The 242,711-nt window shown below is 40.0% G+C and overlaps 5 protein-coding genes and 2 pseudogenes across 5 annotated transcripts; 2 read left to right on the top strand and 5 right to left on the bottom strand.

The window, feature by feature from the left end:
- Positions 1 to 61,425: 61,425 nt before the first annotated feature.
- On the bottom strand, positions 61,426 to 62,738 carry LOC144253392 (sperm motility kinase 2B-like). Its single transcript, XM_077795495.1, has 2 exons — positions 62,314 to 62,738; positions 61,426 to 62,230 (listed from the first exon to the last, which is right to left on the bottom strand). Exons 1-2 carry the CDS (start codon positions 62,736 to 62,738, stop codon positions 61,426 to 61,428), a joined length of 1,230 nt encoding a protein of 409 aa, XP_077651621.1.
- A 37,290-nt stretch (positions 62,739 to 100,028) lies between these two features.
- On the top strand, positions 100,029 to 117,188 carry Cldn18 (claudin 18). Its single transcript, XM_026385069.2, has 5 exons — positions 100,029 to 100,248; positions 110,286 to 110,450; positions 111,522 to 111,639; positions 115,455 to 115,565; positions 117,017 to 117,188. Exons 1-5 carry the CDS (start codon positions 100,029 to 100,031, stop codon positions 117,186 to 117,188), a joined length of 786 nt encoding a protein of 261 aa, XP_026240854.1.
- Positions 117,189 to 127,564: 10,376 nt separating this feature from the next.
- On the bottom strand, positions 127,565 to 127,653 carry LOC113180235 (U2 spliceosomal RNA; annotated as a pseudogene).
- An 8,892-nt stretch (positions 127,654 to 136,545) lies between these two features.
- On the top strand, positions 136,546 to 136,994 carry LOC113178463 (large ribosomal subunit protein uL13 pseudogene; annotated as a pseudogene).
- A 13,025-nt stretch (positions 136,995 to 150,019) lies between these two features.
- Positions 150,020 to 183,086, bottom strand: Dzip1l (DAZ interacting zinc finger protein 1 like). The gene is made up of 16 exons (XM_026385034.2): positions 183,007 to 183,086; positions 174,819 to 175,400; positions 172,134 to 172,218; positions 169,252 to 169,376; positions 168,340 to 168,501; positions 167,237 to 167,365; positions 165,821 to 165,883; positions 164,534 to 164,674; positions 164,070 to 164,100; positions 163,406 to 163,459; positions 160,630 to 160,763; positions 159,220 to 159,409; positions 156,261 to 156,477; positions 155,620 to 155,810; positions 152,717 to 152,856; positions 150,020 to 150,918 (listed from the first exon to the last, which is right to left on the bottom strand). The coding sequence occupies exons 2-16, from the start codon at positions 175,317 to 175,319 to the stop codon at positions 150,757 to 150,759; spliced, it is 2,325 nt and encodes a 774-aa protein (XP_026240819.2). The 5' UTR covers positions 175,320 to 175,400; positions 183,007 to 183,086; the 3' UTR covers positions 150,020 to 150,756.
- An 8,643-nt stretch (positions 183,087 to 191,729) lies between these two features.
- On the bottom strand, positions 191,730 to 197,482 carry A4gnt (alpha-1,4-N-acetylglucosaminyltransferase). Its single transcript, XM_026384992.1, has 2 exons — positions 197,072 to 197,482; positions 191,730 to 192,344 (listed from the first exon to the last, which is right to left on the bottom strand). The coding sequence occupies exons 1-2, from the start codon at positions 197,480 to 197,482 to the stop codon at positions 191,730 to 191,732; spliced, it is 1,026 nt and encodes a 341-aa protein (XP_026240777.1).
- Positions 197,483 to 221,961: 24,479 nt separating this feature from the next.
- On the bottom strand, positions 221,962 to 232,208 carry Dbr1 (debranching RNA lariats 1). Its single transcript, XM_026385023.2, has 8 exons — positions 231,889 to 232,208; positions 231,000 to 231,124; positions 230,264 to 230,344; positions 229,107 to 229,192; positions 227,297 to 227,521; positions 224,911 to 224,991; positions 224,096 to 224,241; positions 221,962 to 223,236 (listed from the first exon to the last, which is right to left on the bottom strand). Exons 1-8 carry the CDS (start codon positions 232,083 to 232,085, stop codon positions 222,540 to 222,542), a joined length of 1,638 nt encoding a protein of 545 aa, XP_026240808.1. The 5' UTR covers positions 232,086 to 232,208; the 3' UTR covers positions 221,962 to 222,539.
- Positions 232,209 to 242,711: the final 10,503 nt, after the last annotated feature.

The following is a 242,711-nucleotide window of genomic DNA, read 5'->3' on the forward strand; positions in this document are numbered from 1 at the left end:
ACAAAATGAGCACTCATAAGTCAAAGGCATTTCTGTATATCAGTGACAAATCCTCTGAAAGGGAAACAAGGAAAACTACCCCATTTACAATAGCCTAAAAAAATAAAATAAAATACTTGGGAATCAACCTAACAAAAGTTGTGAAAGACCTCTAAAACAAAAAGTACAGAATGCTAAAGAAAGAAATTACGGAAGACCTTAGAAGATGGAAAAATCTCCCTTGTTCTTGGATAGGCATAATTAATATGGTCAAAATGACCATACTACCAAAAGCACTATACATATTTAATGAAATTCCAATCAACACCCAATGACATTCCTCATAGAAATAGAAAAAGCAATCATGAAATTCATCTGGAAAAATAAGAGACCCAGAATAGCTAAAGCAATCCTTAGCAAGAAGAGTGAAGCAAGTGGCATCACTATATCAGACCTTAAATAGTAATAAAAACAGCATGGTATTGACATTAAAATAGACTGGTAGACCAATGGTACAGAATAGAGGACACAGAGACTACTAACATAATTACAGTTATCTTATGTTAGACAAAGGCACCAAAAACATACATTGGAGAAAAGATAGCCTTCTCAACAAATGGTGCTGGGAAAACTGGAAATCCATATGCAACAGAATGAAATTAAACCCCTGTCTCTCACCATGCACAAAACTCAACTCAAAGTGGATCAAGGACCTAGGAATTAAACCAGAGATTCTGTACCTATTAGAAGAAAAAGTAGGCTCAAATCTCCATCATGTCCTGTTAGGTTCCCTACTTCCTTAATAAGACTCCTATAGCACAAGAATTAAAATCAAGAATCAATAAATGAGATGGATTCAAACTAAAAAGTTTCTACTCAGCAAAAGAAACAATCAATTAGGTGAACAGACAGCCTACTAATTAGGAGCAAATTTTTACCACTCACACATCAGATAGAGCACTAAAGAATTCAAAAAGCTAAACACCCCAAAAAAACATATATAACCCAATCAATAAATGGGCCAAGGAACTGAACAGACATTTCTCAGAAAGTTATATACAATCAATCAACAAATATATGAAAAAATGTTCATCATCTCTAGCAATGAGAGAAATGCAAATCAAAACTACTCTAAAATTTCATCTCACTCCAGTCAGAATGGCAGCTATTAAGAACACAAACAATAAGTGTTGGCGAGGATGTGGGGGAAAAGGCACACTCCTACATTGCTGGTGGAACTGCAAATTGGTGCAGCCAATTTGGAAAGCAATATGGAGATTCCTTGGAAAGCTGGAAATGGAACCACCTTTTGACACAGCTATCCCACTCCTGGGTCTACACCCAAAGGACTTAAAAAGAGCATACTACAGGGACATAACCACATCAATGTTTATAGCAGCACAATTCACAATAGCTAAACTGTGGAACCAACCTAGATGCCCTTCAGTAGACAGATAAAGAAAATGTGGTATACATACACAATGGACTATTACTCAGCATTAAAAGAGAATAAAATCAAGGCATTGATTTATGGATGGCATTGGAGAAGATAATGCTAAGTGAAGTTAGAACATCCAAAAAAAAAAAACAAATGTTGAATGTTTTCTCTGATATAAGGAGGATGATTCATAGTGGGGTTGGGAGAGGGAGCAAGGGAAGATCAGACAAACTATAGATAGGGCAAAGGGGTGGGAGGAAAAGGGAGAGGGCATGCGGGTAGGAAAGATGGTGGAATGAGATGGACATCATTACCCTAAGGAAGTACATGTATGAAGATACCAGTGGTGTTAATATACTTTGTATACAACCAAAGATATGAAAAATTGTGATGTATATGTGTAATATGAACTGTAATGTGTTCTGCTGTCATATACAACAAATTAGAATTTTAAAAAAGAAAAGAAGGAAAAAAGAGAATAAGGTTAAAGGAAAGGAAGGAAAAGGACAGTCTTTCTGCAAACATGGGAATATAGAAGAAAGAAAATAGAAATATTTTCACTAAACTACCTATTCCAAATGACTTCCCAGCATACATATTCTCCTCATAGCTCTTTTCAAGAAGGTAGATTAATTGTTTGACACATTTCAAGTAAGTACTGAAAGTTTTTCTCAAGGTGTTTTATCGGGTCTGATAAATTCTGCTTTGTGATATCTGAAGTCACCTCTTTTCCTTCAGAAAATTATATAGAAAGAAGATAAGCTAATTCTTATCCACAAATATAGGAAGTAGGACAGTACCTCTTGCAAAATCCTGGTCCTCCACTTAAAAATCCATTGTGCATCAGTGTTTCATTTTAGTCATCCTCATGCCTCAGAGCACTGACAAATGTTAATCTGAGTTCTAAACTGAAGCAAAGATGCAATATATTGGGTTTTTGCAGAGTTATCTCTCAGACAGTTGTTTTTTAGATAAGTTCAAGAAACTGACCCAGTATGTGTAATCATTCAGCTTTCCTTCTTAGACTTGGCACTCCCACCAAAATCCTGCCCCTGAGGCCTCCTCACATGTGTATACAAGATGGCAAAGCACCAAATGAAACCACAAATAATTCAATCTAAAGCCAAAGCCAATTCTAAATGATTTGTCTCAACAGAATTAACTGAATTTGCCAAATTCTCTGATGTTCTATAAACATAATTGCACTTCATAATTTGTTGCAATACAGACACTGGGAGATAGAAGTGCTGAATTAATTGTACCATTTTTGTGACCTCTAGACTTTCTCCATTAAGAGTGAGTTAATTTCTCAACATGAGAAGATTCATTTTTTGTGCAGAATAATATCAGTAATAAACCCACAGCATAAGTGAGCAGTGTGTACAAATGGCTGCTATCAAACAGCCATCTGATCACACCCTGGTTCAGCTAAATGCAATTTATGTCGAATGCATTAACAGAGGATGTTAAGGATATTTGATTTGTTTTGGTTTTGTAGGCAAATAGCATCATTTCTCAAGGATTTGGATATATATTTGTGACTAGGTAAAACTAATAAGTAGGAGTATTCACCTCAAGGATCATTTGTGGGATCTTGATGCAATTCTGGAAGAGATGGGCTTCACCACGGAGACACAGAGGGGATGGCTTGTCCTGGGAACTCCAGGTCTTCAAGAGGCCAGTGGACACGTGTTCTTTTTGAAGACTTCTCTTCATCCTTCAGGCTTACCCTGACTATGTGGGCAGCAGTTGAGCCACCCTTAAGATGGTGGCTTTTTTTTTTTTTTTTGAGCTGTAGTTTTGACCTCAGTGTATTTGTAAGGCAGGCTAACTGCAGTCCGATGGTCTTGCTGTGATGTGCACCTTAGATGTTGTTTTGTAGCTTCTTTCTGTTGTACACTGAGAAGTGGCCCTTGGTGCTGTCCAGGTGCTGACTGAGGGTCCATCCATTTCTCTGCAAATGATTGAAGATGGCTAAAACTCATTTGTGAGAAAAGGGGACTTAGAACTAGTTCAATGCTTCATGATTTCCAAAGGACTGACTGGCTTTACTTTAAATGACTTGTTATTTTTAAAAGCTAATATTAATCTGATTTATTTTCATGAGAAATGGGAGATGTAAAACTTAAATCCAAATCATTCATAGCCTCTTCTTAATTAGGATGATTAATTCTTCAGTTACTATCTAAATTTCTATTTTTGTTCAGAGTTTTCCCACTAAACATGATTATAAATGCTAGATAATTCTGAAGCAGTATACCTTCACAGAATTTGTATTATTTCCGCTATAAATTCTATTTAGCTCTAAATAGTAAAGAATGTGTGCCAATGAAATTGTTGATGAAAATTATATATAAGTAATAAATAGGGCTTTATTTTTTCATTTTTATTGGTTGCTCAAAACATTACAATGATCTTGACATATCATATTTCATACATTTGATTCAAGTGGGTTATGAATTCTTATTTTTACCACGTGTATATATTGCAGGATCACATTGGTTATACATCCACGTTTATACATACTACCATACTAATGTCTGTTGTATTCTGCTGCCTTTCCTATCCCTTCCTATCCCCCCTCCCCTCCCCTCCCCTCCCATCTTCTCTCTCTACTCCATCTACTGTAATTCATTTCTCTCTTTTTTTTCCTTTCCCCTCACATCCTCTTATATGTAATTTTCTATAACGATGAGGGTCTCCTTCCAATTCCATGTAATTCCCCTTCTCTCTCCCTTTCCCTCCCACCTCTCATCCCTGCTTAATGGTAATCTTCTTCTCATGCTCTTCCACCCTGCTCTGTTTTGAGTCACCCTCCTTATATCAAAGAATACATTCGGCATTTGTTTTTTAGGGATTGGCTAACTTCACTTAAAGTGATTAAAATACAATCTCTCAAGAAGTAAATAATTCAAGTGTTACAGTATATGACAATTGTAAGAAAGTTAGGACAAATTAGCAGTCAGCATAGTTGTCTTTCTTATTTCTCCTGAAAAAAAATGGGAAAATTAGCCAAATATCTGGTACAAGGCAAAAACTTGACATTATCATCACCCAGAGGCAGAGCAGCATCTAGCAAACTTGCATCCTTGAAAGTGAGAGCATGCAAATATTAAGACAAAGGAAAGGATGCTGGCACTCGGAGCTTCAGAATAATCCATAAAACATTAAATCTTAGATTTAAAGAATGGCACCTTGTGGAGAGCTGTGGTCTGACTGAAAAACATCATTACTTTTTTAAAATGTCAAGTTTCACATGGAATAAGCAAATATGTATGTATGTACTCAGAAGTTCAAAGGAAATGTGAAAACATGCAGCACACTATCAAACTTTTTGATTATAATAACTCTTCTTGAATATTTTTGGGATGCTGTGGTCCAAACTTAGGATGAAGTTGGTTTTTCTGCCATATGGAATGAAATGGTGTATGAGGCAAATTTGCCACAAAGAGACAAAAGTTGATGTGGGAATTTCATATTAAAATAATTGTTTTCAAGTATTCTTCATATACACCAGAAAAGAAATAGTAAAAAATAGTATTTGTATATTGCTTATATAGAGGTTGAACTTCCCCAAAACAAGCTAAAAATCCAGAGTCAACATGACAATAGTCAACCCTCAGTATCCACAAGAGATTGATTCCAGATCCCCAAACACCCAACACATACAAATATCAAACTCTGCAAATGCTCAAGTCCCTTATAAATGATATACTATTTGCATATAACCTATACAATCCTCTGGTGTACTTTAAATCATCACCAGATTACTCATAATACCTAACACAATGTGACTGCTGTACAAGTCATTGTTATATTGTATTGTTCAGGGAATAATGATAAGAAACAGAAGTTTGTATGTGTTCAGTAGAAACACAATTTTTAGAAAAAAATTGTTTTTTGTGTGCAATGTTTTGAAATATGTATACACTGTGGAATGACTAAATCGAGCTAGTTAAGGTATGCATTATCTTACATATTCATTATTTTTGTGGTGATAATACTTTTTTAAAAACCTTTTGTTTTTTTTAGTTACATATAACAGTAGAATGTATTTTGATATATTATACAAACATGAAGTCTAATTTCCCATTCTTGTGGTTGTACATGATGTGGAGTTACACTGGTTGTGTATTCATACATGAACATAAGACAGTTATGTCCAATTCATTCTTCAGTCTTTCCTATTCCCATAACCTCTCCCTTCCCTTCATTCCCCTTTGTCTAATCCAAAGTACTTTTGTTCTTCCCACACACACACACACTTATTGTGTGCTAGCATCCACATATCAGAGAGAACATTTCGCCTCTGGTTTTTTGAGATTGGATTATTTCACTTATCATGATAGTTCCAGTTCTATCCATTTACAGGCAAATGCCATCATTTCATTCTTCTTTATGGCCAAGTAATATTCCATTGTATGTGTGTGTTCGAGCATGCAAGCACACGTGCATTACATTTTTAATCCATTCATCTGTTGAAGGACACCTAAGTTGGTTCATGCTTAGCTATTGTGAATTGAGCTGCTATAAACACTGATGTGGTTATGTCACTATACTCTGCTAATTTTAAGTCCTTTGGGCATAAACTAAGAAGTGAGATAGCTGGGTCAAATGGTGGTTCCATTACAAGTTTCCTGAGAAATCTCCATACTGCTTTAAGAGTGGTGGCACCAATTTGCACACCCACCAGCAATGTATGAGTATGCTTTTTTCCTCCACATCCTTGCCAACATTTATTGTTACTTATAGTCTTGATAATGGGCATTCTGACTGGTGTGAGATGAAATATCAGTGTAGTTTTAATTTACATTTCTCTAATTGCTAGCAATGTTGAACATTTTTTCATATATTTGTTGACAGTATTTCTTCTTCTGTGAAATGCCTGTTCAGTTCCTTTGTCCACATATTGATTGGATTATGTGGGGGTTTTATTTGTTTGGAGTTTTTTGTTGTTTAGTTGGTTGATTTGGGGTTTTTTGTTCTTTGGGGTTTTTTTGTGGGGGGCGCTAAGGTCTTTATATATTCTGGAGGTTAGTGTTGTATCTGAGGTGCAGGTGGCAAATATTTTCTCCCATTCTATAGACTCTCTCTTCACATTCCTGAATGTTTCCTTTGCTGTGAGGAAGCCTTTTAGTTTGATACCATCCCATTTATTGATTCTTGATTTTACTTCTTGTACTTTGGAGTCTTGTTGAGGAATTCGGTTCCTAAGCCAATATAATGGAGATGTGAGTCAACTTTTCCTTCTAGTAGGTGCAGGGTCTCTGGTTTAATGCCTAGGTCCTTGATCCACTTTGAGTTGTATTTTGTGTAGGGTGAGAGATAGGAATCTAATCTGTTTTTGTTACATAAGGATTTTTTAAAATTCGTTTTAATTAGTTACACGTGAGAGTACAATGACCTTGACATATCATACATTTGAATCAGATGGATTTCCAGTTTTTCCAGCACCATTTGTTGAAGAGGCTATCTTTTCTCCATTATATGTTTATGGCACCTTTATCTAGTATGAGATAATTGTATCTACGTGGGTTTGACCTTGTGTCTTCAATTCTGCACCACTGGTCTTCATATCTGTTTTAGTGCCAGTTCCAAGCTGTTTTTGTTATTATAGCTCTGTAGTATAATTTAAGGTCTGGTATTTAGTACAGACACTATTTTTTTCCAAATATTTTCCGTTGGTTGAAGCCATGAATGTGGAACCTGTGAATATGGTGGACTGTTTATTCTTCCCATCCTTTAGTACTCAGACCAAGCTCCCCTCCTCCCAGAAGCTGCATACCATACATTCAAGGAGTTGTTAGCTCACACTACTGTCCTAGGCACTCATTTTGAGATTACATGTCTAATTCCCCCCACCAAGGACTGGGAACTTCCTGAAAGAAGAAAACATGTATTTATTTATTTGTATAAGTGTGTTGTGATGTGAAGAAGTCAATAAATGCAGGAAGGGAGAGGACAGAGAAAGAAGAAAAGGATGAAAAGTGGGAGAAGAATATGGAGGAGACTAAATTCGAAATGATGGAAAAGTTCATGCAAGGAAAAAGTAGAATTACTTTAGGATTTTTATATTAAAATAAGCACCACACTATGGAAAAGTATGTGCTAATGTAAAGAAAGATGAGATAAAAGCAAGCAAAGAGCTCAATGAAGCATATGCTTTCTTTTCAGTGCTTCAATTTAACAGAGCAGCCTGAAACCCCTGGGGGTGAACAATCCATGTGGGGACAAGACTGAGTAGTTAATCACTAGAAATAAACTGCAAATTGGGATCTTGGCAAAAAAAAATGCATAACATGAGAAGCTAGTTACTTAGATCTGGAGTTCAAAAACTAACTTAAGGAGAAATAGGTCCAGAGTCATAACTGGAGCCAACTTAATGATCAGTTGATGGGCTTAAAGAGGGGCAGAAACAATAAGGCAAGAGAATCATTATATTGATTTTACTTTCCATTAATCTTTAATTATTCCAAAAGTCACTCAATTCATTTTTCTTGAAAAGGTAGGAAGGCCTAGAATTATAATCCAGCTATCAAATTTAGAGATGGGATGCAGAATGGCACCAGCTGGGTTCTTCAGCAGCAGACCCGTAATGTGGAGCTTGAGGGATACAGTGTTTTCTGGGATTCAAAGGGAGGGAGTAGGATGGGGTAAAGAGAGAAGGCAAGCTGCCAAGCAACCCTGACAAAACCTTAGGCAACATGACAAGGAGATTTGGAGCAAATTCTGTTGGTCGTAATTGTCTTCGTCAGGTTGAGTTTTTATATCCCTGCTTTGTTCTGTCACCAGATGTGGGCTGTCCCATGAGGGAAATAATATCATAAAGGTGTGATTTCAGATGATATGGCTTGCTATAGCTAAGGCCAATTATTGAGGATTTCACAGCCAGAAGGTTTATGCTGGCCACACTCTCACAATTTATCTGAGTGGTAGATCTCCATGTCTATGACAGCCACCCCTTGTAAGACTCAAATCCACTTCTTATACATATTTATGGAACAGCAACTCAAAGATTCTGTTGTCTCTCTTCTTGAGAATCTGCTCTCATGGGAGTGTTATGGGCTATATAACATCCACCCAAAATTAACACATTGAAGCTAACCTCAGAATATAACTATATTTCTAAATAAGGTTTTTAAGTAGGTAATTAAGTAAAATGAAGTCTTTAGGGCGGGCCCTAGTCCAATATGATTGGGGTCCTTATGAGAAATGAAATGTGAGCACAAAAATTCATGTTCACAGAGGAAAGACCATATAAGTACACCACAAGAAGGTAACAAACTTCATAGCAAGGAGGTCTTAGAAGAAAGTTGGTGACACCTTGAAATCTTGAACATCTAGCCTACAGAACTATAGTAAAATGAATTTCTATTGTTTAAGCATCTGTCTGTGGTATTTTGTTATGAAGCCCAAACAAACTAACATAGAGGAATAGCAATGGGATGAACTATGGCTGTAACTGCAGTTGTTCTCAGGGCCATGACTCATCCTCATTGCTTTCCTCCTCCATATTCCTCTCTAGGTATTCCTTGCATTCAGCTAGCACCTCTGCAGGTTTCAGTGGCTTACCTGTAGGTTTACAAAGACACTCATCCTCAAGTGTCCTGAGACTCTGGTTACCGTACCTTCCCCATTTGGGGTGCTATACCTGTTCATATAGAGTCACAGTTGGTCAAGGGAGAACCACAGGAACTCAAGCAAATCACCTGAATAATTTCCTTTCAAGCCCCTGTCTTGGTAGGGTAATCTCATGAGCCTCTTGATAATCATGAGGTCATTGTGCCACAACAGTGACCTCTTTTATTTATTGCTGACCCCTAAGGATGACCCCTAAAGTGCCCAAGCAAAAGCCATACCACAGTGGCTTAAAATTAAATGGGACCGGGCTGGGGTTATAGCTCAGTGACAGAGTGCTTGCCTAGCATGTGTGAGTCACTGGGTTTGAGCCTCAGCACCACATATAAATAAATTAAATAAAGGTATTGTGTCCATCTGCAACTAAAGGTTTTTAAAAAATTAAATGGGACCATTGCTAATACCTCTGTTTAAGTAGTTCCCTTGGGAAACAGAACTTATAACTTTACAGAGTGTAGCGTTTCAAGGATAGGGATTGTAAAGTCCTCCAGCAGGTCCTTGGGAGTAGGAGGGTCATTGGTAAGTGAGGCCATTCTGGCTTCAGCATCTTTGTTTCTAGACCTAATTATTCTTCCTAATGGGAAACCTAGAACCCTTTTCTAACCTTTTCCTATTTATCTCTTTTACATGATGGCAGAATGCAATTCATTTCATATTACACATATACAGCACAATTTTTCAAGACACTGGTTGTACACAAAGTGTTTTCACACCATTTGTGACTTACACATGTACTTAGGGTAATGGTGTCTAACTCATTCCAGCATCATTCCTACCTCCTTGTCCCCTCCTTGTCCCCTCCCTCCCCTTTGCCCTATCTAAAGTTCCTCCATTCCTCTCATGCTCCCCTTCCATCGCCATTATAAGTCAGCAACCTCATATCAAAGAAAACATTCAGCCTTTGTTTTGGGGGGATTGGCTTGCTTCGCTTAGCATTATATTCTTCAACATCATCCATTTACCTGCAAATGCTATGATTTTATTCTCTTTTAATGCAGAGTAATGTTCCATTGTATACATATACCAAAGTTTCCCTATCCATTCATCTACTGATGGGCATCTAGGTTGGTTCCACAGTTCAGCTATTGGGAATTGTGCTGCTATAAACATCGATATGGTTGTGTCCCTGTAGTATACTGTTTTTAAGCCCTTTGGATATAAACCAAGATTTGGGACAGCTGGGTCAAATGGTGGTTCCATTCCCAGTTTTCCACGGAATCTCCATACTGCTTTCCATATTGGCTGCCCCAAATTGAAGTTCCACCAGCAATGTATGAGTGTGCCTTTCCCCGCACATCCTTGTCAATATTTATAGTTGTTTGTATTCTTTTTTTTTATTGTTGGTTGTTCAAAACATTACATAGTTCTTGATATATCATATTTCACATTTTGATTCAAGTGGGTTATGAGCTCCCATTTTACCCCGTATACAGCTTGCAGAATCACATCAGTTACACTTCCATTGATTTACATATTGATATACTCATGTCTGTTGTATTCTGCTGCCTTTCCTATCCTCTACTATCCCCCCTCCCCTCCCCTCCCCTCTTCTCTCTCTACCCCCACTCATTCCTCCCCCTTGTATTATTTTTCCCTTTCCCCTCACTTCCTCTTGTATGTAATTTTGTATAACCCTGAGGGTCTCCTTCCATTTCCATGCAATTTCCCTTCTCTCTCCCTTTCCCTCCCACCCCTCATCCTTGTTTAATGTTGGTCTTCTTCTCGTGCTCTTCTTCCCTAGTCTGTTCTTAGTTACTCTCCTTATATCAAAGAAGACATTTGGCATTTGTTTTTTAGGGCTTGGCTAGCTTCGCTTAGCATAATCTGCTCTAATGCCATCCATTTCCCACCAAATTCTATGATTTTGTCATTTTTTAATGCAGAGTAATACTCCATTGTGTATAAATGCCACATTTTTTTATCCATTCGTCTATTGAAGGGCATCTAGGCTGATTCCACAATCTTGCTATCGTGAATTGTGCTGCTATGAACATCGATGTAGCAGTGTCCCTGTAGCATGCTCTTATTAGGTCTTTAGGGAATAGACCGAGAAGGGGAATAGCTGGGTCAAATGGTGGTTCCATTCCAAGCTTTCCAAGAAATCTCCATACTGCTTTCAAATTGGCTGCACCAATTTGCAGTCCCACCAGCAATGTACAAGTGTACCCTTTTCCCCACATCCTCGCCAGCACTTATTGTTTGACTTCAGAATGGCTGCCAATCTTACTGGAGTGAGATGGTATCTTAGGGTGGTTTTGATTTGCATTTCTCTGACTGCTAGAGATGGTGAACATTTTTTCATGTACGTGTTGATTGATTGTATGTACTCCTCTGAAAAGTGTCTGTTCAAGTCCTTGGCCCATTTGTTGATTGGGTTATTTGTTATCTTATTGTCTAATTTTCTGAGTTCTTTATATACTCTGGATATTAGGGCTCTATCTGAAGTGTGAGGAGTAAAGATTTGTTCCCATGATGTAGGCTCCCTATTTACCTCTCTTATTGTTTCTTTTGCTGAGAAAAAAACTTTTTAGTTTGAGTAAGTCCCATTTGTTGATTCTAGATGTTAACTCTTGTGCTATGGGTGTCCTATTGAGGAATTTGGAGCCCGACCCCACAGCATGTAGGTCGTAGCCAACTTTTTCTTCTATCAGATGCCGTGTCTTTGATTTGATATCAAGCTCCTTGATCCATTTTGAGTTAACTTTTGTGCATGGCGAGAGAAAGGGATTCAGTTTCATTTTGTTGCATATGGATTTCCAGTTTTCCCAGCACCATTTGTTGAAGATGCTATCCTTCCTCCATTGCATGCTTTTAGCCCCTTTATCAAATATAAGAAAGTTGTAGTTTTGTGGGTTGGTTTCTGTGTCCTCTATTCTGTACCATTGGTCCACCCGCCTGTTTTGGTACCAGTACCATGCTGTTTTTGTTACTATTGCTCTGTAGTATAGTTTGAAATCTGGAATCGCTATACCACCTGATTCACACTTCCTGCTTAGTATTGTTTTTGCTATTCTGGGTCTTTTATTCTTCCATATGAATTTCATGATTGCTTTCTCTATTTCTACAAGAAATGCCGTTGGGATTTTGATTGGCATTGCATTAAACCTATAGAGAACTTTTGGTAATATCGCCATTTTGATGATGTTAGTTCTGCCTATCCATGAACAGGGTATATTTTTCCATCTTCTAAGGTCTTCTTCAATTTCTCTCTTTAGGGTTCTGTAGTTTTCATTGTATAAGTCTTTCACCTCTTTTGTTAGGTTGATTCCCAAGTATTTTATTCTTTTTGAGGATATTGTGAACGGAGTGGTTGTCCTCGTTTCCATTTCAGAGGATTTGTCGCTGATATACAGGAATGCCTTTGATTTATGCGTGTTGATTTTATAACCTGCCACTTTGCTGAATTCATTTATTAGCTCTAACAGTTTCTTTGTAGAACCTTTTGGGTCTGCTAGGTATAGAATCATGTCATCTGCAAACAGTGATAATTTAAGTTCTTCTTTTCCTATTTTTATGCCTTTAATTTCTTTTGTCTGTCTAATTGCTCTGGCCAGTGTTTCGAGAACTATGTTGAACAGAAGTGGTGAGAGAGGGCATCCCTGTCTTGTTCCAGATTTTAGAGGGAATGCCTTCAATTTTTCTCCATTCAGAATGATGCTAGCCTGAGGCTTAGCATAAATTGCTTTTACAATGTTGAGGTATGTTCCTGTTATCCCTAGTTTTTCGAGAGTTTTGAACATAAAGGGATGCTGTACTTTGTCGAATGCTTTTTCCGCATCTATGGAGATGATCATATGGTTCTTATTTTTAAGTCTTTTGATGTGGTGAATAACATTTATTGATTTCCGTATATTGAACCAGCCTTGCATACCAGGGATGAATCCTACTTGATCATGGTGCACAGTTTTTTTGATATGTTTTTGTATCCGATTAGCCAGAATTTTATTGAGGATTTTTGCATCTAGGTTCATTAGAGATATTGGTCTGTAGTTTTCTTTCTTTGAAGTGTCGTTGTCTGGTTTCGGAATCAGGGTGATGTTGGCCTCGTAGAATGAATTTGGAAGTTCTCCCTCTTTTTCTATTTCCTGAAATAGCTTGAAAAGTATTGGTATTAGTTCCTCTTTAAAGGTTTTGTAAAACTCTGCTGTATACCCATCCAGTCCTGGGCTTTTCTTAAATGGTAATCTTTTGATGGTTTCTTCTATTTCCTCAATTGATATTGGTCTGTTTAGGTTGTCTATATCCTCCTGACTCAATCTGGGCAGATTATATGACTTAAGAAATTTATCGATGCCTTCACTATCTTCTATTTTATTGGAGTATAAGGATTCAAAATAATTTCTGATTATCTTCTGTATTTCTGAAGTGTCTGTTGTGATATTGCCTCTTTCATCCCGTATGCTAGTAATTTGAGTTCTCTCTCTTCTTCTCTTCGCTAGCATGGCTAAGGGTCTGTCAATTTTATTTATTTTTTCAAAGAACCAACTTTTAGTTTTGTCAATTTTTTCAATTGTTTCTTTTGTTTCAATTTCATTAATTTCAGCTCTGATTTTAATTATTTCTTGCCTTCTACTTCTTTTGCTGTTGTTTTGCTCTTCTTTTTCTAGGATTTTGAGATGAAGTATGAGATCATTTATTTGTTGGTTTTTTCTTTTTTTAAGGAATGAACTCCAAGCAATGAATTTTCCTCTTAGAACTGCTTTCAATGTGTCCCATAGATTCCGATATGTTGTGTCTGTGTTTTCATTTAACACTAAGAATTTTTTAATTTCCTCCTTGATGTCTTCTAAAACCCATTGATCATTCAGTAACCTATTGTTCATTCTCCAAGTGATGCATGATTTTTCCTTCCTTCTTTTATCATTGATTTTCAGTTTCATTCCATTATTATCAGATAAGATGCATGGTATTATCTCTACTCCTTTATACTGTCTAAGAGTTGCCCTGTGACATAATATATGATCTATTTTTGAGAAGGATCCATGTGCTGCTGAGAAAAAAGTGTAGCTACTTGATGTTGGGTGGTATAGTCTATATATGTCAATTAAGTCTAGGTTGTTAATTGTGTTATTGAGTTCTATAGTTTCCTTATTTAACTTTTGTTTGGAAGATCTGTCCAGTGGTGAGAGAGGTGTGTTGAAGTCTCCCATGATTATTGTATGGTGGTCTATTAGACTCTTGAAGTTGAGAAGAGTTTGCTTGATGAACACAGCTGCACCATTATTTGGGGCATATATATTTATGATTGTTATGTCTTGTTGGTGTATGGTTCCCTTGAGCAGTATAAAGTGTCCTTCTATATCCCTTTTGATTAGCTTTGGCTTGAAATCTATTTTATTAGATATGAGTATGGACACTCCTGCTTGTTTCCGCGGTCCATATGAGTGATATGATTTATCCCAACCTTTCACCTTCAGTCTATGTATATCTTTTCCTATCAAATGCGTCTCCTGTAGACAGCATATTGTTGGGTCTTGTTTTGTGATCCATTCAACTAGCCTGTGTCTCTTAATTGGTGAGTTTAAGCCATTAACATTTAGGGTTATTATTGAGATATGGTTTGTTCTTCCAGCCATATTTGTTTATTAATGCTACTAAACCTGATTTGTTTTCCTCTTTGATTATTTTCCCCCCTTTACTGTCCTACCTCCCACTGTTGGTTTTCATTGTTGTTTTCCATTTCCTCTTCCTGTAGTGTTTTGCCAAGGATTTTTTGAAGAGATGGTTTTCTACCTGCAAATTCTTTTAACTTTTGTTTATTGTGGAATGTTTAAATTTCATCTTCCATCCTCAACCTTAATTTTGCCGGATACACGATTCTTGGTTGGAACCCATTTTCTTTCAGTGTTTGAAATATGTTATTCCAGGATCTTCTAGCTTTTAGAGTCTGTGTTGAGAGATCACCTGTTATCCTGATTGGTTTACCCCTAAATGTAATCTGCTTCCTTTCTCTTGTAGCTTTTAAAATTCTCTCCTTATTCTGTATGTTGGATATCTTCATTATAATGTGTCTAGGTGTGGATCTCTTATGATTTTGCACATTCGGCGTCCTGTAGGCTTCTAGGATTTGGGATTCTGTCCCATTCTTCAAGTCTGGGATGTTTTCTCGTATTATTTAACTGAATAGATTGTTTATTCCTTTGGTTTGGAGCTCTGTGTCTTCCTGTATCCCAATACTCTTAAGTTTGGTCTTTTGATATTATCCCATAGTTCTTGGATGTTCTGTTCATGGTTTCTTAGCAGACTTGCTGAGCTGTCTATGTTCTTTTCAAGTTGAAATACTCTGTCTTCATTGTCTGATGTTCTATCTTCTAAGTGATCCACTCTGCTGGTAGTATTCTCAATTGAGTTTTTAAGTTGGTTTATTGCTTCCTGCATTTCTAGGATTTCTATTTGTTTGTTTTTTATTACCTCTATCTCCCTGTGAAATTGATCTTTTACTTCCTGGATTTGTTTATGTAGTTCCTTGTCAATGTGATCTTTCATTGTCTGATTTTGCTGTCTCATGTCTTCCTTGAGACTCCAGATCATCTGAAGCATGTATATCCTGATTTCTCTATCTGACATTCCATCTGTTGCAGCTATTACCTCTTCTAAAGTTGAGTTGACCTGCATTGCCTGTGGTCCTTTCTTTCCTTTACTTTTCATACTGCTGGCGTTTCTTTCTGCTAGGTGAAACTGTTGTGTTTTTGAAATTTTCCCTCTATTTATTTATATTGCTCTTGTATAGTTGAAAAATCTCCCTTGCAGGGCAGGTAGTGGCTGTGATCCTCCTCCAGTTGGTGTGATCCGTCTACCATGCTGGCGGGCCCTAGGTCTGCTCTGCTGGTCAGTCGAAGGTCCGCCTACCCAGCAGGCGCGAGGGGCACCTCTGTCACTCCGCAGGTTGCTGGGCCTAACCTCTCGGTGGGTCGCAGGTCCGCCTACCTTGCACGCTCGGGGGGAGGAGGCGGCTCCGCCCCTCAGCAGGCCGCTGGGCCTGATCTGCCGGTGGTCACAGTCCCGCCTACCTTGCAGGCACTGGGGGAGGGGGCGGGCCTGCCCCTCAGCAGGCTGCTGGACCTGTCCTGCTGGTGGGTCGCAGATCCGAGTTCCCTGCAGGCGCGTGTGGCAGCTCTGTCACTCGGCAGATTGCTGGGCCTGACCTGCCCATGGGTCGCAGGTTCGCCTACCTTGCAGGCACTGGGGGAGGGGCCGGCTCCCTAGTTGTTTGTATTCTTGATTGCTACCATTCTGACTGGAGTGAGATGAAGTCTTAGAGTATTTTTGATTTGCATTTTGCTAATTGCTTAGAGATGTTGAACATTTTCAAATCAACCCCCAAAACAGTAGGAGACAGGAAATAATTAAAATTAGAGCTAAAATCAGTGAAATTGAAGCAAAAGAAACAATTGAAAAAAATTGACAAAAAAGTTGGTTCTTTGAATAAATAAATAAAATTGATAAACCATTAGCCATGCTAACGAAGAGAAGGAGAGAAAACTCAAATTACTAACACCTGTGATAAAAAAGGAAATATTATGATGAACACTACAGATATACAGAAGATAATTAGAAATTATTTTGGAAAAAGTGTACACCAATAAAATAGAAAAGATTGAAGACATCAACAAATTTCTAGAGGCATATGATATGCCTAAACTAAATCAGGATGATATACATAATTTAAACAGATCAATTTTAAGCAAGGAAACAGAGGATACCATCAGAAGTCTACAAATCAAGAAAAGCCCAGGACCAGATGGATTCACAACTGAGTTCTATAAGACCTTTAAAGAAAAACTAATACCAATACATCTCAAACTATTTCATAAAATAGAAAAAGAGGGAACACTTCCAAACACATTTTATGGGGCCAATATCACCCTGATTTCAAAACCAGGCAAAGACAAACCAAAAAAAAGAAAACTTCAGACCAATATCTCTAATGAATATAGATGCAAAAATTATCAATAAAATTCTGGCAAATCAAATACAAAAAGAGTGTATCAGATTAAGTAGGGTTCATCTCAGGAATGCAAGGTTGGTTCAACATAGGGAAATCAATAAATGTAATTCATCACATAAATAGACTCAAAGATAAGAATCATATGATCATCTCAATACATGCTGAGAAAGCATTTGATAAAATACAGCATCCCTTCATGTTCAAAACACTAGAAAAATTAGGGATAACAGGAACATACTTCAACATTGTAAAGGCTATCTATGCAAAGCACCAGGCCAACATCATTCTAAATGGAAACAAATTGAAAGCATTCCCTCTAAAAACTGGAACAAGACAGGGATGCCCTCTTTCACCACTTCTATTTAATATAGTTCTTGAAACTCTAGCCAGGACAATCAGACAGATGAAAAAAATTAAAGGGATATGGATAAGAAAAGAAAAACTCAAATGATCACTATTTGCATATGATATGATTCTGTACCTAGAAGACCCAAAACATTCTACCAGAAATCTTCTAGAACTAATAAATAAATTCAGCAAAGTACCTGGATATAAAATCAACACCCATAAATTAAAGGCATTTGTATATATCAGTGACAAATCCACTGAAAGTGAAACTAGGAAAACCACTCCATTTACAATAGCCTCAAAAAAATAAAATACTTGGGAATAAATTTAACAAAAGAGGTGAAACTCCTCTACAATGAAAACTACAATACACTAAAGAAAGAAATTAAAGACCTTAGAAGATGGAAAGATCTCCCTTGTTCTTGGATACGCAGAATTAATATGGTCAAAATGACCATACTATACAGTTTCAATGCAATCCAATCAAAATCCCAATGGCATCTCTTATAGAAATAAAAAAAAAGCAATCATGAAATTCATCTGTAAAAATAAGAGACCCAGAATAGGCAAAGCAATCCTTAGCAAGAAGAGTGAAACAGGTTCCATCACTGTACCAGACCTTCAATTATACTACAGAGTAATAGTCACAAAAACACCATGGTATTGGCACCAAAATAGACCTGTAGACCAATGGTACAGAATAGAGGACACAGAGATTAACCCATATAACTTCAATTATCTTATTTTAGACAAAGGCACCAAAAACATACATTGGAGAAAAGATAGCCTCTTCAACAAATGGTGCTGGGAAAACTGGAAATCCACATGTATCAAAATGAAATTAAACCTCTATCTCTCACCATGCACAAAACTCAGAGATCTTGCACCTAATGAAAGAAAAAGTAGGCCCAAATCTCCATCATGTCGAATTAGGCCCCAACTTTCTTAATAAAACTCCTATAGCACAATAATTAAAATCAAGAATCAATAAATGGGTTGAATTCAAACTAAAAAGCTTCTTTTCAGCAAAAGAAACAATCAGTGAGGTGAATAGAGAGCCTACATAATGGGAGCAAATCTTTACCATAAGCACATCAGATACAGCACTAATCTTTAGGATATATAAAGCATTCAAAAACCTTAACTCCAAAAAAACAAATAACCCTATCAATAAATGGCCCAAGAAACTGAACAGACACTTCTTGGAAGAGGACAGAAACTTATTTTTAAAAAGTATTTTATTCAATACATATAATAACACCTAAGCATGCCCCTCCATCCTTAAAGGTCATTGCCTCCAAGCTGGAGCTTGAGCTATTCAATATCTCAGCTGTATAGTTGAAAGTTCTATCAAGACAGCAGTTTACAGATGACACAAAATGTTATGATCAGAAACACTGATGGGGGGGGCATCCACCTTATTTACTATTAAATTGGTCCTCTGATGACAGTATTATGTGGCTCCTGAGTCAGTGGGTCAAAATCCATAACCCCTCAGATGGAGATGCAGCTTGAAGTCAGACAGGAAAGGCAAATCTACACACTGAATAGTATTTATTCCTGTGAGAACCAACCTCTGGCTCTTCCGGGGGCAGGGGGGAACCTAAGGAACCTAATGTATTCTACTTCAAGTGGACATTAGTCTCTGCAAGGAAAGGTGTCTTGTCACATGCTCAGCATTAGTGTCTGTTAGTGGCAGGTGGATATTACATTGTGCAGTAACTAGAGCAGCCTTGGTAAATGGAGATCTATGCTGCTGGGCCAATAGGTAGTCTCCACTTTGACCACAATGGCACTTTATTCATGTGCTCATTAAGCTGTTGACCAATGACAGAGAGTATTTAAAATCAGTGGTCTAGGTCATTTTTCCTCCTCTATGGGATAACACTCTCTAGTGTTGGATAGCATATAATTCAAACAACTTCACAATTTTACCCTCTGCCATATGGCTTTTTACATGCCTCTATTCAAGATGCCCTTGTTCTTCCAATATTTTCTTTCCAGAACCCTGACTCACTGGTCAGGCCACTTACCACTGCCCATGTTGTTAGTCTAACTTTCTTTATAAAGAAAGTAAATATCCAGGCCCACCACTCAAAGATACTCCCATAATAAAATATTCTTTAACTATTATTTTTTCAAGGCCACCCCTAAGTGAGGTTAAAGTGCAGTTACCATCCATTTTTGGCTGTACATATAAAGCCAACCCATCCATAAACCAGCTTGTTTGAGATGGTTGGTTAACATGATTCCCCATACAGATCACAATTTTGACACAATGTGTTGTGGGCTAGGAGCCTGGGGTATCACTTTGCTTACATCTCCAACCCTGCTCATTCACGATCCCAGATGTAGCAGTTCCACATTACAATGGACTACTGGGACCACCCAACCTATGACTTGGTGGGTCTAATAGGATCCAGCTCATGATGGGCTTCTTCAGCCATATAGTCATATGGTGGCCCATAGTCAGATGGCATATCTTGTTCAGAGTCCAGCAGCACAACAGAAGTTGCTTTTTGAAAGGTAATTTCCACACAGCATCTTTTCCTATCACTTATATCCCTAACAACATAGGATCTGCCAGATGGTAGAGCCCAATGTATAGATCCACATCCAACTTGGGGCTCCATTAAAGCTAGAAGCTTCTTACATCATTCAGTGTATATACCAAATAAGTCCCTCTAGATATGAAATATCCTGCCTCCAAAATCTAAAGAAATCCACCAAGTATTATGTTTCTTCCCTTTTAGTAGGAGATGGAGGATGGATGCAATAAACTTTTTACTTTGAATGGATGTCCCAGCAACCCCTAATCACTAGACTCCTAAATATTTGTACAGGCATACAAGTCTTTTCAATCTTCACAGTGCTTTTTCTCCCACTGTTGGAGGGCATGCATCTACAAACCCTCCAGCTTGCTATCCATTCATCAGCACAATGTCATTGAAGTGACAAACCATGTGATGTTCTGCAGAATGTCCAGATGGTCCAGATATCTTCAGCACATATTATGGTAATGGTTGGGAGAGTTAAGCCTGAGGATTAGCTGAACATAGTTGTGCTGCAAAGAGCTGAAAAGGTTGAGTCTTTTTCTTCTACCTTGTTAAGTCATCTAATGAAAACTATTAGGAGAAGTGTGACCTCAGCTTTCTGCTGTGGAGGTCAACCCTAAAGAGACTGACAGATGAAAATCACCTTCTGACCATATTCCCCAATGTAACTGGGCAGCAAACCCTCCTTGATGAGGAATCTAGGTGGTGCATGTCCTTGACTACCTCACAAAGGTCACCAACAACCATGCCCCATCTTCCTTTTATTTCATAGTAATAAATCTGAAGTTTTATGTGAACAGAACAAACATTACATTTCCCAGCCTAGCTTGCAGGACTCATATGCATATGGCCAAGTTCTGGTCAATGGAACATGGATGTAAGTTTCAATCTTCCTTAACAGATTACTGCGACTTACCCTTTTGCCATTTGCTTTCATTCTTTCCTCACTACTAACATGAATGCATACAAAATGTCAAAATCTGCTGTAAGCCTTTTTTGGGATATGAAGGGATTGTGGGAACCAAGGCCATGCATATGAGACCAACAGAGGAGAAGTCTTCAGGTCTCTGAGGACTTTGTGAAGCAGAGCTGCATACCATCTCCAGAATGCCAATCTCTGTACCCTCAAGAGAAAAACATCCTACGTTGTATCATTGTTATTTTGGTCTCTGTTTTTAATAGCCAAAACTAATACTAATTGATTCAGATGAATTCTGATTAAACATTCACCTGGCATAGGCTGTTCATAGATAATTATTATTCACTTTGGAGAAGACTCATCCATGGTATAGAAGACTATCTCTAGCTAAGATAATATCGCCTTCAAGTTAGATTCTCATCATAGTCTTCAGATTCTCAGGGTCTCAGCCAGGACTTCAATTAAAACCTTGGTTGGCTGTACAGTGATGCCTGCCTGAGAGGCAGGTGTGGGTGCCTTCAACCCTCGTCATTCTGGGTTCCCTACCTAATCTCCCCTTGAGACTCTGCCTTTTCCTTACAATGCCCTAGTTTTCTGATGTTGCTCTGGCAACAGTGCTTTCTAAATCATTACAATTTACTTCACCTGTGGTGAATGTGCCAGGATTTCCTTTTTGGGAACACAAAAAATAAGTCAAACACTTTTCTTTTTTGTCAGTGACATTCTTTTTTATCTAGTATAAATTGTTTAAGTTCTAATGCCTAACATGCCTGATTTTCTGAGTTATAGTGGCATTTTATATTATTGGCCTTAAACTTTGAGTCAGGTTTCAGGTCCAAAGCTACTATTCATAGATTATGTGGCCTAGAGGAAACAAATTCTCCTCCCTCCTCCCTGAGACTCAGTTTCCTCGTCTGTTAAGTGATCACCAATTTTGGCAGGTCATCTCTAGCGCTCCCTTTCTGGGAAAAGCAAGATGCTTGTCCTACAGTATCAATGAGTGGCTACTGCCCTCTAGTGGTTGTAAGACGATTTGCTTTCCACCAAGAAAGCCAGAGGCCTGATTGCTTGCTTCCTGGGGACTAGAAATCTTTTTAGACCTCTCAACTGAGTAACAGACAAGCTTCATTTTCACATACGGTTAGAGAAAACTACTAAAAGTGAAGGAATTAGAAGAAATATTTTGCTATCTTAAAGCATAGAATAAAAAATTCAAAACTGTCATCACAAACTTGACAATACCTTAAAAGTTAGTGACTTAAAAATAACCAAAATTGGAGGGTTGACTCTGTGCCCTCTGTAATATTTCTGAATACTTTCTGGTAGATCCAGCATGAGTCAAGATTTGGAGAACTTATTACTTTACAGTGTCACCTGCATCACCCACTTCCACAATCCTCACCTCCTAGCTCATGTTCTGGTACTTAGGAGGTTCAAGGTCAAGTTTAAAGAATACCAATAAAAAAAAAGAGAGGTAATAATTTTTAATTCACAACCTGTTGATAATTAGTTTTTGTTCATTGAATAAATATTCACAGTTATTATTTAAAAAAAGAATGGGTAAATTAATTCACATAGTTGCATTGTCAGATGGCTCATCCCACAGAAGGAATATTAACAGTTGATATTAACAAGTTCTTAACCATGTAATGGGCACAATTCAAAGCATTTACTATGCATTCACTCACTCACTTCTCATGACAACCCCATGAATCATCATCATTGCTTCTTTTCAGATAAGGGAATTTGCTCAGACTTCTTATAGGATCACACACATTCCCCACCTGAAGTCAGGCATAACTGCCTGACTCTAGTGGGCCAATGAAGTGCGACTGGGAAGTGGCCTTGGTTCAAGCCCACGTAACTTTGAGATCCATGTGACCTCAGGGACATCACTCAATTTTTCTTCATTTCAGCTTCTAACTGTGGGATTTGGGATAGCTTTCTAAATTTCCCTGTGCTTTTTCTTCTTTTTTTTTTCAAGACTACTTCACCTGGATTTATCAGAACTGAATGAAATAGTCTTATGTAAAACACCTACAAGTATAGACAGTCAATAAATATTAATCATGTCTTGCATAAAATCATCAGAATTTTAAGGAGATCCATGCCCTTATGTTATAAATATTTTTTGAAGTTATTTAGAGGTCAAAGAATGGATTTCTTTTTCTTTTTTGAGGGGAGAACAAAATCAATACCTTATTACTGAAATATTTAGTTTCTTATTTTTTCCCACACTTTTATTGGTGCATTGTAGCTGCACGAGGATGATATCTGTTCTTACATAATCATGCATGTAAACAACATAACAATATAATTTGGTCCATATTACTCCATAGCACTTCTCCCCCGACTCACACCCCTTTGTCCCTTTCCTCTACTGATCTCCCTTTGAGATTCTCCTCACCTTTCTTTTCCTTTTTCCTCTCTAATGTCTACATATGAGAGAAAACATATGACCCTTCACCTTCCAAGTTTGGCTTATTTTGCTTAACATAATAGTCTCTAGTTCCATCCATTTTTCCTGTGAATGACATAATTTCATTTTTCTTTATAGCTAAATAAAACTGTGTGAGTGTGTATCACATTTTCTTTGTCCATCCACCCATTGACAGACACCTGGGATGGTCCTATAGTTTAGCTATTGTGAACTGTGCTGCTATAAACAGGGGCATGCATGTATCACTGTACTACGATGACTTTATAAAAATACCAAGAACTGGTATAGCTGGGGCTATGGTGGTTCCATGCCTAGTCTTTTGAGGGATCTCCATAGTGATTTCCATAGTGTTTGAACTAATTTACAATCCCAACAACAGTATTCTCCACATTCTCTTAGCATTTATTATTTGTATTTTTGATGACTGCCGTTCTAACTGGCATGAGATGAATCTCATCGTAGTTTTGATTTGAATTTCCCTAACTGCTAATGATGTTGAACATTTGTATATGTATATGAACATTTGGCCATTTGTATATCTTTGTATGATAAGTGTCTCTTTAGTTCATTTGCCCATTTATTAACTTTTTTTTATTTGGGGGTGAAAACATTTTTAATTCTTCATAGATTCTAGATATTAATCTTCTGTGAAAGAGTAGCTAGCAAAGATTTTATCTCATTCTGTAGGTTCTCTCTTCAGAGTTGTTTTCTTTTGCTGTGAACAAGCTTTTTAAAATTTGATACCATCCATTTATTAACCATTGACATCAGTTCCTGAACTTTAGGAGCCTATTGAGACAGTCATTGCCTGTGCTTATAGGCTGAAGTGTTGACCCTATGTTTTCTCCTAGGAGTTGCATAGTTTCTAGACTAATTACTAGGTCTTTGATCCATTTTGAGTTGCTTTTTGGGCAGGGCAAGAGATAAGGGTCTGGTCTCTTCTTTTACATATGGATAGTCAGTATTCCCAGCACCATTTGTTAAAAAGGCTGTCTTTTCTTCAATGTGTGTTTGGGCACCTTTGTCAAGGATCAGATGATGGTAAATGTGTGGATTTGTCTTTGTATCTTCTGTTCCGTACCACTGGTCTATGTATCTGTTTTTATGCCAGTACCATGCAGTTTTTGTTACTATACCTCTGTAGTGTGCAATTTAAAGTCAGATATTGTAATGTTCAAGCATTGCTTTTTTTTTTTTTTTTTTTGGCTTGGACTTGCTTTGGCTATTCAGAGTCTTTTAGTCTTCCCAATGAATCTTAGGAGTGTTTTTTCTAGTTCTGTGAAGAATGTCATTGGCATATTGATGGAGATTGCACTGAATCTATATATTAATTTTGGTAGTATGGCCATTTTAACAGTATTAATTCTGCCTATCCATGAATATGGGAGGTCTTTCCATCTTCTGAGGTCTCTCTTCAATTTCTTTTTTCAATGTTCTGTAGTCTTCATTGTAGAAGTCTTTCACCTTCTTGGTTAGATTTATTCCTAGGGTTTTGTTTTCGGTTTTAGTTTTGGTTTGAGGCTATTATTAAAGGGATTGTCTGCCTGATTCTTTTTTTAACAAATTCACTTTTTTATACCTTTATTCTATTTAATATTTATATGTGGTGCTGAGGATCGAACCCAAGGCCTTGCATGTGCAAGGCGAGTATTCTACCACTGAGCCATAACCCCAGCCCTATTTGCTTGATTTCTTACACAGCATATTCATTATTGGTGTACAGGAAACAAAGAAGGGGTTTATATGGCATGAATAGAGAGCACAGGAAAGACCCAGTGCAGAACGCATACTTAATTTGAAACAAGTGTGGGTGTTCCTCCAGACTTGACAGAACTGTTGGTAGCTGTCCAGCTATACTTTTGGAAATGCAGCATCAGTCCTACCCTAGGTTGGGAATGTCCTAAGGAGACGGGGATACAAAATATGACTGGGAGAGGAAAAAAGAGAGCATTTACCCCAAGCATTCCCCCACTGCTGTGGCATCTTTCAGAACCATGGACACTTCCACCATCGATTAGAGACAGAAAGAAACAAGGGAGTAGCATAAACCAGAATCCCCCAGACACATAACTATTTATTCCTGACACTTTGGGAATGGTTAAGCAGCACCATCTTGTCTGTTGCAGCCCAGCCTAGCCCAGTAGTAGGTGCATGAGTGGTAGGCCCCAAAACTGCTGAATTTTAATCCCCCAAGACTTATGTTTCACATTGTACCCATCAGCCCTGAAGAAGCACTTCACTGGCATCTGAAAATTGGTAAGAACAAAGTGGCAGCACTAAACTCCATGGTGAAGCAGGCACTTTGGCCCACAGAGATCCTTATATGCAGCTGAGCCAGCATTTTAATCTTCAAAGGGAGTGATCAGGGACTTCACATTGGCAGAGTACATTGCTGGCAGAACCTAGTTAGGTCAGCTTATTGCTGTGGGAATAAGATGGCAGTGGCTGCCTGCAGTCTAGATGAGGGGAGACCCTGACAAAGTGTGTGTCCCTACCACGAAAATGAGACCTGACACTTTTCCCCTGCCTATTAGTGGATTGTTGGATGTGGTGCCCCATGGTTTAGCTTAGTACTTGCCTTGTCATTGACCCTCAAAAAGTGTCCCTGGGAATGCTACTAATAATCACATCTGTCACTTAAAACCCCCTATAGTAGGAACTTTACATTACTTCCTTTAAATGTTACTGCAGTTGGCTCTTTCATCTTCCAGATAGGAAAACTGAGGTTCTGTAAGGTTAAGTAACTTCCTATATCAACAGCCACTGAGTGGTAAAGTAATTCAAAACTTATGTTCTTAACTACTGTATCTGAAATAACACCTTTGCTGAAAATTCCCCATAGTTATGGTTTCAGGAAAGAAACTGTCTTTCCCCAACCAGACACCAGGAGGCACTAAAAGTCTGAGAAACATCCTTACCTTTCAGAGACACGGGCAGAACCTTTTATCAGAGAAGTTTGGGAAATCATAGAGTAGAAGCTTGAGGATGATCTTTCTGGTTTTGTGGCTGGGGCTTTGGAATGGACTCAGGATTAGTAGTTGTAGGATAGTAGCAGCAGCTTTACATGTATTAACTATTTTATCTTGTCTACAACACCATGCAAATGATGCTATTATCATTCCCATTTCACAGATAAATAAACTAAAGTACAGGTAGTTTTTAAAACTTGCCCAGACCACACCACTGTGCTGGGATCTAAACCCAAGCAGTCTGGCCCCAGAGCCCACAGACACACTACACTCTGTGTAACATGGGATAGCAGTGGAGACCTGCCCACAGAGCCAGGACATGCAGAGGCAGTTTGGAGGACCCATTATAAGGCATGGCTTGTGCAGGAGCCTTGTACATTTTACATTGGTTTCTCACTGATACTGTAACAAAGTACCACAAACTTCATTACTGAAATCTATACTTATTTCTCATCTTGCAGTTGCAGGTCAGAAGTCAAGTATAGAATGGCTGAGGTCCCTGTTCAAGTTATCACCAGGCATCAACTGGGAAATTGTGGTTTTTACAAGGAATTCAGGGGCTCTCTCAAGCTCACTGGTATTAGCAGAATTCAGCCACTAGTGGTGGTAGGACCAAAGTTCCCATTTCTTCAACACAAGGCACCATTCATCAGCACCTAGCAACAGCACAACCCAGTCTTTTCATGCTTTGAGAATCCCTCTCTGACTTTCCCTGAAATATTTCTGACTCATTCTGACCTTTCTGTGCCACCAGAAAGTTCTCTGCATTAAGAACTCATGTGATTACATTAGGGCCACTTGAATAAGCCAGGAGCATCTCCCTCTTTAAAGGTCCATTAATTAGTAATCTTAATTATATTTGCAAGGGGTGGAAGTAATAACCAAAATTCTCCACATCACTCCCTCTTCCCCATGTGTGGATGCCTATGTTTTGAAAAGGGAATCCAGTGTAAGCCTCATTTACTAATGACCATGACCTCCACTATCATCTCTGCAAGGGCCAGGAGAGTGTGTTGTGTGTGCGTCATTGTATTTCCACACCAGCACAATGGCCAGCATATAGTAAATGCTCAACGAATACCTGCTGACTGCATGACTGCCTGACCCTAACAACCACCAGTAATTTACTAACCATCATTTGTATCTGGCAGTTGAGAGAGAAAATAATTTACCCCCATCTATAAGCATTTGCATTTTCTTCTTTTCCCACATCAGGGGAAAAAAAAGATCTGTCCCTTTTAAAAGAAATTTAAAGCATTGGCAATCAGGCCTTAGTGGCTGGAGTACTCTAAATCACACCTTGACGATTTTTCTCCATGAGTTAATTCTCCCCATTTTTCTTGAAGAGGCATGCCAGCCTACATCTTCTGAAGATGGTAAAATAAGATGGTGTAGAATTAATTCTAACATGAACTGTGATTCATGTAAAAGGTTAATTCATCATTTAAATTGTTGATGTTATAAGAATTTTAAAAATATCATCCTAAAGTAAAACAATAAAAAAGATGAAAAATGAGTAAAAAGAGATATCGTGAAAAAAATTACCAAAAAAAAACAAACCTCTAGGTAATCAGTATTAACTGCATCAAAAAGACTCTAAGATTAGTAGAATTGATAAAAATAAAGAAGAACATGACATAAGAAGAAGAAGAATATTGAAGCAAAATATAATGATGAAAGCTACTCACCTAACAGCATGGGCTCTGGGGGAGGATGTTGTATTTTCTAAGTCTGTCCACAAAACATCTCCCATCCCACATTCTCCTCTGTGGTGTGACTCTGATACTCCCCAAGAAGAGGTACAGTCTATTTCCCTTATCTTGAATCTGAGTTGAAATCATTAGATGCAGCAGAAATGATGCTGAGACTGCAAGGGGCAGAGCCAGAGGCAAACTTGAGTGTCCACCCAGGCTTCTGGGAATGCTTGCTCTCCCGATATACCCGGTGGGTGCTCCTCTCAGACCCTGACCACCACGCTGTGTGAAGGCCAAGCCTTTGGAAGAGATATGTGCAATCCCAGTCTTAGAGTTATCTCAGCTCAGGCCCTAGACACACAAGCAGTGTCCCGGTGATTCCAGTACCCTGTCACTCAGGACACCCCCAGCTATATTTGCATCTTCCCAGCAGAGGCCCCACAGGTGACAAAACAGAGACAAGCCATCCATGCTGTTCTCTGCTCAAATTCTTGACTCAGAATCCATGAACATAATGAAAATGGTGGTTACATAATGCCATGTAGGTATGCTACATCAATAACCAAAATAGGCTCAAAAACTGAGGTCAAAAACCAACTCAATAGGCTCAGTGTGTACAAACTAAAAAATTATAAAATTACAAGGGAAATTAAAGAATCTCTAAGCATAGCTCTACAATAGATCAACAATGATAGATCAAGCAAATGAAAAGTGTAAAAATATAGAACACAGTTAGTAAACTGATCTAATCTGAACCCACAAAATAAATAATGCATATTCTTTACAGCATCTTTCTGATGCTACATTAACTTTTTTAACTATTTTAAAAGACAGAGTGAACCTGACCCTGTATCTCTTTATCAGGTCACAAAAGACATCTCAAATAATTTCAAAGAATCATCAATAAAAGAGACATTTCTTGATATAACACAATTAAATCAGAAATGAATAATATGCTGGCAACATATGAAATATAGTATGGTAAAGTATATGAACTTTGTGTATACAAATGCATCACTGAATAATTCACTGCTTAAAGTGAAATTCAAAATATAAAATAAAAAATATCTAGAACTGAACAACAACAAAAGTGCTACCTGGAAAATTTGTAAAATGAAGCTGGGTTACTATTTAGAGGCTGATTTAAAACTTTTAATCCATTCTTTTTAATTGTAGGAAAATTCAAACATGTACAAAATAGAGAGGAGAGTGTAATAATCTTCTTCTGTTCACTCATCTTCAACCATTATCAACACTTGACTATCTTGAATTATTTTGGAGCAAAAGGTATCATACATTTCATCCATAAATTCTTTAGTGTATATCTCTAAAAGATGCACCCATCCCCTTTTTAACCAAACAACTCTATCATTACAACAAATAATAATTCCCTAATAACTTGAATATAGTTTGTTTCAATCAGGATTCCAAGCAAAATTCATTTATTGCATTTAATTTATATGTCTTTCAGGTATCTTTTAATCTGTAAATTCCATTCCTTTCCTTTCTTTCTCTTCTCTCCCCGCCCTCTCCTTGCTAATTATTTGTTGGAATCTTATGTTTTTCCTGTAGACGTTTGCACAATCTGGGTTTTATTGATTCCACCCCCATGGAATTGGAAGTGTTCCTCTGTTCACGGCACTTCCCATAAACTATTGGTTAGATGCTGGGGTACAATTCAATCAAGGTTGCATTTGGGGCAAGAATAATTCATAGGTGGTGGCAGATCCTTCCTGCTGCATCAATCTGGCAAGCTTTTGCAGTCATGGAGGATCCTTGCCTAACTCTGTATGCTCATTAAGGATGGCAAAGTGGTGCTATCCTAAGTCTATCATTATTCATTAACTAAAATTATTTCAAAAAGAGCCCTCCCGCATCAATTACTCCTTAGATTCTTTGAAGTATAGTCTGTATAGGAAAAACAGGATAAATTCTGACATTCTCCTTTGTTTAAGAGTTTTTAGAATAATGAGTTAATATACTAACATCAAGCATTGCCAAGAGGAATATTTTTAGTGTCATTATGAGCTCATATATTTTAATATACATGATGTATTTCAATCCTCTGCAGATATTATTCTTTTTCATGGTTATATTGTCCCATCTTTGGTCAGGGAGAATGAACCCCTTTAATTAGACGTCAGGGTCCTATTGTTATGACCCTGGTAGTCTTTGATTGCTTCTTTGTTATCTATTGTGACAGATGTTCCAGGCTCATTTTGTATATTTTCTGCCCCAGATCTGGACTCAGCCATTCTCCAAAAGGCACTAGTTCCTTTCACTTTTTAATGGACAGATTGGAAATAAATTAGTTATATAGTCATTTCAAGAACCTAGAAATGGAAATTTTTTATAAAAGAAATGGGACAAATAGTAAAGTGAAGAACAGAAATTAAGAACTAAAAGATGGATCCTTGCAAAAACTAATAAGATTAGCATAATAATAACAGATAAACCTTTAACCAGACCAAGCAAGAGGGAAAAGGCAGAAATAAGCAATGTTACAGAGGAACAAAAAGAAGACAATGCTCTATCTATAGTAGATAAAAATCATAATTTCATACTAGTGATCATTTAATATCAATAACATGGTAAACAGATATATTAGGAAAGTTCCTAAGAAAAATCTAAAAAGCAAATTAAATAAAAATAGAAATCCTGAAGAAATCCAAAACCATGAGAGAAATTGAATGGGAAATCAAGACTTTACTCCACAGGACCCAGAGGAATAGGTCAGGCTTGTCTGCCACTTTCACCCCAGTGACTTTTTAAAAGAGGGCCTAGCTTGGCACAATCACACAATAAATAAATAGGTTCTAAATCAATTGTCTTGAATATAAATAAACTGTTTCAAAGAAAGAATAAATATGGAAATTAACTCATGGAGGGGTGTAAGTAAATTCTCAGTGTTAAAATGAGGGAAGGAACAAAGGTGGGAAAGAAGTAGAAAAGTGGGAGAAAGGGAAAGAATCATAGATTAATCTCTCTTTAAAAATCCTTAGGTAAAATGTCACCAAACTGAATTCATGACAAAGTAGGGCATATTTGAGGAAGACAAGGAGCTCCATTAATAGAATAAACCATAATGTTAGATTAAATGAGAAAAACTATGTGATTATCTCAGCAAATACAGGAAAAGATTTGACAGGTCCAAGTTTTTCAGGATTAAAAGTAACTTTCAGCAAACTGGAAACAAAACAATGTCTTCAACCTGAGACAGGGAATTTATTAAAACCTAAAACAAATAATATACTTAATAGTGAAACATTAGAAACATTGTCCCTTTAAGAACAATGCAAAATTCATCATTGCTTTGGTTCACTATTGTATTGAATATCAGAAATTCCATTTTAACATACACATAAGAATTGAAAACAGGAAATTAAACTGTCTTTATTTGCAAATAAGAGAATTCCAAAGTACTGGGGGGTATAGTTCAGTCGTAGAGCACTTGCCTACCATGCTTGAGGCCCTGTGTTTGATTCACAGCATAGCAAAAAGAAAATAGAGCCAGCTAAATCTCTGGAGAAAAATATCTGCATATAAAAATCAATTGATACCAACCAAGAAAAGCCCAGGACTGGATGGATATACAGCAGAGTTTTACAAGAACTTTAAAGAAGAACTAATACCAATACTCCACAATCTATTTCAGGAGATACAAAAAGAGGGAGAACTTCCAAATTCATTCTATGAGGCCAATATCACCCTGATCCCCAAAGCAGATAAAGACACCTCAAAGAAAGAAAACTACAGACCAATATCCCTAATGAATTTAGATGCGAAAATCCTCAATAAAATTCTGGCAAATCGTATACAAAAACATATCTAAAAGATCGTGCACCATCATCAAGTAGGATTCATCCCTGGGATGCAAGGCTGGTTCAATATACGGAAATCAATAAACGTTATTCACCACATCAATAGACTTAAAGATAAGAACCATATGATCATCTCAATAGACACAGAAAAAGCATTCGATTCGATAAAGTACAGCATCCCTTTATGTTCAAAACTCTCGAAAAACTAGGGATAACAGGAACTTACCTCAACATTATAAAAGCTATATATGCTAAGCTTCAGGCTAGCATCATTCTAAATGGAGAAAAACTGAAGACATTCCCTCTAAAATCTGGAACAAGACAGGGATGCCCTCTCTCACCATTTCTATTCAATATAGTTCTCGAAACACTGGCCAGAGCCAATTAGACAGACAAAAGAAATTAAAGGCATAAAGATAGGAAAAGAAGAACTTAAATTATCACTATTTGCGGATGATATGATCCTATACCTAGAAGACACAAAAAGGTATACAAAGAAACTACTAGAGCTAATAAATGAATTCAGCAAAGTGTCAGGATATAAAATCAACACACATAAATCAAAGGCATTCCTGTATATCAGCAACAAATCTTCTGAACTGGAAATGAGGAAAACCACCCCATTCACAATATCCTCAAAAAAAAATAAAATACTTGGGAATCAACCTAACAAAAGAGGTGAAAGATTTATACAATGAAAACTACAGAACCCTAAAGAGAGAAATAGAAGAAGATCTTAGAAGATGGAAAAATATACCCTGTTCATGGATAGGCAGAACTAACATCATCAAAATGGCGATATTACCAAAAGTTCTCTATAGGTTCAATGCAATGCCAATCAAAATCCCAACGGCATTTCTTATAGAAATAGATAAAGCAATCATGAAATTCATATGGAAAAATAAAAGACCCAGAATAGCAAAAGCAATTCTAAGCAGGAAGTGTGAATCAGGAGATGTATCGATATCAGATTTCAAACTGTACTACAAAGCAATAGTAACAAAAACAGCATGGTACTGGTACCAAAACAGGCGGGTGGACCAATGGTATAGAATAGAGGACACAGAAACCAATCCACAAAATTACAACTATCTTATATTCGATAAAGGGGCTAAAAGCATGCAATGGAGGAAGGATAGCATCTTCAACAAATGGTGCTGGGAAAACTGGAAATCCATATGCAACAAAATGAAACTGAATCCCCTTCTCTCACCATGCACAAAAGTTAACTCAAAATGGATCAAGGACCTTGATATCAAATCAGAGACTCTGCGTCTGATAGAAAAAAAGGTTGGCTCCGATCTACATATTGTGGGGTCGGGCTCCAAATTCCTCAATAGGACACCCATAGCACAAGAGTTAATAACAAGAATCAACAAATGGGACTTACTTAAACTAAAAAGTTTTTTCTCAGCAAGAGAAACAATAAGAGAGGTAAACAGGGAACCTACATCATGGGAACAAATTTTTACTCCTCACACTTCAGATAGAGCCCTAATATCCAGAGTATACAAAGAACTCAAAAAATTAGACAATAAGAAAACAAATAACCCAATCAACAAATGGGCCAAAGACCTGAACAGACACTTCTCAGAGGAGGACATACAATCAATCAACAAGTACATGAAAAAATGCTCACCATCTCTAGCAGTCAGAGAAATGCAAATCAAAACCACCCTAAGATACCATCTCACTCCAGTAAGATTGGCAGCCATTCTGAAGTCAAACAACAAGGGCTGGCGAGGATGTGGGGAAAAGGGTACACTTGTACATTGCTGGTGGGACTGCAAATTGGTGCGGCCAATATGGAAAGCAGTATGGAGATTCCTGGGAAAGCTTGGAATGGAACCACCATTTGACCTAGCTATTGCCCTTCTCGGACTATTCCCTGAAGACCTTCAAAGAGCGTACTACAGGGATACTGCCACATCGATGTTCATAGCAGCACAATTCACAATTGCTATACTGTGGAATCAACCCAGATGCCCTTCAATAGATGAATGGATAAAAAAAATGTGTCATTTATACACAATGGAGTATTACGCAGCACTAAAAGTGACAAAATCATGGAATTTGCAGGGAAATGGATGGCACTAGAGCAGATTATGCTAAGTGAAGCTAGCCAATCCCTAAAAAACAAATGCCAAATGTCTTCTTTGATATAATGAGAGCAACTAAGAACAGAGCAGGGAGGAAGAGCAGGAGGAAAATATTAACATTAAACAGAGACATGAGGTGGGAGGGAAAGGGAGAGAAAAGGGAAATTGCATGGAAATGGAAGGAGACCCTCAATGATATATAAAATTACATATAAGAGGTTGTGAGGGGAATGGGGAAAAAAACAAGGAGAGAAATGAATTACAGTAGATGGGGTAGAGAGAGAAGATGGGAGGGGAGGGGAGGGAGGATAGTAGAGGATAGGAAAGGTAGCAGAATACAACAGTTACCAATATGGCATTATGTAAAAATGTGGATGTGTAACCGATGTGATTCTGCAATCTTTGTAATGTTTTGAACAACCAATAAAATAAATTTTTAAAAATCAATTGAAATTCTGTATAATAATAATTGATTAGAAAAGATAAGAAAATATCCCATTCATAACATCATATTATAAAAATCTACAAGGAGCCTTGGAATAAATATATACTTTATGGGAAGAAATTACAAAATATTATTGAAGTACATGAAGGGATATTCAAATAAATAGAGAATACTCTCCTTTCATAGAAAGAAATATTTAATATCATAGAGATGTCAAGTCTTACCCAAAGTAACCTCTAAATTTAATGCAATTCCAATCAATGTCCAATCAATATTCTAACAGAGGTCTTATTTATGGAATCTAATAAGCTCATCCTTAAATTCACAAAGAGCAAAGAGCCAAGAAAGTCAATGGCTGTTGTGGAGAAGAGGAACAGGTGTGTCTGAGGAACCAGAGGGGGAGGGGAGCAGGTCCTGGTGCTACTAGACGTCAGACTTTCTATAAAGCCACCATAACCAAGAAAGAGTGATACTAGTGCCACAATGAATAAAGAATTCCAACTCTGCCACTTATTATGTAACAAGGGCAAAATCCTCTGAACAACTTCTCTAAAGCCATTTGGAAATTTAGTTGTTCTTTTAATTGATTTTATTTTTTTAAATACATGACAGCGGAATGCATTACAATTCTTATTACACATATAGAGCACAATTTTCCATATCTTTGTATATAAAGTATGTTCACGCCAATTTATGTCTTTATACAGATACTTTGTTGTTGTTGTTGTTTTTGCATTACAATTCTTACTACACATACACACCACAATTTTTCATATCTCTGTATATAAAGTATGTTGGCACCCAATTCATGTCTTCATACATGTACTTTGGATAATAATGTCCATCACATTCCACCATCCTTGCTAATCCCCTGCCCCCTCCCTTTCCCTCCCTCCCCTCTTCTCTATCCTAGAATTCATCTATTCCTCCCATGCTCCCGCTCCCTATCCCACTATGGTCAGCCTCCTTATATCAGAGAAAACATTCAGCATTTGTTTTGGGGGGAATTGGCTAACTTCACTTAGCATTATCTTCTCCAATGACCTCCATTTACCTGCAAATGCCATGATTTTATTCTCATTTAATGCTGAGTAATATTCTATTGTGTATATATGCCACATTTTTTTATCCATTCATCCACTGAAGGACATCTAGGTTGGCTCCACAGTTTAGCTATTGTGAATTGTGCTGCTGTGTACATTGATGTTGCTGTGTCCCTGTGGTATGCTGTTTTTAAGTCCTCTGGGTATAGAACAAGAGAGGGATAGCTGGGTCAAATGGTGGTTCCATTCCCAGATTTCCAAGGAATCTCCATACTGCTTTCCATACTGGCTGCACCAATTTGCAGCCCCACCAGCAATGAATGAGTGTGCCTTTTTCCCCACATCCTCTCCAACGCTTGCTGTTGTTTATATTCTTGATAGCTGCCATTCTGACTGGAGTGAGATGATGTAATATTAGGGCAATTTTGATTTGCATTTCTCTAATTGCTAGAGATGATGATCATTTTTTCATATATTTGTTGATTGATTGTATATCCTCTTCTGAAAAGTGTCTGTTCATGTCCTTGGCCCATTTGTTGATTGGATTATTTGGGTGGTTTTTTGTTTGTTTGTTTTGGTTTTTATTTTGTATTTGTTTTGTTTTGTTTTTGGTGCTTAGCTTTTTGAGTTCTTTATATACCCTAGAGATTAGTGCTCTATCTGATGTGTGAAGGGTAAAAATATGAAATAGCCCACGATGTAGGCTCTCTGTTCACCTCACAGATTGTTTCTTTTGTGGAGAAGAAACTTTTTAGTTTGATTCCATCCCATTTATTGAAATATCTCTAACATAGGTCCGTTAAGTAAACTATATGGATCACTGGTCAATTAAGTAGGAAACAGTAGGGACAAAAACGGGTGGATATGTGTCTAATATTAATTATTAAAAATATTAATTAAGCTGTAATAAGCCTAATTAAAAATATTAAATGGGAAAACCCCACTTCCAAAAGTTTTGGTCTCATGCAATCTTGAGGGCCTTTTCTGCTCTACTGTTAGCCCCACGTAACCTATATTTAAAAGGAATAAAAAATTGAGCTGGGGTTGTGGCTCAGCGTTAGAGCACTCATCTAGCACATGTGAGGCCCTGGGTTCAATCCTCAGCACCACATATAAATAAATAAATAAATAAATGTATTGTGTCCAACTACAACTAAAAACTATTTGAAAAGAAATTGGTGGCTTCTGACCCTCCCCTCCTCACTGCTGCTGTGTCTTGACCAGCATTCTTATTTCCAATGCTGGTTTGCACCAGATGCCATCCCTCTCCCCACTGAGAATTCAGAGGTCCTCAAGGGTTGCCTTGACCTGGATGCTACCTATCCACCCAAATACACACAGCTCAGTAAAAATCTCAGTCCTTTCCCCGACTCTGGTGACAGCCCACACAGGAGAAGAATATGCACCCACCTGCTCAGTGGATATGAGCTAATAAGATATTGAGGGTATCTCACTTTAATTAGAAATAACTTTTTAGTTCTAGAAGGTATTATATGAATCCTCAACAGTAGTTATAGGTAATTTGACTTGATTTGTTTGCTTAGGTTTATTTCCCAAATTTTCTATCCCACAAGTAACACATTTTATAAGCATAAAAAATTAGAGGCATGTTAGAGGTATAAACAATGTTAAATGATATGTTTTATTTCATTTTTAATGGAAAAGATATATTGCAATAGTATGTCTCCTCTTTGATGGAAAAGGCAATAGTTTCAGCTGAGTTTCTTGGCAGTTCCTGGTCTCTACCATCATGTCCCAGATTTCAATATTGTCATTGTCTCCCACTAAGACATAACTTTCCTTATAGGTGTCATAATTAGGTCAGAGAAACTAGGGACTTCGTTACTTGGTAACAAAAGTTATAAATTATTTCTTTTGATAGTGATTTTAAAATTTATTACATGTGACATACTTGCCTCAACAGCATAGAACCAAATTGAGATTATTAATCCAGGATATGAGTTGAAGCAATCAATAATGGCCGTAATGAGAATGGCCGTTCTTGGCATCGCTCAATCCAGTCAAGTTTACAACTTATACTGCTTCTTTGAGCCCAAGAAGTATTGCAATTCTGATCCTCATTTAAGTTGGTGAACAGAAATTATAAACAGTCCTGATTGGAATCTCTGGACCTCAGATTTTCCCAACCGTTTTCTACACCACTACATAGGTGACACAAGATGTCTCCATGAAGTTCATTCTCACAAGAACATGCTGTAATTATGGTTAGCCACGAAATGAAATAGGCCATTGTTTATGCATGGTTCTTAATAATTCCTTTCTCTTTTCCTCAAGAAATAACACCAAAGACAGACCTTAAGACCTAGGGCTCTTCCAAGGAATAGAGCCAATAGAATGTGTATATAAGATAGAATATGATAAGATAGGATAGGATATATGATATATATTCATATAAATTCATAATATAATTCATATATGATACACATCTTATTTGTTTGTTTATTTATTTATTTACTTATTTTCAGTCCTACTATGGCCTTCTATAAGCTGAAGAGACTAAGAAACCAGTAGCCAGCTGATCAGGCCAAGAATCTGGAGTCTTGGAACAAGAGGGGTCAATGCAGCCTCCATCAGAGGCTGAAGGCCTGGAAGCTCCCGGGACAGTAACTGATGCAAAAACTGAAGAATCTGGAATCTGATGTCTGCAGACAGTGGTAGCAACAAAAACAAAAAATAATGCACCCACTCAAAAAGAGTGGAGGCTGCCCAGGCATCTGAGTTTTCCCTTCTCCCACTTTTTCATTGATGTTCCATGGGGCTCCCAGCCTATCAGACAGTGCTGCCACCATTCAGGGTAGGTTTTCTCTACTCAGCTCACTGACCCACCTGCCAATCATTGCTGGAAACACACACACAGACACACCCAGAAGTCTGCTTCACTAATGTTCTTGGCATCTCTCAATCCAGTCAAGTTTACAACCAAGGTTAACCATCACAAGGGGACACCCTGAAACTTCTTTAGTTTTTAAGCTCATTAAATTGCTCAAAACTCACAGGTTTCTTTCACCAACTCATCACTGTCATAAGACAACACCTGAGTCTTGCTGTAAAGACTGAGCCTCAGGCAGAAGCTCTTTAGTGATACTACCTTCTGAGGAGAGGAACACTCTTCCCAATAGTCAAGAACATCTCAGGCCTCCCAAGGAAGCACCTAGAATCATCTCTCTCTCCCAACCCATGATGGCGGTGGTGGAATTCTAGAATGCACTGTGGATTTTATCGCACATTCACCTTTCATCCCAATGTATAAATTTAATAGAACTAATTCTTAAGACTAGGAATTTTTAAAATCCTTTCTGAGTTGAGTGAAGGTTTTCCTGGTAAAACAGGAAGCAGGAATCTTTTGGTTCAGTGGCACTTTTAAAAAGAAGTTTAATTGAAGTCTGAAATGTTGCATAAATGGAAGATATAAGTTTTAATTGAAAAATAATTATAACCACTTAATCATTTTTAAATGAGGGCTGTAATTGCAGTCAGCACACAATAGCCACATACAGACACTGAGATTTCCGCAATAAAGCAGGGATGGTACAGCTTGATTTGCTAATAGCACTTCCACTTCTCCTCCCTTTTGTCTCAAAGATTAATTCAGGCAAGGGCTATTAGTGCTGTTAATTGGTTCTGCAATTTAGACCTTGTGCCTGTGAATGAATGACTGATGCAGTGGCTCAGCCAATAAATGGGAGCACTCCGTCAATGCTTCCCATTGTCCAGCAGGGCATCATTCGGGCTGCCCAGCCTCCCTCCCACTAGCCCTGGGAGACAAAAGGCCCAGTGCCTCTTCTAGGTCACAGTTTCAGAAGGACCTATGATAGGTCGGCAAGATGCCTTTGAAATGAGGCCGACTTGAATCTGGTGGATATCCCACTAGCACTCTGCCTCCTCACCCTCTTCTTGCTCTGCTAGAAGGCTGTGAAGGAGCAGGAGGCCCAGCTGTCATGAAGCTTGGCAAAAGGAAGCACCAACTGTAATATTAGCTTGAAGATAAATATACCCCAGAGCTCAGGGAGAAAACCTTCTTTAATTGCTGCAGCGTCTTCTTGGCATGGGCAACCACACCCCAGGGAGGCTTTGGAGAGTTATCAGGCCCAGAGGAGAGCCATGTAGATTGTGCCTTCCCCCCCCCCCCGCCCCAAAAAAACCCTGGAGATAATCACAGGCTGAAACATCACCACAGAGGCATCTTGATTGAAGACCCCTACTCAACAGCATCATTTGCAAAGCTACGCTGGATTTCACAATTGAGAAAACTGTCATGACTCCATGAGAGAGCCCCCCCCCCCACAATTGCAGCTCCTCACTCTCTGCCACACACATTCAGGTCAATGCTCTTCTGAATGAAGATATTAAGAATCAAGGACCTGCCTGCTGGATTAGCTCTTTGGAGCATCCTCAAGTCAGAAATAGAAAAAGAAGGGTGTGGCATTCCCCAAATGAAGGGAGGGTGGTTAGAATGAAAAGGGCCTCTGGGACCCACTTGACATTGAACATGGACAATCCCTGAACTCTGTGAACTCTGTGCAGTCCGTGCTTTGGGGTTGCACATTCATGCCTCTGCTCAGGGGCGCCATATTCAGCTAGTTCCCATTCATGGAGTGAATCTTAATTCCAAAAGAAGTGTTTGCAACGTCTTCTTCTATTCATACAAGAAAGACTGCACCATATGGGAAGGAGATCCAGTGCCAAGATGAGAGTGAAAAGGAAAGCTAAAGCACTGAGAGGCCGTTTCCAGAATAATAAGTTATGAGTATGGATCCCCAGACACAGACTCAGGTGTACAAGAAAATAAGCACTCGCGCTTTGATAACTAAGGATAAATTTTACTTTTGAGCCCCATTCTGCTCAATGACAGAAACTGGGCCTTCTTCCTATGTTTTCCTCCAATCTCCAGAATTAATAAGGTACCAAGATATCAGGGATGAATCATGTGTAGAGAATTTAAAGGTGATAATCATATTCATTAAACATATGCTTTTTATTATCATTAAATGGCCTTTCCATATGTTGCCAATGATAACTACTTGTCCCCCAAAAAATATCTTTCATGGGATTAAAATATGAACAATTGCAGCATTTATTCTTGGATATTAATAATATATATGTAAGCTTTGAATTAGCCCGTTTTTACAACTTCTATTTTAATAAGAATTTTCTACTTAGAAGTTCAGAAGTTCAGAAAGTCCCCAGCTGTTCAAGTTGGCCCAAAGACTCCGAGACTGTACTGTATACATTCATTTCAAGGGTAAGTGCTTTTATTTTATTTCTTAATCCTGCATATCCATGTTTACTGTAGTACTGTTCGCAATAACCACCTTCTGGAATCAGCCTAGATGCTCATCAGAGGATGAATGAATGAATGAATAATGAAACTGTGGGATACATGCATAGTGTAATATTATTTGGCCATAAAGAAGAATGAAATCATGTCATTCACAGGATGAAACTGAAGATCTTCATGTTAATGACATAAGCCAGACTCAGAAAGATAACTATATCACATGTTTTCTTTCATATAAAATCTAGAAAAAATAATTGGAAGGAAAATCACTAGGGAATGGGAAGGGCATGAAGGGGAAGGCAGCAGGAAGAGTGAAATAAGAGTGGATATGATCAAAGTACATTATATGCAGGTATGGAATTATCAAAAATAATTCCATATTTTGTACTATTAATATGCAGCATTACAATTTTAAATAAGAATCTTCAATATGTTCATGCCTTTGACCTACAGTCACACTTCTAAGACCCTTTCTTAAAAGAAACAAGAATAAACAAAAAAGAATAACTTAAATGTGTAACCACAACCATGTAGTTGAGTAAACCATGGCATAGTATGCAACCAATAAAAGTATTATTATGTAAAGTGTATAACAACACAGAAAAGCTTAATGACAATTTTTAAAGTAATAAATAAGATATGTGTGTGTGTGTGTGTATGTGTGTGTGTGTATGATCTCCCCGATTCCTTAAGTATGGGCTGTACCTAGTCACTTCCTTCCAATGGGTATCATATGGAAAGTGTGGTATTAGTAATAGGGGAACCTGAATGTAGGGTATTTAAGAACTCTCTACTATACTCCAAAGTGTTTTCTAAAACAGTTCCAAACAACAATCTATTTTCAAAAATTATATGCATAATTATAACTATTTTTAAAAAAAGAAATTATTTTCATTATTAAATACATTTTTAAAGGCCTACATGTAAACAGTGACTACTCTGTGTGTAGTAGGTAATTGTTTTCTTCTTCTCAAAATGTTTAATAGATTTAAAAAATTATTTGCTACAAATATTTATAATTTTTAATGCAAAACTTTACACTTATGGACATTAACCAAACCTATGTAGTACAAAGTTACTGAGACACAGAGTTTCAAGGATAAGTTTTCTTTTTTCTTGCTGATGGCATGATTTTTTTTCAATTTTTAATTTTAATTTGTTATATATGAAAGCAGAATGCATCACAATTAAGTTCTTAAGGACTGAGAATCATTCATGTTTGCTACAGGCATACTTTACTATCACTAGCTCCTAAGGTACTATATGTTCCTACTTATAATCAGGAGATTTACAGGCCAAAAACCTGTTTTACTTCCATTCTGCCATTCTATGAGTTTAAACTCAGAAGTTTTCTTGATTTTAAACTTTACAACAGAGAACAAACTACAGTGTAATTTTTTTTCCTTTTAAAGAAATTTCTCATGTAAATAAAAAGCACTAATTTATTACTTTCCTCCTTTTTCATATTGCATTTGTTTTATCTATTTATTTTGTTTACTGGCATGATTATTTATAGAAATTAGATACAAGAAAAATTTTGTTGCCCACCTTTCTTCTTTGGCCATTACTATTATCTGTTTCATTAAAAGATTATACTAAGGACAAGTTGGTCACAGAGAGGGAGAAAATGTTCACAAATGATCACACAAACCAGATCCGCCATTGTTAGAGTGGGCATGCTGATTTCTGAAGCATGGTTGATTCTGGTTGCTCTGGCTTGTGGACCTTTTGCTATATAAGAATTATCAGGAAAGCCATGGGGCCTTCTTGCATGGTCATCCCAGGCAAGGGAAGAACTAATGCAAGACTAGGTCTGTGTGGACCTAGGGAAGGAGAAATGAACTTTACTCTCATGGTTATACTGGGCCCCTAAACTGAAGTGAAACAGGAGAGAAAAAAAAAAAAAAAACAGGAAATATCTCCAACAGCAAATGGTGGATCTCCCATAGGGACATGTCTGAGCACAGCAAGTACTGCTGAGACACACTGAGAGAGTCCCCAGAAATATGATCTCTGCAAATGGGCCAGAAATGGCCATTGAACTCACTGTCACAAGTGAAGGCTTTTAGAAGCTTCTTAGCCAGAGGAAAATTGAAATTGATCACAGAATCTATCTGTACATGCTAAATCATATAGATAGGATATTTCAGTTAACTATATAGTAAAATAATGAGTTCAGTCTCACTACCAAACTCCTTTGAAGTTCCAAAAGCCTGGTTCAGATAGCTCCGTACTGCTTGACTTTTAGAACCAGAGGGTACTCCCAGAGAGGCCAACTAGGTAAGCAGCAGTCCCCCAACCAAAGGCCATGTTAACAAGCCTCCTTCTGTCTGACTAAGCTTCATCCTATGTTCATACTCTTCTATTAAAAAATTAAATAACACTATAAAACCTTGAGTCAAACAGAAGATAAAAATCTGAAAAATACTCTAATCTAAAATGGTAATTGGAAACACTCATTTTATATATAATTGGGGAGCAGAAACCCCTGCCTACCAATTTGACATTAATTTTACTAAAAGAAGATATTAAAACACAATCTTGTATTGGGATTATTAATCTGATCGAAAATTAACTTGCCAAGATGAACAAGTAAATCAAAAGAAAAGAAAGAAAAACATCCAAAAATTCAGGAAAAGGTGCTCATCAGTAAACAAAAATCAAATAACCACAAATTAAAATGAGGCATCATTTCCACCTTGAAATTAATAAAAATATTGATACCCTTCAATTTTCAAGCATATGGAAAATTGTCATTAAAAACAAACTGTCAGAAAGCATGTTAACTAGTCTAACTTCTCATAGAACAATACAATCAAAATTCTAACCTTGCACCTCTTTTATGTTCTCACCAAATATTTTACTTCAAGAAGGAAAAAAAATGAGGAAAAGATTAAAGTTCTTAAGATATCAATACCATCAAAGCTGGGGTTGTGGCTCAGTGGTATGCTTACCTAGCATGTGAGAGGCCCTGGGTTCGATCCTCAGCACCACATATAAATAAATAAATAAATAAATAAAGGCATTGTGTCCAACTACAACTAAAAAATAAATATTTTAAAAAGATATCAATACCATAATTCTTTATAATAAAAACATTAGAAACAATGTTTTTACATACATTAATATGAAAGTAATTAAATAAATGATAAGAGTCTCATGATGGAATTCTATTAAGCCTTCTAAAAGATTGATGTAAATTCGGATATAATGGAATAAAAAATTATACCAAGATATATTAAGTAAAAAATAAAAGGGTATAGAATATGGGGTGTGACTAGCACATTAAATAGACATCACTTTGGGATGTCTAAGATAAAGATTCAGTTATATTTTGGGTATTTGTTGCCATTTTAAAATTTGGGCAGTGGATGTTAATTTCCCTTGTAAGTAGATGAAAACCCCAGAAGGCCCATGATCTTCCTGCTCACTCTAATTAGCAGACAGCCCTGCCATCCCTTTAAGCTACAATTACCATCTCAATTCAGAAATCAGAATGGTCAGTCCAAGGTATTAATTAAAACTGCAAACCTGAGTTAATATCATTTATATATGAAATCTATTAATATAGTCATCCTTTGCCTGTTTGCTCCAGCTTGGCCTTGTCGTTTAGCTTTGCTGTTGGTATGTTTTTCTATATAGCAGACCTGTCTCAGGCCAGAGTCTACCACTGAAAAGCAGGGCAGAGCTTTCATCTTTGCTCTTCTTCACTCAGATCTGCTGCTGCTTCCTTTCCCTTCTGCCCCAGCTATGCCCCTGCCCCCATCCTTTCCTGCAAATACCTGGCAGCTAAGTCTGGCTCCTTGTGGGTGGGAGGTGGAAGGAGGTAGTGGGGTGGGGGCACTGGTGGCCTCCCAATGACAAACCCTTTGCTGGATCAAAGAAACTAAATCAGAAATGAAGAATACAGCAATGGGACACTAAAGACAAAATCTAATCTGAAGTCAGAGGCAACAGGTAGGGCCCAGCTCTGAGGGAGGCAACAGACAGGAAGAAAGGACATCCCAGGGGCCAGGGAAGTGATGAACAGTGATTAGGAGGTGAGAAAGACTACCTGCTCAAGAAACAGGGGTAACACAGGGAATTAGGAAAGAGGGAGAGGGAAGAGAAGGGAAGATCCTGGTTACCCAGCCTCACTCACCCAGGCAGTTGTATTTATTACCACCCCCTGAGCAATGGGTCTTATTAGTGTTCATTTAACAAGTGGCATAATTGAGGATCTGAGAAGCCAAGTTAAAAGTTCAACCTGGGTCCCTTTATTCCAAATCCCTGTTCCTTCCATGTCTTTGGTTCTCAAACAACAACCTACAAAACCTATAAAAGGCTGGTTGTTCAGAACCATCTGGAGAATGTCTTTAAAATCCATAATCCCACCAGACTTCAAACTATACTACAGAGCAATAGTAACAAAAACAGCATGGTACTGGTACCAAAACAGGAGGGTGGACCAATGGTACAGAATAGAGGACACAGTAACCAATCCACAAAACTACAACTATTTTATTTTTGATAAAGGGGCTAAAAGCATGCAATGGAGGAAGGATAGCATCTTCAACAAATGGTGCTGGGAAAACTGGAAATCCATTTGCACCAAAATGAATCTGAATCCATATCTCTCGCCATGCACAAAAGTTAACTCAAAATGGATCAAGGAGCTTGATATTAAATCAGAGACACGGCATCTGATAGAAGAAAAAGTTGGTTATGATCTACACGCTGTGGGATCGGGCTCCAAATTCCTCAATAGGACACCCATAGCGCTAGAATTAACAAATAGAATCAACAAATGGGACTTACTCAAACTAAAAAGTTTTTTCTCAGCAAAAGAAACAATAAGAGAGATAAACAGGGAGCCTACATCCTGGGAACAAATCTTTACTCCACACACTTCAGATAGAGCCCTTATAACCAGAATATACAAAGAACTCAAAAAATTAGACAATAAGATAACAAATAACCCAATCAATAAATGGGCCAAGGACCTGAACAGACACTTCTCAGAGGAGGACATACAATCAATCAACAAGTACATGAAAAAATGCTCACCATCGCTAGCAGTCAGAGAAATGCAAATCAAAACTACCCTAAGATACCATCTCACTCCAGTAAGACTGGCAGCCATTAGGAAGTCAAACAACAATAAGTGCTGGAGAGGATGTGGGGAAAAGGGCACTCTTGTTCATTGCTGGTGGGACTGCAAATTGGTGCAGCCAATCTGGAAAGCAGTATGGAGATTTCTCGGAAAGCTGGGAATGGAACCACCATTTGACCCAGCTATTCCCCTTCTCGGTCTATTCCCTAAAGACCTAACAAGAGCATGCTACAGGGACACTGCTACATCGATGTTCATAGCAGCTCAATTCACGATAGCAAGACTGTGGAACCAGCCTAGATGCCCTTCAATAGATGAATGGATAAAAAAAATGTGGCATTTATATACTATGGAGTATTATTCTGCATTAAAAATGACAAAATCATAGAATTTGGAGGGAAATGGATGGCATTAGAGCAGATTATGCTAAGTGAAGCTAGTCAATATTTAAAAAACAAATACCAAATGACTCCTTTGATATAAGGGGAGTAAACAAGGACAGGGTAGGGACGAAGAGCTTGAGAAGAAGATTTACATTAAACAGGGATGAGAGGTGGGAGGGAAAGGGAGGGAGAAGGGAAATCGCATGGAAATGGAAGGCGATCCTCAGGGTTATACAAAATGACATATAAGAGGAAAGGAGGGGTAAGACAAGTTAATACAAATGGAAGAAATGATTTACAGTAGAAGGGGTAGAGAGAGAAAAGGGGAGGGGAGGGGAGGGGAGGGGGGATAGTAGAGAATAGGACAGACAGCAGAATACATCAGAATCTAGAAAGGCAATATGTCAATCAATGGAAGGGAAACTGATGTGATACAGCAATCTGTATACGGGGTAAAAGCGGGAGTTCATAATCCACTTGAATCAAACCGTGTAATATGATGTATTAAGAACTATGTAATGTTATGAACGACCAATAAAAAAAAAAGAAATCATTAGAAAAAATAAAAAATAAAAAAAAAATAAAAAAATAAAATCCATAATCCCTGGTCTCATCTCAGTCCTAATGAATCAGAGTCTGTGGGAGAGAGGACCACGAAGCAGGATCTGTGCATAAGTTTCTTAGTGATCCTGAGGTAAGGCAAGTTTGAGGACTACTTGATAAGCTGAATCACATTACCTCCAACATATTCGAAGGATGAGGGGAAATGAACTATTATTGCCTGAGCACCTACTTGACTTGACTTTAATACAAGAACTTCCTGGGCATTATCACTCGTTGCCCTTCCTGAACACACCAGTGAATGAGCCAAGGACAGTCACAGTGGTAGGAGGTGGTGAGAGAACCAGGACTAGGTCCAGACCCCAAACTACAGGATTCTGGTCCCTAGTCTTCATGTCTTCCCCTTTTACTGAAGGGGAAAAGACTTCATGAAGGGGTGGTGGGAATCCAGATGGCAGGGCTAACGAGAGCAATTCTATGGGTCCCGCAGGAGGGAATGGTTCAGACTGTGGAGGACGCTGGCTGGGAAGCCATTGTGAGGGAAGCTGAGGAAAGGGCCTGGTCTGTGCAAGTGTCTTCACCCAGCGTTTCCTGAATCCCAATCCAGTGAGGAGACTTCACATGGCCTTAAGGAGCCTTTATTCCAAGTGAATGGCTCCCTCTTGTGGCAGCCGCCACTCATCACTCAATGCTCTGTCCAGGCAGCACAAGGACCATAGAGGCAACCTGGATACAAATTGGAATCACCTGGGAGCTTTTAAAATGTACTCATGTCCCAAGCCATTGAAATCTCAATGCCTGGAAAGATGTGAACCAATGCTGTCCAATGCAGCAGCCTCTAGCGACATACAGTCATTAAACATTTGACATGTAGCTAGTCCAAACTGAGATAAAATGACACAGGATTTCAAAAGCTGAGTACAGGTTAAAAAAAAAAAAGAAAGATACCTCAATAATTGTTGTTAATTATATGTTGAAATTGTATTTTTAAATACATTGGATTAAATAAGATACATTACTAATTTAATTCACCTGTTCTTTTTAAAATACAGCTAGTAGGAAATACAGAATTACATATGTGGCTTATATTTGTGGCTCCGATCATATATAAGATTTTCAGTTTGAGCAAATTAAAATGCTGTTCCCAGTTAAATTTGGATTTCTGAAAAACACAAAAATTTTTAATATCTTTAGTAAATTTTTAGTATAAATGTCTCAGACTATATTATTCATTTATCTGAAACTTGAATTTAACAAGGTATCATGTATTTTATGTGGCACCCTATTATGTCTGTTGGATAGCACCAACTGGACTTGGACTCTTGGCTTCTCGGTGTGGTCTGAAGACCAGCAGCCCAAGTCTTACCTGGGAGCTTGTCAGAAATACAGACCTCACTCCCAGCTACTGAACCAGAATCTGCAGTTTAACAAGATCCCCAGGTGATTCCTGCAGACCTCAGTGTTGGAGATGAACTAAGCTTGAGAGCCACCAGCTAAGGGGAGGCATACAGAGAAGAAAGATGGGGTCCTCCAGTGCCCCTGGGCAAGGCAAACAGCCCTGGATTCCAGACCCTGAAACCACCCACTTCTCTCCTTATCCCCACAGAAAGGTTGGTTGAATACATTTACGTATAAATGTATGAGTGAGTAGATTAAAAAAATGAGTGAATAAATGGCTGAATGCGTGAATGAGTGAATATTTGAAATACCAAATAAATTCAAGAGCAAACAGAAGATGTTTGAATGGATAAATGCACAGTGAACTCTGAACTACACAAGGGCTAAGAAGAGGCAGATGGATCATAAAGAAAATTAAATGAATGGATGAATAAAAATGAATTGAATGCATGAATGTCTATTTGTCTAAATTGTGACTTTATCCTTTCTATCTTCTCAGGGGCTTAATCCCTCATTTATCTTTTCTCTCTTCTGGATTTCTCTTTCTCTTCTTTCTTTGTTTCTCATCAGCATTTACACACTTCAACCATGCCTTCCCACCCTCCCCACCTTTTACAGAATATCTACTATTATTCTCTTCCCTTCCTCATTATCTACTCACTCCTCTTCTCCCTACACTCTGGCTTTCTTCCTTACCACTGTACTAAAATTATCCTTGGCAGAGGCACCAGTGAACATCCTTGTCACCTCACAGCCCTCTGCTTGCTTGCTCTCTAGCAGCACTGGGCACTGTCACACTCTTCTCCTCTGAGGACTCTTTTCTCTTGCCTTCCATAACCTCACATCCTCAGCCTTCTATCATCTCTCTGGTTAGTCCTTCCCAGTCTTTTTGCTGATGCCTCTTTCTCTACCTACCCTCTTAAATATTGATAGTTTTCCAAAAGACCTGACTGTGGCCCTCTATGCCATAGATTCTGACTCTCTTCCTAGGTTGTCATTCCTCCGAAAATCATTTCGCCTCCCTCATCATTCATATACTGGTGACTCAAAAACCTGTACCACCAGATCTACATCTGACTATTTATGGGACTTCTCTATGTGAATAGCATGAGATACCTCAAAGTCAATCCATACCCAACGGAACACATCTTCCTCCTTTCTGAAGTGGTTTTCTCTCACATTTTTTATTTCAATAAAATCTGCCAAAATCCCCCAGATACCAAGGGATAAATTGGGTACATTTCTTAGCATCTTCTTCTCAACATTATTCACCAAAGCCCACTGATCCTGCCACCTCTAGGACAAGTACTGCAGGTTGACCTCTCTACCACCATTCCATATACAGTCTAGCATACCTTCCTGTACAGAGATGGTATGTTTCACTTTGTTTCTTTGCCACTGAGAAAGACCTATGTGATTAAAGTTCTTCTAATTAGATAAGCCTGTGTGTGGCTTTTATCAGAATCAAGTTATGCAGGACAAGAGGCCAGGAATGGGGCAACCCTGTTGCTGGGATGAACAGTAGCAGAGGCAGTGTGCGGTTCTGGGTTTAGTAGTGGCAGGGTCAGCTTTGTGGCTATGACAAAGACTTCTCTTCTGTCTCCTCTAGAGCTTTTCACCAGAAACTGCCTAGAGTCTATTCCATGAGATTTCCTAAATGTTCTGTGAGATACCTAATAACCTATAATAAATCCCTTCCCTCTTAAATCACCTGGAATGGACTCTAGATTTTTTGTTTGATTGTTTTGCAACTAAGAACCTTGACCAATACAACATTCTAGGCAAATCTCAAATCCATCACTTTTCTCCACTGGTGACTCCTTGAGTCCAGGCCACCATGAGTTCTTGCCTGGCTCATTTGAAGCCTCTTGGATTTCCCACTGTTATTCAGTTGCCCACTGGCCCATTCCATTCTGCATTTATTACCCAAGTAAACTTAAATGTAAATATGAGCATGACCCTCCCTTACTTAAATTCCTCCTCTGCTAATCATCACCCTTGGGACAGAGTCTAAAATCTTTAAGATGACGCTCTGTGGCTTACAGGTCTCCCTGCCCCAGCTTTTGTCCAACCCTCTGACTCTCTCCTCCACACTGACCCCACGTCTTCGGGCACTGTAGACATTCCAGAACCCCTTGGCATGTGGTCCTCATCATCCTAACTCTTCATCCCCAGCCTTTGCACAAACTGCTGTCTCCCTGGAACACTCTTCCCATGGTTCTTCTCCATTTCTGGCTTACTTCCAAACATCCTTCAGTTCTCCAGACACTTTTACAACTACAGAGATGAAATAAGGTTCACTGGGGAATCACTCTGTACTACACCTGTTTGCCTGTTTTTGCTAATTTCCTTGCTGTCTGTTTCCCACCTCCTGACTGTGAATTCCTAAAGGGATAACTCCATGTCTATATCTTTCACACAGAATCCTCAGCACCTTGAAGAATTATTAGGATGCTCACTGATGTTTTGAGTAAGTGAACCAGCTTTAGAAAACACTTGCCCATAAATTGTACCTAATCTCTCAGTGCCTCGGTTCCTTCATCTATCTCACAGGGTTGTTATGAAGATTAATGGGTCAATACCTCTAAAGAACTTATATAATGACGGGCATAGCATAAGTGATCCAAAAATGTCAGTGGTCACTATTATCAGTGCTCCACATGCAGATCCTCTGGTTGAACGGATATTGTGGAAAGTGAAGAAGAAGCTAAACTTGAGATCTGGGTGTGTATGGTATGGGGCAGGAAGAGATGCAGAGAGGCAGGATCCCAGAGGCAAAAGTAATGACAACATAAGACCCTCCAGAAACCTTGGGTGGGACTGTGGAGACCTCTGGGTCATAGAATGATCTCAGGAGGCTGAATGCTCTAGGTAACAATGGCATGTACACAGATGTGACTTTCCACCTCCAGGAGAACAATAAGCCTTTAGACACAGAGCAGTTTCATTTCAATCAGAGGATCATCAGATTCTTTTTCCTCCTTTCAATTTTCCTCAGAAAACAAACAAATATATTCTGCAGAGACACAATTATGACTCAACCATACACCAAAACAGTACACCTTACCCATCAGGACACTTAGATTCACAGCTCACAAACATCTACACTATGAGGGTGGTGACATCACATTTTTCCCTAAAAATACAATGTGGGCACGTACTTGACATTTGTGTAATGATATTGTTAACTTCAGTGGTGCCCAGAACAAAACACAGCTTATCCCAAAGGAGTATTAGAGCATTTATCACTACTGAGGTGAAAAACTACTTATATCTTCACTACTAGTTTTCAGCCTCTACTAATATTTCAAAAATTTGAAATTCTAATTTTTCAAATATCATATTACACAAAAAAGGAAGTATTGAGAATGTAGAAAGGAGACCATTAGAGTAGAGAAAGAGGACCATGGGTAGACAGAGAGAAAAATTAGGGGAGGTATTAAGAAATAAAATTTAGGCCATTAGGTGGAATCCCGCCAGCCAAGCCCACACGGACCCTTGGGCCGAGCACGGGATCTCAGAAGGGGAAGGAAGCGGTACAGTCCCATCCCCCACAGCGGACACTCCACCGAGGCAGTCAGCGGCCACCATCCGGTAAAGCTGAAGGATACACCGCCACTCTCCTTCAGAGTGCAACATCAAAACAGGTTGGTGTCATTCAGCTCACCCCCCAGACAGCTGGAATTCGCATAAAATCTCTCCTAGGCTTGCGGGGAGAGGGAGTATCAAGCTGAGCCTCCATAAAGACTAGGGGGAAACTAGAGACACCTGACCTCCAACCCCTCCTCCCAGTAGCAGCCAAAACGAAACCTGGCTAGCCAGCGCTGGGGGAGGGGCAAGCAGAAAAAATCAAAGTGATAGAGTGCCAGGGATCGCAACAGCCTGCAGCAGGACCCGGGAGATCCAGGCCAACTGATTCGTGCGGCCTGCCCTGCGGCTACAGAAGGCGTGGCGCCTCAGTGAAGCCATTAATTAGCAAGCAGGGAGGTTAGGGACTGCCATTAGGTGGAATCCCGCCAGCCAAGCCCACACGGACCCTTGGGCCGAGTACGGGATTTCAGAAGGGGAAGGAAGCAGTACAGTCCCGTCCCATCCCCCACAGCGGACACTCCATCCAGGCAGTCAGCGGCCACCATCCGGGAAAGCTGAAGGATACACCACCACTCTCCAACAGCTTGCAACATCAAAACAGCCAGCAGCAGGACCCGGAGATCCAGGCCAACTGATTCGCGCGGCCTGCCCCGCAGCTACAGAAGGCGTGGCGCCTCAGAGAAGCCATTAATTAGCAAGCAGGGAGGTTAGGGACTGCCATAGGTGGAATCCCGCCAGCCAAGCCCACCGCCCACGCCCGGAACAGGCCCAGCGACCTGCCAGCATGGTAGTCACGACACCCCAATTGGAATAGGGACAGAGCAGAGCCGCCTTCCACTCCCGGAACAGGCCCAGAGAGACGCCAGCGTGGTAGACACGTCACCCCAATTGCAGTAGGGGCACAGCCGCCGCCCGCACCTGCAAGGGAGACTTTTCAACTGTACAAGAGCAACATAAATAAATAGGGGGTAAATTTCAAAAACACAAGAGTTGCACCAAGCAGAAAGAAACGCGAGCAGTATGAAAAGACAAGGAAAGAAAGGACCACAAGCAATGCAGGTCAACTCAACTTTAGAAGAGGTAATAGCTGCAACAGATGGAATATCAGATAAAGAGTTCAGAATATATATGCTTCAGATGATCTGGAGTCTCAAGGAAGACATAAAACAGCAAAATCAGACAATGAAAGATCACATGGACAAACAAATCCAGGAAGTAAAAGATCAATTTCACAGGGAGATAGAGGTAATAAAAAACAAACAAATAGAAATTCTAGAAATGCAGGAAACAATAAACCAACTTAAAAACTCAATTGAGAATACTACCAGCAGAGTAGATCACTTAGAAGAGAGAACATCAGACAATGAAGACAAAGTATTTCAACTGGAAAAGAACATAGACAGCTCAGCAAGTCTGCTAAGAAACCATGAGCAGAACATCCAAGAATTATGGGACAATATCAAAAGACCAAATTTAAGAGTCATTGGGATACAGGAAGGCACAGAGCTCCATTCCAAAGGAATAAACAGTCTATTCAGTGAAATAATACGAGAAAACTTCCCAGAATTGAAGAATGAGACAGAATCCCAAATCCTAGAAGCCTACAGGACGCCGAATGTGCAATATCATAAGAGATCCACACCTAGACACATTATAATGAAGATGTCCAACATACAGAATAAGGAGAGAATTTTAAAAGCTGCAAGAGAAAGAAAGCAGATTACATTTAGGGGTAAACCAATCAGGATAACAGCTGATCTCTCAACACAGACTCTGAAAGCTAGAAGATCCTGGAATAACATATTTCAAACACTGAAAGAAAATGGGCTCCAACCAAGAATCGTGTATCCGGCGAAATTAAGCTTCAGGTTAGAAGATGAAATTAAAACCTTCCACGATAAACAAAAGTTAAAAGAATTCGCAGCTAGAAAACCATCTCTTCAAAAAATCCTTGGCAAAACATTACAGGAAGAGGAAATGGAAAATAACATTGAAAACCAACAATGGGAGGTAGGACAGTAAAGGGGGGAAAGTAGTCAAAGAGGATAACAAATCAGGTTTAGTAACATCAATAAACAAATATGGATAGAAGAACAAACCATATCTCAATAATAACCCTAAATGTTAATGGCTTAAACTCACCAATTAAGAGACACAGGCTAGTAGAATGGATCAAAAAACAAGACCCAACAATATGCTGTCTACAGGAGACGCATTTGATAGGAAAAGATATACATAGACTGAAGGTGAAAGGTTGGGATAAATCATATCACTCATATGGACCGCGGAAACAAGCAGGAGTGTCCATACTCATATCTAATAAAATAGATTTCAAGCCAAAGCTAATCAAAAGGGATATAGAAGGACACTTTATACTGCTCAAGGGAACCATACACCAACAAGACATAACAATCATAAATATATATGCCCCAAATAATGGTGCAGCTGTGTTCATCAAGCAAACTCTTCTCAACTTCAAGAGTCTAATAGACCACCATACAATAATCATGGGAGACTTCAACACACCTCTCTCACCACTGGACAGATCTTCCAAACAAAAGTTAAATAAGGAAACTATAGAACTCAATAACACAATTAACAACCTAGACTTAATTGACATATATAGACTATACCACCCAACATCAAGTAGCTACACTTTTTTCTCAGCAGCACATGGAACCTTCTCAAAAATAGACCATATACTATGTCACAGGGCAACTCTTAGACAATACAAAGGGGTAGAGATAATACCATGCATCTTATCTGATCATAATGGAATGAAACTGAAAATCAATGATAAAAGAAGAAAGGAAAAATCAAGCATCACCTGGAGAATGAACAATAGGTTGCTGAGTGATCAATGGGTTTTAGAAGACATCAAGGAGGAAATTAAAAAATTCCTAGAGTTAAATGAAAACACAGACACAACATATCGGAATCTATGGGACACATTGAAAGCAGTTCTAAGAGGAAAATTCATTGCTTGGAGTTCATTCCTCAAAAAAAGAAAAAACCAACAAATAAATGATCTCATACTTCATCTCAAAATCCTAGAGAAAGAAGAGCAAAACAACAGCAAAAGAAGTAGAAGGCAAGAAATAATTAAAATCAGAGCTGAAATTAATGAAATTGAAACAAAAGAAACAATTGAAAAAATTGACAAAACTAAAAGCTGGTTCTTTGAAAAAATAAATAAAATTGACAGACCCTTAGCCATGCTAGCGAAGAGAAGAAGAGAGAGAACCCAAATTACTAGCATACGGGATGAAAAAGGCAATATCACAACAGACACTTCAGAAATACAGAAGATAATCAGAAATTACTTTGAATCCTTATACTCCAATAAAATAGAAGATAGTGAAGGCATAGATAAATTCCTTGAGTCCTATGATCTGCCCAGATTGAGCCAGGAGGATATAGACATCCTAAACAGACCAATAACAATAGAGGAAATAGAAGAAACCATCAAAAGACTACCAACTAAGAAAAGCCCAGGACCGGATGGGTATACAGCAGCGTTTTACAAAACCTTTAAAAAGGAACTAACACCAATACTTTTCAAGCTATTTCAGGAAATAGAAAAAGAGGGAGAACTTCCAAATTCATTCTACGAGGCCAACATCACCCTGATTCCGAAACCAGACAAAGACACTTCAAAGAAGGAAAACTACAGACCAATATCTCTAATGAACCTTGACGCAAAAATCCTCAATAAAATTCTGGCGAATCGGATTCAAATACATATCAAAAAAATTATACATCATGATCAAGTAGGATTCATCCCTGGGATGCAAGGCTGGTTTAATATACGGAAATCAATAAATGTTATTCACCACATCAATAGACTTAAAAATAAGAACCATATGATCATCTCCATAGATGCAGAAAAAGCATTCGACAAAGTACAGCATCCCTTTATGTTCAAAACCCTAGAGAAAAATTAGGGATAACAGGATCATACCTCAACATTGTAAAAGCAATCTATGATAAGCCACAGGCCAGCATCATTCTGAATGGAGAAAAATTGAAGGCATTCCCTCTAAGATCTGGTACAAGACAGGGATGCCCTCTCTCACCACTTCTGTTCAACATAGTCCTCGAAACACTGGCCAGAGCAATTAGACAGACAAAAGAAATTAAAGGCATAAAAATAGGAAAAGAAGAACTTAAATTATCACTATTTGCAGATGATATGATTCTATACCTAGCAGACCCAAAAGGGTCTACAAAGAAGCTATTAGAACTAATAAATGAATTCAGCAAAGTGGCAGGATATAAGATCAACACGCATAAATCAAAGGCATTCCTGTATATCAGCGACAAATCCTCTGAAACAGAAATGAGGACAACTACTCCATTCACAATATCCCCCCAAAAAATAAAATACTTGGGAATCAACCTAACAAAAGAGGTGAAAGATTTATACAATGAAAATTACAGAACCCTAAAGAAAGATATAGAAGAAGACCTTAGAAGATGGAAAAATATACCCTGCTCATGGATAGGCAGAACCAACATCATCAAGATGGCGATATTACCAAAAGTTCTCTATAAGTTTAATGCAATGCCAATCAAAATCCCATCAGCATTTCTTGTAGAAATAGATAAAAGAATCATGAAATTCATATGGAATAATAAAAGACCCAGAATAGCAAAAACAATGCTAAGCAGGAAGTGTGAATCAGGCGGTATAGCGATACCAGACTTCAAACTATACTACAGAGCAATAGTAACTAAAACAGCATGGTACTGGTACCAAAACAGGAGGGTGGACCAATGGTACAGAATAGAGGACACAGTAACCAACCCACAAAACTACAACTATCTTATATTTGATAAAGGGTCTAAAAGCATGCAATGGAGGAAGGATAGCATCTTCAACAAATGGTGCTGGGAAAACTGGAAATCCATTTGCATCAAAATGAATCTGAATCCCTATCTCTCGCCATGCACAAAAGTTAACTCAAAATGGATCAAGGAGCTTGATATTAAATCAGAGACACAGCATCTGATAGAAGAAAAAGTAGGGTGTGATCTACATACTGTGGGATCGGGCTCCAAATTCCTCAATAGGACACCCATAGCGCAAAAGTTAACAACTAGAATCAACAAATGGGACTTACTCAAACTAAAAAGTTTTTTCTCAACAAAAGAAACAATAAGAGAGATAAACAGGGAGCCTACATCCTGGGAACAAATCTTTACTCCACACACTTCAGATAGAGCCCTTATAACCAGAATATACAAAGAACTCAAAAAATTAGACAATAAGATAACAAATAACCCAATCAATAAATGGGCAAAGGACCTGAACAGACACTTCTCAGAGGAGGACATACAATCAATCAATAAGTACATGAAAAAATGCTCACCATCACTAGCAGTCAGAGAAATGCAAATCAAAACTACCTTAAGATACCATCTCACCCCAGTAAGATTGGCAGCCATTAGGAAGTCAAACAACAATAAGTGCTGGAGAGGATGTGGGGAAAAGGGCACTCTTGTTCATTGCTGGTGGGACTGCAAATTGGTGCAGCCAATTTGGAAAGCAGTATGGAGATTTCTTGGAAAGCTGGGAATGGAACCACCATTTGACCCAGCTATTCCCCTTCTCGGTCTATTCCCCAAAGACCTAATAAGAGCATGCTACAGGGACACTGCTACATCGATGTTCATAGCAGCACAATTCACGATAGCAAGATTGTGGAATCAGCCTAGATGCCCTTCAATAGATGAATGGATAAAAAAATTGTAGCATTTATACACAACGGAGTATTACTCTGCATTAAGAAATGACAAAATCATAGAATTTGGAGGGAAATGGATGGCATTAGAGCAGATTATGCTAAGTGAAGCTAGTCAATCTTTAAAAAATAAATACCAAATGACCCCTTTGATATAAGGGGAGTAAACAAGGACAGGGTAGGGACGAAAGTTTGAGAAGAAGATTTACATTAAACAGGGATGAGAGGTGGGAGGGAAAGGGAGGGAGAAGGGAAATCGCATGGAAATGGAAGGCGATCCTCAGGGTTATACAAAATGACATATAAGAGGAAAGGAGGGGTAAGACAAGATAATACAAATCGAAGAAATGATTTACAGTAGAAGGGATAGATAGAGAAAAGGGGAGGGGAGGGGAGGGGAGGGGGGATAGTAGAGAATAGGACAGACAGCAGAATACATCAGACACTAGAAAGGCAATTTGTCAATCAATGGAAGGGTAACTGATGTGATACAGCAATCTGTATACGGGGTAAAATTGGGAGTTCATAACCCACTTGAATCAAACTGTGAAATATGATGTATTAAGAACTATGTAATGTTTTGAACGACCAACAATAAAAAAAAGAAATAAAATTTATCAAATTATGTTATATGGATATACAAATATGTCACAGTGAAACTTCCTATTTTATTTAATTAATATGCACCATTTCTTCAAAAAAGTAAACACTGGAAACAACCTATACATCCAACACTAGGGGAATAAGTCAAACAAACATGGTACATCTACATGATAAAATGTATTTGCAATGATACATCTACATGGTAAAATGTACTTGCAATGAGTTTTCGATGAAGTAATAAAATATTTTTATTAAACATAAAGTTAATTGAAAAAATCCTGATAAAAATTGTATGTGCAGTCTGATTTCAATTATGTAAAACGTGTACAATATTCAGGGAAGAAAGGCTAGAGGTAAATAAAGACAAATTTTTAACAATGGTAACTCTTAGAGGTTGAATCACAGTTTATCTCTATGCTTTTTTGACATGGGGATTTTTTATTCTTCCTTTTAACTTATTTATGTATTTATTTATTTTTGCTAGACTTTTACTGTTAACAGCAAATTGAGATGACGGTATAGAGGTTTCCCACATACAGTGCCCTGACACCCCTCACATTCACAGCTTCCTCCATTGTTTTGGTGTTGTACATTGTATGGGTACAACATAAATAATATATATGTGACAAATACAAAATGACATATACATATCATTTTAATATCAAACTGTAGTTTTCACTACTCTGAAAAATCCTCTATGGTCCATCAATTAACCCCTCTTTTGAATAGTTAAATTTATTTTCACTTTTCTCTTACCATTTTATATTACTTTTGTAATATAAGAAAAAATAAATACTAAAATTTAAAGGAAACCTTAATGAAGGAAAATGTAGGTTCCTCCATGATGCAGAGACCCCTTATGTAGATATTCATCTCCCCTGAACAAAAGCACCCAAAGGTGAACATGTAGCTTGGGTGTTGAATACTGGGAAGTGGCAGAAAGCCAAGCAGGCTTATAGCTAGTCAAACAGAAACCAGCCTTCCCCACCTTGTTTGCCCTCTTGCCTCACCTCCTGATTCCTGAGAGCAGGAAACAGAGCCCTGTGTTATCCTGATACTGAATGTTGGCTCAGATAAAGCCTGTGCTGGTGGGCAAGTGAAAAACTTCCACAGCCATCAATCCATCTGCTTCCCAGGCAGGGGTTTCATCTCAATGCCGTGTCATCATGAAGTTAATTTATTACATACATTAGCCAAAATCATTTAATTTTATACTTAAATTTTTTCCTAAACTAATCAAAAGTCAGACAGAAAACCTTTTTTCAGTTCATGTACATAAACACTTTAGTTTGGAAAACACGATCCTTACACAGGAACTTTCTCAGAAGTGTTTTAAAACATGGCCATCTTCCCTCTCACCAGAAAGTCATGCAGAAATTCCCCAAGAAGGACTGGCAGTATCTCTTCCTTTAGTTTAAACTCCATTCTCCCATCAGAAATTTTGATTTCAAATTCATAAGTAAGATGACTTCTCACAGTATGACACTCAGGTATCTTTTCTCCTTCTTGATGTCCTTTGAAACACAAAATTTTAACCTCAACATAGATAGACCAATTTCTGTTTTTCACTTGTTGCTTATACTTTTTAAAATATTTATTTCTAATTTTTATAGTTGTAGATGGACACAGTACCTTTATTTAGTATTTTTATGTGGTAAATATTCTTTTAATGTCATACTGAGAAACTATATACTTATTCCAAGGTAATGAAAATTAATGGCTGTTTTCTTCTAAGAGTTTCCTATTTTCACCTCTTCTATTTAGCTCTTTGATCATTTTAAGTTTATCTTTGTATGTGGTGTGAGGTACAGATCCAACTTCATTCTCCAACTTCATTCTCTCATATATGGATATCCAGTTGTCCCAGCACCAGTAGTTGGAGACTATTTTTCCCTGATTAAAACATCCGTTGGCCATAACATAAGGAAATGTTTCTGACTCTCAATTCAATTCAATTGATCTCTGTGTCTATTCTGAAGCTGTAAACCACTGTGATATTATAGATTTACAATAAGCTTTTAAATCAAAAAGTCTGACTCCACTTTTCTCCTTCTTTTGAAGATGATTTTAGCTATTCTGGATACATTGAACTTTAGAAAAACTTTTAATTTCGATAAAGATATCAACTGGGTTTTTATGGATTGCAACTAATCTGAAGATGAAATTGTATGATTTTAAAATCTTAACAAATTTTAAATTTTCTAATCCCTGGGCAAGAAACATTGTTTTCTGGACGGCTACTCAACCCTCCTCTGAGTTGTGAACTATCACTCACCCAAACAACCAAGCCACCCTCTACAAAAATGCCCTCAAGGTTTGCCACACTTTAATAGGGCATGAATCATTGTACAAAATTCAACATTACTAGAACCCAAAGAGAATAGTAATTCCACATGGGTGCATTTGACTTTGATGAAAGTAACAACCCAGAGACAATTTAGTATCTCCAGTCCACAAAGAACTTATGCTCACACTCCTTGATCCCTAGCAGCCACCAGAAAAAGATTTGGGCTATAGAGGCTGCATGGTATAAGGTGAAGGCCACAGCCACCCCTGCCAACAGACCCAACCATGCCCTCTGACCCACCTCTCACTTGCATGCAAACAGGTATAGGGAGATGATGACACAAAACATTCTTGAGTCTCCAACGCCTTGAAACATGTGTCTTCTCCAACAGCTGCCACCCACCCTCTCCACACACCTCAGAAAGGGGCCTGAAGACGGGAGCAGGATTCCTTATGGCCAAATCATTCAACTTTGGACTTAAGGCAAGAGAGTCCCCATCTACACTGGCCCAAGGTGTTGCAGTCCCATTGTGCACTGGCTCAAGGGGCAGGAGTCTCAAGTACACTGAACAGGAGAGGGAGGCACCTCAGTCCAGACCTTGGACAGGATGGCTGCCCGGCACCTGCTCTTTTCCTAAGGGCTCCCTCTTTTTTCTTCTTCCTCCTCCCTCCTCCTACATTAAATTTCTTTTTCTTTTTCCAATAAATCATTTCAACATCAATCTTATTATACAATCTGTGAGAAACAGAAATTTATTAAGACCAACTCTGCTACAGCATAGAAGAGCAGGGCAGGGGGAAGAGTCTGAGGGGAAAGTGTCTCTGATGTCGCTGGCAGGTGGGGGCAGAGGAGAGTCCCGGTGGATCCAGAGGAGCTCCTGGCTGGAATCAGCATGGAGAAGCCTGAGCCAGTGGACACGCCTCACTTCCGAAGCTGTTGTGGTGTCCGCTTCCTGACAGGTGGCCGCGTCACAATGTCAGGATGCTCAGACCTGCTGGGGTCTTCTGGCTGTGCACTGGCCCCCCTGTCTCACAAGGGCACGTGCCCTGGGGCCACTCTTAAGAGGAACCTAGGGGGTCTGTGGCCTCCAGCCATCGGAGCCACTCTTCTTTGGGCCCCGGGCCCTTGGAATCAGGGCACGCAGCAGCAGAGCTGGCGCAGGCAGGTGGCCATCCTCCTGGTGAGCCCACTCCAGCCCCTGCTTCTCTCCTGTGCCTGCCCAGTGGACAGATCCTGGGAGGCTGAGCTGCCGCCTTCTGCCACCCAGGCTCGAGGGTTGGGCCTGAGGTACATTCGCCACTGGGGCCCCGGGTCCTGCTGAGGGGCTGCACTGGGAGGGGGTGTCCTCACGTGGAGGAAGCGGAGAGGAATGGCGGGCACGCTGGCACTTGGCGCAGTGCCATTCTGCCCTGAGGGCCAGGCCTCCTGGGGCCGCTGCTGCTCACAGGGCAAGGCAAGGGCAGGCTCACTGGGGCACTTGCTGGGGCGGACACTGGGAGGACCTGCACCCAGTCCTGGGCGAGGCCCAACCACCCCCAGACCCACAGGCTTCCTGGCCCAGAGCCCGCAGCCCGCCCCCTGGCGTCTCTGGTGCTGGAGGAGGAGGTAAGTGGCCATGGCCTCATCAAACTGGCGATTTGCCAGGGACAACCAGGCAGTACAGGGGTCGAAACCCATGTCGAACATGAGGGTCAGGATGGCGGGGTCTGGCTGCTGCCTGGGGAGTGGCTGGCTGGGACGACTGGGTGAGGGGTCCTCAGCCTGGCTCAGCCACGGGTGCCCCATTATCTGCTCTAGGGTGGGCCTCTGCCTGGGGTCCACCCTGAGGATTTGCAGGATGAGGCTGCGCGCTCCCTGGGACTCGTGCCCCGGGATGTGGCAGCTTCCCTGCAAGATCCGCCTCCGCAGACTCTTCTTGGTGCTCGCCCTGAATGGCCTTTTCCCAGTGAGGAGAAAATACAGGGTGACGCCCAGGCTCCAGACGTCCGCGGGGGGGGGGGGGGGGGGGGGGCCTCGAACTCCTTCCTTTTCAGGATTTCGGGGGCGCAGTATGGGAGCGTGCCCCGGAACTCCTTTAGCTTCTGCCCAGGCGTGAAACTCATGCAAAGGCCAAAGTCGATGAACTTGAGGTGGTGGCCACTGGTATCCACCAGGAAGTTCTGTGGCTTGACGTCGAGGTGCACGAAGCCCTGCTGGTGGCAGTGATGCAGGACACGCACCATCGCCCTGAACACTCTGCGGAGCATCTCCTCTGGAAGGCCACCAGGCTGTGGGATGTGATGTTGGAGAGGTCCCCCACCTGCATGCTCCATGACCAGGTACATGTTGTCTGGGGTCTCAATGACCTGGAAGAGCTGGATCATGTTTCGGTGCTCCAGAGCCATCAACCCCTCCCGTTCACATAGCACGCGCTCCTTCCTCTCTGTCTTTGGCACCACTTTCATGCCACCTCTGTCCGGGTCAGGGGATGGCGGGCTAGTACCACCTGCCCATACCTCCCCTCCCCAATGGCACTCAGGACTTGGTAGTGGTCCGTCAGGGCCCTCTGGTAGCAGGAGCTGGGCCCCTGCGCCTCTACTCTATTCTCACTACTCTCTCTGCGCATCCCTGAACCGGAACACCAACTAAGGATGCTAGCTAAAAAGAGAAAATAACAAACCCAAAGGGAACACCAAAAACAACAACAGAAAAGCAAAACACAAAACAAACAAGCAAACAAACACCCAAATCAAAAAAACAATAGCAAACCAACAACAACAACAACCATCAACCACCAAACACTGCTATCTATCTGGGAGTCCCACAGAGCTTCCTGTACTCATGGACAAACACCCACTCACAGCCACGCACTTCTATAGCAGGTGTTTTGGGATCACCTCACAGTGGCTCCTTCTGAGGTAGGAGCAAGAAATGACCCAGTGGCGCCAGGATATAGCCCCCAGGGGTCATCCCACTTTGGGGTCTCCAGGACCTCTTGACTTCTGTGATAAGAAGAAAAGACCCCAGAAGGCTTTTGTCTCCCTGGGTTCCACAGGCGGATATTTGCCTGTTTAGGGTCCAACACCACTAGGATGCTTCCATGGTCTCGAAGATCCATAAGAACTTTCAGCTTTTAAAGACCTCATCCATAGACACTCAAAGTATTCAATTCCCCTTTCTTCCAACTCACAGTGACTGGGGGTCCAAGGGATGGGGTGGCACTTCACCTACACTGGGATGCTGTAACAAAACCCTCTGCTGCCTAAGACACTCTAGAGCTAGGCATTAACACCTATGGGGTTGAGAGGGAGGGAGGGAGCGTTCATCATCATTTCCCCACAAGGTCCTCATCACATTTCTCACTAGAAACTCTGGAATGCAAAAGGTGGTGGGTTGAGTTCAAAGTGATGAGGGATCAAAGGAAGAAGCCCACAATCCTGGAACCAGCCAAAGTGTCCTTTCCACTGGGGGATGCAATGGAGATGTTCCCACACACTGGGTCCCTTCCTGCTGCTGTTATCAAAACCCCTTACACAGGGTAGATTATTAACAAATAGAAATCCACTTCCCACCATTCCAGTAAGGCCAAGGTCAAGGTGCCTTGCTGCTGTATCCTCACATGATGGGAGGGGGGGCGGTTGACCACTTTCTTAAGAGGCTCTGCTTTTTTTGTTTGTATGGGTTTGTGTTTTGCGTTCTTTGGACAAATACTGGCCATTGGACCCTGGGCCTCAGGCACGTCAGGAAAGTGCTCTACAGCTGAAGTACTTCCCTGCCCCCCCCAAATTTCCTTCATGTTTGTTGGTTTTCTGAAGACAGTGTCTAGCTAAGTTACTCAGATTGAGCTTCAATGTGGCATCCTCCCACCTCCATCCCAGGTTGAGAGCATCACAGTCTGTTATGGCTCGGAGGTGAGGTATCCCCTGCACAGGCTCCCGTGCTAGTTCAGGACTGTCCACAGGTGAAATGGTGGGACTGAGAGAGCTGTAACCTTCTCAGTCCATCCCACGTTGAATGGGCTGCCTGAATGCTTACTGTAGGCAGGCACGGCATGGCTGAAGGAGGTGGGTCACTGGGGCCATGCCCTGGAAGGGTGCCTCATTCCTCTGACCCTCACCCCACCTTTCTTCTTTCTCTGGCTCTGCTTCTGCCTCTTTGCTGCCCTCAGATGAGCAGCTTTCCTCTGCTGGGCCCTTCCCCCATGATGGGCTGCCTCACCTTGGGCCCAGAGCAATTGAGTCAGACATCAGTGGTCTGAGACCTCTGAACCCCTGATCCCAGGTAAATGTTTCCTCCTCCGAGTTGCTCTTGTTGGGTGTCTTGGCCACAAGGACAGGAAAGCACATTAAAACACTGCCACACAGCTATGCACGTTGGCACAAGCCTGTAGTCCCAGCAGCTGGGGAGACTGAGGCAGGGAGCTCCCAAGTTCAAAGCCATCCCCAGCAACATGTCAAGGCACTTAACAACTCAGAAACACCCTGTCTCAAATAAAATATATTTTAAAAAATCTGGGGATATGTCTCAGTGGTTAAACACTCCTGGGTTCAATCCCCAGTACCAAAAGGAACAAACAAAACAAAACAAAGCACTGCCATATGCCACATTACCCAGCTAGACAGATGAAATTCTCTGTGTGTATATGTGTGTGTGTGTGTGTGTGTGTGTGTGTGTGTGCTGAGAAGTAAACCAGACCTTGCACACAGGGGAGAAGCACTCTTCAGGTACACATCTTATCTCAAAGGTTGGAGCCTCATGTCCTAACCACCTCCTCAAGGCTGGATTTTCAATGCTGTCACATTGAGGCTGAAGCAACAACAGGAACTTTGAAGAGACACACACGTTCCAAACACAGCACCAGATACACAGAAGCCCAGGGAGTTGCTCCCCACTAGACTGGCCCTGTCTGAGGGGAGTCCTTCAGGTTGACCTGAAGGACACCAGATTAGGAACTCAGATCTCCATGAAGGCAGAAAGATCTCTGGTAAAGCAAATTCATGACAATTATAAAACCTAGTGCCACTTCTCTTTCCTACAAGATGTAAGAGATCCATGTATCAGAAAACCCCAAATGTGTCCTAGGGCATTGAACACACAGTGCCTACACATGTGAAATTGTGACATCAGCAGCTGAGGGGGTGGGGATGGAGAGGCGCAGCAGCAGCATTCTCTACACTACTGAAGTTGCCCTGCAGCAGATTCCCATCAGGGTGGTGTCCCATTCTCTTGTTAAATGGAACCCCCAGTGGAAACCACAAAGGAATACCTGTAGGATATACCCAAAGTGAGAGGTACAGGAAATAAAATGTTTCACCACAAATTTCAACTAAATGGAAGAGAAGATAGTCATAGGACAAAATAAGTCACACTGAATCAAAACTTGTTTTGCTCTCCTTATGATGCAGCAATCCAGACAGAACCATGTATGCACCCTGTTCTCTTTGTATAAATGAAAGCTAGGCTGCACCATTAGCTCACCCTAGCCCCTAGGATCCCTTAGTATGTCATTACTTCATAATAATACTGCTTCTAAAAATAAAGCCTTATCCTTAAATTAGATATTTGAGTTCTCATATATTTCAGTCTTTTTTCTTATGATCATTTTTTTATTATTATTAGTTATTCAAAACATTACATATTTCAGTCTTCTTTATTTCACAAATTATTTTTGCTTTCAGTATATTAGTGTTTTGCTTCTTTTATGAAATTTATTTCAATGTATTTTTTTTCTTCGTCCTGTTTTGGATGGAATTGTTTTCTTCAGAATTTCTACTACAATATATAAAAATGCAATTAATTTTGGTATATTGACCTTGTATCCTACAACCTGACTCTATGCATTTATTATCTCTACCATTTTTTTCGCATGTTCATTATTTTTTTCTTATATATAAAGACATAAGGAGAAGGTTCTTATATATATAATAACCTTATGTCATCTACAAATGAGGATAGTTTTACTTCTTTCAATCTGAATGCTTTTTATTTTATTTTTCTTTCCTGAATGTCCTCACTACAGCCTCCAATAAAACATTGAATAACTTAGTGAGAGCAGTCATCCTTGACTTATTCCTGATACTAGTGAGAAAATATTCAGTGTTTCTCCAGTAGAAATAATTATAGTTGTGGGGTTTTCAGGATACCCTTTGTCATATTTTGGAGGTTTGGAATCATTTTTCTCTAAAATGTTCCTTTAGAATTTTGACTGTTGCAATTCCTTGGTTTTATTTGTTTGGAAAATATTTTTCTTCATATTTCCTGAAATATTTTTTTGCCAAATATAACATTCTAGATTGGCAGCTGTTTTTTTTCCCAGCACCTTGAATATGACAGTCAATGCCTTCTGTCTTTCATGTTTGCTGACAGGCTTACTGCTACTTCTTTGAAGGTAATCTCTTTTTCCTATCTGCTTTTAAAAAGTCTCTTTGTATTTGATTTTTGGCAATGTCATCAGTTGGCTGTGGGTTTATCTCTTCTGATTTATCTTATTTAGGATTTTGGCAATTCTTGAATGCCTTTCATCATTTCTGGAGAATTCTTAGTGGTTATCTCTTCAAATTCACATCTGCTGCATTCTCTTTCTTCTCCTATTTGGAATATAATTAGACATATGCTTACATCTATCACTGTGTCGTCCAGACTCTTCTTGCCCACACACACTTTTTGTTTTATCCCAATACTGTAATCTAAATAATTTCTTTTATGGATATATGAGTTCATGAATTCCCTTTATAGCTGTGTCTAATCTGTTGTTATCTTGTGTTTTTATTTTGGTGACTCTTTCTCATGGAGACTTATGTATATGCTGGTTATCTTTGGTTACATGTAGTACATTATATTCCTTAAAAATATTTGAAAAAATAATGTGAGGTTCTCCCTTCCAGGAAACAAAAAAAAAAAAGGAAAAGTCTCAAGAGAAAATTTTAGTTTGCCTGATGTCTGGGGCCTAGGATCATTGTCAGTATGAAAGTACCTTTAAGTAAATTATCTGGAATACCAGGGAATTTTTTTAAAGTTGCAGTTCTCAACTTCTGTATCACCCTTTTCCTGGGGATTTAGCCTTCTTATATTTCTAGTGTAGAGCATGAGACTCTTAATCTCAGGGTCGGGGGCTCAAGCCCCACGTTGGGCGCTAAATGTCCCGACCGGCAGGACACATCAACGTGGGCAGCGAACCTAGATGGGGAGGAATGAAGGGACAAGAGACACGAAAGGTGACAGCAAGACAAAAGTTCTGATCAAGCTGCAAACTTTTATTGTTCACACAGGGGTATTTATGGGCTGGGGATGGGGAAGCTCTCTTATTGGCAGTTGCTGGAAGTCTTCACAAGGTGAGATAACGCAGGATGTTTCAGGAAGACAGATGGCCGCAGGATGTTTCAGGGAGATGGATGGCTGCAGGGTGTCTCCCAGGCAAGATGTCTCCCAGGGGGCTGTTTCTTGTAACTGTCAGGCTATTCTTTGAAGGAGAACTCCCTTTTGGTCCCTGGCACTGTCAGGCTATTCTTTGAAGGAGAACTCCCTTTTGGTCCCTGGCACTAGTTTATTAGAAGATTGTCTCTTATCTCCCCAGCTTCAAAAACTTTGATTTTTGTCCTCTGCACATACCTCACAGGTTGTCAAAGCAAAGGTCCTAAATGTAGGATCAGCAAATGTCCTGAGGTAAATGTGACTTCCATCCTCATTTACATCTAAGGGTTCTGTTTTTCCTTCACTTTTAACCTGGTAATTCCATATTAACTTGTTAGTTTATTATGTTTTTAAGAAGCTTTTCTTATTAATATTTCATTCAGCTTTTTAAATTGTTTTCAATATAAGGGTTGATCAAATAGCCTTGCCCACACTCCTAGAAACAGGAAGCTTCCCCTCATGGTATTTCTGCTGCCCATCCTGAAGACCACAAATCAGCTCTCTCTGCTCTTTTTATAGCATCCTTCTGTGGTAGATTCAAGGATTTAGATTTCTCTCCCTCTCAGAATCTGATGCCACTTTCCCTCTTCAGGTTAAGGGCCAATCCAACCAGGCAGCTAATAACTGTGACAGTCTGTATGGAATATCAAACCATTTTATATAATTTTAGGACAGTTTTGATCAGTGAACACAAATTATTCACAAAAATAAGTTTTTCTTGCCATAAGTTTTTATTTTCTTCTAAATAAATATTAAGCAAAAAAGTCTTCTTGTTGGACCGAGGGCTTCAAATTATTTGTCTGTCAGCTCCTTGATTTCCCTACCTGAGCTGCTCCCTAAAAGCCATGCTTAAGCCAATTTTTCATGTAGTTTGTCAAGATTTTACTATTAATCACTCTGGGCAGAAGAGGCAAATTAAAATAATAATTACACTGGACTAACCAAAATCTGGAATTTCCCAAATCTCTTATTGTAGCATTAGTCATACATTACTATTCATGATTACTTTACCATTAGACAATTGATTTTATCTCTGACCATTAGACTCCATACAACTACCAGTTACCTTACTTAAGGAAGGGCTGGCTGATATGTCTACCCCTTTCCCTACGCATTAAGATACAGAATGAACGATGCCTCTGGGTAGAACTACATGTATTTCCTTCTTTCTATGTAATCACCCAATCTATTTGTCAAGACTTCATCAACCAAAAATTAGAAAACTAATTCAAATTGGCTTGAGCAAAGGGTGGAAAGGATGGTAAGGGAAGATAGAGAAATGTTGGTACACAAAATTGAAAACATCCAAGAGCAAAGCCCTCTTCAGGAACAGTCTGGTAGAGATAAACATCATCAAGAGCTAGTTGCTTTCTCCATTTCTCCTTTCTACTTTTCTCCAAGTTGGCTTTATTCAAGATTCCTTTTAGTGGTTCCTAGTATCTCCAAGCATTCATTAGACTTACTATCAGCAGTCCCAGGGGAAACAGCCCCTTTTCTTTCCTAACTGTCCCAGAATTGACTCTCACCTACATGATTTGTATCACAGGCCCATCTATGATGCAAACACTGTGGCCAAGAAATGAAGGATACCAAGTGGGCAGGCTTCAGCCACATGCCAACCTTCAGAGAGAAAGCTATCTTGCTAGAACTAGTAGACTGGATAAGAAGTTGTTCCTCAAAAGGCAAGCAAAGTGTGATGAGATTAATCAGCTGTCCAGTTTGCCTGAAACTGAGAGATTTCTCAGAACCTAAGTTATAACCAGGACAGTCCTCAACAAACCAGGATAGTTGGTCCCCTGAGTACTATTATCGGATTATTCAAAAAGCTAACATTTAAATCCTGTGACCTGTATATCAGAATCACAGAATTTTGGCTTTTCTCTCTTCCAGGTTTCATGCAAGCCCTTCCCACCCTGTCCTCTGCTTTAAGCACAGGCAATCAGTTATCACCTTATGACAGATTCGAGTTGACAAATCATAGACCCAGCATCATGCTGCTCACAAATCTGAGTCCAAATAAGCCTGATCTATCCAACCAGAGTTTTAAGCTCTCTATCTTGGGTAACCTCTGCCTACAGGTGCAATTATAAGTTTCTTGACCACTCAACTTCTTTTCCCAGCCCCAAACTATATATTTTTCTCTCTTCTTTTTGCTTCATTTCACTTCAGTGTACTCCTTTTCTCTCTTTTCTTTTTGGTTCCAGAATGTGGGCCACTCTAGTTTTTGAGCTCCATGTCTATTCCTCAGCTTCATAATCATCTCTCCCCAAAGCCATCAGCACTCTTACTTATCATTTTCTCTCTCAATTTTCTCACACCTGATTTGGCCAATAATCTCTATAGGGACTGTGCACAGCCCAGGATTAGATGAAACAATCCAATATAGTATAAGAATGTAATTTCAGAACTTCTATTTATAATCATTTTTGTATTATCCTATTTTTAACTTTCACATGATAATATGTTTTAGACTTTACATATGTAATACATAAAATATGAGCACATGTATATAATTCAAAAATAATTATATGAATCTGGAGATAAGGACTGTACCTTATTTATTTTCATATCTCTAGTTCTTAGTATACTGCCTAGCTCAACAATTGACTTTTAGATAAATGCATCCATGAATTAATCAAATTCATCACATAAAATCAATCAAGATGTTCCTTAGTATCTGTCCACAGAACATTCTAATGGGTCTCTTATAAGTTCATGGTCATGGCCATTGGGGATATTTCATTCCTTCTTTTTTCTTCTGTCCCTGATATGGATGATTTTTCCTCAAACATCTGTCCTCATTTCCATCAACCTACATCCCTACCCCTTCAACCAGATCACCAAGAGTCCTCAAGTTCAGCTATTGTTGTCCACATCTTCCAAATTTAGCAGAGTCACCAAAACTTACAACATCACCTTCAGCTCAAGAGTCACATTTTTGGCTCCCATACTCTGAAATAGATCTCCCTCAACAAACCTCAGCCATGAGCATCTCACAGGCTGTAGGTCAGCAACTAGCCCTGCAGCTCCAAGATTCTGCACCCATGGTGGTCCATAGATTAGCCAGCTCCATGATGATGGTTTCCCCACCTAAAAAGAAATGAGAAAAAAAATGAAGATGATGTGAAACATAAATATAAATAGATATTCTAGCTATTGATTGTTTTCTTTTATTCTGAGATTGTGGTTTTCTATCTTTTTATATTAAAATATTCTTTATATTATAATTATGGTATTTAGTTATTGTCCTTACTTGGCAAAATAATTTTGGCTGTCCTCTTATATGAAAATCTCTTATATGAAAATTTTCTCATTCTTAAAAATATCAAAGTCTGGGGGGTGGTCACCAAACTATCAGCAAACAGAAAACTTTGTATTTGATTTATTTTTAAAGTGGAGAGAAGAGAAGTTGATTCCTAAGGTAAACTGCAAATAGTAAAGAAGAATTTGCAAACTAAGTCTTTCCAACTAATCATGCCTTAGCATATCTCTTTCTTAATGGAAGTTTTAAAGATGGGAGGGAGCATGAGGAGCCTGGGATTAAGCATCCAGAAGGAAGGACTATCTCAGAGAAAGATAGGTAAGATCCTGAGGATTATCTGGGATGACACCAAACCCTTGCTAAGGGCTGATTCTGTTTTAAAACTTCTGCCCTATGAAGGTCTCCTCTTTTTCAGGTACACCTTGATACAGGCCAGTGCTGCAACAGGAAAATCACAATACCATGGGTAGTGTCCCTCACTCTCACTTCATCTTGTTTTATCACCTATGGGAAAGGTATGAGTTTTCCAACTGAAACACTGCTTGATGAACAAACACACACCTACTTCTTGTCTAGCCTGAGAGAATATTGAGTCTTTCCTTTTCCAAATAAGCATGAATTTATGAACTCCTTTCAGGCTTTCATTTCACTGATAATATATATATATGTATATATATATATATATATATATACATATATATATATATATATATATACACACACACACACACACATACATACCACTAATTATTCAGTTGGGCCTCAACAGTCATAACTAGAAAGCCAATGGATGTGGGGCAGTATATTGGGTTATTCATTCTTTCTGGCTTTAAAATTGAATCTTAAATCAAACAGGGTCAATCACTTGACCACTGATGCCTCCTGTCTACAGTCAGAGCAGTATTATCTCATTACTCCCACAAGCAAACCAAGTGGAAATGAGTCACTGCTTGGCTGAACCTATTCTTGGAATGTCCACATTAGGCTGAAACTCGGGCTTCCATGACCATTTTTCTGAGTCATATCTGTCTCAGCAGTATGGGCTCATGACAAGAATATGCTGAGTTTCTCCTACAGAATCTATGATAGCGATTTCATCTGGAAAGAACAGATGGGCTCTCTCACTTCTGGAAATTTGAATTTATTTTTTTCAGAGCCTATATTCAGGGCTAAAGACCTCTGAACATAGTGATATTCAGTTGGTTTTTTTTTTCCAAATGTCTCTATTCTCTAGGAAACAGAAGCCCAGCTTCATGAAATTAATAAAAATCCCACAATACTATTAGGAATAAAACATGCATTACTTCACGTTTTATCATACTTAATAAGATTGCCTCTGATTGCCAGATTTTTTAAATTTTTTTTTTAGTTGTTGATAGACCTTTATTTCATTTATTTACTGTGGTGCTGAAAATTGAACCCAGTGCCTCCCATACAATCCACAGGGACAAGGCATAGTTGAAAGAGCTCATCAAACTATTAAAATGTACTTATTAAAGCAAAAAGAGGGAATTGGGAAGGGGTATATATTCCCCAAAGATAAACTTAAAATAACCCTTTTTACTCTAAACTTTTTAAATTTGGATTCATCAGGGCTTAGTGCTGCGGAAAGGCATATGTGTCCAAAAAATGTACATAATCCCAAGGTACTTTGGAAGGATATTCTAACAGGACAATGGAAAGGTCCTGACCCAGTAATTGTCTGGAGTCGGGGGTCTGTTTGTGTGTTTCCACAGGGAGAACAGCAGCAGATTTGGATTCCAGAAAGATTAACTAAATCGATTTCTACAGACCAAAAAGAAGATGATTTGGCTCAAATCCATAACAGCTGATATCTAAAACTCCAGTTTGGCTATCCTTACATCTGCGACAGAACCAGGATGCTTTTTTCAATATCCATTTTATTATTGCCCTTTCCCACATCATGAAGTTCTATTTTGTTTTTTGAGCTCATACAGACCTAGGTTAATGTTTTGCTGATCAGTTCTATTTTTTGACTATAGAGTTTTTAAACATTGCAATGGAGATTTCACCTGTAAAAAGTTATAAGGCCTTTACTATTATGTTATGTGTTGTATATATTATATTATGTGTGCACACTTGTGTTTTGTGTTGTATGTTTGTATGTACAAATGTCCATATATCATATATGATGAGTGCTCATGAAAAAATGGATCCAAATTTTTTTTAATTCACGTGATTTAAATGGTTTAATTTAAATTGGGTAAACAGTTGTTAAGGATTGTTTTAATATGTGAACAAAAAAGGAGGTTAACAGATCTGTTTGTTTACTTTCACCTTTCCTTTTCATTATATTTAATAATTCTGTTCAAGATAATGTAAATTGTTCAGAAAATTGTTTTCTTTTAGTGCCTTCTGGAATGTTACATAATTTTTTCTTTAGCCATTATTGCCAGAATTCCTATCTTCATCCCAGTGCTGGTGAAGAGAAACATAAAACCAATCTACAGCTTCTGCAATAGCGATCACTGAACTGCTTGCAGAACCTGCCTGGACTACGTATCACTTGTATGCATTGTGAACTCACTTGTATGCACTGTGAACTATCTGTTGGTGCAGCGACTTGTGGTAGTTTTGGGGTATTTTTGCTGATGGTGTCATCAGTGGTACAATTTTTCCAAAAGGAGCCATCAATTGGCTTGGTGTATCCTCCTCCCTTCTGCTTGTGATGGTCGTTCAGCTAAAATTTGGGGGCCAACAGAGGTGAGGCAAAGAACCTCACCCTCCCCGCTGGTATAAAGACCTATCCACAGCTGTGGCTGTATGCTGGACTGGTAGTCAATGACGGGTAAGATCCAATTGCAATGGTACCAACCTAAGACAGGAGGCTGACGCCTTGAGGTCAGCTCATCCGATGACGGGTAAGGACCATATGTAGTATTGGACAACCTAAGGCAGGCACGGTCCCTAAGCCACATGCTTGTTGTTTAAACAGAGAGGGGGAGATGTTGAGAGCCACAGCTGAATGGGGCCCCAGCAAACTTCCAGCTGCCAGCAAACTTCTAGCTGCCAGCTGATTGGCTCCTCTGCGGTGATGCTCATTGGGATGTTTCCCTGCCCTTTCAGACCATGGAGCTGCTCATTGGGGGACTTTTTTTTGCTCCGCCCACACGACCCAGCCAATCGGCCTCAAGAGCAGGAGGAGTGGGGGGGTTGAGAGGCTTGTGGGAAGCTGGTGGTGGCAGTTGGGCTCTGAGGGAATTCCTGAAGAGCTCGTGTGGTGTGGCATGTGTGTTCTAAAAATAAAGTTCATTTCTGCTTGATAAGTGGCTCGTGAATTGTGCCCAGCCAGACTGCGGCAGGAGGGAACCTTTTCAAACTCATTCTATAAGGCTAATATCACCCTGATACCAAAACCAGATAAAACACATCAAGGAAAAGAAAACTTCAGACCAATATCCCTGAAGAACATAGATGCAAAAACTCTCAATAAAATTCTGGCAAATCACATACAAAAACATATTAAAAAGATAGTGCCCTGTGATCAAGTGGGGGTCATCTTAGGGATGCAGAGTTGGTTCAAAGTACAGAAATCAATAAATGTAATTCACCATATTAAGAGATTTAAAACACGAATCATACCATCTCAATAGATGCAGAAATAGCATTTGACAAAATACAGCACACATTCATGTTCAAAACACTAGAAAAACTAGGGATACTAGGAACATACCTCAACATTGTAAAAGCTATATATGCTAAACCCAAGGACAGCATCATTCTAAATGGAGAAAAATTTAAAGCATTCCCGCTAAAAACTGGAACAAGACAAGGATGCCCTATTTCATCACTTCTATCCAACATCGTCCTTGAAACTCTAGCCAGAACAGTCAGACAAAAGAAAGAAATTAAAGGGATACACATAGGTAAAGAAGAACTCAAACTATCATTATTTGCCAATGACATGATTTTATATCTAGAAGATCCAAAAAATTCCACCAGAAAACTTCTACAACTAGTAAATGAATTCAACAAAGTAGCAGGCTATAAAATCAACACCCATAAATTAAATGCATTCCTATACATCAGCAATGAATCCACTGAAAGAGAAATTGGGAAAACTTCCCATTCATAGTAACCTCAAAAAAAAAAAAAAAAAGAAAAAGAAAAACCTGGAAATCAATCTAACAAAAGAGGTGAAAGACCTCTACAATGAAAACTTCAGAACACTAAAGAAAGAAATTGAAGAAAAACTCAGAAAATAGAAAGATCCCCCATGCTCCTGGATAGGCAGAATTAATATTGTCAAAATGGCCATACCATCAAAAGCGTTACACAGATTTAATGCAATTCCTATGGAAATCTCAATGATATTTTTCATAGAAAAAGCAATCATGAAATTTTTTTGGAAAAATAAGAGAACCAGAATAGCTAAAGCAATCCTTAGAAAGAAAAGTGAAGCAGGAGGCATCACAATATCAGACCTTAAACTATACTACAGAGCTATAGTAACAAAATGGCATGGTATTGGCACGAAAACAGACTTGTAGACCAATGGTACAGAATAGAGGACACAGAGACAAACTCATATAAATACGGTTATGTTATACTAGACAAAGGTGCCAAAAACACTCACTGGAGAAAAGATAGCCTATTCCACAAATGGAAAACTATAAATCCCTATGTGTAAAAATGAAATTAAACCTCTATCTCTCACCCTGCACAAAACTCAACTCAAAATGGATCAAAGACTTAGGTACTATATAACAGAGTCCCTGTGCCTAAAAGAAGTAAAAGTAGGCCCAAATCTTCACCATGTTGGCCTAGGATCTGACTTCCTTAACAAGACTCCTAAAGCACAAGAAGTAAAATAAAGAATAAATGGAATGGATTCAAATTAAAAAGCTTCTTTTCAGCAAAGAAAACAATAATTTGAGGAGAGAGCCTACAGGTTGGGAGAAAGTCTTTACCACATGCACCTATTATAAAGCATTAATCTCTAGGATATACAAAGAAATCAAAAATATTAACACCAAAAAAAACCAAATAACTCAATCAATAAATGGGCTAAGGAACTAAATAGCCACTTCAGAGAAGAAATACAATCAATCAACAAACATATGAAATGTGTCCAAAATCTCTAGCAATTAGAGAAATGCAAATCAAAACTACACTAAGATTTCATCTCACTCTTATCAGAATAGCAATCATCAAGAATACAGGCAACATTAAATGTTGGCAAGGATGAAAGACGTTGCTTGTGGGACTACAAACTGGGTGCAACCACTATGGAAAGCAGTATGGAGAGTCCTCAGAAAACTTGGAATAGAACCACCATTTGACCCAGCTATCCCACTCCACGGTTTATACCCAAAGAACTTAAAATCAGCAAACTACAGTAAAGCAGCCACTTCAGTGTTTATAGCAGCTCTCAATTCACAATAGCTAAACAGATGAGTGGATAAAGAAAATTTGGTATATATATACAATGGAATATTACTCAGCTTTAAAGAAGAATGGAATTATGACATTTGCCAGTAAATGGATGGAGTTGGAGAATATCATGCTAAGCAAAATAAGCCAATCTCAAAAAACCAAAGGCCAAATGTTTTCTCTAATATGTGGATGCTAATTTACAATAGGGGGGAGGAGCACTAGAGAAGAATAGCATTACCTTAGATTAGGCATAGGGAAGTGAAGGGAGGGGAAAGGAGGGAAGGGGATATGGGGATAGAAAAGATAGTAGAATGAAACAGATTTTATGTATGTATTACTTTATGCATGTATGTGACTGCATGACCAATATGATTCTACAACAAGTACACTCACAAAGTTATATCCCATCTATATATGATATATCAAAGTGCATAAATATATTCTACTGTCATGTATAACTAATTAAAACAAATAAAATAAGTTTTTAAAAAACTAGGTAAAGACATATCAAGGAAAAAAAACAGACCAATATCCCTCATGAACTTAGGCAAAAATCCTATATAAAATATTCACAACTTGTATTCAACAGAAAATTGATAAGATTGTACATCATGACCACATTGAGTTTTCCCAGTATTGGAAGGATGGTTTAACATACACAAATCAAAAAATGTGTTCACCACATAAATAGAATTAAGGACAAAAATCCCACAGTCATCTTAACAGACACAAAGAAAGTTTTCAACAAAATTCAGAACCCGGGGCTGGGGATGTGGCTCAAGCAGTAGTGCGCTTGCCTGGCATGCGTGCAGCCCAGGTTCAATCCTCAGCACCACATACAAACAAAGATGTTGTGTCTGCCGAAAACTAAAAAATAAATATTAAAAAAATTCTCTCTCTCTCTCTCTCTCTCTCTCTCTCTCTCTCTCTCTCTCTCTCAAAAAAAATTCAGAACCCACTGATTATTAAAAAAATTGAAGAAATTATGGATAGAAGGAACTTACTTCAACATCACAAGGGTTATATACAACAAACCCAAAGCTAACATCATAATGAATGGGGGGAAACTGAAAGTATTTCCTTTAAAACCCAGAAGAGGACAAGCATGTCCACTCTCATCATTCCTGATCAATATAGTTCTTGAAACTCTATGAAGAGCAATCAGAGAAGGAAACTAAAGTGATACAAATAGGAAAAAGCAGAAGATCTCTGTTTGCTGATAACATGATACAATATCTAGACAACTCAAAAAACTATACCAGAAGATTTCTAGAGTTGATTTTAAAAAATAAGCACACAAAAAAAAATTACTCCTATACACCAGTAATGAATCTTCTGAGAAAGAAACTGGGAAAACAATTCCATTCACTATAACCTTAAAAACCTAGGACTAAATCTAACCAAGGAGTTTAAAGCTCTCTACGGAGAAAACTATAGAACACTAAAGAAAGAAATAAAAGAATACCTCAGAAGATGGAAAAGCCTCCCATGCTCACAAATAAGGAGAATTAATATTGTTAAAGTGGCCATATTGCCAAAAACAATAGACAGATTTAATGCAATTCCCATCAAAACTATCAATGATATTCTTCACAGAGCTAGGGAAAAAATGGTCCTAAAATTCATTTTGAAGAATAAAGACCCAGAAGAGCCAAAGCAATTCTAAGTCAAAAAAGCAATACTGGAGGCATCACAATATCAGACTTTAAATTATATGACAGAACTATAGTTATCCCTCTTATTGTTATTTCATGTTTTCCATCTCTTTATTTCTCTCTATATGTTTGTGTGTGATTTTCTAAGTGCTGTGTTTCAGTATTCATCTATGTTTGATATATTCTAATTACTGTTATTAATTTTCTATTACCACCATAATAAACTTCCAGAAACTTAGCAGCTTCAAACAATATCTATTTATTATTTCACAGTTACTATAGGTCAGATTGTGGCATAATGTTGTTGAACAATCTGTGTAAGTTCTTATTAGGCTTAAATCAAGGAATTGACATGTGTATAGTCTCATCTGAATCTTGGGGTTTCTCTTCCAAACTCACTCTCAGCATGTGACCCTTTAATCTTCAAGTCAACAACCATGTATCAAATCCTTCTCATTCTTCCAGTCTTTCTGACCTACCTTTCTGTTGTATTCTCTTGTTCTTTGGTCTATCGTCTTCTGCTTTTCAAGGATAGTATGATTACACTGCACCTCCCTGGATATGTTCAACATCTCTGCAATCAGAAAATGCAAATCAAAACTACACTGAGATTTCATCTCACTCCAGTCACAATGCTACTTATCAAGAATACAAATAATTAACAAAAGCTGGTGAGGATGTGGGGGAAAAGACACATTCATACTCTGTTGGTGGGACTGCAAATTAGTACAAACACTCTGGAAAGCAGTGTGAAGATTCCTCAAAAAAAAACAGGAATGAAACCATCATCCAGCTATCCCAATCCTCAGTATTTATCCAAAAGAATTAAAATCAACATACTATAGTGACACAGCCACATCAATGTTTATAGCAGCTTAATTCTCACTAGCCAAGTTATGGAAGCAAACCAGATGTCCATCAATAGATGAATAGATTAAGAAAATGTGGTATACATACACAATGTAGTTGGTTTTGTTGTTGGTGGTGGTGGTGGTGGTGATGCTATGGATTGAACCCAGGGCCTTGTGTATCCCCTACCAACTGATCTACATCCCCAGCCCCACAATGTAGTTTTACTGAATTACAAAAAAAGAAATTAAATTATGGCATCTTCCAGTAAATGAATGAAACTGAAGAACATCATACTAAGCTAAATAAGCCAAACTCAGAAAATTAAGGGTTGCAAGTCTTTTCTTGTATGTGGAAGCTCAAGCAAAGTAAGGGGGAAAGGAGGGGTTCAGATATAATAAGGATAGAGGGAAGATCAGTGGAATCCAAGAAGGAGATTGAGGGGGAGGGAAGACAGATATGAAAGGAGGTAAATGTATAATGAAAGTGACAAAATTATGCTATGTGCATGTATAAAAATACTTCAGTAAATTACACCTTTGTGTATATCTATAAAGTACCAGTTAAAATTAAATAAATAAATAAATGGAAGACCAGTAGAGTACAGGAAGGGGAATAGGAGAGGGAGGAAGGGAGGGTAAGGGGCGGCACCAGGGACTAAAATGGAGCAAATTCCTTACATGTCAAAAACAAACCCAACTACTATGTATAACTATGCACTAATATCTTTAAAAGCATTAAAAGAGTTTTTTAAAAGGAGGGGGTCTGATGACTAGTAATTTTAAATATATCTGTAAAATCCTATTGCCATGTAACATAACCAGAGAAGTACCACAAAGACCAGAGTTTAAATTGTGCTACTGTACTGTCCACTGAGTTTTTCTTTCACCTTTTAAAGCTACTTTCTTAGAGTTCCAAGACCATGATATGGAGTATGCCAATTTAACCCCCAGTCACATACAAGACAGAAGCTCCATCTCAGTGTTAGGTGGCTAGTCAGCCCTGAATGCATGAGAAAGGGAAGGAAAAGGAAGGATGACTGAAACCACAGGAAGACTTACCTGACAAACACCTGGAAGAAGGGGCATGGTGTGTTAAGGGACAATAATTACATCCCCTTAAGAAACACTACTGTTTCAAGACCTAATCTCACACTACCAGGTGGCCTGGAACCTCCCTTTTCAACAAAATTGTCACAACCCCCAATCACCCTGGCAACTAAAACATCTAGACCCTCACAAATAAAGTTCCCTGAGAGCTAGTTAAAGGGCAATAAGCCAATTAATGGGGCAAAAATGGGGGGGGGATCAATATCCTTAAAGTTTCCTATTCTATGAGCACCATACCATCCTCTCTTGGGGTAGTCCATACAGTTCCTATGCTGTCAGTCAAGAGGCAGACCTGGGAAAGACTCTCTGGAAACTTCCCTGGGACTCCAAATAAACTAGAGCATAGGAGGAGTGAGTACTCCATCCTTCTCCTCTCCGAGAGGACCCATTCTCTCCCTTGAGAGTGTCCCCTTTTCCCTATCCCTTCTAATAGACTCATGCCTATTTCTCTGAGCAACATATCTGAAATCTTTCTGGCATGATTTCAAAAATTGAGGTGAAGGGGTACCTGTGTGGCTGCCTGAGTTTTGCAGTAGGCTTCTCCCCTGTAAATTCAGAAGATTGTTTCCCTTTGTTTTCCATACATGGACCAGCTCCAGCTAAGCTTAATATGCTTCCTTGTTTTCTCCCTGGGCCAACGAGCTGATTTTTCTAGTCCATTCACTATATAAATTGCTGACTATATTATCAAATGAATATCTTGAAATGATCTCTTATATTCCCTGGAGGCTCATGGAATTCTAATAAATCACCCTGGAGGCTACTTCAGAGAGCAAAGGGAAAGTGGGCAGACTCTTCCCTCCATCCTAAACTCCAGAGGAGCATGCCCTCTCACCTTCCTTCCCACTGTCACACAGTACACAAACTACATATGTGAGCATGACACATTAGCCTTTCTGAAGGGATTCTTCTTTATAACATTATAAAATTTTGAGATATTCTGAACTTTTAACTTTAGAAGTAGTGAAATTGAGACATAGAAATATTAGTCAATGACATGCAATATATCTAGAGAAAAGAGTTGACACGTGAATCCAGAGTCAAAATAGGTAGGAATGACATTTGGATAAAAAAAAAAATATTTAAGATTTTCTATAACTAGAGACATTTCATGTAAGAAAGTTGGGGTTTAATTTTCTGACTAATGTGAAGAGAAACAAGGTGACAATTGCTAAATCTTTTGCTTATATTATCAGTCTGCCTTAGTATTTAAATATTTGCTAGTACCTTCTGAGTACTGTGCTCTACATACAACACTTAGCCTTTTACTTGTATTCTGCATTTAATCTACAAAACAATCCAGATAAATGAAACATTATTATTTCATTTTGCAGATGAAAACAATGAGGCTCAAAGAGGTTAAGTGACTTCACTGTCAGCTACAATTAGGCCAGGAGAGGTGGAATGGAGACTGAACCAAGCTGTCCAGCTCAGAGCCAAAGGCCTTCCAGCTATTTACCTCTGCTCTCTCCTCTCTTCTGTGGTCTCTGTAGATCAAGGCAGAGTGAACACCACAGAAGCTGCAGCATGACCACGTTAACTGATCAGTTCCATCAAATCTCTACTACAGTTGGTTCTCATTATTCAGGTATTCCATATTTGTAAATATTTCTAAAACCAATACCCATTGCACCTCTACAGTCAAAACTGAACATGCGCAGGGGGAGAGAAATAGGTACCTAAGTTACATGTTCTCAGTAGAGGTCTAACAAGTTGAGGTTCTGCCTCCTTTTTCCAGCTCTCATGCTGTAAACCAGTATCCTTTTGGAATCATATTTAACGCCACACACTTCGTATTTTTGTGCTTTTTATTGGGTTCGCTATTTAAAATGGTCCCTGTGCACAGTGATGAAGAGATATCTATTGTTTTATCAACAACAGAAAGCTGTTTTGCACCTTATGGAGAAAACTCATGTGTTAGAGGCACAAACTACACTGCTGTTGACTGCTAGTTCGATACTAATGAATCAACAGTGTATGGTAAATAAGTGTCTTTAAATAGAAACACAAAAGGTTATCTATTGATGAAAATGTGGTGACCAGAGGCTCACAGGAACCTAACCCTATATTTGCCCCAATGAACAATGATTCAGTATTTACTTACTCAGTGTCCTTTGTGACTTTATAGAACATAACTACTATGATGAGTAAGAATCAATGCTGATTCCTCATGCCTCCTAACCAGCTTTGCCTACATTTTTTGACTAAGATGGCAGCATGTATCTCAGTCCCTTCACTTGGGAGGACCACATGAACAAAGCCATTGTGTCTCCAAGGATTTTCTGGCTTATCCACTGCAGTCCCCACAGGACCAACCTGCAGCACCTCCCATGCAGCCACCTCTACACTCGCTTTACCCTCTACAAAGGGGAACCTGGCTAATCAGGAAAGAAACTCCCTCAAAAGGTAAACAGTGAGTAGAGTGTACATATGGTGGAAAACAAATGGCTCTTGGTACCATGTTATAGAAATTATCTCACTTAGGTAGATAAAGGAGCAAGGCAAGCCCAGGTGGCACTGGTGAGTCTCCCCCTCCATTACATGACCCATTTATGACGTGTGCACCAGCCTCTGCAAGAAAACACCATCCCTACGCTCAGCATTCTCAGAACTGGGCTGTCCTTTGTCCTGTGGCACTCTGTGTCAACGCTGTACCCCATTATGTCTGTGACTGCCTGTCAGGGCTTGGGATTTGTAGTTTCAATGATTGGGTTTGCAGGCATGATTGCTGCCACCTGCATGGATCAGTGGAGTACCCAAGACTTGTACAACAATCCAGTGACAGCTGTATTCAACTATCAAGGGCTGTGGCGCTCCTGTGTCCGAGAGAGCTCTGGCTTCACCGAGTGCCGGGGCTACTTCACCTTGCTGGGACTGCCAGGTAAGAGCCGGGTTCCTGGCTGGCTGGTGGGGAGGCTGGGGTGGTGAGGAGATGGCAGGTGTCCCAGACAGGAGGACCATGGGATGGGGGAAATGACATTTGTTTCTGACAAAGGTAACTGCAACCATCATAAGGGTTGAAACAGAAGTAAAGGAACCTTAGGGAAAGAAACTTTCTGGAGTTGTTGGAGCTCCTGTTTCCCTAGCTAGAATATGCCTCCTTTTCCCCAGGGTCACATTTTTCTAATACCTCCTATGTGAGCAAAGGCATAGTCTCAATCATGCACAAGACCAGGACTCAAGAGATTAAGACTTTAGTCACTTTTTTCCTTTAGTCCACCGAGTTGGGGACTGCCTGTCTCCTGAACGATTCCATCTCCAGCTCCCAACTTTCAGGGATGCCTAAGCAAGAAGAAGCCATAGAATTGGGGCAGAGGGAAAGACCAGAGAAAGAGAGCTAGGGTTCTCTGGAGTGTGCTGGATAAGCCCCTGCTCTGGACTCCAGGTTTCTGACCTCCTGAAAAGTATGAATTACAAGGGATGAGATGCCAGACATCCCACCCAGGCCTTTGCATGGCAGATGAGCTCTGCCATGAGGGGAAAGGTGTTATAACCATGGTGTTCCTTCCCCAGATTGGCATGTTAGCTACACAAGGATTTGTGTTTGATTGCTAAGTAGACTGGTCATTTCAACTTGAAAAATTCAAATCATGTTAAAAGTGTCTTTCACTCAGAATAGAATAAGACAATGAACAAACTTGAAATTTTTATTTTTGCTTATTTATTCCTTCCATGAATAAAATCAAAGTTCAAATAGGGGAATTTATCATGTTGGGCATTGTAGGGAGAATCAGAAATAGAAACCATAGGGCTTCTCCCACCTAAAGTTGCCATTTGACTGTAGGGTCAAGATCAAGACACATAAGAAAGGTAACAAGTAGACCTTGGACATATGTATTCCTTTATGCATTCAATATTTATTTATGGAGCGCTCCCTACAACTTCAAATTCTGAAATATCATAATCTTAATCAAAAATAAAACACTCCCAAAATAGGGAACCATACTCCCTGATGGGTAATACAAGGTGCCAAATGAGGAGGACAGAGGGCCAGTGCCAGAAAACATGAGATGGCAATGAATCTGCTCAGAAAAAAAACAACTCAACCAAGGGGAAAAAGTCACACAGAACCTTTGAAAGGTGATTAGGATTTGGAGGGAGCAGCATTACAGAAAAAAAAATCATGGGCAAAGGCCACCCACATCTCACTCAGGAGCAAATGAGAGAATGACCTTGGCTGGTGGAGAGGGTTTATGTGGGACAATTATAAAGATTATTGAGTGCCAGGCTATGGTGTTTGGAAGCCCAGTGAGAGGTTTGTTTGTTTTGTTTTGTTTTGTTTTTGTTTAAGATGATGGTATTTCAAGAATATTAATCTGTAAGAGAATGCAGAATAGATCAAAGCAGGAGGACAGCTGAAGACAAAGGCCATTGAACCAGGGTGAGAGGGAAGGACTGAGGATCAACAGGAGAATGTGAGCCAGATGTGACCAGCTACCATTCAGTGGGTCTCCCTTCAATAGGGGCTAGAGGGAAGATGAGCTACTTCTATGTCTCTATGTCCTGTTGACCCCTTCTATCTCTGGGTCTAGCCACCTGCTCTTGGGATCCTCCCTCACCTCAGACTCAAAATGCCCAAAACCTATCAGAATGTAGGACATGGGTCCATGCAGATCTAGAGACCACAGGGGAGAAAAATCAGCCTACAGCTGACCTCATACCACAAAGCTCCTATGAGTACCTGGAAAGCTGCCACACTACTTCACAAAGGGGAAACAGCAATGGATAACTGTACACTAACACTGAATAAGCCTTGAATATTTTGTATGGTCTCTACAAACGCCTTGTGATCTTGATGTGATTGTTATAGTACCCTAGTAGACAAGGAAACTGAGTTTAAATAACTTGTCCAAGGTCACCTACATAGGTAGCCAGGGCTCTAAACCTTTCCTGTCTGAGCCTAAGCTCCAGTACATAGGACTAATAGGAATCCCCCAAGGCTCTAAGACACAAAGCAGAAATCTCTCCTGACCCAAAGTGGAAATCTCCACCACATAGGTACCTTTCTGTCCTCATCTCTAGCCTAAGTCTGATTCTGCAGCCCCACCCAGACTTCCTCCTGGACTAACAGCAGCAGTCAACATCCCCCATATTTATGTTACAGATGAAGTATGCAGACTCACAGGGTCAGGGTGACTTGCCCATGCTCCAAGAGTTGAAAACAAGGCAGACCAAGACTGCCTATTATACCTTGTGTGTGTGCATGTGTGTAAATGTGTGTGTGTGTAAATCCCATGACTAGATAGTTCAATAAGGGTTTTACAAAGAAAGTATTATAGAAATCCCATTTTAAAATCATTCTTGCAGACACTCAAAGTTGATTTAAATTATTAAATGTTATTTATTTTAATTATTGTTAATCTATTTATTTCAAAGTTACTTTATTACATTACAACTGTAACAATAAATTTAAATTCATTATGCATGAAAGTGTTGCCTAAGAACCAAACCAAACTTGCAAATATAATATAAATTAAATCAAAACTAAGCTCAAATTTAAAACTTAATTTGAGTGAAGCATGCTGTTAATTTCCACTTAGGTATAACAGAACAAAAGATCTGCCTCAAGTCTCCTCTGGATTTCACCTTGTTTCAGTGTTTTAACTTCAATATTACTGATGCAAATTCTCTATTCACATAGGTTTGCATTACAAAACAGTATTAATAACTTTGATGAGATCACATCTCACACTTAGCCACACCCTGGCAAGGAACCATCCTCTCACATCTGTGGTTATAAGGTATCTGTGACTCCATGGTTCCCTACAGTGGTCATATTCATTTGAGGAAAGGTTGTTTTGGGGAGCTCCTGAAATCTGGCTTTAATGGCCTTCTTGACCAATTATTTCTGGAATTGCACAGAGAATGTTCCTTAATGTGTATGTCCCCCAATAATCACTGTAATCAGCTGTGTTCAAAGACATGATGGTGAGCGGCTTTTGGGTGGTGCTAATGAACTAACCACCAAGGCATAAGCCTTTGAACTTGCAGTACCACTGGATGGGGAGAAATTCCTGCAGCTCTGTTTTCTATTTGAGCTACAGAGAAGCTTTGTTTGTTAGCAATTGAGAACTTCATTTGGCTACCCCTGGTACAAATATAAGCACCAACTAAAAAATAAACCATTAGTGACCAACAAGCAGATGTGGAACATTTGTTTTAATTTGTTTTCCATTGCCACTGAAATGAAAGCTCAGAATTTTAAATATTCCATTAAGAAGCTATACACTCCAAGAATGCAAACAGATTCTCAGGCTCAAAGAGAAACAACAAGACACAATCAAACCCTCCAGAAAAACTCTAGGTATAGGTCACCTTCCTAGAAGTTGTCATTTACTAGCCTCATAACCAGCAGTCAACCTGTTCTGGGCTGACTAGGTATAGACAGGTTCTTTTTTTTTTTATTGGTTGTTCACAACATTACAAAGCTCTTGACATATCATATTTCATACATTAGAATCAAGTGGGTTATGAACTCCCATTTTTACCCCAAATACAGATTGCAGAATCACATCGGTTACACATCCACATTTTACATACTGCTATATTAGTGACTGTTGTATTCTGCTACCTTTCCTATCCTCTACTATCCCCCCTCCCCTCCCCTCCCATCTTCTCTCTCTACCCCATCTACTGTAATTCATTTCCCTCCATGTTTGTTATCCCATTCCCCTCACAACCTCTTATATGTAATTTTGTATAACAATGAGGGTCTCCCTCCATTTCCATGCAATTTCCCTTTTTTTCTCCCTTTCCCTCCCACCTCATGTCTCTGTTTAATGTTAATCTTTTCTTCCTGCTCTTCCTCCCTGATCTGTTCTTAGTTGCTCTCATTATATCAAAGAAGACATTTGGTATTTGCTTTTTAGGGATTGGCTAGCTTCACTAAGCATAATCTGCTCTAGTGCCATCCATTTCCCTGCAAATTCCATGATTTTGTCACTTTTTAGTGCTGCGTAATACTCCTTGGTGTATAAATGCCACATTTTTTATCCATTCATCTATTGAAGGGCATCTGGGTTGATTCCACAGTATAGCAATTGTGAATTGTGCTGCTATGAACATCGATGTGGCAGTATCCCTGTAGTACGCTCTTTTAAGGTCTTCAGGGAATAGTCCAAGAAGGGCAATAGCTGGGTCAAATGGTGGTTCCATTCCCAGCTTTCCCAGGAATCTCCATACTGCTTTCCAAATTGTCCGTACCCATTTGCAGTCCCACCAGCAGTGTACAAGTGTACCCTTTTCCCCACATCCTCGCCAGCACTCGTTGATGTTTGACTTCATCATGGCTGCCAATCTTACTGGGGTGAGGTGGTATCTTAGGGTGGTTTTGATTTGCATTTCCTTGACTGCTAGAGATGGTGAGCATTTTTTCATGTACTTGTTGATTGATTGTATGTCCTCCTCTGTGAAGTGTTTGTTCATGTCCTTGGCCCATTTGTTGATTGGGTTATTTGTTTTCTTATTGTCTAATTTTTTGAGTTCTTTGTATACTCTGGATATTAGGGCTCTATCTGAAGTGTGAGGAGTAAAAATTTGTTCCCAGGATGTGGGCTCCCTATTTACCTCTCTTATTGTTTCTCTTGCTGAGAAAAAACTTTTTAGTTTAAGAAACTCCCATTTGTTGATTCTTGTTATTAACTCTTGTGCTATGGGTGTCCTATTAAGGAATTTGGAGCCCGACCCCACAATATGTAGATCGGAGCCAACTTTTTCTTCTATCAGATGCCGTGTCTCTGATTTGATATCTAGCTCTTTGATCCACTTTGAGTTGACTTTTGTGCATGGCGAGAGGAGGGGGTTCAGTTTCATTTTGTTGCATATGGATTTCCAGTTTTCCCAACACCATTTGTTGAAGATGCTATCCTTCCTCCATTGCAAGTTTTTAGCTCCTTTATCAAATATAAGATAGTTGTAGCTTTGTGGATTAGTCTCTGTGTCCTCTATTCTGTACCATTGGTCCACCCTCCTGTTTTGGTACCAGTACCATGCTGTTTTTATTACTATTGCTCTGTAATATAGTTTGAAATCTGGTATCGATACATCTCCTGATTCACACTTCCTGCTTAGAATTGTTTTTGCTATTCTGGGTCTTTTATTTTTCCATATGAATTTCATGATTGCTTTATCTATTTCTACAAGGAATGCCATTGGGATTTTGATTGGCATTGCATTAAACCTATAGAGAACTTTTGGTAATATCGCCATTTTGATAATGTTGGTTCTGCCTATCCATGAACAAGGTATATTTTTCCATCTTCTAAGATCCTCTTCTATTTCTCTCTTTAGGGTTCTGTAGTTTTCATTGTATAGGTCTTTCACCTCTTTTGTTAGGTTGATTCCCAAGTATTTTATTTTCTTTGAGGATATTGTGAATGGAGTGTTTTTCCTCATTTCCGTTTCAGAAGTTTTGTCGCTGATATACAGAAATGCCTTTGATTTATGTGTGTTGATTTTATATCCTGCCACTTTGCTGAATTCATTTATTAGTTCTAGTAGTTTCTTTGTATACCCATTTGTGTCTTCTAGGTATAGGATCATATCATCCGCAAATAGTGATAATTTAAGTTCTTCTTTTCCTATTTTTATGCCTTTAATTTCTTTCGTCTGTCTAATTGCTCTGGCCAGTGTTTCGAGAACTATATTGAATAGAAGTGGTGATAGGGGACATCCCTGTCTTGTTCCAGATTTTAGAGGGAATGCCTTCAATTTTTCTCCATTCAGAATGATGCTAGCCTGAGGCTTAGCATAGATAGCTTTTACAATGTCGAGGTAAGTTCCTGTTATCCCTAGTTTTTCTAATGTTTTGAACATAAAGGGATGCTGTACTTTGTCAAATGCTTTTTCTGCGTCTATCGAGATGATCATATGAGGTTCTTATCTTTAAGTCTATTGATGTGGTGAATAACATTTATTGATTTCCATATATTGAACCATTCTTGCATCCCAGGGATGAATCCTACTTGATCATGGTGCACAATTTTTTTGATGTGCCTTTGTATCCGATTCGCCAGAATTTTATTGAGGATTTTTGCATCTAGGTTCATCAGGGATATTGGTCTGTAGTTTTCTTTCTTAGAGGTGTCTTTGTCTGGTTTCGGAATCAGGGTGATGTTGACCTCATAGAATGTATTTGGTAGAGCTCCCTCTTTTTCTATTTCCTGAAATAACTTGAAAAGTATTGGTATTAATTCTTCTTTAAAGGTTTTGTAAAACTCTGCTGTGTACCCATCCGGTCCTGGGCTTTTCTTGGTTGGTAGTCTTTTGATTGCTTCTTCTATTTCATCCATTGATATTGGTCTGTTTAAATTGTGTGTATCCTCCTGACTCAGTCTGGGCAAATCATATGACCTAAGAAATTTATCAATGTCTTCACTATCTTCTATTTTATTGGAATATAGGTTTTCAAAATAATTTCTAATTGTCTTCTGTATTTCTGTAGCATCTGTTGTGATATTGCCTTTTTCATCTTGTATGTTAGTAATTTGAGTTCTCTCTCTTCTTCTCTTCGTTAGCATGGCTAAGGGTCTGTCGATCTTATTTATTTTTTCAAAGAACCAACTTTGTTTTGTTAATTTTTTCAATAGTTTCTTTTGTTTAAATTTCGTTGATTTCTGCTCTGATTTTAATTAATTCTTGCCTTCTGCTACATTTGCTGTTGTTTTGCTCTTCCTTTTCTAGGGCTTTGAGATGCAGTGTGAGCTCATTTATTTGTTGGTTTTTCCTTTTTTTGAGGAATGACCTCCAGGCAAAGAATTTCCCTCTTAAAACTGCTTTCATTGTGTCCCATAGACTCTGATATGTTGTGTCTGTATTTTCATTTATCTCTAAGAGTTTTTGATTTCCTCCTTTATGTCTTCTGTAACCCATTGATCATTAAGTATTGTTCATTGTCCATGTGATGTAGGATTTTTCCTTCCTTCTTTTATCATTGATTTCCAGTTTCATTCCATTATGATCTGATAAAATGCATGGTATTATCTCCACCCCTTTATATTTACTGATGGTTGCCCTATGGCATAATATATGGTCTATTTTTGAGAAGGATCCATGTGCTGCTGAGAAAAAAGTATATCCACTTGATGATGGTTGATATATTCTATATATGTCAGTTAAGTCTAGGTTATTGATTGTGATATTGAGGTCAATAGTTTCTTTATTCAACTTTTGTTTGGAGGATCTGTCCAATGGTGAGAGAGGTGTGTTGAAGTCACCCATGATTATTGTGTTGTGGTCTATTTGATTCTTGAACTTGAGGAGAGTGTGTTTTATGAACGTCGCAGCGCCATTATTTGTTGCATAAATATTGATAATTGTTATGTCTTGTTGGTGAATGGTTCCTTTTAACAGTATATAATATCCTTCCTTATCACTTTTGTTTAACTTAGTCTTTTAGTCAATTTTATTCGATATGAGAATGGCCACCCCTGCTTGCTTACGAGGACCGTGTGCATGGTATATTTTTTCCCAACCTTTTACTTTGAGCCTGTGTATGTCTTTTCCAATCAGATGTGTCTCCTGGAGGCAGCATATTGTTGGATTTGTTTTTTTAATCCATGTTACCAGCCTATGTCGCTTTATTGGAGAGTTTAAGCCATTAACGTTTAGAGTTACTATTGATATATGGTTTGTACTTCCTGCCATGTTTGATTATTTATCTCTTTTTTTTCCTGATTTAGTTTGTTTCTCCATGATTAGCTTTCCCCCTGTCCTCTGTCTTTACTGAGGCACTTCCCTCTGATGGTTTTGGTTATTGTTTTTCATTTCTTCCTCGTGTAGTGTTTTGCTCAAGACGCTTTGCAATGCTGGTTTTCTGGCTACAAATTCTTTTAGCTTTTGTTTATCATGAAAGATTTTTATTTCGTTGTCATACCTGAAGCTTAATTTTGCTGGATACAGAATTCTTGGTTGGCATCCATTGTCTTTCAGTGTTTGAAATACGTTGTTCCAGGATCTTCTTGCTTTCAGTGTCTGTGATGAAAAATCCATTATTAACCTTATTGGTTTGCCCCTAAATGTAATCTGCCTCTTTTCTCTTGTAGCTTTTAATATTTTCTCTTTGTTCTGTATATTGGATATCTTCATAACAATGTGTCTTGGCGTTGGTCTACTGTGATTTTGTGTGCTCGGTGTCCTGTATGCATCTACAATTTGTATATGTTTCCTTTTTTATTTCTGGAAAGTTTTCTGTAATTATTTCATTCAGGAGGTTACTCATTCCCTTGGTATGAATCTCTGTGTCTTCCTCTATCCCGATGACTAGTAAGTTTGGTTTTTTTATGTTATCCCAAATCTCTTGGATGGTTTTCTTGTGATTTTTTACCAGCCTATCTGAGTTGGCTAGACTCTTTTCAAGATGATATATTTTGTCTTCATTATCTGACGTTCTGGCTTCTACTTGCTCCACTCTGTTAGTGATACTCTAGATTGAGTTTTTAATTTGGTTTATCATTTCCTTCATTTCTAGAATTATTGTTTGATTTTTTTTTATAATCTCTATCTCCTGATTAAGATGCTTAACTTCTTCTTTTATCTGTTTATGTAATTCATTTTCAATGTGATCTTTAAGGTTCCTTTCCATCTGTCTAAGGTGTTCCTTGAGTTCTTTATATGGCCATTTTTCTGATGACTCTAGGTCCTCCTGAATATTTAGGCTGTCCTTCATTGTTTTTACTCCTTTTCTTCCTTGCTTTTTTATGCTCATGTTACTTCTTGTTCTGTTTGACTGCTGAGTTACTGTTTACTCTTATAAATTTATTTGATGCTTGGGAGGAGAGATATTAGAAGGGAAGGGAAGAAGTCACTAAAGAGAATTCAAGGAAGGGGGAATAAGAAAATAGAAAAGAAATGAAAAGACAAAAGAAAAAAGTGAAAAGAAAGAAAGAAAAAACGAAAAAATAAAAATTTAAAACCAAAAAAAAATTATAATGATAATTAAAAAATGGAAATTAAAGTTTAAAGAATAATAGTAATAATAATAAAATAAAAAGAATTTAAAAAATTGAAGCCATTAATCAGAAAGTTAAAGAACAACAACAACATCAACAACAAAAGGTGAAAACAAAATTAAAAAAATACTAATAATAATCATTAAAAAAATAATAATAATAATAAATGCAGTCATAGAGCTTGATTAACTTCTCTTCCAGTAGGTGGAGCTGTGCCCACTGGGCCAGGCTTCTCTTCTTGATAGGTGGGAACCAATCACTGTGCCTCAGCTCTTCTTCCCAGACGGTGCGGGTCTCCAATCCTGAGTGCCTAGGGACTTCTCTTGTGGTTCCTCAAGCCAGGCCCCGCTCACCTATGACGCTCACCACAATACTGGCTACATGCCGGGTCTGCTGCTCCTGGGAGCCCTGTTTTCATGGATGCCTGGGCACACCCTTTCTGTTTGCCTCCCTCAGACCCTAAGTTTGTAGGGCTTGGGGCTGAGGACCCCCAGCGAATTTGTTTGCCCTCAGGTAGCAACTCCCCTGGTAGCTGGTGCAAGGGACCTCTGTTGTCAGCACTGGTGGGAGCAATAGCAGGGAGTTCTGCGCCGCTAGTCCCACGTCACTCCTGATTCCCTGGGTCTGGCTATCGTGCTTGGTTGGCTTTTACCTCTGTGAGTACAGGGGGGCCAACTAGTTATTTCAGCGGGATCATTAGTGCTGAGTCACGAGAAGCAGGCAAACCGGAACTAGAATGCAGCCAATCCGGCTCGGTGTGTTCTGCGAAGGCCAGATTGTTCGCCCGGGATCCACTTCAGCTCAACAGTGCCTAGTGGTCCTGAGCAAACAGTATTTTGGCAGTTTACTTCTCCCTATGCCCGCGCAGCTGAAGGGGTTAGAGACTTGATCTCTCTGCGTCCGCCGCCATATTGGATCACTTAGATTTTAAATTGTCACTCATCTTATCAGCTGTTCCATTTTACTCGGCAGCTCACTCGCGCGGTGAAGAGTCTGCTCTAAGGTGCTCCGCGGGAAGCGGCGGCGGTCCAGCTGTGGCCTTCGGGACCCCCGGGGAAGGGGTGCGGGTTGGGAGAGGGGAGGCAGCACCTCAGGGCCGCACAGGCCGGGTACTGGGCACGCGAGAGAGCGGGCGGGGTGGGGGAAAGAAATTGAGATCTAGATTTAGGGAGTGAGCATGGGGGGAGAGACGCGGGGGAGAAGCAAAGCGGAAAAGCGGAGAGGAGAAGGAGAAGGGGCCGAGGGAGCCGGGCAGCTCGGGGGCTGCAGCCTTACTGCTCGCGCTGAAGTCGTGATGGACTCACTCCACCTTGGCTGGAGTCGTGGCGGATTCACTCCACCTAGGCCCCTTTCTTGACACGGTGCTGAGCCTTTGTAGACAGATCTCCTTTAATGATCTTTACTTCTTCTTTTAAGATGCAGCAACATACGCTGCGGGCGCGGCGGCGCGGAGCGGCTCACTCACTTCCCCACCGCCATCATTTCCTCTAGACAGGTTCTTTCATAGGGCACACAAGGACAAAAAAGCAAAGGCCTTTGGTCTTCTCATATGCAAAAATAATTGGGAAATAAACAATGACATGGACTTGTAGCATTAGAAGAAATGTTTATTCATTCAACATTGTTGAGCATCTACTATATCCCAGACTGTCTACATATGGGTAATATAAATGTCACAGGGACATTTAGTAAGCAGTCATTGCAATACAGGGTTTCTCAACCTCAGCATTATTGACATTCAGGGGTGGGGGATCATGTACATTGCAGGATATTTAGTATCATCTGATCTCTAGCCCCTAAGTTAGGAGTAGCATTGCCCCCTTCACCCCAGTTGTGGCAATCAAAACTGTCTCCTGATTGCCAAATATTACCTAGGGGGCCAACTCATCCAGTTAAGAACCACAGGAATGAGGGGGTAATAAGTACCATGTCTAGTACAGGGTAGAGATCATGAAGAAAGGGAGGCTGCCAGAAGGAAATGGTGGTGAACTGAGTTCATAGCAACATGGTACCCAAGAGGATGAAGAAAAAGAGAGAGGGGTAAATGAGAAGAGAAAGTGAGAGGTATTCAGGGAATTGAAAAAACTCAGCTCTATGTGTGATGAGCAGGGAAAGGGGAGGCAACACAGTACAGTGACGTGTTAAATACTTAATAATAATGTATGGACTGGGTGTGGCTTAGTGGTAGTGGGCTTGCCTAGCATGCACTAAGACCCTGGGTTCAATCCCTAGTACAAAAAAAAAGAAATGAAAAAGGAACAATATGTTTTAGAATTCTGCAAGAATCAAAATGAAAAAAAAAATTTAAAAGCTTTGAGAAATTTCTAAAATACCTACATAGAAATACATACTGCAGGTTCCTTCATGAGAAAATTATAAAAATGCACATTTGCCTCTAATAAATATATAATAATAGAATTTATTGAGACATTTCTATGTGCCACTTTTCTAAGAAATTAACATTTATAAACCAACAATGTATACAATTATATAAGTTTAAGTAAACTGCCTAATCTTCACAACAACCCTGCGAGATAAGGACTATTATTATCTCCATTTTATACACATTTTATACAAGGAAACTGAGACACAGAGAGACTAAAAAATTGCCTGGCTGGGTGGAGTGGCACACATCTGTAATCCCAGCAACTCGGGAGGCTGAGACAGGAGGATCACGAGTTCAAAACCAGCCTCAGCAAAAGCGAGGTACTAAGTAACTCAGTGAGACCCTGTCTCTAAAAAAATACAAAATAGGGCTAGGTATGTGGCTCAGTGGTTGAGTGCTCCTGAGTTCAACCCCCGGTACCCAAAAACAAAAACAAAAAAAATAATTATTGGCGGCACTGTAGGAGTAAACGGCAGGGTGAAGATTCAAACCAAGAGGACTTCTCCAGAACCTGGGCTCTTCTCCATTGTGAAAATTTTAATCTGGGCTTGGGATGTGGCTCAGTGGCAGAGCACCTACCTAGCATGCTCAAAGTCCTGTGTTCAACCCCTAGCACTGCAAAGAAACTTTAATGAAACTATCAGTAAAAGTTCTCTGGGAACTTGACAAAGTGAATACCTCTAAGAAGCAGTAGATAAGGAACTCTTAAAAGTTTTTGTTTATTTGTTTAAGAGTAATGAAGTGATGAGCTAACTCTACCAGATGTTCAACTAAATTTTAAAGCTTTGATAATTAAAAAATGTGTTTTGGCACAAGCATGAACAAACAGATTATTAAATAAAACCTAAAATGACACGCAAAAGTGAATTTCGTGAAAGTTACAGAAAGTTTTACGAAGCAATGGGGAAAAGGGAAGGTTATTCAATAAATGCTACAAGATTAATGACTAGCTTTTATTGGAAGGAAAAAAAGAATGATAGTATCAACTCAAATGCATACCAAAATAAATCCCAGGTGAATTAAATGTAAAACACATAAAATACTTTTATATATTTTTAAATTTTTATAATTTTATCTCCTAAATGGAAAATAATTTTCTAAGCATGAACACAATGCTTAGAGAAGGAAAAGTAAATTTGTTTTACTACATCATTCAACAAATATTTATTGAGCACATTTTATGCACCAGGCACCAAGGAGCACACAAATGAGACACATTGAATGTTTTTTCTTTCTAAAAACACAAATGAAACTAAAATCAAACAACTGAGCTGTTTTTATGAATATAAATAAATTTTATAATTTATAATTATTTATGATGTCCTAAGATCCTTAACAAACAGTTCATATAAGTTGATAGGAAAAATACTGAAACTCTAATGAATATCTGAAGTTTTTAAGGAAAAATATTCTTAAATATCTGTTTAAAAAGTTCTAATTCAGGGTCTGGAATTATGGCTCAGCAGTAGAGCACTTGTTTAGCACATGTGAAGCTCTGGGTTCGATCCTCAGCACCACATAAAAATAAATAAAATAAAATAAAGGTATTGTGTCCAACTACTTCTAAAAAAAAAGTTCTAACTCAGTAATCAAAAATGCAAATTAAAATAAGTAATCATGTATAATATCAAATTCACAATGTAGGTAAGGGTGGAGTAAGGGCTTCCAAATACTGCTGCTAGGAATAAAATTCATAAAAAGCAACATAGTTCTATGTAAAAACGAGTTTTTTGAAATTTCACACTTCTAAGAAACTATCCTAAAAGAATCAGAGCTGGCCAGGGGAATGCACACACCTGTAATCTCAGCAACTCAGGAGCCGGAGGCAGGAGGACAGCAAGTTCAAAGTCTGATGTCCTTATTTATGGCAAAGGTTTTGTTGAAAAGAATCAAATGTAATGCTCTTGCACTAACTCGCTGTCTGATTCTGTTTAGTATAATAGGTTTGGTACAATTTTGCAACTTAGCATGACTCTCTCAAAATAAAATTTTAAAAATGGCTGGAGTATAGCTCAGTGGTACAGTGCTCCTAGGTTCATTCTCCAGTACCAAAAAAAAAAAAGTCACCAGAAATTCTGGCAAAGGGTCACATGTAAAATGTTCATCATAATGTTGCTTTCATACAGAAGAAAACTGAGGGAAGATACAATTTACCTATATAAGAATGGACACACGCTGGGCACGGTGGCATATACCTGTAATCGGAGTGGCTTGGGAGTCCGAGACAGGAAGATAGCAATTTGGATGCCAGTTTCAGCAATTTAACAAGATTCTAAGCAATTTAATGAGACCCTGTCCCAAAATAAAAATGGCTTGGGATGTAGCTTAGTGCTAAAGTGACCATGTGTCAAATCCTCAATACAAAGAAGAAGAAAGAAGAAAGAAGAAAGAAGAAAGAAGGAAGAAGGAAGAAGAAGGAAGAAGAAGAAGAAGAAGAGGAGGAGGAGGAGGAGGAGGAGGAGGAGGAGGAGGAGGAGGAGGAGACGACACTGTTTAGGTGAATAATAATACCTTTATATATTAATACACTCATACTAAATTACATCTACAAAAGCTTACATAACTACAATGAAGTAGAAAAAGCAAGACATCAAACCATATAATCCCTTAATCTCATAAAAAATATAGAAAGAGAACAGAAATGAAAGAAGTCTGGCAAATGTTTTGTATAGAGTTAAAATTATGAGTGATTTGTTAAAATTTTCTCCAACTTTTCTATTATGAACACCAAAATGTAGAATCAGAAATTAGGAATATGTACATTGTGGTAATCTATTGAAAGAAAAATTAATGTGTCAATTAATTCTAGTTAGTATAATTAGCTTTACTCTTTCCTAATTCCTGGCTATAATATTTTATATTGCTATTTGTACCACCATTTTTGCCTAATTACCACAAAAGGTGTTCTATTAATACTCCTAAAAAATTGTTAACAGAAGTAGTGGAAATAATTTCTCCAATGTCAGTAAAATAACATAAGCTCCCAGAAACTTACAATCTGGAATGATACTACTACAACCATAATTAAACCTGAATGCAGGGATGATTTCCCTGAGGAAGTCAGAAAAACATTTTGTTCCATTTTAAAGGTGATTAAACAACATTGTACCAAACCTACTATACTAAACAGAATCAGACAGTGAGTTAGTGCAAGAGCTTAACATTTGATTCCTTTCAACGAAACCTTTGCCATAAACAAGGACATCAGATCTTCTTCTTGGATCCCCAACCATTCTTTGGCACAGTCAACCAACACAATGGTCCACTCATTTCAGGGCACAAACATTGACAAGAAAGTAAAAACTCGAACCTTATATGTGTTTTAAAACACAGAAGTATGTAGATTTATAATTCTTTCTTAATTCAGTTTTCTTCCTGGGTTAAGACAGCTTTAGTTTACCCTTTAAAATTAACTTTTCCTTCTTTCAAAAAATAAATAAATAAAGTCACTGCCACATTTCAACCAAGAAGAAAAACTTAATTCATTATTAAGTTATACCTGAGTAACTTTTATCTGATTTTAAAATTTGGCATAAAACATCTACATAAGGAAATTGGAGAAGAAACTGCCATGAATGAGAATACATATCTTATAACAACCTATTTCTTTATTTTTCTGTTTCTGACTTGTTGTTTTGGAGGCATTATAACCAACATATGGGAAGAGGTTATGGATAAATACCATAAACTGGATAGCTGGAAACCAAACCAATAAGCTTTTTTAAAAAAAAAATATAAAAGCCTGCCTTGCCAGGCACAGTAATGAATGCCTATAATCCCTATGGCTCAGGAAGCTGGGATTGGACGACCATGAGTTCAAAACCAGCCTCAGCAACTCAGTGAGGCCCTAAGCAACTCAGCTAGACTCTGACTCTAAATAAAATACAAAAAGGGCAGAGGATGTAGCTCAGTAGTTAAGCATCCCTGGGTTCAATCCTCAGCACCAAAAAAAAAAAAAAGACTGCCTCTTGATTCAATGAAAAGTAAGATGGCCCTGACCATGGAAAGAGTAGCAAAATAATTCCTTAATTATTCCAACAACACTTAACCAATTTAACTGGTCAATCCCTGTCCACCAGCAGAAACCAGTGTCATTTCTGGTTGCCCCTTCCCTGCCATTTAGCATTTTGTAGCTCAGCTCAGGGAACACGCAGACATCAGCACAGTTTCACTTTAAGTCATATAACTCTTCCTTGTGCCCTTATTTGGGGTCTTCTGACTCATGCTTCATTCTCTATCAACACTGATCACAGGTAAGGTGTGCAGTCGAGGGTAATGTTGCCTCCATTCAGATTATTTGCCTTCTCTGTTTGCTGGGAATAAAGTCATGAAAGCAATGGCTGGGTGCACCCAAGATAACATTGAAATGTCCAGACAAAAGGGCTCATTTCCTGGAGAATCTGTCATGGTTAGAGACTGAGGGAAGGGGGCATGTATGGGTACATATATTTCAGGGCCTTGAAATCCAGATTTGCAGAGATCTAATTAAAATGACTCTGAATTCAGAGACCAGACATACATGACCCTCAGGAAGCAGCCAGTTGATCAATTCTCTTAAGAGAATTGTGTTGTAGAGACAGAACCCAACACCTGATCTCTTCAGCCACGTGCTCTTTACTGGGATTTTACAGTTTCTATTATTTGGACCACTAAAGTGGAAGCCTTTCTACAAATGTAAAAGACAGTGTGTGAGATCTGAAAGTGTTCTCCGTTAGTCCTCAGTTACAGATGAAGAACCTGACCTACAAGGAGTAGACCACCAACACACCAGGCGCTAGTGACATTGCCAAGAGTAGATCTTAAGTCTCTCAGTGACCAGGTCAGGGTCCTTAGCCCAATTATCCTCGGCCCCTCCTTGGACCTTCAGAGCACCTTCTCTGTCCCTTTCTTGACCCTCACCTGATTCTTGTGACATGAGTGACAGAACAAGATGGAGGTCAAGGTATTCCTGGCTTCTCATTTCAGTTCCAGTACCTGTGAAGAGAGCATATCTCTAGGCCCTGGTTTCCTGTTCTCACAAGTAGAGATAACTTTGCCTGCCCCTCTCCACTGCTCATAAAAACAGAGGAGAGCTAGACTGGAAGTCAAAGTGGGAACCCCACCTTGGCCGTCCTTCAAGCATCTGTGCATCAAGGCACTTGGACACATTCCTTAGCCTACTTTCACTTCATTTACTCATCATATGGGAATAATAACACTTGGCCTGCCCATTTCTGTAAGATCAAAATAGAAAGGTGTAAGTGAAGGGTAATATAGGAGTGGCCAAGCTCTGGTTTAAGATGGAGCTAGGTGGGAGCTTCCTAGGTCTTTTTTATTTTAAATGAGGTCAGACAGAGTGGTCTCAAGTGATGCTCTCAGTGGTAGTGGGCATGTCAGTGTTTTCCATAGATGGTGGCCTATTTGGGGTTAAGCCAGAGTTGGGATTGGGGAGGCTGGTACCACCCCTGAGGAGGGAGTCCTGTCCAATCCGCCCACCCAGTACTGGAATCCACTGGGGCTGTGTGACTCAGCCAGACAAGTGCCTCTTGGGGCTGCTTCCCTAACAAATGAAAAAATAATGCCCTTGAATGAGGAGTGAAACTGAACTATCTAAGGAAAACAGAGTAAGCAAACACTGAGAGCCAAGGGAAACCATCTGATTAGCAGAGGTCCCCTCAGGCGCAGATCGGTGCACAGCTTGGGCAGCAGGAGGGCGGCAGCTTCTCCCTGGTAGCACCACAGGGCGAGCGTGCTGAGGCCATGTCCACCACCACGTGCCAAGTGGCGGGGTTCCTCCTGTCCCTCCTGGGTCTGGCGGGCTGCATCGCTGCCACGGAGATGGACATGTGGAGCACCCAGGACCTGTATGACAACCCAGTCACCGCCGTGTTCCAGTATGAAGGACTCTGGAGGAGCTGCGTGAGGCAGAGCTCCGGGTTCACCGAGTGTCGGCCCTACTTCACCATCCTGGGCCTTCCAGGTAGGCACCATGCACCGTGGGCAGGACCCAGCGAGCACAGGCCAAGCAGCTATCCATCCTGCTGCCCAGAGTGAGCCACACTCCTGCCTCTGCAGGTGACCCTGGCCACTCTGGCCCAGGAAAAAAGGTGTAAATAAGAGAAGTTGGCTCTCTGTCAAAGAGAGCAATAGGAAAAATGAGGGAAACCATACCAAGTTGAAGGAATTGCAAGTAAGGAGGCAGGCCACCAGAAGAACAGGTCTATTATAAGAGCTGGCTGGTGATAGCTAGAATAAACTGTTTCTCCAGGTGAAAATAAATTGTTTGCTTCCCTGTGCATGTGACTCACTTCTGCCTGCACAGACCTGGGAGTGGGGAAGGAGGATGTTAAGTCTTTTGTTAGAGGCATAAAAGTTTATCAAGGACGAATTTAATTATATTCAATCCAACTAAATTTTTCTTTGAAAAGGTGAAGTCTCTATAAGTGCCAAAAATATTACCATTACATTATAATTTCCTTTTTCTGCATTTGAAATTAAGAACATCAGGTATGTTCTTCCTAATAATCAATGTGTCAGAAGATAAAATTATGATTATAGTGATGTCAGCATGAAAATATAATTACAAATGTGATATCCTTTCATCCTCAAGGATAGAATAAGTTAAACCTTGTTTCTAATGAAGATAATTATTTCAAATATACGTCTTAGCAACTTTGCATTCTGGATATTATAGGAGGTCTATTTGTATTTATTTTTTAAAAAGCAAATAAAAAAATAGGGCAACCTTATCAGTGGATCCAAGCGGTGGCCAAAATATGTGTCTTTGAAACAAGTACCTTGTAACCAGGTAGATGGATATAAATTTGCAAGAAATTGTAAAGAGAATGTGGAGTCCTTGAAATTGAATTGCAAAAAACAATTCAACTAATTAATGTTCATTTTCAGAAAGAAGTAGAAGATAGGTGTCAGACTATAAGAATTGAGTTATTTAGTCCATGTGTGGAAGCCACTCATTGCAGGATCAATAAGATCACTGACTCCATGAAAGCAAGTGGGGTAGAACCTGGCCAAAGGCAAGAAAGCTAGAGTCACCAGTGATTGTGCTATATAATGAGAGGAGAGGTCAGAGGGAGGACATGTAAGACATGGATGGCTACCCCTAATTTTAATTACTAGGTGAAGAAAAAAGATTGACCTCGTATTCAAAACTAAAGCATAACATCCCATGATTTCATGCTCAGTGACCTTTTCCCTAGGCCCCCCCAAACATTACTAATCTCTCACTTTCTCTGCATCACAATTTCACACATGGAAGCTTCCAGATACTCCCATAAATGGCCAAACCTCATTGCCACTACCCTACCTTGCCTTATTCCATGGAGGGAATCCTATCCTTAGTGAGTCCACTCAATCTCTCTCTGCCTCTTGATAATTCTACTGTGTGGAACTAGACCCCCTCCCCTCTCCAACTCAAGGCCAACCCTCCACTGGTTCTGTAGGCCCCATACCACCCCACCTGGAAGCATGCCCTGTTGATGGGCCTCTTTCCTTCTCCCTCCTTCTTTCTCCCTTCTCCCTTATGCTCTATCCTCCCTTCCTGGAAAATATACTCTTGATTCTGATCATTGTCAAGTTCTATGTCCCTCCTGGGTCACTGACAACCAGATTCAAAGACTAAAACTTTCCATCACTTCTCACTCATCACCTTTCTCAATCTGTCCTTCATCTCTTTAAAGCATTTGCTCCTTTGACTATGGCTAAAGGTTGGGGGAATCTTCAGTCACCAACTCTCAGTCTCAGTTCTCACCTCCTCACACATTTCAAAGTCCAAGCACCTTTCATGATTCTTGGTTCCCAGATTAACTGGGTACAGACATGACAGCCTAACACCAGTGCCATCACACTTCCTTCACCTACCTTCCTTGACTTCTCTTCCTAGACCCATTGATTCTACTCCCCAAAATGCCCTGCTTCACCACCGCAACTGCCCTCTCCACCAATCTTTCCTGAAGTCTTCTCACATTCTCAAATTAAATAGAATCTCACAAATCAGAGAAAAACCAGAGCACTCTTACAGGATTGAGCATATGCACTCCTCATCCCTTTGCTCACTAATCTACGAGGCATTTATTGCCTACCTGCAGAAAGAACATGACCCCAAACCAGCCCTGTCAGCACCTATAAACACTAGTCAAGAAGACAGGCATGAGCATGTCTTAAAAGTATATCAAAGCAAAGACAATACCTGTTATAATGTATGGAGCTCCAGGAAGAAAAGGTTAACCATAGGAAGTGTCAGGAGGGGAATGTCAGGATGGCCTCACTAAGGGGGTTCTGCTCAAGTATGAGCCTTAGCTACTAACTTGGTTATTGTACATTTGTCTCTTCAGCTTCTGCTTTACAGGGTCTGTTAGCTAGACAAGAATTTTTTTCCCCAGTTCCCAGCATCTGAATGGATGAGTACTCAGTAAATGGTTGTTACATTAAGTTGAACTAAATAATAAGAGTAGTTTATTTTAACTAATAAACTACTATGTGAACTAATAACAGGTAGAGAGTTTCCCCCAAAACAGGACTTTGTACTACAGTTTTTGCAACCATTGTTCCATGTATAGAAAGGAACTTGTTTCTCCTCCTGCCTAAAACAAATTCATTATTAGTTCAATCATATATTAAACAAATATCTTTGGGACACCTACTACATTACAGGAACTAGAATGTCAGGGACTTCATTAATCAGAGTAGTTAAGGTCAGCTACTGCAACAAATCTAAATATCTCAGTGGCTTAACACACACACACAAAAGTTTACTTCCTGCCACAAGTTTATTATGGGAAGAGCAACCTCCTGGTATCTATACTATTCAAAGAAAGTGGAGCAAGACCAGAAAGTCCTGAAGGGGGCACAACTGCTCCTAATCACCTTGGCCTGCAAGTGACACCCAAACACAGTACATTGTCCAGAACAAGCCTTGTGGCCCTGGAAATTGGGAGACATAGCAGCATACAGCTATTTGGTGCACATCAACTGCCTATGCCACAGGGACTCTTTGAATACTAACTGCCTAGGCTGAACTTTATCCACCAGGCTAATTTCAGTTCTGCAAGAACTTCCTTGAACATCAAATGATCACCACCAATGACAGTGCAAAAATATTAATTTTTCAGACAAATGCTGTTGAATTCTGCTATGTGTAAAATATCATCTGATGCAATATACTATGTGTGAATGACAGACATTTTGATGGGTATGGCCTGAAATAAGGAAGAAGGTAGGGTTTGAGATGAGTTTCTGTATTATAAAAATTCCCCAGCTCTTAATATCAAATGAATACAATCACAGAAAAAAAGCACAATTTTTCTAAACAAAAAAAAAAGGAAGGAAAAGAAGGAAGATTTGGTAATACAAGGTAATTTTATTACAGTCAGGCCAAAGAGCTTACACAAAGAGCTTACAGAGAAGAGACACAGTTGCTCCTCAAGGAGTCTTGAAATGTTTCAAATCCACAATGGGAGATAATCTGGGCTCTTTTAAAAGAAATTTAGGACACAGTGAGATAAGAGGAAGGACTTCCCCAATTGTATTTTGAGGACAACAAACATGAATGTAAGGTCCTGCTACTATACATGTAGGGGCTCTTGGAAGCTGTTGGTCTTCTATCAGTTAGTGTGTGACCAGAGGATCCTGGGTACCTGTCTTGCATCTCCTACAACACCTAACATGGGGCACAACAGGTGACAGGGCTGGGGTGGGGAAGATGTGTGCTGCTCTACATCCTACCTCCTGGTTGTACTGTGAAAAGTTTGGCTGGAATGGGTCATTAGAACAGGGAATGATTCCCAGCAGCCACTCAGAGGTATACCCCAGTCTCACTTGTCTGAGTCACAGGAACAGGATTCTACCAAAATCCAGGAGAAACACTTCTAGGGACTCAGTTTGTATAAAAGGACAAACTTTAAGTCACTGATAAGTTGTGGCTAACACTGTGTCACTATCAGCTGGCTCCCCTGCTCATCACCAGCCAGATCTTGTGGCTGATTATCCTGATCCCCTCCTGGTGCCACTAGGTCCAGCCTTCTTCTTCCTCCTCTTCTCAAACTTCTTCCCCTCTCAATCACCACAATCCCACACCCATAACCATTTCAAATACTCAGCCTGATTTTATCACCATGTGAGAGGATTAGGTTTGTGTACAGTCATTAAAAGGCAAAGGCAAGGGTTGGAGTTATGGCTCAGTGGTAGAGCACTTGCATAGCATGTGCGAGGCAATGGATTCGATTCTAAGCACCACATAAAAATAAATAAATAAATAAATAAAGGTATTGTGTACACCTACAACTAAAAAAAAAATAAAGGCAAAGGCAAGAGGTTTGGCAAGGAACATGTTCTTTTGGGAAACAGGAAAAAACGGATACTTATCAAGCCTGGCTGAAGTGGCATCTGATCATCACAACATCTTAAAGCAAGACATATCTTCATTCCACTCCGGAGTTGAGGAAACAGACCTTGGTGGGGTCAAATGGCTTGCCTAATGACATTCATGTGGCATCACATTATTCTACAGGTTTTCATGAGACATGAAGGACTTCCCTATGGGTTCCTTGGGATCTCTTGAAAGTCTAAGCTCTTCCACCTTCTTCTGAAGGGCCAATTCTCTGGGGTCAGCCTCAGACTCCCCTCTTTGTTCTCCTCCCACCAGCCCTCCCTGCCTTTACTCTGAGGCCAAACTGCCTGGAGATGTGGGTCTTCTCCCTGCCCCACCAAGGCCCCAGCCCAGACCTCTGGCTCCCAGTGAATGGCTACCTCATCAAACCCAATCTCCGCCAGCTCAGTGCTGCCAGCCCTGGAACTCATTCCTCTCAAATTCCCACTATGACCCCTTCTTTTTTCCTACATTATTCCTTGAAATCTAATATTATCAAACAACTAAATGAAAGTCTCTAAGAGTGAGGTCAAACATTACGATTTCTTTAAAGTTTCTCCCAAGGGATGCTCAGGTGCCGCCAACACTGAGAATCACACCTGAGTGCACCTCACCTGTCAGTCCACTGCTACTTTAGCAGAATGAGATATTTTGCAAGAGAGAGGGAACACTGAGTTCCCTTTTTTCTGTTTACTCTTTTCAGCCTGAATCCTGCCCGCCCTTCAGGTTCGATAACACCTCCTTACTCACTGGGAATGCAGGAGTCACACCTTCGTGCAGGGAATCAGGCTCCAGAGCCAGTTAACTCCCTTGTTATCAGCTGATAAGACCAGCCCTCTTGATCAGAATATCAAATAAGAGACAGAATGCTGAAAAGAGAAACCTACCTGTTCCAGGGCAGTTTCTCTGTTTATCTATTAATGGAGAAAAATTTGAATCCCAGGTGGCAGAATCTTCCAGCTGGTAGGGAACTTCAAAGCACTATGCTGCAGCTCTCCAGGATCATTACTATTAGGATTAAGGGTCTCTAGCAATGATTAGCAGGGCACATTTCCCCCCACTTCCTGACACCTGTTCCCAGCAGAGTTCCCATTCCTCAAAGAACTCTTCGAGGGCCTTGATTTCCAAAGCAGGTAAGATCTTGGTCCATCTGCCCAAGCACACAAGCACAGACTTCTGGTTTGAACCATGGCCACACAAGTTATAAAACAATGTTGCATCTTTTCTAACCACAGACTTACAATGGGACAAAAGTAAGCTACAAAGAGTTTCTAAAATGAAAAGGAACTCAGGATCATACAGGACCTCTGATTCAATGCAGGATTCAGGGTTCATGAGAAATTTAGAGGTCTAAAGAGAACAGGAAAGAAATGAAGTCTTATGCATACTTGACCAGAAAAGGCAGGAGAGCACCTAAGAGTCTGAGACAAATGCTAATCAGAATAAACTAGCCAGGGCTCCAGTCCCAAGGACTCCTGTGGCACACCAGTAGCCAACTCTCCACACTGGCAAAACCACAGTGCTTCACCTCCCACCTACCAGCATCCCCACTAGTTCCCATCCAACAATGTCAGGGAATACCAGATCCCTCCGCCACAGCATACACATGTTGTGTTCTGGAACAAATGTTAAAATCATGCAATCAATAGAGTCCCTTGCTGAGGGTGGGCATAAGTGTAATTTCCCATAGAATGAGAAAAAGATACCTCACTTGGTTAGTTATTTTTCGTTTGGCTGGTTACTTGCTTATTTGCTTGCTTTTGGTTGTTTTATTTTAACCAGATACCTTGACAAGTGCTTTTCAAAAGGAATAATTTTTTTTTTCGCTGAATAGCTTCAGGCTTAAAAATATTAAAACTAGAACAGATTTTTAAACTTCTAACAGGCTCCTGGGTAGAGTTGAAATTTGTAAGAGGCCTATGGAAACAAGATGGAGGAATGACTACATTATTTCTTTTTCCAAGTGTCTAGTTTCATAAGAGTAACATATAAACACAGGATAGCTCTGAGGCTGTTTCCTGAAGGCAGGGGCTGTGCCATAAATGTCCTCTACATCTCTGTCCTGAATCATAGGGCTGATATGTAGTTTAACCGAGTATGTTGAAGAGAACAAGGACCACCCCCTGAGCTACTGTCACCAAGTGGTTCTTTTGGGTTACTCAGCCAAGGTACTCTCAAGGTGAAATGAAATTTGAGGTTAGTACCTACAGTAAAAATAAAATCTTCTCAGGTTTTAAAAGGCATGAAGGCAGAAATTATTTCTCATGAAACTTTAGACCCTCTACAGCATCTGGCAAAAGGCACTGCAGAGTATTTGAGCTTTAAAATACTTGATGAATAAATGAATTCATGGGTGAGTGTATATTAATTGATAATATGAAGAGTGTGCCATTGTGTGCTATCTTGAACACACAAAGATATAAATGAATACACAAGTAAAAGATCCATGCTTGCATTTGCAGAAACCACTTCAGCAAATTCTGCATAATCTCCCTCTTCTTTTTCAATATATCTCATTGACTGCCAATTCCTACATCATGACACATTGCTTTGTGATACACACCTTAGAGTTTATGGCTACACCACTGGCATTGGCTGTTGCCTGAGATGGAAATCTTTCCAAGGTGATTAGTCAGATGGGAATGCCCTCATCTTGAGTACCACATTTACAAATTATCTCCCAGGATAGGTTATTCCCTGAGATGATTCTGGGAGAATGTCCTTTATACATTTTTAGCATTGATTTAGATTACGACATTTTCTGGTCACATCTCCAACTTTGGAGAATACATTCTATTAGTTTTGTGATCCCCGTACCAGGACTCAGTACCTGTTTTTCCAGAGTGATATTTCAGAGTCATGTGCTGTGATGAGAAAGAAAGATTTGGAGACAGCTCTGCAATTTATTTGGAACCCCAGATCAGCCTTTCCCTTGGTGTGTGTCCTTGAACAAGTGACTTCACTTCTGAATCTCAACTTCTTCAACTATAAAATGGAGTTAATATTATTATCTGCATTACAGGGTTTTTTAAACGTGGATTGAAATTTTTAATGTCTGAAAAGCTCCTAATAGTTTTCAGTCAAATGTAGCAATTGGCAATGACAATGAGGGCAGGACAGGGCCTCCTGTTCAGTTTACAGCATCCTCTGAGTCTTTTGCCTGCAGCAGTGTGGCCAGGTCCCCCAGTGTTCCCAAAGAGAAAAATATTATTAAGTATTTCTCTGGGTTGTTTGTTTTTTCCATTCCCAAGTTGAATTCTGCCAGGGCATCATTAACTGGGCTCACTGAGGGCAAGAAAGACACCTCCTTTGGGTATACCCAACAGCCCCCTTATTACTACAGTTTTGCAAGGTCTTTAACCATCTGCATTTCTACTGGGTCTGAATAGTAGTGTGACCTTCACTGGGCTTTTTTCTTCTTTTTAAAAAACGCCTTCCTGGAACACTACTTGCCAAGATATTAAAAGTTATCTCCAAGAGGTGAGATAAAGAGGTTTTTAGGTTTTATCCTAGTTTATGGTTTTCTATAGGTTCTTCAATTTTTATAATGACCATTTACTGCTTATGTAATTGGGGGGAAAATCAGCTATTTCAAATAGAAGAAAACCAATTCCTTTACCCTTCTCTGACTCCACATTGTGGGATTGGTGCATTTGTGGCATTAAGACTAGACACAAGAACCTGTCCCCAAGAGGTTTCAGCAACACTGTGCTCACTGTGACCCTTGAGGGGTGCAAACTCTCCATTGAAGATAAGGTCTTATAGGTTAGCATTTCTAGACACTGAGGAAACTATCTTTCACAAGTTAGAACCCCAACATAAATTAGTTTCAACAGATAAGGGGATTTTTAAAAATAATGATACTGTGATAGCTCCTGGATCCCAAGGAAAGAATGTGCTTGGATTTCAGGAATTGCTGGATCCCAGAGCTCAACTATCAGGACTGTACCTACCTCTTGAATTTCATCTGGTTGTCATTATACAACAGCTTTCTCCATCTGATAGAAACTCTGGGTTCCCAGCCCCATGCATTAGTTCTTCAGCCCCTGGAGAGGGACTGACCTGATGCTGTCTGTGTCCAAAGTACACACATCATGCATAAGGGTCTCCTCTGTGCAGTTTGAGTCAAATTCCCATGCTGAGTTACCTTACTGTGGTCAAGGGACAAGATACTATGTTGTGGCTTGAAAGATCAGGGTCAACAGTACTATTCAAAATGTGTCCTGAGGACCACACTGCTGCACAAGCTGTTGTTATCCATCCCCTCTTGGGGACAGGTTCTTGTGTCTAGTCTTAATGCCACAAATGAACAATCCTGTTACCAAAACTAAAAATAAACATTTCTAAACTTTTACAATAATTTGACATTTCTTTGACACTCAAGCAAGTAATTTTGTATTTTGCCAAGGGCATCAATTTGTGACAGCACAGAAACTAAAATTTTGAAAAGCACAGATGTAAGACTTGGCAGCTCCTTCAGGAGTCATATGCTTCAGGGAAGAGAAAAGTATATCCTGGAGTGCTAGAACAATTGGTGTTCAGATCATTGTATATCTACACAGCTCTGTGGTCAAGTCAAGCAGACTGACCCAAGTTAGCAGACCTGCCCTCTGGAAGACACCAAGAACTAATTTGTCTTCCTTATAAAATTCATCAGACCTGCAACAGACATGCGTAATGACTGTCGTTCCATACTTTTGTCAAAAACTCTTGAGACCAGAGGCAGATCTTACCTGTTAACTACTGTCATCCCATGCCCACCTGTGGGGATTCACTAAATAAGTGTTGTGATAGCTGCTGCTCTTTAAAGGATGCACTAGAAACAATATTGAACATATCTGGGGTGTAGTCACTATGGGAGGATCCAGCAGGATTTACAGCTTTAAAAAAAATGATTTTTAGAATGGGGACTACTGATAAACTGTGGTAAACATACTGAAAGGCCTGGTATTGATATACTGATCTTCTTTACATATATCTGAAACCTACAGCTTACCATGACCTTCATAGTTGTTTTTAGAAATAGACAAAAGTGGTGTGCTCTTGACTTCCCACTTAGTAACCTTGGCTTCATACTATACTATAAAGTAATAGTGAATTTTCCTCAAGTGGACACAACTATATGACACTTTGAACTCAAATGGAAAGACAAGAGAAGAAAGAGATTCTGGTTAAGAGTGAAAGCAATATGGTTTCACTGTAATCTCTACAATAATTTAACTACTACTTTAGACAAATCATTTTCCCTTTCTGGACCTCAAATTATCAAGTTTGAAACTGAAGTAGATAAATTCTAAGGGTCCTCCCAATTCCAACCTTCCATAATTTTCTCCTTTGATACACATCTGTGTCCATATCCTTCATCAGTCCACTGCGCTCACTGTGACCCCTGAGGGGTGCAAACTCTCCATTGAAGATAAGGTCTTATGGGTTAGCATTTCAAAACATGTGACATGTTTTGCATTTTTTCCTACAGTTCCACATCTTTGACAATGATGGGGTTCCCAGCTAATGGACATGCTATTCCTCAGAGGTGCTGGTTAGTTGTGGTTGCTGTTTTATAAGCCCAGAGCCTAATCATCTGTGTTGGGGTGGTCTAATTTGTCTACTTGTGTCTCTCCCTTGTCCCACAGCCATGCTGCAAGCAGTGCGAGCCCTAATGATTGTGGGCATAGTACTGGGTGTCATCGGCCTCCTGGTGTCCATCTTTGCCCTGAAGTGCATCCGCATCGGCAACATGGAGGACTCTGCCAAGGCCAAAATGACACTGACCTCTGGAATTGTGTTCATTATCTCAGGTAAACATGAATTCACGGTCTCAAACACACTTCTGAGAATGTAAAAAAAAAAAAAAATCATTGTGGTAGAGAAAATGTGCCTCCTCCCTCCTCCCTTTGACACTGGGATTCAAGATCTGAGTGTGGAAGCCTAATTATACTTTACAGAACCATCATGAATGCTAAGATCCTAGCATTAGTCAGCTTTTCATCACTGTCACAAATATTGAGGAAAAACAACATATAAGAGGAAAGATTTATTTTCCTTTTGGTTTTAGAGGTTTCAGTCCATGCCTGTTCTGCTCTATTGCTTTGAGCTTGAGGTAAAGCAAAACATGGTGGAAGGTATGGTAGAGCAAAGCTGTTTACACCATAACAGTCTGGAATCAGAGCGACACAAAGAGAGAGACGAAGGGCCAAGGACAAGATACACCCTTCCAGAACATGCCCCCAGTAACTACTTCCTCCAACAAGGCCCCACTTCCTGAAGTTTCCACCACCTCCCACTAATGTCTTAAATTATTAATCCATCAGTGGATTAACTTACTGATGTCGTCAAAGCCCTCATGGTACCAATCACTTCCCAAATTTGCTGCACTGCTGACTAAACCTGCAACATATGAGAGGATCTTCAGATCCAAACCATAATTGTCTCTCTTAGCCATCACCCCAACCCAAACCTAATAGGCTCAACCCTAAGGTAGTCACGTGACTGGATCCTTAAAAGGCTTCTTGTTGAGACTCTAACAAGGGACAAGCTTTTAACATTATCAAGATCAGATCCAAAGCATTTGAACTATTATCCTTGGTTCCAACATGCATGGAATATCTCTTTCTGTGCATGCGCATGCGTACACACACACACACACACACACACACACACACACAAACGCACATCCTTCCAGATAAGCACCTAGCCCATGGTCTAGCACATAACAGGAATTCAATAATCAATGGTTGGATTGATCATTCTTTTTTAGGAGAAAAACAGTCTGCAGCCTGCTCATCTAAACTCATGTAATCATAAACTTTCTCAGAAATATTGCATTCTCTTAAAGCTGACTCTGGAGCTTTCTTGTTCTTTGCCCACAGGTGTGTGTGCAATTATTGGAGTGTCCGTGTTTGCCAACATGCTGGTTACTAACTTCTGGATGTCCTCGGCTAGCATGTACGGCACCATGGGTGGGATGGTACAGACTGTTCAGACCAGGTAAATTCCTAATCCATGTCTCCAAATTCCATGGTGAATACTTTTTAAGAATCTGATTAAACACATGTGCCTAATGTGACTGTCAGTGCCTGAAATAGCAAAAATTTATCACAGGCAACCATGCCATATCATAAATCAAGAATAATCTGTAAATTCATAAACCTCATTTCAGTGAAATATCCTTGGTGATATGACTTAAGGCTGATCTGACATTTGCATTGAAATACAGTGACAGTTCACAGTATTTATCTAACACTCTTACACAGGCCCCATTGTAGTGGCAATGAAACAGGCACTATTAACTCAGGCATGTAAATGAACACCAACTTACATCTACAGTCCATAATGAGAACCTGACTAGGGACAGGTAAAAGCCTGAATAGAAATGAGCAAGGTAAGAAAAGGGATGTTTCTTCCTTATACAACGGCCTCTTTACCTCATTCATTCATTCATTCTGCAAATGTGTTGGGCACCTATGAGCCAGGAAGTGTTCTCAGTGCTGGAGATACAGACAAGTCCCTACTTTTATGGAGGTCAGAGTCTAGCAGAGGGAATTGAAACCATTCTATAATTTGGGGCCCAAATAAGGGTAGAACTTTAAAAGGATGGAAAAGCAATACCAACACCTATATTCACTTAGCCACTTCAAATGAATATGCTGGATAACAAGAAACAATGGTGAAATCCCAAAGGAGATCTTGTTAGGGGAGAATGATATAAATAGTACATCAAAGTGACCTCCCCTCTCTGCAGTAGATGCACTTGGTATCTCTCCAGCCACACCAACATGAGGTACAGGTAGGGTGTGAGGAGATGATAAATACACTACTCTCTGGCTCTCTGGAACTCCAATCCCCACCTATGCTTCTGCTTTGCTTTATGAATAAGAAACTTAGTCCTTGTAAGCTGCCCTTGGCCTCCTCCATGTTCTTCAATGTCTCTTGATTGCCAGGATAACTTAGAAATAGGCTAACCAATTCACTCCAGTTCTCCTGGGTCTTTCCCAGTTTTAGCCCTAGAATTCCCACCTCCTGGGAAATTGCTTCATCACAGGCAAAACAGAATGTTTGACCATCCTACTTAGAAAAGCCTACCTGCTTGGAGCCACCCACCACTCCCTCTGTACCCACAGCAAACACCTGAAACCACTGCTCTTCCACTTTGTTTTCTGGGCACCTACCTTGTCCCCTGGGCAGGCCACTTCAGTCCTATAAGTAAGATTGGATTCAGAAAGGCCTTCTGAACTTCTCTCTCCATGGTTGGGCAGCTATCTTTCCCCTTTCTTCTTTCTCCTCACTTTCTCTATCCAGAAGTCACACAAGACCGCCCAGCTGACAAGAAGCATCCTTGCAGCTCATTTGATGGGACTTTGGGTTCAATGCCCCATTTGTATATCCCCTCCTTCACCTGTCCCCCAACTCTGCTGATGCCACATTGCAACACTGGCAGAGCCTAAGCCCTGGAACAGAGCTTCAAACTGCCTACTCTCATACTGCACAGCACGCATTTGGTTTGAGGGCAGCTGCCTTGGAATGAAGAATTCTATCCTACCTCCTTGTCCTACCTAGTGTTGCTGGGGGATGAATGGCAGACCTGTGACGAATGGCATGCAGGTATTTTGTATTAGCATAACTCTTTCATCTTATAATCTGAATTAATCATCAACTTTTAAAACTCAAAGCATCCCAGGTTAGGATCCTCAAGAATGGATCCTGAGAAGATGCCTGGGCAGTGTTCATGGAGAAAGGGAAGGTTGGTTAGGAAGGGAGTGAAGCAAGACAGGAAAGGGGAAGCCAGGCATGAGTCTCAAGGTCAGGCTGGTCCTCACAGGAGCTCTGTAGGGTAGGCACACCTCAGGATGGTCTTCACCCCAGACTAAAGAGCTGGGCTTCCATGCTTCAGTACTGTCACAAGGGCAAACTGGCCTCAGGAGCTGACTCAAAACCACAATTCCAGGAACAGCCTCAGGGACCTGCAGGTTAAGGCAAAAGCATGCACAGGCTGGGAAGAGACACACAGAGTGATTGAAGGGGCAAAGCACCATGAGCACCTGGACAGATTTCACAGCACACATGTGCACATTCACGTACACACACCTATTTTCCCAGCTTTCTGTATTAAAAAAAAAAAAAAACCTCCTAATATCTGGCAGCACTGGATCCTCATTCTCAGAGGGCAGCCGTCTCTGCAGCTGAAAGGCAGTTTTCCTTTTTAGTGAGGTATCACACTCTCAGTTTACCTAAGTCCCCAGTACCTCATTTATCATCATGTTTATGGGGCTCCTCCCAATAAGAATCAAGAAAATTAAATGTTTTCTTATATCCAACTACTTCACTCATTTAATTCCTCACCTATCCCATGTGAATATTTAAGTTTGCTAACTTTGACAGAGTGTGTCTAAGATGAGGAAAGGAACCTTGTTCCCATCACAGAAGAGAATATAGTTTAACAATTAACAATGAGGACTTGGAAGGCAGAGTGACCTGAATTTAAATCCTGACAGTGCCAAGTCCTTCCTGAGTCTTTGGAGGAGTTATTTAACCTCTCTGACCCTCAATCTTCTCTTTGGTAAAATGAGAATGATAAATCCTAATACATTGACTTATGAGAATTAAATGAGATAGTAGTGAAATATACACTTATCACAATATCAGTAAGGGCTCAATAAATGGTAGCAATTATTGTTAAATTATTAGCATTATGTTGCCATTCAGCCAAATTATAGGGATAGCAAGGACAGGGGCTCTGTCTGTGTTAGGGCAGAGAGACCAGGGCTGCCTCCATGAAAGTCAACAAGGTCCCCCCCAGGAGAAGACTACAGGTCTGCCATTCAACCCCCAGAAACACTAGGTAGGATAAGGAGGTAGGACAGGATTCATTCCAAGGCAGCTGCCCTCAAACCAAATGTCTTTTTCATAGTCCAAAGGAAATTAAATAGCTTGTGTGTAAATTTTCTCCCAGAACTTTTTCAAGATCCGAGCTCAGTTTTGCCCTACATGTTACACTTGCCCACAAGTCTTACATCATTCATCCCCTATATCTCAGCATCAAGGAAGTTCTGTGCACATAGCAGGATCTCAACAAATACTTGTTGAACAAAAGAGTAAACAAATGAACAAAAAAAATGAGCAATCACTTCAATCTAGTTCTTTCAGAAGATAATACTCCTACTTGCATGGAAGATTGTAAGGTATATTAGTCAGCTTCCCATGACTATAATGAAACACCTGAGATAATCAACTTATGGAGAGAAAATGTTTATTTTGGTTCATGGCTTTGGAGATTCCAGTCTAAGATCAGGTGGAGCCACTGTTTTGAACCTCTAGTGGAGTTGCCAGATAGCAATGTAGGAGAATGTGTGGCAGAGCAAACTGCTCACCCCATGGCCAGGAATCAAAAAATAAGCAGGGGGCCAGGATCCTATCATCCCCTTCAAGGGCTCTCCCCCAATGACCTAAGGACCTCCCACTAAGCAGTACCTTCTGAAGATTCCACCACCTCTCAATAGCACCATCCTGAAACCAAACCTTTAAAACATGGGCCCTTTGGAGACATTCAACACAAAAACCAAAGCATAAGGATTACCTAGGGTAAGGTAAGATGAATACTTATTATCCCATAGTGACAGCTCAAAGAATTAAAATTCCATACCTTTCAAAGTTCTCTTGCCAAACCTCCTAGTCTCTCTTTCCCAGCAGAAAAGGGAGGGGGACCCCCCAAAATGGGGACAGAAAGAATGGGCATGGCCAGGGGCAGTGGGCAGAGCTTGGAGAGTCGAGTCAGCTTCATTCACACTCACCATTTCACCACCTAGGTACACCTTTGGTGCAGCTCTGTTCGTGGGCTGGGTCGCTGGAGGCCTCACTCTAATTGGGGGTGTGATGATGTGTATCGCCTGCCGCGGCCTGACACCGGATGATACCAAGTAAGTCTTCTTTTTCCAATGCAATTAGACACCTCATTTGTTCAGAATCCCTTTTAATGTATAATTTATAGCCAAAATGATTAATCCAGGTACTTAGAAGAACTTTATTGACTGAAAGTTCATTACTACTTTCCCTTCTCCTAAAGAAGAGAACAGAAAGACTTCAACTGGGAAGATTTAGGAATGATATTATTTTAAGGAAAAGAAAAACATCCCTCTAGGTTGCTTCTAGCTCCACTATTCCACAACTCAGTAGTTCTCAGCTGGGAAAGAATTTGTACCACCTCCCAGGATATTTGGAAATATCTAAAGACACTTTACATTTATTTAATTTATTTATTTTAATAAAGTATATATGCAACAGAGTGCATTTTGATTCATTGTACACAACTGCAGTACAACTTTACATTTCTATGGTTGTACATGATACAGTGTCACACCATATATGACACTTTACATTTTTGATTGCTGCAACTTTGGTGAGAGGCAGAGGGGAAGTGATAATGATTTCTATACCCTGGCACAGGCCAGGGTAACTATCCTACAATTCACAGGATGGTCCCTCACAACAAAGAAGCATACAGTTCCAAAGTGTCAACAGCACTGCTGTTGAGCAATCCTACTATAAATCCACAAAAGACCTGAAGTTGGTAGAGCTGAATTCTGATGTACTTCTACTTCTAACCAGCCCTGTGACCTCCAGTGGATCGTTTGTCCTCTCTGGGCCTCTGTCTTTGTCCATTTGGGCTATTATAACAAAATGCCACAGAGTGGTTCATTTATAAACAATAAAAAATATATTTCTCATGATTCTGCAGGCTGGGAAGCCCAAAATCAAGACACTAGCCAATTTGGTGTCTGGTAGGGCCCAGTCTCCATTCCAAGATGGTGCCTTTTTGCTGCCTTCTCTGAAGGGAAGGAGCACTGACCTCACAGGGCAGAAAGGTAAAAGGCCAAGAGAGAGCTTCTTCAACCTCAATCCCTTTTTTAAGGCACTAAATCCTCCTGATTTAATCACCTCCCAAAAGGTCCAACCTCTTAATACCATCACAGTGGTGACTGAGTTTCCATGTGAATTTTGGAGGGTACAAATTCAGAGCATAGCAGCCTGCATTAACTTATCCATAAAATAAGCAAAGTCTATGATTCTTTGTCAGAATAGTGTTCCCCTAGACATTGTTTCTGGATAACCTTCATTTTAATTAACAGAGAGAACCCATTAGTCACCCACTACTAGCACAGTGAAGCTCTAATATAAAAGCAAGAAATCCTGCCCCAGGGAAAAGCAAAAAACAAAAACAAAAACAACAACAAAAAAAACCCTAGTATCACAATGAACAGGATCACCAGACATCTTAGTTTGCTCCTAATAGGTCAGAGACATCCAGGGTAACAGGAAGTCTGTCCTCCTACAAACATCTGTGATCATGGAACAATTCTTTTTCTTTTAGCTACAGAGCTGTGTCTTATCATGCCTCGGGTCACAATATTGGCCTCAATTCTGGAGGCTTCAAGGCCAGCACTGGCTTTGGGTCCAACATGAAAAACAAGAAGATATATGATGGGGGTGCCCGCACAGAGGATGAGGGACAATCTCATCCTTCCAAGTATGACTATGTGTAATTCTCCAGGATCCTTTGGAATGGACAGAAGAAACCCTCCCCCAAAACCCACCACAAAACAAGAAGATTCTACCTTGATTCCTTATTGTTTTTGACTCAGAGTTGAAAGTTAGAAAATCTTGATTTCATCTGTCCTGAAGCCAGATGATCTTGACTACATATCTCTGTCTCTAAATATTCTAACACAAAAAGTTGAGTTATCATTTGTAAAGTATTTGCAAAGTTATCATTTGTAAAGGCTACACAGCTTACACTTTCTACACTTCTTTCAATACAACTTTTTAAATCTGAGGATAGAATGTGGTTTGACTCCCTGACACTGATAATTTAAATAGACTCTTCCTGCTCCTTCTGTTTAATAAACCCATTGACCATTTATTTGCCAGCTTGTCCCCAAGAAAAATTTTGAAAGGAAAATAAGAAAGTAGATCCAAAGACATTATTTTCTGCTATTTGATTTTTGCCTCTCCCATTCCCAACTGGCTACTAATAAACATTAATTGGAGAAGAAATGATAGGGAAACACATGTGTGATCTCTCCAGCCCACTCTGAGTTTTCTTACACTGTAACCTTAAAAATTACTAGACCAAAGTGATTTCTACTTGAGGCAACCAAAACTTTCTGCTTCTGTTGGATTTTCTAATTCCAGCAAGATTATCCAATGGGGTTTCTTCTTCCTATTGCAAGTCATAAATTGTGTCTAGGGGGCTGAGAAAAGACTGTTTTATAATCTAAGTCCTAAATATAATCAGAAATCTATTAGCAAAATTATAGCCTTCCCTCTCTTCTCTCTCTTCTCTCTCTTCTCTTTCTGCCCCCTGGTGTATAGTGAATTGGCTTCACCCTTGCACATAGGAAGAAAACTGAAAAAGTACTGTCTTTATTGTACTACTCTGTATAGTCACATATAAGTCCAAATTCCATGAAAAGCTCTCTGATCCTAATTCTTCCCTTTTGAAGCCTCCAAGACTAATTATACATAATAAATGCAAACCATGTAAATGACAAATAATGGAACACAGAAATGCCTAGGAAGTGGCTAAAAGCAAGTTCTTTAAAAAAAATGGTAAGGCCAAATTTAATATTTTTTATCCACACTAGCAGTTGATAGTAGCACTTACTGAGAGCTGTTCCCTTCACTAAATTCACCTGGAGTGGTTGAAATATTTGAGTTGCAGGCAGAACTGCAAGTTCTTTGCAGCCACACCCCTGCCCAGTGCTTGTATCACTGCCCTTTTGAACAGAAAACCTTAACTCCTTCCAGGGCACCAGAACCTCATCCTAGCACCAAAGTCAGAATAGACTCCCTGGGAAATGGAAGTAAAGGCAATCTGAAAGCCACCAAACCAGGGAGCAGCAGTGTCACTGGAAGAATCTGATTTTGGGATTATTATTTGGAGGAAAAGAAAATCCTTACATCAATAGTGCATAAGAAAGTGGCCCCCGGGACTTGATAAATACTGAGGGGTTTTCAGGTTAAATGGACCATGCTGAATAAAGACCAGATCACGGCCCATTAAAAAGGAAGGAGAGTTCTCACCAAGAGCCAGAGCAGTGAACTCAGAGAGCTTCCCAGCAAGAGTTTTAGGCCAAATTGGAGAGGACACTCCTGGAACTCACTGCTTACAGCAGAGTAAAGAATGAACAGATAAACCAGTTTAGTTGGTGGGGGCGGGGGAGGAAATGAGAGATCTAAGGCATGGAGACCTCTAAGGTTCTCAAGAGCTGAGTTGAAGGCACAATTTCTGATTTGCAATAGGAAGAAGAACCCCCATTGGATAATCTTGCTGAAATTAGCAGGTCCATCCCTACAAGATGAAGGCCATGGGTACAGTGAGCTTTCCCCCATCACCAGAAAACCCCTAATCAGGTCTGAGGCTTAAGGCTCAGTTGAGTTTTCCCTTGGCATATTCTCTATCATTTAACTGTTTGAAAGCCTCCATTAGTTAGATTGTGCTTTATAATTTTTTGTTGCTCTGTCTTATTGTATATGCATTGAGTATTGACCTGCATGTTTTGTTACTTAAATATTAATAAACACTGTTATGTTCCATTTGAATATCTTCTGTTCTGTTTTCCTGAGCTTTGGGAAGTAGAGGTGGGAAGTCTCAGCATCACAAAACTGAATCCATCTTTCCAGCAGCAGCTTGGCAGCTGAGGGCCAACTTGGTGTGGGTCCAGCCTAGTTAGTGAATTCTGCAAGTTGGAAAGCCTTAATGAAAGGGGGTTCCCAGAGCAAACAGGCTGAAATGTTGTGGATCTAAGGACTATTTTAGTCTGTATGAACCTGAGCACAACAGTCTGAAGTATCCAATGTCATTGGCCTGTCCCTGGGCCAATGCCTGCCCTCCTGATGCTGTCAATGGTTGGGCTGACCAGCTCAATAAGCTGGTTCACTGAGTCTTTAAGCTATAGCAATGATGTGAGCTATAAATTCAGAACAACCCACCTTCAACTCCAGGTCATATCACATCCTAGCTGTTAGCTTAAGTAAAGCATTTAAACTTCCTGAGTTTCAGTTTCCTCATCTATAAAATGGGGATAATTACAATAATTGAATAATGCAAGTAAAATATATACTTAAGTGATAGGCCCCCAATTACAACAACTTTAATACAAACAGGGCATTGGCTTATGTAACTGGGAGATATGTAGCCAGGGTTGGCTTCAGGCACTGTTCAATCAAGAAAGACTCTACCTTTCTCTGCCCTCACCTCAGTTTTTCTTTCCCCTCTGTTGGTTTGTTTCTTTTAGCAGTTTGTTGTTGTTGTTATTATTTTGGTATGGGGGATGTGGGGATTGAACCCAGGGGCATTTAACCACTAAGCCATATCCCTAGCCCGTTTTATTTTTGTTTTGAGACGGGGCTCACTAAGTTGCTTAGGGCCTCACTAAGTTGCTAAGGCTAGTTTTGAACTTGCCATCCTACTGCCTCAGCCTCCCAAGCCACTGGAATTACAATTGTGTGCCATTGGGCCCAGCTTGTCAGTTTGCTTCTTGAGAAGATTGTCCCACAGAATAGCAGTGATGATTGCTCCTGTTTCAGTGACGGAACCTCACAAAAAGAAGCCTCTCTTTTCTGATATCTGCAAGAGAAAACAAAATCCTGATACAACTCACTGGACTATTTGAGTCTTATACCCATCCCCAAACCTCTTCCTATAGTCAGAGCAGTGTTATTTAACCACAGGAAGAGGCTGAAACCAAATTCCAAGAAAAGCTGCAGAGGTCTCATCTTTGAGCCTCTGGCAGGTTACCAAACTTCAAGGAAGAGATGGTTCTACTTGATGACCAAGGAACATACAAGTTCCTACCACAGAAAATATTATATTTTGTCCTGTCTTTTAACTTAGATTTGAGGTAGCAGGAGATATAAAGATAATATTATTGTTGTACCTAATGTGAAAGAAAGCTAAAAATGTTTGTCCCTTTTTTGTTTGTTCTAATTAGTTATACATGACAATAGAATGCATTTTGACACACTGTACACATCCTTTAATCCAGCAATTCTCCTTCTTCAAATTCTCCTAAGGAAATAATCCCAAGTATTTATGTCCAAAGATATGTATCAATTGTTGAAAACAGTATAACTGGATCATCCTAAAATTCTGTCATAATAGTTTTATAGATAAGTGAACTAGCATGCAGCCATTAAGATTATTAAAATCTTTTTCTAACACTGACTCTATTAAAGAGCACTTTGAAAAATGCCCCCAAAACAAATATGTTCCAAAATGTGTTTAAAGTAGTTGTTTCTGGATAGAGATATGATATTTTTCTTCTTTATTTATGCTTTTCAGTATTTTTCAAATATTCTTCAATAATAATATCTTTGTTCTCAAGAAAAAATAAAACTGAAACTTAAGAGCAGAATATTAAAAAAAAAAAACAGAAAAATCCATCTCAGGCAGCTTGGAAGAAGGAAGTTATAAAGTCATGGCTGCATAAAGGTCTCTCTTATTCTGAACCAATAAAATACAATGGTCAGCCAGGTGTACTACTACTCAGCCTCCTGAGTAGCCAATCCCAGCTACTCAGGAGGTAAGAGCATTGCATATTCAAGGCCAGCCTGGGCCACTTAGTGAGGCCTAGTTTCCAAATAAAAACTTTTTAAAAGGGCTGGGGATGTAGTTCAACAGTAGAGTATTTGCCTAGCATGTATAAGGCCCTGGGTTCAATACCTAATACTGAAAAATTAAAAATAAAAAGTACAGTGGTCATGAGCCCAGAAACTGACTTCACACTATGCTGTTTTAATTTTCCTTCCCATTTGGAAACCCTCTGCCATTCACTTCTCCATTTGAGCATTTCTACTCACCTCTAAAGATGGCAGAGCAGAGGCCCCTATCCCTTTTGTTAACAAGAACCAGAAAGGAGAAAGGACATGCTCGGGACTAGAACAAAGACTAGAGTCCAGGCCCATTAGACTTTTTCTTGCTCTGAAAGGCTACCCAGACCTCACCTCCTCTCTTCAGGATTGGCAGGTAGTCTGGGCCAACCAAACCCTTCTGTGTGAGGAAAGATACAGGTCCCCAAATATTCATCAACAGGAACTCATCACCTGCATCTTATAAAGAAGTGGCTCAGCATGAGCCAGTGTATGGAACATTCAGATCTAAAGAAGACTTTGGGGATCTCAAAGGGTTTCTCAAGTTTTCTAAAAGATGATCTCAAGGGGCTGGGGTTGTGGCTCAGTGGTAGAGTGCTTGCCTAGAATGTGTGAGGCACTAGGTTCGATCCTCAACACCACATAAAAATGAAATAAAGATATTGTATCCACCCAAAACTAAAAAATAAATATTTAAAAAAAATTTTAAAAAGATGATCTCAATGTCAACTGGAATGGTAGTTAGATTCTACTCAGAGATTTTCACATTCAGGGGAAATTTGGCTTTTTCTTAACTGGATAAAGCAAAACTTCATGAACCCAGTGTTACGTGAAAATTAGAAAAACAAACTATGCCTCCTAGAATAGACAATAGAAATAAAGAGAAAGCACTAATGGCAGAAACAGAAGACTAGTGAAAGATTACTTTGAGCCTTGAAAAAGTACAGATAATTATTAATGTTAATATTGCTATCAACATCATCTATTGAGAATCTACAAGGCCCAAAACAGGCCCTTTCTGTACACTCTCTCTAACCCTCAAACAAGCCCCCATTAAATAGGTGTTATCTCTGCTTCCCAGGAGAAGAAACCAAGATTCAGAAAGGTCAAGAAGAATCTTGCCTAAATGAGGTAACCAACCATCCCACTCAAAGTCCTGTGTCCAGGAAACCTTACAGCTCCAAGAAAACCAGGACAGCAATGCCAAGCTGCATAGCTGATGGATAGAGAAGCCTAGATCCCAACCAGGGTTTGTCTGGCTCCATGTCTCACTCTCTTCCCACAATGCCAGAGGGAATACCAAAAAATGGGCAAAATAAATTTATAAATACATACAAAGAATTGAAGAAAGGAAGAACAGGAGAGAAAGAAGGAGGTAGAAAGAAAGAAAAAAAGAACAAATAAATGAACAAGAAAAAGGAAGGAACTAAGAGCAAGGGGAGAAATAAAGAAGGGTGGAAGGAAGTTGTAAATGTACTACAAAGAGAAAAATTTTCCTATGAAGCCAAGAAGCATGATACTTAAAACAATTTAACTAAAACTTCAGTTTTTAATTTCTATTTTCACAAAGTGCTAAAAGCATGTCTGTTGTAAGTGGTGCATTGACAGATGAAGAGAGTGGGAGAGGATTTGGGGCTCCCTGAACCCCTCTGGAGCCTACACATTCAGCCTTTGCAAAACTCTCAGTGTGCTCTGTATTTAAAGAGAACAGGAATGTGTTGCCACCCAGAAAGCCAGAGAATGCCCCAGGACCCCCAAAATGCACTATGTGTAGAAGTATCTGTCTCCCCAAGCAGTGCCAGCCAAAGCTCCCGAGCCCTCCTAAGTCTGGGTTTGGGATGGGACTCCTTTTACACCAGCAATCCCCTTAGACTAGAGCTACCCCCGAAGTATCTGGGATCCATGTTAGTTCCATCTGCACTGAGAGGTTTCCCATTCCTTTCTTGTCTCAAGTGATACTTAAAACAATTTAACTAAAACCTCAGTTTTTAATTCCTGGACGTGACCTTCTCATTTGGTTTCAGGTTGTTGACCAGAGTAGGCTTCCCCTCCATGATCAAAGCTGCCGCCCCAGCCCTTGCTAACAACAAAAGCTTATTTATTTTGTTCAATGAGCCAACTTGAACTTTCCCCAAAGAATTTTTTGAAAGTTTAAAATATCAAACATATTAAGCATGTAGGACTTTGCCACCCACACTTATGGCCCAAAGGAGGGAGGTTGCCATGGCAATACCTCTGGTAAAGAGGATGGAGTCAGCCTGAAGGGTGAAGAAAATACCACAATGGGACACAGGCCGCCCAGCTAGCCAGCAGGCCCCTTATGATGGTAGGAGTGTTTGCCTAAGTCTTAGGAATTAAGTCATAATTGAAAGGAAAAAAAATGTCCAACGGCAAACAAACATATTAAGAAGTGGAAGAGGGGTCAGAATGTAGGTAGAGGAATTTTGAAAGTCAATAGTGAATGGATGTGACTCTGTTTTCTTACAAAAGCTTTTGTGCAGAGAGACCAGTCCCCATCCATGAGCAGAGGGGCAGAGCCAATGGGAGAGAAAGAACCCAACAGGAAGGTCACTAGAGTTCATTTGGTGTCAAATGACCCTCATTGGTAGCATGTACCAAGACCCCACCTGTTCATTCTCTGTGACCCAGTCATCCCTTAGTATTCCTTAACAACCTGCCCAGAGAAAATCCTCTTCACTCCAAAAAAGGGATGTGGTAACAAAGAAATCAAGCGCAAGATTATTGTTATGGCTGTAGAACTAAAAATAGAAAGGAAAATTTTAATTCTAACAGTAGGAGAGGCATTAAACCATGATGCAACACCATAATGAAAGATGATGTAGACAATAAAATCAATGGTTAAGAAACTTTCAAAATACATGGAGAAAGTTTCATTCTTTTTACATAAAAAATAAAAATCATCATTGCAAATACAACATGATCTAAATTATGGTGAAAACAGAAGAGAAACTGGAAGGAAATGTGTCAAACAACTAGTAGTTTTTGTCTTGAGACTGAAATGAATTTATTTTCTTCTTCCTTAAGTTTCTAAAAAGGGCATGTAATTTTTATATTTACAATAACAATAATCTTTTCTTTATTTTTTACATGTCAACTGTTTACTTAAAAACAGTTTCCCAAAAATATTAAAACAATTTGTAATTATAAATCACAAAGATGAAAAGTAGAAAAGTTAAGTAAAAGACATGAACAGGTAAGTCCTAAAAAGGGCAGTAGAAAAACTAAATATCCACAAATTCTGAATGGATAGACTGTGACCTATTCACACAATAGAATGTTAAACAATGAATATGAACCAATCATAGTTACATATATTCCAGTATAGGTGAACTTCACAGTGGAAAGAGTAAACAACTTGCAGAACAGCCTACAACTTACAGTTAGCCTGTACATTACGTATATATAATCTTAAAATATTGCTTAGAGAGCTGTGACAGAGCTGATAACTCACCAGAGCAACTGGGAATGACTGGACCAGTTGTTTATGGCCAGTATCTGTCATGAGTGGTAGATATTTTGAAAGTGACCCTTACCATTCTCATGCAACAGAACCATAAAAAAAATATGCATTTGTATGATAAACACCAAATTTAGGATGGCAGTTACCTCTAGGGAGGAAAAGGTCACAACCACATAAGTAATATTTTATTTCTTAACTAGGATGCTAAAGCACTTGAGCACTTAACAGTAATCTTTTCAAAAGACCCAACATGTGTTGTTCCACCTCATAACCATTCCCAACTCTTGCCTGCACATAGAGGCTTTTATAAAAGCTCAAACTGTCACCTTTTCAGCAGCTTTGGTAGATATCAGAAGCCACACAACACAATACCATCCAAGCAGATGGATATGAAGTCCAAGCCCTGCCCTTTCCCCCTCCTCCTGTCTAGGAGGCAGACATAGACTTGGGCTGTGTCTGGGAATGAGCTTGAAAGGCCAAGAGGATGACAGAGATGCTGACCTTAAAGCTGTCAAGGATCTGCCCCAATGTTAGCAGCTGGCAGTTGTTAAGAGTTTGATGAAAAAGAGGAAACTGCATGAAGGAAGGCCAAGGGCAAAGGTTCTCAACCATTTGGTCCATGTGGGGAGATTTTGGAAATACCAATGCCCAGGTTTTGACTTTCCAGATTCTGATTTAATTGCTCTGGGATGTGGCCTGAGCATTAGGATTTTTTTCTTTTTAAAGTTTCCCAGGGATGAAACCAAGTTCTAGGGGCACACAGAGAACAACTAATGTACCCACTATCCAGTGATTCAGATTTCTTATTATGCACAACCAAGAAATACTACTATCACTGAATTTTATCTTACTGGAAGTTTAATGTATCCCTAACTGATGTAATTATACTGTTTCTAAAGGCTGGCCCAAGAATATACATACATAAAAAATGGTGAATTTCCACAGCACGTACTAGGCACGTATATGTCTCTATTTCTCAGAGTGGAGAAACTTTTCCCCCTTTGAGACCACACCTGGTCAAAGACCAAGTTTATGAACTATGTAAAAGTACAATTTCTTTGCCAAAACAGAATTATGCCCAAAATAATTCCATATCCTTTTGTCCCTTCTGTGCTTCCACTGATATTTCCCTGTAGTGGCAGAGACCATGAACTATTACAAAGCTTCCACACTGCACCTTGACCCAGATCTCAGGCTCCTCCCCTTCATGTTAACACTTTGCTACAGCTCAGAACTCTAATCTCCCTGCTCAGAGGGCAGCCCATCAACCAGCACTGGGAGTTTGTTAGAAATGCAGAACCCTGATGCTAATCCCAGATAAGTTCAATCAGAATCTGCATTTTACCAAGATTTTTAGACAATCTGCCTGCTCATTAAAAGCTGAGAAGCTCTGCTATTAAGAAATAACAAGAACTAACTGTGTTTAAAGCAGTGAGTGCTCTAACACATTCCCTTTTTGGTCCTCTTCTGCTTTTGGCAAAAAAAAAAAAAAAAAAAAAAATGATGAGGGAAGGGAAAAGGAAAGGGCAAGAGGAAGGCTGGTTGCTCACAAGGGCTGTGGTGCAGTATGTCCACCTGATTGCCTTATGCAATCAGCAGGCTTTATCTCCTTTCTCCAGACAAGGGCCAGGACCTGGAGCACCCACCCCAAGTCTCAGCCCTTTCCCCATGGGCATCACTATTCCAACCAGCACAAACACCTACAAAACTAAAGGTCAAATATAGCCTTCCCATAAAAAGAAAGCAGGGGAAATCATTGTGAACAAGTCTGCCCTACTATGTGGCCCCCCAAAAAAAATTGCTAAAGGAAGTTCTTCAGACCAAAGGGAAATAATAAATCAGGAAGAAATAAAGAGCATCAGAAACAGACCTTGTTTAACAGTACCCTAGCTATCACCATGTAGAATGCTAGCCTGAGAACTGCAGGCTATCAGGTGCTGGACCTTGCTTCCCCCATCACACAAGATCTGAGCCTGTCAGCATTCCCACATGCCTCATGTATAGAAATGTATATGGTCATTCCTCCCTATCCACAGGCTCCACATGCAGGGGTTTAACCAACTACTAATCAAAAATACTCAAGAAAAAAAAATAACATGTATTAAAAATGTATAAATTTTTTTCTTATCATCATTCCCTAATAATAAAGTATAACAATGATTTACAAAGCATTTACATTGTATTAAGTATTATAAGTAATCTAGAGGTAAGTATACAGGAGGATGTATATTGGTTGCATGTAAGTTCTACACCATTTTACATGAGACTTGAGCATCCAAGCAGTTTGGTAGCTACAGGTATTCCCAGAGCCATCTCCCTTGAGGATACCAAGGGGTGATTATATCTGCTTATGTACAAAGAGGAAGCATGGTATAACTAAGTAAGAACTAAGCCATAGGTAAATCTTGGCAGCCTCTAAACCCAATACAATAAATCTGTAGAATCTTAAATAATATTTTTGAAAATATTACTTTGCACATATTAGGTGTAGAATTGGAAACTTCTAGATGAAAATTTCCTTGCAACCCCATAACTCAAAGGCATCTTTTAGTAACTCTCCAGATATTAAGTGAAACCAGTACCAAGAACAAAGAAGTAGTCAATGGTTATTCCCTGGTTATTATCTCATAGTAGGAGGTAATACCATCTCATTCTTTTTAAATTATTGCAATTCATATTCCTCATCAACCTATCAATTTATTAGACATTCATTTTTATGTTTTGATCTCCCATTTCATGAATATTTTGTGTGCAATGTGTGTCTCTGTTTCATGTTTATGGAAGCACTGAATGTCGGTAAGAATAAAATTAATTCCATAATCCTTATTTCTCAAAATGTACTACACTTGATCTTAGCCAAAAGGCCGAGAAGCGATCTCTCAAAATGTACTAAGGAATAAGAGTACTGGACTTTCAGAAGAATAATAACAAAAAATTAAAAATGTAACATTATGCCTAGTACACTAAGCTGATCCGAAAACCTTTGTTAAACTTTTCCACAGTAGGGTGGTAATAGGAACATTTTGTGTAAATATGAAAGGAGAGAGATAATACTTTAAAGGGAATGAAACTAACTCTACTGTTTGCTTTTAATCACCTAGAAACTGTTTTACAAAAAGATTGCAAAGTATCAATTAGTCATCATTGAAGTTCAACTTTTCCCTCCCTTTAGGCATATTTTCCTCCATATGTGGAAGAAGAAGGCTTTTAGAAGCAGCAGATCTTAGGTGATCTTAGGCCAGATCACTAAGGGGTTTATTGTGGTCTCTGTTGTGCAGTTTTACCCCAGAGCAGCTAGTGAAGAGTATATGGTTAATAGAAGGAGGGAGCGGGCAAGAATATAAAGGTACCCCTGTGAAACCCCGGTATCTCTATATTCTCTATATTGCTACAGGGTATCTCTATATTCTTCTCTGCCCTGTATGAGTACTTCTTTATTGCTTAAGTTCATTTCAGTCAGGATTCATGACTACTTATAGCCAATGAACCCTAATCAAGCATGGACATCCAGGCCAGGGCTTCATTGCATATCGTGGGCAGGAGGGTATGGCTCCCACAGAAACATCGGCTGTGTCAAGTGTGTTTCGTGGACTTGGAAAGCTTAAGGGAGGAAGAATGTCTTGAAAAGCCCCATTTCGAAGGAAGAAAAGTGAAAAAGAACACACTTACTTCAAGGATAAGCAGGGGCAATTCTGGATGTGGTGGGATTACCATTGTTGTAATTGTCCTCTAGTGTGCACAGACTCATGTGTGAGTTCAAGGGAAAGTCCACTGCAAAAAGAAGTGAAAAAAATATTAATAATTGCTTCACTAAAATCTCCATTGCATATTAAAAGGTGCCAGTGCTGTGACCTGGCCATTTCAGGTGTGTCAGTAAAGACACAAAAATGTCCTTTTTTTTTTTTTTTTGAAGCAAGGGACAACAAGCAGTCAAATCATAAATGCCAAGGACTCAGGTATAAAAGAATGACACAATTAGTTAGCCATATCTGACATAGAAGTGGCTGGGGACCAGAAGTACACATGCACATCCTGAATCTCTTCCTAGAGAGACCTTGATCAACCATTCCTGAAACACAGAGGACACATTCTCTCCAACACCCATGTTACACATTCAAAAACCCTTTTTCTCTATTCTCAAGTAAAGATACACTTGCAAAAGTGCACTGTCTCTAACCAATCCAGTCATTGTTGAACAATCCACCAAACGTAGGAGCTGTTCTTGTCACATTTGTTATCTCTTGTGCTTCAGGATACTTGACAATCCTCAACTACTGCTGCTTCTTGAAGAGCAACAGCACTCCACCTAGTGAATCTTACTTCAGAATTTTAGTGCTATTGTTAATTTTTAGCATTATTCTTGTCTCTCTGCTTCATCCTAAAGATTGTAACCATGAGTAGCTTTGACATGCTTCAAAACTTTTGTTCTTCCAGGGAGGTTTTGAAGAGGGTCCAACTTCAGGCTGTCCTTCTGAAACAAGGCCATGGAGAATCCTTTGAATTTATTTCACGGATATTTTTTGAGTGCCTACTCTGTGCCAGATGCCACAGCAAGTACAAAGAAGAATGAGGAAGAAAGGGGAAGTATCATTTGTTGAGATTCTGACTGCTATACAGTATGCCAGTACCTCGCTGGGGACTTTGAAGTGTTCAGCTCATTCCATTCCCAAAATACCTCTCAGAGCATCATTATCATGATAACAGCTGAGGAAACTGAGGTTCAGGGAGGTTACATGACTTGCCCAGTCACTCATCTAGTGATTAATGGAAATGAGAGTTGAATCATGCTTGTCTGGCTCAAAGCCCATGATGTTTTAATTCACCATAATGGAACCAAATAAAAAGTATGTTTTGCAGGAAAGTGGGGGTAAGAAATTTGGGGTCTAGGCACTTCCTAGGAAGCAACAGGAAAATGAGCCAATTACCAACTTCCCTTAGCCTCAGTGGCCCAATCAACATGGGTTAATATCTAGGCCCAAGATTTTCCTAAGGTTGAAGATGATGTGTGTAAACTTCCTCCCAGATACTAAGTAGTCTATGAAGAATGAATGTTACTATTCAGAGCTATATAAATTACCATTTCTCAAAAGAAACAGCAGCCTTTTTCCTACACATCAAATCTTGGGTGTAAAATCTAGGATCTAAGCTAACAAGATTTTGCTAGATGGCTTTGAGAAAGTATGTGGTTGTCTCAAAAATCTCAGGAAAGTCAGCAAGAAAATTTCAAATCAGAGGTAAGTTCAGAGATGTGCTTTCCTCTTCCCAAGCCCTTATTCAGCTGTGCTACTGGCCAGGAATGACAAGAGGACTTGCCTTTGTTTGAGAATGTTAGTGAATTTGCATAAAAAGTGATAAACAACATAACCACTGGATCTGGCCCCCTGGAATAGCCATGGTATCTGTAGCCAGTGGAAGGCCATTATCTAAAGTGCCTGGAATCCCACTGCAAATCTTTACAGAAAGGCACAAACTCACATTGGATCAGGCTTTTGTTGGCCTCTGGGGAATGCTGACTTTGTTTGTTAATGCCACAACAAATGTGTCTCTGAATAAGGGAATTGACAGGACACCTGTCTCTGCATTGAAACCTGATTAAAAGCAGGGCCAACCCTTTCTATTCTCTCAGGAGTCTTCACAGTTTCTAAGCTGTTTAGTCCTTTGTGATTCAGTAATTTCTATGGCAGGAAGACTCCATCCTTCTTCTAGTGATAATCTACAGAGCACACATGAATATTCAAGTTCTCACACTGAGCAACAGTCCACCTCCCAAAAGGAAAGGAGGACAGTTGCCTAAGAAAGAAGGACTCCATAGGAAGTGCAGACACAGCCCCATGATGCCCAACCCACTCACAAATAAAAGACTTTGGGGGGCATCCTAGGCTGGCAGCAATTCCAGAACTTTTTCATGAAAAGATCCCTTAAAAATGAGAATAGTGGAGGGCTGGGGATGTGGCTCAAGCAGTAACGTGCTCACCTGGCATGCGTGGGATCGCTGAGTTCGATCCTCAGCACCACATAAAAATAAAATAAAGATGTTGTGTCCACCAAAAACTGAAAAATAAATATTAAAAAATTCTCTCTCTCTCTCTCTCTCTCTCTCTCTCTCTCTCTCTCTCTCTCTCTCTCTCTCTCTTTCTCTCTCTCTCTCTAAAAAAAATGAGAATAGTGGAAATGGTTGACAACCACTAACTTCAACAATTTTAAGCACTGAAGTTGTTACATGCTGCAAAACTGAGGCAACATGGAGACCCCCTCTTTAAACCTAGATACTTGAAATCGTGCCAGAAAGATATCAGACATGTCACTCAGAATAACAGGAATTCGTTTATCAGAAGGGATAGAAAAGAAGAATAGGGATGCTCTCAAAGGAAAAAGTGGGCTCAGGGAAGAGAGGGACAGCCCACCCCTTCAGTTTTATTGTGGGTCTCAGGGAAATTTCCATAGAGTTCCATCCAATTCTACCTCTTGACTTTTGATTGACAACAGGATGACATCAGATTCTCAAGTCCCCACTGCACATCACAACTCTAGGTCATTTTAGCTATTTTGACTGGTTCCAATTAGAATAGATTTTGTGGTAGGAGAAATTATCCTTTCTACCCAAGTTCTGGAATATGGTCTGTGTAAAGGTCACAAAAATCTTCTCCCTCAGCGTAACTCATGTTCTTTTTTTACAAGCATTTGAGCCCGAATTTCTTCTGCAGATAACAGGTAGTTTACTAAGGAATGTAATATACCTTGTTGACTTAAGCCAGGCAGGGCTATAGGTACACTGCTTTTTAAAAGAGAAAGTCTGTGGGGGTTCAGCACAATGGGCCCAGTTTATAGAGTTATTCCCTTAACCTCAGGTTTCCACTGCTTGTATCTGTTCCTTATCAAAGTTACAGTGCATGAATATAGCTCCACACTAATAATGACACAGATAACTCAGCTTGTGTTCTCAAGAGGCCTACAGGTCACAGACCACAGTGGACAATGCTAATTATGAATTCCCTGTACATGTTACCTTCTGCTCCACAATATAGCTCTATGTTGTGTTTTGGGGGGTTTTGGCAATCTTTAAAGGTATTTTACCAGTTAAAACTTTTGTCCTCACAGTGGCTAAGATAAAAATCAATACCCCAGGAAGATGTACCTTGGTTTTCTTACCAGCGGCCTATCCCAGGGAGCCTCCCTGGATGCCAGCTAGCTGAATTTGGCCACCCAAATAAGATGGAAAATTGAATAGTGAACTTTATGCAATTTGATCAAACTGGGGAGAAGCAAATAGATTGCTCTGACAAGTGACTTATGTGATTTCCGCCCCCCCATCAGCTTCCTTTTTCAACAGAAAGAATATGTTCCTAATTCGTGGAGGGGAAGGGTACAAATTCAGTCTGTTTCAGTTTCTAGAGGGCTTCTGGGGGAACCCTATGGCAGCACCACTCCCTACTGACCTGAGAAACATGGAAAGGAGAAAGGCTTAGCAGGATGGCATCCTGGGTTGTTGATCCCAGGGTGTGGTCCCTAAAATGGTGCTAAAATGCTAATTTAGGGCGACACACATTTTTCACAGAATAAATTCAGGGACCCAGCTACCAAAGGCCCAAAACCATGTGTGTGGGCCCATGTGTCAAATCTCACTCCTCCACATCCTGTTCACCATGCTGCCTCAGGCTTACAACATCCAATGGTACCAGTTCTCCACTACCCCATGGTCCTCCACTGCTAGCACCCAGGGCAATCTCCCAACCCCTCCCAGGCTCCATGCCACAGAGGACCAGCAGTCCTTAGAGAGTGGTCTCACCTATATTCTCTGAGCAGTGATATAACCTGCATTACATGTGAAAGCCAAGTGTCCCTGTATCTACTGAGCTGTTAGTCATTGGTAAGGCCTGTTTTCTCCCAGAATATCTCAGATATAAACATGACTACCACCTGTGGCCTCTGCTTTCATCTGTTCTGTGCTCTGGGACCTGCTGCCCCTGATGACCTCACTAGATATACTTCACCCACCTCCTCTCTAGGATCCAGACTACCATTTTCTGGCTCCCATCAGGCCACCTTCAAGCCATCATCTACATCACTATGGATCTGCCACACAGCCCCTGCCTCTGACCTCAGTCGCTTCTTTCTGTCTCCCCAGAATGGGATTGCTTCCCCTTCTGAGACACAGTTCTGTCATAGAACCACGTGGATCCTAATGATACAGCTGTGAACTCCATAATTCCTAAAGGGCTTTTTCAAAAATCATTTGTTTCTGCTATACATTAACCACAAAAGAACTAATTCTAAAGCAAAAAGAAAAAAAAAGACAATTATGTGAAACCGGCTCAGAACCATGAAATAGATGCTGATTATAAATACAGGCTTCAGGCATTATGAAATGAGGCAGCTCTAAACTTTCAAAGAACAAAGAAAAAGCAAGAGATTTTTTTTAAATATCAAAAGGACTTTCAGGTTATAATTAGTAAATTGACTAACCTTTTTAAAAGTAAAAGTGAATTTCTAAAGCCTGCAGCATTCATGGAGTTATAGAGTATTGTAAGTCTAGGGGACCCTCTTTTCCAACCTCCTCACCTCATAGAGGTGAAAACAAAAGTTTCCCTGACTTTCCCAAGGTCATAAGACGTGATCATAAAACTGATGAACTTCCTCAGGTCTTTTCCTCTCACTCAACAGTGGGAACTGCTTTCCCATGTGGTGGCAATCCTCAGATTATTTGGATAAATATACAGCAGTGGTGTTTGTGGAGGTGGTGGTAATGCTCGTTACTACGATTTGGACTAGATTTGTCCCCCAAGGGTCTATGTGTTAGAGGACTGGTCCTCAATGTGGCAGTGTCAAGGTGATGGACCTTTAAAGGGTGGGGTCTCATAGGAGGTGGTGATGAAGGTAGCAATGCTGGTGGTGGTGGTGGTGGTAATGAAGGTGGTAGAGGTGGAGGTGGAGGCAGTAGTGGTGCTGGTTGTAGAAGTGGTAATGGTGTGGTAGAGGTGATAATGACAGAGGTGGAGATGATAATGCTGTTGACAGTAGAAGTGGCACTGGCAATAGTAAAAGCAGCAGAGATAATGGAGACAGTGACATGTGCATATACTTGGAAGTTGAGGAGTAGGTGGTTAGTTCAAAGACAGCTTAAGAACATAGCAGCCAAAATTAAAATTTCAGTTAGGACTGAATATAGTCTAAGAAATTGTTGGAATGAACAAAGGGACACAGCAGGTAGAGAAAAATTAATTAGACAGAGCTATAAATAAAATGGAATGGTACACAACTAAGGAAACAATAGCATCAGAAGGATTTTTCAGTGTAGAATTCCATGTATGTTTTATAGTTCCAGGCCAGAGAAAAGCCCCAACAGTGAGGCTCCTGGAATGCAGGTACGGGTTGAAAACCCATCAGGGCTTGTTTTTGGTTTCTGTGAGTCTATTATGTGGTGCTAGGGATTGAACCTAGAGCCTCATGTACACTGGGCAAGTGCTATCCTGCAACCCTGACATACGTTGGTTGCTTTATCTGTGCAATGACCTCAGCTAAGCTTTGGCAACACAAGGTGAACAGGAAAACCACACTGTCTGTTCTGTTCCCTATCTTTAAAGGTTTGGGAGTTGTGTTTTGTTTTGTTAATTGCAGAAGAGTTGCCTGGCTGAATAAGACAGTTTGCCACATCCTTCCCATCCTGCCCAATCGAAGGTGGTGATGTAGGCTGGTAAAACCCAGCATCTCTTGCTGTGAAGTCCACGTGTCATTAAAAAGCACTCATGTAGCTTTGTGGCTCACAGTGCCACCATGTGGAAGGCACCTGTCGGCTGGTCCTGCACAAAATAAAACTGAAGTTGTAAAAGCTTTAAGCTAAACTATCACCTTTGTCAGAGGACCAAAGCACTTCCTTTACATGGTTATTGTGCTCATTTAATGCAAAGAAAGTGCTGCTGAAACTGAAGGCTGAACAAATCCCAATGTTATGGTTTATATCTGAGGTATCCCCCAAAAGCTCATGTGTGAGATAATGCAAGAAGGTTCAGAGACGGAATGATTAGATTATGAGAGCTACAACTTAATCAATGGATTAATCCACTGATGGATTAGCTGGGTGGTAACTAACAGTAGGCAGGTGTGGTGTGACTGGAGAAAGTAAATCATTGGAGGTGTGCCTTTGGGGCTCATATTTTGTACCTGTTCAGTAGAGCTATCAATCGCCCTTGCACATGCTTGCTCTCGCGAGCTCTTTCTCTCTCTCTCTCTCTCTCTCTCTCTCTCCCTCCCTCCCTCCCTCCCTCCCTCCCTCCCTCCTTCCCCTTTACCTTGTCCTCAGCTGCTTTCTTCTACCACACCCTCCCACCATGATGCTCTCTCTATCTCAGAGCTATGGAGTCAGCTGACCATGAACTGAACCTCTGAAACCATGAGCCAAAATAAACTTTTCCTCTAAGTTGTTCCTGTCAGGTATTTTAGTCAGAGTGATGCAAAGCTGACTAAAACATGTAGTGTTAATTTATCAGGTATATGTCTGCCAGGATGTAGAAGCAGGAACCATTGTGCACTGTTGGTGAGAATGCAAAACTGTACAGCCACTACGGAAAACAATATGGTTTCCTTAGAAAACAAAAAATAGAATTGCCATATGATCCATCAGTTCCAATTCTGGTTATATAACTCAAATAATTAAAAATAGAATATCAAAGAGATATTCACATATCTATGTTTACAGCAGCCTATTCACAATAGCCAAGACTTGAAAGCAACCCAAGCATACATGACAGATAAATGGATGAAGAAAATGTGACATACTCATACAAAGGAATATTACTCAGCCTTAACAAGGAAGGGAATTCTGACACATACTACAACAAGCATGAACCTTGAGAATGTTATGTTAAATCTTAAACTGGTCACACAAAGACATTTAGAAGTACCCAGAATACTTAAATTCACAGAGATAAAAAGTAGAAGCCTGGTTACCAAAGCCTGAGGACAGTGGGGAATGGGCTATTCTTGTTTAACAGGTACACAGTTTTCCATGTGGGATACTTTTTTTAAAAATGCCTCTATAAGGATGGTGTTGGTTATTTAATAGTGATGAGAACATCTAGACTTTAAAATGATGAAAACGGTAAGTTTTATGTTCGTATATTTTGTTACAATAAAAAATGAGAAACCTAAAAAAAAAAAAAAACGCAATACTTGGGTCAAAATAGTCAGATTAATGGAATAAATAGAAAGTATGGAAACACACTAATCACATATAACTTATATTTGAGAAGGTAGATATATTTTTAAAGTAAACAGAGGATAAATTGTTACATGCAGTTGAGATACTGCTAACTGTAAAAATAAAATAGATCCCTAATTCATAGTTAACATCCACCCCCCAAAAAATCCAGATATGTTAAGCATTCAATTTTTAAAAACTTTTTAACTAGGAAAATAGAATATAGAAGAATGTATATAAATCTTGAAATAGAGGTACCAGAAGCAGAAATCAATATGACAGATTCTTTCCACTGTCTTTTGCTTTTTCCTGTCCCGGGCTTCCTTTCATTCTCCTTTACCTGCTCCACTGACTGTCTCAATAAAAATTACAAAAAAAAAAAAAAAAAAACAGCAAAGAGAATGACATCAAAAGCAGAAATTATAAAGTAAAACTGGTTAATTGGACCCCTCTACAGCAAAGAACCCCGTGAACAAAATTAACAATTAACCAAACAAAAAAGGAGAAATGTAACATACATGGCAAAGGATCAATATTTTCAATACACAAAGAACTCTTGAGGAGGCTGCCAAAGATGGCGGAGGGGCAGGTTCTGGTGCTGGATGACGGAGGCCTTCTCCTGGGCTGCCTGGTGGCCATTGTGGTTAAACAGGTACTGCTGAACCACCAGGTGGTAGTGGTGTGCCACGAGGGAATCAACATTTCTGGAAATTTCTACAGAAACAAGTTGAAGTACCTGCCCTTCCTCCTCAAACAAACGGAAACCAACCCATTCCAGGACCCAAGCCACTTCCGGGGGGCCCCCAGTCTCACTTCCGGCCTCCCCCCTCACTTCCGGCAGACTGGGCGGGGCCGCTGCCTCGCGAGACAGACTGAGCCACTCCAGGCTGCTGTGGGCATCCTGGAGGTGTTTGATGGGATTCCAACGGCCTATGCCTATGAGCGGAAGGAGCCGATGGTGGTTCCAGCTGCCTCAAGGTTGTGCGTCTGAAGCCTACAGGAAAGTGTAGGCCTGTCTCCTGAGGTTGACAACCACCCTGGAGAAGAAGAGGAAGGAGAAAGCCAAGATCCATTACCAAAAAAAAAAAAAAAAAAATAGGACCTAGCCTTAGTCTCTTGCTCCTGTTTCAGAAGGTCTTTCTGTGAGGTTTCTAAGAATTGTACGGTCAGAATGTACGTCCTGCTCATTCATGAGTTTTAGAAAATTGATAGAACCACCAGTTACTTGCAGTATTCAAAAAAAAAAAAATGACCTGGAACACTAAGGGGTGGGGAGGCTGGCCTGACTGCAGGAGTGTTCATCTGTCTTCCCACGTGGCCATCCTTTACTCTGTAGCTAACAAAATGGGAGAGCACCTGCTGAATGGGACAAGTTTTAGAGGTGCAAAAACTGGAAGATGTGATCAAGGGAGTATACTATTGCCCTTGCTCCTTCCCTCTGTTTTGTGATCAAAAACAAATTATTTTTGAAGAAAAAAGAAAGAACTCTTAAAAGCAATGAGACAAACTAATAACAATGCAAGCTCTAAAAGTCAAGAATTAAATAAGACATTCAGCAGAAACACCACAGAGAGGGACTATAACAATTGACATTAAAATGCAGCAATTTAACTGGGCATCCTTAGTGGGATAAGTTCCAAGGACAAGAAGAACTTCAAAGATTGTTAATAAATTTTAAGTTGTTTTCAGTATTCATATTGTCGGCAATAATGTTGTGATTTTGCTATTCTGCCTGTGTCTGTAATGTTTAGAGCCAGAACTTTTGGTGTGGAAGAAAAGAGATACAAATGTTAAATCAATGAGATAAAGTAAAAATCTTATAGTAATGAAATTAAACAGACACTGCAAATGCATACTGTATGAATTCATAATGTATTTTTCAATCATGGTATTTCTTATCTCTCTGCACTAGAAAGACTTAGAAACAATGGTATGTCCAGTGGCACCCTTAGCACCTGGGTTGTGTCTATAAATTTCTTCTAAAAGAAACCAGGATCCCTTATATAAATCACTAATTTTACATCTGGGCAAGAAATGTATGAGAGAAACCTGGAAGATCCTCTCATACATTTCTAAGGTCACAAAGATCTGGGAACCAACTTGAGAGTTGGTTCCCCAAGTTGGTTCCTGGATCCAACTCCCACTGGCCAAAGACAGGATAATTTCATCATCAGCAAAGGTAACAGCAATAGTGGACTTAAACAAGTCAAATATATTTAAATATATGAGGTTATGCAGTACCTATACAGGAGTCTAGGAAACCAACTCATTATTCAAAAGGAAAAAGAATCAAGCCCTGAACTGCCTGTCCTATATGAACTGTAGTTTCCCAGAAAGCAAATGTCAAAAGAATTAGAAAACCAAAAGTTTAGAGATACATAATCTACAGATGGATTTAAATAATTATCATCAATGTCAATCATCAATGTTATCATCGACAGCATAAGTGAACTCTTCTATGTCTCCTCATGAGAGGGTACACCAACCACCTGTGAAGAGTCTTGAAAAAAGCTGAATCTGATGAAATATTTAGATATAAGAACAAATTTACAGATAGTTCAGGGGAAAGAGGAATACACTAAACCCCACCACAGTAATCAATCAGCAAAATTCAGATGAAGGGGAATTCTACAAGACAAACAATCTGACTTCTTTGGCAACAACAAATATAACACAAAGTGTATGTTAGTTGCAGAGTGGGCTGAACACTTCACCCTCACCCTCACCTGTCTGGTTCCTTATCATCAACCCCACTCAACCCCACTCAAAGTTGAACACTCGACCCCACTCAACCCAACTCAAGGTTGAACACTCGACCCCCACCTGTCTGGTGCAACAGAAACCCACATCTGACCCCTACCCCATCTGCCTGAAGGCAGAAGATGACACCCTTAGCAACTACTGTGTGATCCAATGACTGTATGCCAACAAGGCAGCTTGCAGACCCAAAGACTTCATTCAATTTTGGCTATAAAAACCCTCTCCTGCCAGGTGCCCCTCTCTTGCTCTCTCTTTCTTCTCTCACTTTCACTCTCTCCCTCTCTCTCTTTCTTCTCTCTCTCTGTCTTGTGCTTTGCTCTCTCCCCTTTCCCCTCCCTCCCTCCCCCTTGTCTCTCTCTCTCTCTCTCTCTCTCTCTCTCTCTCTCTCTCTCTCTCCCTCTCTCTCTCTCCTTCCCCCCCTCTCTCTCCCTCTCCCTCTCTCTCTCTTCTCCTTCTTCCCTATTAATCAGATACTGCCGCAATAAAGATCTCTTGGTCACGCCGAGTGTTGTGGTAACTTTCCTTTCAGTGTAAAGGAAGGAAAGGAGAGGTAGGAAGGGAAAGAGGAAAATGGGAAAGGAATACTTATTATGAAATGTATAGAAAAATAGAGAAATCGAGGGTGCTGAATATTTGATGATATTTGTATTGATATTTTGTTGTAAGGTCATGGTGTATAGTGTTTGTGTAAAGGGAGAATCTTTCATAAATAAATAAAGAAATGTTTATTGATATAAATGATATGATTATTTGGGAGGAAGTTGGTGAGAGACATACAGGAAACAAGACTCCCTACATTTGTTGACATTTGTTGAAGCTGAGTAATAGGGACAGCAAGGTCATTATATAATTCTATTTTTATATATACTTGATATTTTCCATAATAAAAAGATGAAATCAGCAACAAAGAAAAGTCAACTACATCGGTGCTGGGAATGGGGCTCAAGCGGTAGGTAGCGCGCTCGCCTAGCGTGTGTGCGGCCCGGGGTTGATCCTCAGCACCACATACAAACAAAGATGTTGTGTCCTCCTAAAAACTAAAAAATAAATATTAAAAAATTCTCTCTCTCCTCTCTCTCTCTCTCTCTCTAAAGTTAACTACATCAACTAAAAAAGGTGGGGTTAGAAATATGATCGGGCAATTCATAAAAGAAAAAACAGAAATGATCGATGTGAAAAAGAATGAAAGAGAACCCCACTTTATAAGAAATCTTTAAAAAAAACTAGGTTTTTTTAAAAAACAAGACTTATTCTTTTCATGTATCACATTGTCAAACATAGTGGCAAGAGAAGGCAAAAATGATCTCCCTGAGGCAGTGAGAACATGAAACTGGCTCAAGTTTCCTGGAGAGTATTCGGTAGTGTGTAAGAAAGTACAAGGGAGCTGCAGGCCAGAGCTCCAGGGCTGTTTCCCAGTCAATTCCCAGTGGCACCACTCATGAGAGGCAGACCTCAAAGCAAGTTTCTTAACAGCTGTGGGTCCCCATTCCTATACAGTAAAATGCAAGTAAAGTGGCCCCACCTCAAAGGATTGCTGTGAGATTCAATCAGTTAATGTTCAGGAGGAATCTGGACCAGAGCCTGGCTTAGACTGCTGGCTCTTGTTGTGTTGGCCCAATGACCTGATTTCTAAGAAAAGCTTAATCATGTGCACAAAGATGTATGTCCACATTTTTTTAAATCACCTTATAATTTATAAATGGCAACAGATGGAAATGACTGATTAATTAGAAATTTTGGTAATCTGCCTTAAATTAGCATGTGACTATTAAACATAATTATGCTGATCTATCAGTATTAATATAATGACATTTCTAATCTATTTTTTGAGGAAGAAAATCAAGCTAGAGAAGAATAAATATACTTTAACTCTGGATGATTCTTCTTTTCTTTTTTAATCAGTGCATGTACATCTAAATGTTAATAATAGTTGACTCTGACCTTCCTCATCATCTTTGTTGGGGGCAGCTCCCAGAATGGAATTCTAACTGGCCAAGTATCATGTTTCCCCTCTCCCCAGCAGCTGGTAACCCAGCACAGTAACTGCAATACAAAACAGCACTCCATGGGATGGATGTGCAGTGTGACCAGGGCGCTGCCTATGATAGCCCAGTGACAGAGGTCTCTAGAAAGAAAGGGTACAAAGGTTTGAAGACTAACAGAGAAACCAGGAACTGGGAAATCTTCAGGCAGGACAGGGAGATAGGACCAGGCACTCAAGTCATACAAGCAGACCCAAAAAGAGACACTTTAGGTGCTGAATCCCTTCAGGGACTGGCAGGTGCCACACTTCACTTCCAGGTGCCCTGCACCAGGACCAGCCTTCCCACCCTGGTTACCTTCATCATCCTGAAGGTGGAGATATCAGCTAACAACAGACAACCCCATCTGTTGGATGAGAAGGGAAGCAGGAAAGATACTGATCTCCAACACAAACAATTAACAATCCTGGTTTCTTCCTTTGATATTTTTTTCTCTTTTTCTTCTCCCCCTCTATTCTCCCACCCTCACATCCCCAACATATGTGAAACCAAGTACATTGCATGAATTATGATTATGAGGACTGGGATGTCTGAATAATAAATTAAAGTTGTGTTGTATATTCCTTTTTTATTTTTTCCTCCAATTTTTACTATTTTAACATCCTTTATTTTTCTTAATACATTTGTGTGTTTGTTTTATGTACTATACTGTCTTCCCACATACTTGTCTACCCAAAATTACTTCCTATTTATTCTCCTGCTACTAACCCTTTTCATTAGATTTGTCTTTCACACTTCCTAAGATATGCTAACGCTATATCCTCACATCCTGACTCCTCAGAATATCATCCAACACCTCACTCCCAGTTCCACCATCAAAAACTGTAAATCCTTTACAAACCTACTGATAATGTTATAGATAATAATAGAATTAAACATTCCTGTACATTGTGAACAAACTGTAAACGTCTTAACAGCAATGGATTGTTTATAGGTGGTATATTATTTATATTGGAATCTGTTAACATTGTCCTTCCCCACAAAGGAAAGATATTGGAACCCTACAGGAGCACCATAAGCCTATAGGTAAAAAAACGATAATGCCTCAGACCCACAGTGCTAGAAGGGAAGACACATAAACAACATGAAAAGGGAAGAAAGTGCCCCAAACAAATAAAGATACAACATTATTAGAATTCATGGCTAGAACAGCAGAAGAAATTACACAGAAGGAGTTCAGGATGATTAAAATGTTCTGTAAATTAAAGGATGATATAAGCGAGCAAATACAGTTAGCAAAATATCATTTCAATAAAGAGTTACATAAACAAATACAGGAAGCAAAATATTACTTCAATAGGGAGATAGATGTTCTAAAAAATACCCAAACAGAAATGCTTGAAATGAAAGAACAATAAATCAAATTAAAAATTCAATTTAAAGCATCACCAACAGAGTAGACCACTTGAAAGACAGGACCTCAGAGCAATGAAGACAAAATATATAATCTTGAAAAGAATGTAGACCACACAGTGAAAATGGTAAAAAAAAAAAAAAGAACCATGAGCATAATAACACTCAAGAAATATGGGATAGCATAAAAAGATCAAATTTAAGAGTTATTGGGATAGAGGAAGGCACAGAGGTCCAAACCAAAGGAATGAACAATCTTTTCAATGAAATAATATAAGAAAACTTTCCAAACATGAAGAACAAATTGGAAAACCAAATTCAAGAAGCATACAGGATGTCAAATGCACAAAATCACAACAGATCCATACCAAAGCACACTATAATGAAAATGTCTAACATACAGAATATTTCAGGAAATAGAAAAAGAGGGAGCACTTCCAAACTCATTCTATGAGACCAATATCACCCTGATTTCAAAACCAAACAAATATTAAAATCCACAAGAGAAAGGAATCAGATTACATATAGGGAGAAATCAATTAGGATAACTGCAGATTTTTCAACCCAGACCCTGAAAGCTAGAAGATCCTGGAACAACATATATATCAAGCTCTGAAAGAAAATGGATGCCAACCAAGAATCTTGTATCCAGCAAGATTAAGCTTTAGATTTGATGATAAAATAAAAACCTTTTATGACAAACAAAAGTTAAAAGAATTTACAACCAGCACTACAAACATCCTTGGCAAAATATTCCATGAAGAGGAAACAAAAAACAACAACAAAAATAAGAATAGAGGGCCTGGGATTGTGGCTCAGTGGTACAGCACTTGCCTAGCATGTGTGAGGCACTGGGTTTGATTCTCAGCAACACATACCAATAAATAAATAAAATTTAAAAATTCACCCAGCAACTAATAAAAATATTTTTAAAAAATTAGAAGAGGGAGGTATTACATTAAAGAAAAAACTAATCAAAGGAGAAACCAAGTTAAGTTAAATAACAAAAAAAAAACCAAAAATGGCTGGGAATACAAGTCATGTCTCAATAACAACCCTGAAAGTTAATGGCCTAAAATCACCAACCAAAACACATAGGCTAGCAGATTGTATTAAAACAAAAAGACCCAACAATATGCGGCTGACAGGAGACTCATCTGATAGGAAAAGACATACACAGGCTGAAGGTGAAAGGTTGGGAAAAATCATACCACTCACATGGACTGCAGAAGCAAGTAGGGGTCCCTATCCTCATATCAAATAAAGTAGATTTCAAGCTAAAGTTAATCAAAAGACATAAAGAAGGACATTACATACTGCTCAAGAGAACCATACACCAACAAGACATAACAACTATAAATACATATGCCCCAAACAATAGAGCATCTATTTTCATCAAACAAATTCTTCTCAAGTTCAAGAGTCAAAGAGACCACAACACAATAATTCTGGGTGACTAAGACACCTATTTCACCACTGGATAGATCTTCCAAACAGAAGCTGAACAAAGAAACTATAGAACTCAATAATAAAATCAATAACTTAGACTTAACTGACATATATAGAATATTTCATCCTTCAACAAGTGAATACACTTTCTTCTCAGCAGTATATGGATCCTTCTCTAAAATAGAACATACAGTATGCCACAATGAAACTCTTAGCAAATACAAAAAACTAGAGATACTACTATGCATTTTATCAGATCATAATGGGTTGAAATTAGAAATCAATGATAAAATAAAAATTATTCCAACACCTGGAGACCAAATAATATGCTACTGAATGAACAATGCATTGCAAAAGACATCAAGGAGGAGATTAAAAATTCTTAAAGGTAAATGAGAACACTGACACAACATATTGAAATCTCTGAGACACTATGAAAGCAGAGGAAAGTTCATTGCATGGAGTTCATTCCTTAAAAAAAAGAAAAAGTCAATGAATAAATGACCTAACATTACAACTCAAAGCCCTAGGAAAAAAGGAACAAATCAACTCCAAAAGCAATAGAAGATAGGAAATAACTTAAATTAGAGCTGAAATCAATGAAATCAAAACAAAAGAAATAATTGAAAAAATTGACCAAAAAAAGCTGGTTCTTTGAAAAAATAACTAAAATTGACAGATCCATAGCTACACTAATGAAAAGAAGGAGAGCGAAAATTCAAATTACTACCATACATGATGGAAAAGGTAATATCACAAAAGACACTAACAGAAATACAGAAGATAATTAGAATTTATTATGAAAACTTGTACTCCAAAAAAATAGAAAATATTGAAGGCATTGACAAATTTTTTAAGTCATATGATTTGCCCAAATTGAATCAGGATGATATACACAATTTAAACAGACCAATATCAAGCAACAAAATAGAAGACACCATCAAAGCTTACCAACCAAGAAAAGTCTGGGATCGGATGGATACACAGCCAAGTTCTACAAGACCTTTAAAGAAGAACTAATACCAATACTCTTCAATTTATTTCAGGAAATAGAAAAAGAGGGAGCACTTCCAAACTCATTCTGTAAGGCCAATATCACCCTGATTCCAAAACCAAACAAAGACACATCAAAGAAAGAAAACTTCATACCAATATCTCTAATGAACATAGATGCAAAAATTATCAATAAAATTCTGGAAAATTGAATACAAAAACATATCAAAAAGATAGTGCACCACAATCAAGTGGGGTTCATCCCAGGGATGTAAGGTTGGTTCAAAATACAAAAATCAATAAATGTAATCCATCACATCAATAGATTTAAAGATAAGAACCATACAATCATCTCAATAGATGCAGAAAAAGCATTCGACAAAATACAGCACCCCTTCATGTTCAAAACACTAGAAAAACTAGGGATAACAGGAACATATCTCAACATCATAAAAGCTATCTCTGCTAAGCCCCAGGCCAACATCATTCTAAATGGAAAAAAATTGAAGGCATTCCCTCTAAAACCTGGAAAAAGACAGGGATGCCCTCTGTAACCACTTCTATTTAACATAGTTCGTGAAACACTGACCAGAGCAATTAGACACACAAAAGAAATTAAAAGGATACAAATAGGAAAAAAAAGAACTTAGCACTATTTGTTGATGATATGATTCTATACCTAGAAGACCCAAAAAGCTCCACCAGAAAACTTCTAGAACTAGAAAATGAAGTCAGCAAAGTATCAGGATATAAAATCAACACCCATAAATCAAAGGCATTTCTGTATATTTCAGTGAAAAATCCTCTGAAAGGGAAATGAGGAAAATTACCCCCATTTACAATAGCCTCAAAAAAATAAAATAAAATGCTTGGGAATCAACTTAACAAAAGAGATGAAAGGTCTATACAATGAAAACTACAGAACCCTAAAGAAAGAAATTAAAGAAGACCTTCGAAGATGGAAATATCTACCTTGCTCTTGGATAGGAAGAATTAATATTATTAAAATGATCATACTTCCAAAAGCACTATACAGATTTAACGCAGTTCCAATCAAAATCCCAATGGCATTCCTCATAGAAATAGTAAAAGCAGTCATGTAATTCATCTGAAAAAATAAGAGACCCAAAAGAGCTAAAGCAATCCTTAGCAAGAAGAGTCAAGTAGGTGCCATCACTATACCAGATCTTAAACTATATTACAGAGCAATAGTATCAAAAACAGCATGGTACTGGCACTAAAATAGACTAGTAGACCAATGGTACAGAATAGAGGACACTGAGACTAATCCACATAATTACAATTATCTTATGTTAGACAAAGGCGCCAAAAACATACATTGGAGAAAAGATAGCCTCTTCATCAAATGGTGCTGGGAAAACTGGAAATTTTCCATATGCAACAAAATGAAACTAAACCCCTATCTCTCACCATGCACAAAACTCAACTCAAAGTGGATCAAGGACCTGGGAATTAAACCAGAAACCCTGAGTCTAATAAAAGAAAAAGTAGGCCCTAATCTCCATCATGTTGTATTAGGCCCCAGATTCCTTAATAAGACTCCTATAGCACAAGAATTAAAAACAAGAATCAATTAATGGGATGGACTCAAACTAAAAAGTTTCTTCTCAGCCAAAGAAACAATCTGTGAGGGCTGGGGTTGTGGCTCAGCTCAGGGCTGGGGTTGAGTGCTCGCCTAGCACATGCGAGGCCCTAGATTCTATCCTCAGCACCACATAAAAATAAATAAGGTATTGTGTCCAACTACAACTAAAAAATAAATATTAAAAATATATTAAAAAAGAAAAGAAACAATCTGTGAGGTAGAGAACTTACATCTTGGAAGCAAAATTTTACCCCTCACACATCAGAGCACTAATCTCTAGAGTACATAAAGAACTCAAAAAGCTAAGCACCAAAATAACAAATAACCCTATCAATAATTGGACCAAGGACCTGAACAGACACTTCTCAGAAGAGGATATACAATCAATCAACAAATATATGAAAAAATGCTCATCATCTCTAGCAATTAGAGAAATGCAAATCAAAACTACCCTAAGATATCATCTCACTCCAGTCAGAATGGCAGCTATTAAGAATACAAACCACAATAAGTGTTGATGAGGATGTGGAGGAAAAGGTACACTCATACATTGCTGGTGGGACTGCAAATGGTGCAGCCAATATGGAAAGCAGTAAGGAGATTCCTTGGAAAACTGGGAATGGAACCACCATTTGACCCAGCTATTCCTCTTCTCAGTCTATACCCAAAGGACTTCAAAACAGCCACTACAGGAACACAGCCACATCAGTGTTTATAGCAGCACAATTCCCAATAGCTAAAGTGTGGAACCAATATAGATGCCCTTCAGTACATGAATGGATAAAAAAAAGTGGCATATATACACAATTGAATATTACTTGGCAATAAAAGAGAATAAAATCATGGCATTTGCAGGTAAATGGATGGACTTGGAGAAGATAATCCTAAGTGAAGTTAGCTAATCCCAAAAACCAAATGCTGAATGTTTTCTCTAATATAAGGAGGCTGATACATAGTTGGGTAGGGAGAGGGAGCATGGGAAGTATAGATGAACTCTAGATAGGGCACAGGAGTCGGAGGGGAAGGGAGGGGGCATGGGGTTAGAAATGCGTTGGAATGAGATGGACATCATTACCCAAAGTACATATATGAAGACAGGAATGCTGTGAAGATACTTTGTATGCAACCAGATATATGAAAAATTGTGCTCTAAATATGTAATATGAATTGTAATGCATTCAGCTATCATATATAACAAATTAGAATTTAAAAATTAGAGAAAATAATAATAGTTGAGTCTGAATTGGGGAATTATTTGAATTTATGTTCTTTTTGCTTACCTGTAGTTTATAATTTCTCTGCATCCATTTTATTGTTTGTATCATTTTAAAATAATCTATTACATATGTTCTACAGTCCTTTCAAATCTTCTGTAATGATTAATCTTAGTGGTTATTTTGATGAGATGAAGGGATACCCAGGAACCTGGAAGAGCATTATTTGGGGGGTATGACTGTAAGACTGTTTCCAGAGAAAAATAGCGTTTGAATCAGTAAACTGAGTAAGGAAGACCCATCCTTACCCAATGTAAAATGTGTTTTCTCTCTCTCTTCCCCCATCCCCATCCCACATCCATCTTCTCCTGCCCTTGGATGTCAGAACTTCAGGTTTTCTGACTTGGATCCTAGGAGATGCAGCATCAAATCCCCAGTCCCCAGGTCTTTGGCCTTTGACAGTTAAAGGATTAGAAAGGATCAGCTCCCCTTGTTCTCAAGCCCTCAGACTTGGCCTGAGACACACTATTGTCTTCCTTGCGTGTCCAGCTTTCAGATGGACTATCCTGGGACTTCTCAGTCTCCATGATTGTGTGAGACAATCCCCTAATAAATTCTCTTTCATATATCTACATCTATATCCATCTATATCCAAGATCTAGAACTTGTTGGGTCTGTTTCTCTAAAGAAAACAGGCTAATTCCCTTGCCAACGAATTTTAAAATGTATTTGAAAATGAAAAGGGATGAACAGCATAGAAATGGCAAAGTCTCCAAAGTGGATAGAAAACCCATTGGGAAATATTTAACATAATAATGAGCATTCAAGAACAGTCATCTGTGTTGGTAGAAATCACACCCCCTTCACACACACACACACACACACACACACACACACACACACACACACACTCACTGAGTTCCTCTTAAAAGCAGAGCCAGAGACAATGACTTGGGTACAGGTTCGTTTATCTCAGAGGTGTTCACAAGATAAATCACACCCCCTTCACACACACACACATACACACACACTCACTGAGTTCCTCTTAAAAGCAGAGCCAGAGACAATGACTTGGGTACAGGGTTGTTTATCTCAGAGGTGTTCACAAGATGCAGAAGTGACAGAGTGAGAAAAATGAAAAAGAAGGGACAGACACCATCAAAAGTGCACTAATAAGCAGCAATGGCTAGGTGAAGTAGAACTTAATCCCACAAGAACTCTGAGAAAATTTGCAGATAAAGTTCAAAATGTCCCCCAGACACATGGGAACCTGGAACAATGGCTCACCAGCTCCCATTCCACGCAACTGTGGACTGTCTTGGGAGTGGCAGCTCACTTCCAGGTTGTACCTCCAAGCAGCCCGTGTGACCTTCTACAGCCTCAGAGATAACCCTGAGGTCAAACAGCAGAGTCTCCCTGGGAACACACATGATGCAGGAGACTGGCAACGGAAGTGTGCCCAGAGCCATGTGGAATCTGGATGTTTTGGAAGAGACAAGCATCTTTTTGCCCAAACCCAGTGAATAGGACAATGTGATTTTGTTGGCAGAATTCTCAGGCAGTGATGGACCCCACCATCACTCCCCACTTGCTGCCCTTTCTTCCTCCCCACATAGTTACTGGGACCATCCATCCCGCATTTTCAGCTGTTTGGTGATATGAGCTACACAAGGAGTTTCCCCAGTGCCCACATGAGGCTCCACATAACCTATGCTCTGGCCTCACTGAACAGCTTCCTTCGTATCATGACACCCCCAAACTCCCCCTACCCCTGCAATGCCTTTCCTTCACCACTGCTTTCTGGCTCCTCCTATAAGAGCTTCCAGGTCTAGCCCAGATGTCAGGATCACCCAGAGGTCAAAAGAAGCCCAGATGGGGTGAGGGCTGGTAATGGATGAAACAGGACTGGCCACAAGTGGAGTGGATAATAGCTGACACCTGGTGATGTGGATGTGGACCCAGGTCGACATTCTCTCTACTTGTACATATGTATATTTGAAAAATTCCTTAACCGAAAATTAAAAATAGGACTTACTGTGCCAGACACAAAGGAAATGGGTTTCCTTTAAGAAAATTAATTGCTGTTCAACTATGAAAAATGAAGCTGACCAATAGGGTTCACCTCAGCATTCAGGCAGAGGTCTCACTCACTTGGACTGCCCCAGCCACTGGACAAGCCCAGTGCAGGTATGAGACCCAGCGGGTTCTGCCCACTGGGGACTCCCCAAGTGAGTGGTTCTTGCTCTGGAGCTTCCCTGGGTGTTGGTGGAGACCTTGTCAGACCTGCATTGCAGTCAGGGGCCCTCCTTGTTCCTTTCAGTCACTTTCTCTTTTCATTCTGCATTGCCCTCGGCAGCCTTTCCCTATCCAATCCCACTTCCGACACCTTTGCCTTTCCCAGGTGTGACTCCTCAATAAAACTTTGACCCTCTAACCCCACCTTGGTAATGGCATCCCAAAAGACTTCACTTGACACAATGGAGGCACAGATTGCTTGATTCCCTCTTCACCAACCCAACCCCTGCAAAGCCCCCAAAATAATAAAGAAATAACAAATACACACATCAGGTCATATATAAATTTTTGCATATAATAAACTAATGTTTTTTACACTAAAAAATACAGTGGCTATGTATATAATGTGATTTGGGAATGTTATCAAAAAATTTAATTTGTGGTCCCTTGGGGAAATGAAGCCCCTGTCAGGGTTCTCCTTTCATCTCACCCATATGCTGGTCCTACTAGATAACACAATCCCGGGAAGTTCTCCAAGATCACCCCAGGATGGGTTGGGTAGCCTCTTCTATGCTCCTATAACACCCTAATCTCTGCCACTAGATAACCATCCCATGCTGGTCCTGGCTGTAGATATTCTGCCTACCTACTTCTGCTGTGCCCCAAATCAGCTGTGAGCAGCTGGAGAACCCAGCATATAGTAGGGTGCTCAATAAGTGACTCTGGGTCAATCATTGACAGGCATAAGGACCCTATATAGGACCCATCTCCACAGTGATCCTGCAGATTTATAAAAGGCTTAGGAAGAGTGACTGGATGACCCCTTTCAGTTTGGAGTTGACATGAAAATAGAGGGAAGAAACTACCGGGAGGCCTTGTTATAATGCTTTCTCAAGCCCTGGGATTCAGGGAACCCTACCAAACACCTCTGGCCCTCTAGGGCAGGGCACCTCACAGGTAGAAAAGGGAAGATCATATCTGTCCCCTATTCTGTTTCTCTCTGAAGGGAAGACCTCTTAGTAGCTAGTAAAGGCAAGAGACCTAGCAGCAGCCTCTTTTGTTGAGGTAGGACCCAAGCTGGCTTCAGCCAGGTGACAAGGCTGGTTTTCTTGCCAGCCAGGCTCTGGTCAGGATCACCAGCCAGAAACCCTGGGTCTGCCAGTGCTCCAAGGACCGGCATCAGACTTCTCTGGTGGCTTTGAGCAGGACAAGGGCTTTGGTTTCTCTCTTTGGTCCAGGTCCTGGGGAAGATCTTCCAAGGAAGAGATCTCTAAGTCGCTCTCATCTTCAGAAAGCTGTGAGGTGTAAGGGGAGAAGAAAAATGCATTTTGATAAATGCAGGAAGACAATAGAAAGGTAAGCACCATGCAGGATGGAAATGGGGACAAATGCAGTTTTGGAAGACACTACTCCTGCCTTCTCAAGAGAAACTGCTCAAGAGACCACAGAGGCCACAATGACTTCAAATACCTCTGGAACTCTACTAACCAAACCTTGGAAAGACCTGTGTGTATATCTTTTGCCCCCACTTTCATTCAAATTGTGCAGATTTTTAACTCCCCATATGGACAGAGCTGGAAATCAGAATCTCAACCTCTGCAAGTTCTAGAGCTGAATACACCATGGGAAGGGACACAGGATTCTTCAGTTTGGAAGGGGTTCAGCAGCAGCCAATGAGGGTTCAGAGTTCACAGAGGAATCAGGCAACCCCAGACCACAGCAACAGCCCAGGCCAGGCCTTCCCCTCTTGATGCCCCTGCTGATCACCTGGGCTTCAATATAAGTCACTCTATGTATTTTCTCCTGGCATGTAAGGCCAACCAATCAGAAACCACCTGGGGCCCTGAGCTGCAAGTATGCTCTGATCAGCGCCTCCATCTGTTTTGGACGGTTGGTCCTCTTTCATGACCTGGGAAAAGGGATATGATAAACCAAATACACTAAGTAATAAATAGAATGAGCAGGGGGATGCTATGAAGAAGAAGAAGAAGAAGGAGGAGGAGGAGAAGGAGAAGGAGAAGGAGAAGGAGAAGAAGAAGAAGAAGAAGAAGAAGAAGAAGAAGAAGAAGAAGAAGCAGCTGGTTGTTCAGCTCAGTGGTAGAGCAATTGCCTAGCATGCATGAGGCCCTGGGTTCAATCCCCAGCACTGTTAAAAAAAAAAAAGAAAGAAAGAAAGAAAAGAAAAAGAAACAAAGTGATTGTCCACTACTTCTGGCTTCAGGGCATTAGCACTGAGCATTCCAAAATGCAACTCTTTGACTTAGAAGGTAAGAAAGGAGCGTGCAGTAAGTAAGGTCTAAGTTTTCCTACCTAAGAAAATAATAGGAGTGTGGAAGGTGCTGAGGGGCTGGTAATGGTAGGGGAAGTGCCATATCTGAGTCTAAAAGTCTGATGGCAGCTACAGCCTGATGGAAGCAAAGCCATCAGGACACTTAGTGATGAGCCATCGCCTTGAATAACAAAATATCTAAATATTGCCATTTTACATTGTTGCCTCTGATGGTAGGCCCACCCCTGCAGGGAAGGGTTCTGCTCTGTACACAGCCTTGAGTTATGATAGAGTGAGGGCTTGGGAGGAGCCCACTATGGAAGAGATGATGCAGGAATAAAGCAGCCACAACAGAGGCCATGTGTAGTCAGTTCCCAGACTCTTAGAGGCAGATGACTAAGAATTAAACCTATTGAACGGATGCTTGTATAATGAACCAAAAGGATTTTTTTTTTGCATGTATGGTACTAGGAATTGAACTCATGAGTGCTTTACCACAGATCTACATCCCCAGCCCTTTTTATATTTTATTTTGAGAGAGAGTCTAACTAAGTTGCCTAGATTGGCCTTGAACTTGTGATCCTCCAACCTCAGCCTCCCAGGTCACTGGGATTACAAGCATGTGCCATTGCATCTGGCTCAAACGGATTCTAATGTTAACATGAGCACAAAAAGAATTCTAAAGTGGCCATCTCTCCACGTGTGTAGGGGTAGAGAGAGACAATGTCACATTCAATGTCCTGTGAAGGTCAAGTGACCCTCCCCACAACTCTCACCCCAGGCCCTTCAAATATCAGGGCTACCCCAAGCATCCCGCATGCTACCTGAGGCTTCCCTCTTGGCATGGAAGCCCTCTGCAGCCCTGTGTTGGACCTCGAGAACAGACTGACCCCTCCAGCAGGCTTCTTTGCAGGAGTCTCAAGCTGCTTCTCAAGGTTTTTGACCATCGACTGGACCAGCGTTCCTGGAAGGGGGACAAGTGGTTTGTCACTGGAAAGAGCTGGAGAGTGAATGCTTCATCCTTATGGGTCACATCCAGATTACAATGTGATAGAGGAAGTGGGGAGAGGGTCAGGAGGAAGAAGGTAGGGCAACCACAAAGAAAAAAGGCAAGGAGATAGAAGGCCCAGGCCCGCATATGCCCAGTTCCAAGGGGCTTGGAATATGCTGAATGTGTCACAGTGCTGACTTGACATTGCAGCTGATGGTGGCTCAGGAAGACGTCCTCCCCTCTCAGGAAGGGCTGAGGTGGACCCTTGCTCAGTGCCATGCAAGAACTAACATGCAGATGGGCTCTTCTTCAAAACTTTCACACAGAGACAAGAATAAATATTAATTATGAATTAGCACAGGAGGACTGAGGAAGAGAAAGGCTTTCTGTGAACTCCATGTAGGAAACAGGAACTGAACAGAGATGGAGATCATTATCAGGCCCTGATGCCTGAAACCAAGGTGATGTGGAGACTGACCAGAAAGCAGGGACTTAATTCCACACGGCCTTCTAGGACTCAAATGCCTGGGGCCTGAGAAAATGTTTTGAGCTATAATAGTCCCTGGCTCATTGACTCATTTAAGAAATACGTGTTAAGAGCCTATATGTGCTCCTTACCCTCTTACTAATCATGTTGTCCAAATACCTCATTTTACAACAAAGGAACCAAAATCTATGCACCAGGACAAGCAGGTAGCAAGTGACAGAGCCAGAGCTGCCTCAGGAGATTCCTGACTCCTTGCCAGCCTATGGCCCTGACTGGTAGGGCATCGAGACTTCTCCAGGGATCCAGTTCTACTGGATTCTCATGGGCTGACAGGCTTGATTTATGCTGAAGTACTGCAGAGTCCATTAAGGACAGGGACTTGCAGATTGCAAACCTAGGCATATGGGTCAGTCAGCTGTGCATCGCTGTGACCAAAATTCCTGACATGCACAACTTAGAGGAGGAAAAGCTTATTTTGAGCTCATGGTTTTGGAGATTAAGTTCATGGTCAGCCAGCCCTATTGCTTTGGACCCAAGATGACACAGAACATCATGATGAAAGGGTACAGTGAAGAAAAGCTGCTATGCTCATGGTGGCCAGGAAGAGTGGGAAAAGGGAGTGTCACAAGAAAGATGAACACTTACAGGGTACGCCCCCAGTAACCCACCTCCTCCAGCCACACCCATACCTACCTACAGGTACCATTCATTCAGTCTGTTCAAACTACAATGGACGGATTAGGTTACAGCCCTCAAATTCCAATCATTTCACCTCTGCATTAACACAGGAGCTTTGGGAGAACACTTCATATCCAAACCATAACAACACAAACCCAAAAGCTTTTCTTGCTGAGCCTGGAAACATAAAATTCTATACTCTTCAGCTCAGCCACGGAGAGAAAATGCAATTGAAGTTACAGTCCTCTGTTAGCAGTTTTATAAGAAAAACTTGCAAGAATGGAAAGGATACAGGTTCTGAGAAGAATGCTCAACTAATCATTATGGCTTTGAGACAGGAGATGGTAAGTTTAAGAAATACTTAAGCATTCTAATTACCATACTATTTAACTCACATCTGCATGATGCTCTGTTCACCAACAAGCTGAATTCCTATCTGTCTCTTTGCCGTAAAAGGCAAAGATCTTTCCTGTAGGATTGAAGGGCTGCTATGCTCCACAGGCTGATGGAGGAGACTGAGGCAGCCCATTGAAAAGACTTCCTGTTCATTTCTGTGGTCAAAGGCTCCCCCTCTCTGCCTAGGAGCTTGGGTTGGACCCCTCCTGAGGAACCTCCTATTCACATCTGTCTCCTCTCCCCCTTTTGTGCAAAAGCCTGTAGGAGGCCCAGGACAGGGCTGCCTGAGGCCATGGTAAGTCAGGGTCACATCTTTCCCTTGTCAGGACTGTGAGGAGTGAACAAGAGTCTCCTGTGGACAGATCTACACAGAGCTGGGTCGGTGGCGAGTACTCAGTAATAAATATAGAGGGAAACCTTTTCTCTCTGCCTCAAGCTTCTACAGAAGAACTTCTTCATCCACCCAGATGGGTAAGAATGAGAGAGGTGCCCACTCAGTTTATCCCAACACCAACCTGTTCTCTCCTACCCACAGAAGAAGCCAAGAAGAAGGGAGGAACGACAAAATCCACTGGGCGGCGACAATGCCACTCTTTCTGTCTGACCCTCTCCCTGCACCTGTGGCTGGGTTTGGAGATCAGGTGGAACATTCCCCACAGCTGTTTAAGATTCTGCCCCTCGGGTCTGCTTTACCAACTCAACCCTTGGCACAGGCACAGTCGGGATCTGGATTTGGGGAGCTTGGAGGGGACCCCACTTAGGCCTCAAATACTGGCTGTTTCTTCACTCTAGCCCTAACAGGAATGACTTAGATATTATCTAATGCCTTAGATATTCCTGGACCCTATCATCCTTAACAGAATGAGGCTTTGATCTCAATGTATCTGGTGAAAGTGTTTATTCTCTACCTGTAAGAATGTGGAGGAGAAAAGAAGTGGGTTCCTCCAACATCCAACAGTTAAACAACTCAGTGACGACACAAGGTACCAAATAAACCTACCAAATAAACCTCACTCATGTTCTAGCTTTCTCCTGAGATCTCTCTATCCCCCCCCCAAAAAAAAAATCTGAGGGGAAGGAGGACTACACTTTCCAAGTTAAACAAACAAAGAGATGCCAAATCAGAAATCCCAAGAAATTTGTCCTAGAGAAGGGCTACCCGAAGTCCCACTCACCTGAGGAAGCCAGGCCACCTGAGTTCTTGCCAGGGGACTGGGCATTCTCCTCTGAGGTCTCAGTGTCAGACCAGTCCCAGGAGTCCTCCAGCTTGGGCACTGTCCTGGAAGGAGTCTGTGGAGGCTGGAGAGGCACGTGATGCCCAGTGTCCCCCTCCAACTCCTCTTCAGAACTGAATGGGGGCGTGCTACTGCATGAAGGAGAAGAAATGAAGGGTACATGAATCAGAAAGAAAAATTTAAATTCCAAAGTTCACCACCTTGCTAGCTGGTTTAGTCTTCCTAGAGCTAGCCCTCTTCTGCCCCTTGGGCTCTGATGACAGCCAGGAGCTACATAGGAGTGGACCCATCACACCAGCTTCTCCTTCAGAAGGGGCTCAGAAGGAGGCAGCCCTAGTGGCCTGAGGACCCCATCCTCCCGTGTAGCAACCGGGGTTGGAGGAAGAGTTGGGGAAGGGGAGGATAGGCCTGTCTTGCCTGGGAGCAAAGGATCCCCAGCTTGGGTTGGACCCCACCTGAAGCACCTCCTATTGACATCTGTCCCCCACAACCCATTTTCTGCAGAAACCTGTAGGAAGCCCTGGACAGGGATGGCTGAGGCCAGGGACACCAACAGTAAGAGGCCTGAGCTCAGGGCTCACCTCAACCCGGGCCCTGGAGAAGCAGGGATGCTGGAGGGTTTGTGTAGCCTGGGGCGTGGAGTAGGGGTGGACACCTGGGCCAGGCCAAGGCCACGGCTGCTGCGCTTCTGAAGGGTTGGTGTGGGTGGCTCTGCCAGCTTGGATGGCAACACCATGTGCAGGGTCCTGGTCTTTGGCTGGGCCTTTCCGGTATCCAGTGGGCTCTGCTGGATTTTGACTAGAAATACAGAAAAGAATGACTTTTAGAGTATGCCTGTGCTGGGGTCTCAAGCCTGAGAGGATATAGAAAGAGGGTCCAACACACTGGAGATGGGCAAGGCACTCAGTTGCAGTGGGCAGTAATAACCACAGCAAATTTAAGTTACCCTACTCCAGGAGTTCCTCTGAGGGAAGCACAGTTCCACAGTTTCATCAGACTAAGAGAACAGCAGGGTGTCATCACAGGAGACCCACAGGAGTCAGCAGGTCTGAGCACCCTGAGCTATCCTAGAACTGGACCTTGGTCTTAGCAATGTTCCCTCCCTACTTGCTGCTGGAATATAGGCAACCTTGCAGGAAGGTCCTGCTGCCACCAGAGGTCGCCGCAGGACTACATGGGCCATGGAGCCACATGCAACCTCCTCCCACATGCAGCCTGGGGCCACAATACGCCTGGCAATTAGATAGACCCCTCTGTTTTCCAAATTGCATCAGGATTCGCTGTTGTGGGGCAGGTGGCGGGGGAGGACCCAACAATTGTTTATGGAAAATGAACAGGACAGAAAGGGCATCACAGAGAGTCCAAGTGCTCTCCATAAAACTTATATGTTTGAATAGAGTTTCTTACTACAGTAACTCAAGGTCAAAAACATTTGAAATACACTGCTTTCAGAGAATGCATTTACTCAGAAGTGGACCTAGGAAAGAGTGAGATGAAGAGAAGGGAAAAGGTGAAAATAAACTTGCTGAAGGAAAACAACAACTGCTCACAATTATTGTGTACCAGGTCCAAACAAAGCACTTCATACAACATCCATTTGGTGCCCAGAGCATCTTCAGACAGCATTGTTCTGCCTTATAGGGGCTCTGAGAGATTAAGGAACTTGCCCATAGCTCCATGGAAGAAAGTGAAAGATGCAAACCCTGGTGGTCTGTCTGCCCCAAATATTCACTCCTGATGCCAGTTTTGCTGCATCCCACAATCCTGCTCCCAAGCAAGAGAAGAGGCATGGTCGGATCAGAGACAGGAAGAGAGCATTGGCAGAGCATCTGTGGGGCCTGGGAGGAGAGTGTGGGATCAGAGCTGGAAGAAAAGGATTACAAAGTGCCATGAACCAGTGCCCTCCTCTCACACCTCAGTTTTCTGGACCTGGAGCCAGGGAAGGAGAGAGGACAAGAGAAAGCGGGTGGCACCTAGAGGGAAAAAGATACCTTTCCTTTCTCTTGGAAGCTGGTACTCTGAGGATGTTTCCATTCATTTTCCCTTTACTGTCCCACCACCCCTGTGCCTGGCTCCATTGTATCACCTAGTCCTGGCTAGTTTCCCAGGTAAGGGGACAGTCCCGGCACTAAGTCAACCTCAGCAAATACTGTACTAAAATGAAAACGGGGGACGGGAGGGGAGATGAATTAATGAGACGACATTTGTACAAATGAGCAAACCAAAGCATGAAAAGTATGTTAGTAACCAGAACAAATACCAGAGATGTCTATGTACAGCAAGATCTGTCCTTTCCTTAGAGATTTGACAAGACCAGCAGTTTACACTGAATAGGATAGTTTCCCCCAACATCACATAATTTTTATCACATTCTCATACCAACTGTCCTGTTATTTAACATTTTTATATAAAATGACTGCACTTGTAAACATAAAATACCTGTTTTATACTTGTCCAAGTAATAATTTGCATGAGCTTACAGGATTGCTCTATTGGAAATACTCTTTTTTTTTTCTAATTCATGTGAAGAAAAATAAAGCTTAAATTTTAAAAAGATTGGTTTGTGTAGTGCTAAAATCTTCCATCTTGTCCCCAGAAATATGCAGACCACACTTTACAAAATCTCTTTGCCCAGGGAGCTCAGATTGGGTCCGTCCAGACATGAGATCCAGAATTAGCCTCCTTCTGGGCCACATGTGTCCACACCTGAGGAGATATGAAGGAAGCTGAGCATCATCTGCACGAAGAGACCTAGGCCCACAGAAGCTCTCCATAGAGCCTCCAGGTCAGCAGCAGCACAGTGGACCTGGGAATCCTCTAGAAATGCAGCCTATCAAATCAAGGAAGGAAAGTTTCCCTAGTCCACAAGATCTTTGAGGGAAGATACCTGAGTGTTGTTGTCCATATATTTTAATCTTCCACCAAAACACAGAGTCTCGCCTTGTCAACCCATGGGAACAGGGACAATTGGCAAAGCAATAACTTTGACTTGAGCAGGGAACAAAGCTTGAGCCCTGAAGATTTGTCTGAAAGCAGCTCAGCCCAGCCCAGGTTCTGTGCTCTGCTCAAGGCAGAGAATCGCTGCACTATGAGGAAGTTTTGATTTGACTGATACTTGCTCCACCCTGCTACCTTAATGCTTGTCTCCCACATTGGCGTGCCTGGTGTGCAGAGCCAGATACCAACTGGGCTGCTGTCTGCTGGAGCAAAATTGAAACTATGATCAAAGCAAGTCAAGCAAGGCCAGAAGCAGCTGCAAAGGAGGCCTCATGTCTGAGCAGGAGGTCAGACTGGCCACAAGCTCCAGCTCTGCATCTCCTCCAGCTGGAGTGACCCCTGGACAAGTGGCCCCCAACCCAACTCCTAATTATTTTCCCAGAACAAGACTTTTGGACTTATTAGCCCTTGAGGATCAGCTCAGCCCTTCATGGCAACGCCCCATGGGAGGAACTGCACACCCTCTTCATGTGCCAACAAGCCTTGGTGAGAACAGGATCCTCCCAGGTCACAGTCCCAAAGCAAGCCCTGTCCCCAGCATACCTGGAGGCTGACCATCCTGATGAAACATGGAAGCCTCCGTCTGTCTCTCCTTCACTCTGCGGATGGTTTCCTTCACAAGCTTTTCCCTCAGGCTCAGAAATGCAGAAAACTTCCGGGCCCTCTGCTCCCGCTGGGCTCTCAGTAGGGACTCCAGGTGTTTGAAGGTCTGAACTGAGATTCCCTTTGCATCCTAGCAGAGACAGAAATTCACCTTTGCAGACAGAAGCTGCCCTTCTTTTTCCCCTATTCTCATGCCTGTGGCGGCTGACCTGGGGGTCGCTGTGATTGGCGCCTGTATGTTTTAGGTGGCAGATGGGGAGTGAAATGAGGTTCAGAGGAGGGAGAGCAGGGGCTTCACAGGTTGCTCAAAGGGTGGTGATTTAGGGCTTGGGAGCCCCACCAAAATGTGCATAGTAGCAAAACTGCAAAGGGTAGTGTCACAATTCCATGCACATCACAGCATAAGGGGCTTCATTTGGGACAAACTTTTTCACTATCCACTGAATCCTAAGATGATCGGTCCCTTACTTTTTTTTATACCCCCACATACTACCACCATTCAGACATGCTGTCCCCAGATAAAGATGTTTGAATAACTAAACTGCAAAAAATAAAACTACTGGAAGTTTCCAAGGGTTTTGGCATCTACCCAGAGCCCATAAGAGCATCTTTGGAGACTTCTGATTCCAAGACAGGGATTCATCCCAGTTTAGAAATAGTTTAAGTCTGAATATAGGAGCAAAGTTAGATTAAGCAGTAGTTAAAAAAAAAAAAAAAAGGTTCAAATTAGTGAGCATCCTTCCTGAATTAAACCTACGAGTCTATTTTTTTTCTCTAATCTCACTCATTGAAACACAAATGGCATTTTCAATAACACCATGCTCAGCTATCTTAATAACAAGATGTTTTTACTTAATAATAGATTTCATTGGTGCCATTAATGATAATGTAAATGCTCTGGCTAAACACAATGGCATTCAAATACTATCTGGCAGCAAATGCTGCTTTCAGTGCCTGTCCCACCAACAGGCACAAGCTGAGTGGGCATGGTATGTTTGTCACAGGTGATGGACTCACAGATGGACATTTATCCAAAGGGGACCTATCCATAGGCCAAACTGAGCCAATTAAATTCCCTCTGTCAGACAATTTGGAAACCCAGAAGTTGCCCATGAGTGGAGAACACTAAGGGGTCAAGGTGTAGGGGTCACCAATAGCCAAATAAGGCCACTCACAAGATGCCATTGGAAGGCACGTGGATTTCCCTTCACGGATATCAAAGGAGCCCAGGTCAGAACAAATGAATGGATGAGTTTACAAAGAAAAGAACAATTGATCACTTGTCAGTTTGAGAACACTTTGTGACTCAGTTGTAGGTGTAGCCCTTTAAATAGCGGTTCTAGAACCTACCCTCTTTATCCCCATGTCTTCCATCTTCTCTTGCAGGGTGTCCTCCAGGATGGGCCGGAACTGCTTCAGCAAGGAAGGGTTTTGCCTCAGAGCTGCCAGTACCTTCTGCTGCTCTCGTGGGGAGTCTTCTAGCTCTGTAGCCCAAAACAATCACCAAGGTCAGCGTGCCCACCTGAGACCCCCATTTGCAGAGACCCATGCACCTGCCAGGTCCTCATGCTGCCAGTAATCTAGGCCTCCAGCCTGGGAGCCCAGGGCCACCGACTCCTCCTCCAAAGTGATCACCTGCGCCAGAAGCTGGGATGTTTCTGCTCCTAGGTACCACTGTCCCAGACCCTTCAGTATGCTCATTCCCTCTCTTGTCTGGACCTCCCAAATCTGGGCTCTGTCAATCCTGCCACAGATTAACTCGTTTGGGCTTTGCACTTGAACCCCAAAAGTAACTTGTTCCTGAGTTCCGTTCTGGTCCCAAATTCTGGGCTCTTGTTCTGCCAGCTCCATAATCCTCCACCTGCCATCCTCATTCCAATGCCAGGTTCAGTTCTGTTCTGGCTCAGAAGACAAATTAGTGAGCAAGATAGACAGATCCCTGCTTTCTTCAAGTTTGCTGTCTAGATCAGGTTAAAAATACCTATTCCCTGGCTATACTCTGCCCAGAGTCTGATTGTACAAGTCAGGGGAACGGCCCTGAAATCTGTATTTTCACAGGCCCTGATTCTCATGGAGATGAGCCATGGGCTGCACATTTATAAGTACAGATCCACAAGGTAACAAAAAAAGCAATTACAATAAAACATGCTAACTGCTACAAAGGGGCAGTACTTAGAGCTGGAAGGCACGGTGCTTAGAGCTGAACCAACCCCTGAAATTCACTCAACAGACATTTACTACACAAGTAGAACAAAGGTATGAACAGGCCAGAGTGGATGCTGGGGACAGAGAAGAAATCCATCTCCTCTAACAGAGCTCAAGGTCAGGGCTGATGATCTCAATTTCAACAGCATATTGAAACCAACCCAGGTTAATTACTTCAGAATTTCAAAGGGTGGGTTCCCAACCCTGGATGTTTATTTTTAAAACTTCCTGAACTTTCTAACAAACACCATCACCCAGTAACTTGTAAGATATGCAGATTCTTAGCTCCTATCCCAAACCTACTGAATCAAAAATTCTGCATGTAGGGCCCAACAATCTGCACGAAAACAACCCCCACCCCATGATCACCAACCCCCCAACCCAACCCAACCCTCCACGGCTGATTCTCCTCAATGAAGTTTGCACTGGGACAGGCACCTCAACCATGGCTGTGCATCAGAATCACCTGGCAGCTTGAAATGCTTCTGGTGCCCACAGCCCACCCCCTACATGGTGTGCTTCAAGAAGCAGGGGACCAAAAGCAGGGGACCAAAAGCTAACCTGTGGCAGGACTGACTGAGCCCAGATCTGGGACAGTAGTACCCTGGAGCAGAAATACCCCAGCTTCCAGCCCAGGGGGACACTTAGGAGTAGAAGTCAGTAGCCCTGGGCTCCCCGGCTGGAGACCAGGTCCTGGTGATTCTCAATGTGCAGCCGGTTGTAGAGAGCCACTGGTCTCACAATGAACCCCAAACACGAGCAGGAATCAGAATGCCCTGGAGCACATGAAAACACAGACTGCTAGGCCCTGCCCTTAAGATCTCTGTAGTTTATCTAGGATGGGGCCTGAGAATTTGCAAATTTGCATTTCTAACAAGTTCCCAAGTCAGGCTTCTGCCTACTACTCTGGAGCAGAGCTTCCTCTCGCACTGTTTTTCCCAAGTGCATAGACTACTATCTAAAAAAAAAAAAATATATATATATATATATATATATATATATAATTTTTTAATAAAATAAGGCCAGGCACAGTGGCAAATGCCTGTATTCCCAGCGACTCAGGAGGCTGAGGCAGGAGCATAAGGAGTTCAAAGCCAGCCTCAGCAACAGCAAGGCACTAAGCAATTCAGTGAGACCCTATCTCTAAATAAAACACAAAATAGGGCTGAAGATGTGGCTCAGTGGTTGAGTGCCCCTGAGTTCAACCCTTGGTACAAGAAAAGAAAAGAAAAAAAAAAAAAAAAGCTGTGATGAACTCTGGTGACAGAAGTCTAACCCTTCCTGGAGGTACATCTATTGGGTAACTTTGGAATTGTCCTATCACAGTCTCACTGAGTGCCCAGGCCTTGGTCAGTAGGTTGCCCTGAAAGAGTACATTCTTATTTCCCCAGGGAGCTTCCTCTCTCTGCTGTGCTTTAGAAACTCCTTTTGGTCAGGAAGCATGTCTATTTTTTTTCATCTCTCTTATGTATCCCCTCACAACATCTGGTTGAGAGCTCTGAAAATCAGAATCAGTCAGTAAATGAGGTGTGTGAAAATAGCAGGTACTCAGACCTTTAAACAGGGAGCAAAGCAGACTCCTGCACATAGTCAGGCCCTGTGGGAACCATCCGCAGCATACTCACAATGCAGAGTGAAACAGAAAAGGCCATTTTTAAGTCGATAGAGCAAGTTCTCAGAGCAAGTCACCAACTTTGTCTGAGCCTGGGTTTCCCCATCAGTGAACCAGAAGATTGCATGTGAATGCATGCATGTGACATACCTGGCACACACAGGTGCTAAAGACATTATTTCACATTCTTAATTCCCTCCACCCCTAGCTTCAGTGTCCAGAGACCAGCTAAGTAGAAACAAACTAAACAACCAAGACAGCAGCAAAGCTGTTTTCTGCACTGAACACCCAGAAAAGAAGAAGTGCCACCTTCCTCAGGAGAGTCCTCCTCTGTGTCCACAGCCTTTGGCACCTCTTGGGTCCCTGAAAAAAATAGATATAGTTAGTGGCTCCAGTACCCTGTACCCCATCCCAACTTTAGACAAAAGGGAAGCACCCCAGGTGACTACTGGTCAGAAGGAGCAAGCCCTCCAGTCAATTCATCTTTATTAGAGAGAGGCAGGATGGAGCAGTGGTCACAACCAAGGACAATGGAGGCAGAATGATTGGAGTTCACATGCCGGCTCTATCCCTCACTAGCACGAGATAGAAAGTCCTTGAACCTCCATAAGCCAAAGTTTCCTCATCTAGAAAATAAAGATAATGCCAACCCTACAGTAAATTGTGGAGATAATATGATATAGTGTAATTCAGGCAAGGTGAGTTTAAAAACCTACTCATGAACCCTAGTCCACCAATCACTGCCCCCAAGATCCTCGCCCCTCCCCTTTGCCTCCATACTCTTACAGAGAAGAGAAAGCCTGCCAGCGGGTGGAAAGCCTTCAGTTCAATGTTGTCTGCCCCAGGAGCTCCCTGGGAAAGCCTAACATGACATGTCCCATGGGCTGCTGTCACCAATCCTCTGCCTATAAATTGATGGGGGTTGTGGGAAGAAGAACCAAAGACTGGTAAAAACAATTCCCTGAAGACTTACTCTCCACCTTCCTGAGGGACAAGGTCTGGATCTGTAAGAGGTAGAACAGAGCAGGTTAGAGTCTGGTAAGAACGTGTGGGGATCCTGCTCTGAGCAGTAGACCTGTCTAGCATGGTGAAGAAGGGACCGCCACTGTTGTCATGCCACCCACTGAAACTGGAAGACACTCAGATGCACTGCCCCAGCCTCCTGGCACACCTCTTACAGTCCACATGTGAAAGGGGACGGAGCTCAGCTGGGACAGGGACAACCCAGATGACAGCCCACTCCATTTCCCCAAGGTGAAGAGGTAAGAATGACCCCTTTTCAGAGAAGGGACACTTTTTCAGTCTGGAGGGAAGGAGCTGCTTTGTGCCCCTTATGCCAAAAAAATGAACCTAAAGACTGCAGAGGAATCCAAAGCAATCCTTGCAGAAAAAAAGGCCTAGGGGCAGCAGGGCCTGGTGGGAGGAGGAGAGACCTACCATCTCCTCCTGGGAGGCAATGAGCCTGGCTTGTTCCTGTACTTGGGCCCGGAGGGAATTGATCTGGCGCTGAGACTGGGCGGCTGCCTTCCTCTGGTCCTGAGACAGGGAGGCCTGGAGCCTCTCATTCTCCTCCTGCAGCTGGTGGACACAAGGATGGCTGGTAGGTCAAATGTCTGCAGAGACTTCAGAGTGTCTGGTGCCCCCAGGGTCTGTTTCTGGAGACAAATACTGGTAAAGGGTTCACTTGAACCAGGGTAGAGGATTTCTAGTGCTGGGCAGGTGGCTTTCTAATAACATGTGTGGGGTGTTCCTAAGGAGTAAGAATGGAACATAGGTCCCTAAGACCAGGAGAGAAAGGGCCCTCCTACAGATGTGATTATCCATTGAGGGTAAATTGAGACCATTAAAAAAAAAAAAATCATTCAATGCCATGATTTAGGTGAAGAAAATGTGTTAATATGTTATTTTTAAAGTAATAGCAGAAGCAAAGTGAATCTATTTATTAATATTTGCATAAAGAAACTCTAGAAGAATATATAAGAAAGCAATAGAAGTCATCACCTGTGAGATGGGCACAGGTAAGAATGACTTCTCTGTGTACCTTAGTATATTTCTTCTGCTTTTGGAACCAATTTGAGTATATTTTCTATTTTAAAGTGTTTCAAATAAAATAAAACCCATCACATGGCCACCACACACCTCTATGATAAAGTGGGGAGCAGCATCAACCATGGGCCGGGCTCTGACCTGAGCCTTGTCACCTCCTGAGCTTTCTACGGCAGAACCTGGGGCCCTGGTTAACCAGTGTCCTCCTCAACTGACCTCCTCCTCATGGATGTGTATACAGAAGCAGTTCTCATTACCCTGAGGCCTGTACTGGGCTCAGAAACTGAACTCTACATTTGGATCCCCAGTGTCATATCACTAAGGTCCGTTGTCACCTGGTTTTCTGGGCTTGGGGGCTTTTAAGGAAAACCCCAAACATGGACCAGGTGACTGATCTGAGGTTTATAAGACAAGAAGGCCTCAGCACGGAATGAAGGACTTTGTTGGGCTCACAAGACAAGGCCTGGAATCCCCAGCCCCTGGCCAGGAAAACTTCTGACCCATCAGCTGACCAATTCTTTATATTGATAGCAACCAGCATCTGGGAATAATATCAGCAAGAAAATATCTGCTAGCCAGTTACAGGTGGGATTGGGTGGAAGAGGTGGAATGGAAAGGATGTGGAATCATGAGAGGAGGTCACGGGAACCATGTCCCCAGACCACCCAGGGACACTACCTCTCTCCTCTCAGCCATACGCTCTTCCTGCAGTTTCTTCATTTTTCTCTTCCACTCTGTATTCTGAAAAAGATTAAAAGCTTATTAAATGGGCCCCTCTAGATATGAAATATATATCAGAAAACTACAGAAATTAAAAAGTACTGGCTCATGATTAGGCAGACAGACTAATAGAATAGAATAGAAAGCCCGGACAAAGAAGGGGGGAAAAATGGAAACTTAGTTGGTGAGGGACGGGGGAGATGGATTATTGACTAATGATGTTCAAATAAGTACTATCTGTCTAGAAAAAATATGAACGTGGATCCATATTTAATATTTTAAACCGAAATAAATTCTAGATGGGTCAAAGAATTAAATGTAAAAATTAAAGCCATAAAAGTACTGAAAGAAAAACCCAGAAATCATTTCTTTTTAAATCCCAAGAGTAGGAAAGGCCATAAAGAAAAGATTGATAATTTGATCATTTTAATGACATAAAACATTCTTCATTTTTATATGGCTAAGCCATAATAAATGGAGTTGAAGACCAAAGAGAAAAACAGTGGAAAATAGCCACAACTAGAACAATAAAGAGCTGGGCTAATTTCCACACACTACCCAAAAATGGGCAAGAAAAACATCAATAATAGAAAAATTGGCAAAGAAATTCGTAGAAAAAGAATGGCTGCTTTATGATGGGAAACTTGTGAAGTATCTATGGGTGGAAATACCGCAATGCTGAGAGTTAAATTGGAAGCTCTGCCTCAACCACCTTGGAGAGCAGAATCAGAAGCACCTGTGATTTAATGACTGTCCACTGTCCTTCCCTACCATGGAATGATCAGTGACACAGACCACCTGTAACTGGACTGGAGTAGGATTCACCCACCAGCCAGAGCCACCTCCTACAGCTGGGTCAGAGCAGACGGTGCATAAATTTACTCAGCTTCATTCAGTGACATCACCTCACCTTGCTACCGTGAAATCATCCATAGTGGGAGTATTTACACCACAGCAAATGGCAAATGCTACAAATCAAAACTGTATTTTAGCTCCAGAGAGCTAGTTTAGTTTCTCATTTACCATCACACCAGTGGGTCCATCCTAAATATCTTCAAATCCAGGAAACCATCACACTTTCTGAATCGTTTTCAACTGGGTTAGGATAAAAATTGTGACAAAGGTGTCACCCCATATATGTTTGTATATATTTTGGAAATATGTCAGTCAAGTCAGACCTTGAACACCTAGCACCAGTCTTGCCTGAGAACCTTGCTCTACCCTCTCATGAGTTGGCAAAAGATCTGAAAATACAGACCTTTGATGTCTTGCAATTCCCCTAAATCCATATGGCAAAAAAAATAAGAGGCTTTGTTGGAGATAACAAGGTTCTGGGCTTGCTCTAGAACCTTGGACTGCACAGAGCATGATCACCTGAATCTCCATCTTCTCTCTCAGGGCCTGGAGTTCCTGCGCCTGCCTGAGTCGCTCCTCTGACTCCTCATCCCGCAGCGATCCGAGGTGGGATTCTGTTGCACTGTGAGACCGCAGCGCCTGCAGTTTCTGAAAAGGCCGGGGCATCATTTCATTCAGAAGAAGGTCTAGTCATCACATTGACTTTTACACTTTATGCCGATACAGTGTCAGAAGGACACAACTTACCCCAACCACGAACCCCCAACTAGTCCTTACTAAATACCCACGTGCCTGCAAATGTTCACATGAATCAGCATTGCTTTTTGCAAGGGTTATCCTGAGGGTTCAGCCCTTGCACAGGGGAAGCAAGCTCCCAGGGAAGGACAGAACCCAAGAGAATCCTTCCAATTCCACTAAAATTCTGCCATACTCAAAACCCTGAGCTCATCTGACCACTGCCCATTTCTTCCTCAGTTTGGAATATGCTGTGGAGAACCAAACTCTTAGAGTCCAGGGGAAGGACTCAGGCATCCCAGGCCACCCCCTGAGGCCTCCTTCCCCTCTTCCACAAAACAAAAAGGTCCTGACTGTCACCTGAAGGGCTGGTTTTGCACACCAGAGCCCAGTCCACTGATTCCAGAACTAGCAGAGTATGAGAAAGAAAAGGCACAGAAAATTAGATCAAAGAGGAAATACCAAGGGCTGGGGTTTAGCTCAGTGGCAGAGCACTTGCTTAGCACATATGGGACTCTGGTTCAATCCCTGGCACCAAATAAATAACAACAAAGACCTGGGGTTGTGGCTCAGCGGTAAAGCGCTTTCCTAGCATGTGTGGGGCCCTGGGTTCTCCTCAGCACCACATAAAAATAAATAAACTAAATAAAGGCATTGTGTCCAACTACAACTAAAAAAATAAAATAACAACAAAGAGACAGAAATGTCCTTCCACCTACCTGTGGTTATTGTGGTTATATACACTACTACTGCACTAACAAAAGCAACACATACCCATTCATATACTATATAAAAATAAATAAAAGTAATGTAAACTAAGAAATGAATTTTTGAGAATAAACAGGTTTTCAACAAAAGAACTTTGAAATGCTTTTTATGTTGGGCACCTCTTCTAGCGTAGAGTTCTGGTTGGCAACGGTTTTAAATTCATCCCAAAATAATTGCTTTAGCTTGTCTATTTCCCCATAAAGCTTGGTCCGCTCTTTTTCTTTCCATTCATCAAAGTGCTTCTTAGCTTCTATTTCTCTCTGACGAGTGAACTCTGCTTCCTACCAAAAATAAAAAGGAAAGAAAGAACAAAGAGAAAAAAAGGAAGGAAAGAAGGAAGAAAAAAGCAAGAACAATGTAAATCATTAATTCCACAATATAGCAAATATTGCTGAGAATTTGCAAAGGCCTTCATTCATGCTTGTCACCATGGAGACAAAGGGTATTTGTCCCATTGTTGTTTGGATCTAGAACTGGCCATTCTAAATCAGCCAAACCTCAATTGTGAAGTCCCTTGAGAACAGGACTCGTCTTCTCTTTCTTTATACTCCTGGCAATGCCTGGCATAGTTGGTGCTCAATAAATTCATGCAGAGAAAATGAATGATGAATGAACAAATGAATAAATGAAGGAATGAGCAGCAAGTTTGTCTTTTCATTCAGCAAATGTTTACTAAACATTTCTTCCAGGCTGGGTTCTGGAACTTTCGGAATCAAATCCAGTCTTTGTTCTCAGAAAACCAACTAAGAGGATAGAGTAAGGAGTTAAAATTCAAGATCAATGGCTTCAGGGGGTGCTGACTAATGCAAGAATTCTGCAACTCTCCACTCTACTTTTGGCCACACAGGTCTGGCAAAATAATTTGATTCTCCCTTCCAAACTACCTAAAATCACTTGCCACATCCAAGAAGGTGCCATTCTAGCTCTGACTCCCAGCTCTGATGACAGCTGGAATTTCAGCTCTGTGGGATTCATGTGCATCAGAGGTCTAAGTAGCCAGTGACCTAAGTCTCCCCGATTCCTGTGCCCACCTGGAGCTGCCGCTGCCTCTCAGCTTCCCTCTGAGCTTCCAGCTCCCCTTGGGTCCATTTTAGCTTGGCCTGTAGCTCTTCCAACACCTCCTCCACAGGCTTCTCTTGCTTCTGTTTTCCTGGGGCTTCATGACAAGAGAGGGTAGAAAGGTAGTTTCTTGCCTCTGCAGTCACACCTCAGCTCAGGACCAGCTTTGCCACCTAGTTCATTGACTTTGGGCAAAGCACATAGTATTCCTGACCCTTTTTCCCAAACTGCAAAATGGAAATCACAACAGCACCCAATTCAGAGGGGGTTAGTGAGGATGAAATGTGATAATGCAAATGCTCAGCATAGTGCTTTCATGACAGCTCAATAAATGTGAACTATTATTGTACTGTCATTTAAAATAAGCATTCTGAAAATACTGTCACATGGAAGCACAAAATTACTAGGGTACCAGAAACAGAATTTGAGCATGCATATGCCATCTATTGATGGAAACATTTCTGTATGTCATTGCAGCAGAGGGAAACATAAAGAAATTAAACATAATTGTAGTTTAAGGTCTTTTAAGTAATATTATTTAAATGTACAGTTTTAATTTTCAATTTAAAAAAAAGGCAGCATGGAAAAAAATTTAACCAACATTGCTTTAAGTGTCTACTTTAAAATTTTTAATTGACAGACAAAATCGTATGTATTTATCATGCACAATGTGATGCTTTAAAGAATATACACACTGTGAAATGATTAAATGTAGATAATTTAACTATGTATTATCTCATTGGGGCACCAATTTGTGTGAGAACTCATAACAGTCTCTCTCTTAGCATTGCTTCCAATTTTTTAAGTTAAAAAAATAATCTCAAATGAATTATAAAAATTGCAATACAGGGGTGCAATTGTAGCTCAGGGTAGAGCGTTTGCCTCAATCCTCAATACCACATAAAAATAAATAAAATAAAGGTATTGTGTCCATCTACAACCAAAAAAAAATGTTTTTAAAACTGCAATACATACAAATAAATGCAAGAGTTAAGGATTAATAAAGACACCAATTATGTCTAATCATTTGTTAGGTTTTGAAGTATTAATAGTGATCTCTAGATAGATGGTACTTCATAAAAGTTTGAATATTTTTCTTTGAAAAGAAGTGGTTTTCTCAGTTTGGATTTTTTTGAAAACAAGTGATTTTTAGAAGGAGTATAAATTATTTTGGTTCAGTAAGGAGATTTCTGGCAAGTGTGGAATAGCAGAGCTGGGCCTCTGGGGAGCCCACTGCTAGAGAATAATACGTCATGAATATTCGTGTAGCAAAAGTGGCCTCAAGAACATATTTCCCTCGGGCTGGGGATGTGGCTACAAGCGGTAGCTCGCTCGCCTCGCATGCGTGCAGCCCGGGTTCTATCCTCAGCACCACATACCAACAAAGATGTTGTGTCCGCCGAGAACTAGAAAATAAATATTAAAAATTCTCTCTCTCTCTCTCTCTCTCTCTCTCTCCTCTCTCACTCTCTCTTAAAAAAAAAAAAGAACATATTTCCCTACTCCTTTCATCAAGGAAATATTAAGAGATATGCACAAAGATTTACATATGAGAATATCAATCATCCTGTCATATATTAAATAACCCACATATTCAGTGGGAGAATATTATGAAATAAGTTATAATAGCCACGATATAATTTAGTCATCAAAAATCCTATTTTCAAAGATAATTTAGTGTACAAAGCTTGATATATTCTTAAATGAAAATAAGTAATAGTCAAAATTGCATATTATGAAGCTGGGTGTGGTGGCACATGCCTGTAATTCCAGCAGCTCGCAAGGCTGAGACAGGAGGATTGCAAGTTCAAAGTCAATCTCACCCAAAACAAGGTGCTAAGCAACTCAGTGAGACCCTGTCTCTAAATAAAATACAAAATAGGGCTGGGGATGTGGCTCAGTGGTCAAGTGCCCCTTTGTTCAATCCCTAGTACCCCCCCAAAAAAATTGCATATTATGATTACATATGTAACAGAAAAAAAAACTGACAGTATATCAAAATATTAACTGTTGATGATATTGTCCATGGTTTTTATTTTCTCTTTCCTATATTCTTATTTTTAAAGTTTCTATATCAAAGACATATACTTTTATCAACACACCAGTATTTAAGACATGGAAATCTGTTTTTCTTTAGCAGCCTGCAATGCACCAACAACTAGACACATAATAGAGGTAGAGGCTAGGTGTATGATACTATTTTAAAAACAGAATTCAAATCATAGAAAATAAAAAGGTTTTCTTTAATGGGATTTTTATATTTATGTTACATATTTAGATTTATCTTACTTGTACAGCTAGCTATGTCTGTTGAACCTCAAAGAGTAGATGTATGTATGACGATCTCTCTGTTGGAACAACACACAGTCTTGGCACTCATTTGGGAATTCAAATGGTAAAATGTTTACGTGGTTAAGTCAAGATAAGCTCAAGTATATGGAAAAGTCAAAAATCTGGTCTGACTGCTCCTTTACCCCATTTAAGCTCCTTCCTAGCAAGCCTCATAGAACTGCATATTCACAGACAGCTGGGAGGCAAGGGTCCTTCAAAGTCACCCCATCTGCCTGTCCCATTCTCTGGGAAATCCACAGAAATCCAGAAGGGGAGCAATGACTAAGTGACATCACAGATAGGGACAAAGCTAAGACTGTAAACTACCCATCCACTCCCATCTCATCCAGCCCCCTGTGGGATCCCCCTCTGTGGACAGTAGGTCACCCCATCTGCATCTGGATGGTGAGACTCTAAGGGCCCAGATGGGTGTACAGGGTCCCCCTGTCCACGGAATACCAGCCTACGCCCTTCCTCAGTTCCCTTCGGGTGGTGGGGTCAGGGGGACTGCAACTTGACTCACCTCCTTCTGCCACTCCTGCATGCCTGCGCTGGATGTGACCCCGGAGGAAAGTGGCATTCATGAATGTCTTGTCACATAAGTGGCACTACACAGAAGGGAAACAATTGGGAGTGTGGCATTAAATCTCCTGAGACATCTTCCACATATCAAAACACCCCTTCCCTTGGGACCCCTGGGCTACTTCAGAAACAAAGAATTTGAGGAGCTGGGAATGCAGCTCAGTGACAGAGCACATGCTCAGTACATGCAAGGCCCTGGGGTCAATGTCTAGCACTATGAAAAAAAAAAAGGGCAAGAAATTAAGAATTTGATTTACTGGGTAGAAGAATTTGATTTAGTGGGTGACATCTGCCTAATACTATCAGTGCTCTGGGGATCTCTGAACACTGACTGGTACTGAGGAATGATACTGAGGAATTTCTGTTGATTTTTCAGGATGTGATGATAGGGGTGTGTTTATCTTTCAAAATGGGATTCCTCGCCTTTAGAGATACATACTGAAACATTATAGATACAAGCATATGACCAATACACTTCAGGGTAGTTCAGGAGTGGGGGAAAGTGGGTAGAGATACACATGGAATGGCGTTGGCCACAAGATGAGAACTTCTGAGCTAACAGTATGTAAATGAAGGTTCATTATATCATCCTCTCTGCTTTGGTATGTTTCAAATTTTTCATGAAAAAGTATTCATTAAAAACAAATGCTGAATGTTTTCTCTGATATAAGGAGGCTAACTCATAGTGGGGTAGGGAGGGGGAGCATGGGAGGAATAGAGGAACTCTAGACAGGGCAGAGGGGTGGGAGGAGAAGGAAGGGGGCATGGGATTAGAAATGATGGTGGAATGTGATGGACATCATTATCCAAAGTTCATGTATGAAGACTTGAATTGGGTATCAACATACTTTATATACAAACAGAGATATGAAAAATTGTGGTATATGTGTATATTAAGAATGCAAAAAAGAGTACATGTATAATGGCATAAATTGATGTGAACATACTTTATATACAGAGATATGAAAAATTGTGCTCTATATATGTAATAAGGACTGTAATGCATCCCACTGTTGTAAGTCTTTTTTTTTTAATTTTTAATATTTATTTTCTAGTTCTCGGCGGACACAACATCTTTGTTGGTATGTGGTGCTGAGGATCGAACCCGGGCCGCACGCATGCCAGGCAAGTGCGCTACCGCTTGAGCCACATCCCCAGCCCCCCATCCCACTGTTGTAGTGTATTTAAAAAAATAAAATAAAATAAATTAAAAAATAAAACATAACTGAAATATATGTGATTTTAAATCCTAAAAAAACAAAAAGCCAATGTCGGGCTAGGGTGTGGCTCAATGCTAAGCACTTGCCTAGCATGCTCAAGGCCCTTATTTTGATTCCCCAGCACCACCAGAAAAAAAAAAAAAAAAAAAAAAGACTCTCAGCTGTTATTGAAGAATTGATGTGGGTCTGGGTGCAGTGGTGCATGCCTATAATCCCAGCAGCTCAGAAGGCTGAGGCAGGAAGATCGTGAGTTCAAAGCCAGCCTCAGCAACAGTGAGGCACTAAGCAACTCAGTGAGACCCTATCTCTAAATGAAAATTACAAAATAGGGCTGGGGATGTGGTTCAGTGGTTGAGTGTTCCTGAGTTCAATCTTTGGTACCCTCCCCCTGCAAAAAAAGAATTGATGATGTGGGGACGAGAACCTAGTGTCAAAAAGTATTGTCGAGAACTAAAAAACACAAGTCACCCATCACTCCCAAACTTTGAGTTTCTTGAAACCTAACCAACATAACCTGTGTCCATACCTTCAGAGCTTGGCCACTGTGACAATTTATTATAAGGTCAATGTCTCCAGTCTGCATTTTCCATGGAGACATATTCCAATGCTCAAAAGCTGCTCAGGGTAATGAACCATCACCTGGGTAAACAGTGGAGCCCCCTTCCAAAAATGAGGCCTACTATTCCCTTGCCACACACTGATTCTACACACATACATCTTTACACAGTGCACTCTCTACACACACACACACACACACACACACACACACATTCACACCCTCCATAAATACACACATACCTAGGTACGTACACTACATGTCCTTCATTTCTTCACATTTACATCCATACACACATCCTCCATAAGTACAAACACACTTCCTTACACACTTATACACCATGCTTTCACACAAAGTACATCTTTATATATACACTCTTGAGTTGTACCTTTCATGATAAACCAGACCAAAAATTTGTGACATGCCACATACTCTCCATAAACACAAATATCATTTGCTGAAGTACCTCCAAGATTCACAAACACAGATTAAACACACATATTCACACCATCCACACACACACATACACATATCCTGCATACCTTCACAAATACATACACTAGACATGCACCCTGTATATGTGCTTATACACATACATACTCCATGTATACCACCTCCATACATAGCTCTCACACGTGTACAACTACCACACATACATAAACATACAGAGAAGAACCTGATCAGACACACTCAGATCTCAGACCACAAGCAACATCTCTCAAATCTATTCCTAACCAGTGAGAATGACCCATACTGGCCTTATGGCCCAGGACTGTGCTGGCCAGGTGGCCTGGTGGCTGGGGCACACAGACCCCACCCTCCCACCCTGTGCACCATGGTGGTTCCTCACCGTGTGGTAGCTGTGGGCGCCTGTCTGCATCAGCAGCTGCTGCAGGGTGCTGATCATCTTGCGACGTCGGCGACTCTCCTCCCGCACTCCCTTGAGCTCATCAGCCTGGCGGCCCAGCTCCTGCTGGCCCCGCTGCTGCTGGCCCAGGCTGGCCTGCAGCCGTGCCTCCAGCTGGGCAACGCTGGCACTCAGGCAGTCCTGGCAGTGCAGCAGGTACTCTATGATGAGCTGTGCCAGGCGCAGCACCTTGAGCAGCACCACGTCCACAGGGTGCCCACAGCGGCTGCACACCTCCCGGTCCAAATTGCAGAAGGTGACGCCAGCAATGTTCTCCTGCAGAGTGGCCACATCCAGCTCCCGAGCCACACGGTCCACATCCAGGGCGCTAATACGCCTCCAGTCTAGGCTCTCATTGCGAGGCTGGAACTTGAAAGTGGGGAGTGTGTAGACCCCATAGTGGGGGCTGCTAATACCTTCAGTAGTAGCGGCTGTGGACTGCATGGAGGGGAGAAACCCTGGATTGACCACCGGGCTGTGATGCCACCAAGGCCACGGCTGCTGGCCAAGGAACTGAAAGAGAGCCTGAAAAATGAGAAGAGAGTCTAAGTTAAGCAAGGTGTGTGTGGCTGCATGTACTGTGCAGCTGGTCAGCATGAGTCAAGTGGGCTAGTGGTTACTATATGAGAGGAACACATGTTGTGGCCAGAGCCATAGAAAGGAAGGGTATGGGCCTTGCAATTAATTGCATGGGTATAGATTTGAAACCTCTATCTGGGCAAGATCTCTCCATTTCAGCCTCCTAAATACATCAGGGACCAGAAGACCCATTTATCAGAATTGTGGTAAGGAATGCGGCAGGTGAAGCACCCAGCCTAGTACCCTAGCACACAGTAGGTTCTCAGAGAACCCTTCCAGACCTACCGCAGGAGTTCCTGGCAGAGAACTTTGTCAGGTGGAGCTGTCAAATGTATAACTGGGTCCTTCTGCAACCCTACATGTGTCTCAGGACAATGTCCAACCACTTGCCATGGGTGGCAGAACCATCTACTAACCACCCAATCCTTGCCTTCTGTCATCACAGGATTCTAGTGGAACATGGTGGATTACATTTCCCAGCTTCCCCTGCAGTGAGGTGTGATGACATATCTAAATTCTCTCCCATGGAATGTAAGCCAGGAGGGGCTCAAGAAAGCTGCCATGTCTCTGCACAGATTATGTTCAATCCAGAAAGAGCTTTTTTCCTTCAATTTTTTGCTGTGCTAGGAATTGAGCCAAATGGTAGTTTGATGATACTGGAGGGAATTTAAAGTGAATACTGTAAATTTTGATTTGTAGCTCGGAGGTAGAACACTTGCCTAGCATGCACGAGGCCCTGGGTTCTACCCCTAGCACTGTAAAATAATAAAATAAAAATCATTAATTTAATTTAAAGTAAGTAAATAGGGGCTGGGGTTGTGGCTCAGTGGTAATGTGCTCGCCTAGCATATATGAGGCACTGGTTCGATTCTCAGCACCACATAAAAATAAAGACAATAAAATCCATCAACAACTAAAAAAATTTTAAAAATAAATAAAGTAAGTAAATAAATAAGGTAGGTTATTAGAAAAAAAGAACTACAATATACTCTGTAGACAAACTCATATTGCTTGAGAAAAAATTGTCATTGTAGTATCATTTATAAAAATGAAGTACAAGGAAATAAGGAATTGTTATACAATAAAATACTGCTATTGATAAGTATAAAGCAGCTTCACATATACTGATATGTAATAACAATATCACATATTAATATATACATAAACTTTCATTTGGTTTAATTATATATTAATATAATCATATTTACTAGCTCACAAATTATTTATTAATTACTAATAATATTTATAAATATTAATTATTTACATAAATGTCACACTGGAGTAATCACCTATGAGAGGAGGGCAATGGGAGTACAAATTAATAAATAAATGAATTGATGAAAATGGCATGGATAGATAGGAGATGGTCAGATAGATAGGCCTTACACAAACCAAAGATAATTTGAATAATCTGTATCTGTTATAATTATATAAAATATATAATTATTATTCATGCATAAATTCATTTATCTACAGGATTTCATGAGCATGGACAAGTGGGTTATATATAATTTTTTTTACATGTTGATGGACCTTTATTTTATTCATTTATTTTTATTTGGTGCTAAGAATCGAACCCAGTGGCTCACACATGCTAAGCAAGCGCTCTACCACTGAGCCACCACCCCAGGCCGCATGGGCAATTCTTGAAAGATGGACAAAACACTGTCAGCAATGGCTACCTCTAGAGAATGGAAAGGGAGGCTGGAGGACATCTGTTTTTCATTTTCCACTTCTCTAAGTTATTTGCAGTTCCCTTGAGGTACATGTTACCCCATTTAATCAAGTTCTTTCTGGATTCAGTGATTCAGACATGAAAATATGGTAGAAAGAGAAGAAAGGCCATTGACCCCAGGAAGGAGAAAGGCCTTGAGGAGAGAGTCTGGGCTGGCACAGGGGAAGGACCTCCAGGAAAGCACCTGGGCTTGCTGAGCTCTTCATCTGGGAAAGGCAGTGACAGGCCACTGTACGAAGTGGAAGAGAGGCGAGGGCATGGCACTCACAACTCAGGGAGTCTACACACGAACTTACAAACAGGCACAGGATTATTATTCCATTTCACAAACAAGGAAACTGATGTCATGAGAAGTTGAGTGTCTTGCCCCAGCTAGAAAGATCAGCATTGAAGTGCTAGTACACAGGCCTCTGGTTCCAAAGCTTGTGGACTTTGAACTCCTAAACACTGATTCTTGGGGTTATTACTTTGATTAGAATCTCAGTCCTTTTCCCTCAAACTTCCAACTCATTCATTCATTGAAGGTACACCTCCATGGGTCCAGCCCTATGCTAGGCACTGGGGGCTTCCCAGATGTATCAACCACACACCTGCTCCCCACTGTCCAGCTCAGTATGGCTCCTTCTTGTCACAGCACCAAGGGCAGGCCTCTTCGCCAGGTCTTGACACTGCCCACAGGATGCTGCAGACCCACCTTTTCAGTTTCAGCTCCCATCTTTCCTTCTTTTCTTGGATCCTCTTCCTTAACATACTCCAAAAACACAGCCATCCAGAATACACAACCCCCCCGCCTCCGGGCCTACTTAACATATCACCAAAAAAAAAAAAAAAAAAAGAGCTGGGTGACATGGTACTCACCATGCTTAGCTCCAAGCTCACTGCACCACTGGAGCCCCGGAGACAACTGCTCACAACAAGCAGTGCCTCAGAGCAACAGCAGGTTACCAGGCATGTTGCAGGCAAGGGTAACAGGACACCTGCTTCCTGTCCTCCCATAGACCATGAGCTCACCTGAGAACTTCACTGCTTAACTATTTAAGCTTTGGTCTCAGCTGCTTCCCAGCAGTCCTCCCCAAGAACAAGGCCAATAACTGCCCATCACCAACTCTCCCAGCTCTCCTCCCACCTCTTTGCCTCCTCTTTAAACAGTGACTATTCTTTCACTTTTCACTTAAAGCAGGACTGCTAGTGTAACCTTGAGATTTTTCTGTTCACCCATGACTCATTCTCCCTGCACACTGTCCTGGGGATGAGTTCACACATACAGCTTCAACTATGACAGGCTTGCTCTCATAGGAGCCTCAGACACCCCCAAATCTCTTTCTCTCTGGCCTTTCTCTCTTGTGATCTTAAGGCCCAATCCTTCTAAACTGATTATACCTGGAGTTGCAAACCCAAGTGCTACCAACACCAGGAAAGTAGCATTACATGCCTGAAGTGCCAGGTAAGGGAGAAGCCACAGCACAAGTTTGATGATAAATGGCAACTGATTCCCCACCTTAGAGTCCAAGATAAAGTAAGGCAGTGGTTCTCAAAGTATGTTCCCTGGACCATCAGCAGCAGCAGCACCCAAGATCTTGTTAGAAATGTAGCTTCTCACACTTAGGGGTTCAGAACCACCATAGTAGATAGTGTTGGGATAAAGGAAAAGGAGGGAGGAGGGTGTGCCCTGTTTAAAAAGAGCAGCCACCACTGAACTTTAGCCATCTGGAAAAGAACGGTGTTTCTTGTAGGCTGACTGCAAATTCATTAAGAACGACATCCCAAGACTACGTCTATGACTCTTTCCAAACCACCTTTCTAAGTGTACCTTCCACCACCGAGTTACTTTCTGTACACACTTTCACACCTCTGGGTGTTTATTTGAGTCTCAGGCACTGTTTTTCTTTAGCTTTACAGAGTAGAATTCATGTAATCCTCAGAACAATCCTCTGGTCAGGACTGTTGGTATTATTGAGCACCACCTCTTGTTATAGGGCTTCAGCCACCTCCTTCTGATCCTATTGAGGGTGGATGCATGCCTGAAAGCCCTGCTTATCATGATTACCACCAGAAAGCCCTTCCAGACCCACAGTCAAAATATCCTGGCCCTCCTGGTGTCCCAGAGCACAGAGTATACAGTCTAGTCCATGTGGGGTGGCTGTGTAATATTCATTCATCCATCCATCAGCACAGGATTCCTGAGCCGCTGCTAAGTGCCAGGTACCGTAACTCACATTCAGATTGGATAGTGACCCAGGCAAACTGTCCCTGCCATTGTCAATAAAAAGAGTTAACATCTGTGGAATCCAACTATGTTTTACACACAGTTCTAAAGTTTTATGTGTGTTATCTGGTTCAATTCTCACAACCCATCATACAGACGAAGAAACTGAGAGTGAACAGAGAGGAAATGACTTTCACACAATGCCAACTGCAGTGTCTGGCTCCAGAGTTTGTTCTCCAAAAAAGCAGAAAAACACAGAAATTACTCACAGACTGGTAGGTGCCAGGGAAGGAGTTAAGAGAGGGTGCTATGGGAGCACCAAGGAAGGTCCCTTACCAGAATATTTCTGTTTCTCCTCCTCCAGCTCCAAGCTTTCCAGGACCTTCACCAGGATTCATTCCTATCTGTTGTATTCCAGCCCCTGACCAATTTTCCTGAGCTCAGATTGCTATAGAGCTGAGTAACATTGTCCAAATCTTAGAATAGCTGCCTACATTCTTGGGGTCTTGAAGAAATGAAGCTATGAACCACCAAGAATTAGGGTAAAGAGTAAAAATGAAGTTAGGAGTCCTTCATTTGAACTCACTGGAGTGAAATAGCAGAGTAAAATGCTAGATTTGTTGACCGCCTAGGTCCACAGGTTGACTCCAGTGGCTACTAATGAAAGCAGAGAGTGCAGGAGCCCTGTGGGTGGGCTCAGGCACACCAGTAAGGCATCCCAGTACCACACTGTCACTATGTGCCCTTGGTGTGATAGCTTGCATCCTGAGCCACTCTTAAACCTTTGCCTTCATACTCTGAGCATATTCCTTTAATATAGAGAATAACATTCTCACTCCCAGTTATGCAGGATTTTGAATTAGTTTGTACTGTACCCCCAAAATACCATGCCTTTCTCCCTCTGGAACCCCAAGGGTCCAATTCTCAGAAGTCCTAGGGCTCTGGCATTAAAAGCAGAACTGTGGGAATTGGAAGATGATGATGATAGCAGCTATTATTTATCAGACATTTATATTCCAGATCTGTACCAGCCTTTAAAAGTGCTATTTCCAGCCCACACATACCCTTGTTAAGAAGCTACGATTTGCCTCATCTGACAAATGCAACCAAGGTTCAGGGAGACTAAGAGACCTGCCCCAAGTCACTCAGCTACTAAGCAACCAACTTCTGTCTAACTTGAAAGCTTTTGAATTACGCCAAACTAACTCCCAATAATGGAATGGGGGCGGGGAGTGATGATGATGATATATAAATTATTTCCTATTATGGAAATTACAGTACCTGAGACTTCCTGACCAAAGTGCAAGGGCTGACAGGGTTTACAGCAAATCATGACAGGATCAGTGTTGGAGATCTTAAAATCTCCCCGTGTCTGCAGGGCTAGTCTGAACACGACTCAGCTCTACAACTTGCTTTCTGGCTACAGTAGACAGAAGACAAAGCCAAATGAAAGTGTGTAAGGTTACCTGGAAACCACGTGCTCCAGGGAAAAGGACACGTGCTTTCTCTTGACTGAATTATCAGCACAGTGCTTTCTCCACATCTGGGAATAGACACTAAAGTAGATGTGACTAACTGTCATTAGGAAATCTGAAGCTATGTCATCCACCTCTACATGTTTTGATGGGGCTCTAGGAAACTTCCCTTCCCAATCCCAGTCCAATACCATGAATTAATAACCCCAAAGAATATTTGTGCTAGCACTTTATTGATGGAGAGTTGGCTTCTACCCATGGCAATCCCACACCCAATAGGGAAAACCCATCTACCACCCTTGCTTTGCACACCCCTGGTCACCACCCAGCAAGGCAGCCATCACACTGTGAACAGTTCCTGGAGAATTTACATTTCTTTTGAAATCTTCCCACCTAAAATCGATCAAAGATAACTTCCACAAAATTGGCCAAATGCCTGGATTTTTATTTAACTTGACAGCAGGACACAACATTGTACTGTCTTTTCTCCCTCAAGAAAGCCCCCATGAGGAGATTCTGGAGGGTGCCAAGCTTCTAAAGGGCTGCCAAGCAATCATTTACAAACCTGCCCTGGCTTCCAAAACTGCCTGGGGAACTGGGGCACATCATTAGTGCTAATTGCTGTGGCTGCCAAGGAAACCTTCCCACAGTTTGCAAACAGGCTCTGTACACAGCACAGGCAAGGGAGTGCAAGGAGACTCGATAGAGATCAGAGGGACCTAGGGGCTCTCCTGGAGCACTACAGTTACAGACTTTAGACTTGATCTTGGATTCTGCCCTTTTCAAAGGAGTCCCCCTTTCCTGCTCTTCCCTGTTTCTCTAGGGGCTGCATCCGCGGTCACAACCTTCAAATAGCAAGAAGGAGAAATCCATTCCACCAGGAATAGAGCTCTCTCCCTTGCAGCTGGCCTTCTATTCCCAGCAACTTTAAGGAGGTAGTTTAATTTTATTTATTCACTTTTTTATGTGCACTGGTGCTGTGGAATGAACCTTTGGCCTGGCACATGCTAATCTCCAACTCTTTCACTGAGCTATAACCCCAATCCCAAGGGGGTATTTTTTAAAAGACAGTGTTTACGTTTATTGTCAAAAGTCTATTGTAAATTTCTGCCACGCAAAGATTCTCTTTAAAATAAAAGTAGGTGTGGAGATTTGACTGATGTCCCTTGGAAGTATTTTAGACATGAGGACTGAATGGCCTATCTTCTGAGTTGCAGAATTGTCAAAAAACAAACCAAAAAACAAAATCTGCTTTTTACACCTTTGCCCGGTACTAAGTAAATCTCCTGTGGACTTTTTTCCACCGCCACCTCAAATCAACAATCCTGTTGCTGCCTCTGCTAAACTCCAGTCCAGGGGTGGAACCGGGAGTAAATAGAGATGCCAACATGTTTGTTTAAAAAGTCGTCTCATCGCTAACAGATCTCCCTTTAACTACAGAACTCAAATCATCAAGCCCCCTAAATCACATTTTTTTTCTTTTTCTTTCCTTTTCCTTTTTCTTTCTTTTTTTTTTTTTTTTCTTCCAAAATGTAAAAGGGCAAGGCCTCCCAGGGAAGCCGAGGCCTGGGGGGATCAGTCGTGCCCACTCTGCGCCTTCAACGCCCGGGTGAGTCCTTCCCTCCCAGGGTACCTCGGTCCGGAGCAGGCCAAAGGGGCTGGCGCGGAGTGCCCAGCGGAGCCCAGGGAGCCGCTGGTCGGGAGGCAGAGCCGGCAGTCCCGCCGAGGGGCTGGACCCCTGCAGGACACCAAGGCAGCCAAGGTTTAACCTCCTTCCGCCCACGGTCCGGATCGCTCCGACTGCAGCCACGCCGCCTTCCCGCTCCCCTCCCGGGCTGAATTCCTGGCATAGTTTTCCCAGGCGGCCAGACTCACCAGGGGGCTCACCCGGGGCTGGGGGCAGCGGGTAAAGATCTCGGGGTTCTAGCTTTCCTTCTCGCCCCAGGCCCGCTGCCTGACTCACTTTACCGCCCCAGATATCCCAGAGTCAGCCCGGAGTCCTGCGCAGCCCAGGGATGCTGCTTCCCCAGCCACCACTAGCGGGGCTGCGCGCACTCCGCGGCGGGGAGAAGGCTAGCCCCCGCCGCCCCAGGGCGGTCCACCCGCAGTGGTCAGGGGCCGAGATCGCCTCCTTACGCTAGCAGCTCCAGGCTTGGGGTCTGTGTAGCCTCCCGCTCCCTCCGCAGCGTCCCAGCCATTCCAAGGAGAGGCGGAGCCTATTCCCAGCACCCCCCGGGACGAGCTATTTTTAGATCTGTAACGGATGGGAGGACGGAGGGAATGCCACGTTTAATCCGTTAAGAAAATCCAAGATCCAAATCACTAGTTCCCGGGCCTTGCTGAGAGTTGGGCGTGTTGAAGCCCAGGGGGGCTGGAGTGCTCCTACCCTCTCCTTCTTTCACTCCCTACCACCCCAGTCCCCATCCCCGCCCCACGTGCTCCCTTTCTCCCCCTCCAGGCCCACAGCGATGGGCCTGCTGTAAACTGGGGCGACTGCAGCTCCGCCCCATCTCCGCAGACAGCTCTGCTCACCCGCCCAAAACTAAGGGGAACTTTCTAGATTTTGATCCTTTGAATCCTTTGGGTATATGCTTTAGATTGATCAGATGGCAACCACCTTCCCCCCACACACCTCATTTTCTCTCCCTGATCCCTTGCGATTCCCAAAATTATGGGCTCTTGTTTTGTCTTGCTTTGCTGTTCTGTGTTTTTTTTTTTTTTTTTTTTTTTTTTTTTTTTTGCTTTGTTTGATTTTGTTAAGGCCTTCCTTCCACAGCAGCTTCAGTCCTCTGCATCTTGGGACAGTCAAGTGTTACCGCTGTTTACCAGTGCTTCCCCAAATCCTCAAGTATAACAGAGAAGCACCCAACGAGGCAAGTGTAAAGTAGAAAGTAGAAGGCTTTATTAAAGGACAGCAGAAAAGACTTCTCCCCAGAGGAAAAATCTGCTAAAAGGAAAGGCGAGATCTTCCCTTTTTTTATAGCTAAGGTCTTTATCTTGCAGTGATAGAATGCAGGTGAGAAGGCCTGCATGGGAGGTGGGAGATAGGTGGGCTGAAGGAGTAATCTGTTTGCTGGGAGCTGCTTCAGCATTAACATCCCTTAGGATGGGTTCCCAGCCTGGCCTTGGGGACATTAACATTTCAATTTTCGCAAGTGCTGCTCTAGTTTCCTGAACTCCATTTGATAATGGTCTCCATTTTCTTTATCTTACTTGATATTAGACTCGATTTACCTAACTACGCTAACTACCTATCTGTAAATCTGGCTTCAAAAGCAAAAGTATTGGGGAATACATGTTGGCAAAGATGTAGAGAAACTGGAACCTCTGTGCATTGCTGGTAGAAATACAAATGGTAGAGCCACTATGGAAAAGAGGGACTACCATTAGTCTCTCAAAAAATCAAACAGAATTGCCACAGGGACCAGGCAGTGGCATTTGGGAGGCTGAGACAGGAGAATCCAGAGTTCAAAGCCAGCCTCAGCAAAGGTGAGGCACTTTGCAACTCTGTGAGACTCTATCTCTAAACAAAATAAAAAGTAGGGCTGGAGATGTGGCTCAGTGGTTGAGTTCAATCCCTGGTACCAAAAAAAAAAAAAAAAAAAAAAATCCATAGGATCCAGCAATTCCACTTCAGGGTATATATTCCCCCCAAAATTGAAAGCAAGGACCTGAACAGATATCTGTACACTCATGTTTATAATAGCATTATTCACAATAGCTAAAAGGTAGAAACAACATAAAGGTACACTGGCAGATGAATGGATAGGCACATGTGGTATATACATACAATGGAATAGTACCCTTAGAAAAAAAGGTAATTTTGATATATACTACACCATGAATGAACTTGGAAACTTGTCTCATCCATTCAGGCTGCTATAACCAAATACCAGAGACTGGGTAGCTTATAGACAACAGATGCATTTTTCACAGTTCTGGAGACTGGGAAGTCTAAGATAAAGGGATCAACATACTCAGTGTCTGTTAAGAGCCTTTCCTGATTGATAGTTGTTGTCTAGCTGTGTGCTCAATGGAGGAAGTGCCTAAGTACTCTCTGGAGTCTCTTTTTATGAAGACACCAAACCCAGTCATGAGGGTTCCACCCTCATGGCTTAATGACATGCAAAAAGCCCACTCCTGATACCATCACTGTGGGGGTCCAGATTTCAATTCCATTGCTAGGGAACAAAACATTCAGACAAAAGCAAAATGTCATGCTGCTATGGTTGGATGTGTCCCTCAAAGTTCCCTGTAGTAAAAGATTTGTCCCCAGTGTGGTGCTATTGAGAAACTGATGTGACTCCATTTCTGAGAAACCAGACTCTACCTCAGAGCAAAGCCTGTCCAAGGAAGGGGGCGTGACCCTTGTCCTTGGAAAAACCCACAGAGCACTCCTAGGCACATACCCACCCTGCTGAGCTGTTTGTCTGCAAATAACGGGAGAGATCTTTAGGGCGCCAGGTGTCCCTGACTCAGTTAGGCTAGGCGAGGACTCATAGCAACCCCCTAGTAACCCCCTATAAGCATGAGACAGAGAAAATACCTGGGATGCCAGATGACCCCCCAGTAGTTTATGGTGGCTGATAACATGTTGGGAAACCATGTAGTTTAGCACATACACCCCTCGTGGCTTAAACCAATCAGTTCAAAGGAATCCCCTTCTTGTACTAACCAATCACCCCTACCCAACTTGTTTCCGCCAGTGAATGTGCTAATCAATGTTAAGAGTTGTTGTTTGACTTTCCCGTTGTGTGAAATGATTTGCTGTGTGATGTTGTGACTCACAGAGTATCCCCCCAAAACCTATAAAATCTCACTGAACAAAGGACCAGGACTCACTCCCTGGGATTGCTGCATCGGAAACGGTTGTGAGTCCAGGCTTGCAATAAAGACTCTTGTGTGACTGCATCAGATTCAGCTCCTGGAGGTCTGTTGGGATCCCACGAATCTGGCATTCTAATATGTGAATCTGGCAATCCACTACCTTAACAGATATGGCCATCTAGGAAGTCTCTAAGTCATTGGGGTTGTGCCCTTGAAGGAGATGATGACATGCCAGTCCCTTCCTATTCCCTTGTTTTCTTCCCTGTTGTGAAGTGAGCACTTTTGCTCTGCCACATGGTCCTGCTGCCATATGCCCAAACCAATGGGGCCAATCAAACATGGACTGAAACTGTGAGCCAAAATCAACTTTTTCTCTTTATAAGTGATTATCTCAGGTATTTGCCATAGTGTCAGAAAGCAGACTAAGACATGCTAAGTAAAATAAGCCAATCACAAAAGAAAAAAAAACATTGTTTAATTTTACTTATATAAAGTAACTAGAAATTGTCAAATTCATACAGACAGAAGTGGAACAATGGTTACCTGGGCCTGGGGGGAGGGATAGGAGCTATTATTTAATATGGTTGCACAATAATGTGAATGTACTTAATGCCATGAATTGTACATTCACAAATTATTAAAATTACAAACTTTAAGTCAGGCCTGGGAACACAGCTTGTAATGCCAGCAGCTCAGGAGACTGAGCCGGGAGGACTACGAATTCAAAGCCAGCCTCAGCAACTTTGTGAGGCCATGTCTCAAAATTTTAAAAAGCCTGGGGCTGTTGCTCAATCAGGGCTTAACCCCTGGGTTTGATACCTGGTACCAAAAACATAAATAAATAAGGCAAACTTTATGTTATGTATATTCTACACAAATCTTAAAAGGTAAAATTATAAGAATAATAAAGTGTACAGAACAGAGATCAGGATCAAGTGGAGAAGCCTAAATTAGCCTCTGCTCTGATGGAGAATCGTGTTCCTTTCCTCTTCCCCTGGTCAGAGAATCCTTTTCACTGGATGGAAGAGAAATATCCAGGCTTTGCAGTCAAAGACACGTCTAAGTTCTCACTTCCTAAGATGTTTAAATCCGAGAAAGTCTCTTAATCTCACTGACCTTCCTCTTTCTCATCTGTAAAATTGAAAAAATAAACTCTACCTAGCAAGGTTGTCATGAGAAAAGAATTGACTGATGTGTCTCTAGGCTCAACAGGACCTGGACAGTCAGTGGGGTATCTTCCAGAACTCACACTATAAAATTGCTTGGACACTTGCTTCTCACCTCTCTTCCCACTGTATCCCCGCACCCGCAGGAAGGGTACAGAAAGCAGCTCTCAGGGCACCTGTGTATGTTCGTGGGTATTCTTTCCACCCTCAATTTCCCCATGAGGTGCCCTCCTTTGCAGGGCTGTTTTAACACACACCCTAACAAAGCAGATTTAACACACACCCTATCCACCTTAGCCAAAATCCGAAGTCTCCAGCCTTGGCTGATCAAGATTTCCCACATATATAACCCTTGTATCTTTTCCTTAAGTAGCCTCAGATCAGCATTCAATACAAGGGAGCTTTGAGTGCCTATTATGTGCTAAATTCTGTTCTTGGTCCTAAGAACACCCAAAGCTTATAGAGGATTAGACCACTTAGCACTGGGCAGCTATTACCCTCTGATGCCACAGCACTCAAAAATTTTGGTGGCACTAGTAGGGACTCTATATAGTCCATAATCTAGGAATAGGCCAGAAACTGGCCCTAAATGGCTAGACCAGGAGACATTCCTGCCACTCTGCGGAGGTGGGCTATGACTGTGGAGCACGAGAGGGCAGGAGGGTGGGTATTTCATATCTGCAGTTTCCATCTCGTCATCCTCAGTCCCGTGCCAGATCTGGCCCTCCGATCCAGTTCAGCCTGTCCTGAGCGTTCCCCTTCCTACACCTGGAGATATGTCAGGAAACAGTGGGCCACGCCTTGACAGCCCAGGAGAGCAGTGTGTTCTCTCCCACCAACTGCTAACATCACACCTCAGAAGCCAGCTCAGATCTCAGGCTTCAGGAGGAAAAATCTAGGGAAACTGAGGTCTCCCAGGGCCGAGACACCAGCCATCACTGTGATTGTAGGTCAAAGGTGCATTGTTGAGTTTTCATGGTGCTGATGTATAGACAGGCAGGCACACAATCTGAGGGCGGGTTTACGTTAAAGTCTGATTTGCTAGTTTCTCTTGAAAACTATGAGGCAACAAAGGATGTGTCTAGAGCTGATTAGAGCCCAGGGGGCAATTTTCCTTAGAGCCACAAGGGAGCCTATTCCTCAAAAGATTATTTTGAAGAAGTCTGTGTACAGGCAGAAGGGAACTTTCTCAGGAAAAAGTAATCTGGCCACTCATTGGCTGGAGGCTAATGGTTGCTGGCTGTAATCTAGCCACTCGTTGGCTGGCAATGAGGGGGTGGGGGACAGGATCTAGAATGAACTAGTCCTCACCCTCCTTTCTGCTAGGAGATAACTTTCCTTTTTTGGGCAGGATTCCCATTTGTCAGTTGATGGAGCCAGTTTGTTGAAAATATAGCTGTGAAAACATTAGAAAACGACTTTATGATATAATAATATTCTTGTTTATTTATGAATGCATTAAATGGCAAGATCTAGCATCTGATCTAAAAGGAATGGGAGGGTAAATATTTCAAGATGTCTGCAACAACCTTAACATGATATGAAAATACTTGTAATGTTTATGGCCAACAGTAAAAATAAATATGTAAATTCACAGGCCTCCATCCCCCCAATTCTATTCACAGACTCCCAAGAATCTGTACCCCAAAATCACCAGGGAGAGCATATTAACCTTTGTAATTCAGCTTAGAAGTTACAACTGATGACCCAGGACTTTGTCAATTCCCTAGGGAGGAAGCTGAACTTTCCTTTATTTGAAAAGATAAATGGATAGTAAAATAATATGGAAGCTGGCATGAAACCCAAAAGACATGAACAAAAAAATTACAAGTTGAATTACATATATGGTAAAAATCTAATAAATGAGGTTATAAACAAAGCACAGTCTGAAGACATTGCAACATAGTAATAAAGTACCTATACTTAATAAAGTATTATTATGTTACAAATCAACACAAAAGAGAAAACCCAATAGGAAAGTGGACAAATGATATTATGTAATTCATAGAGTAATAAAATGTAGATTGTCTGAAACTTGAGAAACACTGAACCTAACCAAAAGGAACATGAAAATTACATTGTTTAATTCTCCCTACCACTGTCATTATCGCGTTTTGAATCATTATTTTTTCTACTATAAAACTGCATTTATTACACAATACATTATTAATTTGTTTCCCACATTTTATTAAAAACTTATTTTACTGCCAAGCAAAAGTCACTATAAACTTCAATTTATCATTATTGTCACAGTACATTCATACAATCACAGACCAGCACAAAGAAACTTGACACTCAGGTCTCATTGCAAGATACTTCATACATTTTTTAAATATTGAAAATATTTCTAATCAAGCTTCTCAAAACCCTGGTAGTTGGGCATGTTAGTTGAAGAACTATTTATCATGCCCTTTTCAGAGGTGGATATGAAAGTCAATATGTGTGACTCTGCTCCCCTGCTGAGAGGGCAAACTCCAGGAACCCTTCCCTGTGGAAAGCTGAAAACCAGCTAAAGTTCCAGGGACACAACCTCAAGGTCAGCCATGGGGGTGTCCTCCAAGCTTGACTGAAATGTCAGAGTAAAGGGCAAGATGATGGGAATAAATAAACCTGGGGCAGGAGACATGACTAGTGAATATTTTTCAATAAGACTATCAGCACAGTGATTCTCAGAGGGGAAAATACTAGAATGAAAGGAAACAGATGGATCTAGTTTCATAAAACATTGTAACTATATTTGGGGGGGGGTCAATTTTGTCCTATAATGCAAACAACCAAAAGGAAGGTTCTAGAAGATCTTGGCCAGAGACTTTACCCAAGAAATATTCATTTTTGTACCTCCTGAAAAGAGGAAATAAATTCATTTTTATTTTTTAATTGAAAAATAAAAGTTACATGTATTTATGCTGCACAAAATTATGGGTTTTTTAAAATATTTTTTTAGTTGTAATTGGAACAATACCTTTATTATTTATTTATTTACTATGTGGTGCTGAGCATCCAACCCAGCGCCTTGTACATGCTAGGTGAGCACTTTACTGCTGAGCCACAACCCCAGCCCCACAAAGTGATGTTTTGAAATGAAGGAGGTAAATGTTTATGTGAACCTAAGAAGGGGCAGAAGTTTTAAATAGTTTGAGTTTGCAATTTGCTTTTATGAGCCAACTGGTAGCATAAATGCATGCGTACATTGGGAAGGGGTAGTGTAGAGGATGGCAGATGCGGGAAGGGAGGAGACTATGCCAAGGACAAGTGGCCAGTGATGAGGATGTAAGTTCTGGGAACCCTCTGCTTGATTCTAGGTCTGCTACCTTCTGCCTCTAAACTCGTGTTTAGCGCACAGAAAGGAATCATCAATAAATACTTCTTGACTAAATTCATTCATGAATGTTGTGGTTTGGATGTTTTTGAGTGTGTCCCCCAAAGTTTCATGTGGTGGAAAGTTTGGTCCCCACTGTGGTGATGCGGAGAGGTGGCAGAAGCTAGGAAGTGGGCCCTAGTGGAAGGTGGTTAAGTTATTGGGCTTATTATGTTTTATGAAGTGTCCTCCCAAAGCACCTGTGTTAGTGCACAGGTGAAATGATCGGAATTGGATAGCTATAACCTAATCAGTCCACTCTAGTTTAAATGGAGGGACTGGATGGTACTGTAGGTAGGTGGGTCATGGCTGGAGGAGATGAGCCTGTGGAGGGGTGCCATGGACCGGTGTGTTTTCCCTACTGTCTCTTTCCCCTTCCCCCTCTCAGCGTCCTTGCTGCCAAGAATGGAACAGCTTCCTTTGGCCATGCCCTTCCACCACGATATTCTGCCTCACTTTCAGCCCAGAGCAATAGACTCAGCCAACTATGGACTAAGACCTTGGAAACCATAAGCCAAAATAAAATTTCCCTTCTCTAAGTTGTTCTGGTTGGGTATTTTGGTCATAGTAATGAAAAGCTGGCTAAACTAGGGGTGCTACTCTGGCAGAGATTAATACAGTTCTCATGAGACCCTGGTTAGTTCCTGCAAGAGTGAATTGTTCTAAAAAGAGGAAGCCTAGCCCCTGAGTCTCTCTGGCTTCCTGTATTACTACATGATTACCTCTGAGTGTGCTATTGCTGCCACTGTGGTGCCATTCTCCTTAAGGGCTTCACCAGAGACTAACCAGCAAGGGCAACCAGATCTTAGACTTTCAGTTTCCAAAACTGTGAGTTAAGCAAGTCTCATCTCTCTATAAGTGATCCAGTTTCAGGTATTTAGTTATAACAACAGAAAATGGACTAATATACCAATGTCAAAATCAGGACCAGAAATTAAGTCTCTCTTTCCCCTAGTCAAGGTTCTAACAGGTCCTAGAATTAATTTTACAGTATTCACTAGAACATGCAGCAAAACTATTAGCTGCCTACCCCAGCACCCAGCCTCTCTTGCAGCTACATTCTTGCCAGGGAGATGCAAGGGGAAGTTGTGATGGCACTCAATGGTATTTGCAGAAGTCTTTATAAAATAAGAGGTGTACCTCTTTGCCTTTATCCTATTGCCTGAAATGCAGACATGATGGGGTGGAAGCCCAGCAGGCACATGGGCCATGGTCTATAGTCCCTAAGGATGACAAGCAGAAAGATGTAAACCTGAGTCCCTGACAATCACCATCACCCTACCTGTACTGGATTGTCCAACTCCAGACTTCCTTTTCACAAAAGAAAAATGAATTTCTATGTCTTATAGCCACTGTTCTTTGGGATTGTTTTATTAGAGAACAGAGGAAGCTAATCCTGAGATGCAGGTAAGACCCCCCCACCCCCAGGAGAGAGTAGAAATCAAGCAAAAGTATGGCAGTCCGGTAGTTTCCAGTGTCACATGCCCACAGTAACTTGTTGTTTGATTCTATTTGTTACCTGGCCCCAGCTTCCTGGTCACTAATCCTTCTGGGCCTTGGATCAGGTCCCTGTAGGTCCTGGGACAGTACTCACGAAAGAGATTTTCCACCAGTGTGTTGCTTCCTCGAACCACGGTCCTCCCCTCCTTGTTCATGTAGTTCCACAAATGCAGGGCATAAGAGTCATTGAAACTCAGGTCTCTGTCCCAGACTTCATAGTAACGCCTCCACTGGGGATAAGAGATTGGGTAAAATCTCTGGGGGTGTAGGAAGGACAAGTTCAGACACCTGAGGTCACTCAGCCCTTGGAAGTCTCCAAGTTTGCACCATAATTTCAACATCCTCGTTATCAAAATAGGACCTTGGTTGCCCCAAATTTTTGAATTATAGTGTTCAACGAAGTTTTCCATGCATCCCCACAAGAAGGGGTGGTGGGGCAGGAACCCAAACACCCCATTACTAGAGTACCGAGAGGACTGAGCAGCCAGAAAGTTCTCCTCGGGAATAGGCCTGATGGAGATGACGTCAGTATCCATGTAGACACCACCGTATTTCCAGATGATAGCCAGGCGGGATGCATCTGAGCTGACGTGGAGCCAATACGCCTGTGTACTGGCATTGATCTGTGGGAGCAGGTGCAAATCAGCCCCAAGCAGTGAGAAGAGGGAGGGGAGTCACAGTAGGAAAGCCAAGCCCAGAGGAGCAGGGGGAGGGGTACAATAAACCAGCTTCCCAAAATTGGATTTGGCCAGAAGCCAAATTTTCCAAACTTCCCAAACTTACCTCCCCGAATTTTCCTTTAAGTGAAAATTTTCCTTTAAGTAAAAATTTGCAGCAATTACTATCAATGAAAAGATTTTTAGTAACTTTTAAAGATTTTCTGGAAAAAAACAAACTATAGCAGTGGAAAGAGAAAGAAGAAATCCAACAGGGATTTCACAATGAAATATCTGAGTCGTTTTTCAGTGTGGGTGTACATTTTAACCACATATATGAAGCAGTGAAGGAAGAATCAAAAAGCCCTCAGAATGCTCATTGGTTAGACAAAGAGGAAAGAAGGGAAGGGAGAGGGACAGAAATAGGAAAAGACAATAGAATGAACCTGACATAATTTTCCTGTATTCACATATGAATACACCACCAGTATAACTCCACAATATCTACAACCACAAGAATGGGAAGTTATACTCCATGTATGTATGATGTCAAAATACTTTTTACATGATGCTGGGGATGTGGCTCAGTGATAGAGCGCTTGCCTAGCACATGCGAGGCCCTGAGTTCAATCCTCAGCACCACAAAAAATTAAATAAATAAAGATATTGTGTCCAACTAAAAAAATAAATATTAAAAAAATACTTTCTACTGGGGCTGAGGTTATGTAGCTCAGTCATAGAGCACTTGCCTGTCAAGAGTGAGGCATTAGGTTCCATCCTCAGCACCATATAAAATAAATAAATAAATAAATAAATAAAATAAAGATATTGTGTCCATCTACAACTAAAAAATATATTTAAAAAATGCATTCTACTGTCATGTATAACTAAAGAGAACAAATAAAAAATTTAAAAGAATTCTAAAAATTAATGGAGAAGAAAATAAACTAGGAAACTAGAGGGAAAGTCAATATGTATGCTGGATGAGAAATTGGTTAAAGAATCTTTAAATGTGTGTATTCATTTGCTTCTTCATTGCTTTGATAATATTCATTGAAGGTCTATTTATTATGTGCCAACCTCTGTTAGAACTGCTAAGGATACAGCAGTGAACAGACAGGCAAACATCCCTACTGGGAGGGAATGGACAATAAATAAATAAATAAATACTCTGTTGGGTGTTGATAAGAACTATGAAGAGAAAAAAGCTGGGTGAGGGGGTTATGAAAGAGAGTGGAGCTCAACATGATATCAGGTTCCTTCAGAAATGTGAATGAAGTGGGTGATGAACCATTGCCATATCTGGGAGAAGAGGATTCTGGGTAGAGGGACCAGCAAGGGCCCTGGGGCAGGTGCACCCTGGCCGTGTGGCAGAGGCAGAGAAGAGAGCAGGGCAGGTGATGAGAATAGAAAGTGTAGAAACAGAGAGCAGTTGATGTAGGGTGGGGTCAAGACTTTGAAGTTATTCAGATGGTTTGGAAGAAAGGAGGGATGGGATCTGAATTAATTTTCAAGGGCTCACTTTGGCTGCTGTATAGAAAAGACCATGATAAAGGGGTGAGAGATGAGTGGGGCAGAAATAAAAGAGCAAATGAGGAGGCTGTCGAAATGATCCAGGCAAGAGGTGATGGTGGCGTGGGCCTAGGTGATAACCTGGTTGGGGGGAAGAGAAATGGTTGAGTTCTGGACATATATTGCAGATAAAGCTGGAGGGGGAGTGAGAGAGAGAGAAGCCACAGACAACTGCAAATGCAGAAAGTGAACAAAACTGAAAGTGAATTTAAAAGTGAAATTAAAAGGAACGAAAACAAATCAGCATAAATAGCAGTGTTCCCACATGGGATGCTAATATTTTGAATACAAAAAACAAAATATACTTTTTTTTTTTTTTTTTTTTTTTGGTACCAGAGATAGAATCGAGAAGCATTTAACCACTGAACCACATCCCCAGCCACTTTTTATATTTTACTTAGAGACAGGGTCTCAACACTTTTTTTTTTTTTTGTAGATGGACACAATACCTTTATTTTGTTTATTTATTTTTTTATGTGGTGCTGAGGATCGAACCCAGTGCCTCAAACATGTTAGGTGAGCACTCTACCACTGAGCCACAACCCCAGCCTCAGGGTCTCAGCACTTTTTTTCTGAACTTAAATGTGTTGATTAAATGGTTAAACAACTGGGGTTGAGATTGTGGCTCAGAGGTAGAGCGCTTGTCTACCATGTGTGAGGCACTGGTTCGATCCTCAGTACCACATTTTAAAAATAAATAAAGTGTTGTGTCAACCTATAACTTTAAAATACATGTTTTTTTTTTTGAAAGGTTAAACAACCACCTTGACTTTTGGTAAAAATAAACATTCTTTAAAATTCTAAAAAATCAAATGAAAGCAGGCGGACTAAACTTTGCAAAAATTTTCCCAAGTAGCTAAAAAATCATCACCTTGTTTATAATTGCTGAAAACCTCATAAATAATAATAGACGACATTTACCAATACCTGGTCCAAAGATAGACAAATCCTCAAAGATAGGTTCTAAGATCATTCTTCTTTAAAAAATGAAAAATTAGAAGGATCAGGAAGTTCAGTCATCTGTGCAAAGAGGAAGAGGTTGGATTTGAACCTTGACTGGTGGACCTCAGACATCTACTCATCCAAAAGAAACAGGTTTCGATAAAAATAAGGAAGTATGATATTTTTGGTAAATTAGTGATTGTTAATGAACAAACAATGAGACATAGGATATCAAAAACTGTATGGAACCAGAAGAGGAGGAAAACTGCCTTGATATAAACATTATAGTAGTGCACCCTAAGCACAAGAGCCTCAACAGGGGTTTCAGAAGGAGGTTTGATGTTCTGGCTGCTTAGATGACTGTTGCCCCCACCCCCAATCCTATGCCCACAGTAGTCATTCCTAGGCATCTTCAAAGACTAAGATTGCCCAGATAAGTGCAGCAAACCCAGCTATCACTAGCAAGTGATAGAAAATTGAGTCCTCTCAACAGGTAGCCCCCAGTTATCCTGTGATCTTACTGGGGCAGAACATACCACAGCCTGACACCCTAAGGGTGAGACAGTATGAATGCTATAGATACAGAGCCTGCTGTAGTACCCTGCAGGCTCAAGTGGAGCAGATATTTAAGAGTTTTATATCTCACAGTCCACCTTGCTCGTAAAACCTAACACATAGGTGGAGCTCAAAGCAATGCCAGCTGTGCTCCATGTGATCAGAGATTTCCTTTTCTAAGGAGCAAAACACAATTTAGATAGTGTTAGTCTAGCCCAGGTAGGGGAGCACCCTCTAGCAGGCCCACACTGACAGCTGCAGGGAAAAAAATCTGGTGTCCCCTTCACTCCCAGTGCCTGCCTCCCTGGCTTGCTCCATACCTGGCTTCTGCCCAGGGTAGTGCCATGTACTTGGCAGGAACCCTGCTGTTGCCAACTGCCAGGATCTAGCAGATAGCAACTAGGTCCGTTTTTCCACTTTCTTCTGATGGGTCCCAATTTGAAGTTACTAGGGCCAAAGATGGAACTGATCCCAAGGACTGCTCCAGCCCTGTCCCCTACCTGCCTTGTCCCCCAGGCCCCTCCCCCTCAGGCCTATGATTTAATCCAAAGAGTGTTTCTAGTTGACTGCAATAAAATGCATGTATGCCCACCACCTACGACAGCTCACCCAGAGCCCAGGCAAATGTGGAAGAGTGAGGCAAGATTTTTCTCTCTTTTATATAGATACTATAGGAAGCTGAATAATTGCCACCCCAAAATATCTGATCCTAATTCCTGGAAACTGTAGATGTTGCCTCATATGGGGAAAGAAGCTTTTCAGATGTGATTAAGCTAAGGACCTTGAGATGGGGAGATTATTCTGGATTATCCTCATGGAGGTCTAAAAAATTACTGATATGCTTTAACAGAAGAATAGAGGGAGGTTTTACACCCAGAGAGGAAAGGAGAATTTAAAGATGGAGATAGAGCTTGGAGTAATGGTCTCCAGTCCAACAGATGCTGACAGCCACCAGATGCTGGTAAGAAATGAAGAATTAGGGCTGGGATTGTGGCTCAGTGGTAGAGCGCTCGACTAGCATGGGCAGGACCCAGGTTCGATCCTCAGCACCACATACAAATAAAGGCATTGTGTTGTGTCCATCTACACCTCTAAATAAATAAATATTTAAAAAAAAAAGAAATGAAGAATTATTCTTCCCAAAGTCTCTGCAGGGAATGTGGCCCTGCTCAATGCCTTGAGATCAGCCCAGTGAAGCTGATTTGGGACTTCTGCCTCAAGAATTGGGAAAAAAAAAAAAATCTGTTGTATACCAAGTTCGTGATAATTTGTAATAGCACCCATTGGAAACTAACTCAAGAACCTAGATAATATCCTCCAATTTTTTTGCTTGGCCCACAAAGCCTAAAAAATATTTACTGTCCTGCCATTTGTAGAAGAAGTTTGATGGTATTTTGTCAAGGACTTTGCATGGCAAGTAAATAGTATTATTTTAATGTTAATTTTTAATTACTTTTTGTTTTTTAGTTACAAAATAAGAGTACGGACTGAATTCCTTATTCCGTTGGCCCTGATTCCTTACTCCTTTGACCCATCTGTCTGGTGAGTAGTTGGAGTCATTTTGGGTGAGTCTTCGGTTGGTCCCTCCCAACACTAATTTTGTAAGTTTTCCCCCAAACACTTACTCGAGTATACCATGAATACAAGGGTGTGTCTTCCAACAGCTTTTTCATATCCAAAGGGAGGAGGAAAACATTGTCCAGGGCTGAGAGGAGGGAAAAGGCTGGGTAGCTGGAGTTTGAGGGCAGCTGAGTGGAACTGTTGAGACCTTTCATAAAGAAGGCCACGGGCTGCTCTGGATAAACCCTGGCAGCAGACTCCACGGCGCAGCAGACCAGTGGGGGTGGCTCCAGTCTCTCTGAGGTCTCTACAAATACAATGCCACGTCCATGGCTCAGGAGGGCTTCGGGGTCCTGCTGGAACTTGAAGGGCATCAGGCAGGAGAAGAAGCAGGAGGATCTCAGGAGGAACTGGTAGAGGAAGCCACAGGCAAACAGCAGGGTGATGGATAGGGAGAACTGGAGCTCCTTCAGCATGTCCACTGCTCTCTCCCAGCCTGCTCCTTTAACAACACCCACCATTCATTAAACATCACATTCCCAACTGGATAGAGATTGCACACAAGAATACCATGTGAGAATATCACTTAGAAACCTACACGAAAGAAATACGATCGAGTCGAGCAGTAATAAAAAGAAAACCTTGGCATAACCAAATTTGGGTTATCTTAGATTTAAGGATGATTATGCATAGGAGAATAATTAATTTGTTGGTAGAAAGAAACTATTCATGAATGCATTATCTTAAGAGAATAAAGAAGAAAAGCCATATAATCATTTCAGTTCAATAAATGCCAAGACTGTGATAACATTTGACATCCATTCATGATTTTTAAGAAGCATAAAAACTTTCTTGAGCAAATAAATAATGTCTACTATAACATCTAGAATATCATACTTCATATGAAACATTTGAAACATCTGTTCATATCAGGAATGGGATAAAGATATAGCCACTATGACTGTTGTTGTTCAACCTCATTCTGCTAATTCCAACCAAAAGCAATAAAGTGAAAGAAAGGAATCTGTACTATGAATGTTAAAAGAAGCAAAAACATCACCAGTTTTAGAAAATATGATTGCAGGCCTAGAAAATCCAAGATCACTTACAGAAAAACTAATAGAACTAAGAAGAAAATTATCCAAGGAAGAAAATGGAATGTTAGAGAGTTAAATAAGTTGCCAAGATCACACAGTTTGCAAGTAATGAAGCTATAACTCCCACCTGAGTCTGTCCAGCACCAAAGCCAGGCTCTGAACTGTCAAGTACCTGCCCCTCTGTAAATGTTAGCTCCAACTCCAGGAAAATGGAGATCTCAATTCTTGGGAAGTCTATTTTTTTTATAAAAGATATAACTCTTCTACAAAATGCAAAATCAGTAAGTCAGAGCTTACCTTCTAGGCAGAAACTTGCAGTTAGCCAGTATTTGAAGTCTTAGAAATGAGGACAAGTTTTTTCCTGGTGTACTTTCTGATAAATCACCGCCCAATCTTTCAGTCAATTACCCAAACGTAAGTAAATCATTGGCAGAGGATTAATGCTAAACACAGAAGTTCCCTGGAGACTTCCCATTTACCAAATTGCCCCCCAAAACAGAGACCTGAGAACAATAGAGGCTTCAGAGGATTTTCAGTTGACCCACACACTAATCCAGTCTGACTATGAATCTAGGAGAGCTTTCAGGTAGAAGAAACTACCATATCATAAAATAAACCTGGAGCCAACAGATCCTGCACCTGGTCAGAGTAGCTTGAATCAAATTCATGGAGACTAAGGAAAGTTTCATTGCCAGGCAATCCTATAAGTTGATCTAAACTGTTTCTTTGCAAACATAGGCTTGATTAAAAGAAAAGGAAGCCCATCACCACAAAACAACAAAGGACAAACCCCAGTAGGTATAAGGCCTGGGGGTCTTTAATGAAAATATATTCCCCAGTATAAGTTATAGTGCCACAGAAAGGATACTTTTGCCATTGTCCCTCTTATCGGATAGAACCTCTTCTGACTCTCACAAACTCAGCTTTATCACCCTCTACTGATGTGGCAATCTCCACATCTCCCAAGGTATTTTCACTCTCCTGTGGTCTTCTCCTCATCACTCCTGAAATGAGCACTGAATATGCTCTTGGGAGCTATCCTCTGATCAGAGAATCACCTGCTCTCAGTCCAGAACCTTCTCTTAGCTATGTACAGGTATCCACAATTTCCTTTGGATGCTCCCCTCCTGAGCAGACTGTGAATTCAAACATCACAGGTACTAGATTAAGCAAGTTAAAGCTGTCCCAATTGATGGCTCTGGTTTTCTCTGTGCCAATGAACCCCCCAAACAGTTCTTGGATTTCCTTGTGACTCTTCCTTCTGAAGCTGAATTTCTTCTCTGAACTTCATCAGTTCTGGACTTAGTGTGCTTTGACATCTTTCCAAAGTTCTCTGGAAAGAGAACTGAGAGAATAGATTGAGAGAATACATTGAATAGATTGGTTGCTTACTGCAAAGAGGAAGGGAGATAAGTGCTCCTGCTCCCTGTTTGGGGTAATCAGAGATCTCCATTTGTGGAAATGATGCATTCCTTGTGCCTGAGTCTCAGAAAGGTCACAAATCTTAGTGCCTTCCAGTTGCTTGCACAATGGCCCAGACCAATGAACATGTGGATTCAAAGTAGAAAGCAGTGCAGTAGTTAGTGGTGTTGGTCAGGAAAGGGGTGATGTGAGCGGGACTGATGCAGTGAAATCCTGCAGGTCCTGTCTGAGCAGTCGGCTTAGAGTTGTGCCTCCATCTGTCACAGACTGAGGACCCAGGACATGTCTCAGGTCCCTTATAAAGTGCAGAAGTTAACCACATTCATACTCGCTGTAAGGATGAAAGGACTCTGTAAACCAAAGCAGCAACTCTCACCTTCCACTGGGGAAAAAGGGAAAGAAGGAGAAGAATATTAATGAAGATGGTATTTACACTCTTGATTTAAAAAAAAAAAACATTAAGTTATGTTGCTTAATGTTTTCAGATTAATAAAGTCTATGTTCCAGCGAATGTTTAAAAAGGAAATCCTTGACCCCAAGCAAGAGTTGATAAGATGTGAAGCCAGGTCACAGGTACCTGGGGCCTCTTTGGGATCACAGCCTGATGTCCTTTCCCCGTCTTTCTTGAGAAGCCTCCTGTCATTTGAGCCACTCCACTCGGAACATCCAAGGGCCCTCACACACATCCTTCAGCCTTCCCTCTAGTGAGAAGAGCAAGGCTGCCTTTCCCTCCTGCCATATCTGGTCTTTCTCACACTAACTTTCCATCTGTTCAGTGAGATGTCTAGCAGCAGCTCTTAATTTGAACTACACAAATCCCCAGAGGCTGCATAAGTGGACTTCAGGAAACCCTGAACCCTGGGGCCATACCTTGCAACAGTACCTTAAACCTGGGTGCCAATTACCCACAGTTTCTCCTATGTATTGACTCTCCAGGGCACTCTTTTCAAATTCCTTTGAATTTCTTCACTACATAATCTCAGACCTTCTCCAATCAGTCAAGTGACCCCCAAGAACTCCAATATAGGTACCTGAGTGGAGATAGACAAAGAGCTACTTACCTCTGAGTGATGGATAGGGCTGAATAATCTAGTAGAAGTCATATATGCTTCTAGGTATTGTCTATTTTCCTAGGATTTTTTTTCTTTGTGTAAGAGAGTTCTTTCTCCAGGAAAGCATAAGCCAGACTTGGTCAATCTAAAAGTCTATAGAGTCTGGGTAATTTTCACTGACTGCCAAGACCTTAGGACAGGAAAAAAAAAAATCTCTGAATCCAAATTTATTTCTATTTTATAGTGTTGTCTTTTTGATGTTTGGAGATAGTGCAAATAAAAGGAGGAAAAACACAGAACTGTAGAAGAAATTTCTCCAACTCTGAAGCCCTAAACATAACTTCTGATAACCTCAATTTTAAGTACTTCAGTGTTTGGGCTAAGCTCCCTCTTCTATAAAGGACCCACTGTATCAAGCAGGAAAAGTTAAAGGAATTTTTTATCAATAAGTGTTTATTGAACTGAACTGCACATGAAAAGTACACCCTGCAAGTTTGTAGCTTCTTTGGACTCAGGTTTACTGCAAGAAGGAAATGTTCCAGCAACTTCTCCTATTTGCTTTGGAGCCTTTGGAACCATAGTTCCGGTTTTTAACATTTGTTAAGCAAGTGGGACAGATAAATTTGTTAAAGCATTCAGCTATTAACAGGAAAAAAAAAATCCTATGTACGAAGTGATACCTTATCAGCATTACCAATTTGTTTCCCCACTGTTCTGCTGTGGGAACAAAGACTGAGGGGTTGGATTTTCATGAATTGAGGGGAGATGGCTGGATAGAGGCATTTTATTGCACAGTAAAAAACAATCCCTTACATAGCACTTGGGAGCCCATGGAGGAATAATAATCAATGCATCCTGAGGAATGACATTATCTACATTAAATCCTAAAACAACAACAATAACAATAAAAACACCCATTTACTAAATCTGCTTGCCCTGTAGAAATATTTTGAACTATTTTACATTCCCCATAAAATGGTCCTAGCCTTGTGTTTCTGACTTTTTCTCTTCACTCAGCCATACCAGTCAAACATGCCCCTGTTAATAAACCTTACATAGCTATCAAGAATATGTTCCTGGGTTTGTTCTGGAAATTATTCTATTCACATGTGTAATCCCCCCCCCCCACACCGCACCTTTTTAAATTTATTTGCAGATAAAACAGTTGGTGGAGGATAACGGTGGGGAGATAAGGAGAGTAACTATTCTCAGTGAACAAATTATGCGTCAGACACCACTTTAAAGGTTGAAGCACAGTGTCCGCAAATACAATAGACACTAATATTGCTATATGTATATACGTGGCTGTATAACCAATGTGATTCTGCAACCTGTACACTTGGAAAATTGAGAAATTATACCTTATTTGATTCAAATGTATGATATGTCAAGATCATTATATTGTCATGAGCAACTAATAAAAAAAAAAAAGCCTACAGAAAACAATGGCCTTTTTGAGAGTGGCAGGCTGTTCAAAGGGACTTTGTGGCTAAGCCATATGGGCAATAAGGTAGCTTCTTCTTCCTGTAAGGAACTGGGCACTTCTTAAAGCCACCTGCACTAGGTGTAAAGACTGACTGTGAGAGTGAGTGCATCTCAATATGGAAGAAAGAAACCATTATGGGCTGAATGTTTCCCTCAAAATTCATATCTTTATTTTTTTTTAATTTTTTTTTTGTACTGGGAATTGAACTCAGGGGCACTCGACCACTGAGCCCCCACATCCTCAGCCCTATTTTGTATTTTATTTAGAAACAGGGTCTCACTGAGTTGCTTAGAGCCTCGCCATTGCTGAGGCTGTCTTTGAATCCTGTCTCAGCCTCCTGTACTGCTGGGATTACAGGCCAAAATTCATATCTTAAAATCCTAAACCTCAATGTGATGGTATTTGGAGGCAGTGTCCTTGGAGGTTCTTATTTTTGGATTAGGTCCCTTATAAGAACATCTTTCTCTCTCTCCACACATTTGCCCCGAAGAAAGGCCATGCAAGCACACAGTGAGAAAGTATCGATATAGAAGCCAGCACCTTGATCGTGAACTTCCAGCAGCCAAAACTGAAAGAAGTAATTAAGCATCCCAGTCTGTAGTGTTTTATTATAGCAACACGAGCAGACCAAGACAGAAACTCCATGGTAAGCTTACACATGTTTTCACAAAAACCTATTTTTGAGCCATCTGTAATGTTGAAGCTACTCTTAACAACAGAGGACAGGCCTCAGTGGGGAAGGGGAAACTGACTACCACATAAACTTGTAGTGGGTGGAACTTCTCTCCTTACCTGAGGCCTCTCTGCCTTCATACAACTCCCCTGCTCCTGCCCCAACACCCCCACACACTATCTTCTTGTCATCTCTTTTTTCTTCAAATGGAGATCTCTGGTGTCCCTTATCTCAACATCGCCTTGCACCCAGTTGCCTAGGCCAGAAACCACTGAGTCATTTTTGACTCTTCTCTTTGTTTACCCCTAACGGGCAAGCTATGTGAGTTCAGGTCCTCTGAGAAGCAGGCACCAAGATTCACTGTTCAAGGATCACTGATCCTCCTCCCCACAGAAGTTCAAGGAACAGTGATTCTATGGTTCCCATTGGCCATTTTTTTCTGAGGAAAAACTAACAAGGAGGGGTGAGTGGGATGAACTACAAAAGCCCTCATCTCTGAGGTTGACCTCAGGGCTCCAGCTCACTCTCTCCCTCCTCCAATACCCAGTCTAAATCCCCTCGCTCTCAGAGGTCCCGCCATCAGGTGTTGGTAGCTGAGGTTGTTGTGCTACTCACTTCTCTGAGGTTCCCGAATGCTTGACAGTCGCACCTTTCTCAGTTCAGGATTGCTGCACATGTTTGTTCACCCCAGGAGATGCCAAAGTGGATCTCCTAGGTTCCATACATACTCCTTCTTATTGCTATTATGGAAAAGCAGCCTCACCTCCTCCTGCCGATCCCGGTAAATCACTTCCACCAATGTAACTGCTCTTTCTACTTGCTGTTCCCCAGGCACAAGAAGTTCAACACGTCCTGCAATTGTATGTAATTCAATGGGGCTCTTGCAGAATCACATGGCAAGAGTTTTCTCTATTTGGGACTAGAACCTCCAAGAGTGAAGAGCTAAGATTTGCTGAGACAAGAAGCATAGAATCCTTTAATAAATCAGTGGGACAGATCCTAATTATAAGCCCTTGATTCCTGGATTCTTCTTGTCCAGAACAGAGCACTATATACAGATTGCTGAATTGACATAAATACATTGTGTCCTGAAAGATGGCACTCCATTTTTTAGAGAGTCTCCTCCAAGCTAACACTTCACCTTCACCTTTATAAAGCCATTGCAAAATGTTGCCTCTGTGTGGTGTGATTTGTGATACAACCAGCAGATCCCATGGTCATGGGCCCACTCCTGTACCTCCATCACTGGAAAGTGATGGGCAAATGCACTGAAATCAGTAAAGTGAGCCAAGAAGATCTGCCCTCACCAATGTCTGGGCATCATCCTCTCTGCTGAGGGCCTGAGTATAACAAAAAAACTGAGAAAGGGTAAAACATATGACAGAATGGAACATATTCTCAGAAGAAATGAAGAAAAATTAAGAAGAGTAAGGGAAGGAGAAGGAAATTCAAGAAATGAGCATCAGCAGCAATTGGGGGGGGGGGAAGAATTTGAAGAATTTTTAACTATTTAGGAGAAGATAAGACAAACTATCTGTGAAAACAATACGCAGAGTTGTGTGACCATCACCATATTCTAAGTTTAAAACATTTCATCACTCCAAAAAGAAACCTTGTATCTTTTAGCAATCACTCCTTCTTATCTCCCATTCCCTTCTCCAGTCCTAATCAACCAATAACATCAGATCACAACTAAAGGAAAGCAATCACAATTACTTCCAATTTCTCAGGACAAACTATAAAATCCAGGAAGCCTTGGGATGATGTGTTCCAAGTCCTGAAAGAAAATAACAAAATAATTCTTAATAAAGATTGTTGTATCCAGTAAAACTATCCTTCAGAATCAAAGCAAAAATAAAAACCATCTAAAATAAGCAGAAACTGTCATGACTTTTAAACCGGCACTACAGAAAAATAGTTAAAGAAATATTATACATAGAAGAACTCAAAAACAAACCCAAGTTCACAAATAGTCAAATCTCATTTGAAGAGTAGCTTAACAAATGATAAATGGGACCAACTTGAATATTAGAACTAAATCAAAATATCAGAAATTTAATAAACAATACCCCAAGGACTGAAGATCAGCATACTACAGTAATGCAGCCACATCAATGTTCATAGCAGGTCAATTCATAATAGCTAAACTATGGAACCAACCTAAGTGTCCTTCAACAGATGAATGGATAAAGAAAATGTGATATATATATATTCAATGGAATATTACTTAGCTTTAAAGAAGAATGAAATTATGGCATTTGCCAGTAAATGGATAGAGTTGGAGAATATCATGCTAAGCAAAATAAGCTAATCCCGAAAACCCAAAGGTGGAATGTTTTCTCTAATATGCAGATGTTAATTCACAATAAGGCAGGGGGCACTAGAGAAGAGTAGCATTACCTTAGATTAGATAGAGGAAAGTGAAGGGAGGGAAGGGGAGGGAATATGGGGATAGGAAAGATAGTAGAATGAAACAGACATTATTACTTTATGTATATATGTGACTGCATGACATATATATATATATATATATATATATATTCAGAAAAATAAGAAATTATATCCCATCTATGTATGATATATTAAAGTGCATAAATGCATTCCATTTTCATGTACAACTAATTAAAACAAATTTTTTAAAAATTTTAAAGAAATTAATGAACAATTTTCTATAAAAAACATTGATGTAAACAGTCTCAACTTTCCAAGTAAAAGACATAGGCTGGAAGAATTGAAGGAAGAATAAGATCTAACCAAATTTTGCTTTCCAGAGCTTCACCTGGCAGGCAGAGACAGTCACATGCAGAAAGTGAAAGGATGGATCCCCCAAAACTAGCAGGAGTAGCTACTCTTGTGTCCAAGTAGATGTCAACTCAAAATTAATCAAACGAGACAAAGAATGTCACTTCATACTGGCAACAGGGACAATCCAACAAGAAGATATAAGAATAGCAAATATTTATTACCCCAAATGCTGGAATACCTAATTACATAGAAAGAATACTACTCAGATTGAAGGCTTACATAGACCCCAGTACAATGATATTGGATAATTTCAAAATACCTCTCTCACCAACAGATAGGTTATCCAGATATAAACTCATTAAGATTCTTCAAGCCTAAAAATATTATCATTCAAAAGATCTTAAGAGATACCTATAGAGTATTTTATGCAACAACAGTTGAATTCACTTTCTTCTCAGATGCTCATAAACTCCATATTATACCATTTTCAGGCCACAAAGCAATTCTTAGAAAATACAAAAGAGAAAAATCGATATATTTTCCTTATCTGATCAAAATTGAATGTAATCGGAAATTAGCACACATACACACACACAAAAAAAAAACCTACAAAAACTATAAACACGTGGAGACTGAACAATCTACTTTTGAATGATGAATGACTAAAAGAAATAATCAAGGGAGAAATTTTAAAATTCTTAGAATAAAACAAGAATAGTGATATCGCATACCAGAATCTCTGCAACACTATGAAAGTGTTTCTAAGAGAAAGTCTTATAACTATGAATGCCTATAGAAGAAAAACAGAAGAATCACCAATTAAAAAGAAAACAAAAAAAACTAATGATGCATCTTAAGGCCCTTAAAAAATAAGAAAAAAGCAGTTCCAATACCAAGAGAAAGAAGTAATTAAGACCAGGAGCAAAGTTGATGAAATAGAGAACAAAAAAGCAATACAAAGATGTTGGAAGCCATGTGTAAATTATGGGTTTGTTTGACTACATAAAGCAAGGAAGCTACTTTTCTGGGAACTCCTGAGTGAAACTCAAGAAAGCTCAGATCATGCTGGCGCCCTGCCTTAGCTCATAGCACTAGGTCCAAACGCAGCTGTCTGGAGATGGGCTTAACCTGTCAAGCCCCAAACAACTTGTTTTTCCCACTCTTATCCTATTTTCCTGAGGAAGCCTGTCACACTGAAACCCTTTAATATGAAAATAAAGCATAAATAAAGCATTCGTGGGTTTCACTCTTTTTTTTTTAAATCAGACCCATCATATCTCTCCAACCCATAAATTCCCCCACTTTTGAATATATAATCCTCATCTTTTGTCTTTTTTTTTAAAATATTACTTTTCTAGCTTTTATTGCCAGCCGGCCCACATCTCACTGCCTCCTCACACAGGATGCAGGCACAAAGAATTGATGAAATATAGTTAGTTCTTTGAAAAGATAAATAAGATTGATAAATCTGTTTTTTAAAGAATTTTTTTAATATTTATTTTTTAGTTTTCGGTGGGCACAACATCTTTGTTTGTATGTGGTGCTGAGGATTCAACCCCGGGCGCACGCATGCCAGGCGAGCGCACCACCGCTTGAGCCACATCCCCAGCCCAAGATTGATTAATCTTTAGTCAAGCTAACCACAATAAAAAGGGAAAAGATCACAATTAATAAGATTAGAGATAAAAAGGGAGAAATCACCACAAACATCACAGAAATCCAAAGGGACCATTTTGAAAACTTATGCTCCAATAAATTGGAAAATCTAGAAAAAAATGGAAACATTTTTAGACACATGTGACCTGCTAAAATTGAAGCAAGAGGACATGGAAAACCTAAGTAGACCAATGACTAGCAATGAGATTGAAGCAGTAATAAAAAGCTTTCCAAAAATGAAAAACCCAGGACCAGATGGATTTTCAGCTGAATTCTACCAGACCTTTAATGAAGAACTAATGCCAGTGCTCCTCAAATTATTCCAGGCAATAGAAAGGGATAAAACATTTCCAAATTTATTATATGAAGCCAATATCACACTCATACCAATGGCAGATAATGACACATTGAGGAAAGAAAACTATAGGCTAATATAATTGATGAATTTAGGTGAAAAAAGTTCTTCGTATTAGCAAGTCATATTCAATGATGTATTAGGAATTTGCACATCATGACCAAGTTGGTTTTATTCCAGTGTTGTAAAAGTAATTTAACATACAATAATCAACAAGTGCAATTCACCACATAAATAGAACTAAGGGGAAAAATTGCCGACATCTCAATAGATGCCTTTAGAAGATATAAGATTAGAAAATATTTATACCCCAAATGCTGGAATACCTAATTACAGAGAAAGAATACCACTCAGATTAAAGGCTTACATAGACCCCAGTACAATGATATTGGTTGATTTCAGAATACCTCTCTCACCAACAGATAGGTTATCCAGATATAAACTCATTAAGAGGAATAGAAGGAACTTACCTTAATATCATAAAGGTAAAATATGACAAGCCCAATGCCAATGTCATAGTGAATGGGAGAAAACTGAAAGCATTTCCTTTAAAAACTGAGACAAGAGAAGAAGAGCTATTCTCACCATTCCTATTTAATATAGTACTAGAAATTCTAGCTGGACAATTAGATAAGAGAAGGAAATTAAAGGGATTAAAAATAGAAAAGGTAGAAGTCAAATTATCACTGTCTGGAGATAATATGATCCTATACTTAGAAGATCCAAAAAGCTCCACTAGAAGACTGCTCAAGATAATAAATTCAACAAAACCGCAAGGTTATAAAATCAACATAAAAATTGGTAGCCTGTGTGTGTGTGTGTGTGTGTTTTGCTGGGAATTGAACCCAAGGCCTTGTGCATGCAAGGTAAGCACTCTGTTGACTGAGCTATATCCCCAGTCCCTCAGTAGCTTTCCTATAAACCAATCATTAATCTGCTGAGAAAGAAATCAGGAAAACAATCTCATTCACAATAGCCTTTAAAAAAATACCTACAAATAAATCTAATCAAGGAGGTGAAAGACATCTACAATGAAAACTGTAGAACACTGAAGAAAGAAGTTGAAGAAGACCTTGGGAGATGGAAAGACCTTCTATGTTCATGGATCGGTAGAATTCATACTGTTAATATGGCCATATTATCAAAAGCATTACATAGATTCAATTCAATCCCCTATAAAAACTACCAACAATATTCTTTATAGAACTATTTAAAAAATTCCTAAAATTCTCTTGGCAGAATGAAAGATCCAGAATAGCCAAAGCAATTCTAAATCAAAATTAGGTTTAGATTTTGTGTACCATTGGCAGTGTGTTGCACGCCTATAATCCCAGTTGCTTGGGAGGCTGAGGCAGAGGGATCACAAGTTCAAAGCCAGTCTCAGTAATTTAGCAAGGCCCCAGTCAAATTAGTGAGACCCTGTCTCAAAGTAAAAAATAAATAGGGCTGAGGAAGTGGCTCAGGTGACTAAGTATCCCTGGGTTTAATCCCCAGAACCCAAAATCAAAAAACAAAAAAGCAATGCTGGAAGCATCACAATAATACAGAGCTATAATAAACAAAATCTGTGTGGTACTGGCATAAAAGCAGACACATAGACCATTAGAACAGGACAGAAGACAAAGAGACAAATCCAAAGAGACACAGTCATCTGCTTCTTAACAAAGATGCCAGAAACATACATTGGAGGAAAGATAGCCTTTTTAATATAAAAAAAAGTGTTAGGAAAACTGGCTATCCATATGTAGAAGAATGAGACTAGATCCTTATTGCTCACTTTACACAGGAATGATCACAGACCTAGGAATTAGACCGGAAACTATGCAACTCCTAGGAGAAAAATTAGGGACAACACTCCAACAGGCAGGAATTTTCTCAATAGAACCCCTGAAGTTCAGTAAATAATACCAAGTATTAATAAATAAATGGAATGACATCAATCTAAAATCTTCTAAATAGCAAAACATGCTGTTAAGAAAATAAAGAGAGAACCTACAGAATGGGGGGAAATCTTTGCTAGCTATTCTTTTGACAGAAGATTAATACCCAGAAAAAATAAATAATTTTTAAAAAACTACCACCACCTGGGGCTAGGGCTGGGGCTCAGTGGTAGCACACTTGCCTGGTATCTGTGAGGCAATGGGTTCAATTCTCAGCACCATGTATAAATAAATAAAAAAGTAAAGACCTATCAACAACTAAAAAAATATATATTAAAAAAAAAAATTACCACCACAGGGGCTGGGGTTGTGGCTCAGCAGTAGAGTGCTTGCCTAGCACATGCAAAGCCCTGGGTTTGATCATCGGCACCACATAAAAATAAATAAATAAATAAAAACAAAGGTATTGTGTCCAACTACAACTTAAAAAAATAAATATTTTTAAAAATTACTACCACCAAAACAACCCAATTATTAAATTAATTAAATTAAACCCTAAAGAGAGAAATAGAAGAAGACCTTAGAAGATAGAAGGATCTACCTTGCTCATGGATAGGAGAGTTAATATTATTAAAATGACCATACTACCAAAAGCACTATAAAGATTCAACGCAATTCCAATGAAAATTCCAATGGCATTCCTCATAGAAATAGAAAAAGCAATCATGAAATTCATCTGGAAAAATAAGAGACCTAGAATAGCTAAAGCAATTCTAAGCAAGAACAGTGAAACAGGTGGCATCACAATACCAGACCTTAAACAAAGCAATAGTAACAAAAACAGCATGGTACTGGCACCATAACAGGTTAGTAGGCCAATGGTACAGAATAGAGAAAACACAGACTAACCCACAAAATTACAACTATCTTATATTAGACAAAGGTGCCAAAAGCATGCACTGGAGAAAGGATAGCATCTTCAATAAATGGTGCTGGGAAAACTAGAAATCCATATGCAACAAAATGAAACTGAATCCCTATCTCTCACCATGCACAAAAGTTCAAAATGAGTTCAAAATGGATCAAGGACCCAGGAATTAGACCAGAACATTCTGTGTCTAATAGAAGAAAAAGTAGGCCCCAATCTTCATCATGTGGTATTAGGCCCCAACTTCCTTAATAAGACTCCTAAAGCACAAGAATTAAAACCAAGAATCAATAAATGGGATGGATTCAAACTAAAAGTTTCTTCTCAGCAAAAGAAATAATCTGTGAGGTGAACAGAGAGCCTATATCCTGGGAACAAATTTTTACCCCTCACACATCAGATAGAGCTCTAATCTCTAGGGTATATAAAGAGCTCAATAAGATACACCAAAAAAATAAATAATCCAATCAATAAATGGGCCGAGGACCTGAACAGACACTTCTCAGAAGAGGATATACAATCAATCAACAAATATGTGAAAAAATGCTCATCATCTCTAGCAGTCAGAGAAATGCAAATCAAAACTACCCTAAGATACCATCTCACCCCAGTCAGAATGGCAGCCATTATGAAAACAAACAACAACAGGTGTTAGCGAGGATGCAGGGAAGAAGTTACACTTATACACTGCTGGTGGGACTGCAAATTAGTGCAGCCAATATGGAAAACAGTATGGAGATTCCTTGGTAAGCTGGGACTAGAACCACCATTTGACCCAGCTATTCCTCTTCTTGGACTATACCCAAAGGACCTAAAAACAACACACTACAGGGACATAGCCACATCAATATTTATAGCAGCACAATTCACAATAGCTAAACTGTGGAGCCAACCTAGATGTCCTTTAGTGGATGAATGGATAGAAAAGATGTGGCATTTATACACAATGGAATATTACTCTGCACTAAAAAAGAATAAGATCATGGCATTTGCAGGGAAATGGATGGCATTAGAGCAGATTATGCTAAGTAAAGTTAGCCAATCCCCCCAAAAAACAAATGCTGAATGTTTTCTCTGATATAAGGTGGGTGACTCAAAATGGGGTAAGGAGGGGGAGCATGGGTGAAAATTACTTCTAGATAGGGAATAGGGGTGGGAGGGAAAGGGAGGGAGAAGGGGAATAGCAAGGATAGTGGAAGGAGACCCTCATCATTATACAAAATTCATGTATGAAGAAGAAATGAGCTATCAAACTAAGAAAAGACATGGAGGAAATTTAAATGCATACTGCTAAATGAAAGAAAGTGAATCTGAAAAATCTGCATAGTCTATGATTTCAACTGAACAGTATTCTGGAAAAAGCACAACTTCCCAACTGTCCCTATTGACAATAAAAAGGTGAGTGATTACCAAGGTTGGAGGGTGAAGGGAAAAATAGATGAAACACAGGTTATTTCTAAGGTAGTGAAACTATTCTGTAGATACTGCTGTGTTCGATGTATAACATTATAATTTGGCAAAACCCATAAAAATGCATGACACAAAGAATCAGCCCTAATGTAGTGTGCTTCAACAATAATGTATCAACGCTAGTTCATCAATTGTAACAAACATCACACTAATGCAAAATGCTAATAATAAGGGAAGGTACAAGGAGTGTATGGGAACTCTTTGTAGTTTCTTCAATTGCTTTGTAAACCTAAAACTGTTCTGAGAAATAAAATATTCATTAAAAATAATTTTAAAAAATTACCACCACATGGGGCTGGGGCTGGGGCTCAGTGGTAGCGCACTTGCCTGGTATGTGTGAGGCAATGGGTTTGATTCTCAGCACCACATATAAGTAAATAAAAAAGTAAAGATCTATCAACAACTAAAAATATATATATTTTTAAAAAATTACCACCACAGGGGCTGGGGTTGTGGCTCAGCAGTAGAGTGCTTGCCTAGCACATGCAAGGCCTGGGTTTGATCATCAGCACCACATAAAAATAAATAAAAACAAAGGTATTATATCCAACTACAACTAAAAAAAAAAAATATTTTAAAAAATTACTACCACCAAAAGAACCCAATTATTAAATGTTCAAATGAACTAAACAGACACTTCTCAAAGGAAATACAAAGGGCCAAAAATATATGAATAAAAAATGTCCAACATCTTTAGCAATTAGAGAAATGCAAATCAAAACTACAGACTTCATCTCACTCTAGTTACAATAAAAATAACAATAAATGCTAATAAGGATGTAGAGAAAAAAGGAACTTTTACATTGTTGACAGGATTATAAATGAGTACAACCACTATAGATATCAGTATAGAGGTTCCCCAAAAGACTAGGCATGGAACCACCATGCAATCCAGGTATACAATTACTCAGTATTTACCCTAAAGAATTAGTCATCATACTATGGTGATACATTCGTACCCATGTTTATAGCAGCACAATTCACAATAGCCAAACTATGGAACCAGTTTAGGTTTCCATCAGTAGATGAATGGATAAAGAAAATGTGACATATATACCCAATGGAATTTTATTCAGCTGTAAAGAAAAATGCAAATATATCAGTTGCAAGAAAATGGATGGAACTCAATAACATATAAAGAAAATAAGCCGAACTCAGAAGACCAATTATCATATGTTTTCTCCCATATGTGGAAGCTAGAGAGGAAAAATGAAAAGAAATATGTGGGGGATATCATGAAAATCAAAACAGTACAGTACAGTAGAGGAAAGGGACCAGGGAGAGGAAGAAGAAGAAAGGAAAAATACCAGGGGACATTGGCCAAACTGTATTATTATATTGTATGCATGTACAAATATGTAACAATGAATATCACCATTATATATAATTATAAAGTATTAATAAAAGGATGGAAAAAAATTTTTAGCTATCAGTTCATCAGGTAGACATTTGCATTTTTCCTACTCTTTGGTGATCATAAATAATGGTGCTATGAACATTTATGTATCAGTTTTTGTGTCCCACATTCTTCTTTAAAAAGCTTTATATTATTCTTTGGTTTGTCCAATCCTTTTCTTGGTGAACGTTTAGATTTTTTCCAGTCTTTACTATTACACAGAATGCTATAATAAATAATTTTGTGTATATGTGGAAAACAGCTTGTGTGTGTGTGTGGTGGGTGAGGATTGGACTCTGGATTGAACCCAGAAGGTTGATGTTAGTCAATCACTGACATTTCCAGCCATTTTTTTAAAAATTTGAGACAGTGTTTTGATAAATTGCTTGTCTAGCCTTGAACTTGTGACCTTCCTACCTTAGCTTTCCAAGTAACTGGGATTATAGGAGTGAGCTACTTCTAGCTTATAAAGAGTTGCCTTTAGGGCCTATTCCTACAAGTGGGATAATACAGTTCAAATTAAAAGTTTATATTTTGCAAAGATGAGCCCTTTCTCTGTCATGTGAATTGCAAATATACTCTTCCAGTTTATCATTTATCTTCGTTTATGGTATTTTATTTACCAGTCAGAGGTTATGTACTTTATATACTGAAAATTTATTAGGTTTTTACTGTGTTTGGATTTTAAAATATAGTTTCATTGATATTTGTCAGTCTCAGGTTATAAGGTAATATATCTGTGTTTTCATCTGATATTTCTTCAAACTTAGAACTCTGATCTATTTGGAGTTTAGATATATAAAGTTTCTTTCTTTCCAAATGGATAGATAGGTAGATATCCAACCCTGTATATTTAAAATGTCATCTTTTTCTGAGTAATTTAAGATGCTATCACTTCTGGTCTTTCTAATCCGTGTCCATTCATGTACAAGCATCACCTGGTTTTAAGTATAGAGGCTTCATAATTTTTTTTTGATATCTGACATATCCAATATACCACAATTTTTCTTCTCTGTCTTCAAGTTCTCTATACAAACACTAAAATCAACTTGTCTACCTACAGAAAAAAAAAAACTGTGTATTGGCAGTCTGATTTGAATCATGTTAAAATTATTTGCTGACTTGAGATGGATTGACATGTTTAGAATTAAGTCCACCTATCCAAGAATAGAAGATGTTTTCCATAGCCTGCTTTTATATTTTTCAGGTATGTTCAAAGGCTTTCTCCAGTATAACTTTTACAGATGTAAAAGTATTTTTTGTTGGGTTTTTCAAGACGGCGAAATAAAGAAGGTCACTTTTCTGACTGCTTCATGATGTGAAACAAGAAAGCAGATAGGCAGCTTCTCAGCAAGGTTGGTAGGGGGAAAAAAGGAGATTTACTGAGAATTAAAGCAGATCAGGGACTCAGGAAGTTGGATATAATGAAATAAAAAAAAAATCCCCAATGCTGCAGCCACTGTGACCAATAGCACTATCCAGAGAGGTCTCCCCACGAGCAAAATGGAGGGAATTAAAGGAACCCACATTCTTAGGAGGCCTCTGGCATGGCTGGGTATGAAGAGATCAGAGATCAAAGATACCGCCAGACTAACCTAAAAGGCATGCAGCACAATAAACTTATGTGGGAAGGAAGCCACATTGCTCCCAGTTGCCCATGAGGACAAAGGAAGGAGCCATTTTGCAGCTGTGGCACAGGGGCTGGCAGTTGGAGGAGCCCATTCCTGGCAAACCCAAGTGGCCTAAAATATAGGCCTCACAGGACGTAGAACTTGCCTAAGGGACCAGAAGAAAGGGACCAAACAAGGAGGGGGGTTGACCCTCGATTCTTATTCTTCTTGATTCCTATACTTCTCTCCTGCGACCCGCATGGGCTATGAACTTTGGGTTTTCCTTGCATGAAATGTGCTGGCTGAGAAATATGGCGAAAAATCACATGACACAGAAATAATTTTGAAATGCAGGAGTGGGATGGCTCTGTGACCTCAAGGGTCCTGTTTCCACAGTTGAGAGAGAGAGCATGAGAACCTGTGTTTTCTTTACTTATTCAAAGAGGGCTTCAAAAGGATTTTGATGGAATGTTCTTTTGCCAAGTATGGTAGGAGGTGGGCTGTCCAAGCCTAAGGGTAACACCCAAATCCAAAGCTACAAGAGCTGTTCCACTAGTGTAGACTGAGGGCAGAGATCTCACGTCTTAGGAATTATACACATGGGAAAGCCAGGATTGTTCCCAAGGGGAGACCTAAGACCCCATGGTTCAGTAGTAATTTAAAAAACCACTCAAGTAGCATCATGGGTGGCATACCACAGTTTACACAGGAGCACACAGGTCATGGAAACCTGCCACACACACCACCCCCTTTGCCTTGACTCCAGTGGCTCACAGGACTGGCTGGGCGAGAGGTTCATTTTTTCAAAATGGGAGTGATTAAGTTTAGACTGAACCCAAGAGACCAGGAAACATCGGGTCCATGGGTGATGGAGGGACTAAGATTTGGTTCCTCCACTGCATGAATGAAACCCAAGAGAGATCCCTGGGGTACAGTTTCCCAGTGTGGACCAGCTACTGCTGGGCCCTAGAGGTTCACTGATTTAAAATCTTCAAACCATTGAAGAATGTGGAGGCTACCTAAGCCTAAGCCCTACCTCCAGGAGCTCTGCCTATGGGATCTCCTCTCACACTCCAACAACCCCACACTGAAGGTGGAACAGATATCACTCTAGGCCACCCCACCTAACACTGCTGAAAAGGGAAATCAAGAATTTTTTGAACTCCAACAGAAACAATTCTTTAACTTTTAATGGAAATCTTTTTTTTCTTTTGTGGTTTTTTTTTTTTCTGTTTAATTGGGACCTGAATGATTCATGAAAACTTAAACATGTTTTTTCCTAACATTTTTTGAAGACAGTTATTTTTCATGGATCAGTATGTTGAGGACTTAAGTATTCGATTAGTATATTTTGGTTTTGTTTTGTATTATTTTATTTTTAATTTTCTGAAATTTTTATTTTGTGTTTTGCTCTCTCACCTGTTTCCCTTAATTCTCTTTCTCACTGCTAATATTCAAATTGTATTGTTCTTTCACTCTTCCTATAATTTTTTTTACTTCTAATTTCTCTCCTTTTCCCCCATAATCATCACATCCTACATCATTTCTGTTCTCTCCTTATTACCATTGGAAATTGTAAACCCTTTTGCAAATATACTGGCTTTACTGTATAATCAGAGCGTTCCTGTTTATTGGGACAATTAACATTGTAGATGTCATAGCAGGAACTATTTGGTTTAATGTTGTATATTGTTTGCATTGGTTGTTGTTATTATTTGTCTCCACCCTAGTGGGGAGGTAGTAGAAACTTTCAGGGACACTATCAGTCCATAGTGTAGAAATCTGCCTCAAATCCATACTGTTAGATGGGTAGACACACAAAAATATGAAAAAGCAAGGGAACATATCACTCTAAACAAACCAAAATACAATAACAGAATCCATCTACACCACAGTGGAAGAAATGTCAGAAAAGGACTTTAGAATGCCTATAAATCAATTCAGCTAAACTGATTGGTGAGGCAAAAGATGATGTAAGGAGTGACATCAGAGATAAAATACAGGAAGTAAAAAATCACTTCAATAAAGGCTAGAGATTCTGGGGGAAAAACTCAAGTAGAAATCCTTAAAATGAAGGAATCAATAAACCAAATTAAAAATTCAATGGAAAGTATCGCCAGCGGAATAGATCACTTGGAAACATAGTTTCAGGCAATGAAGACAAACTATATAATTTTTTAAAAAATATTTATTTTAGTTTTCGGCGGACACAGCATCTTTGTTTTGTATGTGGTACTGAGGATTGAACCCGGGCCGCACGCATGCCAGGCAAGCACGCTACTGCTTGAGCCACATCCCCAACCCCAAACTATATAATCTTGAAAACAAAGTGGACTGTGGAGAAAAGATGTTAAGGGACCATGAACAGAACTTGTTATCCTATCTTTTGCCAGAAAGATAGGATAACATGAAAAGACCAAATTTAAGATTTATTGGGATGAAGGCTCAGAGACATAAACCAAAAAATGCAGAATATTTTCAATGAAGTAATATCAGTATAAGAGTCTTAAAGAAACCCAAATATACAGAATTACAAACATTAACACCCATTATTATAAAAATGCCTAAAATATAGAATAAGGATAGAATTTTAAAAGCTGTCTGAGAAAAATGGCAAGTCACATTTAGAGGGAAACCAATCTGGATCTCAGCTGATTGCTCAACTCAGACGCTCAAAGTTAGGAGGCCTTGGAATAGTATATGCCAAGATCTGAAAGAAAATGGATGCCTTCCAAGAATAGTACACCTAGAAAAATTAAGTTTCAGAATTGAACATGAAATGAAATTGTTTCTTATATTTATTTTTTAGTTGTAGTTGCACACAATACCTTTATTTTATTCATTTTTTATGTGGTGCCGAGGATCAAACCTAGGGCCTCGCATGTACTAGGCGAGTGCTCTACTGCTGAGCCACAACCCCAGTCCAAAATACAATTGTTTCATGATAAACAAAAGTTAAAGGAATTTACAACTAGAAAGCCTGCACTACAAAATATACTGAATAAAATATTTCAGGGGCTGGGGATATAGCTCAGCTGGTAGAGTGCTTGCCTCACATGCACAGGGCCCTGGGTTCAATCCCTAGCACCACAAAAAGACAACAAAAAATAATATTTTATAAGTAGAGATAAAATTTAAAACTGGCAAAGAGAGGATCTACACCTGAAGAATAGTCAATCAAAGGAGAAACTAATTCAAATTAAAATCAGAAATAAATCAAAATAACAGGGAATAAAAATCATTTCTCAATAACAACATTGAATGTAAATGGCCTAAACTCATCAATCAAAAGACAAAAACAGACAATTAGACCAAAGAAGGAAATGATAAAGAGATACAAATAGAAAAATAAGAGCTCAAATTATCCCTATTTGTTGATGTCATGATTGATTCTATAATTAGAAGACCCAGAAAACTTCTAGATCTCATAAACTAATTCAGCAAAATAGCAGGCTATAAAATTAATACCTATAAATCAATTGCATTCCTATACACCAATGATGAACTAGCTGAAAGAGGAATTAAGAAAGCCATTCTATTCACAACAGCCTCAATAAAATAAAATATTTAGGAATCAATCTAACAAAAGAGGCGAAAGACCTCTACAATGAAAACTATAGAACAAAAGAAAGAAATTGAAGATGATCTTAGAGAATAGAAGGATCTTCCATGATCTTGGATAGACAGAATTAATATTGTTGAAATGGCAATTCTACCAAAAGCACTATACAGATTTAATGAAATTCCTATTAAAATTCCAATGGCATTCTTCATAGAAATAGAAAAAAAGAGTCCTGAAATTCATTTGGAAAAATAAGAGGCTGAGAATAGCCAAGGCAATTCTTAGTGAGAAAATCAAGTCAGGAGGCATCACAATACCAGACCTTAAATCATACTACAGAACCATAGTAACAAGAACAGCATGGTATTGGCATCAAAACAGACATGAAAACCAATAGAACAGAATAGAAAGGAAACCCACATAAATATAGTTATCTCATACTAGACAAAGATGCCATAAACATTCATTGGAGAAGAGATTGCCTCTTCAACAGTCCGTATGTAGCAGAATGAAATTTAACCCCTGTTTTATTTTATGAAGGGTGAGAGCATCCTTCATAAAACTCAACTCAAAGTGGATTAAGGACCTAGGCATTATACCAGAGACACTCCGTGCCTATTAGAAGAAAAAGTAGGCCTAACATTGCATTATGACAGCTCAGGAATGGACTTCCTCAAAAAGATTCTTTAAAGCACAAGAATTAAAATAAAGAATCAATAAATGGGAGTGTATCAATCTAAAAAGCTTCTTCACAGCAAAAAATACAATTAAGAACATGAAAAGAGAGCCCATTCTGTAGAATGGGAGAAAATCTTTACCACCTGCACCTCAGATAGAGCATAAATCTCCAAGATACAGAAAGAACTAAAAAAACAACACCCAAAACACAAATAACCCAATCAATAAATGGGCAAAGGAACTGAGTAGAAACTTCCAGACCAAATACAAAGATCAACAAATATATAAAAAAAATGTTCAATATCTCTAGCAATTAGAGAAATACAAATTAAAACTACATTGAGATTCCATCTCACCACAGTCAGAATGGCAATCATCAAGAATACAGTAAACATAAATGTTGGTAAGGATGTGGGGAAAGGTACACTCATATATTGCTGGTAGGACTGCAAATTGGTGCAACCACTATGGAAAGCAGTATGGAGATTCCTCGGAAAACTTGGAATGGAACCACGATTTGACTCAGTTATCCCATTCCTCAATATATACCCAAAGGACTTACAATCTGCATACTAGAATGACAAAGCCACATTAATGTTTATAGCAGCTGAATTCCCAAAAGCTATGTAACTAACTTAGGTGCCCTTCAAAGGATGAATGAATAAAGAAAATGTGATATATATACCCAATGAAATATTATTTAGCCATAAGAAGAATGGCTTTATAATTATGCCCTTAAATGGATGGGCCTGGAGACTATCATACTAAGTGAAATAAGCCAATTCCTAAAAACCAAAGGTTGAATGTTTCTCTGATATGTAGATGCTTACACACAATGGGGTGAGGGGGAGAATAATTCAGTGGATTAGACAAATGGAAATGAAGAGAAGGGAGAGGGGATGAGAACAAGAAAGACTGTAGAATGAATCCGTCATAACTTTCCTATGTTCATATATGAATATACCACCAGTGAAACTCCACATATGTACAACCACAAGAATGAGATCCTAATCAAAATAAGTTATATGCCATGTATGGATATCAAAACATACTCTACTGTCATGCATATCTATAGTACATTAATTTTATGTTACCACTTGTCTGAGGTATAGTGTTTTTTTATAGATTTGGGTTTTGATTTAATGGTTTCTATCTACAAATCAGGTCATCTGCATTTGAATGCCTTTTTATTCTCTTATATTCTTTTATTGGATTATTTTGTTCTCTCCAAGACAGTGTTAAAACAATGGAGCTGGGTACCGTGGTACATGCCTGTAATCCCAGTGGCTCAGGAGGCTGAGGCACTAGCTAAACCTCTCAGTGCTCTCTAAATACAAATTAGGGCTGGGGATGTGGCTCAGTGGTGGTCAAGTGCCATGAATTCAATCCCTGGTACCAAAAAAAAAAAAAAAAACCATAATGGAGATAGTGGGTATTCTTTTCTTTTCTTGCTCCTTGGTTTTGAAGGAAATGCTTAGCTAGCTATCCCATTAAGATGCTGGAGTTTGTTACAATTCCTGCCCCGACTCGGAAATGAATTTCAGAATTTTGTCAAGGGCCTTTTCATCATCTGTGTAGATCATTGTTTGTCCTTAGTGCTATTAACATGTCCATTCTATAAACAGATTTCCTAATATTAAACCCACTTCTATTGATAAGATCAAATCACCTTAAAATTTACTATAGATTATTTCCTAATTTTTCTTTTTTAGTTGTAGATGGACACAATGCCTTTATTTTTGTGTGGTACTGAGGATTGAACTCAATGCCTCACACATGCTAGACAAGTGCTCTACCACTGAGCTACAACCCCAGCCTTTATTTCCTAATTTTTAAAGAACTTTTGTTTCAATATTCTCATGAGATTGATTTGTGGCTCTTTATTTACATACTCTTTCAGATTTGGCATTAATGACATATTTTTTACTTCATAAAAATAGATCTTAAAACTTTCATTTTTTTATATTTGGGAACAGACTTTTAGATTCAGTAATTTCCTCCTGAAACCTTCTATATCAGGTAATTTTTTTTAATGGGGGTAAATCTAATAGCTTTCTGTGTGTCATGTATGGAGATTGTTTCTCTCCACTTCTGCTATGGCATCTGTAAATTCCATTTTCCTTGGAATTAACCATCTATGTATCAAATTCATAACTTTATACAGACTCATTTTATTCATTCTGAATATTTTTTCATTATTTCTTTTCTTTTTCTCATATTTGCATTTACTTGCTTTCCTGATTGGGTAAGCCAGAGGATGACTTTTTTAGAACATTTATTAATTCTAATATGTTTTATATCTAACTAACTTTTGCTTTTACCTTGAAGAGTTTCTGGGGGGAGTACAGTATTCCCAATGCCTTAGGCATGCAATAAATTCTGGGCTGTCTTGCTAAAAAATGTTTTCTGGGAAAAACCACCAAATATCAGTTTTCATGGATTAAATCAGTGACTAGGAGAAATTTATACTTCCAAATACTTTACATAAATTAGAATCAACACATGGGAATTAAATACTCAACTCTTAAAAAGCAGGGTACAGAAGGAAATAAAGATAAAAGCCCCAAAGTCCTAGACCTTTATCAAATCAAATGCTGACAAGATGGAAACCAGTTGCTACATTATTTTTCTAAATGTTCTCCTGGATTTGGGCTGCAGGGAATAATGAGATTCTGGAACAATCTTTGAATCCCATGATTCCTCATCCAAAAGCTAGGGTGACTCTCCTCAGGTGGCAAAGGCATTAAAGCCAGAGACAACACAAGTGTAGATTTTCCACATAGATTTTAAAAAATACTTTTAACCCTAGTAATCCATTATGCAGCATAAAGGGCAGAATTGTGAACTTAGCCTTTGTTTATAATTATGCAAAAATGATCTGTGTATAGTTACTATAGTTATGTAAAAATTAAAGCTAAAATATAATAATTGAGCATCAATAGGATTACTAATTTTGGCAATTAAGTAAAATACTTTATGTTTACCAATGTTCAGTATTTATAGTAATTTATTTCCTGAAATCTTATCTACCATCTTCAATTTAAATTTATATTTGACAGACATTAAGAGCTGATTACGGGGAAAAATTATAATGAAAACAAAGCATATATGATTATATATACAATAATGACATAACTTTGTAAAACAAAATATAAATAAATATGCTACAATTTACATTTCAAAACATTTACAGTAATAACTCCTTGAAGGCAAAAATCCCTGTTTTACTCATCTTTATAGCCCCAACTGACAGAAGTGTATTTAGCACAAAGTACACATGTAATAAGTATTTGATGGAAAAATGAAGTAAATGATGTCTTCAAAAAAGGGTAGTCGATCAAGTGAATATATGAAACTTTAATATGTTTATATTCAAAACATACAAAGGCCTTAAGACAAAGTCAATATCTAACTAAAATTCTCTTATGTAATTTCATTATTACAAAGTCTTTAATCAAAAATTCAACTCTAAAAATAGGGTCTCAAAAATTACACATCTACATGTAGTACTAAGTAAATTGTCTTATGCATCATCATCATCATCATCCATTGCAGCATAGATTGCCTGATTCCTCCTCTTAATCTTCTTTCTCTGTTCAGGTTCATGTTCATCACTCCGCCTCTTCAATGGCATCTCAGTTAAGTCCTTTTCATTCTCCAACTCCACGGCCTCATCAAGTTTCCCTTCTCTATCAGTTGGTGAACCTGATGTATCATCAGAAGATACAATCATGGAACCTGGCAAGATCCTGATATCAGAGAAGCTTGCAGAAAAGTCAGAACCTTGATTCGAAGAAGGTTCTATGGATGGTGTGTTCGAGTTGCTATGTGCACTTACAATATTATCATCATCTTCCTCCTCTTCATCTAACATTATTTCATCTGGATTGATAGAGGATAGGGCAGATGTATCTGTATTGTATTCACTCCGGTCCCCTCCAGAGTCATTACTCTCTACATCATCCTGCTCTTCATATTCACCACATAAATGATGTTCTCCCTTGGCCTTCTGGAGGCTGACGTTAATGTCTGTGATGCCAAGCTGGGCACAAAACTCAGTAGTCTGAGGATTGATCCTATGAACCAGCTGCATTTGTGTTTGTGGCTTGTTAGGATCATAACAAGCAGCTGTTACACTAAAGTTACATGGAACTCTGAGGTCATGATTCAGTTTTTCTAATACTTCCTTCATAGCTTCTTCTGTTGCACTATAGTCCCACCTACAAAAATCAGAACAATAGATTTTTACATTTTATCAACTTCACTCAACAAATGATAAACCTAACTATGGACTCCAGGTACAAGGATATAGAGTAAATATCTATCAAATTCCATGTAGTAAAATTACAGTTAAATTAGCAAAGGATCACTTAGAAATAACAAACAACTCTTAGAAAAAATCCTTAACTTGTAACTCAAAAAAGTCACCATTATTTATTTATTAAAATATTTTTTTTTAGTTGTAAATGAATCTTTTATTTTATTTATTTATTTATTTATTTATTTACATGTGGTGCTGAGGATTGAACCCAGAGCCTCACACTTGCCAGGCAAGTGCTCTAACACTGAGCCACAACTCCAGCCCCAGTTACCCTTACTTTTTAATGTGACTTCATTATAGTTTTATCCACACATTTCACTTACAAATTTACTTGGGTTGATGTTAAATAGTCCATTTGCTTATCTCCCTTGGATGGAAAATTTGTAGTTTTCTAGACTACTATAGTCACTCAATTTTGCATTGTTCTTATACTTAATCAACAATGATTTCTGTGACTAAAAACAAAGGTGGGGCCCCATAGCCAGTGTCTACTGGGGCCAAAGGCTGCAGTCACCCAGTCAGTCCCAAGCTGGGAACCCCAGGTAAGTACTGTGCCTAAAAAAATGTGTCACATCACTGAGCAGGCAATTCACAGTAGGTTTGCCAAATACCCAGATTATAGCAAACTCTCTTATCCTGCTCCCTCCTCCTTTCTATAGATCAAACAAACACCTTGGGAACCCCAAAACAAAACAAAGTTGAGAGAGACATAATTGTACATGCAAAAGAGAAGGAAGTTCTAAAGAGGTCAGACTTACTTTGTATGCAGACCATTATTTTCAGGCATATTCCATAGGCTTCCAGTCACATTAATAAGATTGTCAGTAGCCTTGAGAATAGTGAGCCATTCAATATCATACTCCAAGTAATCAGGAGCACTGGGGTCATGTTCTATTTCTAATACCTACAGAAAGAAATTGATATCTTTAGGTAATATAATGTATTTTTGGTAGTCCAAGAATTTGAATATTAAGAAAATTAAAAAAGAATTTAAAACAACTTAATTGTAAATCAACCATTTAATTTTAAAACATCAATATAACTTAAATAGCTTTAAAGATTCCCAGGGCTGGTGGTGCACACCTGTAATCTCAGCAACTTTGGAGGCCAAGGCAGGGGACTGCAAGTTTGAGGCCATCTTTTGCATCCTAGGTATACCCTGTATCAACATTTTTAAAAGATGGGGTGGGGGGAAAGGGCTGGGGATGTAGTTCACTGGTAAAGCACCCCTGGGTTCAACCCCTAGTACCCTTAAAAATTCTCTGATTGCTGGGGCAGCTCGGGAGGCTGAGACAGGAGGATTGCAAGTTCAAAGCCAGCCTCAGCAACAGCAAGGCATTAAGCAACTCAGTGAGACCCTATCCCTAAATTAAATACAAAATAGAGCTGGGGATGTGGCTCAGTGATTAAGTGTCCCTGAATTTAATCCCTGTACCAAAAAGAAAAAAAATAATTCTCTGATTATATAAATTACAAAGAGCACAAATAAATTCTGAAAGGAAAATCTAAAAAATATGTTTTTAACTATTGAAAGTATAAAATATATTATAAAGCTATTTCATTTTCTTTTTACCTGAAGAAAGTCTCTGTGTGGTAAGCACTTGTCCAAGGCTAAAAATTTGGTTGCTTTGGCAGTCTGTCCTTTTTCTGCAGCCTAGATAATATGAACCATGATTTAAGAAAAAAGTCCAAACATCACAGGTCAGTCATACATTGAATAGGACAGAAGAAATAATCTTTATTACACATGCCACATGCCTCTGAGTTTTGTGTCAAAAGAATAACTGTTACTTTTCAAAAAAAAAAGTTCTATATCTACTTGTACAAAGGCAGGCAAAGCACTTAAAGTCTCTGGGCCTCAATTTCCTTACAAATTTCAAAGCAAAAACTGAAGATGGTATTCATGTCAAATGAAAGCTTATAAAATATAAATCAAAGCATACACTACAAGGATAAAAGATAACTAAAGAGTGTAAACTAAACTGGCAGAACTAAAACTACCAAAGGTAGACGTACTGTATCCACAAAATAAAATACTAAGCACTAAAAAGGAATGAAATACTAATACTTGCTACATAAGTGACTCAAAAAATAAGCCAGGGAGAAAAACAGATGTCAAAACCTATTTATTTTAGGTTCCATTTATACAAACCATCTAGAAGAGGCAAACGAATTAGTCATTGCCTGGGGCTGAGGATGAGAATAAGGATTGACTACAAATAGCCACAAAGGATCTTTTGGGGCAATGAAACTTCAGTATCTGACATCTGCAGAACTCTGGAACTAAAAATCACTGAATTATGCATTTGAGATGTGTTAAAAATTATGTTTCAGTGACGTTTTTTTTTTTTTTTTTTCAAAAGTGAACTGACAAAAGGAACCACAGAACAGAAACCACAAACATGAATGTCGTACTGGGAGAAGTACAAAAGTGACTCACTGGAACAAGGGACATGAAGGTTAAAAAAATAAAAACACAAGAAAGTAAGCTATTGTACATCTTGGTGATGACCAAGTACCAATTCTTTTCTGGGGAGGTACTGAAAAAGGCGGAAGAAGCAGAGATTAGAGGCAGATTTGGCAGCAAAGCAGTTCTGAGGAAAAGTGATCTTTGGTTTTGGTGAAGTGGCTAAAACAGAACAGCAAAGTCGGAGGAGGCTGAGGAACAAATAAAAAGGGATAAAACGTGGCATTAATGCAGGCTGACAACAGAAGATGAATGGGGAAAAAGCAGCACATCAGATGCTTCAATAAAAATTCAAGAGCCAAGAATGTTGCGAGTCCTAAGAAGCAGAAGAGAGTAGTACATTAAGGAAAAGGACAGTGACATAAACAGGTGACTGGAACTGAGTGGCAGTGGCCTAAAGCTAAGTGGAAGAACTAACCTCTGCCCTTCTCTCAGTGAAACCTGGAGGTACTATTATATATTTCTGGTAGTCTATGAATTTTAGTATTACTTAAGAAAATTATTGTGAGAACAATAAGTCCACAACAGAAGCAGCCTTTGAAATGTTTTCAGATGAAATGACATTTTAGGGACATTGTTAAAGTGTACTTTTAACACAAAAAAAGTATTTGGTGAAGTAAATTTGGGAAGTACTACATATCACATTCCACTTGAGAAAGGCAATGCCCATTAGTGTATTAACAACTCCTGAAATTTCCATAGAAGACTTAAGAGCCTATTTAAAAGTATTTATTCTCTACTTTCCACTAAACATCATTACCTTTGCAATTACCCAAAGAAAACTCAAGGAGTCTTCTTAGATTCTCTTCTGTCATCAAACCCTGATGATTCTGCTTCCTAACTCTCTCTAGAACCTGCTTCATTCTCTGTACTTTTTGTCTTAGACAGAACCCTCTCTTTTGCTAAAAGAGCCTCTGTGTTTCCCATTTCATATTACTCCAATCCACATACAAAACTACTGCCAAACTAATCTTTCTAAAATGAACATGCAGTTTCATTGCTCCCCAACTTTCTATATCATCTTCTGCTTTAAACCCCAACTCTGTAGTCTGGTCCAGAAAGCAGTTAAAATTTTATTCCAGCTTTATCTGTCCCTGTGCCTCAGCCACAGGGACTACCTGCAGTTTCCCAAATGCTCTTAGAACTCTAGCCTTTGTACATGTTGGTTCCTCTTATTAAAATACTCTTAGAATCTATTTCTTCCTAGAACTTCCAAGACTCAGCTCAACCTTGGAAACCTCTCCCTCTTCAGTTCTGCCACATCCCCATCCCACCACAATCTGGTTTAGGCATTTCTGTAGCACTTTACAGCCAATCTTACACTGTTTCGTAAATGCGCGCTTGTCTCTTCCCCACACTTTTGTATAGAGCTTCTCACAAGAGATGCATTACCTTTCGTTTCTTTGTCTAACTAAAATAGACCAACAGTGCCTATTTCATAGATGTTCAATAAGCATTTACAAAAGGAAGGAATACATATTTTGATTTCTACCTGATGCTGCATCAAGGCTGCAAATTTCACATGAAGGTGTGCAGAAAACCAGTAAGTAGGTTTTAGGTGCTCTAAAAGCTCCGAAGCAGCGGGACTTCCTAATGTGTTATTTTCCACTTCTTGTCGGAAAAAAGATTTGGTCTTAAGAAGTTGCTTCTTATTTCCATAATGATAAATACTTCTTGGCCAGTCATGAGATAAGAATATATCTATAGGCTGCTTCAGCTTTAAAAACAGAAGGAAAAAAAGAAGAAAAAAATTCTCAAAAACTAAAAACAACCCCTCCCCTCCCTTCTTTCCACCAGCACACAACCACTCATGCATTTAAATATCTAGATGTATGTGTAATTCATTCTAGAGACAGTTTATTTAAAGAAGTAAAAAAAAAAAAAAAATATGAGGTTCCTCATTCATCTAGGCAAAGAGGAGCAGCTTTTTCTCTGCCTCAGAAATTACCCTATTTTCTGTGGTAAGGCAGAGCAGCAGAGACAGACTGATTAGACCGTCAATCAGGTGAAGTCTGTATCTGAAATATATGATAACCATAGTTCTTTTCTCCTTGGTAAAGAAATGAGGATTTTGAAGATCCAGACAATTACGTTACATTAACGTAACTGATATAGCAATCCCAAAGGCTTATCAGAAGGGGGAATAGGGAAGTAGCTCAGCAGTAGAACACTTGCCTAGCATGCATGATCCCAGGATCACAGCAGGGTGGGGGTTGGGGGAGAGTGGAAATCTAATGGGTTCATATGGCATACACAAAAAACTCTCTATTTACTAAATAAATTAATATTTAATCTATAAAGTGGCCAGCTGGTATCTTCATGAGGAGGACACAAAACACACTGCATACTTTACTTATCCCAGCACCTTCAAGTAATCTGAAATAAATTCTTGGAAAACTAAATTAAAACAACCAAAATAACTGGCCAACAATATAAAATGTAACCTTGATATGACCACCCACTGAATAACTAGTATGGACAATAGGCATAGTGAAACTTCAGGGAAGGATAATGACTTTAAACCAGAAGTCTCAGTTGGGAAGTGATATCTAAGTTGGGTCTTAAAAGACTGGTAGGATTTAGACAGGTGAAAGGAAAAAGCCACCGAAGGGAACTGTATGAATGCCACATAAAAGTAAGGTGAGCAAGCAATCTTATGCCCCTGTGGAGGCTCCAGGGAGGGTGAAGGAGCCTGAGCAGAATCAGGCAGGTGCTTCCACTGGACTACCTGGGAGGTCCTGGCAGGTACTCACCTGTCTGAGCCCTGGCTTCTCATACTTCAAGTGATCCTGTAAGATCTGCCTTACAGGATTTGAGCTGATTACACAAAATAACGTGTATGAAAACTACACAGCCCAATGTCAGCCACATAAGTTTTCAAACAAAAACTTAGTTTTATCTACTCTCCCATTAAGTCAACATTTTAATACTATCTTCACAACTTTTTTATATCCTCTATCATCTTTCCCATTATTTTCTCTGATACCATTATTTCATTACTATCATATAAATGTTTAATTTTTTTCTTCAAAATATCATTAGAGTTTAATATGTATTCTTAGGTTTACCCTAAGTATAATACCTGAAATCAGGAATTAATTTATAATTTATAATTACCAACCAAAATAAATTCTTAACAATTAAAAAAACTTATTCATCTATGAACCTCCTACAAGCAATTTGAAATCCACATTTTTGAAATATTGAATCAATTGTTCTCAAAAGTAATATAATATAATCAAAATACATTTTGTTTCAAAATTAATTTTTTTTCAATCTGCTATGATAGACTTTTGACATACCTGTTTTAATTTATAGACTTCAATATTTCTCACATGATATATACTTCTTATTGTAGATGGGTTATAAGGGGGGTACTCAAAATGACCTTAAAGTAAAGAGAAATAAGCTTTATTATTGTAGATGTCTTCCCAAGACTCTTTCAATTTACACTAGTATGTGCTACAACTAGACAGCCTATTTTTGTACATCATGTCAATGGTTCAGAATCATGGAGAGCAGAGGGGTAGGGAACAGATTTGTGATTTGACAGATTGAGGATTTAAATTTTAACTGGCAACTTAACCCAAGAAATTTGTGAAATCAATATGAATCCAAGCTGTTTCTCTAACTTTAAAAATCAAGGTCTAACTCTTTCAGATACAGTGGAATGACTGGTACTTTGTGGTATACTTTACACAAGAAAATATTATATACCAGTGAACCATGTAGTTATATATATGAATTCAGAGTTCAAAACATGTTAAACAAAGAAGCAAGTTGCAGAAAGCTACCAGTAATAAGATACATTTATACAAAGTTTAAAATACACTATATAATACATTGTTTAAAATTCTTATATGTGCATCAGAAACATAAAATACTAAAGTGAATAATAAACATCAACCTGAGAATAGGAACTGCCTGGCAAGGAGAGGGAAGAAAAAGAGTGAAAATAGAGGATGGGAAAACAATGAACTTCAGTTCTATCTCTACTGATTTATTTTTAAAAAATCAAAGTTAAAATGGCAAATACAAGGAAAACTAAATGGTGGATACACAGATATGATAGTGTGGTCTATATTTTCAAATATATAAAATATTTTATAATAGCTGGGTGTGGTGGCACATGCCTGAAATCCTAGCAGCTCAGGAGGCTGAGACAGGAGGACAGCAATTCAAAGCCAGACTCAGCAATGGTGAGGCACTAAGCAACTCAGTCAGACCCTGTCTCTAAATAAAATACAAAAAATAGAGCTGGGAAATGTGGCTCAGTGGTTGAGTGCCCCTGAGTTCAATTCCCAGCACCCTCCCAAAAAAAATTTATAATAAAAAGTTAAGGGAAAAAAATCATTCGCAGAAAAAAAATGTAAAGAATAAGTTAAACTACATATGTTACTTGTTATTCTGAAGCACACAAGTTTTAAAATTTAAAAATAATTTCCAAAAACAGCAATACCTTTTCGATAGTCATGAGATTTAAAGATACCAGAGATTCCACCAATCCTTATACCTCGGTATTTTACCACACCAGCCAAACCTGAAAAATCATGCAATTAAATAAAGTTAGTATAGACAAAAGCAATTTCTTTACTAATAATAAATCATTTAGAGGCCTGAAATTCTATACAGTCCTAAAATTATTTGAAAATAAGTACCATGATGAAGTTACTCTTCTTACATAGTATATCAACAATATATAAGGTAAGACTAGGGTGAAAAGGCCTAGAAGCAAGTCAGCCAAGAGACTAAGCTCATTCTGGTCCATAGATGAAGTAGAGTGTTAAAAGGGAAACAGACATGGTTTGGTAACTCACTGAACATAGCGGTGAGGAAGAATGGGGGAACATAAGGAAAAATGTCCTATAATGGAATTATGCATTATACATCTGCAAGTCATCAGGTATAAGTACCTGAAGTTTTACATTTCAATCTCTAATACTGCAAATAATAACAACTACAAATAATAAGGTCTCTGCAGTCTTATTAAATATCTCAAAACATTAGATGAAGCAAGGACATATTTTTGTGATTAACCATTTAGTAATTATTTTAACTAAATTTTCATGATTAACTATTTAAATTCAGAATATTCCCCCAAATACTATATACACTTCAAGATGCTGCCCTACTATTATAAATCCTAACAGGCTCTTCCATCCCATCAAACCAAAAAATTATACATGTACACATACCTAAATAATAAATGTTTGGTGCCACCCAGCCACCATAGGGTAACTCTTGCAAATGATTTGAGGCTTCATGGTTTCCGCCAATGAAGACTGTAAGAACTGGGGCCTTCTTCTCTCCTGAGTAATACCTAGAAAGAACATAAGGGTAAAGTTGTCAATTACTAAAACAGGCATAACAGAAAAGCAAAATAACGTTGCAAGGAAAAAAGTTAAGCTCATCATAAAAAGTTTAAGAGATCTTTGTAAACAATCCCAAATATCATCCTTGTCCTCAAGAATGAAGACCGAATTTCAAGCAGGCCCACTTTCAGTGAGGTCAAGAACTTTGTCAGGGGCTGGGGATGTGGCTCAAGCGGTAGCGCGCTCGCCTGGTATGCTTGCGGCCCGGGTTCGATTCTCAGAACCACATACAAACAAAGATGTTGTGTCCGCCGAAAACTAAAAAATAAATATTAAAAATCTCTCTCTCTCTCCCTCTCTCTTATTAAAAAAAAAAAAAAAGAACTTTGTCAGGTTCACGGCTATAACTCAAAGCTTCTAAAACCAGTACTAGCACACAGCAGGCGTCCAATAAAAACTCCTGAATCATTAAATGAACTAATTCCAGAGTTCTGTCAAGTACAAGATATTGAAACCTGTTGGCTTCTTCCTCCAGGTTTCCCCCTCAGGCTGCCTGGGAAACAGAACAGACAGATGCATAGAGAAAAAGAAAACGAAAAAAGGAAAGTGACATTTCCTAAGCGCCAGGTCTTAGGTTGAACAAAGACGGGAACCAAAGGAAAGAGCTTGTCAGGACAGCAGGGGATTCGAACCCAGACCTGGGTCTCCGTCCGCGGCTGACCCGTCACACGCTCCGCACCGCCAGGTCAGAGGCCCAGACCGCGCCCCTCACCTGTAGAAGGTCTGCATGTGGCGGTACTTGGGGGGCACCGCCATGCAGCGCAGGTCGGCCTCGTTGCGCACAGCCTGGAAGTCGCCACAGCACAGAAGGAGGTCCACGGGCCCCGGGCCACGCCGCTCGGCCAGTGCCAGCGTCTCGTAGATCTTGTCCAGCTCGCCATGGCAGCAGCCGGCCACAGCCACCCGCATCCTGTCGGCCTGGGGCGTTGAGCACCGCCCTCAGCACCGGAGACCGCCTACGGCCCGGGCCCGACAGCGCACAACTCAAAGCAGCGCACTGCTCCCGCCAACTTGCACTGAGCCGCCGCCGCGTTTGACTCCGGCAAATGTAATCTGCTTCCGGTTCCCAAATCTCGCGAGAGAGGGATCGGGAAGGGCACGGCTGACACCAGGATCTCGGGGAACTCTCCAGTCGAATTGGGCTGAGCCTGTTTTCGCGAGTCCTACCAGTCTGATGGGATGATAAAATTTAAAACCAGAAGAGTAAATAAAATCCTCTGAGGCAGGAATTTAGGTAGGAATGAAACCAAGGCAAACCAGCAAGAGCGACTGGCGAATTCCCTAGGACGAAACTTCTCCCAGCAATGACTGACAGTTGCCTGATAGTGAATTAGAAATTAATCAAGAGATTTTTAAAGGACATTCAAAAATAATAATTTTAAGTGGAATTTAAAAACTGAGGATTTAAAAATTACCCCACAAAGAGTTTCTAAAATTATGATGTGTGTGTGTGTGTGTGTGTGTGTGTGTGTAAGAGGACTGAGAATTTTGCCTTTTGCTACCAAATAGTTGTTTGCCTAATTAGGATGCAAGCTTAATGAAAGCAGAGGAGTGTCTTGAAAACTGAAGGAGAGAAAAGGACCAAACTGATCAATGAAGAATGAATGGCCAAGACAGAAACAAGGAAAACACCTTTGAAAAACTTAACCAAGAAAAGGTAATCTTATCAAGGAAATACACGGAATGATATCATCTCTGATCAGCTTTAAACTAGCTAACATCCCCATTATGCCTGAAAGTACCCAAATACCTAAGACTACCCAGAGGATCCCTGAGGAAAGGGAACTAAACTCTCCACCTGAACTGCCCAACCTAGTTGTGCCCAGCATTTCAGAGGAGAACACCTTGGGAGCTCCCTTGTGGAAACTACTGCTAAAAATTTATGATGTTGTAAACAAAACCCGACCCCAGGTGACAGAGTCCTGTTGGATGTGTTATGATTTCAATTTTCTTCATCACTTTCTGGAGGGAGGCACCATAGTGGCTCCAGGATTTACCCATGATGCCAACCTGCAATTAGCCGTGTTGTGTCAGTTGACCAGAGAAGACTTCATGCTTAAAAAAATTAGATATAACATAGAGTACATAAATCAAACCTTAAGTGTACAGTCTGGTTAATTTTTACATAGATAATCACCCAAAATATCACCTGCCATTTTAAGGTACATTAATATACATCAGCCTCTTAAAAAGACTCTCTTATGCTTCCTTCCAAGTCCCTTCTTTCAGAAGAAAAGCACCATTGATCTGTCATCATAGAAGGAATACACTATTCTGACCTCTGTCACCATAGATCAATTCTGCCCCTCCATTTTTTTTACAGAATATTTCTATTTTATTTATTTTTAAGTAGTGCTACTGAGGATTGAAGCCAGTGTCTCATACATGCTAGGCAAGCACTCTGCCACTGAGCTACATACAGCCCCAGGTTCCCTGCCCATTTTTAAATGTCAGATATTTGTCAGTTTGTATTATTCACTCTTTTGTGTCTGGCTTCTTTATGCCATGTAATGCCTTGAGATTCATCTGTAAATCTGTACTATAGATAGATAAAGCCATAGTAGGCTATTTCTTATTGCTATATTCCATTGTGTTGAATATATCACAATTTATATATTTCCCTATTGAAGCACAGTTGAATTGTTTCCAATTTATGGCTACTATGAATAAAGATGGGATTCACATTCTTGTAAAATCTTCTGGTGAACATAAGTACTCATTTCATTGGATTATACCCAGGAGTAAAATCTCTACATGAGATAGTATGTTTAACTTTAGCAGTTAGTGCCATTTCCAAAAGGATTATGCTCATTTATGCTTTCTTAATGTAAGAGAGTTCTGATTATTCCACATGATCACCAGCACTTGGTATTGCCTGTTCAATTTTAGTCTTTTTTTTTTTTGGTTGGGTAATGGTATTTTCTTATGTTACCATGCAACAAAATTTTGATGTATCAAACAATTAGAGCCAGGCATGCTGGTGGATCACAAGTTCAAAGCCAGCCTCAGCAAAAGCAAGGTACTAAGCAACTCCAGTGAGACTCTGTCTCTGAAGCACTAAATAAAATGCAAAATAGGGCTGGGGATGTGGCTCAGTGGTGAAGTGCCCCTCAATTCAATCCCCAACACCCCCAAAAAATTTTTTTGAATTTTTGTGACCAATAGTAAACAGTAACTCAGTACTATAAAAAATTAATGATTAAAGAAGGAAATAGATTATGAATAAGAATGAAGAAGTGCATCATGACTCAGTTCCTAATTCTATTTCCAACACAAATCTCAATTCCAGAGGCCATATTGGTGAGTCAACACACTGGATAATTTTTACTGGTTTTTCTAAAATCAGTCAAAAAGTAGTCAAATGAAATAGGAATCCTCCCCCTCCCCCCCCCCCGTTATGAATGAGGAGAAACAGGAGGGTTTTTGGAGAAAATTTTTTACAGTTTGGATGTAAGGTGTTCCCCCAAAAGCTCATGTGTGAGAAAATGCAAGGTTTAGAGGAAAGATTATTGAGTTAGAATAATCTTAACACAATCAGTGAATTAATCCCCTGATGGGATTAACTGAGTGGTAACTGAAAGCAGGTAGGCTGAAGGAAATTGGTCACTGGGGGCGTGCATTTTGGGCATATATTTTATATCTGGTGAGTGGACTGTCTCTCTTTGCTTTTTGGTTATCATATGTGTTAGACCAGGGCGCAAGAAAAGACCACTGACTCCAATTAAAATCAAATTAAAGCAAGCTTATTATTTCGACCAGCCGGGCTGCCTCTCCCTCCCAAAATGGCGGGAACAAGACAGCCCCGAGGCTTCTTTGTGGCCCAGTTTTATAGCCCAAAAAGTTACACAAAGGGGGGTTACAGATAACAGAACTCTGACAAGCATCACACTAATGGTAGTTTACATTTTTGCTGGTCTGGCATCAGAATTTATGGAGATCTTAGAGACTCAGAGAGGGTCGTTATCTGGCCAGGGAGGGCCAGAATTTATGAGGCGTCACTAAGGTTTAGGAAAGGGTTGTTATATGGTCAGGGAAAACCGGACCTGGGTGAGTTCAGGGCACAGGCAGGCATTCCAATCAGCTTTACAACATCAACTAATGGCCAGGCCATACAGACATCCTGATATTTTTACAGAAAACAGAAATGAATCCTTCATAACTTGTGACAAGCTGGCTTCTAATCGAATGAGATAACTAGGCTAGGTATATCAATATGCACACTCTTCCACCATGTTGTTCTGCCTCCCCTAGAGCCCCAAGGAATGGAGCTGGCCTTCTATAGACTGAGACCTCTGAAACCATGAGCTCCTAAAGATACTTTTCTTTTCCCCTAAAATTATTCTTGTCAGATCTTTTAGTCACAGCAGTGGAAAAGCTGACTAAAAAAAAATAGATTGAGCAAACAAAGAAAAATAACTCTTTTTTTAGTCAGCTTTTTCTCTGACTAAGGGGATTGAACTCAGGGCACTTGGCCACTGAGCCACATCCCCAGCCCTATTTTTGTATTTTATTAGAGACAGGGTCTCACTGAGTTGCTTAGCTCCTCGCCATTGCTGAGGCAGGCTTTTCTCGATCCTCCAGTCTTAGCTTCCCAAACTGCTGGGATTACAGGCGTGCGCCAGTGCACCCAGCTGAAAATAACTCTGACATTTGTGAAGGGTTGCCTACTGAACAGGCAGGTGCTGTCAAACTGTGAGGGCCCATGGGGGAAAACAAACAAGTCTCACATACGGTTGGAAAGAAGTCCTTTGATTCTATCAGAACAGTGTCTATCAGTGTCTAGAGAGATGCACCTAACAGTGAGCCATGTGAAAAAAGAAACCACATATCAACTATGGAAACATGCTATAAAGAGCATTACCCAGAATGAGTCTGTCAGAAGTGCTTTTAAAACTTCTTTTTTTGGGGGTGGGGGTGGGGGGTACTGGGTTTGTCGCCTGTAGATTCTCCTTCTAGAGAGGATGAATTGGGAAGACCACTTGAGTCCAGGAGTTCAAGATTAGCCTGGCCGCTAATCTTGTAATCCCAGCCTGTAATCCCAGCCACTTGGCTCAGGAGGCTGAGGCAAGAGGATCACAAGTTCAAACCAGCCTCAGCAATTTAGCAAGGCCCTAAGCAATTTAGGGAGTCCCTGTCGCAAAATTAAAATAAAAGGGCCTGAGCATCTGGCTCAGTGTTTAAGTACCTACTTAGTGGTTAATAACCCTTGGGTGCTGTCCCCTGGTGCCAAAACATAGCCACTCAACCACTGATCCACATCCCCAGCCCTATTTTGCATTTTTATTTAGAGACAGGGTCTCACTGAGTGGTTTAGTGCCTAACGTTTTTGCTGAGGCTGGTTTTGAACTCATAAATGTCCTGCCTCAGCCTCCCAGGCACTGGGATTACAGGCAGTGCCACCATGCCCAGCCTTTTAAGACTTCTTAGGGGGTTTTGGCTAGGTGGTAGGGTACATGCTTATCATGTGCAAGGCCGTGGATTTAATCCTGTTATGGTTTGGGTCTTAAAAGCCTCATATGCTAAAGACTTGTTCAACAGGCTGAAGTGCCATTGGGAGGTGGTGGAGCCTTTAGGAAGTGGGGCCTAGTAGAAGTCAGTTGGTCATTGGGGAATGTGCCCTTGAAGGGGATATTGGGACTGTGGTTCTTCTTCTCCTTTGCTTCCCAACTGTGATGAGGTGGACAGCCTTCTCAGCATGAGCTCCTATCATGATGTACTGCCTCACCATAGGCCCAAAGGGAGGGAGTCAAGCAATCATTGTCAGAAAACTTTGGAACCATAAGCCAAAATAAACCTTTTCTCCTTTAAATTATTTTTTAGGCATTTATTTTATATAATATGCCAGGAACAGTGGTACATACCTCTAGTCCCAGCTACTCAGGAGCTAAAGCAGGAGACCGGCTTTACTCTGGGAGTTCAGGGCCTACTTGAGCAAATAACAAGATTCAGTCTCTTAAAAGAAAAGAAAAGAAAGAAACCCAAAACTTTCTTAGGTACACACCAGATATTGATGTCTAAATACAATTTCAAAAGAAATCAGGTCAGCCTTGTTGAAATGGTTGATTCTAGGGCAAGTAAAGTACAAAATGAGCCTGAATTATCTTCTTGTGCTTGAAATTAAGGAAGTACTTAAAGGATCTGGGAACTTCAAAAGATGCCAGATTAAAGGTGTTTCCACTGGCAGATCTGGAACAACTTTAGTATCAAATACGTTGTTATGGTTTGATTATGAGGTGTTCCCCAAAAGCTCACGTGTGAAACAATGCAAGAAGGTTCAGAGGAGAAATGATAGGGTTGTAAGAGTCTTAACCCAATTAGTGTGTGTGTGTGTGTGTGTATCATAGTAACAAGCTACAGATCATTGAATAAAATAGGAATCTATTACAAATGTTCCTCAACTTATGTTGGTTTGACCAACGATTTTTTGACTTTACAATGTGTAAAAGCAATATGCATTGAGTAGAAATTGTATTTAATCTAATTTTGTTTTTATATCCTTTTTAAAACTAGCAATATACAGTATGATGATACTATGTCACGAAGCTGGGCAGCAGCAACAAGCTACAGCTCCCAGTCAGTGAGGCAATCATAAGGGTAAACAAACAGTAGTAAGCTATGACAAGCTTAGGTTACAATAGGTTAGGTGTATGAAATACACTTTGAACTTAAGGTGTTTTCAATTTATGATAGGTTTACTAGGACAAAACCCCATTATAAGTTCAGAGCATCTTATTTTATACTGGTATAAATAAATAAAATATACCGGTGAAGGGAGATCTCTTATTTACACAAGAATATTTGATTGATAAATATAGAAGAAAAATGGGAATTAGAAATTATCATATAGCAATCATCATCATTGTTTCAGATAAGAATTTCAATGATAGCTAAACTGGAGGGTAATCTTGGAAGAGTAACAGGTTCCTTACATAGTCATAACATATCTATTACTTGAGACTACTTACATAGTAAAAATATCTTTCCAAAAGATACTTTATTAATAACAAAGAGAAATATGAAATTTTACACTAGAGAAGTTGCCGGAATGATCAAATTTAACCTCACTAGAATTGACAAATCCACATCATGAGCCCCTAATCTGACACAACATCACTTCTGTGGTACTCCTGCCAAAAGTGCATAACCTGTCTGAAATGAAATTTATAGGAGGCCATTGGTTTGGACTGACCTTCTGGACTAGGCTCAACAGATCAAACCAAAATGGAGTTACTCATGCTAATGTTTCATGCCAACAAGGCAAAATTAACTTGTTTATCTGACCTTTAAAGAAATGGAGAAAGTAAAATGTAATAGAGAAATCCCCAATTGAGTCAGTTTTAGTTTTCTTTAAGACTCAAGGAAGTCCCTCTGTTTTAAACCTAACAGAGAAAACAACTTTGTCCATCTGCTTTTCATTCTATTTCTGCTTTCCTTAGTCCTCTTCTGTCTATCAAACATACCTTCTCTCTCAGCCCATCAGGGTACTTATCCAACTTTATAGAATGGAGTGTTGCCCAAGACTAGAATCACACATAAGCCATCTAAGATCTTTTTGAAAAGTTTATTGTAATTTTGTTTTTGACATCTGAATCTAATCTTGGAAAAACAGCAGACAAACTGAAATTGAGAAAGATTTTGCAAAATAAGTAGCACATATTTAAGACGTGTGTATTTGTATATGTGTATACTTGTATGTTGTAGTCATAAAATACAAAGAGAAAGATGAAAAATTAAAGGAAACTAAAGATTCATGATATTCATTGTGGTACCATAAAAGACATTATTAGAGCAATTGGCAAAATCTGGGAAAAGTTTACAAATTAGATAATATCATATCAATACTAATTTCCCAATTTTGATCACTTTAGTGCATTTATATAATTCCTTGATTTTAGGAAACACTGCAAAAGATAAAATTAGGGGCAAAAGATAAAATTTCTTCAACTTTTAAATTATATATAATTATATATAACTATATATAATTATATGGTTCTCTATGTCTGTATTGAAGGAATTAGAAGCTAAGAAACTACATTTCTTGGACTTCGTTGCCAATCAGGGTCTGGATTAGGTTTGACAACTTGTTCTGGGTTGTATGAGAATAGAAGATAGACGAAAGATAAAAGCTACTTCTTATTTCTTTTGGCTCTTATGCTGGCAGCAGACAAGCCTGAACCTCTACAGTGACAACCTAGATCCCAAATCCTTCAGTGGTTATGGACTCTGGAATTCGTCTTTCCAATAATTTGTAATCTTTTTTGTTAAATTACCTAATGTGAGCTATGTTTTTCTGTGTGATGCACCAGCTAAGATGTCATTCATGTAAAAGGCAACAAGCAGATGTTTTTGAACATGGAAAGAATTTCAGGGAGACAACACCCATGGCCCCTTCTTGGGGAAAAAAAATGACGTGATAATGAAATCCAGTCAAATAAAAGTTTAATAGAACTAAAGAAGTTAGGAAGGAAGAAACGTATTTAAACAATGAATAATTTAAAATACAGCAGATGAGGAGTTAGGGATTATTGTAGAATACTTGAGACACAGTCGTTCAGGAAGACCTTGCTGATGACCTTGGGCAGAAACTTCATGAAAGAAAGGAGTGAACTCTTGGGATTCCTGCAAGTCAGTCTTATAAACAAAATGTTGCAAACATCAGGAAAAACATTTATCTGCTGTGTCTTAAAATTGAACTAAGTTATTCTGACACCTATCACTACCTACTGGTTCCCAATTCTATAGGAAAACTAGGGAGAGAGCATGTCTAGTGCTAAAACTCTAGGATGCAGTTGTAATGAGAGGCAAATAATCACAAATGGGGAAAAGAGTTCTGTGATATCTGTAATCTCTCAGTCTCAACTGGTCAGACATCTTGTCAGACATTCTGATTTCAGCAGGATAAAAACAGACAATATCTCTTGTTTAGTGTTCTGAGGATTTCTAAATTCTATTCCTGTGTTATAAATGATGAAAAGATCAAACTTACTTTGCCTAGCTCATTACTCTTGTTCCTCCATTTTGAAACATCCTCCTAAAGTGGTTATGTTGTGTGAAGAGGATGAGGGAATCTCTCTTATCTCTACAATCCAGAAGATGCTATAGCTCTCAGAAGACCAGCTGATTCTGGAATGTCTCTTTTTTTCCTAGAAATACTTGGTAGTTCTTGTCCTGGTGATAATTTTTGGAGGATCCACTAGTGTTTCCACTACTAAATCCGGAGAATTACTATTTTAATTCTACAATTAGAGAACTGTTTCTGGTCAAGCCAGGCCCTGTGAGGAGTAACACATAGGGCTTTACCTGGTCCATTCCTGGTTATATTTCAGGTCAGTACTTGGGTACCAGCTCCACCGGAAGGACTTCCTGTGACCTTGGTCCTGGTGAGATTTCCTTTCTATATGCTCCCTGAGTTGCACTCTGTCACTTATCTCCCTACATTCTAATCTTGTGTGCACTTATTTCTCTTTTGCTCTTGCCTGAAAGATCCTCTTGCTCATAATTGTATTCCCACTCCTGGCCATAGTACCTGGAATGTAATAGATATCTAGTATATATGTACATGTGTATGTATATATGTACTCATCTTATCTATCTTAGTAAACAAATTTCCAGGATCCTTGGCTAAATCCTACAGATTTTTAAAATTATTATTTTCTAAATGAGTTACTTTTTCATTAAGAAAACAATTGCTTTCCTTGTCCAAAAGTCAACCCTAGCTCACAAGCTGCCTGATTTGTTATATCACTTTATTGTCCTTTGATCTGGAACAATTTCTCTCTTTTTTTTTTTTTTTTTTTGGTACCGGGGATTGAACTCAGAAGCACTTGAACACTGAGCCACATCCAGCCCTATTTTATATTTTATTTAGAGACAGGGTCTCACTGAGTAGCTTAGCACCTTGGCTTTTTTTTGCTGAGGTTGGCTTTGAACTCATGATTCTCCTGCTTCTTTCTGCCTGCTGAGCCACTTGGATTACATGTATTCCACGGCATCCAGCCTGTTTTCCTTTGTCTTTAGTGACATTTTTGAAGGGTTTAAGTGTGTTATTTTGTAGAATGTCCCTTAAGGTTTATTTGATGCTTCCTCATTAATTATACATGTGCATTTTTAGCAGAACCCCTATATAGAAGTGATGCATCTTTCTGAGTGCATATCATGGTGTCCATCTCATTACTGGTGGTTTTATTTATAGCCACTTGAATAAGTAAACTTTTTTCATGTCTTTTAAACTTCATTGTATCTCCTGTGTATCACAGTTAATTAATTTTATCTTTCTTATTAAAGACTATCCTGTTTTCAAATCTTTTAAAAGATTCTTCTATATCCCTTTTGAGACCACCAAGTTTTTGGTTTACATCTATCTTTCTGTCCTTTAAACTTTTCTAGTTTTATATAGATATGTTTTTACTTTTAAATATATAGTTTATTATGCATTTTGGGAAGTTCTATATAACTATTTTTAAATGCTTCCCAGATTTTTTCCCCTGGCAACTTATTTCTTGTTCTATATTCTATTTTTCATCATTAAACTCTCATTCTTGTCATTATTTTTCAGAAATTAATACTGCTCTGAGAGAGAGAAGTTTCATTTGCAAGGAAGTTGGTGTGGGTGTTTGCCTCCCCTCAGTGCAGTACCAAAATTAACTGTTTCCTCCTTATGTGGAGGCGGAATCAGATTTCTTCTTACCCCTCAATTTCTACTCTTGCTTATATTCAAACTCTACCTAAAGTTATTTAGCAGCAAAGTTGAACTAAAAACAATATTTCTGACCCTCAAATTTAGAGGTTTTCTATTCAATGCTTCCATCACGTAAAATGGCCATGTTAGTCTCTTGAATAAAACAGGGAAGCCTGATAGCAGAGATATTGGATGCCTCAGGTCACATTTCCTACTCACACCCATCCCCCATTTCAGCTCCAGCTGTAGTGACAATTCTGGGTGAGGTCAGATGTATTCTGACTGTTTCCTACCACAGAAGCAAACCTTCAGACTCTGCCTTTGTACACCTGCTTAAGGAAGCCCTCTCTGTTCTGTGCACAAGTGCAATCCAGGGGTGTAGGAGTTAACAGCTCTGGGGAAATCCTCAACCAATACAGCATGAGGGTGAGTGGTAGGCAATGCCCCAGCCTCAAGATGAACAATCCAAGGTGGAATTTGTGTTTCCAGAGGTGCTCAAAGAATAAACTGTGCCCTTTTATATTGACTTTTTATTGACTTTTCCTTTTTTTCACTCTCTCTAACCGATCAATTCTGTACCCTGGAAGTACTTCCCAAATAAACTACCTGTATCTACATCTTTGTCCCTACATTCTAACCTTGTTTGCACTTATTTCTCTTTTGCTCTTTCTTGAAAGATCCATCTTGCTCATAATTGTACTCCCACTCCTGGGCAAAGTACCTGGAATGTAATAGATTTTTAGTATATATGTACATATATGTAGTATATATGTCCCCATCTCAAACTAAGCCAGAGATTCAGCACACATTTTGTAAATGACTATGTTAGACAGTGAGATAAAAGTCCTAGGAGATAA

Source organism: Urocitellus parryii, chromosome 2, assembly GCF_045843805.1.
Source record: "Urocitellus parryii isolate mUroPar1 chromosome 2, mUroPar1.hap1, whole genome shotgun sequence".
NCBI lineage: Eukaryota > Metazoa > Chordata > Mammalia > Rodentia > Sciuridae > Urocitellus > Urocitellus parryii.

Bases quoted from the DNA above. Each gene is read 5' to 3' on its own strand.
- Dzip1l (XM_026385034.2), bottom strand. From the start codon at position 175,319: ATGCAGTCCACAGCCGCTACTACTGAAGGTATTAGCAGCCCCCACTAT. The intron at 164,675-165,820 runs GTAGTGTCCCTG...TGTGTCCACCAG, and splicing joins GTATGGCTGAGAGGAGAGAG to CTGCAGGAGGAGAATGAGAG. The intron at 163,460-164,069 runs GTAAGTCTTCAG...TATTTTTTTCAG, and splicing joins GTCCCTCAGGAAGGTGGAGA to GGACCCAAGAGGTGCCAAAG.
- A4gnt (XM_026384992.1), bottom strand. From the start codon at position 197,482: ATGCTGAAGGAGCTCCAGTTCTCCCTATCCATCACCCTGCTGTTTGCC. The intron at 192,345-197,071 runs GTAAGTGTTTGG...CTGCTCCCACAG, and splicing joins TGTATTCATGGTATACTCGA to ATCAATGCCAGTACACAGGC.
- Dbr1 (XM_026385023.2), bottom strand. From the start codon at position 232,085: ATGCGGGTGGCTGTGGCCGGCTGCTGCCATGGCGAGCTGGACAAGATC. The intron at 230,345-230,999 runs GTATGTGTACAT...ATGATTTTTCAG, and splicing joins ACCAAACATTTATTATTTAG to GTTTGGCTGGTGTGGTAAAA. The intron at 227,522-229,106 runs GTATGTCAAAAG...CTGTTTTTAAAG, and splicing joins AAGTCTATAAATTAAAACAG to CTGAAGCAGCCTATAGATAT.
- Cldn18 (XM_026385069.2), top strand. From the start codon at position 100,029: ATGTCCACCACCACGTGCCAAGTGGCGGGGTTCCTCCTGTCCCTCCTG. The intron at 110,451-111,521 runs GTAAACATGAAT...CTTTGCCCACAG, and splicing joins AATTGTGTTCATTATCTCAG to GTGTGTGTGCAATTATTGGA. The intron at 115,566-117,016 runs GTAAGTCTTCTT...TTTTTCTTTTAG, and splicing joins CTGACACCGGATGATACCAA to CTACAGAGCTGTGTCTTATC.
- LOC144253392 (XM_077795495.1), bottom strand. From the start codon at position 62,738: ATGAAAGTGGTGCCAAAGACAGAGAGGAAGGAGCGCGTGCTATGTGAA. The intron at 62,231-62,313 runs GTTCGAGGCCCC...CACTGGGAAAAG, and splicing joins GAAATCCTGAAAAGGAAGGA to GCCATTCAGGGCGAGCACCA.